The 243793-nt window shown below is 42.5% G+C and overlaps 5 protein-coding genes across 5 annotated transcripts; 1 reads left to right on the top strand and 4 right to left on the bottom strand.

Annotated features, from left to right (window-relative positions):
- Positions 1 to 22733: 22733 nt before the first annotated feature.
- On the bottom strand, positions 22734 to 61601 carry LOC120943825. The gene is made up of 5 exons (XM_040357375.1): positions 61451 to 61601; positions 47215 to 47711; positions 30868 to 30952; positions 27934 to 28026; positions 22734 to 24564 (listed from the first exon to the last, which is right to left on the bottom strand). Exons 1-5 carry the CDS (start codon positions 61588 to 61590, stop codon positions 24027 to 24029), a joined length of 1353 nt encoding a protein of 450 aa, XP_040213309.1. The 5' UTR covers positions 61591 to 61601; the 3' UTR covers positions 22734 to 24026.
- A 233-nt stretch (positions 61602 to 61834) lies between these two features.
- NME9 (NME/NM23 family member 9) lies at positions 61835 to 128792 on the top strand. The gene is made up of 17 exons (XM_040357374.1): positions 61835 to 61977; positions 78815 to 78872; positions 82707 to 82810; positions 84941 to 85012; positions 88955 to 89071; positions 94121 to 94196; positions 95610 to 95692; positions 95799 to 95891; positions 97626 to 97777; positions 102780 to 102970; positions 105247 to 105391; positions 105509 to 105616; positions 109024 to 109175; positions 116043 to 116187; positions 116601 to 116833; positions 124410 to 124493; positions 128569 to 128792. The coding sequence occupies exons 1-17, from the start codon at positions 61945 to 61947 to the stop codon at positions 128601 to 128603; spliced, it is 1881 nt and encodes a 626-aa protein (XP_040213308.1). The 5' UTR covers positions 61835 to 61944; the 3' UTR covers positions 128604 to 128792.
- Positions 128793 to 137884: 9092 nt separating this feature from the next.
- On the bottom strand, positions 137885 to 138823 carry LOC120944423 (olfactory receptor 1019-like). The gene has a single exon (XM_040358483.1). The coding sequence runs from the start codon at positions 138821 to 138823 to the stop codon at positions 137885 to 137887; it is 939 nt and encodes a 312-aa protein (XP_040214417.1).
- Positions 138824 to 157713: 18890 nt separating this feature from the next.
- LOC120942677 (olfactory receptor 2D3-like) lies at positions 157714 to 158705 on the bottom strand. The gene has a single exon (XM_040355616.1). The coding sequence runs from the start codon at positions 158703 to 158705 to the stop codon at positions 157770 to 157772; it is 936 nt and encodes a 311-aa protein (XP_040211550.1). The 3' UTR covers positions 157714 to 157769.
- Positions 158706 to 236957: 78252 nt separating this feature from the next.
- LOC120942676 (olfactory receptor 2B2-like) lies at positions 236958 to 237974 on the bottom strand. Its single transcript, XM_040355615.1, has one exon. The coding sequence runs from the start codon at positions 237972 to 237974 to the stop codon at positions 237027 to 237029; it is 948 nt and encodes a 315-aa protein (XP_040211549.1). The 3' UTR covers positions 236958 to 237026.
- Positions 237975 to 243793: the final 5819 nt, after the last annotated feature.

Genomic DNA, 243793 nt, shown 5'->3' with positions numbered 1-243793 from the left:
GATTTTTTATTTTGCCATATGAACTTGTTTATATCTCTTTGTATAGAATCTAGGGTGCTTTTAGGGACCAGGATAGGGAGTGCTCTAAAGAAGAAAAGTAGTTTTGGAAGTATAACCATCTTGGTAGCAATTATTCTACCCATAAAGGACACATGGAACGCTGACCATGATTTGAGTAAGTCTCTAATGTTTTGAAGTAATCTGGGGTAGTTTTTGTGGTATAGGGATTTGTAGCATGGGGTGATGTTAATGCCTAAATATCGGAAGGAATCTGAACACCACTGAAAGGAAAATTTCTCCTTTAATATGGCAGTCAGATCGGGGGGGCAGTTTACCGGGAGGGCAGAACATTTGGATAGATTTATGCCTAACCCTGAAAGGTCATGAAATGTATCCAAGGTCTGGATTAGGTTTGGTACCGATAGTAGAGGGTCAGTGAGGAACAGGAGGACGTCGTCTGCATAGAGACTTAATTTAAAATCTTTCAAACCTTTTGTGTACCCTTTGATGTTGGTATTACTGCGGATAGCGCATGCAAGGGGCTCAATAGCAAGAGCAAACAGGAGAGGGGATAAGGGGCAACCCTGTCTTGTGCCCCTGCTCAATGGGAAAAATTCAGAGTTATGGCCGGGTAGCTTAATACGAGTATGTGGATCGTGGTATAAGGCTTTAAATCCGTGAAGAAATTCATCTCCTATGCCGTATCTAGGGAGTAGCGAGTCTAAGTAGGACCAACTGACGCTATCAAAAGCTTTATGGATATCTAAACTAAGTAGTAGTGTTGATCTTGCATGAAGGTTGGAGTCTTGGATGATGTTTGTTGCTAATCTTATATTATCCGTAATCTGTCTGTCAGGAATAAAACCTGTTTGGTCTGGGTGGATAAGGGGCGAGATGACTGAGGCTAATCTGTCTGCTAATATTTTACCAAAAATTTTTAGGTCATTATCTATAACTGAGATCGGGCGGAAGTTCTGTGGGGATAAGTGGTCTTTGTTTGGTTTGGGTAGGAGAGACATATTTGCTAGGAGCATTTCGGAGGGGAATTGGTTGCCTTGTAGAACGTGGTTAAATAGTTTCACAAGATGTGGAATTAACACTGATGCAAACTTTTTGTAGTATGATGAAGAAAAACCGTCGGGGCCTGGGGCTGTGGAGGTTTTTAGAGAACCTATAATCTTAATTACTTCTATTTCTGTGCAGGGTGCATTCAATGCCTCACTCTGTTTGGATGATAGAGTAGGAAGCTGTATTTCATCCAGCCATTGCGTCGAGGATTGCTTTGGCGTGGTTTGGGGAGATGATAGAAGTTTCTTATAAAATTTCAAAAAAACCTCCATGACTCCCTTCGGATGGGATATTAAGTGGCCCGCAGAGTTTCTAAGCTTATAGGTGTGGGGAGGTTTCGTGGATTGGTTCAGTTTTCTGGCAAACATAGTGGAAGTAGAGTTACTATGTAATAAGAATCTTGCTTTTGACCATCTAAGGGCTTTTTCTGCATCTGAGGTTAATAGAGTATCTAGGGCTGTACGTTTTTCTTGGATTTGTTTGAGTATATCACTGGAGGGGGATTGATTGTGTTTATGATATAATTTGTCCAGATCTCTAGTTAGTGTTTTTATATCGGTCAGCTTAATCCTGTTTTTAGTAGAAGCCAGCTTGATTAGATGACCCCTCATGACCGCCTTGTGGGCCATCCATAGAGACGTGGGAAGAGTGTCTGGGGAAGAGTTAAGTGTAAAGTAATCTTCCATGTTGGAAGTTAGCTGTTGGATATTCAGATGGTCTGTTAGTAGTGCATCATTGATGCGCCATCTGTGGGGTGTGTCAGCAAGACCTATTTTGGATGTGGTGAAAGATACGATCTGGTGATCTGACCAGGGGCAGGGGTGGATGTCAGCTTTTGATGAATTAGCGACTAGAATCGGGGTGCAAAAGATGTAATCAAGCCTAGCGGAGCAGTCGTGGGGATGTGAATAAAAGGTGTAATTTTTGATGCCGACGTTGTGAGCCCTCCATGTGTCAATGAGTTGGTGGTTTAGTAGTGTGCGATTTAATGTTTTAGGGAAGGCTTTGGATGTGGGTGCCACTTTGCTTCTATCTAGGGATGAGTGAGCAGCTAAATTGAAGTCTCCGCCCACAATCAAATGGGGGGAGGAGTATTTGTCCAAAGTGTCAAAAAAAATTGAAAAAAATGATGCATGCGTTTCATTAGGTGCATATACTGAGGCTATGGTGACCAAACGTCCTCCTATAGAGCCTTTTATAATCCGAAAGCGACTCTCTGGATCTCTGAAGACACTTTGAGTTTCAAACATTACTGAGTTTTTGATGAAAATGGCAGTTCCTCTTTTCTTAGAGTCGAATGTTGTGTAATAAAATTGACTATATGTTTTATCAAAAAATTTGGGGTGCTTGGCTATCGCGAAGTGGGTCTCCTGCACTAATATTATGTCAGCTCCCAATCTTTTATAATGACGGAAGGCTTTTTTTCTTTTTTGGGGAGAGTTTATACCATTGGCATTATGGGAAATTACCTTTAATTCCATTTATAGTGTGTAGAAAAGAACTAAGAGATGACATATAATGATGGCCCTTGGCCCTCTCTAAATCATGTGGAGTGGGGACAAAAGATTGTGATAGAATGGCTGCATTCCTAGTGACCCGTCTCACAATTGTATTGCATGTATATCCAAAGTATAAAGAAACATATGATAGTGTGGCGTATACCTTAGGAGAGAAATTCTTGTCAAATCTATAACTAAACACTTTGTTATCAATGTGAGACTTGAGTGTATAAAAGCATAACAAAATGAACCGTGCGAACATTGTTTCAAAAAGTTTAAAGCAACTAAACATGTTATAAAACTGTGAAAGGTAAGTAAACCAAAAAATGGGGTCAAACTGAAGAGAACGGTTTGACATAAAAATAGTAACCATTGGACCTGTGGGTCCAAAACTCACCTCCGGAGTCCTGCTAAAAAGGGCTGCAGAGAGCATGATCAAAGGCACAAAAAAGCGGGCCATAAGAATCATACTAAGACTCCGAAAGTGAGAGGGGGGTCAAACATGCGGATGCGGGAGGGCCAAGCCACTCTATGTGTTTTCTTTTTCTTTTCTGTAGCGAGAGCTATATCGTGGGTGCTGGTGGGAGAGAAAGAAGAAAAAGAAAAAAAAAAAAAAAAAAAAAAAAACAAAGAAAGATATACATATATACCTATACACATATACATACAAAAAAAATAGAAGATATTATCCCTCTCCTCCCCCTCCATGGAACAATCCGGTGTGGGTTGCCTGAAATTACTGACCGCGGCAGTGGGGGGGGGGGGGGGGGGAAGGAGAGAAAGAGAGAGAAAAAAAAAAAAAAAAAAAAAAAACCCCAACTATTCTCTCCCCACCCCCAAACCTTTAAATACAATGGGGGTGAGGGGGAAAGGGACCTCGGCATGGATCCCCAGAATTAGTGAATGTGTTTGAGGTGACTTCCAAGATCTAGCAAAACCCAGGGCCAAAAGCAATAGTTTATGCTAAAATGTGAATCCTTTTCCTTCAATACGTAGCAGTTAGTTGGGTGCGATTGATCTGGTGTGGTACGTTGTATAGGAGAGCCACATCTTGAATCTTGAGTGGGGGAGTGAAGAAAAAATAATGCCACCAGAAGAGAAAAGGCCTGAGATGGTGCCGAGGTATCCTTCGGTGGTCAGTAAAATTATAGATAAGAAAAAAAAAATAGAGAACCCATCAGTTTATGACTTTCACGGATTTGCGAATCGCAGAGATGATCTCATCCTTCTATGATCATGTCTTGAGGAGGGAGTGGCCCAAATGGGAGATGGGTGTGGAGTAGAAGGTGGTCTCGGGCAAGCCTCAGGGTCCAGCAAACCCAATTTAATTAAGAGCTCCTTGCCCTCAGTGACATTGACTACAGAGTAGACAGTTCCATTATGAGGTACGGTTAGTCTGAATGGAAATCCCCATCTATATCTGATGCGGGCCGATTGAAGGATAGATGTAACTTCCCTCATCTTGCGCCTTCTTTCAAGGGTGGCCTGTGAGATGTCAGGGTATAATTGAATCCTCGTGCCTTCAAACTCGATATTGCGCGAGTTTCTTGCGGCTCTTAGTATATTCTCCTTGGTGATAAAGTCCTTCATGCAAAGGATAATGTCGCGGGGAGGTTTGTCTATAGGAGGTTTAGGTCGGAGAGCCCTGTGGATTCTGTCACAAGCGAAGGATTGTGGTGGGGCGTCTGGAAGAAGAGAGTGGAACAGCTTTGAGACAGCCGGCATCAAGTCCGTCACCGACTCTGGAACTCCGCGCACCCTCAGGTTGTTCCTTCGATTTCTGTTGTCCAGGTCCTCAACATGAGCCTGGAGATAGGAAAAGTTGTCCGCCAGCATCTCAAAATCCTTCCTTAGATCATTGTGTGCTAATGATAACTCATCGTGTTTGGTTTCTAACAAGTCCGTGCGCCCGCCCAAGGATGCAATCTCCTGTTGCAATGTGCTAGTGGATGTTTTCAGTTCTGAGTGGAACTTGTTTGCTAGTTTTTCATACATAATGGTGAGACTGGCGTCCAGATCAGATTTAGTGAGTTGTGGAGAGGTTTCACTTACTTGTCTATGCAGAGCCGCATCCTGAGAAGCGTGCGAGAATGCCGGAGAGGCCTGCGGAGATGGTTGGGAGCCATTCTGGGACATCTTGCCTTTCGATTTGGAACGGAGCAAGATGTTGGAAGGGGAATATTTAGATCGGCGACCTCGAGTCCTGTAGTTTCCAGGCATGCACGGAGGAATACTGTGGGGATGATGGTGGTTTTCAGGCTTTATAGATGGACGATGAAGGTTCTGCTGTGATTAGACACCGTGGATAGGCTATATTTCTACTTGACCGGTGAAACTTTTACATAGAGTCGCTGTGGTATATTACATCTTGCAAGTGACCCCCCCCAAGTCGAGAGTGTGTCTTCTAGATCATATTGACAATTCTATTTTGAAATGAGAATTTTGCTTTTATGTGACAGCAGGTGGCACTGTGGGGGCGCAGGGGTGTCCTCACAGAGCAGGAGGGGATCTGAAGACAGAGGCATTGGCAGCAGTAGTAAGATGTGGAAAATCTCTGAGACCCTGCAAACACCAGTGATGATTTGTTTTACAAGGGACTGTGTTACCTTAGTTCTGGTGCTGTTGTGAGGGGCTAGATTGATTTATTGTTTCTATGCCCGTGACGTTCTGTCACTCTGCTGGATTGTAGCTACAAACTGTCCCCAGGGTCAATCCACATACTTTGGGTGTGTTTCTCAGGGACAATATTGACTCTAGCCTAGTCTGAGTGGATGAGAGGGCTGCAGCCAGGCCTAGGGTGAAGCAAGATGGCCGCTGTACACCCCTGTGGCCGGAGCTCCTCAAGCAGAGGTGTGCACGCCGATCCACCTCACTCTCACCTCCGGACAGTGGGGGCTTCTATGAGAGGACACCGGAGGGCCTGATGTGAAGCCACGGATCACGGGGCAGGAATCCGGATGGACCGCAGGCCTCAAGGTGGCGTGCAGACAGCGGCAGGCGAGGATGGCGGGGGGTGCGGACGTCTGCAGAACCCTCCTGCCAGGGCCCGAGGTGGATGACAGGCTACGATCCGGGGGTCTAGGGGCCTGGGGACGCAGTCCACACGAGCCGCGGGCTCCAGCAGTCAGGTAGGCCTTAAGATGGCGGCCGGGGAGCGGAGTCACGAGGAGGAAGGTGCCAACGGGGGGGGCTGCCACCGGTATTTGGTTAGCGGGGGTCTGTGGATGTAGGCCGGGCACTGACCTGAGGGCTCCCGGTGTGTGGATCCTATTTGATTGTCCGGGAGGATCCGGAGACTTCGTAGGCCCAAGATGGCGGCCGGGCTGTAGTGGAGGGTACAGGCCGGGGGCCGGGACGTGGCCGATGCCGCTCTGTCTGCTTCCCAATTTTGGCAGCCGGGCGTTTGGGATAGACTAGGAGGCTGGTGGGAATATTTTTGTGCCCCAAAATCTGAGTTAAGACGGCGGATGCCGCAAGATTCAGTCCGGACTCGCAGAGCTCAGCAAAAGAGCGTCCTTCTTCTTTCTCAGTCGGACACGCCCCTGTTGACCTTCATTTTTGAAAGATATTTCATGAGTTCTAAATGCCCAAAAGTTCCACATCCCTAAAATCCCTAAAAAAGAAAAATACAGTAAGTAAATAGGTATAAAAAGTTCAAAATATTTAATATACAAATCAGGGGTTGACAAATTTGCTTGGAATCTAGGAGCCAGCTAAAAAAGTTAGGAGCCAGAAAACGCGCCCCGTCGAGCTCGCGCGCAGAAGCGAACACATACGTGAGCAGCGACCGCAAATGTAAACAGTGTTCAAACCACACATGTGAGGTATCGCCGCGATTGGTAGAGCGAGAGCAATAATTCTAGCCCTAGACCTCTGTAACTCAAAACATGCAACCTGTAGAATTTTTTAAACGTCGCCTATGGAGATTTTAAAGGGTAAAAGTTTGTCGCCATTTCACGAGCAGACGTAATTTTGAAGCGTGACATGTTGGGTATCAATTTACTCGGCGTAACATTATCTTTCATAATATTTAAAAAAATGGGGATAACTTTACTGTTTTATTTTTTAATTAAAAAAAGTGCGCTTGTAAGACCGCTGCGCAAATACGGCGTGACAGAAAGTATTGCAACGATCGCCATTTTATTCTCTAGGGTGTTAGGATAAAAAATATATATAATGTTTGGGGGTTCTAATTATAGGGAAGACGATGGCAGTGAAAATAGTGAAAAATTACATTAGAATTGCTGTTTAACTTGTAATGCTTAACTTGTAATACCAACTGCCACCACCAGATGGCGCCAGCTCACAAAAAAATAGTTTTTTTTTTGCCCCCCCCTTCCAAGCCAAGTCGCCAGGACCCTATTTCTAGTCGCCATGGCGACTGGGATTTGTCGAGCCCTGATACAAATGGTTAAAACATGGAAGTTAAACTCAATGGCTGATGTGGTATAACAACACTCTCATTTAACTAGACATACATATACAATAGTCTGTCTACTCTCCTATCCACATATAATACAGTACCATAACCATCCTTTGTCAAACTTTGGTGAGGTTCTGTGGAAACCCAACACGTTTCAATCAGAAAAATCGTCTTCAGGGGTGGAGAAGATAATCTACAATAGGAACATATACTGTTTAACCACTTGACTATCAGCCGCTGCAGTTTTACGTCGGCAGGTTGGCTCGGCTAAGTGAAATCACGTAGTATAACGTAATTTCGCCCTGTGGCCACTAGGGGCACGTGTGAGCCGCTGGAGAAGCTCGCCCCCCCCCCCCCCCCCCCCCGTGCCGATGCGAGTGCCCAGCAGGCACGATGACCGACAGGTGTTTGTGACAGAGCGAGACCCGGGAGCTGTTTGTGTAAACGGGGCCACCCAGTGCTTAAATTAAAGCTGGTTCAACAGAAATTTGATTGGTGTACGGCCAGCTTTACTGCAGGCTAATTTTGTTTTCGGTTGTAAGAACATGCCTGACGAAGGGGCCCTGCGCAGCTCTGAAATGTTGAACTTATCTCTGTGCTGTAATCTCTCTGCAATAAAGAAATCTTTGGACGGTGATTGTTGATCCATGGTGTGCTGGCGAATATGTACACTTGCATGTACAGGTCTCCTCCTCCTCTGCCTACAGCCCAGCCGATAACACAGCCATTCACTTCTTAACTGCAGACATGAAACAGGAAAAATGTTATTCAGGGAAAAGAGATAGAGCATACCATAGATGAAGCTTTCAAACTTATAAACACTGCCATCTACTGGATGAAGAATATATCTCTACTTAAAACTGATGTACAGTAGTTCTTGCACCAAATACAATTCTATATTCTGACAGGATGTCTGCGCCCCCCTCCCCAGCCAGCCTCAGGCTTTAATGTGGTTCTAAAAAAAAAAAAATAAACATTGGAATCCATGTGTCCAGCTCTCCGCATGTAGATCAGGGGCTTGGCGCATTGATTAGGGGTGGCGCCTGTGCACCCTGCCTTAGCGGCCGCCACACAGGTTGCGGTCATGTGCTCTGCTCTATGCACACTACAAATCCCATTGTCTATCTCAAGAGCAAGCAAGAGAAGGCGGCTACATCCCTACATAAAGCAGGACCATGGAGTGTGAACGTAGCCACCCTCTAACAGGAAGTCACTTCACAGCAGCAAAAAAAAAAAAAAAGGGAATTTGGAGGAGGCTGAGAGCAATAGAAGGGAGTTTTGTGACTTAGGAATACATACTGGAATAGATTTTTTTCCTTTATAAAATTAGAGTTTAGTGTCTCTTTAAAGCAGAGTTCCACCTAAAATGGAACTTCCGCTTAACCCACTCCTCGCCCCCTTACATGCCACATTTGGCATGTAATTTTTTTGGGGTGGGAGTGGGGGCTTCAGGAGAAGGGGACTTCCTGTCCCACTTCCTCCTTCCGCTGAGGGGATGGAAAGGCGATTTGCTTAATCGCCTTTTCACAGCCCCTCCCTGTAGGCGAGCGCCTGTCCAATCGGACCGTGCCGCTCGCGCACTGCTGCTCGCGCATGTGCAGTGGGTGCCCGGCCGAAAGCTGTCACTGCCGGGTGCCCACACTAAGAATGAAGACGCTGGCCGGCGAGGAGCGGAGCCCCGGCCGGCGCGTCGCTGGAGCCGTGGAGCAGGTAAGTGTCTGTTTATTAAAAGCCAGCAGCTACACTTTTTGTAGCTGCTGACTTTTAATAAACCTAAAAAAAAGGTGGAAAACCCCTTTAAATTTCTAATATGCTTTTTAGACTCTCCCGCACCTATCATCGTGTGTGATAGGTTTACTCTAGGAGAAGTAGAAGAGCACAGATATGAAGGTACTAGTGGTGGGCCGTTCATTAAGGGCTCCCGGGCACCACCCCTCTCCAGGCCACTCCCTAGATGCAATGGATTGATTCATACATAGCATGGATCTATCGACGGTCGCTGCAGCCACCCCCTATTCATATGTCCGACCCCTTTCAGGGCGCATGAATTACCGTGGCCAGATTTATTTTTATTTTTTTAAAGGGGTTGTAATGGTACAATTTTTTTTTTCCCTGAATAGCTTCCATTACCCTAGTGCAGTCCTCCTTCACTTACCTCATCCTTTCTCCCTGGTGTGGAGTGTCGTGTTCGCCCCCTCCCTTGGACTACAGGAGAGTCAGGATGCTCTCTATGTTGCAGATAGAAAAAGGAGCTGTGTGTTAGAGGGGGTCCTGACTCTCAGGTAGTCCAAGGGAGGGGGCGAGCACGACACTCTACACCAGGGAGAAAGCCTTGCATTACTACGTGTAGTTACAGACAGAAGAACAGGAAGTGAGGATTTCTCAGAAGAAATAAGGACATTTAAAAGCAAAATTGAAGGATGAGGTAAGTGAAGTAGGACTTCACTAAGGTAAAGGAAGCTATTTAGGGAAAAAAATTGGACCTTTACAACCCCTTTAAGCACCTGATTAGAGCCAGAGGCTCTAATTGGGTTTAACATAGGGTGGGCTCGGGTCACAGAGAATGCGACCCAAGCCCACCCAGGTGTGTTACAACAGTTAATGTATGTGGTGGGGGGCCACAGTTTTCCGCCCCCCACCCAAAAAAAATCCCACCAGCCACCAGAGGAAGGCAGTTATACAATGTGACTTCTGCGCGGAGAGGACTCAGAACTTTGATGCTGGAAGCAGCCGGGAGTGTGACTGAGCAGCCAGTGAATATATCAACACTGGGTGCCCTAGTTACTCATACGAGTTACAGTGCCTTGCAAAAGTATTCACCCCCTTGGCATTTTTCGTGTTTTGTTGCCTCACGACCTGGAATTAACATGGATTGTTTGAGGATAATTTAATTTACAAAACATGCCCACAAGTTTTAAGGTGTTTTTTTTTTATATTGTGAAGCAAACAACAAAAAGGACAAAAGAACAGAAACATTTGCATAACTATTCACCCCCCTAAAGTCAATACTTTGTAGAGCCACCTTTTTCAACTTTCACAGCTCCAAGTCGCTTTGAATACGTTTCTATGAGCTTGCCACATCTTACCACTGGGATTTTTGGCCATTCCCCTTTTCAAAACTGCCCCAGCATCTTCAATTTGGAAGGTTTGCGCTTGTGAACAGCAATCTTTAAGTCTGACTACAGATTTTCTATTGGATTGAGGTCTAGACTTTCTTTAAGTCTGACTACAGATTTTCTATTGGATTGAGGTCTAGACTTTGACTAGGCCATTCCAACACATTTACATGTTTCACCTTAAACCACTCAAGTGTTGCTTTAGGAGTGTGTTTGGGTCATTGTCCTGCTGGAAGGTGAACCTCCGTCCTAGCCTCACATCACACACAGAGGTACAGGTTTTTCTCAAGAATATCCCTGTATTTAGCACCATCCATCCTTCCCTTAACTCTGACCCATTTCCCAGTCCCGACTGCTGGTGTTCTCTGGGAGATGTGATGTGTCGGGTTTGTGCCAGACAGCACTTTCTTTGATGCCCAAAAAGTAAAATTTTAGTCTCATCAGACCAGAGCACCTTTCTCCATACATTTTGGGAGTCTCCCACATGCCTTTCCGCAAACTCAAAACGTGACATTTTGTTTTTTGCTGAAGGTCGTACCAGGGATTTTTATGGGCTTCATAACAAAGGGGGTGAATACATACGCACATGCTAATTATCATTTTTTTATTTCTGAAAAATAGTTTTATGTATATATTTTTCTAATTTTACTTCACCAATTTAGACTATTGTGTTCTGATCCATCACATATAATTGAGATTAAAAAAACATTGAACTAAAGGCTGTAATGTAACAAAATAGGTAAAAAGCCAAGAGGGGTGAATACTTTTGCAAGGCACTGTGTGTGTATATATAATTTTATATGCTCTTTAATTATTTATCTATTGTTTAAATCCATTTATATATCTAGTTATTTTCAATTATTCAGTTTGTGCTTTAACAATATATTTATTCATTCACTGATAGCGGAGGCAGAATACGTTTGTTTGTGTACTTCATTTCTTGTTTAACAATCCCTGTTTCCTGGTGGCTGCTCATGCTGTTTCTGCTGCATTCCCACCTTTTCATATACAGTATCTTCTGTTTACTAATGGTTAGTAGCAGTAGGGCTGAGCTATCATCTAATAACTGCACTTCCCAGTTTCTACCCACTCTCGGTATCAGAGATTTTTTGGGGTACAAATGTTTATCAGGTATTAGTAAAACCTCATCTGGAATATGCAGTTCAGTTTTGGGCCCCAGTTCTCAAAAAGGATATCGGGGAACTGGAGAAAGTGCAGAGAAGGGCAACCAGACTGATAAGAGGCATGGAGGAGCTCAGCTGTGAGGAAAGATTAGAGGAACTGAATTTATTCACTCATGAGAAGAGGAGATTAAGGGGGGATATGATCCACATGTACAAATATATAAGGGGTCCATATAGTGAATTTGGTGTTGAGTTATTCACTTTACGGTCAACACTGAGGAGGGGGCACCCTTTACGTCTAGAGGAAAAGAGATTTCATCTCCAAATACGGAAAGGTTTATTCACAGTAAGAGCTGTAAAATGTGGAATAAACTCCCTCCAGAGGTGGTTCTGGCCAGCTCAGTAGATTGCTTTAAGAAAGGCCTGGATACTTTCCTAAATGTACATAAAATAATTGAGTACTAAGATTTGTAGGTAAAGTTGATCCAGGGTAAATCCGATTGCCTCTCGGGGGATCAGGAAGGAACTTTTTCCCCTGCTGTAGCAAATTGGATCATGCTCTGCTGTTTTTTTTTACCTTCCTCTGGATCAACTGTGGGTATGGATTTGGGTGTATGGGATTGTACTGTTTTTTATTTTGTTTGTTTATTTTTTTGTGGTTGAATTGAATGGACTTGTGTCTTTTTTCAACCTGACTATGTATTTACAGTGAATTGCTTTATTTGCTGGGGCCGGGTCCTGCAACATGTCAATGGAGGTGTTTTGTCAGGCTGTGTTCTTGGTTCCCAGTGTTTTGCCGTTTCTGTAGGAGTTGCAGTACATTTGCTCTGGCTTTTTTGGTGTAAGTTTTTCACTCATGTTCTAAGCAAGTCTTCATTTTGCAAGTGCAATTTTTTTAACATTTGTTTCATTAAAGGTGTGATACCCATGGCATTTGCTTTCTCGTATATAGGTTACTGGTGAACCATAGTCCAAGAGTTTATATTATTCATCCTCTAAGTTTACAGCAGAGGTACCAATGTACTTCTCTAAAGATGCAATTCCTTTTCTTGCAACAGTAAATCTCTTGATTCCCCCATCAATACAGTCAAAGATGAAGGGGGAATCCCTCCCACAGAGCAATAATAGTATCCTAACAATTCATCATGCTGGTTGTACCCAAGTCGATCAGTAGATTGACTTGGGTACAATCATCCTGCCTATACATGGTTCGAATCTCAGCCAATCCCGGCTGAACCGGCCAAGATTCAAATTGTCTATGGCCAGCTTAAGTGAACACAACTTACACTCTATCCCCAGCAGTGACTTGACTGCATAATTTTTAATGTAAGCTTCTAAGTTTGTGCAGCAGAAGTTGCAGCAAGTCAGGTAGAGTTTGCCTCAGTTACTGGCTTTTCTCAGGCTTTCTGTTTCTTGCCCACCCCTTCTATTCATTGGATTTTAATCTTTTCAATCACCGAGGCTCAGTATCACATGTGGGTGTTAACCAGGACATCCTACATCTATGAACACTCTCTCTTTCAGACTGACATCTAACCAACCAGGCTTTTCAGTATTCCAAAAACTCCCAAAATCCAACCCACAGCGTACATTATGGTTGAAGATTCTTGAGACGAGTACTGAGGCAGGTTGTTAGATATCTATGTACAGTATCCTGTTGCTGCTCCAACCAGCCATGACCTGCCTGCATTGCCATAAAGACACCCAGAGACGACATCATTGGGTCCAAAAAAAAAGTAATTTTTTTTTTTTTAAATAAATGTAATTAGAAAAATGGCCTACGACGCAGTCAAGTAGATACTGAAAACCTGTGCTGCTTCGTAAAACATTCATTTTATTCTTATATGTGTAGGACTTTTGAGCCCTCTGGAAGGCTGACCGAAAAATTCCAGTTAGCAAACCTTACTTCCTGACTTTTCCACATTCAACTATTTACCAGCTTGGCAGCCACATGAGTAATCAGCTTACATCTCTCCCTATCACTGTCTTGGAGCCTACCCAGAGGCCCTTGCCCCAATAATAATGCATCTTGTCCCTAGGTGGAACTGGTTTTGGTTACTGCTGCTTGATCCAAGGGTAAATGATAATACTGCTACACCAGGTATTGTATTGAAGAGGTACAGTGCTAGGCTTTTGAATGCTGAAGCGAAATCCTTCGTCCCAGACACAATCAAAAAGCGCTATAAGATGTTTTATTAAGAAAAAAAACTAAAAACTTTAATAAAACCTGGAGATCAGTTTAAACCAGAAGGCTACGTCACATGTGGATGACATCGGGGATGAGGATGGACATCTTCAAAGGCTGAAGAACTTCTGAGCTTATTTTTAAAAATGTTTGCCACATTATATTGATCAAGAAACAGCTATGAGATTTCTGCAGAAGAGTTTCTCCATACCATTCAGTTGCCTGCAATGATGAAGACTGTATTGCAGAGAAACTCTCCTCTTACATCTGATGAAATAGAATAGTTTTAGTCCTCCACCCCTGGGCTCAGTAAAATGGTTAATAGGGCTACATTCATACAGGCGACAAGCTGGTGAAAACGATCGTGGAAGAAATCCGTTGATTCTGCCATCTATGAGCTGCTAGCTGCCACCAAGCCCTGTACCATTGGTGGTCACAGCTATCCTGTGATGATCTGCTGGCCACTCACAGGTGGCAGAAACGGCAGATTCTTGCCGCTGTCATTTGCTCCAGCCCTAGTCACCAGTGTGGATGTAGCCTAAAGGTCCGTACACACGATACGAAAACAGTATTGAAACTTTCGTTAGTACGGTGCTTTTGACAGACGATTTTGCTTTTTCGTCAGACAAAAGCTGGATGTGCAGACTATAAAATGTCAGATGTGAACTCAACATCCAATTTTCGTTTCATTAGTACAAAAAACAAATTGTAAGAGCAGGACTACGCATGCTCAGAAAGGAAAGGATACATACAAAACTATTCAACACATTACGTCACTTCTCACATTGTATTCTGTTGTACGAAAATTTTCGTATTGTGAGTAACCTCTTTACTTTTGACATGAGACTAGCATATCACAAAAAACAGACGTTCGATCATCCAAAAATCTAAGCGTGTGTACGAGGCTTTAGAGCTTGGTGCACTGGCAAAGACTATTGTTATATTCCCCAAGAAGGCAAAGACCCTCCTTGTTCCCCATTAATAGCAGGCCACACCTTTATAGAGAAAAGATTTAATACTCTGGCCAAATCTTTTACTCTCAGAACTTCAGATGTACGCTTCCCTCTTTCCAATTTAGAAAATTTGGGCAATATCACATGTGAACCACAAGTCTTATGTCTATTTATCAGGATCATTTCTCTGTATGTGTAAATTACCATGTGATGTACATGACAGTGAGCAATGATTTGTTTTCTCCATTGTTTATATTATGCGCCCCTTCATTTGACAATCATTCCGTTCTTTCTGATAAAAATTACTTGTAGAACATCTCCCTCATGATGCACGTGATGCAGCCCATTCCTAAATAAGGTTACAAACAGAAAACACCCCTGGACAAAGTGTTGATATATGAGATCAGTACAAATAACACTGCTGGTATACACTCCAGTCAAACAAGGATTCTGCCCAAGAGATCCACAGCCCTTAGCAGCTGCAGAGTTTTAATGCACATACAAGTTCCAACAGACATTCAGGAAATAGAGCCATTCTTAACACTTAAAAGCTTTTGCTAGATTAAAGTGAAGTGGGTGTTGTTAAGTGGGTGTACTTGCGGCATATTCTTGGTAAATCTTGATTGGGACCTGCGTTCTCAAAATGGGTGCATCTTCTCTATATTAACCACTTCCATACAGGGCACTTATACACCTTCCTGCCCAGACCAATGTTCAGCTTTCAGCGATGTTGCACTTTGAATGACAATTGCGCGGTCATGCTACACTGTACCCAAACTAAATCTTTATCATTTTGTTTCCACAAATAAAGCTTTTTCTTTTGTGGTATTTGATCACCTCTGGGATTTTTATTTTCTGCAAAAAATAAATAAAAAAATGACCGAAAATTTTGAAAAAAAAAAAGTTTGTTTTTGTTTCTGTTATAAAACATTGTATATAAGTACGTTTTCTCTTTCACTGATGGGCACAGATGTGGTGGCATTGATGGGCACTAATAGGCGGCACAAATGGGCACTGATAGGCAGCATGGATGGGCACTGATAGGCAGCATGGATGGGCACTGATAGGCGGCACGGATGGGCACTGGCAGGTGGCACTAATGTACGTGTTGTACTAATGGATGCCAATCAGTGCCAAACAATAATGCCTGCCAATCAGTGATGCCCATTGTGAGCACTGATTGGCATCCATTATTTGTGATTGTCATCCCTGGTGGTCTAGGGTGGCATACCTGTGGTGGGCATGCCTGGTGGTCTAGTGACATCCCTGGTGGTCCAGTGTGGGCATCCTCAGGGGGGCTGCGCTGATAATCGATCAGCGCAAACCCCCCCTGTCAGAGGAGCAGCAGATCGGCTCTCATCTACTCGTGTTTGATAGACGCGAGCGAGGAAAAGCCGATTACCGGCTTTACCTGTATACATCGTGATCAGCCGTGATTGGACACTATATTATGAGATGGTGTTTGGATTTTATGTATGTTACTTAACGACCGCCGCATGTACATATACGTCGGAAGAATGGCACAGACAGGCACATCAACGTACCTGTACGTGCCTGCCTAGACGTGGGCCCGATCGGGACCCCCCCCCCCTTGCGGCAGTTCCCGTGGCTGTAGGAGCGATCCGGGATGAGGGGGCGGCTGTTCGTTTCTGGCCACCCCCTCGCGCGATCGCTCCCAGCCAATCCCCTTCCGCCGATAGGCTTCCTCTGCCTGTGTAATGTAAACACAGGCAGAGGAAGTGATGTCATCTCTCCTCTTGTCGGTCTTTTCGTCCGGCGAGAGGAGAGAAGACATCACAAGTAAGTTGCACCAACAGACCACTGACACATAGGCACACTTAACCCCCCCAGTCACTGATTGCAGTGATCATTTATTTACTGATCACTGCATTTAGTGTCAGTTAAAAGTTGCAGGGCAGCTAGTCTTAGGCCCCTTTGGGTTCAGGGTAGCCCCCTACCCCCCCCCCCCTAATAAAGGTTTAACCCCTTGATCACCCCCCCTAGTTAATCCTTTCACCCCCTATTGCCAGCGTCACTCAGTTTTCTGATCGCTGTATTAGTGTCGCTAGGTAGCTAGTTATTATTTGAGGTTCGCTGACAGTTTTTTATAGCGTTAGGTACCCCCATAAATTTTCTAAATAAAGGTTTTAACCCCTGATTGCCCCTAGAGTTAACCCTTTCACCAGTGATCACCGTATAAGTGTCACTGGTGACGCAGGTTAGCCAGTTAGTGTAGTTACTTTAGGTTCGCCGCCAGGTTTTTAGAAAGCGTCAGGTACCCCCATATATTACCTAACAAAGGTTTTAACCCCCTAGTTAACCCTTTCACCAGTGATCACCGTATAAGTGTTACGGTTGAAGCTGGTTAGTTTGCTGTTTATAGCATTAGGGCACCCGCCGTATATAACCCAATAACCCCCTGATCGCCCGGCGGGTGATAGCAATTACATTTTAGCGTCAGTCAGGGTCTGCGTCGCCCCAGGCAGCGTTAGGTTAGTGCCAGTAACGCTTACACCCACACGCAAAGCATACACCGCCCTTAGTGGTATAGTATCTGAACGGATCGATACCTGCTCTGATCTATACTAGCGTACCCAGCAATTTAGGGTACCCAAAAATGCATTGTTAGCGGAATCAGCCCAGATACCTGCTAGCACCTGAGTTTTGCCCCTCCACCCAGCCCAACCCACCCAAGTGCAGTATCCATCGATCACTGTCACTTACAAAACAAAACACACATAACTGCAGCGTTCGCAGAGACAGGCCTGATCCCTGCGATCACTAACAGCATGGGAGCATTAGGGGCGGAGGAGCGATTTTGCTCCTAATGCCGCATACATACGGAGGCTTTCCCGTGGAAAAGTCTGACCGTGTGTATGTGCCATAACTTTTTATGCCGCGTACATACGGTCGAAATTCCAACGAAAAGTCTGACCGTGTGTACACGGCCTAAATTTTTTGCGGGAGGATGCCCCCATGCTTCGGCATATATAAATGGTGCATGTATGCCCATCATTAGAAGTGGGTGAAAGAAGGGAGGTATTCTAATGGTGGGCATACCCACCGATCAATCTTTTTTTTCGTTCAGCCAACAGGCTGCATGAAAAAAAAAAAAAAAAAAGATTACAATACATGTCCAACAAGAACCATCAACGTACTGGTATGTTGCTGGACTTTGAATGGTTATACCAGAATGATGCCTGCGGGTTTAGGCAGCATTCTTTTCAGCCAGCGGTCGGCTTTCATGTAAAAGCAGTCCTAGCGGCGAATTAGCCTCTAGACTGCTTTTACATTCAGTGGGAGGGAATGTTTCTGCCCCCCCCCCCCCCCGGATATAAACAGCACCATTGGGAAAGCATTTTATCACACCGATCTTGGTGTGGTCAGATGCTTTGAGGGCAGAGGAAAGATCTAGGGTCTAATAGACCCCATTTTTTTTTCAAAAGAGTACCTGTCACTAACTATTGCTATCATATGGGATATTTACATTCCCTAAAGGTAACAATAAAAATGGTAAAAAATAAATAAAATGGAAGGAACAGTTTACAAAAAAAAAAAAAGCGCATCCCTGTTTCCCCCCCCCCCCTGCTCTTGCGCAAAGGCGAACGCAAGCGTCAGTCTGGAGTCATATGTAAACAGCAATTGTACCATGCATGTGAGGTATCACCGCAAAGGGCAGATCGAGGGCAGTCATTTTAGCAGTAGACCTCCTCTGTAAATCTAATGTGGTAACCTGGTAAAGGCTTTTAAAAATGTATGTAGTTTGTGCGCAATTTTAAAGTACGTCGTGTTTGGTATCCATGTACTCGGCCTAAGATCATCTTTTTTATTTCATCAATAATTTGGGCAATATAGTGCGTTTTAGTGCTTTAAAAGAAAACAAAAAAGGGTATTTTTCCCCAAAAAATGCGTTTGAAAAGTCGCTGCGCAAATACTGTGTGGAAAAAAAAATGCAACACCCACCATTTTATTCTGTAGGGCCTTTGCTTTAATAAAAATATATAACGTTTGGGGGTTCAACTTAACTTTCTTGCAAAAAAAAAAAATATGTTTTTATGTAAACAGTGTCATAAAGGGCTTTGTCTTCAAGTGGCAGCAGAATGTATTTTGGGGTGCAATTCCACATAGAACCATGGCATGTGTGAGCAATATATCATTTAGTGACAACTTTTTGTAAAAAAAAAGAATTGTCATTATTCAATCACTTGGGACAAAAAAAAAAAAATGTTCAATGGACTCAACATGTCTCTCAGCAGTTTCCTTGGGGTGTCTACTTTCCAAAATGGGGTCATTTTTTTTTTTTTTTTTACTGCCCTGCCATTTTAGCACCTCAAGAAATGAGATAGGCAGTCATAAATTAAAAGCTGTGTAAATTCCAGAAAATGTACCCTAGTTTGTGGACGCTATAACTTTTGCAAAACCAATGAATATACGCTTATTGTGATTTTTTTTTACTTAAAACATGTGGCTGAATACATTTTGGCCTAAATGTTTGACTAAAATTTAGTTTATTTGATTTTTCTTATAACAAAAATTTGAAAATATCATATTTTTTTCCAAATTTTCAGTCTTTTTCCATTTATACCGCAAAAAATAAAAATCGCAGAGGCAATCAAATACCATCAAAAGAAAGCTCGATTTGTGGGAAGAAAAGGACGCAAATCTTGTTTCGGTACAACATTGCATGACCGCGCAATTACCAGTTAAAGCAGCGCAGTGCCAAATTGTAAAAACACAGTGGGTCCTTAGCCTGCATATTGGTCCGGGTCTTAAGTGGTTAAACTCTTAATAAAAAATTATTGAAACAAAGTGGGGCCCAGAGTAGGAAAAATTAACATTATACACTATATTACCAAAAGTATTAGGAGAACTGCCTTTACAGCCACATGAACTTAACCACTTAAGACCCGGACCATTATGCAGGTAAAGGACCTGGCCAGTTTTTGCGATTCGGCACTGCGCCGCTTTAACTGACAATTGCGTGGTCGTGCGATGTGGCTCCCAAACAAAATGTGCGTCCTTTTTTCCCCACAAATAGAGCTTTCTTTTGGTGGTATTTGATCACCTCTGCGGTTTTTATTTTTTGCGCTATAAACAAAAATAGCGCGACAATTTTGAAAAAAAAAACACCAATATTTTTTACTTTTTGCTAGAATAAATACCCCCAAAAAAAGATATACATTTTTTTTTTTTCAGTTTAGGCCGATACGTATTCTTGTACATATTTTTGGTAAAAAAAATAAATAAATCGCAATAAGCATTTAACGATTGGTTTGCGCAAAATTTATAGCGTTTACAAAATAGGGGATAGTTTTATGGCATTTTTATTAAGATTTTTTTCGTGACTGCGGCATTATGACAGACACATCGGACAATTTTGACACATTTTTGGGAGCATTGTCATTTTCACAGCAAAAATTGCTATAAAAATGCATGGTTTACTGTGAAAATGACAATTGCAGTTTAGGAGTTAACCACTAGGAGGCGCTGTAGGGGTTATGTGTGACCTCATATGTGTTACTAACTGTAGGGGGCGGGGCTGGACGTGTGACGTCACTGATCGCCTTTCCCTATATCAGGGAACAGACGATCAGTGACACTGCCACTGTGAAGAACAGGGAAGGTGTGTTTACACACACCTCTCCCCGTTCTTCAGCTCCTGTGACCGATCGCGGGACACCGGTGGCAATCGGGTCCCGCGGTCACAGAGCTTCGGACCGGGTCGCGGGCACGACCCACAGCTGGGCACTTAAAGGGTATGTACAGGTACGTGCCTGCACCCAGCCGTGCCATTCTGCCGATGTAAATGTGCAGGAGGCGGTCCTTAAGTGGTTAAATAGCATCCCAGCCTTAAGACGATATAGTTCTATATTGAGTTGGCCCACCCTTTGCAGCTATAACAGCTTCAAATCTTCTGGGAAGGCTGTCCACGAGGTTTAGGAGTGTGTCTATGGGAATGTTTGACCATTCTTGCAAAAGCGTATTTGTTGGGTCAGGCACTAATGTTGGACACAGGGCCTGGCTCACAGTCGCCATTCTAATTCATCCCAAAAGGTATCCTCTCGGGTTGAGGCCAGTTAAGTTCCTCCACCACAAACTCACTCATCCATCCAGGTCTTCGTGGACCTTGTTTGTGCACAGTAATGTTGGAACAGGAAGGGGTCATGCCCAAATTGTTCCCACAAAGTTGGGAGCATGAAATTGTCCACAATGTCTTAGTATGCTGACACTTGAATAGTTCCCTTCACTGAAACTAAGGGGCCAAGCCCAACCCCTGAAAAACAACCCCACACCATAATCCCCCTCCACCAAATGATTTGGACCCGTGCACAAAGCAAGGTCTATAAAGACATGGATGAGCGAGTTTGGGATGGAAGAACTTGACTGGCCTGACCTCAACCCAATAAAACACCTTTAGGATGAATTAGAGTGGAGACTGCAAGCCAGGCCTTCTTATCCAACATCAGTGCCTGACCTTACAAATGCGCTTCTGCAAGAAAGGTCAAACATTCCCATAGACACACTCCTAAACCTTGTAGACAGCCTTCCCAGAAGAGTTGAAGCTGTTATAGCTGCAATGGGTGGATTTTTTTGCTGTCACAATGTAGAGTATAAGATGTCCCATCATCTGTGCCCAGTCTTGCCACAAAGAGTTAATCCAGCTCTGAGCAATGCTCTTTTCTTTTTTCAGTGAAGTCATGTGGTTACTTTTCTGGATTTTGACTGGAGGTCAGTGATTATAGCAGAATTTAGTGTAAGGAATACACAGGAGAAAATGGATGTTGACAAGGGGAGTGTAGAGGTGGGCAGGGAGTCTACTGACATCAGGACTCCACCCACCGAGCTCCAGACAACAGACCCACCCACAGAATCTGCAGTTTTTCAGTTCTTATAACAGACAGAGGGGAGATATTTGACATGTAAGGATACATGCAGGAGGCATGTATATCATTATAGATCAGCACTATGGCAGTAGTTTAGAAAGGATGAGAGTGGGTTTACATCCACTTTAACCTAATCCTACTATTATATCAGTTTTGATAGAAAAGCATTACATTGTGGAAACAGCCATTGTCCATCACTGTCAGAGGAAGATTAAATCAAAATTATATGGATGTCCCCATTGCAGTATGTCAATACGCTCATCTGGATTCCATTAAAAAACGATTACTACCCTTTTTAGAGATTTGATATGGAAACACAGACTCTCTAGAGTACGCTTGGAGACTCTGCAGTATTCTAAGGATTTTGAAGCTTGTCTATCCCAAATCTTTGGTTGTATTTCTTTGCATTGCAAATGCAGCACCTAAACCCAGGACACCATTTTTGGCTTCCCTAAAAAATTATTTGGCTTGGACCAACATCTTGTTGCATAAGGCTCGGGGTGCAGTTAAAGCGTAATACGTTGTGGCAGTTTGTGCTGCATACAGTATTGTATTCATTCAGGGAGCACCTTGTAAACTTCTTTACAATGAATACAACGCATTCTCTGGTGGGTGGGTGTGTACAAAATATATATATATATCTATACACACACACACACACACACACACACACACACACACGCACAGTAAAATTGTATATATTTTTTTTCTATACTCTATTTTTTCATGGGGGCTGGATCTAGAACTGATCCAAACTTACTAGGAGCCAGCTGTGCAGCAGCAATTCCAATTTGTTTTTAACAGTAATCTATTGCTGTAGAGAGAGGCTAGGCAAAGCTAGAAAAATTCTGTCCCAGCCATCGTATTAATGGGAGTGGCCTGACATCACTACATTCCCAATGTAAATAGAATGTAGAAGAATTATTTTAATAAGCAGAAGCATTATTTACTTTTTGCTTTTAGGCTCCTTTCACACGTGCGGACCGTATGTCCGCTGTTTCATCCATCCGTTTGCGGATGAAAAAGGGACATACATTGGTCCCTATAATATCACTGACACCCGATCTCGTCCGCCTCCGCAATGTTCCGATTCTGCAGACGGAAGAAAACCCTATTTTTCCTTCCGTCTGCGGATCGGATGAACACGGACATACGGTCCGTGTTCATCCCCCCCCCCATAGGGGAGAGCGGAGAAAAGACAGGGCGGTCCCTGCACAGTGTGCGGGGACCGCCCTGTCTTCCCCTGGCTCAGCGGGGATCAACGGAGCGATCCCCCGCTGACCATACGGAGGCGGATCATTACTGACCCGCCCCGTGTGAAAGGGGCCTTACAGCGCATTCCTATGGACCGATCTGTTAAACCACTGGAAGCACAGGAGGGGATAGTTTCAGCACCTGCACACCCCCACCATGACCCACTAAGACCAGGGGTACCATTTAAAAAAAAAAAAAAAAAACACACACGCACTGGGACATATAGCCGCCATTACACTGCCATTTTAAAAAGTAATCAAAGAGTCAACAAAATACTCCACAAAACAAGTTTAAGGTGGACAGATATCCGAGAAGGAAAAACATGTCAAACATTTTTCCATAAAGGAAAACCAATATCAGCAAGTGCACCAAAAAAAGGTCTCAACAGCCTTGAAAGCCCTGGGGACAGCATTGACAGAAGCTGCAGGATGATCTTCAAGCTCTAAAGTGGTACGCACTGCACCAATGATGGCCACAACTATCTAAGTTTCGGAGAATTGGCAGAAAGGCTGTGAATCCTGTAATGTAGGTTTAATGACTTAGGAGACTCAGTCACAGACAACCTTGGCAGCTGAGGGCCCAGAGGCCACAGGCAGGTCTGACAAGGATTCTGCTGGGGAAGGTGTGAAAGTAAACTTATGGCTTCCATGATCAGAGTCAACTATCAAAATGTGCCATTTGGCCCCCATGATAGTGTCATAGATGCATCCAAAACCAACAGCACTTAGAAGGCCTCAGCGAATGGCACAGACTCTAGCAAAGGGCTAAACACTCCAAGTCTTCAGTATCAAGCACCTCAGGTGGTATGTAGACATGGCACATACTCAGGAACCACCCCATAAAGCAGAACTCTCCCCCGTGTATTTAGAACCCTGCAACTCGGCTAAGATTAGTAGGCTAGGCCTTAGATACTCCAGAACCCAGCTGCTAGGTGTGCAAAGCCAGCACCCTAAACACCAAATGGCCAGAGAGCATAGAGTGCATGCAACACTAACCATCAGCACTCCGTCTCTCAGCATTAACCCCTTCTGCAGTAACATTTTTAAAATGGTATCTACCGTTCCTAGTTGAGAGGCAGCTTAGTGCTTAGCCTGCTCACTGTTGATATGGCTTTGGGCCCAGAGATTGCTTTGCAGATAATTTAACCAGTACACTCTGGTCTGTAAAGTGCCACAATGCAAAGTCCAGTCAGTTTTGTTACCAAAAAAATATTTCTCTCTCTTTTCCAGCCATCACTGCACAGAAGGACAAACAGAATTTAGGTGACAGATAAAACACCATGCTTTTGTCAGGTAGATTGAGTTTTTTTTTCCAGTTTAGATATATTTTAAAACAATTAAAATTAATAATCTGAAGGAACTAGAACTGTCAAAATTCCCATAAAGCACTTTCAAGGGATTAAAGTTCACCCTCTGTTAAAATTCTGCTTATCTATCTGGCATTTGCCAATGTGTTAATAGTTCATCAGCATTGACCCAAGCATGAATACAAACACAAATGGAAAATAAGTTTAAAATAAGTTAGATTGGATTCTCTCTAACAATACCACTTCTTAAGTATCCCAAGTTCATTCTCTGAAGTAGCTCTTTAAAACTTCCTTCCTGCACATGGGCAAAGACAGGGGGGCTTGCTACATCAAAACTGTTGTCGCTGTCCAGAGGATTAATATTAAAGCTCTGACTAGATGTTCCAAGACCTTCTTCTTGAGTAGCTGGCGAGTCCATGGCTGCATGCTCTGAAGTATTCTGTTCCTGCCAAGCGTTGATAGGTGCTACAATATCTGCCATGGAAGGAGAAGGAGATTTTTCTCTCTGTTTCTGCAAGCAATTCCTTTCCTTAGTCTCATCTAAACACTTATATCTTTTCACATTAAGCATTGTATCCTCTTCCTCACTAGAATCCAATACAAACGAATAGATTTTTTTTGTATCTTTCTTTACTATGCTGCACGACGAGGACTTCTGGAAGGATCTCTGGGCAGATCTTGGTCTTTTTCTTTTTTGTCTGCCATTAAAACTGTGAAATTGTTTCTTTGCTGTAGTACTTAAGCGAAGACTTCTATTTAAAAAAAAAAAAAGGCACACATTTAAAAGGAGAAATACACACACACACACACACACTATTATATATATATATATATTACACACACACACACTATTATATATATATATATTACACACACACACACACACACACACACACACACACACACACACATATATATATATATATATATATATATATATACACATACACACACACACATACACTATATATATATATATATATATATATATATATATATATATATATATATATATATATATACACACACACACACACACACACACACACATATATATACATAAACATACATATATATATATATGTATTACACACACACAGTACATATTCTATATATTAAAAAAAATATATAAATAAAAAAAACACAACACCTCATACAAAGCAAGTTTTACTTCCCGAGTTATAGCAGTTTTGATGAGCGTTTTCATACCTTACAATTACAGCTTTGCACAGCAACAGATTGTAAAATTTAACCCCCACAAGCTGCACATGCTTACCTTCCCTTTGCTGCTCACTGCTCTGTTTACTTGCCAGGAGCAACAACAAAAAGAAGCCTTTTGTATGTATATTGTTTAAAAATAAATAAATAAATAAATAAATAAATAAATAAATAAAAGCACAAAAATAAAATACTTTTTCTATAGAAGCTATAGTACGATTTCTGTGAATGGAGGAGCTAGGCAGAGTTAGGCACTTAGAGACTGACAGTGCCTCAGTTCTACTAACCCCCACTGCACTGGAAAATTACAGCATTTACATGCATTTGTAATGCATCTGCAGGGTCTCTCTTTTATCATTAAATATTTTTTGTTTACTTTTTTTAGTTACAGTCACATGGGTTTGCGGTGCATTCATGTGCGATACATTCACACGCTAGAAAAGGCAGCATGATTTTATGATTTATTTATTGTTTTTATCCTTTTTTTTTAACCACTTCAATACTGGGCATTTTCATTCTCTTCCTGCCCAGACCAATTCCTCAGTTTAGGCCGATACGTATTCTTCTACATTTTTTTTTAACCAAAAATATTTCAATAATCGTATATTGATTGGTTTGTGCAAAAGTAATAGCGTCTACAAAATTGTGACTGCGACATACATATCGGACACTTTTGACACATTTTTGGGACCTTTCACATTTATACAGCGATCAGTGCTATAAAAATGCATTGATTACTGTGTAAATGTGACTGGCAGGGAAGGGGTTAACACTAGGAGGCGATCAAGGGGTTAAATGTGTGTCCTAGGGAGTGATTCTAACTGTGGGGGGAGGGGACTGACAGGGGGAGGTGACTGATCGGTGTCCCTATGTACAAGGGACACACCATCGGTCTCCTCTTCCTGACAGGACGTGGATCTGTGTGTTCACACACACAGATCCACGTCCTTGGCTCTGCAACTGGCTCTGCAACTGCCAATCGTGGGGGCCTGGCGGACATCGCAGCCGCCAGGTACGCGCATCGGCACCCGATTGACGCGGCAGGCGTGTGCCCCCTAGCGTCCGGGAGGCCTAAGGAAACCATATGACAGCCACCCTGGATAGCAGTGCCACTTTGCGGCCGTCATTTTACAATATGCCGGTAATGACGTGGTTAAAAACAAAAACACCTAAAAGCACAGCAATGGTGTTAACTAGGCTCATTTAATATATATGTTTATTTTTATTTTTTTGCATACAAGTTAGACTGCATCTGGTGTAAATGAGTCCTTGAAGGGTAACTCCACTTTCTTGGGAAACAAAAATGCACAGTCAGTCAATTGCTACACAAGCCATTGGGGTCGATTTACTAAAACTGGAGAGTGCAAAGTCTGGTGCAGCTCTGCATAGATGTCAAAGCCAAATTGAAGAAGCTTCAACGCTCGTTCACACTGAAATTTCAAACCCGCATTTAAGTGCACGTTCAGGGGAGATCTGAAAATCAGTGCAGCGAGGCAAAGTTGGCGTTGCCGGCAATAGGCTGCGATTTGACATGGGGGCTGAAGTAAAAGCCGATTGCCTACCATGCAAAGCTGCACCAGATTTTGCACTTTTAGAAAATCAACTCTGTGTTGTAATTGAATTTTTATTACAAAATTACCCTTCCTTTTCAATCCACAGCCTTTTCGTTTCTATAAAATTCAATGTAACATGGCAACGTTATGTACAACACTGGTGTACAGAGCACCCCCAGAAATGTAATTTCCTGTTTGTGCAAACTTCTGGGAAAAAATTGACATGCCAATCACAAAGTCCAATTTTAGGCATCCTCTGTAACAGAGGGCCAGATTCAGGTAGAACTGCGGCGGCGTAACGTATCGTAGATACGTTACACCGCCGCAAATTTTCATTGCAAGTGCCTGATTCACAAAGCACTTGCGATGAAAACTACGCCGGCGGTCTCCGGCGTAAGCCCGCGTAATTTAAATGAGCGTGTGCCATTTAAATTAGGCGCGCTCCCGCACCGGACCTACTGCGCATGCTCCGTTTCGTAACTCCTGCCGTGCTTTGCGCGAAGTGACGTCATTTTTTCGAACGGTGACGCGCATAGCGTAATTCCGTATTCCCGGACGTGTTACGCAAACGACGTGAAATTTTACATTTCGACGCGGGAACGATGGCCATACTTTAGACAGCAATACATTTGCTGACTAAAGTTAAGGCACCAAAAACGACAACTAACTTTGCGCCGGGAAACTAGACTAGCGGCGACGTAGCGAACGCGAAAAACCGTTGTGGATCGCGGTAACTCCTAATTTGCATACCCGACGCTGGTTTATGACGCAAACTCCCCCCAGCGGCAGCCGCGGTACTGCATCCTAAGATCCGACAGTGTAAAACAATTACACCTGTCGGATCTTAGGGATATCTATGCGTAACTGATTCTATGAATCAGTCGCATAGATACTCTGAGAGATACGACGGAGTATCTGAGATACTCCGTGGTATCTGAGATACTCCGTGGTATCTGAGATACTCCGTGGTATCTCCACTGTGAATCTGGCCCAAAACCATCACTTTTGATGAGATACTCTCAAAAGGGTAACTCGCATCTAAAAAGGGATGCAGATCCTGCATTTTTGCCATTGGAAGAATCCAAGTACATCAGTTGATTAATAATGAAAGAGTCACTCCCATTCAGAACAGAAAAAGAAAAGTTGCACCTAAAATATAACCAAATGAAGTCCCGTACTGCTGTCAATTGCCTGGTGCCTGCCTGGTCCGCAACCCAAAGTTCCATAAGGCAAAGAGAAAAGTGGCAGCACTTCCAATATTAAAAATCCATGTTTATTGAAGAATATTTAAAAAGTGGAGTTACTCTTTAATATAGGTTAAACAAAAAATGACAAATCTTTCCAACTTACCTCTTAAGAAATGAATGTAGCCTGCAACATCTCAAAGAAAGGTTGATAGTTTGTTTACTGGTTCTGAGTTTCCTCACAACGCTATTCAAAGTTCTAGAACATAAAAATTGTTTTAAGTCAATAAAAACGATGTGTCATGATGTTAAACATGAGCGATCTAGGAATTGCAAGGATTTTTGTTGAGATACAAAAACACAAGGATTTCTGACAAAAGGTGACGGGAAAAGCATACTAATAAATGTGGATTATTTATATGCTATATGATATGATATATGATATGATATGGGTACAAGATAATCAAGTTAGAGTACAAACAGGTCCTTATTCTGCAGGAAGAGTGATTATAATGCATGGTTGATGACACAAAAAGGTAAAAAAATAAAAAATAAAAAAAAAATAAACATTAAGCACTAAATTGCCCCAAAAATGCTTGATATAAAAAAAAAAAAAAATTCACAATGTTTCCCATGATTATTTTGTTTATGTAAAAAACAAAGTTGTGATTAAGACCCCTTTTGGCCTACATGCGGAGTTGAACTATTTGGATGCTTGTATAGTCCCATGGTGGAGTGGCGGCTTTCATCTCATACAAGTTTATCACCATCCATTGTTCTGGAGACAGGATGTGCTTTGTTTATGGAAACACAAAGTGATATTTACTGCTATAGTGGCAATATCCTTTTTCCTTTGAATTTGGCTATGGATTAAAAACAAAACTAAAAAAACACTGTGGCATTTTATAGCCTTTTCCAAAGAAACTCCAAAATAAGCGTTATTGAATGACTTCTGGCAAATGCACTGATCAGCTATAACATTATGACCATCCACCCAATATGGAGTAGGTCTCCCTTTTGCTGCCAACAGCCCTGCCTTATCGAGGCATGGACTCCACTAGACAAAGCATCATACTTCCTCCGCTGACTTACCTTCTTCCCATTTTTTAGATCAACTTCAGAAACATATTTGCTTGCTGGATAATATATCTCACCCACTTTCAGGTGCCATTGTTGGGCGGGAATCAATGTTATTCACTTTACCTGTCAGTGGTCATAATCCAATGGCTGATCTGTGCATAATGTACAGTGCCTTGAAGAAGTATTCATACCCCTTGAAATGTTACACATTTTGTCATGTTACAACCAAAAACCTAAATGTATTTTATCGGGATTTTATGTGATAGACCAACACAAAGTGCCACATAATTGTGAAGTGGAAGGAAAATGATTTTTTTTTTACAAATAAATGTGAAAGTGTTGTGTGCATTTCTATTCAGCCCCCCTGCGTCAATACTTTGTAGAACCGCCTTTCGCTGCAAGTCTTTTTGGGGATGTCTATCAGCTTTGCACATCTAGAGAGCGATTTTTGCCCATTCTTCTCTGCAAAATAGCTCAAGTTCTGTAAGATTGGATGGAGAGCGTCTGAACAGCAATTGGATTTATGTCTGGACTTTGACTGGGCCATACTAACACATGAGCATGCTTTGATCTAAACCATTCCATTGTAGCTCTGGATGTATGTTTAGGGTCGTTGTCCTGCTGGAAGGTGAACCTCTGCCCAGACCCAGACAGGTTTTCTTCTAAAATTGCCCTGTATTTTGCTCCGTCCATCTTCCCATAAACTCTGACCAGCTTCCCTATCCGTGCTGAAGAAAAGCATCCCCACAACATGATGCTCCCGCCACCATGTTTCATGGTGGGGATAACGTGTTCAGGGTGATGTGCAGTGTTAGTTTTCCACCACACTCAGCGGTTTGCTTTTAGGCCAAAAAGCTCAATTTTGGTCTCATCAGACCAGAGCACCTTCTTCCACATGTTTGCTGTGTCCCCCACATGGCTTCTCGAAAATTGCAAATGGGACTGCTTACGGCTTTCTTTCAACAATGGCTTTCCTCTTGCCGCTCTTCCATAAAGGCCAGATTTGTGGAGTGCACGACTAATAGTTGTCCTGTGGACAGATTCTCCCACCTGAGCTGTGGATCTCTGCAGCTCCTCCAGAGTTACCATGGGCCTCTTTGCTGCTTCTCCGATTAATGCTCTCCTTGTCCAGCCTGTCAGGTTAAGTGGACGGCCATGTCTTGGTAGGTGTGCAGTTGTGCCAAACGCTTTCCATTTTTGGATGATGGATTGAACAGTGCACTGTGAGATATTCAATGCTTGGGATATTTTTTATGACCTAACCATGCTTTAAAATGTCTCTACAACTTTATCTCTGACCTGTCTGGTGCGTTTCTTGGCCTTCAGGATGCCATTTGTTCACTTGGGCTCTCCAACAAACCTCTGAGGGCTTCACAGAACAGCTGTATTTATACTGAGATTAAAAATCACACACAGGTGCACTCTATTTACAGATTAGGTGACTTCTGAAGGTAATTGGTTCCTCTAATACCCCCAACTAAAATCTAGAGTAAAAAGGGCTGAATACAAATGCATGCCACACTGTTCAGTTATTTGTAAATAATATTAAAAAACATTTATCACTTTCCTTCCAATTATGTGCCACTTTGTGTTGGTCTATCACATAAAAGCCCAATAAAATACATTTGTTTGTGGTTGTAACATGTCAAAATGTGAAAGGTTTGACGGGGGATGAATACTTTTTCAAGGCACTGTACATCTCAGGTAGACCCCGCTCTTGTTGCTGGGAGCGATCTGTGTGGCGCCCTTCCAGCACAAAGGGAGATACGCATATGTGCAGCCCCATGGAATAAAGCCCACTTCCGTGAGGCTGCATATACAGTATGTGTTACTTGGGCGTGAAAGGGTTAAACATTAGGCTGTAATTCTATGAAATTAACCTTGCCTGGGTTATTAGAAAAGCAAGGGAAGATTTTAGACATGTCTGTGGAAATAGACGTGTTCCATGTCACCTCGTCATTAGATATGCTACATAGGACAAATGTAAAGCTACAGTATATATATTTTTTTTTAATACAACCTGTGTTGATTCTTCATGTTACTTCTTTTTTGTGTGGGAACTCGGTTCATCATCATCCAGAATTTACTGCTCCAGTGGCTATACGCTAGACAAAAGAGTTATTGGTTTAAAAACCATCATTAAAAAAAAAAAAAGGGAAGAAGGGGGATGAAACACAGTCAACCTATAAGTGAAAAGCAATGCATAGTGACTTAACATACATTATCAACACCATCAGCATTAAAACTGCACTCCCTGCCAGTGTTAAATGGCCTATAAACTACACCTTACCACCCATGTCTAGATTGAAAGGTCTATTCAGCTCTCCATACCAGTTGCCAACTGCTCTGGACATGAGTGGTGTAGCTAGCCCCATAGAAGACTATAGGGAAAAGAAAAAGCACCAGATAAACACTGATAACCCATTAAATCATCTCATTAGAATTAGGAGAATAAAATTCTATGCCAGTTGAAGGAGGGTCACACACAGCTGGTATCATCCACAAGAAACTTTACTGGAGACTGCTCAGACAGAACCATGCTCTGTCTGAGCAGTCTCCAATAAAGTTTCTTTTGAATACCAGTGGTGTGGGACCCTCCTTTTCAGACTGGCATCATCTGCTACAGGATGGTTAGTGTGCTCTGTGCTGGTCTGAACCTGCCCTTTGCAACTTACAGTAAGTGTCTCATTACTGAAGCCATATAGGATTAAAAAAAGGAGTAAAAAAAAAAAAAACTCTCGAGGAAAAAGCAGACTTTGTGGGCATATGAAGCAGTAATTATAAAAAAATGTATCTTTATTACAAAAATTATTAAAATTACATATAACCGACAAACACCCCATTACTTGACAAGGTCAACAGATACCCGATAAAACAGACATGGAGGTATGGAAGTAGAAGAAAAAGGTCCAGAATAGATGCAAAATAAGCAGTATATATCAAGGGGTTAGGTCCATAAGCTCTTCCATGCTTGCTTGTCAACGTGTTTCACAATTCAATAGCTTCTTCAGGACATACTGGGTAGGTGTTGATAGGCCTTGAGACCGGGTACCGATTGAACCAATCCTTCAAGGGGATTAACTTCCAGATGTTAAAGACATTCAACTATTCACATGTGATTGGGGGGGGGGGGTGTATGTCGGGTATCCCTTATTTGAGGGCTCAATTAGTGGAGACAGACTCAAAAACCCAGAGTAGGGTGGAGGCGCCTCGCCTTGTAGTCTTCAGCAGTGCGTGGTTGATGTTGAGCCCCTCTTACCTGCTTCCCAATTGACAACGCTTTGACAAGCAAGCATGGAGGAGCTTATGAACCGAATCCCTTGATATACTGTATACATATACTGCTTATTTTGCATTTATTATGGACCGCTCTCATCTACTTAGTGAAAGGATCCATACCTCCATGTCTGTTTTATTGGGCATCTGTTGACCTTGTCAAGTAATAGGATGTTTGTCGGTTATATGTCATTTTAATAATTTTTATAATAAAGATAATTTTTTTTTTTTTTTTTATAATTACCCCTTCATGATATGCCCACAAAGTCTTTTTATCTTAATTCATGCGATGTGCTCATGTGCCATACAGTTACTCACAAAAGTGTAATAGGTAGGAAATTAGATTTGAAATGTATGTCCCTAGAACATCTGATGGTGCTCCTTGAAAAAACGAACAAAAAAACAAAAGAAAAATTTAATTTTCTTTCCACGTTTTCTAAAAACTTGTGGAAAAAAAATTACATGTTCAAAAGACTCATTATGTCTCATAGATTATGTATTGGGGGGGGTTGGAGTTGCTTTCCAAACTGGGGTTAATTTTGTGGGTGTTTACATCATCCTGGTACTCCAGGGCCTTCAAAAGTGTAGTGCCCTGTACACACGATCGGTTCGTCTGAAAACGGTCCATCCGGTTTTAAAATGTTCTGATGGTTAAAAAAACAAATAGAAAAACGATCCTCTGTGGGGAAATCCATCGGTCAAAACTCCACGCATGCTCAGAATCAAGTCGTTGCATGCTCGGAAGCATTGAACTTTATTTTTCTCTGCACGTCGTATTTTACGTCACCACGTTGCACACGATCGTTTTTTTAACTGATGGTGTGTAGGCAAGACCGATGAAAGTCAGCTTCATCGGATATCTGATGAAAAAAAATCAGATATCGTATGAACTGATCGTGTGTACGTGGCATAATAGGCAGTGGCGTATCTAGGGTATGGCAGCCATGGCAAGTGCTATGGGCGCCATATGAAGGGGGCACTGTTGAGTGGCTGGGCAGCAAGGCACTTACCAGGGTCCAAGGGTCTCTTCTTCCCTCCCCCCCGAGTATAGGCAGGATCTCCTTTTCAGCACCTTTGCCAATGGACTATGGCAGCGCTATCCCTGCTGCGTTCAGCCACAACCCTCCCCTGTTCTCCCAGGCTCTCCCATTCCATCTGGTCAGATTGGCAGCGCACAGAGAAGGAGGAACATCAGTTTCTCCCTCTCCTCTGTGAAAACTGAGGCCTTAAAGCGCTGGTTCTGCGGGAAAACGATTTTTTTTTTTTTTAATATGATTCTGCCGCTGTTAATATAGCTAATGTCTCACTCACCAGTCCTATAGAAGCAGCCACGATCGTTCCGATTTGCCGAAAAAGGATGTTTTATAAAACAGATAGATGGACGTTTCCATCTTGTTTGTGGGCACTCCTGAAGCCCACCACTGTTTACTTCTGGGATGCGGTGAATGCTGTCCCAGCATTCGCCGCGCCTTCAACACTGCACAACTCAGACTCGGGTGGGCGGGCGGAGGTGGAGAAGGATTCTAAATTACATTATCTCCAGCCCCGTCCCTAAAGCAGGTCCGTGAAAGACAGACTCGGGTGGGCGGGCGGAGGCGGAGCAACATTCTGAATGACATTATCGCCAGCACCGCCTCCAGCCCTGTCCCTAACAAACACTAGCGCTGGTCGGGGGGAGAATGAACATACACGCCCACTACCCGCGGCGGATTTTGATTGACAGCGCAGAAACGGCAGCAGAAAAAGGGTAAGGATCAAGGAAAAAAAAAATAACACGAATTACGGTCTATGGCTAGCATTTTCATTGAGCTAAAGTGAAAATATAGGGTGAACCTCCGCTTTAAGTGATGAATATTTCATCACTTCCAGTATTGGTTCTGCATTTACCTGGCCTTGGAGGGCAGAGGAGGGATCAGGGGTCTAATAAACCCCAGATTTCTCCATAAAGAGGATATGTTACTACCCAAGGTATCACAAGGGATGATAAATATCACTAGTTTTGTTAGCGGTTTTCTTTGTTAAGGTTATCTGAAAGATGGGTTTCAAATGTTTCGACAGGGGCGCAGTTTCAGTGCTTGCCATAGGCGCTTTTTTCACTAGATACACCTCTGATAATAGGTAGTCAAGAAATTAAATGTGCAATTTAGGTCCTTAGGACTACCTGCATGGTACTCCCTGCATTTTGTGGCCTCTGTTTGTATCACCATACCCAGGAGTAGCAGAATGTGTTTTGGGGTGTTATTCGTGGTATGCACAGGCCATGTGAGAGAAATATCCTGTTAACCATTTCAACCTCGGACCATTACGCTGGTCAAAGACCAGGCCCCTTTTTGCGATTCGGCACTGCGTCGCTTTAACTGACAATTGCACGGTCGTACGATGTGGCTCCCAAACATAATCAACGTCCTTTTTTTTCCCACAAATAGAGCTTTCTTTTGGTGGCATTTAATCACCTCTGCGGTTTTTATTTTTTGCACTATAGAGACAAAAATAGAGTGACAATTTTGAAAATAAAAATAGATTTTTTTTACTTTTTGCTATGATATCCCCCCCAAAAAAAATATTAGTTTTCCTCAGTTTAGGCCGATATTCTTCTACATTTTTTTAACAAAAATGAGAAAGAAAGAAAACCGCAATTAGTGTTTACTGATCGGTTTGCGCTAAAGTTATAACGTCTACAAAATAGGGGATAGTTTTATGGCATTTTTATTAATAATTTTCTTTTTAATAGTAATGACGGCGATCAACGATTTTTAATTGTACCTGCAACATTGTGGCAGACACATCGGACACTCTTGACACATTTTTGGGACCAATGTCATTTTTACAGCGATCAGTGCTATAAAAATGCACCGGTTACTGTGAAAATTACACTGGCAGTGAAGGGGTTAACCACTGGGTGGCGCTGTAGGGGTTGAGTGATTCTTACCGTTAGGGGGCGTGGCTACACGTGACCGATGACCGTTCCCGATCACGGGGAACAGCCATCAGTGACTGTCACTAGGAATAGGAAAATGCCTTGCAATCGTGGGCGGCCCAGGAACATCGCGGGTCCCGGAACCCGCAAACATGCTCACGAGGCACGCAAGCGCACCCGCTGGGCGGCAGATTTAAAGGGACGTACCTGTACGCCAATCTGCCTGCCCGTGCCATTCTGTCGACGTACATATGCCTCCTACTAAATACCTTGGAAGGTCTGCTTTCCAAAAAAGGGGTCATTTTTACGTTCCTGGCTTGTTAGTGTCTCAAGAAATGAGACAGGCCAGCAGTACATTAGATGTGATCAATTTCCAGTAATTGGCACCATAGCTTGTAGAGACTATAACGTTCACAAAGACCAAATAATATGTACGGATTGTGATTATTTTTACCAAAGATATGTAGCAGTATAAATTTGACAAAAAAAAAAAATTATTATATATATATATATATATATATATATATATATATATATATATATATATATATATATATATATATATATATTTATTGAGGAAAATAAGTATTTGAACACCCTATTTTGCAAGTTCTCCCACTTGGAAATCATGGAGGGGTCTGAAATTGTCATCGTAGGTGCATGTCCACTGTGAGAGACATAATCAAAAAAAAAAAAAAAAATCATAAATTGTGATTTCTGGATTTTAACTATTTATTTGTATGATACAGCTGCAAATAAGTATTTGAACACCTGTCTATCAGCTAGAATTCTGACCCTCAAAGACCTGTTAGTCTGCCTTTAAAATGTCCACCTCCACTCCATTTATTATCCTAAATTAGATGCACCTGTTTGAGGTCATTAGCTGCATAAAGACACCTGTCCACCCCATACAATCAGTAAGAATCCAACTACTAACATGGCCAAGACCAAAGAGCTGTCCAAAGACACTAGAGACAAAATTGTACACCTCCACAAGGCTGGAAAGGGCTACGGGGAAATTGCCAAGCAGCTTGGTGAAAAAAGGTCCACTGTTGGAGCAATCATTAGAAAATGGAAGAAGCTAAACATGACTGTCAATCTCCCTCGGACTGGGGCTCCATGCAAAATCTCACCTCGTGGGGTCTCAATGATCCTAAGAAAGGTGAGAAATCAGCCCAGGACTACACGGGAGGAGCTGGTCAATGACTTGAAAAGAGCTGGGACCACCGTTTCCAAGGTTACTGTTGGTAATACACTAAGACGTCATGGTTTGAAATCATGCATGGCACGGAAGGTTCCCCTGCTTAAACCAGCACATGTCAAGGCCCGTCTTAAGTTTGCCAATGACCATTTGGATGATCCAGAGGAGTCATGGGAGAAAGTCATGTGGTCAGATGAGACCAAAATAGAGCTTTTTGGTCATAATTCCACTAACCGTGTTTGGAGGAAGAAGAATGATGAGTACCATCCCAAGAACACCATCCCTACTGTGAAGCATGGGGGCGGTAGCATCATGCTTTGGGGGTGTTTTTCTGCACATGGGACAGGGCGACTGCACTGTATTAAGGAGAGGATGACCGGGGCCATGTATTGCGAGATTTTGGGCAACAACCTCCTTCCCTCAGTTAGAGCTTTGAAGATGGGTCGAGGCTGGGTCTTCCAACATGACAATGACCCGAAGCACACAGCCAGGATAACCAAGGAGTGGCTCTGTAAGAAGCATATCAAGGTTCTGGCGTGGCCTAGCCAGTCTCCAGACCTAAACCCAATAGAGAATCTTTGGAGGGAGCTCAAACTCCGTGTTTCTCAGCGACAGCCCAGAAACCTGACTGATCTAGAGAAGATCTGTGTGGAGGAGTGGGCCAAAATCCCTCCTCCAGTGTGTGCAAACCTGGTGAAAAACTACAAGAAACGTTTGACCTCTGTAATTGCAAACAAAGGCTACTGTACCAAATATTAACATTGATTTTCTCAGGTGTTCAAATACTTATTTGCAGCTGTATCATACAAATAAATAGTTAAAAAAATCATACATTGTGATTTCTGGATTTTTTTTTTTGATTATGTCTCTCACAGTGGACATGCACCTACGATAACAATTTCAGACCCCTCCATGATTTCCAAGTGGGAGAACTTGCAAAATAGCAGGGTGTTCAAATACTTATTTTCATATATATATATATATATATATATATATATATATATATATATATATATATAAAATTTTGCAAAATGGATAAAAAATAAAATAAAAAAAATCATAAACAGAAACTAAGAAAAATGCAATTTTTTTTTACTAAATTTTCTGTATTTTTTCATTTATAGCGCAAAAAAAAATAAAGAACCCAGTGGTGATTTTATACCACCAAAAGAAACCATTTTTTTGTTTTAGATAAAAAAATAAATAAAAAAAAAGGGGACAAACAATTAATTTGGGTACAGTATTGCATAACTGAGTAATTGCCATTCAAAATGTGAGAGCACTGAAAGCTGAAAATTGGTCTGGTGAAGGAGATTTGAACACAACCTGCTGGCTTAAAAAGAGAACATGACAATAACTGGCAATATATTCTCTCTCTCTCACACACACACACACACACACACACACACACACACACACACACACACACACACACACACACACACACACACACACACACACACACACACACACACACACACACACACACAGTGTCCCAAAAGTCTAGATCCATAGGCATCGTATTTGAAATCATCACTTCTTTTATTATAACCACTTGACCTCCAGAATATTTACCCCCCTTCATAACCAGGCATTTTTTTGCGATATGGCACTGCATTACTTTAACTAACAATTATGCGTTCATGCAACGCTGCACCCAAATGAAATTTATGTCATTCCCACCCCCACCACACAAATGGACCATTCTTTTGGTATTTGATCACCTCTGGGTCTTTTTTTTTTGTGTGCTATAAACAATAAAAAAAAAAAAAAACACACAATTGATTTTTATAAAAGTTTTCTTTACTTTCTGCTATAAAAAAAACACATCTAATAAAAAATGTCTTCATAAATTTAGGCCAATACATTTTCTTGGTAAAAAGAAATCCCAATAAGCATATATTGAAAGGTTTGTGCAAAGTTATAGCATCTACAATCTATGGGATTTACTATGGATTTTTTTTTTTTTTATATATATATAAATTATACTCGCAATAATGGCAGCGATCAGCGACTTATAGCGGGACTGTGAAATTGCAGCAGCCAGTCTGACACTTTGTGGGAACCAGTGACACTAATACAGTGATCAATGCGAAAAATAAGCACTGTCACTGTACTAATAACACTGACTGGGAAGGGGTTAAACATCTAAGGCGATCAAAAGGGTTAAATGTCTGCCTAACCAGTGCATGCACTGTTTGTGCCGTTTTTAACTAAGGGATGTGATGGATTTTATTCCCTGGTTTGCAGGGAAAGAAAATCCATCATATCCCTGCTGACAGAACAGAGCTCTGCCTTGTTTACACAGGCAGAGAGCTGTTCTCTCTCTCTCCTTGTCAATATTGCTATTGCCGAGTCTAATCACAGCACAGCATGCGGGGCACACGCCCCCTACCTGGAAGTTCCGGATCATGTACAGTACCTAGTGTATGATCTGGCACAGGAGAGTTATGCGGTCAGCCATGCTTATGGAGTATTGCGAGTGGTTCTTACAATAACAGGAATTAATGACAGACACATTTCACCTCAATGGAAATGTAGCTGCAGAAATTTTAGTATGCATTTTTATTTTAATGTTTAACATTATAGTATGCTGTAGAAACATTTACGAAAAAAAAAAAATATATATATTAAAAGTGGTTGTAAACCCTTTACAACCACTTTAACCTACAGGTAAGCCTAGATTGAGGCTTACCTGTATAGGTGCTTGAAATATCTCCTAAACCTCCACGGTTTAGGAGATTTTACATCGGTACAGGCGCACTTTAGCAATGGCTATCCTGCTGTTCCAAAGGGAGGCCGTGCCGTGATTGTCGGCTCCTGCGGGCATGCGCCGGAGCCGCCGGACACCCGCAAGTAACCCCCGGGAAAGATGTCGGCCACCCGAGCGGTGCATGAGGCCGGCTGCGGGGGCTTCAATCAGAGGCGAGTATTACATAATGAGCTGGCATGCTATGCATACTAGCTCATTATGCCTTTGTCTTGAAGGTTTTTTTTTTTTGTGCCTTTACTTCCTTTTTAAATATGCTGTATATTGGATAAACCCCAATGGACTTTTTACAATGTATGGGAGTGGTGGCTGTTTTGTTGCAATGCCAACATTCCACCTGTAGATAGTTGCTCCAGCTGTCACGGTTTCCATAATGTATTGCATGTCGGGTTCACACTGGTACTACATGACTGTTGTACGACTGTCATCCTACTTTCCCCTTATCGGTCCTACTTCCATCTGACTTGAACGAACAAGATAATATTTTGCTCGACTTTGAGATAGCCTGGCTTGTCCTTTGACCAATCAAAACAATCCCAGTGCGAGATAATTTCATTTCTTTATCGTACATCACAGGACACAGAGAAGCCATAGTAATTACTAATGCCTTGTTTCCACTGAACGGAACGGTTCGGGTCAGTTAGTTTGGAACGGTTTAGAATGGACCGTTCTATTCTCGTGAGCGTTTCCACTGCAAATCGGACCGTCGGGGACCATACAGGATTTAGAAAAAATGCCTAGCGCGTCCACCAATCAGTGGAATGTATTGCATCTCCTCCCCTAATGGAACCGTTCCATTTTCTATGGCCCCACATCTGAAGCAGGACCCAGAATGGTCCGGTACGGTTCAGTCTAATGGCACACTTTCATAATGGAAACACCCAAAATAGCGTACCGATCCACTCAGTGGAAACGAGGCATATGTGGGTAATAGGCCACATTTAGGTGATTGGACACTGGCATAATCAAAGACAGGAAGTTCCCCTATATAACCCCTCCCACACAGGGAGTACCTCAGTTTTTTTCGCCAGCGTCTAAGGTGTTGGTCACGGTTAAAGAAGTGCTAAGAGAGATCCGCAGGAAGATCCTTCACAGGATCAGTGGGGCTACGCAGACGGATCCATTCAAAATGCCAAATGGGCTGAAGTGGAAGGTACCTGGGCCTCGTGGAAGAAGAACAAGGTTGTTGCCTATAATGCTTCTCTTTTGAGAGCTGTACTCTGGGATCCAGCAACCTTGGTCACAATAACAAACCAAAGGCTTGCTCTGGCAGAGTGCTATACAGGTTTAAGGCAGTGAGACTCTATACATAGAGGACCCAGTCATTGAAGGTCTGTCATGACACAGGCCACGGTGATGGGTGAAGGTTGGTTCTGTCTGTGATATTCCACTAGAGGGTGCAAATTAAAGACCTCCTTAGTATCAACATACCATGCTTCCCCATGCTCAGTATCAGCATTGCTTGTGGACAGCCCTGCTCTTCGCCACTCCTGTCAGTTTAGAAGAAAAAAAAAAGATTTTCTGGGTACTGGGCATCCTGCTGGGGTGGATTCTCTCTCTCTCCCTGTTCCCCTCCGGTCCCATGGATTGCAGCGTGCATGCACTAAAGAAGAAGAAAAAAAAAAAAAAGGGCAAGAGAGAGGGGGAGGCGTGCTATGTCACAGGGGGCGTGGCTTAGCACACCAGACGAGCACAATGTATACGGCACATGTGCGAGGCGGCAGCCTTTAAACACTCACTCTGTTGTGAACCTGACAGAAGGAGAGAGACAGCAGCATACAGTATCTGGGCACATAAGCGGTATATGGTATTGAATACAGGCATTATCAAGGCACATCTACTCAGCATCAGCCTGGGCACCGATAGCAGCAGATTAATAAGTGCTCGACTAAAGCTCAGCAGCAGAGGTAGTACCTCTGCTTTGTGCTTAGGACTATGTATTCTGAAAGAGGAATGGAAAAATCAGTTAGGAGGAGCAAAAAGACGCAGCGGTCAGGGTCTGTGGATCCTATTCTCCCTTCCACAGTATCATCCTCCCCTGATAGACCTGGAGTGGCTGACCGGGCTGAGCCATTGTCAGCATCAAGCATTGTAGCTACTTCTAACACTCCAGCCTCGGCATACGTCACTAAGGACTATTTGGCTGCAGCATTAGCTGATTTGGAGGGTAAAATAGCCGATATGTTTGCTTTCTCCTCCCAGGCTGGAAAGAAACGCGATAGGTCCCTCTCCTGCCCCAGGTCCCTCAGAGGAGCAGCAATGGGTAGAATATGTGGAATCACTCTTGGGGGACCAACTAGAGAGGGAAGAAGGCTCTTTTGGGGGGGGGGGGGGGTTCAGACTCAGAAAAACCCTCCTCAGTCTTACAATCCCAGAGGTTGCTAGTCCAATCCCTGATGGAGTTAGACTACTCAGGATATAAGTTGCCCCTGGCAGAGGTGGCTGATGTTCCTTTTTCACCTTTGGGTTCTTTAAAACCCGCTCTGAGTTCTCACGCGTTCCCTAAGCACCCATTTCTGGAGCATCTTATATATGCAGACTGGGATCACCCAGATAGGCACTTTATTCCTCCTAAGAGATTTTCGATTCTCTATCCTATGGAGGAAAAATTAATGATGAAATGGAGCATACCAGCAGTGGACGCTGCAATCTCTTCCGTGAACAGGAGTCTCACTTGTCCAGTAGACAATGTCCAGGTGTTTAAAGATCCAGCAGATAAAAGATTGGAATCTTAACTTAAAGCCTCCTTTGCTATAGCTGGCACAGTAGTGCAGCCATCAGTAGCAGCCATTGGGGTTTGTTAGGTGGTGCATGACAAAATTAAACAGATTACTAAAGGAAGGATCTGCTGAAAGAGGAGGCCTGGGAATTGGCTGAACTACTAAGGGCCTTATGCTTTGCAATTGACGCCATTAAGGATTCTATTCACCAGGCGTCACGCCTTATTCTCTTATTGATGCATACGCGCAGGATTCTGTGGCTAAAACATTGGTCTGCCGAGTTACCGTGCAAGAAATTTCTGTCCGGTTTCCCTTTTCATGGGGAAAGTTTTTTTCGGGGATGATCTGGATAAATATATCAGGTGGTAAGAGTACCCTCTTGCCAGTTAAGAGGAATAGACATTCTGCCTCTCCAACTTCAGGGCCGACAGCCTCTAGGCAGTCACGATGGCCTCCACCGTCAGGTTAAAAAGCTAAGCCTCAAGGCCAGGCCCAGAAGAAGTCCTGGGGGGCAAATTCGTCAAAGCAGAATTCCAAGGCCTCCTAGTGAAGGAGCACCCCCGCTCTATCGAGTGGGGGGGGGGCTCCTGCAATATGCAGGAGCTTGGCAGGTAGAGATCCAGGACAGTTGTGTCATCTCCACAGTGTCTCTGTGGTACAAATTAGAGTTCCAAAGGTTTCCACCATTTTCGATTTCTAAGATCGAACGTTCCCAAGGACCCAGTCAAGAGAGGGTCTTTAATTCAAGCATTGAACCGATTGATATCTTAGGATGCAAGCATAGAGATCCCCTCGGTAGAGCAGGGAATGGGATTTTATTACAATCTCTTCACAGTACCAAAACAAATGGAGATGTCCGGCCCATTCTAGATCTCAGAGACCTGAATCGGTTCTTAAAAAGGTCTGCTCCTTTCGCATGGAGTCCATCCGGTCGGTAGTATTCACCCTACAGGGAGGAGAACTTCTAGTTTCAATAGACATCAAGGATGCATATCTACACGTGCCAATTCTTTCCTGCAGTTCGCAGTAGAACAACGCAACTTTCAGTTCATGGACCTGCCCTTCGGATTGGCAATAGCACCGAGTAGTTACAAAGGTTCTGGCTCCACTTCTGGCAAGATTGGGGGCCAGGGGCATAGCGGTAATGCATACCTACCGTGTTTCCCCGAAAATAAGACCGGGTCTTATATTAATTCTGGCTACAAAAAACACACTAGGGCTTACTTTCAGGGGATGTCTTATTTATTTATTTATGGTATGTACAAAAAAGTTTCTCCCCCTGTCAGCTCTGGAGTCAGCATTGTGAAATTCTGTAATCCCAAAAATAAACCTTTGTTTAAAGACCTTATAAAATGATGTAATCCGTTCTGTAAAAAGATAATATCATGTGCAGTGTGTCTCCTTGTGTAACATTATTGTGGAAAATACCTTACTTACAGTGCCGCTTGCCGCTCACCTGAGCCGCTGGAGCTCTTCTTCCCTACTCCAAATACTGCAGAGGGAGGGGCCAAGATCCCCAATGAGGTCAGCCCCACTCTGAGTACTGCAGTGGGTAGGGGCTTATTAAAGTTTTATTGAAAAAAAAAAAACAGCTGATATCAGCCGGGAGGAGAAGAGCTCCGGTGGGTCACGTGAGCGCCCAGCAGTGCTTTAAATAAGGTATTTTCCACAATAAAGTTACAAAAGGGAGACACACTGCACATTATATAATCTTTTTACAGAACAGATTACATGTTTTTACAAGGACTTTAACTAGGGCTTATTTTTGGGGTAGGGCTTATATTGCAGCCATCCCAGAAACTCACACTAGGTCTTATTTTCCGGGTAGGGCTTATTTTCTGAGAAACAGGGTAGACGACCTGTTGCCGATAGATCAGTCGGTGGCACGGTTAAATCAGAATGTCGCCAGTACAGTCGAATATCTGGAACACCTAGGTTGGATTCTCAACCTAGAGAAACCAGCCTTACAACCTGTAAGGAGGCTGAAGTATTTGGGTCTGGTCATAAACACAGCCCAAAAAAAGAGTGTTCTTACCTCAGATGAAGATCAGCACCATAAGGGAGCTGGTTCGAGTAGTCAGAGTAAGGAAGAGTCCTTCCATTCGCCTTTGCATTAGGCTGCTAGGGAAAATGGTGGCTTTGTTCGAAGCTGTTCCCTATGCCCAGCTACAGTACATTCAAGGCTGTTACAGAACAGTATCCAGGCCTTGGATTATCCTATGCGCCTGCCTCCAAAGGTGCGCCAGAGTCTCAGGTGGTGGTTGATAACCAAGAATCCACAGAAGAAGTGGAAATCCTTCCTGCCGGTTACTTGGAAGATAGTAACAATGGATGCCAGCCTCTTGGGCTGGGGAGCAGTCCTGGAAACAACCACTATCCAGGGGGAAGTGATCAGAATCCGAAAGAAGCTTGCCCATCAACATCTTGGAGATTCGGGCAGCACGTCTGGCTTTAAAGGCCTGGACATTCAAATTACAGAGTTGCTCCGTCAGGATTAAATCCGACAACGCCCCAGCAGTGGCCTACATCAATAATCAGGGTGGCACCAGAAGTCGCGCAGCCCAGGTAGAGGTGAATTATATTCTGGCCTGGGCAGAGGAGCACGTTCTTTGCCTATTGACAGTCTTCATTCCGGGAGTAGAGAACTGGCAGGCAGATTTTTGGAGCCGTCAACAGCTGTTCTCAGGAGAATGGTCTCTACATCCCGACATTTTTCACGCCATCTGCCAAAGGTGGAGCACCCCAGACATAGATCTGTTGGCGTCCGTGTTCAACAAAAAGCTGGACAGCTTTGTGTCAAGGACAAGAGATCCACTCGCATATGGGACAGATGAGTTAGTGATTCCATGGGATCAGTTTTCACTAATCTATGCATTTCCCCCAGTGCCACTACTACCGCAGGGGTGGGATGGAAGCCGGTGATCTTAGAGGCCCCAAAGATCCTGGTATGCGGAAATCGCGAGGATGTCATAGGGGTTCCATGGACGCTTCCATCTCCTCCAGACCTGCTTTCGCAGGTGCCGTAATTCCATCCTGCCTTACAAACGTCAGAGATGAAGCTAGCATTAAGTACCGTCAAGGGTCAGATCGCGGCCTTATCAGTATATTTCCAGAAGTCACACGCTTCTCACTCTCTGGTCCGGGCATTTATACAAAGAGTAACACGTATAAATCCCCCGGTTAGGTCACCCTTGTGAATCTGGCATTATCGGTTTTACAGGGACAACCCTTTGAGCCAATGCGCCAGGTTCCCTAATTTTCATCTGAACTAAGATGTTTCTCTTCCTTCTTTTCCAAAACCACGCTCTGCGGAGGAAAGGTCATTGAACTCCCTGTAGTGAGAGCAGTGAAGGCTTATCTGAAAGCGACGTCTCAGATTCGAAAAACTGGCGCTTTGTTTGTGTTGCCAGAAGGCCCCAGGATGGGGGCATGCAGCGTGAAAATCCACAATTACAGGATGGATTTGTCAGACTATTATTCAGGCTTATGGTTTGAAACGAAAGGTTCCCTCTTTATGAGACAAGGCCCATTCTACTAGGGCAGCAAGTACCTCATGGGCAATGTATCACAAAGCCTCCATGACTCAGATTTGCAAAGCCGCAACTTGGTCATCAGTACATACATTCACCCGGTTTTATCAAGTTGATGTAGGACAACACCACCTTTGGGCGCAGTGTACTGCAGGTAGCAGTATAGGTCCTCGTGTCTGATGGCGGTTTGCCCAATTTGCGTCTCCCTTCCCTCAAATAGCATTGCTCTGGGACACCCAACATAGTAATTACTATAGCTGCTCCCGTGATGTACGATTAAGAAAATAGGATTTTTATAACCGCTTGCCTGTAAAATTATTTTCTTGGAGTAGATCACAGGACACAGAGGTCCCGCCCCTCCTAATAGGATATACACATATTGCTTTTCTACAAAACTGAGGTACTCCCTGTGTGGGAGGGGTTATATAGGGGAACATCCTGTCTTTGATTATGCCAGTGTCCAATCACCTGAAGGTGGCCTATTATCCACATAGTAATTACTATGGCTGCTCTGTGTCCCATGATGTACTCCAAGAAAAGGATTTTACAGGCAAGTTGCTGCTGCTGCTGCTGGAATCACCATGTTGGATGTCACAAGTCGGATGGTTAGGACAAGGATCCTACTTCAATGATATTCAATGGGCTGAAGACTTTTTCAAAGTTGGACCGACTTGTGCAGTTAAAGAGGAAGTAAACCCTGATGGGTTTTACTTCCTCTTTAGCCCGCTGCAAATAAATAGTATAATATGCTAGTATGCATTGCATACTAGCCCATTATGTGCCACTTATCTGCAAAAGAATCCAGCGATGCCCCCTGTGTAGGCAGCGTCCATCTTCTGTCCCCTCTTCCTTCCGGGCTGCAGACTCCAGCTCTGTAATTCACCGGAGCCACGTGATGTCACTCCTGCACGAGAGCCGCCATTTATGGCACAGGCTGGGGAAGAAACGGCACTTGGTTTCGTTTCTTCCCCGCACATGCGCCGTTGGGATTTTCGGCAGACTACAAGTGAAATATCTCCTAAACGGCGCACGTTCAGGAGATATTTCCATTACCTATAGGTAAGCCTTATCCTAGGCTTACCTATAGGTAGAAGTAGTCAAAAAGGGTTTACAACCACTTTAAGACATATATTGATTGGTTTGCGCAAAAGTTATAGCGCCTACAAAAATAGGGGATAGATTTATTTATTTTTAAAAGTAACGGCAGCGATCTTTTTATAGTGACTGCGACGGACATATCAGACACTTTTTGGGACCATTCACATTTATACAGCAAATCAGTGTTATAAAAAATGCACCGATTATTGTATTTGTGACTAGAGGCTTCGGCCTAGTCCGCGACATCCAGCCTCACAGACTAGGCCGAAGCCGTGGCCTCGCCTAAAAACTCCTGCCCACAGCTCCTCAGGAGCGGCACGGTGTCAGCGCCGGTCCTGGGGAAAAAAATAAAAAGAATCGATTTGGTCAAAATCTGAATCGATTTGACCTACCAACTCGATATTTTAATCGAATATATTTTTTGCACAGCCCTATTCATGACTGTGTCACTGGCAGGGAATGGGGTTAACACTAGGGGGCAATCAAGGGGCTAAATGTGTTACCTAGGGAGCGATTCAAACTGTGGGGGGGAAGGGACTGACTGGGGGAGGTGTCCGATTGTGTGTTCCTCTGTAAAAGGAACACACAATCAGTCTCCTCTCCGCTGACAGGACATGGATCTGTGTGTTTACACATACAGATCCACGTTCCTGTTCTGCGACAGGCAATCGTGGGTGACCAGTGGAAATCACGGCCACCGGGCATGTGCCACCCTAGACGGCCAGGAAGCCCAGGACATCATATGACGCCCGCCCAAGATGGGAGATCCCTACTGCGAACGTCATTTGACTATGGGCGGGTAGGGAAGTGGTTAAGCAATAAACAGAGCGTGCACAGGAATGTATTAACACCAACCTGGCTTTTTTGGAGTTTCCTCTTTAGTGTGTTTGAGGATTCTGGCTCTCTTGTAAAGTTTTCTGCATTCTTTGCACAAGTTTCGTTTGTCACTTTGCTCCCTGGTCACACCAGATTCATAGCCATCAACTGTCTCATAACCATATTCAATGTCACTGCATCGTGTACTGTAAGAATCAGAGTAATTTTGCATTTCAACTGCACACAATTTTTCTTGATGTGATGTTTCGGAAGAAGACTTTGTATCTTCTCCATATTTACTTTTACAAACAAGCAAGATGTTCTCTTTTGTGTCTTTAGATGTATTTTCGCTCTTACAACTTCTGAATCCTGTGTTCGAATGCTTCGAGAACTGCGTTAACATTTCCAATGCTATCTGAGGTGATGAGGTACTATTTTGCCTGCCCATAATATAGTCTACTGTGGAACAATTCCAACTGCCTCCAGATACACTGTCCATTTCATAGATTTCTTCATCTTGTGCAACAGAGTTATACCTATGGAAAAAAAAAAAAAAGTTTGTGTTGCTATCAAGCGTTTATGCCTGCTCTCAAATTCTATTTACATACATTTTTGTAGACATTTTCACAGAATTTTCATTCCTTAGACATGATAGGCTCACCGCTTTTCCAAGATGACTACACAGAATTTGAAGTAAAGTTACAGAAATCTCAAGCAATGTCATTAACCACCTCAATACCAGACATTTTTCTACCTCAATACCAAGCCATTTTTCAGCTTTCGGCGCTGTCACACTTTGAATGACAATTGCACGGTCATGCAGCACTGTACCCAAATGACATTTTTCCCCACAAATAGAGCTTTCTTTTGTTGGTATTTGATCACCTCTGTGGTTATTTATTGTTTGCGCTACAAACAAAAGGAGTGACAAGTTTGAAAAAAAAAATATATATTTTTTACCTTTTGCTATAATAAATATCCCAATTTTTTTTTTTTTTTTTTTAACAAATGTTTTCCTCAGGTTTAGGCAGAGATGTATTCTTCTACAAGAAAAAGAAAGGGCCAAGGGGGTACCACATCCAATGGAACTATAAAATTGAAAGCTTATGACTAATGTGGACGGACTTTAAAAAAGGTACCAGAAGGAAGTAACCAAAATTAGAAACAATATATTATACACACACACACACACACACACTTTTATACATAATAATAAAAAAGTTACAAAAAAATTCATATTAAAAAAACATACAGATGTTGATTTTCAATTGGAGTAACACAATAATTAACAATTCCCTATTGATACATATAGGACAACATTGGTCTACGTTTCGCTTGTCGCTTCCTCAGGACTTATTGTCACAGATCAAAGAAAAGGGAGTCTGTACAAAAAAATAATAATAGTCAAATGCATACATATGTGTATATCAGGGGTCTCCAAAGTACGGCCCGCGGGCTACATCTGGCCCGCAAGCCTGTTTTTACCGGGCCGCAGCTAGTCATTAGACTCACCGCAGGGACAGTCTCCCTGCCAAACCATTGTCAGGTTTCAACACCTGTGATTCATACTCACCCCCCCGGCAGTATGCAAAACAGGTCCCACAGCCACGCCCCGCGCTCGGACTCGGCCAATCCCCGCGCTCGGCCAATGAACTATTTCAGTGCAGACCTGCTCCCGCCCGCTGTTTACATCAGTGTCATTTTGCATATAGCGTGCCTGTGTAACAGCGGGGCGGGAGCCAAGATGGGGAGGTTCAGATCTGCACTTGAGACAAAGTGGTAAAGAGACTGATGAGGAGGAAACAAATGTGGGAATGGATTGGCTATGTTGGGGACACAATTGTTGGGGGGGGGTGTATAGTTAATTGCTCTGAAGGGGACACAGTTGTGGGGGGGGGGGGTTATGGCACAGAAGGGGATACAGTTTGGTGGGGTTTGATGACACTGAAAAGACAAAGCTCTGGGGGGGGGGGGGGGGTTATGGCACTGAAGGAGACAGTTACGTGTGTGATGGGGGGTGGGGTTTATGGCACTGATGGGGACACAGTTGTGTGTGTGAGAGGGGAAGTATTTTTGAGCACAGGTGTGTATGGGGGGGTTATGGCACTTAAGGGAAACAGTTGTGGGGTTTTTTTATGGCTGTGATGGGGACACAGGGGGATCTGAGGGTGACAAATGCACAGAGTGGCTCGATGGGCACACAAATGTGCAGTGGGGCTCTGATGCAGACATCAGTTGGCAGGGATCCTCTGATGAGTGATGGAGACACAAATGTGTAGGGAGACTGATGGGGACACAGATTTAATGCACACTGGAAGTTTAACCCCCTGCATTTAAGCTGCAGGAGTAGGACACAGGTGCACCATCTACCCCCGCTTCCAGAAGCCTGGTACATTTTAATCTCGTCTGCTGCTGCGGATTTATTAGGAAATCTTTTTTTTTTTTTTCGGCCCGCGAGTATGTGTAAAATTTACGACGTGGCCCTCTAAATAAAAAGTTTGGAGACCCCTGGTGTATATTATACACATATATATGCCCACTGTCTTTATATGCATTTGACCATTATTTTTTCTTTGTACAGACTCCCTTTTCTCTTTGATATGTGACAATAAGTCCTGAGGAAGCGACAAGCGAAACGTAGACCAATGCTGTCCTATATGTATCAATAGGGAATTGTTAATTATTGTGTTACTCCAATGGAGAATCAACATCTGTATGGTTTGTGCCAAAGTTATAACGTCTACAAAATAGGAGATAGAACTATGGCATTTTTATATTTTACTAGTAATGGCGGCGATCTGCGATTTTTATCGTGACTGCGATACTGCGGCGGACATATCGGACACTTTTTAGGGACCATTCACATTTGTACAGCGATCAGTGATATAAAAATGCACTGATTACTGTGTAAATGTGACTGGCAGGGAAGGGGTTAACACTAGGGGGGCGATCGAGGGGGAGGGGACTCGCAAGGAGAGGAGGCCGGTCGGTGTTCCTCTGTACTGGGTACACCATCGGTCTCCTCTCCTCTGACAGGACATGAATCTGTGTGTTTAAACACACAGATCCATGTCCTTGGCTGTGTCATGCCAGGCACGCGCACCTGTACCCGAGTGACGCAGCGGGTGCGCGCGCCCCCTAGAGGCCGAGGAAGTCATATGATGCCCGGCCAGAACAAGAGCCGCCCCGCCCAGCCGTCATGTGACGGGCGGCAAGCAGTTAAGGATCTTCACCTTGTAAACAAACATTATAAAACTTCAGCAGCTACAAATACCATAGCTGCTTAGCTTACTTAGAGAAAAAAAAACAAACAAACACACACACACACACACACACACACACAGTGGAACGGATATTTGAACAAAGAATGGAGAAAACTCCCTAACTGGGATATTACAGGCAACAACCAGAATAAAAAAAAAAAAAAAAAAAAACACACATTTATTGATAAATGTTAACATAAATCAAATCACACATGTGATGATCTGGTAAAAAGACAAAACAATAACACAAAATGGATTCATGAACACAAAGTAAAAGGTCAATATGGTATTACTCTCCAATGTCCGAATCTCATCAGTACCCGACGCGTTTCAGGTTCAAGCCCTTTGTCAGGGTTATTAAATGGGAGATAAGAAAGGTATCATAGTAAGGGCCTTTAGCAAAACGCTAAGTCCATAGATAAGCAGTCATAGAAGTATATTGCCTTACACCATTGCCCTGTTTACTAATGTGGTAGAGCCTGCCTGTCAAGACGCCATCCTCCCTGGCAGTATTTCAACAAGGTGATAAAAATGGATACGCGCTTGCTATGCTGGTGGCTGAAAGTTATGTCTCCACTGTTATCCCTTGCATCTACTCACCCTCTGGATTCTTGGTGACCTCTCAGGAGGAAATTCCTAGTGCTTTTGGTTCCTGTGTATTCTCCTAATCCACCCTCAGGCACTATTGGAGCCGCTCCATCCTCCCACTTTGCCTTCGGGGGCCTGTGAGCTGCTAGATACCCTTTTCAAGCCAGAAGGAAATAGGGGGGGGGGGGGGGGGAGTTGCACTGCGCCAATGGATGTGTGGTGATTATTGTGGCTAAAAGTCTATTGGAATCACCAGTCCATTAAAAGTTACTAAAATGTACACAAGGTAAGTCCACATGGGCTGCCGGTCCAAGAGTTGAAGCAAGCTCTTAACACAGATAGAAAAGGGACAGGCGCATCTAAGTGTAGTATCTCACAACCATTTTATTAAAGGAATCTAACATCCACTCACATGAGGTAGGAAGTATATGGGCACATCATAGGCAACTGGTGCTGGTAAGATAGGTGCAGGGCTCGTGCTCACAATACGTCCTCTGCTGGAACTGAGGCAACAAGTCTAATCCACTGGGCCAGGGTGGAAGAACCTAATGCAGCCTGCAAGTGTTGAAGCGCAGCTTAGACCACAATGTCCGCTGGAGGCTCTTCTTCGGAAGGAAAAGACGCAAAGCGTTGCAGAGCATTCACAGTAATCTAAAGGGAAACCGCAACGCTGTTTTCTCAAGAAAACCATTGCAGTCCAAGCTGCGCTCCAACACTTGCAGGCTACCATAGGTTCTTCCACCCCGGCTCCGTAGATCCGACCGCTGACTTGGTTCCTAGCAGAAGACATTTTGTGAGTGTGAGCCCCGCACCTATTTTACCAGCACTGACTTCCTGTCTGTAGGGTGGGGCCCTGAGCTATAGTCAGGTCACAACTAAATAGCTGAACACACAGCTGTGTAATTAGTGTGTCTTTCTCTCCAACATATGGCGTAAACCAGCAATCTTTCCCATAGCACAGAGTCCCACACTCACAATATATATAGATTATGATAAAGTTGCAAACATGGTATTATATTAGTGTGAAAGTAGTAGAAACTGTTTCGCTAAGAGTTATATTCCAATGACTTCAATCTCGAGGAATGTAACAATCCATTAGCTAAGATGTGGGTAGATTTTCCCAAGACATGTATCTAAGACGCAGCACCAGGGTGTCTGGAAGATATTGACATGTAATTGTCAACCCTCACACAAATAATGTTTTTTTACCAGGCCGAGGGTCAGGTCAATCACATTAGAAGTCATTTCTTATACAACACTGCCTCTAGGGGTTAGAATGGTAATGGTTCTAGGATGACGTTGGACTTGGTTGTCAAGACAACATACAATAACATATCGTCATTTGACGTCATCAATTACATAGTAATGAGACACACACACACTTTTGGGGTGGAATAAAAAGGTGTTGCTCATAGTAGGAGGGAGGATGAGAATTACAAAGATCTCTCTCGGGGGCTCTCGGAAAGATCTCTCGCTTGACATCTGGCTATCTCTCTGGAAACTGAAGCCAAGAGGAGGGGGAGAAAATGCAAAGATGTAGGGAATGTGGTAAAAAGTTACTTTTGGGACTTTGCTCCTCAAAAAGACAGAACCTGGTCAAGTATATATCTTTTAATGTATACTTGTTTTGTTAACTGAATTGTTTTTGCATATCCATTACTAAAACCATTATATATATATATATATATATATATATATATATATATATATATATATATATATATATATATATATATATATATATATAATCAAATTGGAGTTGTATTGTTTTTAACTGCAGTATGAAATATTTATATTCCAAATATTAAAAAGGGTATACACAGTTTTGTTCGTCTTTAAAAAGCTAAAAGCCAACATTTGTACAATGGTTTTGTCATGATATGTTTAAAATAAATTCACTCTAAATTCAACAGAAACCTTGATTGTATTGGTCAAGCTGTGTGTGTGTGTATAAAATATGACATTTTGTCTGTGCACATTTAAGAGCCGGTTCACACTGGGGCGACTCGTCGGGCGACTCAGCCGCCTGACAAGTCGTGTCCTATTCAATAGAACCGTTCTAATAGGAGCAATGCAAGTCGCTCTGACTTAGAAAAAGGTTCTTGTACGACTTTGGGGGCGACTTGCATTAACTTCTATACAGAAGTCATTTTGCAAGTCGCCTCTGAAGTAGTCTTCATGACGCCTTGCCGAGTCGCCCCCAAAGTTGTGCCGCCCCAGTGTGAACCGGCTCCAAGAGTGTAAGAAGAAGGTCTGTTTGTTTTGAGAAAAGATCACACCGCAGTTAAGATAAACATAATTGTTTACTAGTCCGTGGAGTCACAGAAGCCATTCAAGAGTTACCAAGTTTTAAATATACAAGTATCATTCTAGAATTGAAATGTGGTAGATTGTAATAGAGCTTGTATAGAAATGTGAATTGTCTTTATAACCATTTATCTTTGATATGTATAAGCATATCCATTTATTTGTATTGTCACCAAATATACCCGATATTTAATTTGCACTGAATTTTTTGATAATATATATTTTTAGCAATATATATCTTCAAAATAATGTCTTCAAAATAGCACGGATAAACGAACTTGAATTTCTTGTTTGTATTGTTGGAAAATTGTAAATCTCCCAAAACTGAGATTTGCATATTTTCATAAATACAATACTATTTTTTTTATTTCAGTATAAATATTCTGACAGTATCTTGGGAAAGCTACAGTGCACGGTCGGCAAGTGGTCAAATGCAGTTTAGCCGTTTTACTGCTGTACGCAGGAATATTATATATATATATATATATATATATATATATATATATATATATATATATATATATACACACACACATACATATACACACACACATACATACATACATACATACACACACACACACACACACACACACACACACACACACACGTGATCCTGCATCTCTGCCTGCAGGGGGCGCCCAGGTCATGTCTGCTGTGATTATTCACAGCAGAAGCTGATCTGTGTGTGCCGTGCACTCAAAACAGCTCTGCCTGTAAACAAGGCAGAGTTCTGTTCCGACAGGGGAGGGTGGATTCAGTGTTCTAAAATCCATCTAAATGAACTAAAAATTCCCCTAGTAAAAGCAGCACATGTAGTAAACAAAAACACTGGCTAGGCACACATCTAACCCTTCGATCGCCCTAGATGTTTAGCCCCTTTCCAGCCAGTGCATATTTTTAGCTATTTTTCCTGCAAAATGTCAGTTAGGGGTTTATTTACTAAAGCTGGCGTGGTTAAAATCTGTGCCTCAAAGCCAATTATTACGGATTAGGCGGAACTGTTCAAATCTTTCAGATTTCCATATTCAGGCACAGGTTTTAAAGGCCAGATTCATTGATAAAGGCTATCATAGCCACCTAATAGATCAGAAGATCAATAGGATCACCACAGTGGATAGGAATACTTTGACATTAGAACGTCCAAAACGTATTCAGGAAATAAAATATAAAAATTAGTTCATTACTACTTTTTCTACTCAACATAAACAAATCAAAAAAAATTATACAGAAACACTGGAAAATTTTGAAATGCGATCAAGTTCTGGGACCCTCTCTCCCTGTCAATGCTGGGGTGATTTACAGAGGAGCGATGCCCCTTAAGGGCCAAATCGCACCCAATGTACCAGACCCCCCTATTCAGCCAACCTTTTTCCCCTCTTTCAAAAGGATTTCATCCTTGTCGGAGATGTAAAGTTTGTATACATAATGTCTGCGGAAGGAAGAAAACTAAGTTTTAAGTCCACTACCACCTCGTTGGTTTACCCCATGAAACATTTTTTCACCTGTGCCACCAAGCACATTGTATACCTCATCACCTGTCCTTGTGGCAAACGGTATGTTGGTCGTAACATACGGGCCTTTTCCACAAGGGTAGGTGAACATATTACCAGCGTTAAGAAAGGCTGCAAAAATCATACGGTGCCTAGGCACTATCTTGAGCGGCACAACAAAAATGTAGAGGTTACCAATTTTCAGATTATAGATAATAGGGTTGTCCCGATACCGATACTAGTATCGGTATCGGGACCGATACCACACATTTGCCCGAGTACTTGTACTCGGGCAAATGCTCCCGATGCTTTACCCGATACTTGTCCTGTGTCCTCCTCCAGCCCCCCCTCCCTTTTTCTGCAGTCTCTCAACCTCTGTGCCCCCCGCCGCTGTTTCCTTCTCCCTCCGTGCCCCCGCCGCTGTTTCCTTCTCCCTCCTGTCCCCCGCCGCTGTTTCCTTCTCCCTCCTGTCCCCCGCCGCTGTTTCCTTCTCCCTCCGTGCCCCCGCCGCTGTTTCCTCCTCTCTCCCGTGCCCCCCTGCTGTTTCCTTCTCCCTCCGTGCCCCCGCCGCTGTTTCCTTCTCCCTCCGTGCCCCCGCCGCTGTTTCCTTCTCCCTCCTGTCCCCCGCCGCTGTTTCCTCCTCTCTCCCGTGCCCCCCTGCTGTTTCCTTCTCTCCTCCGTGTCCCCCGATGTTTCCTTCTCTCCCCCGTGCGTCCCGATGTTTCCTTCTCTCCCCCGTGCCCCCCGCGGTTTCCTTCTCTCCCCCGTGCGTCCCGATGTTTCATTCTCTCCCCCGTGCGTCCACCGCTGTTTCCTTCTCTCCCCCGTGCGTCCACCGCTGTTTCCTTCTCTCCCCTGTGCCCCCCCCCCGGAACTGTCAGGATGGAGAGCGGCGGTAGGAGCCGGTAAACCCGGCTCCTTACTGTTCCGAATGGACAGTCAGCGATGACTCTGTCCATTCACAGAACTGAAACATCGTAACCTGTTGATTACAATGTTTCAGTTTATGAATGAAGAGAAGACGCTGTCTTCTCTGCATTCATTTTCAGCGCAGCTGATGCTGCTGAGAAAGGGACAGGGGAATCTGTATCCCTAGTCCCTTTCTCTGTCTCAAAGGGGAGATGTCAGAGGTCTGTTAAGACCCCTGATATCTCACTAAAGCCCCCCCAACAGGGCTGATTAAAAAATAAAATAAAAATTGCAATAAATAAAAAAAAAAAAAAAAAAAATGTAAATAGTAATAAAAAATTCAAAAACACACTGACAATCCACTACCCCCCCTCTAAAAAAATAAAAAGCCACTGTAAAAAATAAAAATAAAATAAAAAAAAAGAAAACAAAATAAAAAAACGCCACTGTCACATCACATTAAAAAAAAAAAAAAAAATTCGGTATTGGCGAGTACTTGAAAAAAAGTATCGGTACTTGTACTCGGTCCTAAAAAAGTGGTATCGGGACAACCCTAATAGATAAATTTGTTCCCCATTGGAGGGGTGAACCCAATGTAAGGGGTGTATCCAAGCTTGAAGTTTTCTGGATATACCAGCTCAAATACTATGTGCCTTATCTTATGACCTTAATGTGGACTGGGACATCAACGCCTTCATCAACCAGTCATAATTTAATACTTGTTTTTTGTTTCTTACTTAAACAATTCAAGATATTTTGGGTTTAATTATTATTTTGTTGCTCCTTTTTTGATGACCCATATTGTCCCAACTATTTGGGTCATATTTGGGACTGTGGGATTATTTAAATAATGTGTATTACCCATATTTAAACTATTTGTGAGACCCACCTCATAGTTAAATCCATCCCCATAAGGTACATTTGGCATGATCCCCCAGAAAGACCAGTGACCATTTGCAGATGTGCGATTCGTTTTTCGGCCGCACGTCCCCATCATGGGAGGTCTTTGATGTGGGTGGATGGATGAGATACGGCCCTCCTCCATGTATTTATGGGGGCGGTTCTGTCGTCCCTAATATGTGAATATGACCTGTATTGGGAAGTAGTGCCCGCCTCCCAGTCACGTGGGATTGATGGTGGTGCCTGCCTCCCTATTGCCTCAAGATGATTGGTTGCGTGCCCGTGGAGCGCACGTCGTCATGCACGGCGGTGTCCATCTCTTCACCGCTGTAAGGTGATTGGCCATTCGTCCACGTGCGTGAGGAGTACACATAGAACAGGTGGAGTGCACGTTTGTGCGGTGCGCTCCACCACGCTCTCCTCAATACATAGAGGAGGAGACTTTATGGGGAATCACCGAGCATCCTCCAATGCGCATATGATGAGGCCTGCAGCGATCCAATGAAGGATTAGAACAGTCCGATTAGGGGACAGGTCCACTATTTCCACTTCCGGTTCTTGGAGCGCACGCTTCAGACGCAGGGCAGAAGCAGGAAGTGATATGACACGCACGCCGGTTCAGAGGTGTGCAGGAGAATGGGGTCTCACGTAAGTGTAATGGTGACATCTATATAAGCGTAGGGGAGATGGGGGTCCAGTGCATGCCCCTGTAGAAGTCTTTGCAGACTTAACCGGTCGGGTACACTGGTCCCATCCATCTCCTACTGCGCAATTTGTATGACATTTTTCCATTTTCAATTTGTGGATTTTTGGCTGATGTGGATTTGGATGTGGTGATTTTTGGATTTCAGTGTTCGTTTTTGCAATTTTAAGCTTTTTTACACTATGAGGAGTTTTTCTCCTTTTTTCCCCCGTTTGGAGCTGGTTTTAAGCACAGCTGAATTCATCCCTTGGAATTTGGATTGGAGTTCCATATCTGGCGGCAGTCCTATCCAGTCGCAGTTTAAGGTGAACCACGTCTAGCGCAAGCAATGAATTGGACCGCGACAGTGACCAGATAGGGCAATCGGCCCAATACGCATTAGTGACCCACCGCCGTACGGTGTGTTTATAGGTCCACGTATTTCAGTAAGGGTATTTCATCTTTTCTGAGATTACATCTTTGAGGGGAACCTTCCTTGCTGACCTCACGGGGATCGTTTCATTATCACTTTCCAGAGTGTATGGACACTTACTAATTATTTAAAGTGGATTGGTTGTTTCAGGTTTAACCCTTGAACTTCACAGGACTACTCATGACTTCACTGGAGTACACTTACTGGGCCGGATTCAGAAAGAGATACTCCGTCGTATCTCCCGATACTCCGTCGTATCTCCCGATACTCCGTCGTATCTCCCGATACCCCGTCGTATCTCCCGATACTCCGTCGTATCTCCCGATACCCCGTCGTATCTCCCGATACCCCGTCGTATCTCCCGATACTCCGTCGTATCTCCCGATACTCCGTCGTATCTCCCGATACTCCGTCGTATCTCCCGATACTCCGTCGTATCTCCCGATACTCCGTCGTATCTCCCGATACTCCGTCGTATCTCCCGATACTCCGTCGTATCTCCCGATACTCCGTCGTATCTATGCGACTGATTCAGAGAATCAGTTACGCATAGATCTCCCTAAGATCCACCAGGTGTAAGTGTCTTACACCGTCGGATCTTAGGCTGCAATTCCAGGCTGGCCACTAGGTGGCGCTTCCGTATGTTTTACGCAAGGAATATGCAAACGAGGAGTTACGCCGATTCAGAAACGAACGACCGCCCGGCGCTTTTTTTTTTACGTCATTTGCGTTCGGCTTTTTCCGGCGTATAGTTACCCCTGCTATATGAGGCGTAGCTATTGTTAAGTATGGCCGTCGTTCCCGCGCTGAGTTTTGAAATTTTACATCGTTTGCGTAAGTCGTTCACGAATACGGATGGACGTAATTTACGTTCACGTCGAAAGCATGACGATTTGCCGACGTCATTTGGAGCATGCTCACTGGGATTCAGTCGCGGCTGGTGCATGCGCAGTTCGTTCGAGGTGGGGACGCGCTTGATTTAAATGTTACACGCCCCCTACCCGTGGAATTTTAATTCCGCCGGGGGGTTTACGCTACGCCGGCTCAACTTTACAGGCAAGTGCTTTGTGAATAAAGCACTTGCCTGAAAAACTTGCGCCGGCGTAACGTAAATGAGATATGTTACGCCAGCAGAAAGATCCACTGATCTTTCTGAATCTGGCCCAGTGTTTATGAACACTCAGTTACAAGGATACTCCATTTAGAGGGGAGTCCTTGTGCTTTGGACACTTTCAATATCACTCCATAGCATATGTATTAGCCACGTAATAATTTTAAGGGTGTTATTTTCCTTTGTGACACAGCATTTAGAACCCGCTTTTGGGGCAGGCTCCGTATTGGCGCTGCACTTTATTTACCTAAAAATCAGTCTCACTTCTGCATAGAAACCAATCAGCTTCCAGGTTTTATTGCCAAAGCTTAAGTAGAACTACAGGCAAAGTCTCATTTTTTTTTCCCCTTGTGAATACAGTAAGGGAGGGTTATAACCTTGTGAAGTTTATTTCGTCATCTGTGTTCCATTATGGAGATTTTCCTTTGCTTCTTGTCTCAAAGCCAAACAGAATGTGAGGGCAAACTCCTGCAAGTTAAAAGAGAAGTATGTTTTTTTTTTTTAATACCTACCTAGGTGGATGCAGCATCGGTCCCCCTGCACCTCTTCAGGGCAGACCAATTGGTTCTCACAGTTCCCGAGCAGAGAGCTGCTGACTGTCAGTCACAGCTCTCTGTTCTGCCTCCTCCTCGCTCATTGGACCGCTGGGCTGTAGAGGGGATGGAAGTGGCGGCTCAGGCTTTCAGAGGCTCGCTGATCCGGGTGCCAGTCTAGGGATCTGGTAGATCCCCACTCCATGGTTGCTATGATGCGGAGCCTGGCCTAACTTCTGTGACATCAGCAGAGTGCAGACTTCAGCCCGCTCTCTGCTGAAAACAAGTCACAGGAGTGAAAAACAAACTGCACTCCTGTGATCTACATAAGAGGGAAATCCCCCCCCCCCCCCCAGATCACTAGAACTAGTGTCCTCATTGGAAGATTTCCCCTCTATTACTATTTTGGAGACAACCCAAAATTGTGGATTTTCTTCACTTTCAATGATGATGGTAAATGGGACAAATAGGGTGAATCTTCCTAACGGGGGCACAGACAACTCTAAACAAAGACAGATGTTTTAATCCCTCTCCACTATCCAATAATTTTTATTTTTTTTTAGTTTTGAACAAGCTGAGGTTAGACGCCGATTGGTTTCTTTGCAGAAGTGTGACCCATTTTTACTCTCTAGCTTTAGTAAATAAACCCCATAGTGTCCAATTGTCTGCCGCAATATCGCAGTCCCACTATAAGTCATTGATCATCACCATTACTAGTATAAAAATTCCAGTATCTATGCCAGTGATGGCGAACCTTGGCATCCCAGACGTTTTGGAACTACATTTCCCATCTACACTGGGGAGTGCATGAGCATCATGGGAAATGTAGTTCCAAAACATCTGGGGTGTCAAGGTTTGCCATCACTGATCTATACCATAGTTAGACGACACTATAATGTTAGCATAAAGCAGTGTTTCTCAATTCCAGTCCTCAGGCCCACCCAACAGGTCAGGTTTTCAGGATTTCCCTCAGATGAAAAGGCTGTGGTGATTACTAAGGCAGTGAAACTGATTAAATCACCTGTGCAAAATAATGGAAATCCTGACCTGTTGGGGGGGCCTGAGGACTGGAATTGAGAAACACTGGCATAAACCAACATACACTTAGGCCCCTTTCACACTCACGCGACTTGGGACTGCAAAGTCACATGACAAGTCATACCCCATGATTTCCAGTCATATCTGTGCGACTTCAAGTCACACCAACTTGACAGTAGTCCCTGCACTACTTTGGTCTGACTATGATGCGAATTGAGGTCCAAATACCTCAAGTTTGCACAGGTATTCCGTGACATCATGGCAAAAATTGCATCAAAACTCGCACAACTTTGAAGTCAAACAAGTGTGAAAGGGGCCTTATTGGGATTTTTATTGACAAGAAATAGCAGAATACATACTGGCCTAAATGTATGCAAAAATCTAATTTTTACTATTTGTTTTCCCCCTTTGGATGTTGTATAGAAGAAAGCAATAAATATTGTTTTGTTTTTCTTTATAGTGTAAAAAAAATCAAAAAGAAGTATGCAGAGGTGATCAAATACCGCCAAAAGAAAGCTCTACCTGGGGGGGGCGGGGGGACAGATAATTACATTAATATTTGGGTACAACAGTGCATGACCGCCCAATTGTCAGCTAAAGTAATGCAGTGCCGTATCGCAAAAAATGGCCTGGTCATTAATTGGGGGGGGGGGTAAATCTTCCAGGAGGTCAAATTATTAAACATGTGTGACTCTCATTGAGAAGGTAAACAAACTATGTATAGGTCCCCCCAGGTCTAAATCTGCCCCCCTGCTGGTGGTGACACCTGTAAGACTTTGCTTCTCCCAGTGACAACAGACAGGGGTGACAACACTTCACACAACTTTAGGCTGGGGACACACAGCAACCATCAGGGAATAATGGCCGCTATCCTGAAGGCTGAATCTGACCTATACACTGCCTATCACTTCACTGGAAGAGCTACTTAATCTCTCTCCCTCATTCCTCTGCGGGGACACCAAACTGTCCTGTCCCTCTCCCGCTCCCCTCACACCGACTACAACCAGCAGATACGTACAACTCTTCGAACACTTCGTCGATATCCATTTCCCGCCAATCCTTCAGCCGCCTCAGACACACCTCCCCCTCACAGAGCACAAAATACCAGTCAAGAGGACAAGCGCTGCAAAGCCACTCAGTGATAGGCCGACGACACATGCTCCTCCCCCTAGTTCTCAGCTATTGGATAGGATGCACGCTTGTAGGAGAAATGCCAAGCCTGCGTAGCCACTCAGCGATAAGCTGCCGGGACAAGCTCCCTCCCCCATGTTCTCCGCTATTGGATGGAACACACACACAACCCTGTGGGAGAAAGGCTAAGCCATTCAGCGATAAGCCAGCGGCGTACGCTCCTCCCTCAGCTTTCCAGCTATTGGATAGAACGCAGGTTTGTAGGAGGAGTACCCAGCTTGTAATGTTCGGCTTCTTGTAGTTATGGAAACCAACAAGCGGCGTTTGTGCTGCTAGGAGACCCGGGGCACACGTATCTGTACTGACCCGAGAGCAGCAACGATGGGCAGCAAGAAGAAAGAAGTCACCCTGCAGGTATGATGTCACCTGTCACTAACACGGCATTTTATTATAACATTGCTAAGACCTTTCCTGTTATCCCTGCCTGGGCATGCTGCTGCCAGTGACGGCTGGTGACGGGAGGCGCAAACAAACTGAAAAAACACATCAAGCGCAGCCACTGTGCCCATCAAACGCAGCCACTGTACTCATACATTTCCGCAACTGTGCCATCAAACGCAGCTACTGTACCCATCAATTGCTGCCAGTGTGCCCATCAATTGCTGCCAGTGTGCCCATCAATTGCCACCACTGTGCCCATCAATTGCTGCCAGTGTGCACCATCAATTGCTGCCAGTGTGCCCATCAATTGCCACCACTGTGCCCATCAATTGCTGCCAGTGTGCACCATCAATTGCTGCCAGTGTGCCCATCAATTGCCACCACTGTGCCCATCAATTGCTGCCAGTGTGCACCATCAATTGCTGCCAGTGTGCCCATCAATTGCTGCCAGTGTGCCCCATCAATTGCTGCCAGTGTGCCCCATCAATTGCCACCACTGTGCCCATCAATTGCTGCCAGTGTGCCCCATCAATTGCTGCCAGTGTGCCCATCAATTGCCACCACTGTGCCCATCAATTGCTGCCAGTGTGCACCATCAATTGCTGCCAGTGTGCCCATCAATTGCCACCACTGTACCCATCAATTGCTGCCAGTGTGCCCATCAATTGCTGCCAGTGTGCACCATCAATTGCTGCCAGTGTGCCCATCAATTGCCACCACTGTGCCCATCAATTGCTGCCAGTGTGCACCATTAATTGCTGCCAGTGTGCCCCATCAATTGCCGCTACTGTACCCGATCAAAAAAATGTAAGATTAATCGAGGAATTAATAGTTAATTTCCACAGCCCTAATTCGCTTCCCTAACACAACACTGTGTAAACAGCAAACCAATTTAGAAGCCTATTAGAGCCTGTGGCTCTAATCAGGACGCCTACTAGAACCTGTGGCTCTAATCAGGCGCTTCAAAAACACCCCCGCCACTGTAATTCAGATGTCCGGCGCTCGACAAGGGGCCGGACACCTGAATAGGGGGCGGCAGTAGCGACAATAGATAGATTCATGCAATGCATGAAACTATCTATTTGTGATAGAGCGGTGCAGGAGAGAGATGGCGGCGCTCTTGCGCCTCTATGGACGCACCGCCACTGCTGCTGACTATGGCAAGCAATACCAGGGTTGCCAACCCTCAGTAAATTTACAGACAGTTTGAAAAAATCAGTGATCTTTTTACAACTGCCAGTAAATATCAGGGGCTGAAAAAATTTGTCATGCCGTGTCGACTTTTTAAGTGTAAACCTGGCAAAGGACTTGTTATGGGTATTGTCAGTGTTTTCGTATTGTGTTTATACTGTTTAACCACTTCAATACCAGACACTTTCGCCCCTTCTTGCCCAAGACAATTTTTAGCTTTCAGCGCTGTCGCAGTTTGATTGACTATTGCGCGGTCATGCTACACTGTACCCAGACACATTTTTTTATCCTTTTGTTCCCACAAATAGAGCTTTCTTTTGGTGGTATTTGATTACTGCTGGGATAAAAAAAAATTTGTGCAACAAATAAAAAAAAAAAGTTTTTCTTTGTTTCTGTTATGAAATTTTGTAAATAAGTACGTTTTCTCCTTCACTGATGGGCACTGATAAGGCGGCACTGATGATGTGGCACCGCTGAGGTGGCACTGATGATGGGCACTGAAACTAACACGAAATTAGCAGAAGGGTCATTTATGGATCTTGGAGGGGACTCCACACTTTTTTTCTTTTTCACTTTGGCGCAGGATTCCCCTTCAAGATCTTTAGCACACAAGTTGCACTGCAAGTCGGATTATCATGATCCATATTGGGGTGCGACTTCTATTCAAATCAATGGCCGCTCATAGGGAACCATTGATTTTGACCTGTGAAAAAAAAAAAAAAATGCTTAAAGCGGATGTGCCATGGGAAAAAAATATTAAAAGCCAGCAGCTACAAATACTGCAGCTGCTGACTTTTAATATTAGGACACTTACCTGTCCTGGAGTCCAGCGCCGATCGCAGCAGAGGACGAGCGATCGCTCGTCTCTCTGCTGCTCCCCCCACCATCCACGCTGAGGGAACCAGGAAGTGAAGTGCTGCGGCTTCACTGCCCGGTTCCCTACGGCGCATGCGCGAGTCGCGCCGCGCCCGCCGATTGGCTCCCGCTGTGTGCTGGGAGCCGAGTGTTCCCAGCACACAACGGGGGGGCGACGGGATGTGACGGAATGCCCGTCTTTTGCCCGTGAATGCCGGGCCGGAAGTGGGTGCAAATACCTGTCTTTAGACAGGTATCTGCACCCCCCTGAAAGGTGTCAAATGTGACACCGGAGGGGGGGAGGGTTCCGATCAGCGGGACTCCACTTTAGGGTGGAGAACCGCTTTAAGTCGGCTAAACACTGTTAGCAGCATTTAGTAGCTTTTAGCGGTGTCAGACGTTTTTACTGCTCCTGGAAGCACAGGCTGTCATTTTTTTCTACTGCACCTAAACGCCTCTGACAGTTTATGTGTGCACGGGCGCATAGGCTAACATGGAAGGGTATTTAGAAGCAAATATTCCACAAAGCCGCATCACAAATGTCTTTATACACTGACCCCTTTCACACTGAAGTGTTTTTACAGCGTTTTAGCGTTAACAATAGCGCTATTAAAACGCTCATAAAACACTCTCCATGCATCTTAATAGACCCTTTCACACTGAGTCCTGCAAGCAGCTTCTTTGGAACAGCTTTTGGGCGCTGAAAAAACGCCCCTTTCCATTGAAATGAATTGAAAGCGCTGTAAAAACGCCTTACCCTTTCACACTGAGGCGTTGCACTGGCGGGGCGTTGAGAAAAGTCCTGCAAGCAGTATCTTTGGAGCAGCTTTTGGGCGCTAAAAAAAAAAACGCTCCAAAAACGCCCCTTTCCATTGAAATGAATTGAAAGCGCTGTAAAAACGCCTTACCCTTTCACATTGAGGCACTGCAAAAACGCCATAAAACGTTAGGGTCTTAGGCCCCTTTCACATTACAGCGGGAGCGGCTGTGGCGGTATATCGCGCTAAAAAAAGCGGCGCTATACAGCCGGGATTGACGCGGGAATCGGCCGCTATCGGTGCGGTATTAACCCCCGCTAGCGGCCGATAAAGGGTTAATCCCGCCTGCAATGCGCCTCTATAGAGGCACATTGCGGACGGTATTACCGCGATTTCCCATTGTTTTTAATGGGAAGGAGCGGTGAAGGAACGGTATACATGCCGCTCCTCTCACCGCTCCAAAGATGCCGCTGACAGGAGATTTTTTTCTCTCCCGCCAGCGCATCGCCTCAGTGTGAAAGCCCTCGTGCTTCCACATATAGTAGGCAGTGAAGGAGTTTTTCAGTTGGTATAGCAGCGCTATTTTTAGCGCTGTACCGCCTGAAAAACTCCTCAGTGTAAAAAGGGGTCTTAGCGCGGCTTTACCAGCACATTGGGATTGCAGATGAGGCTTCGCTCGAATAACGCTCCAAAAACGCTCGAATAACGCTCCAAAAACGCCCCAGTGTGAAAGGGGGTCTTAAAGAGACGCTGTCACCAAACCTTTCGTTTTATCAACAATCTCCCCAGGAAATTATATTTTCATTAAATGTTTTTTTATGCATGTTAATTACCTGTAAAGGCCTCACTTGCGTAGACATCCAAAAGCTCTAAGCCCTCGTTTATAGCGGTGCGATTTGTCAGTTCCAAATCGCAGGACAAAACGCACCCTGTTGTTGGCAGGGGAACTGTGAAAATTTGCTGTTTGAAAAAGGTTCCTGCACTACTTTTTTCAGATTTCATTGTGACTTGCATAGACGTTTGGCCCCTTTCACACTGGGGCGTATTTCGAGCGTTATTCGAGCGTTTTTTAAGTGTTATTTGAGCAAAGTCTCATCTGCAATCCCAATGTGCTGGTAAAGCACCGCTAAGACCCTAACGTTTTAGGGCGTTTTTGCAGTGCCTCAGTGTGAAAGGGTAAGGCGTTTTTACAGCGCTTTCAATTCATTTCAATGGAGAGGGGTGTTTTTGGAGCGTTTTTTTTTTAGCGCCCAAAAGCTGCTCCAAAGATGCTGCTTGCAGGACTCAGTGTGAAAGGGTCCATTAAGATGCATGGAGAGCTTTTATGAGCGTTTTAATAGCGCTATTTTTAACGCTAAAACGCTGTAAAAACGCTTAGTGTGAAAGGGGTCTTAGGTCCCTTTCACACTAGGGCGGGAGGCGCGGTGGCGGTATAGCGCCGCTAAAAATAGCGGCGCTATAATGTCGGAATTGCCATGGCTAGCAGCCGATAAAGGGTTAATACCGCCCGCAATGTGCCTCTGCAGAGGCGCATTGCGGGCGGTATTAATGCGGTTTCCCATTGTTTTAAATGGGAAGGAGCGGTATACATACTGCTCCTCTCACCGCTCCAAAGATGCTGCTAGCAGGAGATTTTTTGCTCTCCTGCCAGCGCACCGCCTCAGTGTGAAAGCCCTCTGGCTTTCACATTGAGGTTGCTGGGCAGGAGTTTTTCTGGCGGTATAGCAGCGCTATTTTTAGAGCTGTACCGCCTGAAAAACTCCTCAGTGTGAAAGGGGTCTAAAGCAAATGAAATCGGAGGTGCAAGTTGCACTGATCTGGAGCTTTGAAATTGCGCAAAAGTAGCGCAATTTCAAAGTTGCACCAGTGTGAACCACTGCTGATGGACACATTGCCATATTGGTTGTGCTGTCAGCAGACTCAGAGCTGTCACTCAACACTATAGCATTCCCCTTTGTTCCTTCCCAAACAGCTACATAAAGGTGATGTGGGGTGATAAGCAGGGGTCAAGTCCTGGGGAAAAAAGTGTGGGAACTCCCACCCAAGATCCATTCCCCCACCAAAAAAAAAAAAAATGATACGCTCATATGCATAATTACTAAACCGCATGTTTTTTTTTTTTCGATCCACTGTACCTTAGTAATCCTTTATGTTACTGGCCGCTTCCTGTATATGGATTCATCGGGTAGTGTGCGGGTATTCCGTCACCTCCTCGATGCCGCAATGTCTCCTGGGAGCTTTTGTCATTGTTCCCAGGAGACATTGCGGAGGTCTGCCACGAGTTATCGCGGGAAGTTCTTTCTAAATCCCGCGATAACAGTAACATAAAGGATTATTAAGGTTCGCCTGCCCCTGACAGTGACTTTGAGCTGGGCATCGCCGCTTAGTGAAGGATTGGCTCGGCTGCTCTAGTCTTGCAAAGGGAACTGCGTTCCTGCTGTGAAAAAAGTGCAGGGACGCCGTTCCCATGTGTTCCCGCAGGACTTGAGCCCTGGTGATAAGGGAGAGGGTGGAGGAGCTGGGCCAGCACAGACAGTAATCAGACACTGCCAGAGGAAGAGAGGGTTATGATGTGCAAGGATGGAGGGGACTGCGCTAGGGAACTGAAGCAAATTGGAGTAAAAAAAACATAATTTATGGAAAGGGAAAAGACTGCAAGTAAACATTTAAAATATAAAATTTTCTGTTCTTTTACCTGCAATTGTTTAGGTTGGGGCCATTTTTTGCAAAACAACATTTCATTACTTTAACTGACAATTGCGCAGTCATGTGACACTGTACTAAAATAAAATGTATGTCCTTTTCCCCCACACATAGAGCTCTCTTTTGGTGGTATTTGATCACCTCTGCAAATGACCAACAATTTTGAAAAAACAAAACAATATTTTTTACTGTTTGCTATAAAACATATCCTATAAAAAAAATGGAAAAATCAAATGTCTTCATTAATTTAGGCCAATATGTATTTCTTCTACGTATTTTTTGTAAAAAAAAATCCCAATATGCGTATATTGATTGGTTTGCGCAAAAATTATAGCATCTACAAACTATGGGATATGTCCTGGAATTTTTATTATTTTTTTATACTAGTAATGGCAGCGATTAGCGACATATAGCAGGACTGCGATATTGACACTGCGATATTGACACTAATACAGTGATCAGTGCTAAAAATATGCACTGTCACTGGACATTGCATCTACTAATGTTCCACAATGATTACCAAATAGATACAGTAGTTTTGGTAAAGATACATTTGGAAAAGTTCCAAGAAAAAAATTCCCACTACTAGCGCTACACCATAAGGACAATAAAACACAGTGTTCTGTGTAGTAAAAAAGATGCAAAAAACCTTCCCGTGCAGCTGTCAATCACCTGAGAACATGGGCAAAGAACTGAAACAAAAAAATACAGCGCTCAAGGATGGAGTACGAATCACTTTATAGTCTTGAAGTAATGCAAAATATACATGAACTGAAAAATTAAAAACTGCACACTGGGCAGAAAGTTTAAACAAGCGAATCTATTGCAAAATCCCCAGACACTTGAACAGTAGCCGTATGGTGATAGTGGGATAGCAACCTGAAATCACTGCTGGGAGAATGTAGTAAAAAGCTTCCAACCAAAGTACACTCTGTAGTATGTGAGGTGGTACAGCTGTTAGTATGCCTCTAAGCAGGGAGATGAAAAACACACAGCGGGGAGACAGCATCCACGCTGGGAGTGAACATGAATGTTATTCACCTGCCGAGGGAGGAATGGCTGTGGTTCTGATCCAACAGAGAGGCCGATGGGGGCGGGATCACTCCTCGCAACGAAGGATGTAGGGCAGTGGGAAAGATCCTGGATGGGAACCACCGTGCCAGTACGAGGACGCCGCCGCGTCAATCAGAGGCGAGGAGGGAGGGCTGGAATCACCGCTGCGTCACATGAAGGGGAAGGGAATGAAGTCCGGACTCTGTCCCTCGAGGGTCATGTGACTCCAGGGGCCAATCAGTGGAAGAGATAGACGAGCAGTATAACCAACATGCTAAACGTCACTGAAGGAATTCCCAGACTGTCAGTATCTCAGCATTGGCTACTAGTAGACAAGTGGGGGCATAAAACGAGATGGGGGTGAGCCGTGACTGACATGTTTCGCGTGCCAGACGCTTTGTCAAAGTCACGGACAGGCAACACCACCAGATTAAAATAGGAACATGTAACAATCCCATTGGATAATGGCGGGCGGGGGGGACGGATTTGAAGTATTAACCCCACCATCACCATTCAGTTCTTTTTTTAAAAAAGCAACATATTGAGTTTGCAATTATTATGTTTGTTGATATTAAGCTAGAAACACCCAATAGTGACACATATACTAACACATATACAAAAATACATAATAAATACATGAGTAAAAATGAATAATAAATATAAAAATAAAAGAAAGAAATAAAGAATAAAAAAATATATATAAAAAAAATGAATACATAGAATATGAAATAAAAATCAAAACACAATATACTCAACTCATAACATAAATGTTACTGACATAAAAACATTCATCTCTAAAAACTATCATTTTTAAAAAACTATCATTTTTAAAAAAATCATGACGTTAAGTAAAAAGAGCCATAGGCTCTGTATACTAAAATTTAATTTAAGTTTCGTTCGTAATACTGAAAATATCTAGCTCCTCGTTAAGGCCACCTGGTGACAAAGAACCCATCCGAAAGATCCAATAAGTTTCCCTCTTGCAGAGGAGGGAAAATCTTTCGTTCGCAGTAAGTGACCCTATTGGAATGGACTCAATCGCCATAACCTCCAGGCACTTAAAGTCTTTATTATGGGCCTGCAGGAAGTGTCTAGGTACACTGTGTTTAACACAGCCCTTTTTAATAAGGCGTCTATGCTCGCCTATTCGTATCCGTAAAGTACGGATTGTCCTTCCTACATAAAGCAAATTACAAGGACAACGCAATACGTAAACAACGAATTCCGTTGAACAGGTAATAAATTGATTGATCGGAAAACTGCAGTCTTTGGTTTTAATAGAATCAGTCCCACCTTTAGAGATAGACTGACAGGTAAGACATCCTCTTTTACCACATCTGAAGATGCCGGTTTTATTATTGAAGTATGCCCGAATATCTAAAGGACGAGTAGGGTTATACTTAGAGACTTTACTTGGTGCAATGATATTCCGAATGGTCCGTGCCCTTCTAAAGGTAATCTGGGGTTTAGGGGGAAGGGAAGAAGACAGATATTGGTCTAGTTGAAGAATGTTGAAATGTTTGTTAATAATACTACTTATATTTTTATGTTCGGTATTGAAAGTGGAAATAAACCTTATATTATTTACGACCCTGTCCTTAATGGCCTTCTTCTTTTTATTAATGACCATGTTGGAATTAAAAGCATCATCATGGCCCTGGGTCATGTAGTCCTGTATCTTTGAACAGTTTCTCCGTAGCCTATTGAATTGTCCATATGGGATATTTGATTTCCACGACGAGTGATGGCAACTTTTAAAATGTAAATATGAATTACCACTAGTAGGTTTAATATGATTACTAGTGGTAATGACCTCCTGATCATGTGAAAGTACCAAATCCAAAAAATTTTTAAATTGTCCTTATCGAAGACATGCGTAAACGAAAGGCCTAGCTCATTATTGTTACAGTGGTCCACAAATAATGAAAAAAGATCAGCACCACCACTCCAAATAAGGACTACGTCGTCTATATAACGCCCATAGAAGACGACGTGTTCCAAAAATGGATTGTTATTCCAAATTTGCAAAGTTTCCCAATAACCCATAGTCAGATTGGCGTAAACCGGTGCAAAATTGGCCCCCATTGCGGTACCTTTCCTTTGTAAAAAGAACTGGTCACAGAAAGAAAAATAATTGTGTTTAAGGCAGAATTCAATACCTCTACTGATAAACTCAGATTGTAGAGAGTTAATATTATTATTCTTACTTAGGAAGTATTGTACTGCCGCTAAACCAATGTTGTGGGGTATTGACGTGTACAAGGAGGCCACGTCTAGTGACGCCCAAGCATATCCCTCTTCCCAGGAGTAGTTTTCGAGGGTCTTAATAATGTCATTGGAATCTTTAATATAAGAGGGCAATTCACAAACAATAGGCTGTAGGGCATGGTCTATATACATAGATAGGCCACTAGTAAGGCTATTGGTACTAGCAACAATCGGGCGACCCGGTGGGTCCACTAAGGATTTGTGTACTTTCGGGAGGTGATAAAAATGTGGAGTACTGGAAATTTTGGGCAATAAGAAGGACTTTTCTCTCTTGTTGATAACGCCTTTACTAAAAGCCGTCTCAACAAGAGTAGTAAGTTCTATTTGATAGGCGGAAAAAGGGTCTGTATTAAGTTTTTGGTAAGTCTCACCATCCGACAGCAAGCGATATGCTTCTCGGAGGTATTCAACCTTATCCTGCACGACTAGGCTCCCGCCTTTGTCGGCTTGTTTGACTATAATATTTTTATTTGCCTTGAGATCTTTAAGTGCCTGACGTTCTACAGAATTTAGATTAAGGGTCCCTGACTTAGAAGGATTATCACATAAACTGGAAAAATCCTTATATACAGCTTGATAAAAGGTCTCAATATAGGGCCCTTTAGAACGGGTAGGGTTAAAAACGGACTGAGGCCTAAAATTTGTGTGCACTATGTCTGGTTCCATAAAAGGACAAAAAGTTTGACTCTCTATATTGCCCTCAGACCATAGTTCTTCAAGAATTTGTAACAAACCATCTGGATCTTGATCAATAGCTTGATCCTCACGAGTAACAGTTGCAACACTGTTAGGATCCAGAACATTATCAGTACTAGACGCATCGCGTTTAGCGAAAAATCTTTTGAGGGTAAGGAGTCGAACAAATTTATTTAGATCCTTAAAAAGTCCAAATTTATTTGGTCCAGTGGAAGGACAGAAACTTAACCCTTTTCGTAAAAGGGTAAGCTCAACTGGGGTAAGGGTATGACTAGAAAGATTAAATATTTTGATGGTACTATCTTTTAGTCCCTGTCTGTCTTTTCTTTTTTGTTCAGTCTTGGATCGGAGTCCTCCTCTTCTACCTCTTCGAGTTTTCTTTTTTCTTTTTGTAATGACATCGTTTACGCATGTCTTCGATAAGGACAATTTAATTTTTTGGGATTTGGTACTTTCACATGATCAGGAGGTCATTACCACTAGTAATCATATTAAACCTACTAGTGGTAATTCATATTTACATTTTAATAGTTGCCATCACTCGTCGTGGAAATCAAATATCCCATATGGACAATTCAATAGGCTACAGAGAAACTGTTCAAAGATACAGGACTACATGACCCAGGGCCTCACTATGAAGACGAAATTTAGAGAGAAGGGGTATCCACAAGAATTATTAGATGATGCTTTTAATTCCAACATGGTCATTAATAAAAAGAAGAAGGCCATTAAGGACAGGGTCGTAAATAATATAAGGTTTATTTCCACTTTCAATACCGAACATAAAAATATAAGTAGTATTATTAACAAACATTTCAACATTCTTCAACTAGACCAATATCTGTCTTCTTCCCTTCCCCCTAAACCCCAGATTACCTTTAGAAGGGCACGGACCATTCGGAATATCATTGCACCAAGTAAAGTCTCTAAGTATAACCCTACTCGTCCTTTAGATATTCGGGCATACTTCAATAATAAAACCGGCATCTTCAGATGTGGTAAAAGAGGATGTCTTACCTGTCAGTCTATCTCTAAAGGTGGGACTGATTCTATTAAAACCAAAGACTGCAGTTTTCCGATCAATCAATTTATTACCTGTTCAACGGAATTCGTTGTTTACGTATTGCGTTGTCCTTGTAATTTGCTTTATGTAGGAAGGACAATCCGTACTTTACGGATACGAATAGGCGAGCATAGACGCCTTATTAAAAAGGGCTGTGTTAAACACAGTGTACCTAGACACTTCCTGCAGGCCCACAATAAAGACTTTAAGTGCCTGGAGGTTATGGCGATTGAGTCCATTCCAATAGGGTCACTTACTGCGAACGAAAGATTTTCCCTCCTCTGCAAGAGGGAAACTTATTGGATCTTTCGGATGGGTTCTTTGTCACCAGGTGGCCTTAACGAGGAGCTAGATATTTTCAGTATTACGAACGAAACTTAAATTAAATTTTAGTATACAGAGCCTATGGCTCTTTTTACTTAACGTCATGATTTTTTTAAAAATGATAGTTTTTTAAAAATGATAGTTTTTAGAGATGAATGTTTTTATGTCAGTAACATTTATGTTATGAGTTGAGTATATTGTGTTTTGATTTTTATTTCATATTCTATGTATTCATTTTTTTTATATATTTTTTTTTATTCTTTATTTCTTTCTTTTATTTTTATATTTATTATTCATTTTTACTCATGTATTTATTATGTATTTTTGTATATGTGTTAGTATATGTGTCACTATTGGGTGTTTCTAGCTTAATATCAACAAACATAATAATTGCAAACTCAATATGTTGCTTTTTTAAAAAAAGAACTGAATGGTGATGGTGGGGTTAATACTTCAAATCCGTCCCCCCGCCCGCCATTATCCAATGGGATTGTTACATGTTCCTATTTTAATCTGGTGGTGTTGCCTGTCCGTGACTTTGACAAAGCGTCTGGCACGCGAAACATGTCAGTCACGGCTCACCCCCATCTCGTTTTATGCCCCCACTTGTCTACTAGTAGCCAATGCTGAGATACTGACAGTCTGGGAATTCCTTCAGTGACGTTTAGCATGTTGGTTATACTGCTCGTCTATCTCTTCCACTGATTGGCCCCTGGAGTCACATGACCCTCGAGGGACAGAGTCCGGACTTCATTCCCTTCCCCTTCATGTGACGCAGCGGTGATTCCAGCCCTCCCTCCTCGCCTCTGATTGACGCGGCGGCGTCCTCGTACTGGCACGGTGGTTCCCATCCAGGATCTTTCCCACTGCCCTACATCCTTCGTTGCGAGGAGTGATCCCGCCCATATCGGCCTCTCTGTTGGATCAGAACCACAGCCACTCCTCCCTCGGCAGGTGAATAACATTCATGTTCACTCCCAGCGTGGATGCTGTCTCCCCGCTGTGTGTTTTTCATCTCCCTGCTTAGAGGCATACTAACAGCTGTACCACCTCACATACTACAGAGTGTACTTTGGTTGGAAGCTTTTTACTACAATCTCCCAGCAGTGATTTCAGGTTGCTATCCCACTATCACCATACGGCTACTGTTCAAGTGTCTGGGGATTTTGCAATAGATTCGCTTGTTTAAACTTTCTGCCCAGTGTGCAGTTTTTAATTTTTCAGTTCATGTATATTTTGCATTACTTCAAGACTATAAAGTGATTCGTACTCCATCCTTGAGCGCTGTATTTTTTTGTTTCATTTGGAAAAGTTCCACCCACTGTGAAGAGATTTCCTCTCTCTTCCCTCTGAGGCCGGGTACACACGGGCCGTCGGACCGTTTTCACCGTACATGTCTGCCCGGGGACTTCTGTACGATGGCTGTACTAACCATCGTACAGAAGTCCGCGCGTAAACAATATGTGGGGCGTGTCCGCGCCGTCGCCGCGACGATGACGCAGCGATGATGCGGCGACGTGGGCTGGCCTGCCTTTTAAATGCTTCCACGCATGCGTCAAAGTCATTCGACACATGCGAGGGACGGCGGGCGCTCGGACATGTACGGTAGGTCTGTACAGACGACCATACATGTCCGAGTGGGCAGGATTCCAGCGGACGGTTTTAAAACAAGTCCAGGAATATTTGCCCGCTGGGAAAAGGCCCGGCGGGCAAATGTTTGCCGGAATTCTGTCCGCTCGTGCCTACACACGACCGAACATGTATGCTGAAACTGGTCCGCGGACCAGTTTCAGCAGACATGTTTGGTCGTGTGTATGGGGCCTTAGACACTTTTCACCAGAACAGGTATCTTCACAGGGAGATTTTGCCTCTCTTCTTGGTTCCATGACAGCCATAACATTTTGGATTTCCCCATCACTTCCTGCTCTGGTGACAATGGTCGTCAGGAGAGTTATAGAGGGTGAATCTCCCCAACAATGTGAAGAGGAAGGAGCTAATGAACCACTATAGGACCCCAAGACGCCTGCCAACAGCCCGAATGCAACTAGAAGGACATTGCCCCAGTTGTTATATTTATACTAGGGTTGTCCCGATACCACTTTTTTAGGACTGAGTACAAGTCCAGATACTTTTTTTCAAGTACTCGCCGATACCGAATACCGATACTTTTTTTTAAATGTGTCCCCAAATGCAGCCATGTCCCCCCACAAATGCAGCCATGTCCCCCCACAGATGCAGCCATGTCCCCCCCATATGTAGCCATGTCCCCCCCATATGCAGCCATGTCCCCCCCATATCCAGCCATGTCCCCCCCATATGCAGCCATGTCCCCCCATATCCAGCCATGTCTCCCCCATATCCAGCTATGTCCCCCCCCATATGCAGCCATGCCCCCCCATATGCAGCTATGTCCCCCCCATATGCAGCCATGTCCCCCCATATGCAGCCATGTCCCCGCATATGCAGCCTTGTCCCCCCATTATCCAGCCATGTCCCCCCCATATGCAGCCATGTCTCCCCCATACCCAGCCATGTCCCCCCATATCCAGCCATGTCTCCCCCCATATCCAGCCATGTCCCCCATATGCAGCCATGTCTCCCCCCATATCCAGCCATGTCCCCCCCATGCAGCCATGTCTCCCCCCATGCAGCCATGTCTCCCCATATCCAGCCATGTCCCCCTTACCTGCATCCCGCCGCATCCCCGCTGCCGCCGACTGGTTAATACGCGCGGGGAACATTACAGCTTTCATTTGAATAGCTGTAATGATTCGCGCCGCGCTGCGTATAGACACTCCCCCTCGCTCGGGATTGGACAGTTCACCCGAGGAAGGGGGAGTGTCTATACGTGGCGCGGCGCGAATCATTACAGCTATTCAAATGAAAGCTGTAATGTTCCCCGCCCGTATTACCCAGTCGGCGGCAGCAGGGCTGTGGAGTCGGTAGATAAATGTTCCGACTCCGACTCCGAAGTTTTATGTACTTCCGACTCCGACTCCTCTGTATTAATATGCAAATGTATTTTATACATTCCTTGAGGGAAAGAAACGCAACCTACCACAGGACTACTGGCTGGGAAGCCAACAGTCTACTGTATTGCACAGTTTAAGCAAAAGACAAACACAATGAAAACAAAGTTTTTTATTCTAAAACATGATTTTCCTAGGAGAATCCCATAGTCATGTTTAAAGTTTAAGCTAACAATCGGAGTTTACAAGTTTTTATAGCCTTAGCTAAATGATAGTAGTTTTTCCAATGGTTTACAGCTTCAGTCTTGAACTATTGGCCCTCCATTCCCTTTACTTATACAAGTGTCTCACTCTCTAGTCCTGCAAAAAACATATTTATTTAGGGCCAGATCCTCAAAAGGGATACGCCGGCGTAACTGCTGTTACGCCGTCGTATCCCTGTTTCTAACTATGGAACTGATCCACAGAATCAGTTTTCCATAGTTAGGCAGAAGATCCGACACGTGTAAGGGACTTACACTGCCGGATCTTAGGATGCAGTACCGCATCCGCCGCTGGGGGCATTTTGTGTCGAAATGCCGCCTCGGGTATGCAAATTAGCACTTACGGAGATCCACGAAGCTTTTCAGCTTCGTTTTTTCTCTGTAAGTATTAGTTTGCAAACACAAAATTAGGGCTGCTTTTACAAAGTGTTAACTGTTTACACCTTGTAAAAACAGACCCTTCTGTCCAGCGACGCGATTTTTTTTTTGTTTTGAATTTTTTTTTCGCGCCGTATCTTTTTTTTTTCCGACGAAACTTTATTGACCCGTCGCAATCCACAAAGCTCGGCGTAACGTAATTTCACGCTATGCACGTCGAAAAAATGACGTCACGAGCATGCGCAGTACGGCCGGCGCGGGAGCGCGCCTAATTTAAATGGGAATCGCCCCCATGAAAATAGGAACGCCTTGCGCCGGCGGAATTTAAGTTACACAGCCAAAAATTTCTAGGTAAGTGCTTTGTGGATCGGGCACTTAGGTAGAAATTTTAAGGCAGTGTAACTTAAATGGAAAAAATTAAGTTACGCCGGATCTTTGTCCATTACCCCCTTAATCCCTTATCAGTGAGAGGCTAGGTTACACATGGACGCTGCGTTCCCTGTAAAAGCAGAACTCAACACTATGGAAAGTATAAGTATTGCAGCTCCTAATTGTGCGTTGCGTGCCATATAGTGAAGCACATGAAAAGCATGCTTCTTCACGGTCACTTAACGTGTTCGTTTTGCGGTTACGTGAGGCACTGCATGCATTGGTCTTTATTCTTACAGTAGAGAAGTCATTAATTATAACTTTTTGTGAATTGGGACATTTAAACTTGCTTTTTTTTTTTTATTCCAATCTAAATTTAGTAGGAGTCGGAGTCGGTGCATTGTTTGCCGACTCCGACTCCAGGTACCCAAAATTTCCCCCGACTCCTCGACTCCGACTCCACAGCCCTGGTGACGGCGGTGGCGGCGGGGGGTTCCAAGTATTCTATTTCGGTATCGGGGGTATTTGCGGGAAATACTCGGAATCGGTCCCGATACCGATACTAGTATCGGTATCGGGACAACCCTAATTTATACCTTGTATTACTTTTTCACACTCCCCCAACCTGCCTTTTATCTGAAAGAGGACTGCCCGCTGAAGAAGAGGAAACCGGGGTTATGGTAGCTATCTGCTGCCATAACAACGATATCCCTCTTCAAACAGCAGAGTGCTGGAGTGAAAAATCTAATATGTTATTATTTATGGTATTTAGGTTTAAGCATGCACCATTGGTATTTTTTACGTCAAATTTCAATTTAGATTTAGTCATACTCTTTTGACTAAAATGCCATTTTAGTTTTAGTCGTATTTTAGACTTTTGACTAAAATGCCATTTTAGTTTTAGTCATATTTTAGTCATCTCAATTGTTTTAGTTTTAGTCGTATTTAAGTCGACTAAAATAATATTCATTTAGTCGACAAATGTTTGTTTCAATGCAGCCTGATCAGTGCCCACCAGTGCCCATCCACTGCAGCCTAATCAGTGCCCATCAATGCAGCCTCACCAGTGCCCATCCAATGCAGCCTGCAATGCAGAGATAGGAGAGCCACTGGATTACACAGAGTGGGAATATCACGCTTACCCAGCACGGCCACTGTCATGTGAAATCCTGATTCCTGGACCAGCTCCTATGATAGACAGCACCAGTGTGCTGTCTATCATAGGAGCCATTCCAGGAGGGGGGATATGACAGCGGCCGCCGGGTAAGTGGAAGATCCCCGTTCTGTGTAATCCGGTGCTTGACCCTCCCTTCCCCTCCGAGACAGCCCGATGGGGCCACCCAAACCCATGGTAGCGCCGGCCCTGGACGCTTCCCTCTGCCTACAGTTAGTTGCCCCTGGCCCCAACTTCCTTCATCCACAAAAAAAAAAAATTGTCAGCAGGCAGCGGCCGCCGTACATTTTGAATGTAAGTTAGGGCACCCTGGGGGACAATTGCCACCTTGCCGCCCAGCCCGCCCCTGTCTGTGCTGCTGCGAACAGCCAGCCTGTTCAAACCAATGACATGCGGGTGACTGCACAGATCTTTATAGATCTTCATGCACATCTCTGAGTGTGCATCCCTGTGGGGTCGATGCACAGCACAGAATGTAGTCTGGTTAATTCAGCTGAGGCTTGAGCACGTTCTTGAAGCCAGGAAAGGGCTGCAAAGAGCCTAGAAAATATTCTAAACACTTGGACGCAGCAAAGGATAAAATAAAGCATGGCAATTGATTATGTTACACAGCACTTGAACTAAATACCATTTATTTACGGTTTAAATCTATTTTAAATGCAAATATGCAAATAAACATTGCCATTATATAACCCTTCCAGTCCTAATTGTTTTAATAACTTTACATCTTTTCTTTTCATTGTCAGGTTATCATAAGTAATCAGGAGCAGTGGGAGGAGACTCTCTCTTCCAAAGGACTCCTAGGTAAACCACCATGAATATAATTTAAAGTGACCTTTAGTCAGAAAATTAAGTCCTGCATGATCACGCATGTGTAGCCTCAGATTTTATTATTTAAATAATAATAAAATGTACCATCATTCAGAGTTGATTCGAAAAGAAGTGGGGGATCGGGGAATAGAGAGGTAGCGGCTGCTAGTACCGCAAACTCACACCAACTATCACCCAGACAAAGTATGTATGAATGGACTTTCTCTGTACTGATAACACAAATCAATATGGTAAAAAAATCATTTATTATACATAAAATTATACAGCTTAAACAGGACTAAGATAATCAACCTCACTTTAGTTACAGAGGTAGAGGTCTTCCTATGACTCCACCTCACAATCTTAGATACCCTACGGTCTTCCGTTTTAAATTCTATTGCTGTAACTAAAGTGAGGTTGATTGATTGTCTTAGTCCTGTTTTTTAAGCTGTATAATTTTATGTATAATACATTTTTTACCATATTGATTTGTGTTATCAGTACTGAGAAAGTCTATTCATATATACCGTATTTATCGGGGTATTGCGCGCTCCGGCGTATAGTGCGCACCCCTAAAGTGGACCCACATCCCTGTGAAAAAAAGATTTTAGTACTTACAGTTTTGGTGTCTTGCGCGGCGGCCTCGTCGGGTCCGTAGTCCGTCTGCGGCCTCTGTGGTGTCCTCGTCGGGTCCGGTGTCCTTCTGCGGTGTCCTCCCCGCTCAATCTTCGCTTCCCGTGCTGAGTTTGAACTACTGCGCCGGCATATACTGAGCGCAGTACACTTGTGTATAGTCGGGCAGGCTCGTCTCCTCTCACGGTCACGTCCTGTACGTCCAGGACGTGACTGTGAGAGGAGCCGAGCCTGCCCGACTATACACAAGTGTACTGCGCTCGGTATATGCCGACGCAGTAGTTCAAACTCAGCGCGGGAAGCGGGTATCGGTGTATATCGCGCACCCACGATTTTGCCCTGAATTTCAGGGCAAAAAAGTGCGCGGTATACGCCGATAAATACGGTACTTTGTCTGGGTGATAGTTGGTGTGAGTTTGCGGTACTAGCAGCCGCTACCTCTCTATTCCCCGATTCCCCCCTTCTTTCCTGCATGATCACATCAGACTGGCCCCTTTTGCAGGTATAGATATATAAAACTTTAAAAATAAGTGTCTATAATAAAATCCAGTAAGGCACTGTGTCATGCTGCTCTGCACATGCTCAGTTACTCTCTATTCTCTGCACTGTGCCTAAAATCAGAGCCATGAGAGGCTGATCAGCTGACAGCTTTAAGATTTACTGTTGCTGAAGGTATAAGAAAGCAACAGGAATGACAGACTGCCTGATAGAAACAATTGAGTGCTGTCCATGAGCCTTTTTTATTTGCACTAATATACAATTTTTCAGGACAAGCTGAAAGACCTAATATGATTTGTGTCAGATTGCTTTGTCTATCAATCTTTAACCACACATACAATAAGGAGACTTTTATGACTTTCAGAGCATGTATCTAAAGCAATTGCTGCCTAACAATTTCCTTGCTTTATGAAACATTGGGCTAGCCTCAAAGCATGGTGATTGATTAAGGAGACAGTGTGGCTATAAATATTGGGATATGTTCCTTACTCATTTGAGCACAGAAAAGTACTTAGATGGATGGTGAAATGTCTCATACATTGGAGAACATGTCCACTTGAATATGGCTGCTATTAGCTGTACAATGACCTGGAAAAAGAAAAAACCTTTACAGACATCAGCCAAAGATTTCTCTTTTATGAACAAAAGTGCTCTACATAATTGCCAGAGTGGGCTCCGTTTTTGTAAATTTTTCCTATGGTACACATACACATCTATGTGTTTTTCAGAAGCAGCGTTTTTGGAAAGGGTCAAGGACTTTTTTTGCCTGCAGCAGATTGCGTTTTGCGTGTAAAAGACTTCGATAAACCAACACCAAAAACACAGTGTTGCGTCTTTGATGCATTTTTGCATGTGTTTTGCATTTTATGTCTAATAGGAAAGGTTCCTTGACAAACTGTGAATAGCTGGTTGTTAAGGATTGGGCGGCCGCCGCATCCTTAACAACCGACGACTGATCAGCTGTCAGTTTGATTCCCCGCTGACAGCTGAATATAAAACAAAAGAATGCTGACATAAAAAAACATTAAAAAAACGTGTATGCCCCCCCCCCCCCCCCCCAATCCTTACCAGGCCCTTCAGGTCTGGTACAGATTTTAATGAGAACCCCACACAAAAAAAAACATTGTGAGACCACCCCCCAAAATCCATACCAGACCCTTATACGAGCATGCAGCCCAGGAAAGGAACCATACCAGGCCACATGCCCTCAACATGGGGGGGGTGCTTTGGGGTAAGGGGACCCAAAACACATTGTCCTTATGTTGATAAGGACAAGGGTCTCTTCCCAACAACCCTGGCCCAGTGGTTGTGGGGGGTGTGGAGGGGGTGACTTATCGGAATCTGTAAGCCCCCTTTAACAAGAGGGGCCCCAGATCCCTTCCACCTATGTGAATGAGTATGGGGTACATAATACCCCTACTCATTCACCTAAAAAAAAGTGTAGTTCTGCACCTGACGAAAGCTCTCACACAGTTTTTTTTAGACGTTTTTTAATGCCGGCATTCTTTTGTTTATATTCAGCTGTCAGCGGGGAATCCTGCTGACGGCTGATATAAAATGGTCATTAAGGACACAGTGGCTGTCCAATCCTTAACAACCGGCCATTCACAATTTGTTAAGGAGCCTTTCCTATTAAAAAAAAAGCAAAAGCAAAATGCATGCAAAACGTGTGTCCAAAAACGCGCCAGGACCTCATCAACCTCATAGATGTGAGCCTTAATATAGACAGACAGTTACTATCCATTAGGCTGGACTTTGAAGTAAAATACTTTCTATCATATTCATATTTATCCCAAGCATATCACATAAAAGTACAGTTTCTGGCATTGATAGCTATAATACAGAAGAAAATGTACACAAGCATGCACATTTTATATTCTAGGTTACAATTTTGGGATTTGCAACTGCCTGCCGTGTCACTGGCTGTGGATATTGAAAGGCAAGGGTGGCCTCTTGTTCAATTCCCAGCCAAGCACCCCTGGAAGCAGAGGTGGGGACTGCCAAGGAAGCAGAAAGGCACAGATGTCGAACAGTTGGACCAGTGAACTTGAGCTTGAAAGTATTGATGGCAGATGAGCAAAACCTGGAGTCAGGTCACAAGTTCAGTAACAACCAGGCAGATAGGCACCAAATCATAAAAAGAGTCTAGGTCACAGACAGGCAAGGGTTGGAACCATGCAGGCAGCAAGGTACCAAATCAGAAGGCAGAAACTTGGTCAAGAGTCCTGGCCAAGGTTGGTAACATATATGATCAGCAGACATGAATTGGCAAAGGTAATCCAGAGAAGAGTCAGACGTAGTCGAGTCAGGAATGGAGTCACACAGACTTTGGGAACACAGATCACAGGGAATAAGCTTAAAGACAATTCCGCAATGATATCATTCCAACCCTAAGTTAAATAGATCATGAAGGTGCCAGCGCTGTGTTGTGCATGCACCTATGCGTGTGCCCATCTTTGCACGCTTAGAAAAGCTCATATGCTCAGGAATATGTGCATGTTTGTGCACGCGCTTGGAATAAGCAAGGCTGGCATGAGTTTCTTGACAGTACCTGTTTCCTCTATCAAGGATTACAATAAAAAGGCCAAACTTGCATCTTGTTTAGCGTTTGATAGATGGTTTCTCAATAACGTCTTTTACTTTGGATTGTGACCTGACAAATAATATGCTGATGCCGATGATCTGTTTTTTTCTTAGTGGTGGACCTGTATCAGGCCTGGTGTGGTCCTTGCAAAACAGCTGTCAGCTTATTCCGAAAAATTAAGAATGAACTGGGTGACGATCTCTTGCAGTTTGCTGTGGTAAGAATGTGTGTAGAGTTACTGAACAGTATGTAAAAACTGAAATACATAATTTTACAGCTTCAATACGAACACTTTTTCCCGCTTGCTGCCCAGGCCAATTTTCAGGTTTCAGCACCGTCACACTTTGATTGACAGTTGCGCAGTAATGCAACACTGTACCACTGTACCCAAATTACATTATTATCATTTTTTTTCCCACACAAATAGAGCTTTCGTAAGGTGGTATTTAATCACCCCTTTTTTATTTTCTATTTTTTGCTGGGTAAACGAAAAAAAGACAGAACATTTTGAAAAAAAAAAGTGTTTTTCTTTGTTTCTTTTATAACATTTTACAAATAAATATTCTTTCTTCATAAATTTAGGCCAAAATGTATTCTGCTACATTTCTTTGGTAAAAATAACACACATCAGTGTATATTATTTAATCTGTAGGAAGGTTATAGAGTGCACAAACTATGGTATATACTGTTAGGTAGATTCAGGTAGATTGGAATATCTTTAGGGCGGCGTAGCCTAGCCTGTTTAGGCTACACCGCCGTAAATTAACTAGGCTAGTAGTGATTTTCAATCTACTTACCTGCTAATCTACGGCGGTGTAGCCTCAAACGAGCGGGCGCCTAATTCAAATGACTTGGAGGGGGGCGTGTATCATGGCAATGAGGCTTGACCTCACGTTTTTGAAGTTTTTTTACACTGCGCATGCGCCGGGCGACTACATTTCCGAGTGTGCATTGCGGCTAAGTACGCCGTACGGGCCTATTGATTTCGACGTGGACGTAAACGACTTAAATCCCGATTCGCGGACAACTTACGCGAACGACGTAAAAATTTCGAATTTTGCGGCGGGAACGGCGGCCATACTTAACATTACTATTCCACTAGAGCATAGCTCTAACTTTAGGCAGCCTATCCCTTACGGAAACAACGTAATTCGACTGCGTCGGCCTGGCGTACATTCGTGAATCGGTGTATCCCCTCATTTACATAATCTACGCCGGCCGCAATGGAAGCGCCATCTAGCAGCTACCATAAAAATTGCAAGCTAAGATAGAACGGCGCAAGCCGTCCTATCTTAGCTTTGTTTAAGCGTATCTCTGTTTGAGCATACGCTTAAACATTTTTGAGTGTGGTGGTGATCAGGGACACTGACTGATGACAGTATATATATATATATATATATATATATATATATATATATATGTATTATTACTTTTTTTTTCACAATTTTCTTCTTTTACATACATTGACCAGGGCAATGCAGTGCTACCGTAGTAACACTTTACTACTCTGGGGAGGTGATCAGTATTTTTTTTTTAACAGACTATGATTGTTTATAACTGTTAATTTTACAGTTATAAGCAACATTTTTTTCTGAATAAAAACTTTTCGATCAGCGTTTACTTTTGTGATTAGCTGTGATTGGCCACAGCTAATCACATGGTAGAGATGGGCTGTGATTGGCCCTGTCTGTACCATGCAATCACTGTGACCAATGACAGAGCTCACCACAATAGTATACAATGAAAGGCATGAATTAGCGCTTGTGCACTTATTATTATGGCTGGTTTTACACTTTGCTGTTGCCTTAACACATGCTCATTAATTATGTCATGCTCATTTGTTTGGAATGAGCTGTGGATGCACAGGAATGGACCAAAAAGCATACATGCAGCATTTTTCCGTCAAAGCTGTAACATGTGTGCGTTGGAGCTGTGTTACCTTAGTGATTTGGATGTCATTTAGTATGACTTGTTCATCCATTTTTCAAACCATGTTTTCATGCTTTTATTCTATATGTTTTCCAAATGTTGCTAGGCAAAGACTACTGTTTCCAGGAGTCTTAGTAACGATTCATTTACAGCACATGCAAACGCATGTATCATGAATTTTGATGCGCTTCTATCGACTTATATGGGCCACATCACGCAGATCGCTGGATGAAAAAATGTAACCGTGATACACAGCAAAGCATATATGGGAATCAGACCCATTAAAAAAAATGGGATGCCAAGTATCATGCGTGACACATGGGTGTGAATCGGGATTTAGTCAGTGGTGCTTTTAAAGAAGAGTTTATACAGATTTTGCCTTGTTTGATGTCTACTAACAATATATTTTCTGTTGCAGGCTGAAGCTGATAGTATTGATGCACTCGAGAAATACAGAGGCAAATGCGAACCCACTTTTCTTTTCTTTGCTGTGAGTTATATTTAGGGCCACTGGAAGAACAAAAATACCTAAACACCAAACTGCTTAATAATTGAGAGCTAATTATACTGTAACAATTACCAGTTTATATTCAAGAATATGACTCTTTGTTGAGCAGCTCATTATGTAACTCTATCAACATCCTTGAAAATAATAATTATATTAACCACTTGCTTACTGGGCACATATACCCCCTTCCTGCCCAGGCGAAATATCAGCTTTCAGCACTGTCACGCTTTGAATGACAATTGCGCGGTCGTGCGACGTGGCTCCCAAACAAAATTGACGTCCTTTTTTTTCCCACCTCTGCGGTTTTTATTTTTTGCGATATAAACAAAAACAAAAAACGTTTTTTTTTTAACTTTTTGCTATATCAAATATCCAATAAAAAAAAAAATGTATTTTCTCAGTTTAGGCCGATACGTATTCTTCTACATATTTTTGGTAAAAAAAAAAACGCAATAAGCGTATAGTGATTGGTTTGCGCAAAAGTTATAGCGCCAACAAAATAGGGTATAGAATTATGACATTGTTTTTTTTACTAGTAATGGCGGCGATCTGCGATTTTTGTCACGACTGTGATATTACGACAGACACATTGGACACTTTTGACACATTTTTGGGACCATTCACATTCATACAGCAAACAATAATATAAATATGCACTGATTACTGTACAAATGTGACTGGCAGGGAAGGGGTTAACACTAGGGGGCGAGGAAGGGGTTAATGTGTGCCCTGCATAGTGTTTCTAACTGTGGGGGGAGGGGAGTGACTGGGGGAGGTGACCGATGGTTATCCCTATATACAAGGGACACACCATCGGTCTCCTCTCCCTGACAGGACATGGATCTGTGTTTACACACAGAGATCCATGTCCCTGTCTCTGTGACTGCCGATTGCGGGTGCCCGGTGAACATTGCGGCCGCCAGGCACGCGCATCGGCACCTGAGTGACGCGGCGGGCGCTCGCGCGCCCCCCAGTGGCTGGAGGCCGTATATAGACGGCCTCCCGGCAATTAACATCCACATTGCGGCCGTAGAAAGTCGTCTGGCCGGCGGGTAGTGGTTAATAAATATCTGGACTAGATATGAGTACAGGAAAATTAAAGGTGCAGCTGGCCCAGTGGTGTATTTAGGTTTTGTTCTGCCCTAGGCCTGACTAAACTCATGCACCCCCTAATGCAATGTAAGGATGGCGCGCGGAGGAGGATAGGCAGAGCATTAGGCTCTGCCTCCGCCAGTTAAATTACGTGCACCCGGTCTGGTCAGTCACTGCCTATTTTTTTGCTGCCTCCCCACAAAGTGTCAGCCTAGGCCAAGACACAGCATTGTCCACAGTACCACCCTGTGATGACAGCCCAAAAGTACTTGTATTATGCACATACTGCACATTGGACATGAAGGCATTTACACATTCTTAAAAAGAAATTAAAAACATGCACTCCACAACTTCTGAGGCTGCAGATACTCTAATGAAATTGACCTTTAGCCAAGGTTCAGACTGATGTGGTGCGGGGAACTGCAAGAGATTCTGAGAGGAATTGCACTGCATTCCTGTTCAAATCACATTCGGTTCTTTGCAGTGCAATTTGAGCCCATTCATTTTGTATGGTTTAACTGGCACCACACCTGCACCAAAAAGGTACATGAACTTTTTTATAACCATGTTGGAATCAGACTGCATGGGTACCCATGCAATCCAATTCAGCCAATCGCACTGTGTTTCAACTCCTGCCAGCCTTCTAATGTAAGCAGCTGTTAGAATCGACTGAAACCCAGATACGGTGTCTGTTGTGATCTAAAAGCTGCTCCTCTTCACTGGCTGTGTGGCTGTCCCTCTCACCAATGTCATCATATACAAAGCAGGACCAGCAGTCCTGAGCTGTAGAAGTTGACTACCCACCCTCATTCCAGAACTGGATTGAAGTCAGTATTAGACTCTGCTAACCCCCCTAAGGCCGGGTTCACACCTATGCAAATTGGATGCGGGTTTCCCTGCATCCAATTCGCATAGCAGGAGAATGTGACCGTTTCTCTATGGAGCCGGTTCACATATCTCCTGGGCGGCTGCGGAGCGCACTGCACAGAACAGAATTGCGCGTCTTTGGCTCTGTTTCAGGGCCGAATTCAGGCAAAGATTTGTCCCTGAAATGGAGAACAGTATTGCACAGCATTCCTGTGCTATCAGCAGCCCGGTTCAAGTGTGAACTGAGCCTTAAAGGCCATTAGAGATTTACTATGTGCTAACTGTTCTTACTTGCTTGTTAAAGAGGAAGTCAACCCTGATTGTTTTTTTCTTGCTCTTTAATTCCCTGCAAAGGTAAAGCATAATGGGCCACTATGCATCGCATAGTAGCCCATTATGTGTCACTTGCCTGAAACCGAAGCCATGTCACCGCTGTCCCTGGAAACGTCCATCTTCACCCTTCTTCCTTCTGGGGCCGCGGACTCCGTCTTTGTGACTGGCCAGAGACACGTGATGTCACTCCCGCGCATGCGTGAGGAAGTCGCCAGTCACGGCATGATCCCTTTAGAAACAGCGCGATCGTGCCCTTTCTAAAGTGGGCATTCGCCGATGACGTCGGTGCATCGGCATATTCGAAATATCTCCTAAACTGTGTGGGTTTAGGAGATATTTCCAGCACCTACAGGTAAGCCACTTTAAGAAAATATAAAAACAGAAATGTGCTGCTTAGTCCCTAGGGTAATCACTGGACATTCTGCATAGCAAACACAGACCATGTCTTAGGGTTGCACATGATTTCCAACACACTGCCATTAATAGCTATTTGTTCTGCAAAGCCACCAAGCCTGTCAGTGCAATCCTGCAGGTTCCTCAATGGTCCCAGCACATTCAGTGCATTTTTGTCGGTGCCATAATTTTCTGTGTAAATACAATTTGTGATTCAGAATACTAAAGCTGCTGGGTATACATGTTTTACAAATTGTCCTGCTTCAATCCGTGTATATCCCTCTCATCAGTTTGTACCTAGCCGCTGCCTGGGGGTTCCCGTCGTCCTCTCTCTCTTGCTCGCTCCTACTCCTATCGTCATAAAAAGACCCCACCCCGGGCTCGGGAGCAGATGAAATGATGACGTGTGGAGGAAGGTAGGTGGAGCATTAGGCTCCGCCTCCACCATGTTTAACTACGTGCACTCAGTCTGGCCAATCACCGGCCGTTCTATGGGGGCACCAGCCGCTCCTCCCTGGCATAAGTACGCCTCATACTGCCAAGTGCCATGCTACAGAATCCCGGCCACGGAAGGCTGTATCTAATGAATCCCGGCCGCGGGAGCCTGGACTCAGGAGGATGGTGGGGGGGTGGCTATTTTTCCGCCCCCCTGCAAAGTGCCATCCTAGGCCTGGGCCTTGTCGGCCTAGGCCAAGATACAGCACTGAGCTGCCCATGAGTTATTACATCTTGGGACCATAAAAACTGTTGATTTTGAGTCCAGAAACTATAACTACACAGAATAAAGTGACATTTATTTTTACTTCATAATTCTTTTCTTTATTTCTATGTGATGTGTAAGTCTTTAGTAGGTTACTGTGACTTATATAAACAGAAATATAGCTCTTATAAAGAGATTGGCATCATTAGAACTGATGTTTAAGATATGGCTGGGTGCCTGTTCAGATTTTGCACCAAGGCGCTGTACTTTCTTATTTTACTACTTTACTTTGTGTATTTTTTGGGGTCTTGTAAGATTAATTTTTACCCAAACCCAGAACTCTAGAAGGCGGTGATTGCCATGGATTATCCGCACATACAGCAATGTTTTGCAGAACTAAGAGTACCTGCTCAAAGAAACAAGTCACAAATATATAAGATCATTTTATTTTTGTACTCTAATCATTATCATTGAAAAAAATGTCTTTGATTTTGTATACTATTTAGTTGTCTGATTTATGACTGCTATTTTCTTGCAAGGGAGGGGAACTTGTAGCCGTAGTGAGAGGAGCCAATGCTCCATTACTGCAGAAAACTATCATAGACCAACTTGAAGCAGAGAAGAAAGTTTTGAACCAAGGCCTAGATCGCAAAGTGGTAAGAAACAGTTATTTATTTTTTGCATATATACAGTTGTGTAGATGTAGGATAAAGTTCCAGACATTATAGCTTAGCATCTGCCCCGTATCAATTTAAATATAATTTTTGTTAGTCCTAATATCTCTGTTTCCATGGATCTACATGAGCACTAATACCACTGTCCTAATTTTCACTGTCTATTTACCTAAAAGAAAGTTAAAGAAGATTTTCGGTTCCATCACCACCCTAGAGTTCTACATAAAACAAATGTTCTCTTTGAGAAATGTCCTTTACCATTTGGAAAGAATGGTACATTAATTTCTGGCGCCAATTAACTGGTGCAGGTATTGTTGAGTGTTCAAGAAAACTTCAGCTCCCCTGCATGCTCTGGCTCCACACTTAATCCTAGGAATTTAGCTCCCACCCCCCCACCCCCCTGACCCTTTACCTAACTTTGATAAGACGTTATTTCTTAACTGAATCCTTAACTGAATCCTCAGTATTTAACTTTAACCCTTATTCTGATCCCAACATTTAATCCCTAAATCCTAACAATAACCCTAAACCTAACAATCTAACATACAGTATAACCTAACCCCTAATACTACTCGTAACCCATGAAAACCCAGACTTACCTTATTAGAACCAAATATTTGCAGTCCAATATGGGATGCTACCAGTACCCAAACAAACTGTTTTCCATGTAAAGTGAGTTTCATACCTGTGTGTTTTTTTTTTTTTTTTTACAAAGTAGAACTTCTTTTAATAAATGAAATCTGAAGATGGCTCAAGGATGAGAAACCACACACATGACACATTGGGGTTGATTTCTTAATGGGAAAGTGAAATTTCACCACATTCACTAAGCTTTAGGGAAAATTCCTTTGCACTGTGCAACTCTCCTTGCATAGTGAACAGCCCTTTTGCCTTTAGTAAATCAACCCTATTATGCACTACTGCATTTACTTCATAAGTACTGGCATGTCAATCTCATAATAAATGGATAATATGTTTCAATCCCCTCATATCTACTTTGCTCTATCTTCTTTGTTGTAAGTCATCCTATAAATGTCAGAGAACTCAGAACAGAGGTTGATAATTGCAAACATTGTGGCAGATTTAACAAGGACTTGCAATAATTAGGTCATGTAGACTGGTTTACAATAAGGTATTAAAGTTCTCCTCCGAGTGTCAGACGTGGTCATTATCCTACACAGAAGTGTCCTAATATGTTGAACATTTTTGCATGGTCACTGAGGATTGAGACGATTAATATGCAAAAATAAAATGAACCTTTTGCTACAACTGTTTGGTGAGTTTAGGTAAAGCTTATGAGTCCTATTATAAATGAGGGTGGCAAGAGGATCTGACCTTTATCATTCTCTGTGTGATTTTTACCTGCCTGGTACCACCCCTCAACCTGTGATAAGAAATATACAGTAAGTCATGGTTGTGATATTAGTGTTAAGTGTCTTAAACTGCTTGCCGACTGCCTCACGCACTTATACGTCGGCAGAATGGCACGGGCAGGCAAAGCAACGTATATATACGTTGCTTTGAATCTACTGTTTAGCGGGCCCTGTGGTCTCCGTGACCGTACCCGCAGACTCGATGTCCCGCGATCGTGTCACGGAACGGCAGAATGGGGGGATGCCTTTGTAAACAAGGCATCTCCTTGTTCTGCCTAGTGACAGGACACTGATCGTCTGCTCCCTCTCATCGGGAGCAGTGATCAGTGTCGTGTCACAGTAAGCCCCACCCCCACACAGTTGGAATCACTCCCTAGGACACACTTAACCCCTCCTCGGCCCCTAGTGTTTAACCCCTTCACTGCCAGTGTAATTTACATTTTTTTATAGCACTGATCGCTGTATAAATGACAATGGTCCCAAAACAGCATCAAAAGTGTCCACCATAATGTCGCAGTCACGATAAAAATCGCAGATCGTCGCCATAACTAGTAAGAAAAAAAATTATAATAAAAATGCCATAAAACTACCCCCTATTTTGTAGACGGTATAGCTTTTGCGCAAACCAATCAATATACGCTTATTGTGATTTTTTTTTTACCAAAAATATGTAAAATACATATCAGCCTAAACTGAAGAATAAAATTGTTTTTTTTTTATATATTTTTGGGGGATATTTATTATAGCAAAAAAGTTAAAAATACTGCTTTTTTTTTCAAAATTGTCGCTCTATTTTTGTTTATAGTGCAAAAAATAAAAACCGTGGAGTAATCAAATACCACCAAAAGAAAGCTCTATTTGTGGGGTAAAAAAGGACATCAATTTTGTTTGGGAACCATGTCGCACGACCGCACAATTGTCAGTTAAGCGACGCAGTGCCGAATCGAAAAAGTAGCCCAGTCATTTGGCAGCCAAATCCTCCGGGGCTGAAGTGGTTACGAAAAAACATTTAGGCTCGGTTCACATATGTAAGCATTGGATGCGTTTTGAACTGCATCCACCACATCCTTCTCTATAGAGTCGATTCACATATCTGCAGGCCAACCGCGGTCCATTTTTAAAAAGAGTCCTGTGCGTTTTTCAGTCTGGTTCAGGTGTGATTCCAAGTAAAAGTTGAATAAAAAGACAAAAAAAACATGCCGGACTCTTTAAAAAACACAATGAAACTGTGGCTGGATAAATGTGAACTGAGCCTTATTGTTTTATGGAAGATAAAATGAAGATACAAAATGAGTACATTGACTGAATCAGCAACTCTCTATGAAATGTGTTCTAATGTTTTCTTAAATAGAAATTAGTAGATTCTTTGTTTTACTGTGTAAAGCTTCATGAACATGGGTGCATTTGCCCATGCAGTGTAAAGATACTGCTTATTTATGGTGTCCCAGATGTCCTAGTGCTGCCACCCATAAATGGGTGAAGGCAGCAGTACATAGCTATTTGTGTAAAGTAGTGCATGTGCACAGATATAATGCACAGAGCACACCTTAGGTGCCCTCGGAGTATTACATCTGTGTATGTGCGCTACAGCTGCGTACAATGTATTCACCCATTCATAACATATAACCCCAAAAAATCCTGCCCTTATCCCACCCAAAAACTACACTCAAAAAAGTGAAAATAAGATATACAAGAATTACAATAAAACATGTGAGAGCCACCTGGTAAGCTTGAACACACAGAAATATTCAGAAAAAAAAAATCAATTTCACGGTGAATGTCCCAGCGACTTATCGGTGTTCAGATCGACACACACCGTGAAAAAGTGCTCATAATGGTGCCATCCCCACATAGACTCATGCCTTTTACCAGAAGTATATGATCTCAGATTATAGAGCTCTCACTCGCAAATACAGAAACAGTAAGCATGGCCGCAATCACCCTGGGTGGAGCCTCATCTGTGATGTCATCGCACATGAGCTGGCTGGCAAGGAACGGGGCCATGCTTGCTGTTTCTGTATTTTCTGAATACAGTAAGTGCAATATATGCTTTAAAATTAACATTTGGTTTTAGCTTGTGTGAGGGATTAGCTCGTGGGGATCACCTTTTCTGAAATCAGTCTGTAAGCAGGCACTTTCTTTTAAGTCTGGCGGATGCCAGATTTTATTTATAAACGGTTTGCAGATTAAAATAAACAAAACAGTAAATTAAATCCTTGCCGTCCGGCGCTAAACTAAACAAACAGGATCTCCTCTCTATACAGTGTGGGGCTAGTCCCTGACACCCACAAAACATGCAGTAAAGCAAACCTTTTCAGTCCAGCACTCAGCGCTCCCCTCACTCAGGTCCCTTCCTGAGTTTCAAGCCAGAGCCCTGTTGTGCTCTCTTCCTGGACATTTAAAGTCCAGCTGATTGTGGACTCCAGTGGACCCAAACATCCGGACCGGAACCCTAGCCAGGCCCAGAGGCTGTAAAACCCGGAATGGATTCCGGTTCAGTCTCTCATGATAGAACGTATGCGAGGTGAAATGTACCTATGATCATGTATCGCACCTCGCATAGCGTCACACTTGTTACACTATGAAGTTTCCTTCTCCTTTCACACATGCATGAGAGTTACTATGAGTCAGCACATACAAGCACACATCAGCTGATATGCTTGGATGACAACCTTATTGAGATTGGATCTGGACGAGCTCCTTTCTATCTGCTGAGCCTATTTTAAATCTTTGTAGCGAGTAAGACCTCTATAATCAGAGATCATATACTTCTGGTAAGAGGCGAGAGTCTGTGGAGATGGCACCCTTATGAGCACTTTTTTACTCTGTCTATGAAAGATTTTTTTTACAAATTTTACAAATTGTTTTATTTGTATATGTAGCAATTTATTTATATGCATTGCTGTTTTCACTTTTGAGGTTTCATCACTTAAAGTGGATGTAAACTCAATTCATGAAATTTGGGCTGGGCACGTATATCTGCAGTGTTTTCTTATCTTTCTTCAAAACACTGTGTCCCCTAGCTTTCTCCTGCTCTGCCATTCTGTTATCAGCCTGATAACTTCTGAAAAGTTCTCCTTCAACTGAGATAAAAGCAGCCTGAGTGTTGGGGAGGATGCTATAAATAGATTAGCACAGAGCTGAGCTATTCAACCAACAGCACTAAAAGTCTCTACTTCTGTGGAGAGAGGGTGTGTGCCTTTCCTCCAATCAGCTGTCTTGGCTGTATGCCCAGGTTTCCCTGCAGTGCTGAGCAGGCAGAGAAAATCTCTAAACAGGATCTGAACTTTCTAAAGAATATATAAAGCTGAATAAAGCAGATATACATGTAAAAATTATATAGGGAGATTTGTTTCATCTCTGTGTATCATCTAAGGCTGTTCACCTCACTGGGTATATATGAGGGTTTACATCCACTTTAAAGGAGTGCACTGGTTTATTTTTTCAGATTATTCACCCATTCATGTCTCTAGCCAGCTGTATGCAGCTCTAGGACACCTGACTCACCAGAAGTATATGTATTTACACTGCACAGGCAAATACTCCCATGTGTGCAGCCTATTAAAAAAAGCATTAACAGCTTACTGCTTGTTTAGAGCAGATTTCATGTGTAAGGCTCATTACAATGTATTAGGGAATCACTTTAATGTTTTCTAAGGTAAAAGATGAGGCACTTCTAGAGGAAGAAGAGGAGATGTCACCTATCCCAACACAGGCTGAGGACGATGAACTGTGTAAGTAAAAATTAAGTGAGCAATTCAGTTTTCCACATATTAAGGGGTTTCCCACTCAAATTGAACTACAGAACTGAGATGACTGTCACCCATTCAAACTGTTTTTTTGCTGGCAACAATTTGGTGTTTTGAGGAACCCACCATCAAGCTTGATTTTGCAGCCTGGCTATCCCAATCCCTATTCCTCCTACCTGATTTGTGTGTCAGTTCCTCCTCTTACTATTTACATGAGGATAGTTTTTTCAAACATAACTTTCTTATTCACAGTCCCTCTGGCTGATCATTGCATTTATCACACAGAAATAATGCAATATATTCTTGTTTTAGAAGTTCATCATTTTCATTTTACATTCTATTTTTTTTTTTAATACAAACAATTTTATTAAGGATAAGAAAAAAGGATAAGTACAGACAATGGGGCATATTCTTAAAGATCTGAGGTGGCGGAACGTATGTCCTTTACGTTACGCCGCCGCAAGTTTAAGTGGCAAGTGCCTGATTCCCAAACCACTTACCTGTAAACTTGCGGCGGCGTCGCGTAAAGTCCACCCGCGCAAGCCCTCCTAATTCAAATGATCCTGGTAGGGGGCGTGGATCATTTAAATTAGGCGCGCTCCCGCGCCGATCGTAATGCGCATGCTCCGTCGGATAAATTACCCGACATGCATTGCGCTAAATGACGTCTCACGGACGTCATTTGTTTTGACTGTAACGTAAATGGCGTCCAGCGCCATTCATGGACGACTTACGCAAACAACGTTAAAATTTTGACGCGGGATCGACGGCCATACTTAACATTGAGTACGCCACCTAGGGGGCATGTTTATCTTTACGCCGCGTATCGCTTACGGAAACGACGTTAAAACACTACGGCGGGCAAGCGTACGTTAGAGAATCGGCGTGACTAGTCATTTGCATATTCTACGCTGACCGCCACCTAGCGGTCAGCGTAAATATTGCAGCCTAAGATACAACGGCGCAGGCCGTCGTATCTTAGGCATGTTTAAGCGTATCTCAGTTTGAGAATACACTTAAACATAGGATCGGACTTACGTCGGCGTATCTACTGATACGCCGGCGTAAATTATTTGAGAATATGACCCAATGTCGGGATACAACCCAGATGCAGTTGTGAACAATATAAACGGAATCTTTAAAATCGGTAGTCTAATAGGATAAGAACAGTCAAACCCGGGGTGGGCTATATATAGGGAGCGTCCCAGGATCAAATGACATTGAGATACAAAAATAAGAACAGAGAAAAAAAATAACAAAGGAACAATGAAAATCAGAATTCAAAACAAACAATTCACTGCTTTACAAAACTGTTTTGCTAAACCAATATAGGTAGGATATTTGTAATGAGCCGATCGGTACCAGTTATCCATTTTACATTTTATTATATTGTTGTAGTACCAACAGGGAAGTCTTACACAGTGGCTATTATTAAACCGGATGCTGTCGCTCATGGAAAGACAGATGAAATAATAATGAAGGTAAGAAATATATATCTTTTAATGTTAATGATATTTTTAAAACTTTTTGGTGAGTACGTTAGAAATGTGAATAAAACATACTATAAAATGATTGTGTTTATCTCAGATACAGGAGGCTGGGTTTGAGATTTTGGCTGATGAAGAGAAAATGATGACTGAGTCTGAAGCCAGAGACTTCTATCAACACAGAGCAGGAGAGGTATATATTGACTTTATGATCCTAAGATCTGTTAAATACATGCAGATAAAGAGAGTAGTCCTTCAAGTATTCATAGATTTCTGGGCAGCAAAGTCTGCAAAAATGTCCCCTTTAGATATGCCCAGGCTTATTTTAATAATTCAAATATTCACTAAAGATGAATCTTCCCAGTGCATGTATTTTAAATGACTGATTGATTCACCAGCGAATGTTTCGTTAAAGTTGCCTTCACAACTTTATAAACATTTTCTAGTGTGTATATTTTGTAAGTTTGTAGTTTATCAATACGAGTTTCTAACCCTTCCATTAACAGGTACTGCCTGGCAAGCCCCACAGTTTGTCAGTTTTTACAGTACAAGCATTCACAGTAAGGCCTCGTATACATGGGCAAGAATCTCGTCAGCAAAAAAAAATTGTTTTTCCCGGCGAGATTCTTGGCAAGAATCTCTTGCCACCCGAGTGTACACACTGACCGCGGTTCTCTTGAAAGGCAAGAACGCGGTGACGTCATCGAGTACGACGAGCATGCGCTCGTCACATTCGATGCCGTCGCCGCCATCTTGCTTCACCCTACTCTATTTTTCTCGTCGAGATTCTGGCCAGATTTCCAGACGAGAAATCTGAAAGCCTCGTACACACGAATGGTTGTGTGTACGAGGCCTTAGGGCTCTTTCACATGATCCGTGATGATCCACCCCGTGAACCTCCGCTTTCTCAGCGGGATCACTCCGCTGAGCCGGCGGATGACAGGGCGGTCCCCGCACACTGTGCAGGGACCACCCTGTCAGATCTCCACTCTCCCCTATGGGGGGATCGGATGAACACGGACCGTCTGTCCATGTTCACCCGATCCGATCCGCAGACGGATGGAAAAATAGGGTTTTCCTTCGTCTGCAGAATCGGAGGATTGCGGATGTGGATGAGATCGGGTGTCAGCGGACACCCGCAATCTTATAGGGATCAATGTATGTCCCTTTTTCATCCGTAAACGGATTGATGAAAAAGCGGACATACGGTCCGCCCGTGTGAAAGAGCCCTTACACTTTATGGTGAAACCAGTGGCTGCCTATACCTCCCCCTGCAACCTTTCCTGAAGACTCTTCTGTAACAGTAGGCTATCAGGGCCAACCTCACTAACATGTGAACAGTAGCTAAAAGCATGTCAGAGAGATGGTGCCCACTTATTGAGGTTATAAGGCAGCTGTACTGTGGGGAGTTTGTTTTAGAGTGAACCTTGCATGAATTTTTTTAAATAACAATCCCCTCCCAACCCCAAAAAACTTATAAAAGGGTGCCAAAAATAAGGCATTGTAGAAAAAAAAATTACTTACCTTAAATCCTGACTTCCCACCATTTACTGGTAACTTCACTGTGCATCACTGCTGCCTTCAAGAAAAGCCAACACTACAAATGATTATTTTTGGCACCCTTTTGTAATATTTTCTTCTGGTGTAAAAGTGTTATCGAAGCAGACCCTGTATTTTTATGCAAATTTCACTTCAACTTTTTTGTCATGATGTTATTTGGATGCTAGTATTTGGTACAGTTTGCACTTTTTCAGAAACCAGAACAAATTTGTCATAAGAATAGAGAACTCCATGCAGCATTGTACACTAAAAAAAATTAGCTTTACTAGATGCCCTGACATATATGAAATTACTTCAAATGTTTACTATGGTAAACATTCATCATTACAGCATATGTATGATGAATCACTGCTGTATTTTTGAACAGGAGAAATTTCAAGAGCTGATACAATTTATGTCTAGTGGCCCATGTCATGTTCTTATAATATCCAAATCTGGAGAAGAGGATGTGATCCCTGCATGGAGAGAGTTTATTGGTCCAACTGATGTAGAAATCGCCAAGAAAGAAAAGCCTGAAAGGTTAGTGAATAGTTGTAATTGTCTTGGGCTGCTTTGCAATAACCATGCTATAAAGTTGTGCAGTAGTAGTACATTTTATATGAATATTACTTTTTAATTTCGTAATTCTGTCATAGTCAAATTATGCTTTAGGGCAATTTTGGTTCATTTGGTGCATTGCAGTAACGTGTGTTAATGCAATGAACATTTTAATATTTGACATGCATTAGCATGTGATGATGTCATGATTTTTGAATAGTCCTCCTAGCCTAGCTTAATTTAGAAAACTACAGGGACTTCTCACAGCTCCTAGATGCTAAGCACATAATCTAAGAAAATACACAATAACAATGCACATAAAGGCACTAAAACACAGTTCGATAAATGGATGAAAAAAATTTATGAAAATGAAAGCACATTGGTGTGAACCCATTATTGTCCATTCCTATAAATTGGCAGCCCATTTAAAATATTTTTTTCCAACAAAGGGACATTACCACTTCTGCAAGTGTTTGTGTGTGTGCGTGTGTTTGGCTGCCTTCATACCCTTATGGACTCAAGGCATCTCTGATGTCTCCCCTCAAAACATTTTGTTCAGAGGCTACAAACTGCAGTTTTGCATTTTGCCTCCTCTATGCTTCATGCCGTCAAACATGCTTAGTGCACTCAGTAAAATGCAGACTTGGTCACTGCTTTGGACCAGTTGTACAAGACTGAACTCAATATCCTGACAGCATAGGACAAAAGGATTCTGTCCTTGGATTGGCCCATGTCTCCAAGCCCCAAGACCAGGCAGCCTTGATCTACCCATCCCAAGCCATAGTCTGTCAGACAAGGTAGGAGACCTAGACTCCCTGTGAGCACAAGGAATGTGGTTGTCAGAGGAAGCCTGGATGCCAGTCAACATCTTGGAGTTCAGGAGGATTTATCTTGCCCTTCAGTGCTTGGACCCCCCCCCCCCCAGTCTGGGGACTTCCATTCAGGGTCCAATTAGATGACACAATAGCAGTGGCATACATAAATCACCAAGGCGGTACCAGAAGTCAGGCTGCTCTTTGAGAAGCAGAGGTGATCTTGACTTGAGTGGAACTACATGTTCTGGTTCTCTCCGCAGTACACATTCCTGGCATTGCAAATTGGCACGTGGACTTTTTGTGCCACCAATGGCTGAATACCAGAGTGATCCATTTACCTGGAGTTGTATCACCAAGTTTTCTTCGTGTGGGGGGGGGGGGCAGATGTAGACCTAATGGGCTTCAGAATCAATCACAAACTGGACAGATATGTTTCCCAGTCCAGGGATCTTCAGTTTTTTGGGGTAGATGTGTTCTAGTTACTCCATCAAATCAGTTTAACGTAATTTTTGGTTCCACCTCTTAAGCTCCTGCCTCGTCTACTTCAAAGTATAGAGAGAAGGCATTCCAGTGGTTTTTATTGCTCCAAATTGGCCCAGGAGAGCGTGGTACTCGGACATAGTCAGCATCAGCAGCACATTGCGGGTGGTTTTAACCCTTTCTCAGCCACTAGCGGGGGTTAAAAGCGCCCCACTAGCGGCCGAAATGCGCCTCAAATCCGCCCATAGGTTCGGCAGTAAAAATACAGCTGTTTTACCACCGACGCTATGGGCGGCTCAGTGTGAAAGGGGTCTAAGAGTTGAAGTAGATCCCGACAGGCGTTAGATAACTGTACAAAAGTGGTAGGGTCCAGGTCACGCTTGTGAAGAGTTTTGAGTTCTGCAATAGTGGACAGGAGGTGGCGGATATTGTTGGCTCTTATCTTTTTGAGGTAGGAGACATGCTGTATGAGCACACCCGCACCACACATTTTAGGGCTTCTCATTGATTGAGGGGGGAGGTAGTGTCTGAGGAGGGATCGGACACAAATTTCCGAATGGTTTTTGAGATGTCAGCTACACAGACAGGGTCTCATAGGTGATTGTCATTGAGCCTCCATTGTGTGCCCCTGCGGGGTTTTGTCGTGGGACGTGCCAGGGTCAGATAGACTGAGGCGTGATCAGACCATAGTAGGTAACCAATGGATGCTTGGAGGGGGGGTATCAAGCAGAGATTGTGAGATCAAAAAGTGTTTGAGTGTGCTATATGAGTTGTGTGCTGTGGAATAATGTCTGTAATCCCTCTCTGTGAGATGTTGGACACGCCAGACATCCACCAGATGGGAAGAGTTTAGAAGGGATTTGATGCTGGTCAGTGTAGAGAAAGGAACCAAGGACTTACCCGAGGATGTGTCTGCAGACGGGGACAAGGCGATGTTGGGATCTCCACCGATGATAAAGCAGGGGCCCCCAAAGGAGGATAGTGTGGTGAGAACGGAAGAGAGGAACCAAGCCTGATCCACGTTAGGAACGTATATGTTGGCCACTGTGAAGAGAAAATTATTTAGTTGCAGCTTGAGAAAGATGAAGCGACCAGGGAGTCTAGGACCTCAGGGTTGAAAGATTTATGGAAAGCGATGGAGACCCCTTTAGATTTGTCATGAGGGTTAGTACTGTGGTACCATTGTTGATAAAATCTATTGTGTAGGGTGGGTATAAAGCCTGTGTGATAATGAGTTTCCTGCAGTAGTAGGATATTGAAGCACATTTTGTGAAAGTGATAAAGGATCTGGCCCTGCTTCTCCGGTATGTTAAACCCCCTGCACTTAAAAGATGCTAAATTAATTGGGCAATCAGTCGCCATATGGTATGCAGATGGAGGAGGGGGGGGGGTAGGAAAATCATGTGTCTCATGTGTCAGCAGCTCTTGGAAAGAGGAGGAAAGGAGAGTGATGTAAGTCAAGGCAACCTTAAACATATAAGCACAATTGTCTTAGTCACAGTCACCGTTGCCAGTGGGAAAAATGGAGTGAATTCACTTAGGACCAATGGGAAAGTTTAATTAACTGTAACAAAAAAGACCACTAGGTGGCTCCAAAGGACTACAAGTAAGGGATACAAAAAAACTTACAGCATGGTATACAGCAGCATACCATACAGTGCCCATAATGGCACTGAGAAAAATAAAACCTTTAGGGAGGTGCGGGGAAAACTCGCAGAGGAAGGGCAGCCCTCTGGTCCGTGGCTCCACAGGGTATCAAACAGTAATAAAAAAAACAGTAATTAAACAGACTAATGTTGAAACGTAAATGCATGGTAATGGTTTTAAACAGATTAGGGGAAACTCTAGACATTGAGGGGTATGTAGTTGAACTGGGGGTGAGTGTAATGTAGGAGGCATTGGTGACGAGCAGCAGCGTAACTTAAACATATACCTTGAAGTGTCAGAAAGACATTGTACATAAGGAGGCACATATGGTGATCTAATTAACTAGACCAACCTGGAAGGAAAGATTAAAATTAACATGAATGTAATATGAATAACAGTGCAGGTTATAGGACGAATGTACTTTGAGGACAAAAAAAAAAACTGACATTATGAAGCAGAGTAATAACATGCAGGGGAGGCAAACTTCAGAGGCATTGTGCCTATATATGCCCTGGATTGTCACAGGGGCATTACCTGCAATGGGGAAATAACCAGGATAATCGTAGGATTCAATCGTTGGGGTCCTGTTGAGACATAGGTCTGGGGTTGCGTTTGCAGCCCTGTTTCTGCCATTGTGGGGTAAAGGGCAAGCCAGGGGTAGTTGGTGTGAACGGCCAATCCGGAAAGAGACTGGTGGGTGCTCCAGCGTGCTCAGGAATGAAGGTAAGTGTTCATGGTATGGAAGATGGTGGTTTTACCCTTGTGGTGTACCCAGAGGTGGAAGGGGAATCACTATTGATATTTTATCTGGCTAGATTGTAAAAGCTGTGTAAGCGGTTTCAGTGCCCTCCTCATCGCCAGTGTCTGACGTGAAAGATCTGGGAGAAGCATCACAGGAGTGTCGTTGAAGAGGATAGTGTTCTGCGAGCTGGCAGCTCTCATAATTTCCTCCTCGATCCTGTAAAAGTGGATCCGGCACAGGGTATCTTGCACAAAGGAGGGGTCAGGGGTCCGGGGGCCTGAGGTCCTGTGCACACAGTCCAGTTCAGTGAGGTCATTTTTGGGGCATTGTAGTAATTGGTTAAAGATAGCTGTCACGGCCAGGTGCAGATTTTTGGGGTCTACCGTCTCAGGAATCCCATCTATGTGGATGTTATTGCAATGATTGTGTCGTCTTGTTGGTAGGAAAGCTGTTGTAGCATGACGGTGTGAGTGTTAAGGATTTTGTCATGAGCTTGCACAGTGTTGCTGAAGCCATCTGTGGTACTTTCTATGTCCTCAAAGCGGGCTCCCATGTCCTTTTTAAGGTCAGAGATTTCCTTTTTGTATGCTTTTTCAATCCTGTGGACACAGTGTTCAAAGTCAGCTTTAGTGGGCAGGGATCTAATATAGCTGTGCAGGGATCTCATCTGTGACTCCATTTCCCAGCCCTCACCCGAGCCCAGGAAGGCATTGGAGCGGCTTCTGGTGAGGGAGTAGGAAGCGGCTGTGTGAGCTCACCTGTGTGTGCAGGGCCGAGTCAGAGCGGGCTGGGGACCGCGGGGACGGTGGTGCCGGCGCCATCTTGGATTCTGAGTGGTTCTGCGTGGCAGCCTTAGATCTGCCAAAATAGTCCACTAGATCGCCTCCTCGTCGGTTCCAGCTGGTGCCCTTCTCATTGTCTTGTGCTTATCCTTCCCCATGTGCGGTGTTTCGGGGGAGTTTCCTAACGAAATGCAGACCATGGAGCGGAGGGACCAGGGAGCCATGAGAGATCACGTCTCACTGCTCCATACGGCAAGCCACACCCCAAGCTTTTCTATTTGGTAGTATCCAGTCACCTGGAGCTGTGTCCTGTCATGTACGTCAAAAAAGGAATTTTACAGGTAAGTCAACATTAGCGTTTTTTTGTTCTCTATTGTTTTTCCCCCTAATTAATTATGGTTTGTGTATTTCACTGTTGATATGAGCTGTTTTCTTTTTTTGATAGTATAAAGCTGCTATTACAGTTTGTAAAGTAACAACATATGCATCTTCTTTTTTTTCTTTCTTTTTTTTTTTAGTTTGCGAGCTCAGTATGGTACAGAGGTTCTTTACAATGCTGTACATGGAAGCAATGACCATGAACAAGCTAGCAGAGAATTAGCCTTCTTCTTTCCCACTTTTAAGCAACAACACACAGAGGAATCAGCCTCAAAAAGTCCAGAGAGGACCCTCGCACTGATTAGACCAGATGTCTTAAGAGACAGGAAAGGTATGTTATATGAACATACTGTATGATACCCTATTTAGTGGAGTTTTTGCTGGTGGTGCTCTGGAAACTATTGCATGGGGTTCAAAGGCAATAAACAGGAAAAGCTAAATGGGTACGGTACATGTTTAAGTTCTTTTCCTATAAGCATATTCTCTAGACACAAAAAGCCAACACAACCATTCCTTGTAGTGGAAAGCTCACAAGTATGCACATCATTAATGATCACTTCCTAAACGGAATTTCATGAAGAGGCTTTGGTCTTTTTGAAACCTCCTGCAGACAGAAGAAAGTAGAATGTGTGATGTTACATTTCTGTTAGCTGACATTATAAAAAAAATGATAATTTTTGGTATCTGCTTCAGGAAATGTGTACAACTTTAGCTTATTATGTGAAGGCAAGAAACAAAACACAAAAACGTTCTTTGCCTGCAAATTCTAAAGCGCGTGTTGTTGGTCTTGCCACAATTTGACCACAATCACAATTCACCACAGCAGGATGTGCTTAATTTTTTTAAATCCATACTCTTTTTTTTTTTAGGGGGGGGGGGGGGGGGCGGCTGGTGTTAAAAATAAATGATGGGCCCCAGGAGCCAGTTGTGCTAGGTATGCTAATGACTCACAAATTTTTCTGGCAGAATTAGCAGGTATTTTTTGCACTTATCGAACAGATATTAAAAAAAAAAAATTCAAAGTTCTGTTTAGTAGAACAAAAGGGACACAATAGGAAAAGATCTTTGTTAAGCCTCGTACACACAATCGGACTTCCAACCAACTTATGGCCATAATTGTCTGACGAACATGCTGTGTCGGATAATCCGACCGTGTGTATGCTCCATCAGACAATTATTGGCTGAATTAACGACAACAAAAGTTGGCTGTTCATGCTCACCAACTGTTGGGCAATAAATCTGTTACGTTGGTTTATCCGATCATGTGTACGCAAGTCTGTCCAAATAAAATCCAAAGTACAAAAACGCATGCTCGGAACCTATGCTAAACATCAGACAACAATAGCAGAAGTTGCCCAAAGGGTGGCAGTAAAGAGCTGAAAAACCATGTGGTTTGGTGAATGTTGGCTGAAAATGTTGTGCAATTTGTATGCAGAACAAGTTCACGGCCAACGCCCTTTAGACCAAATTCCATGGAAAAGTTGGTTGAAAGTCCGATCGTGTGAAGGAGGCTTTAAAGTATAACTAAAGGCAAAACTTTATTTTTAGTTTTGGATAGAGTGGAAAGGGATTAGAACACCTGTCAGTTTTCATGGTTGTCTGTTAAGGAGATTCACCCTCTCTATTTGTCCGGTTTATCATTATCATTGAAATTAAAATAAATTACCCTAATTTTGGGTTGTCCCCAGAAAAGTAATAGAGGGGAAATCTTCCAATGGCTACAATAGTTCTGGTGACCTAGGGATTCCCATTTCCTGTTTGGTTATGGGACAGGATAGTTCTACTTTAAGATTTCTAACCCCTTGTTAGAATAAATAATGCACATCTAGTTTATAACTGATAATGAAGACCTGCCAACACAGTACAGGCACGATTAATTATGGCAAGCATAACTCCCGAGCCCCCTCCTTAACATTACCTAGAATCAGAAAGCTAGGTAAAGCCTCGTACACACACAATTGGACTTCCATCTGACTTTTCCGTGGATTCTGGTCCAAAGGGCGTTGGCCGTGAACTTGTTCTGCATACACACGGCCCAACATTTGCAGCCAGCGTTTACCAAAATCGCAGGGTTTTTCAGCTCTTTACCACCACCCTTTGGGCAACTTCTTGTTGTCTGATGTTTAGCATTGGTTCCGAGCATGCATGTTTGTACTTTGGATTTTAGTTGGACAGACTTGTGTACACACGATTGGATAAACCGACATAACAGATTTATTGCCAGACAGTTGGTGAGCATGAACAGCTAACATTTGTTGTCGTTAATTCAGCCAACAATTGTCTGATGGAGCATACACACGGTCGGATTATCCGACACAACACGTCCATCAGACAATTATGGCCATAAAATTGGATCGTGTGTACGGGCCTTAAGATTCTGATTAAAAACAAGCAAAAGTAAACAGTAATTTTAAATATTTTATTTTATGTTTTGCTCTGTGAATTGAAATATTTAACAAATATACATCAGGGGTTATCCCAATTTGGCTGCAAAAGTGGAACTATTTTTAAGGCAATGTAAGCTAACGTGCATGTAGTAACATACTTCAATGAACTTTACAAATCTAAAGGGTCCATCAAAATTTCCTTCAATTGCTTTTTATTCAGATGAAGTTTTGCAAAGCATTCGTGAGGCGGGCTTCTCTATAGCAATGCAAAAGGAAATTATGCTCAGTGAGCAACAGGTTGAGGAGTTCTACAGTGAACATGTAAATGAAGACTATTACCCAGCGCTTAAACAGCAAATGACCTGGTAAATACTTTTGCAAGCTGCATTGATTTTACCCTTATTGTAATAAAGCAGTCTGTTTTAGTTAAATGTATGTTATAATCCATTTATGTGGGTATCTTATGTATAAAACCTTGACAGTGGCCCCGTTCTTGCCCTGGCACTGGTAAAGACCAACGCGGTAAAGCAGTGGAGAGGTTTGCTAGGACCTGCCCGGATTACAGAAGCACTAAATGAAGCACCAGACAGGTAAGACAACGTTATTTCATATCATCTCAGAGAAACGCTGTGGCTAATGTACCGTTTTTTTTTTTGAGCATGATAGTGTTATTTTACCTTTTTGTTTTTTATGTTTCTCATATTACTGTTTTTGTGTTGCATTAAAAGGAGCTTAGCCAGAAAATCAACTAAAAATGTTGTCTTCTAAGGTTAAAGTGGAACTTTACCCATAACAAACTTGATAAAAATAATGTTCTTTAGCAAGGAACACATTCCACATTATTAATTATGCTACTTAAATTAGTGTGTGCTGAAAATTGCCTCCAGAATTGTTCCTGTTTCTTCTTGCTGAAGGCTGCCATTTTGCAAATTTGGCACAGTGCCTAAAAATGGAGAGCAACTGAGCATGTGCAGAGCAGGGTAAGACGGTGTATTGCTGGATTTAAACAGTATAGACACTTATTTTGTAATGTTTTACATAGCTATACCTGCAAATGAGGCTAGCCTGAAGTGATCTAGCGGGAGTTAAATTTCTGACTAAAGTTCAATTTTAATGGCATAAAAAGGAAAATTTTAATCATTTCTGCAATTTACCAATCAGGGCAGACAAGCAACAGCTGTCCCTACTAGATGCTTGTGTTGCCCTATCCTGCGCTCTCCCATCGTTCTGTTCAGCTGCCAGGATCAAAGTGAAATACCTGATATTTATTAGGTAGAAATTAGGGTGCGTATGACTCTCATCTGCCACAATTCCGCTGAAGGTGGCACAACTTAGAACCCAACTCCAGTCAAAGCTTTATATCTTGTTATTTATAGAGTGGAAAAAGGTTGCATGGTTACAAAGACACATTTAAAAAAAAAAATTGTAAATTGGAGAAGGGTTTGAAATGTTACCAAAGATTATATTGTCCGAGTGTTTCTTCAGTACAAACAAATGGTCACTGACCACGCCTATAACTGGCCATTGAAGCAAGTAGCACATGGAAGGGTGATGCATGTCAAACAAAATTCCCAACTCAACTTACCGACCAGCATGTAAGAAACCAAATTATCATGTCTAACAGTATAAGTTAAAAAAAAGGGATTTAGTTTGCACACGTTTGCAAATACATGTGTAAGCTACAGAGCCACTTCACGGCACCCCAGTATTATCTGCAACAGAGGTGGACCGTCCATTTAGGGCACACGGGCACCGCCCCCCCCCCATCCATGTGTCCAGCGCCCATGCAGGATGCCAGATGCATAAATGGGGGGGGTGTTTTTTTGAAGCACCTAATTAGAGCCAGAGGCTCTAATAGGCATCAAAATAGGGTAGGCTCAGGGCGCAAGCACTGCGAGCTTAGCCCACCCAGGTGTGTTACAATAGCGAATTAATATTCGCTATTGTAACACTGATCCTCCTCCTGACCAATCAGGAAGTGGATCTTGAGACCCATCACCCGATTGGCTGAAGGGACAGGCAATCGTATTGGACGCCATATGAGGGGAGGAGACACATGGCGGAAGCTGCCGCGATGGAAGAGAGGACACAGGAGTCACTGCCCGATGCCCGCCATCCGCCACCTAGATGGGGTAAGTGCCAGACCGGCAAGGACAGCAAGCAGGGGGGTGGGGGAGGGTTGTTTGCTACCCCCCCAAAAAACATCAGCCACCACCGATCTGTAGTCCTAAATTTTGAGAGCCTCCATAGTAGAAGCACATGCATTATAACCACAGGTGTGCGCAGCCTAATATATTAGGGGGTGCACCCCAAAGCTCAACCACATATGCATGTATGTGTATATATACTGATGGTGTGAGCAGTTTTTATTTAATTTTTTAAAAATATTTTTTTTTACAATTTTTTTTTAGAAGCCCAGTTAGGGGGCTTTGGTTAAATATCAGGGGTCAAAACAGGCACACCCAGCACACCCTGTGTGCAGGCCTATGATTATAATGGATAGGCAGAGGGCAGGTGAGCCTGGTCGGTAAGTTGAGCTAGAAATTTTCTTTACTTTTGTTTGACTGAGTGTTTCTTCCCCTGGTGACAATCACTCTCTTCATTGGTACCACAGGGACAGGAAGTGGGCGAACATTTTCCCCAGTGGAGTCCCAGACAGAACTAAACTTAAAAAAATTTGTTTTACTGCTGGAGTATGCCCAGAAATGTTTTTGTATATTTACCCTCTAAAAATATATTACCTTTAATGCCGTATATCCCATCTCTGCCTGCTGGAGCGTTTTTTTTTAAATCTTTTACTTTTCCTGCAGCCCGCAGTCTCATGTTGTCTTGACATTCCCTCTATTCAAATACGTTGTTTTGTGAAGGGAGGAGGTACAAATGAACATCACAATCTCCCTCCTCTAGTCATAGAGGGCCAGATTCACATACATTTGCGGCCGTGTAACGTAACCCGTTTACGTTACACCGCTGCAAGTTTCCAGTTTTAGTGCCCGATCCACAAAGCACTTACCTGGAAACTTGCGGCGGTGTATCGTAAATACGTCCGGCGCAAGGCGTTCCAATTCGAATGGGCGGGTACAATTTAAATTAGGCGCGCTCCTGCGCCGGACCTACTGCGCATGCTCTGTTTCGTAACTCCCACCGTGCTTTGCGCGAAGTGACGTAATTTTTTCGAACGGCGACGCGCGTAGCGTACTTCCGTATTCCCGGACGTGTTACGCAAACAACGTTAATTTTTAAATTTCGACGCGGAAACGACGGCCATACTTTATACAGCAATACGATTGCTGTGTAAAGTTAGGGCAGGTCAAACGACGACTAAAATTGCGACGGGAAACTAGAGTAGCGGCGACGTAGCGAACGCGAAAAACCGTCGTGGATCGCCGTAACTGCTAATTTGCATAACCGACGCTGGTTTACGACGCGAACTCCCCCCAGCGGCGGCCGCGGTATTGCATCCTAAGATCCGACAGTGTAAAACAATTACACCTGTCGGATCTTATGGAAATCTATGCGTAACTGATTCTATGAATCAGTCGCATAGATACTCTGAGAGATACGACGGCGTATCTGAGATACTCCGTCGTATCTCGACTGTGAATCTGGCCCAGAATGTCTTGCTTTCTGTGAGTGAACAAAATACCAAGAGAGCAAGCTCTTGTGATATCTGTTCTGCAGAAGGAACTAAAAGTCTCAGCAATGGATGTTTGGACACTGCAGACAGAATAAATGTAAAAGATTTAACAAATGCTGCAGTAGCCAGAGACGGAACATATGTCTTTATAGATAACCTATTTAAAAATAGTTTTTGGCCATATATCAGCTTTATGTAAATCAGTTGTTTTGCCGTAAATAGGTGTGTGCTAAGAACACATGCACTAAATGTTTCAATTCGATGCTCATTTGTACAAAGCCTAGTCTGCAGTTTATTTTGCCATGATGTTGTACATTGCTTTCTGATTAAATTTGTTTTGTGCTTTGGTCCTATTTTCAGCTTGAGAGCTCGTTTTATTCCCTCAGAGGGTGACATTAACCAGCTACATGGCAGTTCATCCCCACTGCATGCAGAAAAGGAAATTAACTTTTTCTTCCCAGTAGAGCATACCTTGGCAGCTATTAAACCTGATGCAATGGAGGAGCACAGAGGTACAGTAAATGAGAAGAGGACAGTTTCTTAATTTGTGATATAAAACCCACTCAAGGTGTTCCTTTCTCTACCTTTTTGTAAATTGACCTTGTAGTGAACTGATCATTGCCAATTTGCTACACTGCTACTTTGATTATACCTGAATATGTGTGAATATTTACACACAGCTGTCTGATCTGTAAAGCATACATTTCAGGAACCCAGATAGGCATGATTAATGCACTGTATGATTCTTTGAGGGATGGAGAAATTTGCATATACAGTATATAAGCATTTTGATATGCAACTCAACTCACTTATCACTACCTAAGTTATTGGTGTAGTACCCTGATTCTTTAACCTCCCTGGCGGAATGATTATGTCAGATTTTAGTTGCTGAAAGCGGTACCATTATTTTGCATGGAAATTTGGCGTTTTATATTGTAGGCCTGTAATTCTTAGGAATAACTCACTTAAATCTGTCCAAACAAGAGTCTAGTAGACGTCCCGGGTATGATAAAGTTTGAAAAACAAAATCAGAAATTATAATATAATAAATAACTATAAATAATTATAAAAAATAATAATGTAATTATAATTAAAATTAATCAATAATGTAATCAAATCAAAAACACTGAAATTTGCTCAGTTGCAGAATTGTCGCTGTCATTACTTTTATTGTTTGATGACGAATTTCCCCACAAATCGCTATCGCTCAATTCTGCAAGTGATTCCAATTTATTATCGCTGTTCTAAAACCACTTTTGATGTAAAGGGACACTTTTTGGTTGCTATGGACAATCTCCAGTTTCCAGGCAGAAAGAACAGTTTTTATTATATAAAAGTGCATGTAGGACACTGGGCAGACCACTAGGGACAAAGGGGGTGTGTATTTATTTCATACAGTACTGTAATCTATAAGATTACAGTATACTGTATGTATTGTGTGTATTTACTTTTTTTTATTTGGCACCGATCTCCGCCCCGTGCATCGTAACGTCGCAGGGAACGGAGCTCGGCGGCACACGGGCACTGTGAATCGAGCAGGAGGACACAGCTTGATCACACAGCGGGGAGGCATCACAGGATCCAGGGACAAGGTAAGTAAACTCTGCCTGTGGACACTGCGAGGCGATCCCGAGTCTGGCTCGGGGTTACCGCTCTTGGTTCTGAAATTCCACCCCGAGCCAGATTCGGGAATAACGCTCAGGGGGTTAAAGGCCAGTAAAATAAATAGGGCTGCCTTTGTTTTCTTTTTGAGGCCTTTTCCCCTCTGTTTTCATCTGGTGATCTGGCCAGTAACTAATCTCCTGTATTAGAGTGCCCCCGCTCTGAATGAAGGAGCAGAATCACCTTTGGACAGCAGTATTGTCAGTCTGAGGATAGGGGAGTCTTTTGATAACTGAACATAGTAAACTGTGTTTACTATGCTTCAGTTTATGAATGAACAGGAGCCCCTGTCTTCTGCTCATTCATCTTTGGTATAGCTGATGCTACAGAGAAAGGAACAGAAGAATGTCCTCAATTCCTTTCTCTGTCTCAAAGGTGAGATGTCAGGGGTCTATTTAGACTCCTGATATCTCCCCAAAGCCCCCCAACAGCGTTGTAAAGATTTTTTTTTTAAACTATTTAAAAAATGTAAAAAATAATAAATTGTGAAAAATAAAAAAATATAACAAATAATTTCACATGGTTTTCTGGCCCATACAGTGTGAATGAGCTGGTAGAAAATGGTAAGGATCCGAGTGATTCTAATTTCAAAACGCACCTCATCCCAAGGTAATCAATATAGGTATAGAGGAGAAGTGGGATTATAATGGTGCTAAATTTCATGCAAAATAGATAACTAATAAGATTTAAAAAACATTTTTATTAACCACTTAACCCCCGGACCATATTGCTGCCCAAAGACCAGAGTACTTTTTGCGATTCGAGACTGCGTCGCTTTAACAGACAATTGCGCGGTCGTGCAACGTGGCTCCCAAACAAAATTGGCGTCCTTTTTTCCCCACAAATAGAGCTTTCTTTTGGTGGTATTTGATCACCTCTGCGGTTTTTAGTTTTCGCGCTATAAACAAAAATAGAGCGACAATTTTGAAAAAAATGAATATTTTTTACATTTTGCTATAATAAATATCCCCCAAAAATATATAAAAAAACATTTTTTTTCCTCAGTTTAGGCCGATACGTTTTCTTCTACATATTTTTCGTAAAAAAAAATCGCAATAAGCGTTTATTGATTGGTTTGCGCAAAAGTTATAGCGTTTACAAAATAGGGGGTATTTTTATGTCATTTTTATTATATTTTTTTACTAGTAATGGCGGCGATCAGCGATTTTTTTTTCGGTATTGCGACATTATGGCGGACACTTCGGACACTTTTGACACATTTTTGGGACCATTGGCATTTTTATAGCGATCAGTGCTATAAAAATGCATTGGATTACTATAAAAATGCCACTGGCAGTGAAGGGGTTAACACTAGCGGGCGGGGAAGGGGTTAAGTATGCCTGGGTGTGTTCTTACTGTAGGGGGGGGTGGCCACATTAGGGGAAACACTGATCCTCGGTTCATACATTGTATGAACCGAAGATCAGCATTTCCCCTGCTGACAGGACCGGGAGCTGTGTGTTTACACACACAGCTCCCGGTCCCCGCTCTGTAACGAGCGATCGCGTGTGCCCGGCGGCGATCGCGCCCGCCGGGCACACGCACGGGAGTCGGGGCGAGCGGGGGGCGCGCGCGCGCCCCTAGTGGCGGCTGGGAGAGAGGACGTCATACTACGTGCTCTCGCCCAGCCGAGCCAACTTGTCGACGTATAACGGCGGTGGGCGGTCGGCTAGTGGTTAAGATACCATATATATATACTCCAGCTGGAGTAGTTTATCTCTTTTATATATCAAGCAGACTGGGTCTTTTCTGTATCCCCTGTGATTGAACACGGCCATTCCCCACTCGACCCCACGTTCTTGGATGGTTCACATATTCCATGTGGGGCACCATATGTGAATTCCCTCCGTCCTGATCCGGTACAGAGCTGACTGTTGAAGTCGGTGGTCTCAATATACTCCCCTGAAGAAGCCTAAATAGTATAATATATAGGGATGTGACATCACACGTGACCACTATTTCACTTAAATTGGGGACTTCAGCGACCCACACAATTCAAAGCCTGCTTCAACACCTTGTTTTTATTGATCCCTACTTTTTTGTATTGTATACAATGTATATATGGTATATTAATAACAATTTAACATCGTATTAGTTATCTATTTTGCATGAAATTTAGCACCAGTGTGAATGAGCTGTTTGTGTGGTGGGAGCCTTTTGTTACTCTATGAGCTGTATGAACAAAGTTGCAGGTCCTAATATGATAGGTGTGCAGGTGTGGGTGAGTGGCAATTGCATTCACATGCTTGTCAAATGAGGACCTGAGACTGTGTTCGTACAGCTGCTGCATCCCCAGAATAACATTTTCTGCCTGCACAGAGCAATAGCCACATTTAAAAAAAAAAAACACTGATTCACATTGCAATGTTAATTTTGACTTTAAATTTAAGTTTAGCTTTAATCATAGTCTTTTGACTAAAATGCCATTTTAGTTTTAGTAATCTGAATTGTTTTAGTTTTAGTCATATTTTAGTCGACTAAAATCTCCTACATTTTAGTCTAATAAAATCTACTGGGTTTAGTTAAATTGTAATGCATTATTTAAGCATTTTTCTAGAATTTCCAAATTTATTATATTCTACTGGAGTAAAAAATCGAATACCATGTTATTATTTATGGTATTAACCACTTCAGCCCCGGAAGATTTGGCTGTTCAATGACCAGGCCATTTTTTTGCTATACGGCACTGTGTCACTTTAACTGACAATTGCTCGATCGTGCGACGCTGTACCCAAACAAAATTGACGCTTTTTTTTTCTCCCACAAATAGAGCTTTCTTTTGGTGGTATTTGATCACCTCTGCGGTTTTTATTTTTTGAGCTATAAACAAAAGAACAGTGACAATTTTGAAAAAAACACAATGGCCCGGATTCTCGTAGCACTTACGTCGGCGTATCTCGTGATATGCCGCGTAAGTGTCAATGTGCGCCGTCGTATCTATGCGCCGTACTCATAGAACTAGATACGCCTGAAATTAGGCTTCATCCGACCGACATAAGTTTCCTACACCGTCGTATTGTCGGCGCATATTTACGCTGGCCGCAAGGGGCACTCCCATTGATTTACGCGTCAAATATGTAAATGACTGAGATACGCCGATTCACGAACGTACTTGCGCCCGTCGCAGTAATATACGTTGTTTACGTAAGGCGTACGTCCGGCGTAAAGTTATTCCACATATAGGAGGCGCATCCCATGCAAAGGTATGGACCACGGAACAGTCGTCGTATTTTACGTTGTTTACGTAGTACTACGTGAATAGGGCTGGGCGTAGGTTACGTTCAGTGATTCGACGTATCTTAGGCGTTCGTTCCGATGTGATTCTGAGCATGCGCACTGGGAAACGTCTACGGGACGGTGCATGCGCCGTTCGTTCCGCCCATCATTTGCATGGGGTCACGGTTCATTTAAATGTATCACGCCCACTTCCACCTACTTTGAATTAGGCCGGCTTACGCCTAGGAATTTACGTTACGCCGGCGCAACGTTGGGAGCAAGTGCTTTGTGAATACTGTGCTCTCTCTGTGTTACGTCGGCGTCGGTATAAAGATGCGCACAGGTATGTGAATCCAGGCCATTATCTTTTACTTTTTGCCATAATAAATATCCCAATTAAATAAAAAATGTCCTCTGTTTAGGCCGATACGTATTCTTCTACATATTTTTGGTAGAGAAAAATCGCAATAAGCATATTCTAATTGGTTTGCGTAAAGGTTATAGCGTCTACAAAATAGGGGATAGATTTATGGCATTATTCTTATTTTTATTTTATTTTTTACTAGTAATGGCGGTGATCTTCATTTTTTACCGGGACTGCAATATTGTGGCAGACAAATTGGACACTTTTGACAAATTTTTAGGGACCTTTGACAATTATACAGCGATCAGTGCTATAAAAATGCACTGGTTACTGTATAAATTTCACTGTCAGGGAAGGGGTTAACACTAGGGGGCGATCAAGGGGTCAATGTGTTCCGTAGGTGTGTTCTAACTGTAGGGGGTGGGGTGGGACGGACTAGGGGAGGAGAGAGATCGGTGTTCATAATTAGTATGAACACACAATCTCACTCCTCTCCCCTGAGAGAACCGGGATTTGTGTGTTTACACAAACAGATCCTGGTTCTCGCTCTGCCACAAGTGAAAGCTGGTGCCTGGCGGTCATCGCACCCTCCGGGCACGTGCACGCCCCCTGCAGCATCTTAAAGGGCCCGACATACAGCTACGATGGCTCGCCCAGGGGAGCCATTCTGCCGCAGTATAACTGCAGGGCTGGTTGGGAACCGGTTAAGATTTGAGCATGCACTACAGACACAGATTTATCTGTTGTGATATACAACCAGTGTTAATTTTGATGTAATTTTCAATTTCGTTTTAGTCATAGTTTTTTGACTAAAATGCTGTTTTAGTTTTAGTCGTATATTAGTCATCTGAGTTTTAGTTTTAGTCGTATTTTAGTCTACTAAAATAGTGTTAATTTTGTTGATGAAAATATTTTCCTCTACTAAATTAACACAGGCCACATTATGTGAATAATGAATAAATAATGATCAGCGCAACTTCCTGAATGAAAATTCAATAACAAACTAAATTAAAATGAATAAATAAATGTCCACACTTTTATCAAATCCAAAAAAGATATAATTCTCCTGAGTAGTGTAAAAAGTGACAAAAGTCTTCTAAGCAGTGTGTTTCTTTGTGATGTTAAATGCTCACAGAGCACTTACCTTACAGACGAATATCATAAGCCTTTAAGATCTCCCAAGGATCAGGGGAATGCCAACTTCAGATTTCCATGAGTATCCAAGCTTCCAATGATAGCAGAGCCGGCTGGAACTCTCTGATGGTATTGTTGGTTTCCAAATATATCTCCTGATATATGGTGAATTAAAAGTTAAAAAAGAAGAAGAGGCTTCCCGTAGAGTAATAACGTTAAAATATAACAGTTTATTAAATGGCCAAATTGGCTCTTACATTTAAAAGCAGAAAAACAGGCAAAAATGTGTGCAAACTGATCATTGTGGACACCTGTAGTGTCACTTTCGGTTTCAGTAGTACATCCGGCCACGTCCTACGCGTTACGTCACAACACGTGACTCTCTATGGAGCGGCTGCAGTGCGAATTGCACAGGAGTCCTGTGTGTCTTCTGGTTTAAAATTTGGGCTGAACTTGGACCTGAAACGATGAACAAGGACGTGCACGCACCAGACCCCTGCTGTGAGCTACTCTCTGCTGTGGTGTGAACCCAGCCTTAATGGAATATATACCCGCCAAGGATTCAGCAATTAATTTAGTTGCCTAAACAAGGGTGAGAGGTTTGCCTAGAATAAGGATTCATATGAAGGGGTTAGGGTGATGCCTAAATAGTGTAATATAGCCGACCAATTGAAAGAATAAGAAGGAGGGCAGCAAGTGTGCAAGGCTGTAAAGCGACAGACATTACTCAAAATTTACTTGCATTGACGTGTAATCTTGAGATTTTAGCAAAGTGGGTTGGCAGTGAAAGTAAGATTGGTAGGGAGGCGTGTGGAGAGGTAAGAAACAGAATATCATCCACAAACAGAGACCGCCTCAAGATTTAATAACACCAATAAAGTGGATGACCTTTTGGGCAGAATAAAAAAGAGATTGAACTGTCCATCACATAGACAACACAGATGTTTGTGACCTGTTGTTTGTATACATCATGTGTAATTTACATAAGATACATTTTTTACAGATGAAATCATGGAGAGAATACAAGTTGCCGGATTTACAATTTCTCAAATAAAAGAGACTAATCTAAGCCAAGAGATGGCTGAGGAGTTTTACAAAGAACACAAGGGGAAGCCCTTTTTTGAACAACTTGTCAATTACATGTGCAGGTAAGGTTTGTCCGACATTAACTGACTGCGTATAATAACAAACGCTTTAAGGCTGCATTCACACCTAGGCGTATATACGCCTGAAGCGCGACGCTCGTGCCGCTGGAGGGGCGAATTTCCATTGATGTCTATGAGATGGTTCATATCTCACGCCGAAATGCCGTACGCCTGCCGCCTGAAAACAAGTCCCGGACCCTTTTTTTCAGGCGACTTTCGGCGTTCGGCATAGACATCAATGTAAAAAGATTTGTAAAAAAAAAAGTAAAAAAGTTTACAAAATACGCCACGTACGCCGCGTTACAGTGTGAATGCAGCCTAAGTGTTATTCAATTCGCTCTTAAAATTCAGTTCAGTTTCATATAATGAAGATTATATGTGAAGTGTGAAGTATTTTATGTTCTGTCTCATTCCAGAGGTCCTTGTTTAATGATGATCCTTAGCAAAGAGAATGCAGTGCAGGAGTGGCGAGCACTGATGGGCCCTACAGACCCCGCTATAGCTCAAACATCGACTCCTGATTCTCTGAGGGGCTTGTTTGCCAAGAGTATTCTGCAGAATACAGTCCATGGCTCCTCCGACATTAATCATGCCACAGAAAAGATAAAGTTTATATTTGGAGACATTGATCTGGATGGAAATATCAAAGGTAAGGTCATTAAATGTATTATTGAAATTCATTCAAGACAATATTGATAGATGTAAAAATAAATGGAATACCCGCGCTTAGGATAAGAGGTGGGAAATGTAAATAATGTAAATTATAAGACTGCGGCCCCCCCTCTTTTGTATCCCCAAGAGGATACAAATAAAAAAGGAATAAAATTGGGGTGTGGGGGTAGTGGCACTGTCTGTTCAGTAGCCACTGGCTAAAGAAAAAAAAAAAAAAAAAAGACACACGGCAATATATATGCAGTAATGCACACTAGTTCCTCCAGAAATGGCGTCCACCAGCCTGGAATTATGATATAATGCTAGGCACAGCTGAGTATATCTAAACCAAAATATGAAGCAGCATCTAAACCAAAGTAATGTAACTATATAGTGAGTCACTAGAGTGGAAAACTATTGCTAGTTAGACCAAACATACTATGTGGATAAAAATAGGCGCATATGTGTGAAATAGATACATATAAAAATAAATTGAACTAGAACTCCGCTAGCAAAATATAAATATATGTGAACCTAAAGTGAGATAAAGTCCTGTGATGCCCGTAGCATAATAGTTGAATATAAATATAGTATGCGCACAATTGTGCAAAAAACATCAGCATATATCACCAAAAAGTATTGAATCCTGTGATAACCAGAGTTGGATATATGTACCCAACTGTGTTGGATAATGAAAAGTGTAACACAAACACCAAAAAGTGAAACCAAAAAGTCATAAGGTCAATCCAAAAATATGTGTAAAAAATGTCACAAAAATCAGCAGTAAAGTGATGAATCCTCAAACAGTTAATTAAAATTAAAATTCAACTTGAGTGCAGTAATCAGCTTGAACCAGTGCTTCTTGCTGTGCTGGGTGATCACACTATGCAGTTTGTGTAAGCGCGGTGGTCCCGGTGCTCCCCCACTTGGGTCCCCACTCACCAGAAGCCCTCACCCCTGCAGGGGTAGGGTGCAAAACACGCTGCGATGTCTCTCGATCCCAATCCTTCCTTCCCTGAGCTCTCTGGGAATGACTTCCACCAGGTGGCAAAGATCTTCCTAATCGTCCAGACTCCTCCAGAAAAAAAGACAGGCTCCCATAGCGTGATATGTAAAAACCAGGGTAAGCTTTATTGCACTGCCAATAAGAGCTTGGCGTGCTAAATAAAATATGAGCGTGTACAAACAGTGTATAGTATTGCCCATAAACTAATCAGGACAAGGATAATTAAAAATAGAATTGAATAAAAAAAAAAAAAGTTGAAAAAATAGTAAATAAAAGATGAGCTGTCTGCGATAATCGCAGATGTGCAGACACGGCACTATCAGTCCGGTATGTATGTGGTAGCAGCTGCCGGACGCCGTGCGTTCCACTGAGCTAGTTAGCTGTTCCACCCCGAAGTGCGTGTAACCGCTTTACGCGCGTTTCGTAAGGTAACTTCTTCTGAAGCGGGTACACGCATACCTAAGCTTAGGAGATAAATAAAGGACGTCAAATGAGTTAGCCCTCCCACATAAAGGCGACAGCCAATCAGATTTTTAGAACCAATTTTCCACCGAATGCAGGCTAATTTAGCAGGCACCCCTGGAGATCCCAAGTGAACATAATGACGTCCTGAACCATCACAGCTTAGCAGGGTTTAAAAAGCCTAATAACCCATCATATCTAAAAACAACCATAAAAATGGACATATATCAGTGCCAGAATTTTTCAGGGCTACGTACATGAAAAGCACCTGTATTTAGGCTATGAAGGTAAATGTCATATAATGTTAGAAAAAAGATATTCCCACCACATTAAAGAGCCCTCTGTCATAAATGAAATAATTCAATAAAGTAAAAATGAAAATGAATAAAAAGGTGGGATTTGTAGAACATTTGGCTAAACCCGCTAGGTGGTTAATATAATGTTTGCAGGCATGCCTGCTTGCTATAAATGCCTTAATATAAATATGACATCCATTAAATATAGGTATGGAGATGGGTATACTTAAGTTTACAGAAGAGTAAAGTACAGTATTAGTATATTATCAAGTGTATGGTAGTCACAGGGTTTGTGTAAAGGGACAGAACCCACCAAAGTTAGGTGGGAGATTCCGAGAGATAATAGAAGCCAAAAGTAAAAATAATCTAGGTTCAGCTTCTGGATAACAATAATGTATTCAGCAAGATGGTATAAAAATCTTAGCCTCACACAATGTGATGTTAAAAAATGTCACACCATTGGTGCAGTCTAGAGGACCGAACATTGTAACCTCAATTTCATCCTACGTTAAACCTCCAGGGAAGGGATACATAAAGAAAGTACCCGATTAATAATCATGCTCTGAGATTGCAAAGGTGCATAGCTCACTAAAGGTAGATTCAAAGAGAGGTATATAAAAACAACATTTTCTACCATTTGATGAGAGTGATACCTAGTATCCAATTAACAGGACCAGCCCGTTGCCGATAGGTATTGGTTAGTAATCTATAGAGTGGATTAAATAAGTCCCTGTAATATTAAGGTGGATGTTCTCCTATCCACAAGGGGAAACCACAATGGCCCCATAAGGCAGGGAGGGGAATATAGTACAATAACAACACATTGTGTGGGGCTAAGATTTTTATACCATCTTGCTGAATACATTATTGTTATCCAGAAGCTGAACCTAGATTATTTTTACTTTTGGCTTCTATTATCTCTCGGAATCTCCCACCTAACTTTGGTGGGTTCTGTCCCTTTACACAAACCCTGTGACTACCATACACTTGATAATATACTAATACTGTACTTTACTCTTCTGTAAACTTAAGTATACCCATCTCCATACCTATATTTAATGGATGTCATATTTATATTAAGGCATTTATAGCAAGCAGGCATGCCTGCAAACATTATATTAACCACCTAGCGGGTTTAGCCAAATGTTCTACAAATCCCACCTTTTTATTCATTTTCATTTTTACTTTATTGAATTATTTCATTTATGACAGAGGGCTCTTTAATGTGGTGGGAATATCTTTTTTCTAACATTATATGACATTTACCTTCATAGCCTAAATACAGGTGCTTTTCATGTACGTAGCCCTGAAAAATTCTGGCACTGATATATGTCCATTTTTATGGTTGTTTTTAGATATGATATGTTATTAGGCTTTTTAAACCCTGCTAAGCTGTGATGGTTCAGGACGTCATTATGTTCACTTGGGATCTCCAGGGGTGCCTGCTAAATTAGCCTGCATTCGGTGGAAAATTGGTTCTAAAAATCTGATTGGCTGTCGCCTTTATGTGGGAGGGCTAACTCATATGACGTCCTCTATTTATCTCCTAAGCTTAGGTATGTGTGTACCCGCTTCAGAAGAAGTTACCTTACGAAACGCGTGTGAAGCGGTTACACGCACTTCCGGGTGGAACAGCTAACTAGCTCAGTGGAACGCACGGCGTCCGGCAGCTGCTACCACATACATACCGGACTGATAGTGCTGTGTCTGCACATCTGCGATTATCGCAGACAGCTCATCTTTTATTTACTATTTTTTCAACTTTTTTATTTTTTATTCAATTCTATTTTTAATTATCCTTGTCCTGATTAGTTTATGGGCAATACTATACACTGTTTGTACACACTCATATTTTATTTAGCACGCCAAGCTCTTATTGGCAGTGCAATAAAGCTTAGGCTGTGTTCACACTACGGTTTTCCCGTCCGTCAGCCGCATACGATTTATATGAAAAACCGTATGCGGCTGAAACGGACGGGAACGTATGGAACCGCACATATGTGCGTTTTCCATTGACATTAATGTTAAAGGAAAACGTATGCGTTTGCCATACTGTTTTAAAAACGACCGCAAAACCGTGGTTGAACACGGTTTTGCGTACGTTTAAAAAACGTTTTGCCAGCAAATCGTACGCACCCGGATGCATCTGAGTGCATACGATTTGCAATGCATTGTCTATCTATACGTTTTCCCGTCCGGGCCCGTACGTTTTCAATACTGAAATCGTATGCGGCTGACGGACGGGAAAACCGTAGTGTGAACCCAGCCTTACCCTGGTTTTTACATATCACGCTATGGGAGCCTGTCTTTTTTTCTGGAGGAGTCTGGACGATTAGGAAGATCTTTGCCACCTGGTGGAAGTCATTCCCAGAGAGCTCAGGGAAGGAAGGATTGGGATCGAGAGACATCGCAGCGTGTTTTGCACCCTACCCCTGCAGGGGTGAGGGCTTCTGGTGAGTGGGGACCCAAGTGGGGGAGCACCAGGACAACCGCGCTTACACAAACTGCATAGTGTGATCACCCAGCACAGCAAGAAGCACTGGTTCAAGCTGATTACTGCACTCAAGTTGAATTTGAATTTCAATTAACTGTTTGAGGATTCATCACTTTACTGCTGATTTTTGTGACATTTTTTACACATATTTTTGGATTGACCTTATGACTTTTTGGTTTCACTTTTTGGTGTTTGTGTTACACTTTTCATTATCCAACACAGTTGGGTACATATATCCAACTCTGGTTATCACAGGATTCAATACTTTTTGGTGATATATGCTGATGTTTTTTGCACAATTGTGCGCATACTATATTTATATTCAACTATTATGCTATGGGCATCACAGGACTTTATCTCACTTTAGGTTCACATATATTTATATTTTGCTAGCGGAGTTCTAGTTCAATTTATTTTTATTTGTATCTATTTCACACATATGCGCCTATTTTTATCCACATAGTATGTTTGGTCTAACTAGCAATAGTTTTCCACTCTAGTGACTCACTATATAGTTACATTACTTTGGTTTAGATGCTGCTTCATATTTTGGTTTAGATATACTCAGCTGTGCCTAGCATTATATCATAATTCCAGGCTGGTGGACGCCATTTCTGGTGGAACTAGTGTGCATTACTGCATATATATTGCCGTGTGTCTTTTTTTTTTTTTTCTTTAGCCAGTGGCTACTGAACAGACAGCGCCACTACCCCCACACCCCAATTTAATATTGATAGATGTGTTGACCAAGGCAAAGGCACAGGAGATCTAATCCACACAGCTTAAATAGCCAGCAGGGCTTGTTAATGAGCAGATATGATCATCAGGTGAGTCACTGAGGAATGATGAGTTCTGGCAATTAACCGAGAGCTGAGCAGCCTAAGCTCTGAGTAGGGAGGGCTAAGCTGAGACCAGCCCTGACAGAGGGGGAGATTTACTAAAACTGGAGCACTGTGCATGGTAGCCAATCAGCTTCTAAATTCAGCTTGTTTAAATTAAGCTTTGGCAATAAAACCTGGAAGCTTATTGGTTTCCATGCACAGCTGCACCAGATTCTGCACCCCCTAGAGTGTCTCAAAAGTAAAGATGGGCAGAGGTTCATCACTCTGTGAAAAGCTGTATCTACACATTGTGGCACAATTTCAGAATAATATTCCTTAATGTAAAAATTGCAAAGACTTTAAATATATAATCATTTAGAAAATCTGGAGAAATCTTTGTGCACGAGGGACAAGGCCAAAATGCCTATGATCTTCAGGCTCTCAGAAGGCACTGCATTCAAAGCAGGCATGATTCTGTGACGGACATCACTGCATGGACGCAGGAATACTTTCAAAAATCACTGTCTGTGAACACAGTTCACTGTGCCATGCAAAAATGAAAGTTAAAAGTCTATCGTGCAAACACAAAGCCATATCTGAACGCGATTCAGAAATGCTGATGTCTGTTGCAAAGTGGAAACCTGTTTTGTGGTCAGGTAAATCAAAATTTGACATTCTTTTTGGCAACCATGGGTGCCGTGTCCTCCAGACTAAAGAGGAGAGGCTTGTATCTGCACTCAGTTCGAAATCCTGCATCTCTGATGGTCTGGGGGTGCATTAGTACATATGAAACACATCGGGATGGGCACAATTAATGATGAAAAATATATGGTTTTAGAGACATACGTATGCTCAGGCGAGAATGGGACAACATTCCTCTGGCAAAACTCCAGCAACTGGTCTCCTCAGTTCCCAGACATTTATAGAGTGTTGTTAAAAGACAAGGAGGTGCTACACCGTCGTAAATATAGATTTGAGGTTGTATTTTGCAAGCTTTTTGTTGCCCAGTCCCAACTTTTGTGAGATGTGTTGCTGTAATCAATTTTAAAATGCCATTTTTTTTCCTATGGTGGTACATCTTCTTGGTTTAAACATTTGATATGTTTTCTTTTTTCTATTGTAATTAAATTTGGATCAGTCAAGAGATGATCAACCGATTCTAATCCTGCGCAAAGAATAGCTGGTTGTTAAGGAGTGGGTCGGGAAGCTGCCCGCCGCATCCTTAATAACCGGTGACTCATCAGCTGTCAGAGGGCTTCCCCACTGACAGCTGAATGTAAACAGAATTGCCGGCAAATTAAAATTCAGATACAAAAAAACAACAAATTTCATTCAAATCTGTTAAAATTCGTTTTGTTTACTGATGAATTCCAACTTTTCAGAACAGAGTTCGAATTCGTCGATCATTTTTCGACCTATCCGAATTCGAATCCTTCTGAAAAGTTGGAATTTGTTAGAAAATTTATAAATGAAACAAATTTTAACGAAAACTAAACAAAATTTAACAAAAACTAAACAAATTCAGAAACCAAACTAAACTAATTCCATAATGAAACAAAATTAGTAACATAACGAATCTATCTGAAACTAAACAAATTTCCCATTCTGCGCATGTCTACTGGTTAGGCACACATTTTACTCTTTGATCGCCCCTGATGTTGACCCCTTCCCAGCCAGTGTCATTAGTACAGTGACAGTGCATATTTTTATCACTGATTACTGTATTAGTGTCACTGGTTCCCACAAAGTGTCAGATTGTCCACCATACTATCGCAGTCCCACTATAAGTTTCTAATCGCCGCCATTACTAGTATAAAAAAAAAAAATCAAGTATATAGTCTTTATCCTTGTTTGTAGATGCTATAACTTTCATGCAAGCCAATCAATATACACTTATTGGTATTTTTAACCATAAATATGTAGTAGAATACCTATTGGTCTAAATTTATGAAGATTTTTTTTTTCATTGGATGTGTTTTATGGCAGAAAGTAAACATTTTCGGTCTTTTTTTTTAGTTTATAGCACAAAAAATGAAAACCAAAAGTAATCTCTATTTGTGGGGAAAAATTACATACATTTTGTTTGTGTACAGGGTTGCATGATCAGGCAATTGTCAGTTAAAATAATGCAGTGCCAAAAAAAAGGCCTGGTCAGGAAGGAGGGTAAATGTTCCAGAGCTTTAGCTCACTTTGAGGGAATATTATAAACAGGATAGCATGTCCGTTTTCATCAGATCTTACCCAATCCGATCCGCATGGACGGATGAGGAAGTGGTACCCCATACGTCTGTTTTTAGCGGATCGGGTCGGATGTCAGCGGACATGTCTCTGCTGACATCCGACGCTCCATAGCGATGCATGGAGCGGCTGTTCAGATCCGTGACAGACGGACCCGAACGGCCCGAAGTGTGAATGAGGACTTAGGTTGCAGGTTTACAGATACAGTTTTCATTATACCAATCAAAATTTAAATCCATTTCATTTTTGTTCCACAGGGACCAGTTTTGAAACACCCACCAAAAATACTGCTGAAGATATCGAACAAAGTGAAGAGAGCAATGAAAGCACAGCCCTCCCAGGTAACATTGAAAGGACAAATTATACTGTGTTCATTTCTTAAAGACTACTGATAGGCAGTGGCACTTACTTATAACCCCCGCCCATCAGACCCACTAAAAATCGCTGATCGCCGCCATTACTAGTAAAAAAATAAATACAAAATTCTTTAAAAATATCCCATAGTTTGTAGACACTGTGGGCCCGATTTTTGTACGATCGCGTGACTTTGTGCGGGCGTAACGTATCTGATTTACGTTACGCCTCCGCAACTTAGACGGGCAAGTGCTGTATTCTCAAAGCACTTGCTCTGTAAGTTGCGGCGGTGTAGCGTAAATCGGCCGGCGTAAGCCCGCCTAATTCAAATTTGGATCAGGGGGGCGTGTTTTATGTAAATCTTCTGTGACCTGACGTGATTGACGTTTTTCCCGAACGGCGCATGCGCCGTCCGTGGAATTTCCCAGTGTGCATTGCTCCAAAGTACGCCGCAAGGATGTCATTGGTTTCGACGTGAACGTAAATGACGTCCAGCCCCATTCACGGACGACTTACGCAAACGACCTAACTTTATCAAATTTCGATGCGGGAACGACGGCCATACTTAACATTGCGCCGCACTTACGCCACCATATAGCAGGGGTAACTATACGCCGGGAAAACCTAAGGTAAACGGCGTAACTTTACTGCGTCGGCTGGGCGTACGTTCGTGAATTCGCGTATCTAGCTAATTTGAATACTCGACGCGGAATTTGACGGAAGCGCCACCTAGCGGCCAGCGTAAATATGCAGTTACGATACGACGGTGTAACACAGTTACGCCAGTCGGATCTACGGGAAATCTATGCGTAACTGATTCTAAGAATCAGGCGCATAGATACGACCGCGCAACTCAGAGATACGACGGCGTATCTGGAGATACGCCGTCGTATCTCGTTTAAGAATCTGGCCCTGTAACTTTTGCGCAAACCAATCAATATACGCTTATTGGGATTTTTTTAACAAAAATATGTAGCAGAATACATATTGGCCTAAATTGATGAAGAAATCAGATTACATTTTTTTTTATTTATTGGATATGTTTTATTGCAGAAAGTAAAAAAAATTTTTTTTTTTTAATTTTTTTTTTTTATTGTCGCTCTGTTTTTGTTTATGGTGCAAAAAAAAAAAAAATGCAGAGATGATCAAATACCACCAAAAGAAAGCTCTATTTGTGGGAAAAAAAGGACATCAATTTTATTTGGGTACAGCGTTACACGACCACGCAATTGTTAGTTAAAGTAATGCAGTGCTGTATCGCAAACAATTACCTGGTCAGGAATGGGTAAAACCTTCCGGTCCTTAAGTGGTTAATTGGGGGGGGGGCACAGCAAAAGGAAAAAAACCTGTCCCAACCCTGTACATTCGGATATACTTTGCGTCCTACCAACTTCTGACATGATTGGTTGCTAAGGACATGTCAGGTGGGCGACAGTTCTGTTTGCTATGTTGTTGCACACTTCTCATGTTATTGCTTTTAATTACATCCCATGGTCTGTAAAGTCCTGTGTCCTGTAGTCTTGTACTGCACGATAAAAATAATAGGAATTTCTGTAGATTTCTTATCTTGGAGTACTGTACAGAAGACAGGTCCCTCCCCTCTGTCATGATTACTCCTTATTGCTTGCTCCTCATGGAGTGGGTGGGGTTATATGAGTACACTTTAGGGATGGCCCTAGCTATTTTTTTGCCAATGTCCAATCACCTGAAGGTAATCTGCATGTAACTCATGTTTTATGAATACAAGCCCTGTACTGTACTCCAATATAAGAAATTTAAAGTTAAGTCAAACTTCCAATTTTGAATGCACTAAAATAGTCTGCTAGTGTAGACTGGCTTTGTGTGCTATTGCAGAGTCTGTGATCTTTTTTCATCCCCAATTCGCCCAGAGAAGCATCTCCTATTGAAATAGCTTGCATGCATATTTTTAGATCCCTAACTTTATTCATAAATTTTTCATTTTTGAAACTCATTTGTCTGGTCTTCTTGTAAAGATTTCAAATCCCTTTGTGACGGTTTTGCCCTACATAGTTTGCTATCATCAGCAAACACTGAGATTGAGCCCTTCGTTCAAACCTCTATATAATTTATTTTTTTGCACCAGATAATGTCTCCTGACAATTGGCCCATGTGTACTCGGCTTTTATGCTGGGGCACTCTGCTCTCAACCTTAGACCATTTGGAAAATTAGTCGTTCATCACTATCTTCTGAACGCTTTCTTGTAACTAGTTTTCTATGTACTAATTCCTTAATGTCGATGGACCTTAACTTGCAAATTAAGCATTCTTAGGTAACCTTTTTGAATGCTTTAGCAAAATCCAGATAAACTGTCCACTAGACTTCTTTTAAATTACTGCTCAGTTCCTCACAAAATGTTAATTGGTCAGTCTGATAAGAGCAGCCCTTCATAAATCAATGCTGGTTGTTTCTTATGGTACCATTTTCTCAAATTCTTAAATATAGTCCCTTAATTTTTCTTCCCATAACTTACATAATTTCGATGTTAGGCTGGCTGGTCTGTAGTTACGTGGTTTACATTTTGATCCTTTTTTGAATATTGGTTCCACATTTGCTTTTCACCAATTGGTTGGTACCATTCCAGTCAGTAAAATGTCCTTAAAAATTAGGAACTATAACTTGGTTAAGCTCTTTGAGACTTCTCACGTGTAAGCCATTTGGTCCTGGAGATTGGTTCATTAGGTTTTTCTATTTTTTTTTTGCACCTGTCTTTTTTTCCCTCGTAAATTGAAAAGATCCATTTATTACATCTGCCTTCAAACCTGTTTCTTGTGACCAACTTCCCGCTACATGTTCTGTCCTTAATCCCTTGCCAACCACTGCACGACTATATACGTCGGCAGAATGGCACGGCTGGGCAGATCGACGTATATTTACGTCGCCTTTAAGGCCCGGGGTAGCGGGCGCGTATGTGCCTCCGACGGTGCACGCACACGCCCCCGCAAGCTCTGTGAGTCTGACAGCATGTCCGCCGGGAGTCCCGTGATCGTCTCACGGAGAGAAAGAATGGGGAAATGCTAATGTAAGTATTTTCCCGTTGTGCCTAGTGACAGGACACTGATCACAGCTCCCTGTGATCAGTGTCATGTCACACATAGCCCCACCCCACACAGTTAGAACACATCCCTAGGGCACACTTAACCAATTCAGTGCCTCCTACAGGTTAACCCCTTCACAGCCAGTCACATTTACACAGTAATCAGTGCATTTTTATACCACTGATCGCTGTATAAATGTGAATGGTCCCAAAATAGCACCAAAGTGTCCGATGAGTCCGCCATAATGTCGCAGCCATGATAAAAATTGCTGATTGCCGCCATTACTAGTAAAAATAAAATATTAATAAAAATGGCATAAAACTATCCCCTATTTTGTAGACGCTATAACTTTTGCACAAACCAATCAATAAATGCTTATTGTGATTTTTTTTACCAAAAATATGTAGAAGAATACGTATCTGCCTAAACTAAGGAAGGAAAACATTTTTTTTATATATATATTTTTTGGGGATATTTATTATAGCAAAAAGAAAAAAATATTGATTTTTTTAAAAATTGTCGCTATATTTTTGTTTATAGCGCAAAAAAGAAAAACTGCAGAGGTGATAAAATACCACCAAAAGAAAGCTCTATTTGTGGTGAAAAAAGGACGTGAATTTTGTTTGGGAGCCACATCACACAACCGCACAATTGTCAGTTGAAGCGACGCAGTGCCGAATCGCAAAAAGTCCTCTGGTCTTTTTCCAGCCAAATGTTCCGGGGCTGAAGTGGTTAAAGGATACGTTAACTTTAGTAACATGTTACACCTGTATTTTGGGTGTAATGCACGTTACCAAAGAGCACCTTCTGTGCCCCTCTGATCTCCCATTGTAAAAGTGGGTGGGGAATCTTTGCACTTACCATTTGCTGGTTGTAAGTTGTAAATACAAAATATCCATATGCACAATTTCATGTTTGCCAGACCAAAAACAATACACTCTCAAATAGCATTTTAATCACAAATTAAAGAAATGTATTGAAATAATTTTGTTCTTTTATTTACAGAGAACGAAGAAGAGCCTAAACAAGATGACAGTTAGCTGTCTTTTACCTTTGGATATAAATATATCTTCTATAATGGGAGAAATGTATTAATCCTATAGCACAGCAAGGAGATGCTAAACAGGAGCAGTGAGATCATGAGATGTGTTGCAGCATGATTCATAAATTCTTCCCTCTGTTGGTCTATATAGTTGCACTGAAAAATTATAAAACTTCCCCTGAACACTTTTGTGTGTTTATTTTTACCTTTGCAAAATTGTCTTTGATGTCCATGATTGCAAGCACAGGGTTCACAAAGAAAGATAACACTGTCAAATATACATAAAATCACTCTTGCATATACTTTGCTGAATGTGAGGCAGGCTGATTTGCATCAGGTTTTGTTGTTCAAAAAATGTATATATCATACACTTTAAGGGCCCTTTCACATGGGCTTTCTGATCAGGAACGCCTGCCAGTTATTCAGGCAGACCTGATTGAAAGCTGCAGATGTATGGGCAGGCAGAAGTAAAAAGGATTGTGCTCATTTTTATCCTTCTACCTTTCAGCCCAGGTTCACACTGGGCTGCGGGAGTGAAGCCGTGCGAGTTCGAAAAATGTAGCGCTAATACCTGTGTAAAGATATGGAAAGAACCCACATCTAAAGATAACAAACCAAATCTACATAAATGAAAACATGACTAAATCTTAAAGTGTCACCACGTGACCTTACTAAACATATTGGTGTGACAACATATAGTAAAGGCTTGCAAATAATAACAATGAATTGAGAAAATGCATAAAGTGACTGGAATCCAAACGAATGGAACTAGGGGTGACTTCATCACAGGAAAGTGCATGAAGTGACTAGAGTCCAAATAAATGTGGATAAAGATGGCTTCACCATAAGGAGATCTTGAAGATGGAACAACAGCTTGACAGAAGTGCCACCACCAATAGTAGAAAAGGGGGCTTACTAAATATAATTGACTAGGGAAGGTATATACCGCCCAAGTCACCAAAGGCTTGTATCGATCACCCTGAACTTCTCAGGGTGATCGATACAAGCCTTTGGTGATATGGGCGGTATATATCTTCACTGTTAGCTTCTAACTTGTAATTTGTTTCCCCCTCAAAATAACTCAACACACAGCCATAACTGTCTAAACCGCCAGCAACAAAAGTAAGTACACCCCTAAGTGAACATGTCCAAATTTAGCTCAATTAACCATTTTCCCTCCCTGGTGTCATGTGACTCGTTGGTGTTACAAGGTCTCAGGTGTGTTAAATTTGGTGTTCTCACTCTTACTCTCTCATACTGGTCATTTGAAGTTCAACATGGGACCTCATGGCAAAGAACTTTCTGAGGATCTAAAAATAATTGTTGCTCTACATAAAGATGGCCTAGGCTATAAGAAGATTGCCAAGACCCTGAAACTGAGCTGCAGCACAGTGGCCAGCACCATACAGCGGTTTAACAGGACAGATTCCACTCAGAACAGGCCTCGCCATGGTCTCCCAAAGAAGTTGAGTGCACATGCTTCATTTCCAGAGGTTGTCTTTGGGGAAAAGGCATATGAGTTCTGCCAGCATTTCTGCAGAGGTTGAAGGGATGGGGGGGGGGGGCAGCCTGTCAGTGCTCAGACCATACGCTGCATACTGAATCAAATTGGTCTGCATGGCTGTCATCCCAGAAGGGATGATGCACAAAATAGCCCACAAACAGTTTGCTGAAGACAAGTAGACTAAGGATATGGGTTGCTTGAACCATGTCCTATGGTTCAAGCAACCCATATGATGAGACCAAGATAAACTCATTTGGTTCAGATGGTGTCAAGCGTGTGTGGCGGCAACCAGGTGAGGAGTACAAAGACAAGTGTGTCTTGCCTACAGTCTAGCTTGGTGTTTTATGTCATTGTCTGGGGCTGCATGAGTGCTGCTTGCACTGGGAAGCTACTGTTTATTGAGGGAACCATGAATGCTAACATGTACTGTGAGGCCCTGTACACACGAGAGGATATCCGTTGGAAACGGTCTGCCGGACCGTTTCCAGCGGACATTTCTGCTCCCGATTTTGATCTGATGGGCTGTACACACCATCAGATCAAAATCCCTGCAGAAAACATACGCGGTGACGTCGCCGCGACGATGACGCGGCAACGTGCGCGACCCTGGAAGGTAAATACTTCCACGCATGCGTCGAATCACTTCGACGCATGCGAGGGATGGGGATCGCTTGGACTTATCCGGTGAGTCTGTACAGACGACCGGATCAGTCCGACGGACAGGTTTCCAGCGGATAGATTTCTTAGCATGCTAAGAAATTTTTATCCACTTGAAAACCGTCGGCTGGAGAAATGTCCGCCGAAAAATGTCCGCTAGGCCGTACACACGACCGAATTTGTCTGCTGGAACTGATCCGCGGATAAATCCCAACGGACAGATCCGGTCGTGTGTACGGGGCCTGACATGCTGAAGCAGAGCATGATCACCTCTCTTTGGAGACTGGGCCGCTGGGCAGTATTCCAACATTATAACGACCCCAAACACACCTCCAAGATGATCACAGAGTGCGCCTGTCCACAGACTCGGTTGATCGGCTCACCTTCATAAAAATTAATCAGTCTTGGATCACCAGCTACAAAGGACCTGATGCTGATGTAACTGATAATTTTTTTTAATAAACGTGAGATCCCTTGAAGATTGCCTATGCTGATGCTGAGTGACTATCCTGTTATGCTGAGTGACTATCCTATTCCTCCTCAATGTTCATGTTGATAGCGTCTAAGAATTTTTTTTCTGCCCCTGTTTAATAGGGGCGTGTAATTACAATTTTTGCTGTAATATTTCGCAGCAGGGCTCGTCCCTGCGCTCAGCTAGAGTATCTGTGAGGGGTTGCACTGTTGTGGCACCAGCACCAGTGCCTAAAGCCCAATTTTTCTGGCCCTGTTTAACAGGGGCGTGTAATTAAAATTTTTGCTGTAATATTTTGCAGCAGGGCTCGTTCCTGCACTCAGCTAGAGTATCTGTGAGGGGTTGCAGTGTTGTGGCACCAGCACCACTGCCTAAAGCCCAATTTTTCTGCCCCTGTTTTACAGGGGCGTGTAATTACAATTTTTGCTGTAATATATTGCAGCAGGGCTCGTTCCTGCATTTAACTAGAGTATTTGTGAGGTCTTACAGTGTTGTGGCACCAGCACCACCACCAAAGGCCCAATGTTGCCCTGTTCAACAGGGGCATGTAATTACAATTCGTGATATAATATTTCACAGCAGGGCCCGTTGCAGCGCCCACCAAGAGTAACTGTGAGGGCTTACAGTATTCTGGTACCACCAACGCCTAAGGCCCACATTTCTGCAGAGTATATAGGGCAGGCCGTATAGTATATACAGGTGGTCCCCTACTTTCAAACATCTGACTTACAAACGACTCTTACTTACAAACGGAGGGAGACAACAGGAAGTGAGAAGAAATCTACCCTTTAGGAAGGGAAATTCTCTACTGTAAGAGTTAATATGAGAAAAATATTTCTCCACTATTGCTTTATCACCAATCCTTGTTAACCTAAAAACCCCAAATTTTCAAAATCCAATTGTCATTGGGATAGAAAGTGAGGTGAAATCTTCTGAACAGGGGTACAGACAGCAAAACAAATGTTACAGGGGTGATGATAACCAAAAAGCTTAAAAAAAATATTTTTTGGCTGGAGATACACTTACAAAATGTACCTGTTCCAAATTACAAACAGATTCAACTTAAGAACAAACCTACAGTCCCTGTCTTGTTTGGACCACCTGTATATTGCTGTTCAGAGTATATAGGGCCTGGGGGCCCCACGCCTTTTCTTTTTTTAATTTGGATGCAGGGTTCCCCTTAATATTCATACAAGACCCAAAGGGCCTGGTAATGGGCTGGGGGGTTACATGCCATTTTTCTCAATAATTTTCATCCATATTGCCGGGACCCGACATTAAATTACAGCCACAAGCAGTTTTAAATTTATTTTATCCCTTTAGAAATGTCATTTTGTGCAGGGACTGTTCTAAGCACGGGAAATATGTGCCACTTTACAGGCATACTATAGACACCCCCAGGTACGATATTTAAAGGAATATTTCACATTTTTTTTTTCACTTTAAGCATCATTAAAGTCACTGCTCACAAAAAAAATTCAGTTTTTAAAACTTTTTTTGCATTGATACATGTCCCCTGGGGCAGGACACGCGTCCCCAAACCCTTTTTAGGACAAAAACTTGCATATTAGCCTTTACAATGTGCACTTTTTATTTCTCATGTTCAAGTCCCATAGACTTTAACGGTGTTCGAATGTTTGCGCAAACTTTCGGTCCGTTCGCATGTTCTGGATGCAAACCGAACCGGGGGGTGTTCGGCTCATCCCTACTGCTCACCATCCTCGTAGCCTCCTCAAATGGTGACAGGACAGTGCATGCATCTTTGATCGGTAGCCACTGGCGTGGCGAAAAAAAGCCAAGCTCCTCTGACTCCTGGTGCCATACTCACACACGTACTCATTGATGACCCTCTACTGCGTGTGCAGCCACTGCAGTATTGCCAACGTTGAGTTCCACCTGGTGGACATGTCACAAATGAGGCAGTTGGTGGGCAGGTTGTATTCCCTTTGAATCTCAGCCAGCCGAGCACTGGCATTTAATGACCGGCGGAAATGCCCACAGACTTTTCTGGCCTTGCCTTAAGAGATTCTGTAAGCTCGGGTACCTGCACAAGAACCGCTGCACCACCAAATTCAGGACGTGAGCCAAACAGGGAACATGGGTCAAGTGTCCCTGTCAGAGGGCGGAGAGGAGGTTGGTGCCATTGTCACGTACAACCATTCCTGGCTGAAGCTGGTGTGACATTAACCATCTCTGAGCCTGCCCCTGCAGAGCTGACAGAATCTCTGCCCCAGTGTGGCTCCTGTCCCTTAAGCAGACCAACTCAGGCACCGCATGGCATCTTTTTGCCTGAGTGCTTGCGTAGCCTCTAGAACACCTACGGAACACCACTGGTTAAGAGGACAAATCGTCAGAGGAAGAGGCCATAGAGGAAGAAGAAGAGGAGGGGTGGAGGAGAGAGCTGAATCACCACTAGCATGGTGACGGAACAAGCTCCAACAATACTGAACCCTGTCCTACATCCTTCCCAGCTGCCAAACAAAGTTACCCAGTGCACCATGGAACAAAGGTAACGTCCCTGTCCATGCCTGCTTGATCATGGGTCAGCGGTAAAATGCACCTTACTGCTGACCGCCCTGTCCAACGAGACCAAGACATTGCCTTCCACATGCCGGGGAATGGCCTTCCGTGAAAAGAAATGGCGTTTGGAAACCTGCCACTGAGGTACCACACATTCCACAAAACAGCAGCCGCTTGGGCACCACATGCTTGACCAGACATATGACTACCTCCCATGCAGTCCGTTGGCAACAGCACTTAAAAGACCCACATCAATGATCAAGGCAGACTTCTCCTTGCTCCTCATCTGGGATCTCCAACCCCACTATACCTCCAGTCCTCCAGTATGCAGGTCATAGTGCATGCTTTGGCCAATGATCATACAGCAATGCACTGCAATCACGCAGTGCATTATAGGGCATTCTGCGGTGCTCAAATTTGCCACGAACGCCCCATAATGTTCGTTTTTCGACATACGTGCGAAACACCCGATGTTCGAGTCAAACTTATGTTTGACCCGAAAAACAAGCTCATCTCTAATTACCAGTAAGGTCATAAAACTCTTTTCTTCCCACAGGGAATATGTCTCCTGATATCACGCTTTATCCTTAATATCACCACACACTGGCACATCCCATCACCAGGTAAAAGAAGTGCACATGTATAAACAGAGAAAAACACAAAACCTAGTGTTCTCTGTTTAAGTGTGTAATTTAAAAGCGAAGTATGGGATTTTTTTTTTTAATCATACTTACCTAGTATGTCCCAGCCAGCTCTAAGGCGGAGAATCAAGTGATCAAACACTGCTGATCGCTCCGTTCTCAATGTTTTTTTCGGAAACAGAGCACTGATGACTGTCAGTCGACATTCTCTGTTCTACCCCTTGTGCTCACTGGAACGCTGGGCTGTGGAGGGGGTGGGAATGGCCAGTGATGGCCCTGTGATGTCAGCCGACAGTGGGCTTCAGCCCACTGTCTGCTGAAAGGGGCTCACAGGAGTGCAAAATGATCTGCACTCCTGTGATCCACAGGAGAAGTACAGCCAAATGAGTTTTTACTATACTTCTCCTTTAATATGATTAAAAAGTGGAATTGCACTTATAAATTAAGGCACTATAGCATGGAGCGCATGAGATACAGGGCAACACACAGCCATTAATGTCTAAACTGCTGGCGACAAAAGTGCGGTGTATAGTGTGAGCACTGACAGTCTGACCCCCTCCCCCAACCACTTCAACCTCTGCAGCAATGCTGGCAGCACTCATACGTCTATTTCCCAAAGACAACCTCTGGTTATGATGCTGAGCATGTGCACTTAACTTCTTTGGTCGACCATGGCGAGGCCTATTCTAAGTGGAACCTGTCCTGTTAAACTGCTGTATGGTCCTGGTCACCATGCTGCAGCTCAGTTTCAGGGTCTTGGCAATCTTCTTATAGCCTAGGCCATCTTTATGTAGAACAACAAATATTTTTTCAGATCCTCAGAGAGTTCTTTGCAATGAGGTGCCATGTTGAACTTTCAGGCCTCGTACACACGATAGGTTAACCAGAGGACAATGGTCTGATGAACCGTTTTCATTGGCCAAAACCGATCGTGTGTGGGCCCCATAGGTTATTTAACCATGGGTTAAAAAAAAGCCAACTTGCTTTAAAATTAACCTATGGATTCCTAACCGATAGGTCAAAACCGATCGTTAGTAGGCACAACCATCGGTTAAAAATCCACGCATGCTCAGAATCAAGTCGACGCATGCTTGGAAGCATTAAACTTTGTTTTTTTCAGCACGTTGTTGTGTTTTAGGTCACCGCATTCTGACACGATCGGTTATTTAACCTATGGTGTGTAGGCGTGACGGACCATCAGTCAGCTTCATCGGTCAACCTATGACAACGGTCCTCGTGTGTACGAGGCTTTAGTGACCAGTAAGAGAGTGAGAGCGATAACACCAAATTTAAAACACCTGCTCCCCATTCCCACATGAGACCTTGTAACACTAATGAGTCACATGACAGCGGGGAGGGAAAATGGCTAATTGGACCCAATTTGGACATTTTTACTTAGGGGTGTACTCACTTTTGTTGCCAGCTGTTTAGACATTCATGACTATGTGTTGAGTTATTTTGAGGGGACTTTTACATTGTAGCAAAGTGTAATTTCCTCAGTGTTGTCACATGAAAAGGTCTAATAACATGTTTACAAAAATGTGAGGGGTATACTCACTTTTGTGAGATACTGTACTAGGTCTTGTGTTTTGTGCTTTGTTAGATTTTTAAATGTAGTACAAATTGTTGTGGCATCACGTTATATATGATTGGGCTAATTGATTTTTGTCTATAGGTTGGGCTGTAATATATTTCAGTAGAGCAGTGGTTCTCAACTCCTGTCCTCGGGACCCAATAACAGGCCAGGTTGGCACGATAACTGAAATACATCACAGGTGATATCATTTGCTGCTAAGTGATTGCAGTATACTAGTCTGCATCTCTCCAAAGTAATAATTAAAATCTGGCCTGCTAGTTTGTCCTGAGGACAGGACTTGAGAACCACTGCAGTAGAGTCTATGGATACCTCAGGGCCGCCATCAGGGGGGTACAGGCAGTGCACCTGTAAGGGGCCCTGGATGGCAACCCCCCCCCCCCCCCTATTTTTATTTATTTTTTTATAAAAAAATAATATTTTATATATTGTTTTATTTTTATATGTATATATATATATATATATATATATATATATATATATATATATATATATATAGAGATATATATATAGATATACTGTATATAATAATTATTAAAGGGCCCAGAGGTCCCCAGGGCCCCAAACAAAATTGGCGTCCTTTTTTTCCCACAAATAGAGCTTTCTTTTGGTGGTATTTGATCACCTCTGCGGTTTTTATTTTTTGCGCTATAAACAAAAATAAAGCGGCAATTTTGAAAAAAAAAATATTTGTTACTTGTTGCTGTAATAAATAGCTAAATTTAAAAAAAAAAAAAAAAAATTCTCAGTCTAGGCCAATACGTAAAAAAAAAAAAAATCGCAATAAGCGACTGGTTTGCGCAAAAGTTTTAGCGCCTACAAAATAGGGGACAGAATTTTTTTTTTTTTTACTAGTAATGGCGGCGATCTGCGATTTTTTTCGGTACTGCGACATTATGGCGGACACATCGGACACTTTTGACAAATTTTTGGCACCATTCACATTTATACTGCGATCAGTGCTATAAATATGCACTAATTACTGTATAAATGTGACCGGCATTGAAGGGGTTAACACTAGGGGGTGAGGGAGGGGTTAAATGTGTACCTTAGTGAGTATTACTAACTGTGGAGGAAGGGGGGTGACTGGGGGAGGTGACCGATCTGTGTCCCTATGTACAAGAGACACAGATCGGTCTCCTCTCTCCCTGACAGGACGTGGATCTGTGTGTTTACACACACAGATCCACGTCCTTGTCTCTGTAACCGCCGATCGCGGGAGCCTGGCGGACATTGCGGCCGCCAGGCACGTGCATCGGCATTCCAGTGATGCGGCGGGCACTCGCGCGTGCCCCCCCAGTGGCCAGGAGGAGCGGATGCCGTAAAAACACGGCGGCTCAGAGATTTAGAACCACCCTGCGGTCGTATAAAGTCGTATGGCCGTCAGGAAGTGGTTAAAGGTCTCAGAGGTCCCCAGGGCCCCATGTGGCAACCCCCCCCTTTTTAAATTTTTTTTATAAATGTTTTTTTTTTTCTTTATTAAAAGGCCCAGAGGTCCCCAGGGCCCCGGATGGCAACCCCCCTTTTTTTAATGTATTTTTTATAAATGTTTATTTTTTTTATATATATATATATATATATATATATATATATATATATATATATATTTTTTTTTTATTATTATTAAAGGGCCCAGAGGTTTATTTTTATTAAATGGCCCAGAGGTCCCCAGGGCCCCAGATGGCTACCCCCCCCTTTTTTATAATTTATTTTATATATATATATATTTTTTTCTTTAATTCTTTTTTTTTTTTTTTGTAAAGGCCCCCCCCGCTTCTCAACTTTAGGTGGCAGCACCCCCCCCCCCCCCGGTTCTCTGCTCCAGGGGGCTCATGCCTGAAGCTGTGTAAGGGGCCCCAAAATTCCTGATGGCGGCCCTGGGATACCTTCCTCAATGGCAATGAAAATATTTATTTCTAAATTTCAGAAATGTCACTTTAACATCATTATTTCTAAGAGTATAAATCATTGGGTTCAACATTGGAGGTACAATTACATAAAAGATGGCAATCACTTTATCTGTTCCTGGTATTGAACTTGATCTAGGTTTCATGTAGGCAGCCATAGCTGAACCATAAAATATTGCAACAACTATCATATGAGACCCACATGTAGAAAAGGCTTTCATTCGACCACTTGATGATGCAATTTTAATGATACTTAATATTATTTTAATATACGACACTACAATAAATGTGACAGGAGTCATAAGAATGATCACACCCACCACAAAAATAATGAATTCAACTAAGATAATATTTTCACATGACAGAGATAGGATTTCTGGTACTTCACATAGAAAATGATTAATTACATTGTTGCCACAAAGATCTACATTCAGCGTAAGACCCACATGAGAAATAGAAAGGAGAAACCCACATAGCCATGTACCAGTAGCTATTCTGACACAGACCATATTACTCATAATGGTAGTGTAATGTAACGGATAACATATAGCTACATACCGATCATAGGCCATAATAGCTAGAAGAATACACTCAGTTTCTCCAAAGGAGAGAGACATGTACATCTGTGTTGCACACTCAGCATAGGAGATAACATTTCTCACTGACATCAGATCCCTCAGCATCCTTGGTACAGTTGAAGTTGAATAAAAGAGATCCAGAAAAGAAAGGTTTGAAAGAAAGAAATACATAGGTGTATGAAGATTGGTGTCTGTTAAAATTAGAATAATAAAAAGTATGTTTCCAATCAAGATGATCATATACCAAAACAGAAAGATAAGAAAAAGAACAACTTGAGTTTTTGGATCACTAGAAAGTCCAAGAAGAATAAATTCCACGACCACTGTGACATTTCTCACAGTCATTCTTCAAAATATAATATATTTTTTTAAGAATATATTTTTAATTGTAAAACTATGCACACTTAGAATTCTTTGAACATGACTGTAACAAAAAAGCATATTTCTATTTTAACATACATACACAGTTTTGTCCAGTCAGATGACAATAAAACAATTCATAAATCACAGTTGCCACAGCTTCTGATCTCTTATTATGTTATTGGAATCAGGAGATTGCAAAAAACACAGACTGATTGCATTCGTTTATTTGATAACTTTACATTTAAAAATCCTATTACTAGTGAAGCTTCGCTACTTTGCAAAGTGCTGTCAATATAACACTGGGAGTTGACTGACAGGATTGCAGAGTAAGGTACTTATCGGCAAGGTAGGGCCCCATTCACACCTGTGTGTATTATGTGTGCTTTAGGTGTGGTGCATTAGAAAAGGTCCTACATACTGCATCTTTCCTTGTCAAAAGTTTTTATTGATTACACATTTAATAGATAAATACATTAGTTTCTTATACAAGGAGACAGATGGTAAAGTTTACGTTAGAATTTTAGATAAATAAAAATGAATAACATAAAATATCTAAACAGAATTAATTAGATCTTCACTATCTAGATCAGTGGTTCTCAACTCCGGTCCTCGGGACCCACTAACGGGTCACGTTTTCAAAATAACTGAAATTAACTGAAACGTTTTCCTCAAGGTAATATTTAAAATCTGGCCTGTAAGAGGACCGGAGTTGAGAACCACTGATCTAGATAGACGGTGGATGGTATTATATTCATAACTACAGTAACATAAATTATATATAAACTACCGCCATATTATATACATGGGTTGTGATATAACAAATTAGACTTATTGTAGTGAAGAACTATGTAAATCAAAAGAAAAGACGGAGAGTAAAGAGAAGAAAAAAGTAGTGAGTCAAAGAGAAAGTCCAACAGGGTCGATCGAAGAACCAGTACGATGCATAATATTTATTTTTCAATTGGTAGATGGGTATGTAATTATTTGTTTTGGAGCAATTAATCAGCTACCATGGCAGAAGGACCGCATCATTGAAATCTGGAAGTAGATTGTTTTTTTTATCCATGGGAGCCATAGTTTTTTGAATTTTGGGATTTGGGGCCAGATTCACGTAGCCCGGGCGCAACTTAACTTTTCTGATTTAAGTTACACCGCCGCAAATTTTCTGCCTAAGTGCCCGATCTACAAAGCACTTACCTGGAAATTTGCAGCGGTGTAACTTAAATCCGTCCGGCGCAAGACAGGCCCAATCGAATGGGGCGAGTCCCATTTAAATTAGGCGCGCTCCCGCGTCGGACATACTGCGCATGCTACGTCGGGTAAATTACCCGACGTGCATTGCGCTAACTGACGTCGCACCAACGTCATTTGCTTAGACGTTAACGTAAATGGCGTCCAGCGACGTCTTACGCAAACGACGTTGATGTTTAAATTTCGACGCGGGAACGACGGCCATACTTACCATGGCTTAAGACAACTAGGGCTCAGCCCTAGTTTTACGCAGCGTAACTCGACGGAAACGACGTAGATTTAGATCGACGGGACGTTCGGGGATCGCCGTAAGTCTTCATTCGCATATTCTACGCCGGCCGCAATGGCCTCGCCACCTAGCAGCCGGCCTAGAATTGCATCCTTAAGATCCGACAGTGTAATTCAATTACACCTGTCGGATCTTAGGGCTAGCTATGTGTAACTGATTCTATGAATCAGTCGCATAGTTAGAAACAGAGATACAACGGCGTATCAGTAGATACGCCGTCGTATCTCGTTTGTGAATCTGGCCCTTGGTTCCCATCAATGGCTACCATTATGTGTGACATTGTGGCGTTCATTCTATGTATTGTTTCTGCCATCCCTAATACTGGAGTTTTCCATGCTTTAGCTATCGTTTGCTTTGCACCAGTTAGGAGTGGAATAAAAATGTTAAATTGTAAAAATGTTAAACATTCCGGTTTTAGGTTAAGTAGTTCTGTAAATGGATCCGGTTGTATCTGCTGTCGGAACGTTTTAGAGGCCATTGCAAAGATTTCTTTCCAGAAAAGTTGCGCTATCGGACATGTCCACCATATATGCAAGTGATTGCCCATTTCTGAACAGCCTCTAAAGCAAAGAACTGAGTGTGTAGATGCAAGTTTGGCCACTCTAGCTGGTACAAGGTACCACAGAGTCAGGACCTTGTAATTTGCTTTCATCGCCGTGACATGGGCGAGGATGAACATACTGCATCTTTGGTGTGCTTCCATTTTTTTTATGTCACAATGTAGAGAATAAGATTTCCTATCATCTGTGCCCAGTCTTGCCACACAGAGTTAATCCAGTGCTGAGCAATCCTCTTTTTATTGTTCAGTGAAATAAAACAGACTTCCAGGAAAAAAAGACCAAAGTCCTTTCTTGAGTGACAGGGTATTTATATATCTCGTGCACTAGCTTGCAGACATGCACAGCTTCTGTAAAGTGCACAATTCACATACCCCTCTCCTCTCCTCCTCTCCTCTCCTGTCCAGCTCTCCCAGGATTGTCTGTCTTTCCTGTGTTTTGATTAAATGTTTCCAAAATATGGGGGGATCCACAGTTCAGTGTAAACAGCCATCAGAATATACATAGACAAGAAGCTGTGCATGTCTGCAAGCTAGTGCACGAGATATGTAAATAACCTGTCACTCAAGCAAGGACTTTGGTCTTTATCTGGAAGTCTGTTTTATTTCACTGAACAATAAAAAGAGGAATGCTCAGCGCTGGATTAACTCTGTGTGGCAAGACAGGGCACAGATGATAGGAAATCATATTCTATACATTGTGACATCAAAAAAAAAATTAAGTTGTCTAAAAATGTATGTAAAAAGTTCCTACAATGCAGTTTGTACCCAAATGCATTGTACCCAAACATGCAGATGTGAACTGGCTGTTAGTGAGCTAGTTTGCTGATTAAGCTGTGTTTCATAACTGCAGTGAAGTATACAAAAACACTACGGTACAGACTGTTTAAAGGAATATTAGATTTGGCAATATAGAAGAAACATTACAAATTCAAGAATTGCAAGATGTGCACATTATTCAGACTCTAGCAGGGATATTTTTTTTCTAACTCATACATTAAAAAAACATATACTTAAGTAATATATAAGTAAAAAAAATATTTATAGTAAAGTAACCTTTAGTGAAATAAAATAAAAATGTGTTTCTTGGAAAGATTATCTGTAATGTGTCTTTGAACGCAGTCCCATGCAATAATTTCAAACTACATCATAAACATAGTTCGGCTTTGAATGCAAACTGTGAAGGTGTAAATCCGATGTGTTGCTTTTCAAAGAGCTCTTAATATAGCAGGTATGCATTCCTAAATGTGATGTTTATTCTTTAGGGTGTGTGTCCCAAATGTATTACTATTCTTTTTTATTTAAAATACAAACACTTATCTTTATTTTGATCTATATTTAGCAATCGTGTAATACATTATCACTAGATGTTTGATGAAATTGGCAATGTAAACTAAACAAGATCTTTAACCACTTGACCTCCGGAAGATTTACCCCCCTTCATGACCAGGTAATTTTTTTGCGATACAGCACTGTGTTAGTTGCAAGGTCATGTGACACTGTACCCAAATCATTTTATGTCCCTTTTTCCCCACACAGAGAGCTTTCTTTTGGCGGTATTTCATTACCACTGTAGTTTTTTATTAATTTTTTTGCGCTATAAACAAAAAAAGACCAACAATTCTGAATAACAAAAACAAAACAATATTTTTTACTTTCTGCTACAAAACATACCCAATAAAAAAAAGAAAAATCAAATTTCTTGATACATTTAGGCCAATATGTACTCTGCTGCAGGTTTTTGGTAAAGAAATCCCATTAAGTGTATATTGATCGGTTTGTGCAAAAGTTATAGCATCTACAAACTAGGGGATACATACTGGAATTTGTATTTATTTATAACTTTTTTACTAGTAATGGCAGCGATCGGCGACTTATAGGGGAACAGCGATATTGCGACAGACATTGGACACAAACTGACACTTTTGGGAAGTGGTTCGCCCCCAAAGTCGTACAAGAACCTTTTTCTAAGTCGGAGCGACTTGCGTCGCTCCTATTAGAACGGTTCTATTGACTACAATGGGACGCGACTTGTCAGGCGGCTGTGTCGCCTGACGAGTCGCCCCAGTGTGAACCGGGTCTGAAGCTGATAAACTGCAGTTTATTGGCGTTTTGGGCTTTTTTTAAAAAGCCCATAAACTGAACTCTATGTTAGCCTATGTGCCCATGCACACATGGGCGTTTTTTAGTGTTAATTTGGAGCTTTGGCGTTTATTGGCTTTTTTCTGAACGCCCAAAATTTGCCATTTGCCGTTTTTCGGCGGGAAAAACACAAAAAAAATCAAAAAAGGTCGAAAACGCAGAGACGCTCAAAAACGCTGGTGCCAGGGTTTTTTCACGTTTTTTTATCCACTGAAACAAAAAAAAAAAAGTTAAAAAATGCTACACTGAAATACGCTAATAAACGATATTTTAAAAACGCTTAAAAACGTTGAAAGGCTCCCTGCAAAGCTACTGGCGTTTTTTTAATAGCTTTTTTTAGCTTCAGTGTGCATGGAGCCTTTGTCTTGCACGGGACTTATTCCAGGATTTTTTCTTTACTGGAAGACTTATGTTGTTATTATTTAGAATTTTTGTATCTTTTGCACAGGTTTTTTGCCTTCACAGGTTTTTTGCTTTCACAGGATTGGTTTATTCATGTATTTATTGCTGATTATTGGTTTACGGAATATTTGATGTGAAGACAATATCAATCATTAGATATTCTACACCCAATTTTTTTTCTTCACAGGTTCCATTATCTTTAATATTAATATTTAATATTTTTTAGGTAAATGTATTGGTCAATTCAATACTTATTCATTGGTCACATTGGTTACATGCGACTAATTTATTATTTATTTACTTATATGTAATTATTGGTTGCGATGACCTATATTTAATATTTGAGCGCAACCCTTTATTTTTATGTTTTGTGTTATCTCACATGGTGTTGCAGCTTATTAGTAATCTTTTAGCGCAATTTTTTTTTCCAGCAGAAAACATATAACACAGTGATGAAGATATGTGGTCCAGGCAATGAGCAACGAAAGTATTGGGGGCAGGAACAAATAAATCCATCTGTTTATTTTTCTCATCAGCAATCAACAGAAATAAAATTAAGACTCCTTAACCACTTAAGGACCGCCTCCTGCACATTTACGTCGGCAGAATGGCACGGCTGGGCACATGCATGTACAGGTACGTCCTGTGCTAGTACCCAGCCGCGGGTCGCGGGCGCGCGCCCACGACCCGGTCCTAAGCTCGATGACCGGGACCGCGGGACCCGCAGACCCGATCGCCGCTGGAGTCCCGCGGTCGGTCCCCGGAGCTGAAGAACGCGGAGAGCTGTGTGTAAACACAGCTTCCCCGTTCTTCACTGTGGCGGCGGCATCGATCGTGTGATCCCTTTTATAGGGATACACAATCGATGATGTCACACCTACAGCCACAACCCCCTACCGTTGTAAACACACATGAGGTCACACATAACCCCATCAGCGCCCCCTGTGATTAACTCCTAAACTGCAACTGTCATTTTCACAGTAAACAATGCATTTTAAATGCATTTTTTGCTGTGAAACTGACAATGGTCCCAAAAATGTGTCAAAATTGTCTGAAGTGTCCGCCATAATGTCGCAGTCACGAAAAAAAACGCTGATCGCCGCCATTAGTAGTAAAAAAAAATGTTTTTATAAAAATGCAATAAAACTATCCCCTATTTTGTAAACGCTATAAATTTTGCGCAAACCAACCGATAAACGCTTATTGTAATTTTTTTTACCAAAAATAGGTAGAAGAATACGTATCGACCTAAACTGAGGAAAAATTTTTTTTTTTTATATATTTTTGGGGAATATTTATTATAGCAAATAGGGTTCGGTACGGACTTTGGGTTTTTCCCGAACCCGGACCCGAACCCAAATAATTGGAAAAAGTCCGGGTTCGGAGTTCGGGTATGTTTTGGCGCGCTGCACGGCAGCCAATCTCCATTCGTGTTACTACTGTGACTGGGAACTGATCACAGCCATGCCTACTTATGGCATGGCTGTGATTGGCCAGTGCAGCATGTGACCCATCATGTGACCAGTCTCTATATTAGATAGAGGCACACAGCACAGATCGTCACTCTGCTTCACTCATGATAGGGAAAGGCTGCTGGAATCTGCTGCTTAGGGAAAGTCTTATGCTGGGTACACACGAGAGGATTTATCTGCGGAGACGGTCCTCCGGACCGTATCCGCGGATAAATCCTCTGGCGGATTTTGATCTCCTGGTTGTACTAACCAGGAGATCAAAATCCCAGCGGAATTCCGTCCGCGGTGACGTGTCGCGCCGTCGCCGCGATGATGACGCGGCGACGTGCGCGACGCTGTCATATAAGGATATCCACGCATGCGTCGAATCATTACGACGCATGCGAGGGAGGGAATCGGACGGATCGATCCGGTGAGTCTGTACAGACCACCGGATCGATCCGCTGGAGCCGATTCCAGCGGATAGATTTCTTAGCATGCTAAGAATTTTTTATCTGCTGGAAATCGGTCGGCCCGAAATATATCCGCAGATAAATATCCGCTGGATCGTACACACCAGCGGATCTATCCGCTGGAACCGATCCGCGGATCAATTTCAGCGGATCGATCCTCTCGTGTGTACGGGGCCTAAGGTGTATCTGGCTCATTGTCACTGTGCTTCACTTATGTGAGGGAAAGGCTGCTGAATCTGCTCAGGGACAGTTAGGTCTATGCTGCTATGCTGCTCCAGAAATATCAAGAAGCACACTTTATTTATTTGATATCTGCATCATCTTATGGCATCTGGCTCGTTGTCACAGCTTCACTTATGTGAGGGAAAGGCTGCTGAATCTGCTTAGGGACAGTTTTAGGTGTATGCTGTTCCAGAAATATCAACAAGCACTCTATTCCTGTGACATCTGCTGTGCTTCATATAGTTTAGGAATTTTGTTCAGCAATAGGGGCAGTTTGCAATCTATAGGTGACTGAGTATTTCAACAGCACTACACCTGCCACACCACCTGTGCTCCTGTGATATACTGTGTTTCTGTCAAGTACATAGTCAGGGAGAGGTTCCTGAAATATTTTTCCTATAGGGGCAGTCAGCACTCTATAGGTGACTGAGTATTTCAACAGCAGTACACCTGCCACACCACCTGTGCACCTGTGATATACTGTGTTTCTGTCAAGTACATAGTCAGGGAGAGGTTCCTGAAATATTTTTCCTATAGGGGCAGTCAGCACTCTATAGGTGACTGAGTATTTCAACAGCAGTACACCTGCCACACCACCTGTGCACCTGTGATATACTGTGTTTCTGTCAAGTACATAGTCAGGGAGAGGTTCCTGAAATATTTTTCCTATAGGGGCAGTCAGCACTCTATAGGTGACTGAGTATTTCAACAGCACTACACCTGCCACACCACCTGTTCACCTGTGATATACTGTGTTTCTGTCAAGTACATAGTCAGGGAGAGGTTCCTGAAATATTGTTCCTATAGGGGCAGTCAGCACTCTATAGGTGACTGAGTATTTCAACAGCAGTACACCTGCCACACCACCTGTGATATACTGTGTTTCTGTCAAGTACATAGTCAGGGAGAGGTTCCTGAAATATTTTTCCTATAGGGGCAGTCAGCACTCTATAGGTGACTGAGTATTTCAACAGCAGTACACCTGCCACACCACCTGCGATATACTGTGTTTCTGTCAAGTATATAGTCAGGGAGAGGTTCCTGAAATATTTTTCCTATAGGGGCAGTCAGCACTCTATAGGTGACTCTGTATATTTCAACAGCACTGCACCTGTCCCCTGTGATATACTGCCTGTGCAGTACATTGTTTAGTGCTGGCTTGCTGCTTATTGCTATAGGTGGAGAAATATATAGGTGAATCTCTGCCTATTTCACCAGCTTACACTTTTTTGTATTTAACCACTACCCGACGGCCGTACGACTTTATACGGCCGCGGGGTGGTTGTGAATCTCTAACAGGCCGTAAAAAGACGGCCTGCGCGCGCATCCAGCGGCGCGTGCGTGCTCGCCGCATCGCTGAGATGCCGATGCGAGTGCCTGGCGGCCGTGATGTCCGCCAGGGACTCGGGATCGGCGGCTACAGGGACAAGACGTGGAGCTCTGTGTGTAAATACAGAGATCCATGTCATGTCAGGGGAGAGAGGAGACCGATCTGTGTCCCTTGTACATAGGGACATAGATCGGTCACCTCCCCCAGTCACCCCCCCTCCACCTACAGTTATAACACAATTTAGGGTACACATTTAACCCCTTCCTCACCCCCTAGTGTTAACCCCTTCAATGCCAGTCACATTTATACAGTAATTAGTGCATATTTATAGCACTGATCGCTGTATAAATGTGAATGGCGCCAAAAATGTGTCAAAAGTGTCCAATGTGTCTGCCGTAATGTCGCAGTCACGAAAAAAATGCTGATCGCCGCCATTAGTAGTAAAAAAAAATAATAAAAAATAATAATAATTCTGTCCCCTATTTTGTAAGCGCAATAACTTTTGCGCAAACCAGACGCTTCTTGCGATTTCCCCCCCCCCCCAAAAAAAATATGTAGAAGAATACGTATCGCCTAGACTGAGAAAAAAAATGTTTTTTAAAAAAAATTGGGCTATTTATTATAGCAACATGTAAAAAATATTGTTTTTTTTTTCAAAATTGTCGCTCTATTTTTGTTTATAGCGCAAAAAATAAAAACCGCAGAGGCGATCAAATACCACCAAAAGAAAGCTCTATTTGTGGGGAAAAAAGGACGTCAATTTTGTTTGGGAGCCACGTTGCACGACCGCGCAATTGTCAGTTAAAGTGACGCAGTGCCACAAGCTGAAATTTCACCTTTAGGGCAAGACCCTAAATTTGAGAAATATATAGGTGAATCTCTGCCCATTTCACCAGCACTCCACCTTTCCCCTGTGATATACTGTCTGTGCAGTACATTGTTTAGTGCTGGCTTCCTGCTTATTGCTATAGGTAGAGAAATATATAGGTGAATCTCTGCCTATTTCACCAGCTTACACTATTTTTGTATTTAAAATTTCTCAAAATTTGAGAAATATGAGGAAAACGTCAAATAAGGGACGTGGCCGCGGTCGTGGTGCTGCTGGTGGAGCTCCTGTTACAGGGAGAGGACGTGGTCGATCTGTGCCAGCTACAAGCACAAGTGAAACACCTTTCTCAGGTGCGAGTAGCCGACAGAGCCTGCAGCGGTATTTGGTCGGGCCTAATCCAGCTCTACGAATGTTGAGGCCAGGAGCAGAACAGGCGGTAGTAGATTGGGTTGCTGACAGTCCCTCCAGTTCCTTCACATTGTTTTCCAACCAGTCTTGTGCTGAAAGCTCAGAGTTGGCGCCTGCAGCCGATGTCCACCATCAGTTTTTCACCTCACCCCCTTGCAAATCAGCCAAGCAGTCTGAGCCCCAAAGCATGCAGCAGACTCTTCTTCTTTTTGATGAGTCTGTTAGCATGTGTTCCCAGGGCCATCCACCTAGCCCAGCCTCAGAAGGGGAAGAGATTGAGTGCACCGATGCCCAACCACTTATATTTCAGGATGAGTTCATGGAGGGACCATCACAGCACGTCTTGCATGATGATGATGAAACACAGTTGCCAACTGCTGGTGCTTTTGCAATTGTGCAGACCGACAAGGAGGGCAGTGGTGAAGACTGGGTGGAAGATGATGTGCAGGACGATGAGGTCCTCGACCCGACATGGAATCAACCTCATGCAGGTGACCCATGTAGTTCGGAGGAAGAGGTGGTGGTCGCACAGAGCCACCAGCACAGCAGAAGAGGGAGCAGGGGGCCAAAGCAGAGCGTCCGTCCCCTAGACAGTACGCCTGCTACTGCCCAACGCAGCAAGGGATCGAGCACACCAAAGCCAGGTCCAAGGAGTTCCCTAGCATGGCAGTTCTTCACACAATGTGCTGATGACAAGACACGCGTGGTTTGCACGTTGTGCAATCAGAGCCTGAAGCGAGGCATAAACGTTCTCAACCTGAGCACAACCTGCATGACCAGGCATCTAAGTGCAAAGCATGAGCTGCAGTGGAGTAGACACCTCAAAAACCAAGAAAGGTCTCTGGCTCCTCCTGCTTCCTCCTCTGCATCAGTCTCGGGCCTCTCTGCCTCTTCATCCACCTCCGTAGTGACAGTGCCACCTGCCACCCCTCAATTAGAGGACCGGCATGCAACACTACCATCTGGGTCACCAAACATCTCCACAATGTCCCATGGAAGCATTCAGCTCTCCATCTCCCAAACACTGGAGCGTAAGAGGAAGTACCCCTCTACCCACCCCCGAGCCCTGGCCCTGAATGCCAGCATTTCAAAATTACTGGCCTTTGAAATGCTGTCATTCCGTCTGGTGGAGACGCAGAGTTTTAAAAGCCTGATGGCATTGGCTGTCCCACAGTACGTCGTGCCCAGCCGCCACTACTTTTCCAGGCGGGCCATCCCTTTCCTGCACAACCAAGTGGAGGACAAAATCAGGTGTGCACTGCACAACGCCATCTGTGCCAAGGTCCACCTAACTACGGATACGTGGACCAGTAAGCACGGTCAGGGACGTTATATCTCCCTAACAGCGCACTGGGTAAATGCAGTGGCGGCTGGGCCTGAGGCGGATAGTAGTTTGGCGCATGTCCTTCCACCACCGAGGATTGCAGGGCGCTTCAGTTTGCCTCCTGTTCCTAACTCCTTCTACTCCGCTTCCTCATCCTCTACCGCCTCCTCATCCAGTCAGCGTAACAAATTCACCACCAACTTCAGCACAGCCATGGGTAAACGCCAGCAGGCGGTTTTAAAACTTTCCTGTTTTGGGAAAAACCACACACCGTGCAGAGTTTTCTGAGAACTTACCCCGATATGCCACAGCTGCTGCAGAAAGTGCGGGCCGTCTGTGCGCACTTTCGGCGTTCTCACCCTGCTGCTGCTCGCCTGGCAGCGCTGCAGCGTAACTTCGGCCTTCCCACTCACCGCCTCATATGTGATGTGCCCACAAGGTGGAACTCCACCTTGCACATGCTGGCCAGACTGTGCGAGCAGCAGCAGGCGATAGTGGAGTTCCAGCTGCAGCACGCACGCGTGAGTCGCTCTGCGGAACAGAACCACTTTACCACCAATAACTGGGCCTCCATGCGAGACCTGTGTGCCTTGTTGCGCCGTTTTGAGTACTCCACCAACATGGCCAGTGCCAATGACGCCGCTCTAAGTGTGACTATCCCACTTCTATGCCTCCTTGAAAAAACGCTACGGGCGATGATGGAAGAGGATGTGGCACAGAAGGAGGAGGAGGAGGAGGAGGAATCTGGATCATTTGCAAGGCTTTCAGGGCAGTCATTCACAAGTGGCTCCGAGGGTGGGTTCGTGCACCAACAAAGGCCAGGTACACAATTGTCTAGCAAGGGCACAGTTCTGGAGGATGACGCGGTGGAGGATGAGGAGGAGGAAGACATGGAAGAGGAGGAGGAACCATGTTCACAGCAGGATGGCATCCAGACCAGCTCATGGCCATTACTGGTGCGTGGCTGGGGGGATACAGAGGACACAGATGATACACCTCCCACAGAGGACAGCTTTTTGTTGCCTCTGGGCAGCCTGGCACACATGAGCAATTACATGCTGCAGTGTCTCTGCAACAACCGGCGTGTTTTGCACATTATGACAGGTGCTGATTACTGGGTGGCCACGCTGCTGGATCCCTGTTACAAGGACATTGTACCATCCTTAATCCCCTCACTGGAGCGTGAACGCAAGATGCGCGAGTACAAGCGTACGCTGGTAGACGCGCTGCTGGTGCAATTCCCACCTGGCATCGGGGGCACAGTGGAAGCAGAAGGCGAAGGCAGAGGAGGAGGAAGAGGTCGCCAACGCAGCAGGGGCACCGCCAGCACCTCAGAAGGCAGGGTTAGCATGGCCGAAATGTGGAAAAGCTTTGTCAGCACGCCACAACAAACAGCACCACCAGCTGATATGGAACGTTTTAGCAGGAGGCAGCATTTCAGCAACATGGTGGAGCAGTATGTGAGCACACCCCTACACGTACTGAATGATGGCTATGCCCCCTTAAACTTCTGAGTCTCCAAATTGGGCACATGGCCTGAGCTTGCCCTTTATGCCTTGGAGGTGCTGGCCTGCCCTGCGGCCAGTGTATTGTCTGAACGTGTATTTAGCACGGCAGGGGGCGTTATCACAGACAAGCGCAGCCGCCTGTCCAGATCCAATGTGGACAAGCTCACGTTCATTAAAATGAACCAGGTATGGATCCCAGAGGATTTGTCCGTACCTTGTGCAGAATAGACACTCTGTGTTCAGGTTTAAAGGGATGAGGTAGCAACCCTAGATCTGTCTCACTATTTTGGGGTTTACCCTAATTTAAAAAATAAATCAATTAAAAACCCAAACCTGCTGTGTTGGCTACCTCCTCCTCATCCTCCTCCACCGCCGCTTCCACCTTCAGTCACATTCTTAGGCTTGCGCACTGCAACTGCTTTCTTTAAGTCCCACCAGAGGTTCTCAATCGGATTTAAGTCTGGTGACTGCGATGGCCACTCCAAAATGTTCCAGCCTTTAATCTGCAACCATGCTCTAGTGGACTTGGAGGTATGCTTGGGATCATTGTCCTGTTGAAAGGTCCAACGTCTCCCAAGCCTCAGGTTTGTGACGGACTGCATCACATTATCATCCAATATCTCCTGGTACTGAAGAGAATTCATGGTACCTTGCACACGCTGAAGCTTCCCTGTACCTGCAGAAGCAAAACAGCCCCAAAGCATGATTGACCCCCGCCATGCTTCACAGTAGGCACGGTGTTCTTTTCATCATAGGCCTTGTTCTTCCTCCTCCAAACATAGCGTTGATCCATGGGCCCAAACAGTTGTAATTTTGTTTCATCAGTCCACAGAACACAATCCCAAAACGTGTGTGGTTTGCCCACATGACTTTCGGCATACTGCAGTCGACTCTTATTCTTTGGAGACAGCAAGGGGGTGCGCCTGGGAGTTCTGGCATGGAGGCCTTTATTACGCAGTGTGCGCCGTATTGTATGAGCAGAAACTTCAGTACCCACATCTGACAAATATTTTCTCAGTTCCTCAGCAGTCACACGGGGACTTTTCTCCACTCTACGCTTCAGGTAGCGCACAGCAGTCGAAGTCAGCATCTTCTGTCTGCCACGACCAGGTAGCGTTTCAACAGTGCCCATTGCCTTGAATTTTGCATTTACTACTGTATTACAAAACCAATTGATGTCATATTAGTTGCATATGGTTCTTTATGAAGTCCTTGTAGGATTTCATTCTGAATACAATTACAAATGTACACTAAATTCCCTAAAACCCTTTACAGCATTGGGGGGTTCAATAATTTTGAACAAAACTGTATGGACCTCGTCCTCAAAGGTCAAAAATCATTATATATATTTTTTTAATGTTATTTTAAGTTATTTCCCTATCCACATTTATTTCCATAGTACTTGCCATGCTCTTCCCGACATTTTGCTGCCATTTGCAGCCCTCCAGCCCTTTCCCTTAGTTTTTTAGAGACATTTTTGTAGTCAAAAGTCCGGGTCCCCATTGACTTCAATGGGGTTCGGGTTCGGGTCAAAGTCCGGGTTCGGGTTCGGGTTCAAACTTTTTTTTCAACGTCCGGGTTCGGGTCCGAACCCGAACATCCAGGTGTCTGCTCAACTCTACTGATGTGTCCTCGGAACCAGCGGTGCTCCGTAGGCATTCAAGGGGCTACGTAGGCATTCAAGGGGCTACGCAGGTACGCAGGCAAAGAGATGCCATGCGGTGCTTGAGCTGGTGTGCTTGGGAGACAGGAGCCACACTGGGGCAGTGGTTCTGTCAGCTCTGCAGGGGCAGGCTCAGAGGTGGTTGACGCCACGCCAGCTTAAGCCAGGAATAGTGGTTGGCGACAATGGCACCAACCTCCTCTCCGCCCTGCGACAGGGACAACTGACCCATGTGCCCTGTTTTTCTCATGTCCTTAATTTGGTGGTGCAGCGGTTCTTGCGGAGGGTACCCGGGCTTACAGGATGTCCTGAAGCAGGCCAGGAAAGTCTGTGTGCATTTCCGACGGTCATATAATGGCAGTGCCCAGAGGCGATTCAGTTCGCATGTGTTGCGCTTTACAAGTTTCTCACTCACTCACTCACTCACTCACTCACTCACTCACTCACTCAGTGCTCGGCTGACAGACCTCCAAAGGGAATACAACCTGCCCAAGAACCGCCTAATCTGTGACATGCCCCCCAGGTGGAACTCTACGTTGGCCATGCTGCAGCGGCTGCACACGCAGCAGAGGGCCATCAATGAGTATCTGTGCCAATATGGCAGCAGAACTGGGTCAGGGGAGCTTGTTTTTTTTCCCCACGCCAGTGGGCCTTGATCAGTGATGCGTGCACTGTGCTGTCACCATTTGAGGAGGCCACGAGGATGGTGAGCAGTGACAGTGCATGCATCAATGAGACTGTCCCTCTTATTCACATGTTGGAGCACACGCTGCGTGGAATAATGGACAGGGCCCTTGAGGCAGAACAGAGGGAGGAAGAGGAGGACCTCTCAAGGCCCCCTTTATCCAGACAGTGTTCCTGCTTGCCCGCCTATTACACAGGAAGAGGATGAGGAGGAGGAGGATTGTGTCAGCATGGAGGTGGAGCCTAGCACTACTTAGCTTTAGGTGCAATCTGCAGAGGACACGGGCAGTACACACCAAGTAGCTTTGGGTGCAAACTGCAGAGGACAAAGGCAGTACACACACTACGTAGCTTTAGGTGCAAACTGAAGAGGACACGGGCAGTACACACCACGTAGCTTTAGGTGCAAACTGCAGAGGACACGGGCAGTACACACCAAGTACCTTTAGGTGCAAACTACAGAGGACAAAGGCAGTACACACACTATGTAGCTTTAGGTGCAAACTGCAGAGGACACGGGCAGTACACACCAAGTATCTTTAGGTGCAAACTACAGTGGACAAAGGCAGTACATACACCACATAGCTTTATGGTGCACACTGCAGAGGACACAGGCAATACACCACGTGAGAATACTGCAGGCGGCCTTTTATAGTGTGGGGCGTGTACTAAACCCCCTGAGCCATAATTGGCCAAAGCCACCCTGGCTTTGGCCAATTATGACTCTCTGTTTTTTGCAAGCTGTGATTGGCCAAGCATGCGGGTCATAGTGCATGCTTGGCCAATCATAAGCCAGCAATGCACTGCGATGCCACAGTGAATTATGGGCTGTGAAACGTAACTCAAATTTGGCGCGAACGGCCCAAAACGTTCGTAATTCGATGAACGATCGAACATACGATGTTCAAGTCAAACATGAGTTCGACTCGAATACTAAAGTTCATCCCTACTGTGTAGTTCTGCAGTCCACTGACATGCAGACTCTGTGTCCGTTTTTTCTCCCTTTTTATAGTGGCAGGGACTCTCACTATTACAAGCCATATGCGCCAATTGATCTCCTATAACTAAGAGATCACATCCATCTCGTAAGCAGCAGTGTGCTATTCCAGTGGAGGCATTTTTCTGTCATCACTTTCTTCTGAATGCTGTGGATCCATTTGCACACTGGGGACGTTTTAGTTTATATGGACATTTGTCTTTGTTGTTTATGACACAATCGTCAGTGTCACCCTCAAGGATTGCTTTTTTATCCTCATTTTTATTAATTTTTACACGGATTTATATCCATTCACTTGTTATTTCCAGTTCTCATTTATCAGCCACCCTTTTCCTTTTGTCCACTTCTTCTTTTTGACTGCATTGTTTTTGGTTGTTTTTTGGACTTCTTTTGCTAAATAAAGACACAGTTTCAAGGAGTGCAGCGGTCCAGGACCTTTTCTATCCAAAAAATCAAATTTATTTTTGTAGTTAATAATTATCACTTTTTTTATTATTTATTCATATTTTTGCGTCACTATTCCATTGAGACCTAGACCATCTTTATAATTCATTTTTCACTTATTCAATGTTCAGCACCACACTTATATTTATTTGTGATTCCATCTATTATTTATGATCACTACTAGTGTTATTCAAAGTTCACATTAGCACAGCTTTTTTCTTTATTATTTTTGTTGCAACCTTGCCATTCCTGCATGTGTTTGCTTGACCCAGGCAGAAATTAGTAGAAATAATTAGATTTTTGTTTAAACATTTTAAAAATTTAAATGGCAAAGTATAGAATTTAAATGTATAAATAAAGTTTAATAAAAATAAAACACATAAAAATGTTAATTGCAGATTGAAATATGTTAATGATGTACCACCTGCAATAGAAGTAAAATATACCTGTGCTAAAATCCCAATAGTTTCTGTATATAATCCATCAGGTGCTAAAGGGGTTTGACCACATGCTGACACTAATAATTCTGGATGGACCCTCTGCACACTGCAATGCACGCTTTCTAGCAAACGTTGCAATGATGTTTTTTATTGACAAATATATAAGACAAAGTCTTCTTATTAAATAGATATCAGCCAAAAAAAAAAAACTGAAAGAGACTCTAATGCCGTGTACACACGACCGTTTTTCGGGTTGTAAAAAATGACGTTTTTTTTTTGGTCATTGAGATTATCAAGATAATACAAATGAACTTAGACAATGCATTACAAATGATTCATATCCAGTAGATTACATACAGTATCATCAACAGGAGTTAATAAATCAAGACCCAAGTTGTGGGCACTACATTATATTCCACCCTTGCGATCCCTCACAATCGTCGTGACAGGTAGAATTGGTAGTTAGGATTCATCTCCCTATATGAAGTTATAAACACGTTCCTGCTTGTAATGATATCTTACCCTGTAAGCATTGACAACATATCACTGTAAAAAAAAAAAAAAGAAGCTATCTCCATCCGTCAGAACACAGACCGCAAAGTTGTCCTTCCACTACTTCAAAAATGTACAACCCTAGACACGGCTCCAAGCTATCTGCAGGTAGCCCACTCTCCATCCAGCTACAATATTGCACCACCTCTATACCAGTCTATCCATGAACTCCATTCCTGTGAGGTTTTTGCATAGTTCCCTGTCGATGAGGAGTGTAATACTTCATACGTGCCATGTGAGTGGACGGTATGTATGACCTCTGCGATTGTGGGTGTAGATGACGACTTCCAGTGTCTTAGAATAGTGAGACGTGTGGCCAGGATGATGTGTGAGGTAATGATCCTGAAGGGCAATGGTGTATTGTGCAGATCCAGTGAGAGTATTGCCATACCCGGTGATAACAGTTGGTGTGAGCCTGTTATGATAGCTATCAGCCTTTCAATTTGGGACCATAATAGGCGGAGCCGAGGACACTACCATAACACATGGTACAGTGTACCCAAGCTTCCGCAGAGCCTCCAGCATTGCGGAGATGCCCCTGGGTAAATTTTGGAGATCCGGTATTGTGTAAGGTACCACCGGAGTGTTATTTTTTGCTGCATTTCCCATAAGTTGGTACTTTTAGTTGAAGCATAGGTGAGAAAAAACGATCTCTCCCAATGTTGGGCCGTGTATTCAACTCCTATGTCCCTTTCCATGCCAATATAGATTGAAATTGATCACATATGGATTTGTCTTGTACACTTCTCTATATGATAGATATTCCCTTAACTGAGACTGAGGTATCTTGGTAGCACCGTAATACCTTTTCTGGTAAAAATGTGAGTAGCTGTGGGGTTTTCTTCCATAGATGAGCTACTTGCATGAAGGTGTAATGCTCAGAAACAGGTAAACTATGCTCAAGTTGTATCTGCTTAAATGGTTTAAGTTGGTTCCCCTCTATTACATCTTCTAGGTAAGTGATCCTTTTATCTACCCATGCGTTAACATTAATATTCGGTACTAGAAGACCCACTGCTGTCATAGGAAATTTCATGGGTGAGATGGCACTACTCTATTTTAAGCTTCCTTTAAGATGTATCCAAGCTCTAACCGAGGCCAAAATAGGGAGTGCAAACTTAGTGGTAAGTGACTTGACAAGGGGAGCCGTCATTAGGAAGTCTAATGCCGCGTACACACGATCACTTTTTGTGATGAAAAAAATGACATTTTTTATCATGAAAAAAAAATAAATTTTCCAACTTCATCATTAAAAATGATGTTGCCCACACACCATCGTTTTTGAAAAATGATGAACAAAGCGACGGCACTCTAAAGGGGAAGTTCTATTTGCCTTGAGGCTGCTTTTAGCTGGTTACTTGTTAGTAAAAGACGATTCGTGCTTTTTTGTCTGTTACAGAGTGATGAATGTGCTTACTCCATTATGAATGGTAGTTTTACCTCCCGTCTCATAACTTGCTTCTGGGCATGTGCGGGTTTAAAACATCGTTTTTGCCCACACGCGATCATTTTTTACGACACAAAAAATGACATTTTGAAAAATGACATAAAAAATTGAAGCATGTTCAAATTTTTTTTTGGTTGTTTTTCCAGAAGACAAAAAATGATGTTTAGCCCACACACAATCATTTTAAATGAGGTTTTTAAAAATGTCATTTTTTTCATCACAAAAAGTGATCGTGTGTACGGGATGTGGGATTTGGGCTGGGCCCTTTCTAGTTCTTTCCACAAAACATTGGAGTGTGGCCAAAACCAGTGTTTCAGCGGAGCCAATATAGTGGCAAAAAGAAGACCTTGTTGTACGTATCAGAGTCTCTATCAAAGTTGTTTAAAAATCTACTCATTTATGTCCTGGTATAAGCCAGTAGATACTCATCAGCATAACAATTTCTGCTTAATCTTGACGAAATATGAAGAATGAGACAACAATCATCTTAAAACTATATAGATACTTTTTATATTATCAGCAGGAAGAATATCTACGTCTGAACTTTAGAAATGCAGATTTAACGTCATTATTTCTAAGAGTATAAATGATAGGATTTAACATCGGTGTTACTATGACATAAAAGATGGCAATCACTTTGTCTGTGTCTGGTGTTGAACTCGATCTAGGTTTCATGTAGGCAGCTGTCGCTGAACCATAAAATATTATTACAACTATCATATGAGATCCACATGTAGAAAAGGCTTTCCTTTGTCCAGCTGATGATGCAATTTTAAGGATACTTGAGATAATTTTAATATATGACACTACAATAAATGTGACGGGTATCATAAGAATAACCACACCAACTGCAAAAGTAATGCATTCAATGAAGATAGTATTTTCACAAGCCATAGATAAGATTTCTGGTACTTCACATAGAAAATGATTTATTTTATTTTTTCCACAAAGATTTACATTGAGAGTAAATGCCACTTGTGAAATAGGAAAAAGGAAACCACATATCCACGTGATAGCAGCTATTCTAAAACAGATACTCTTACTCATGATGGTAGTGTAGTGTAATGCAAAACATATAGCTACATAACGATCATATGCCATTATGGACAGCAGAATACACTCAGTTTGCCCTAAGGAGAGAGACATGTACAGCTGTGTTGCACATTCTGCATAAGAGATTGTCTTTTTTACTGACACCAAATCTCTCAGCATCCTTGGAATGATCGAAGTTGAAAAACAGAGATCCAAAAAAGAAAGGTTTGAAAGAAAGAAATACATAGGTTTATGAAGATTGATGTCTGTTAAAATTAGAATAATGATAAGAATGTTTCCATTCAAAATGATCAAATACCCAACCATAATGATAAAAAAAAGAATAACTTGAGTCTTCGAATCACTAGACAGTCCAAGAAGAATAAATTCTGCAACCGCGGTGTCATTTCTTGAAACCATTCCTCAAAACATAATGGACAAATACATTTTTAATGAAAATTTTATAAATTGTATCCTAATATGTATCTCTAGTATTTTTTGTTTTTGTTTTTGTTTTTTGAAAGTGTAGCAAATAGTTAGTACCCTTGAAAAAAAAAAAACTTGCAGCAAACAATAAATCAAATAGTAAAGGGATCTTTGTCAAAGAGGAATGCTTTTTGATTACTATAGGAATAACAGTTGCTATAGGCACCACAGTGAAGGAAAACAATACTAAGCTATTCTATGGGGAACTGTTTATTGTTTGCTTTGAACAACAAAGTAGGAAAATTACTGTTTTTAGAGAACAGTGAGAGAGCGAGAGGGAGAGAGAGAGAGAGAGAGAGAGAGAGAGAGAGAGACTGAGCCCTTTGAGAAATGACCATTCAGTCATCTAGTAGCCCTATTGCTGTCTGAAGGCTCAACTAGGACTTTTCTAATATGCACCAACTGTACAATTAGGCCCAAACGTAAGCCACCAGAAAAGTTAGGACTAAAGACTGTCTCTTTACAGCTGCTACACAGAGAACTCCACCTACTGCTTCTAGCCATTCTCCTAGAGTGCACTCTAGACTAGCATTATTGCTCACATTACAGTTAAAGGGGTTGTATGTTTTTTTTTGTTTGTTTTTTAAATAACAAACATGCTATACTTACCTCCACTGTGCAGCTTGTTTCGCATAGAGTTGTCCCGATCCACATCTTCTGGGGTCCCTCGACGTCTGTCTCTGCTCCTCCCTGCTTCTGGTAACCCCTCTGGGAAGCGCTCTCACCAGGGGGGTTTCCTTGCGGGCGTGCTCCCGGGTCCTGTATCCGGCACCCATAGCCGCCGACTACAGAACTTAGCCCTGCCCCCCGGCCCTCGCATCATTGGAGTTGATTGACAGCAACATGAGCCAATGGCTGCGCTGCTATTAACCTATCCAATGAAGAGTGGGCCGAGAAGAGCCAAGAAGAAAGTGCGTTTTTGATGTGGGACTTTCGAGGGCTCAGGTGAGTAAACGGGGGCTCATGGGGGGGGGGGGGGCGGTAAGTAGCGGATGTTTTTTCACCTTAATGCATAGGATGCATTAAGGTGAAAAAGCATGAAGGTTTACAACCCCTTTAATGCTTTTATACATTGTAATTTTTGCTGATTCATGAGTTAAATCCAGTCTAGTGGTACAGAGCTCTATTCTCTACGTTATCTTGGCACAGTGAATATACTGTCTAGTGGACTGTGTCTGCACCTAACCTTCTGTGTGTTCATTTATGCTCAAACCCCAATTCATTCTAACCCGTACCAATACCTTGGGTTTATTTACCACTAAACAATCTAATATATATTTCCTGATTTTAAATCACAGCCGAGTTAAAGGTTGTGTGTGTATATATATATATATATAGGCCTGGATTCACAAAGCACTTACACCGCGTAAGTGTAACTATGCGCCGTCGTATCTGTGCGCCGTGCCCACAATCTGAGATACGCCTAAAAATAGGCTTCCTACGACCAACGTAACTTGCCTACGCCGTCGTATCGTGGGCGTATATTTACGCTGGGCCCATTTTACGCTCCCATTGATTTTCTATGCACATATGCAAATGAGGGAGATACGCCGATTCACGAACGTAGTTGCGCCCGGCGCATAATATACGCAGTTTGCATAAGTCGTACGTGCGGCGTAAAGTTATTCCCCATATAGGAGGTGCAACTCATGCAAAGGTATGGACCAGAGAACACAAGCCGTCGTATCTTTTGTCGGTTATGTTGTACGTGAATATGACTAGGCGTAGGTTACGTTCACGTCGTAGGCAGTGATTTGACGTATCTTAGGCAGTTGTTTTGACGTGATTCTGAGCATGCGCACTGGGATGCGCCCACGGGACTGCGCATGCGCCGTTCATTTTAAGTACTTCTATGGCGCTTGGCCCATCATTTGCATGGGGTCACGCCTCATTAGCATGGCTCACGCCCACTTCCACCTATGCTGGCTTACGCCGAGGAAACCCAGCGTATCTTTAAGAGCAAGTGGGGGCAAGTGCTATGAGAATCCAGTGCTTGCCTCTGTGCGCTGCGCCGGCGTAGCGTAAAAGAGATACGCTACGGCGGCATAAATATTTGCCGATGTATGTGAATCCGGGCCATAATATACATAATTGTGTACAACCAGATTGTATAGTGTATGATCGACCACCTTTTATACATGCAAAATGCACTAGTCGCTCTTTTGGTGTCATTAATTGTTAACGGATTTTCAAACGCAGAAGCAAACATACATTTTGCTGTGTGAAAAAATTTGTGACATACACAGCAAAATGCACTGTAAAAAGCGTGCAAATCACAACACTCAAAAATGTCCCATGGACTACTTTGTCAGCCCATTGAAATCAACGGTATAAAAACAAGCCAAAAAACGCACACACCCACTACCTTAGGTGTGAATGGGGCCTAAAAGTTAAATTGGTGTGTTTACACAGGAACAATTTTGCTCTATTCACATTTGCACTGCATTTCCAAACACATGGCAAACTGCATAGAAAGTGTCCTCTTTGCCATGTGTTTTGGAAATGCTCTGCAAATTCACATCGCACTTGCACTGCTGGTAAATGCTAATGGGACCCCAAACACAGGTAGCAGGTGCATGTTTGCCATACGACAAATGTGCTACAAACGCACAAAAAAGCACCACATTCTTCTCCAAAAAAGTTCTGGAGTGTCTTTGGGGTGTTTGTTGCGTGTAGGGCAGCCCATTCAAGAGAATAGGCTGCCCAATTCATGATGAGCAGAAACTCTCCAACATGCCCCCAAAAAATACGTTCACACTATGCAAAGCTGTGAACAAGGCTTGACAGCTGAGTGTATCTGTGCTCTGCCTCCTATGTACGTGTATAAAGATGACTATACACTATGCAATCTGATTGTATAATCTCTGAACAATTTCCTTTCGATTTACTAAAACTATGGAGAGAAGTGATTAGCCATGTGTCGTCACATGTAGGGAGGCACCAGGATGGTGGAGGAGCTCGGATACTTGCTTGTTTGTAAAAGCATACACGTTTGGAAGTCATTTGGAGAGGAATCCTATGCTTAATGCTTTTAAAAACGGGCACGAGAGCTCGTTAACATTATTTGAATAAACACCGCCCACTATACCTCCCACTATACCGCCCAACGATAATTATTCATGGTCTGAAACCCACCACACAGTGTGTTCAGTGTGTTCGTATGGAAGCTCTTCAGAAAGCAAGGGGGCGGGTCCAGGCGGGGCAGTGCAGGACAAGGAACGAAACTTAGTCAAGGAGTTTTAGACACACAATGCTCACACCCCCTTGAAGTCTCTGGTTCACGTAGAGACGCATTGCTGTAGTCTATAGGACGGGGGCGAGCACGTCTTGGACCTTCGGCAGGAAACAGACAACCAGGAAGTGTGGCGATCAGAGAAGGATTACAGCAACTTCAAAGCAAAAACAAACAATGAGGACATGAAACCAGGACTGCAGTAAGGTAAAGGAAGATATTTAGCTAAACATTTTTTTTCCTTTAGTGACCCTTTAATGTACCTCCAGCCACAGAATACAAAGTTGTTTGCTGTCAGGTGAATGCCTGTGGCCGTGGGCTAATTTTTGGGGCCAGTACTGGCCGACACTTACTTCTGTATCCGGTGAATGCCTAATGTTCCACCAGCCACAGAATACAAAGTTGTTTGCTGTCAGGTGAACGCCTGTCGGCTAATTTTTGGGGTCTGTGCAGTGTGCAGTATTCAGATATACATCTAACTCAGGGGCGGACTGACAACTCATGGGGCCCCTGGGCAAGAGAAGAATATGGGGCCCCCCGGGCTTACAGATGGCCACCACGCCGGGAGGCAGTGCAGAGGCAGGGCAGCTAAAATCTCTGGTTTTTCACATCAAAGACATGTGGGTTTCGGACATATCAGGGACAGATGTAAAAAAAACACCGATTTTGACATACTGTCCCTGGTTTTATTGTGGCATGGAGCCCTCAGGCCCTCTTTCCCAAAACAATTTATTGAATCTGCACCTTCATTGGAGAGGGGGGTAGGATCCAGAAGGACAACATAGGGCTTAAATCTCAAAAATCCATGTTTTAGTTCTTCATGTTCAAGAAAAATTCAAATCACATATCAAATGTTGTTTGCACAGTTAGAAATTGTAAAATGAACATCAGAACCCCTTTTAGAAAAATGGAAATAATATTCCATGGGAATAAATAAATACAATTAAACATCCATTAAAAAAGTGGTAAAACACTCTACCAGGAAATTTAAAACAAGCTACTTCTACTACAGCCATGAGGTTGTTTTAACCTATTCAGACATAATCCAAGTCCAAGGAGTGGAAGAGGTTAAAAGAACCTACTATACAAAAATTAGTAAACAATTTTATTTATGTAAGAAAGCATTCTATAACATATTATAAAGTACACATTTAAACAAACAAGACATAAAACAAAACCTAAATAAATGCCAGAATGTATAGAGAAAGATACTCGTTTGATCAACAACAACCCTTAAGCTGGCCATAGATAGGAAGAATTCTCCAAAAAAAATTCTGTTCTGTTTCATTTGTTTTTCTAATCAGTGGGTCAAATAACAGCAATGATGAGAAAATTTGAATGATCAGGATGGATTTTTAGAACAAATTAATTTCTAACAGTATATGTGGTTACATTCATTCCAAAATTAAATGTTAAAAGCAAACAACATATTTTGAAGGACATTTGACTTGGTCTGGGAATGTTCTAATGCCGCGTACACACGATAATTTTTCGGCATGAAAAAAACTTTGGGGTGGATTCAGTAAGCAATTGCGTCTGCGTAACCATAGTTACGCAGCGCAATTGCTTAGTTGCGCCGGCGTAACGACTTTTCTGTATTCAGAAAGCTCGTTACGCCGACTGCAGCCTAAGATATGACTGGCATAAGGCTCTTATGCCGTCGTATTGTAGGCTGCATTCTTACGATGTCCGCTAGGTGGCGTTCCCGTAGTGGTCAGCGTAGAGTATGCAAATTGCATACTAACGCCGATTCACAACCGTACGCGCGCCCTACGTACGCAGTTTACGTCATTTACGTTTGTCGTGTTCCGCGTAAGGCTGCCCATGCTATTAGCAGGGGCAGCCAATGCTAAGTATACCCGTCGTTCCCGTGTCGCGATGTTTGAAAATTACGTAGTTTGCATAAGTGAATCGTGAATGGCGCTGGACGCCATTTACGTTGAAGCAAATGACGTCCTTGCGACGTCATTTGCCGCAATGCACGTCGGGAAAGTTTCCCGACGGAGCATGCGCACTACGTTCGGCGCGGGAACGCGCCTAATTTAAATGATTCACGCCCCCTACGGGATCATTTAAATTACGCGCCCTTACGCCGGGCAGTTTTAAGGAGCGCCCGTGCAAATTACGTAGCTACTGCTTCATGAATGAAGCGTAGCGCAGGTAATTTACGGAGGCGCAGCGTTAAAACGGTACGCTGCACCTCCGTAAGAGGGCGCAATTCCTACCTGAATCCAGCCCTTTGTTTTAAAAAAATGTAATTTAAAATGATCGTGTGTGGGCTTCACATAATTTTTCGGGTTCTGAAAAACGACAATTTTTTCCCCCGAACATGCTGCATTTTTTAACGACGTTTTAAACGATGTCGTTTTTCGGGTTATAAAAAATGATCGTGTGTGGGCTAAAACGACGTTAAAAACCTGCGCATGCTCAGAAGCAAGTTATGAGATGGGAGCTCGTTCTGGTAAAACTACCGTTCATAATGGGGTAAGCACATTCATCACGCTGTAACAGACAGAAAAGCGTGAATCGTCTTTTACTAACATGGAATCAGCTAAAGCAGCCCCAAGAGTGGCGTCATTTGCATGGAATTTCCCCTTTATAGTGCCGTCGTACGTGTTGCACGTCACCGCGCTTTGCTAGAGCATTTTTTAAAAAAGATGGTGTGTGGGCAACGTCGTTTTAATGATGAAGTTGGAAAAACTTTGTTTTTTCTACATGCTGAAAAACGTTGTTTTTTTTAATGCCGAAAAATGATTGTGTGTATGCAGCATAAGAGTTTTCATATGAATTTTTCTAAGGCTTTTCCAAAAAAAAAAAATTCTAAACTCTATCCTTCTATGGATAGTTCTAGTATCACTGTTCAAATCATCCCGTATAGGGAGTGTCGGCGAGGCTCACCAGAGCCATCAGCGTAGTGGCCTGTGCCTTCCCCTAGAAATTCCGGGGGGGGGGGGGGGGGGGAAACCCTGCAAGAGAACATGTCTTCAGAGGGGTCTCTCAATGCTTGCCCCTCAGCGGAAAATATGAAGATGTTCCACTGTTGCCAAGTGTTAGTGAATAATTCCTGCCTGTTTTGCGCCGTAAGGATGAGATCTTCCATGTGTTTTATCTCTTCCACCCTAGTCAGCCAAGTGGCTTTCCAGTGAAGTGGGATGTAGGCCTTGGCTGCGTCAAGCAGGTGTCTGATCACAGATTTTTTGTACACTTTCTCCGGGATTTTAGATGCGTGCAGGAGAAAGAATGCAGGATCATCTGGTATGATGCGGTCTGTAAATTTCTGAGCCACCCGCCAAAAGTGGCGCAGGCCAGGACATGACCAGAAAATGTGTACGAGTGTACCCGCGTCAGCTCGGCAACGCCAGCAAAGGTCTGACGTCGCCGGGAAGAATTTGTGAAGGAGTGACGGAGTTCTGTACCACCTTGTCAGCAGTTTGTAGTTAGTCTCTTGGGTTTTAGCACAAATGGATGACTTGTGCGTGAATCGTAGAATACAATGTCGTCTGGGCGCGTTGAAACGGCAATTCAGTTCCAGTTCCCACTTAAGTAAACCCGGGGGTATAAATTCCGCCTTAGGCATGTTTAAAAGGCCATAGGCTACTGAAAGCGTGTGCGTTATAGTACCCGAGGTGTCACAGAGTTCCTCCAGAGTCATGAGCGGTCGGTCGTTGCCGGCAGGTGGCGTCAGAGAGCGTGGGAAGTGACCCAGCTGACTGGATCTCAAAAAATCCAGGCGAAATGGGCCCGCAGGGTCCGAAAGTTCTGCAACGGTGTTCCAGCATCCGCCCGTACTAAAGTGAGTGGCCTGGCCAGCCTTCGAAATACTGCGTCCTGCAATCCCGGTGTGAACCCGGGGTTTCCCAGTATGGGATACATATCATTATTTCATCTGCAAATCAGCTCCCTAAAACCTATTCTGATTTAACAACATTTAGATGTACATTCTGCTGGATTAGATCACACAGCGTGTAATAGCATTTATGACACAATAACAGCATGCTGATTTTTTCGAGATATTTGAAAGAGGATTTTCTTTACTATCAAATAGTGCTATGAAAAACAAAGTGCAGATACATATAAATAGCTATTTTTGTATGTGTTAGTGAATTGAATTGAACAGTATTTTCTGTTTTTTTATGTTGTGTCACAGGTAATAAGTTTGCCAAAAACTATGTTACCCTATAAGATATATGGATATATGGAGCAAGATTCAGATAGGTGAGCGGATCTTTACCTATCTGATTTACGTTACGCCGCCGCAAGTTTTTGAGGCAAGTGCTTTATTCAGAAAGCACTTGCCTGTAAACTTGCGGCGGCGTATCGTAAATCCCCCGGCGGAATTCAAATTCCGCGTCTAGGGGGCGTGTAAAATTTAAATCAGGCGCGCCCCCGCAGCCTAAGATCCGACGGTGTAAGTCACTTGCGCCTGATTCTATGAATCAGGCGCATAGATACGACGGCTGGACTCAGAGATACGACGGCGTATCAGGAGATACGCCGTCGTATCTTCTTTCTGAATCCAGGCCACTGTATCTGAAAATATAAAAATATGAAAATTACAGATTTTTTTTTCTGGAAGGGAATTTTCCAATAAGATAGAAGCAGTTTAGTATTGTACAGTTAAGAAAAAATATTAACTTAAATCGACTAACAGAGATTCAGAAGTGGTCACAAAATGAAAATGGTTTGTAAGTAAAACCAGTGAAATAATTTGTTACTATCCCACACTGATCGTTTCGTACTGTAACATACCTTGGTTGTGACTATGCACTGGGAGATCTCCAGCTGTCATTTGTAGATTTCAGAAAGGCCCTTATTTATACATTCATAATATTCCTGAGAGCCAGTATGCCTTTGGGTTTAGCTCTCAAATGTTTCACCTTATTTTTAGCTTAACTTGGCGTCTAAGGTAATGAAAGTTTGATTGTACTGTATGTTTACAATGGCTAAAGAATTGTCTATGAATGTTTGGTCATTATTTAGTACTAGATTCAACATTTCAGGTGAATGTGATGTGAAATGTTGTTGCTTTACATTCTGTCAATAAACATATTTTAGAAGAAACAGAATAGATAAATGTAATCCACACTTAGTGCCGGTTTACACAGGGGAAACCCGATTCCAGCGCGACTTTGTAAGGCAACTTCAGTGTGACTTCAGCGCGACTAGGAGCAACTTACAACGCGACTTAAAGTTGCCTCCAGGACAGGCGACTTTGGCTGTGGCCAATCACAGAATAATCAGCTCTGTGGGAGGGAGGGGTTTGCCTGAGTAAACTATTTTTTCTTCCTGGAAAGTAGCTTCAGTTAAGACAGAGATCCGACTTGGAGGTGACTTCCATTGAAATCTATGGGTACAAGTTGCCTAGAAGTCGCCTTGAAGTAGTACAGGAACCTTTTCTGAAGTTGGAGAGACTTCAGTAGTGTACATTAAGACGGCTCTCATTCGCTTCAATTGAATTTCTCATGTCGCGCGACTTGTGGCGACTTGGGGTAACACAAGTCGAATCCCAAGTCGCGGTAGTTTGAACCGGCACTTAGGCCTCACGCACAATGGATGTTATAAAAACACCATTAGCTTTAGCTGTGGAATACCACATTAAAAACATTACAGCTTAAAAACTCCTCTTCAAACCCACTAGCTTTGGGTTTTTTTTCCAGCCAGAAAACACTCCTGCCAAAAAACGCTGATAACAGCCTATGTGTGCATGGACACATAGGATAACATGCTGGGGAGTTTACTGGCTGCAGAAAAAAACGCCTGAAGCCAAAAACAGCAACTGTAAAAATGTCCAGTGTGCATGGGGCCTTACATTCAAGTTAAGAAATGGCAGCTTAGACCCAGAGGAGAAAACAGCATGCAGAGATGGGATGCCTGTGGCTGCTATATAGAAGTGGCTATTTCACATAAAGTGCCGGACCTACCAGATGGCCGACCTGCAGTGACATTTAGGCCATTCGCAACATCTAGGACAAGCACATGGGAGTGAAGGGGTGGCAGGCACCATGTGTTTCAGAGGCTTAGCATCCTTTTTCAAGTTGTCCGAGAATAGGAAGGAACCGTTTTTCTGTTAAGGCAATTTGATACCAGCAATCAGGGATGGACTGGCCATTGGGACTACAGGGAGTTTCCCGGTGGGCCGATGGCTCAGTGGGCTGGCTTCAGTGACAGTGGACTGCCGCCCTCCTCTGCTCCTCTGTCTCTCCCTCCCCGCAGCGCTCACCTGGGGGGAACAAAGAAGCAGGGGGAGGACCAGAGGAGCAGGGGGGACAACAGAGGAGCATGGGGGAAGGGGACAGACAGCTGACTCAACAGCTATGGCCTGGGAGTTTCTCACTTTTGCCTAATCTTGTCCCATAAGGGGGGTCACCGAACTGATTCTTTGCCCCGGGTGAAATAATGTCTAGCTTCCCCACTGGTACTGCCTATAAGAGTACCAGTACCAGCCGTTCTACTCTAATAAAGTAGAACGGCTAGTGGCTAGTGAAGGGGGAGAGGGGGCTCAGGTGGCCAGGGGGGTGCAGGTGTTGTCGGCCACCATGGGAGAGATCTGTCAAAGTGGGCCAGTTTGGATGAAGTCCAGGGCCAAATTTCTGTCCCAGTCCAGCCCTGCCAGCAATAGAACATGCAGCCCCCTGACTCATGGGACTACAATAACCAGCATAACATATTAAACATATTAACATATTTGATATAAAAATTGATTGGATATAATAATAATAATAGGTTTTGTAATACATTGACACATTTATGTCAGAATCACTACATACAATTCACCTTGAAAAATAATACAATCAATCATATAAATTAAACAAAAAGGGTTCATAAAAACTTCCAAATAATCAAACACAGTGAGTTTATAAAGGAACAACAATTAGGGACTGATGACTAATAGTTCATAGTAAGTTCATAAATGTGTGATGTTAATCATTGTTCCTAAAATCATGAATTCATTAAAATGGAATAACAAAACAATATAGATTGTCAGTACAATTAAAAGCTATGTAAGAAATATATATATAAAAATGTATAAAAAAGAAAGACTCGGAAGAAGACCTATTAGTTTATCATGGTCTATTCCGTGTCAACATAGCCCAATGGGAATGATGGTGTGAACCCCTCGACTCTTATTTATGGCACAATGGCCCAGATTCACAAAAGAGATACGACGGCGCATCTCCAGATACGTCGTCGTATCTCTGCCTAGCGCTATCGTATCTATGCGACTGATTCATAGAATCAGTTACGCATAGATATTCAGTAGATCCGACAGGCGTAAGTCTCTTACTGCAATTTTTTTTGTCCGCTAGGTGGTGCTTTCGTAGATTTCCCCGTCGAGTATGCAAATTAGCTAGATACGCGAATTCACGAACGTACGCGTGGCCGACGCAGTAAAGTTACGATGTTTACGTTAGGCTTTTCCCGGCGTAAAGTTGCCCCTGGGTCTATGAGGCCCAGTCAATGTTAATTATGGCCGTCGTTCCCGCGTCAAAAATTGATAAAATTACGTTGTTTGCGTAAGTTGTCCGTGAATGGTGCTGGACGTAATTTACGTCCACGTCAAAACCAATGACGTCCTTGCGACGTCATTTAGAGCAATACACGCTGGGATATTTTAGGGACGGCGCATGCGCAGTTCGTTCGGCGCGGGGACGCGCATCATTTAAATTATACACGCCCCCTACCCGCCGAATTTGAAATCTGCCGGGTGATTTATGTTACGCCGCCGCAACTTTACACGCAAGTGCTTTGTGAATAAAGCACTTGCCTGAACAACTTGCGGCGGCGTAACGTAAATGAGATACGTTGCGCCCGCACAGAGATACGCCGATCTCTGTGAATCTGGGCCAATGTTCCTAACCCAGGTTCTAGATAATATGACAGATTTAAATGATGGTGTGAACCTCTAGCTCCTCATTAAACCCTATGGGAGATAGAGTGTTCAATGTGAAAAAGTTTTCATGCCTACATAGTTACTGAAACCATTTGACAAAAGAGGAGGTGTTAACAATGAATTCAGTGATCTGGATGCTGAGCCCCTTCCTAGATTTGTCATTGTTTAAGGGTGAAATGTTGTGGAATACCATGTTTAACAACGCCTTCTTCAATAAACATTTTGTGTTCTCCAAATCTTGCCCTGGCTGTCCAAATACTGTGGCCTACATAGAAGGCCACAAGGGCAAGATACGCAATAAATGACAAATATATATGGTGGACATGTGAAGAATTGATTCATGTCATATTCCATGGCATTCTGATCACATAAGGATTTGTGGTAATTGTGTACAAAAGGGTACATTTTACAGGATCTTTTCTTGCACTGGTACATACCTTCCAGTTGGCAGAAGGTGAACAAAGAATGAGATAGAGGTTTCTGATGTTTAATTTTCTGGGGGCAATCTTGTTTTTTAATTTTTTTAGCTCACTTATATACAAAACAAGGTCTGGGCAGAATGGCAGATCTCAATTTGGGGTCACCAATGAGTATATTCCATTAGCATGAGATGATTTTTTCATTTTTTTTCCATTTCTCTATATCTACAGTGGAAGTTGATAATGAACTTAACCTTTTCATGACTAAGCCATGACTAATGCCGCGTACACACAATCGGTCCATCCGATGATAAAGGTCTGATGGATTTTTCCATTGGTTAACCCATGAATACACTTCCATGAATTAAAAAAAAATGGAAAAAGTTAACTTAGCCCAATTTTTTTGTATAATGTGAAAGATGATGTTACGCCAATTAAATAGATACCAAACATGTCACACTTTATAATTGCACACACTCGTGGAATGGCGACAAACGACGGTACCTAAAAATATCCATAGGCGACACTTAATTTTTTTTCACGGTTACCAGGTTAGAGTTACAGAGATCTAGTGCTAGAATTATTGCTCTCGCTCTGACGATCGCGGTGATACCTCACATGTGTGATTTGAACACTGTTTAGATATGCAGGCGCGACTTCCGCATGCGTTTTCTTTGCTGCGTGAGCTTGCGGGGACGGGGGTGCTTTTAAAACAAAAAAAATCGTATTTACTTAATTTATTTTTACATTATTAAATGTTTTTTTTTTTTTAATTGTTCACTTTTATTGCAGTCACAAGGAATGTGACAGTAATAGGTGGTGACAAGTACTCTTTATGGAGGGATCAGGGGTCTAAAAGATCCCAAATCTCTCCTTTGCACTTCAAAGTATTCAGATCGTGTAAAGTGAAATTCCGCGCCTGACAAATATATATAAAGAAAAATTAAAATTATATATAGATATTTGTAAATGTATACAAATATTGAAAGTGTATATAAATAAATAATAAGCTGCTCCTCAATAACACAAGTATTATGTGGACATGATATAATATAAATAGAGGGCGCTAGGCCCATATACATTAAGTATAGTGCCGTGACACAGTGTCTAATTCACAATAAAATTGCAACTTAAAAAAACACAAAAAGTATATATAAATGAGTCCCAACAATTGCAGCCAAAAGCTGCGCTTGAAGCCACGCGAGTGAATTCAAATATGATCAAAAATATATAAATCAAATAAATCAGTGAACAAAGTCCAATGGTAATAATAATTCTGTGAAGGAAGAAATGCCACCACCGCTTCAGTATGATTATCAATTCCACCCAAGGTGCTTTAGATAAGGTTTGCTCTTACCAGAGCTCGTTGACCCCTTTAATGAAAAAGATGGTCAGCTGAGCTTATGCAGGATTGTGCCTGCAACACATGAAGATATGGACAGACCACTTTGCAAATCCAGGAACCTCACACGGGATTATATGTAAAAGAAGAGAGGCCAGATAGCCAAATAGCGTGATACCGTTTTTAATTAAAATATTAAAATGTGCATAAAAGTCAGCCAAATGGCTCCTTACATTGAGAGGTGCCCACCCGGCACTGAGGCTGCGGACCTGTCACCGCTCAGGGCGGTAGTTAAGTGGGATTCGCTGGAATATGGAAGCCGCCGCTCACACATGTAGCCAAACGATCTCTCCAACAGTCCAAAGCACGGGGGGTACGTCACGTGACCAGGCTGCCTCCGACGTACGTTTCGTTATGTTAACGTCATCAGGGGGGCGTGCCTGGTCACAAAGCATGATGGTATATGTAGTCAAGAAAACACAATGATTGGTGGGCTGAAACTAGTTGCAGATACAACCTCGGTGCCGTGTGTCATCAATATAATACAACACCGTAGGTAAATTACATAACATTGATCGGATTTAAACAAGAAATTAGAGAGATACATAGAAATATATATAATGGCCACATAACATGAGTTCAAGAGAATTCCACTATTGAAATACATATTGAATAAAATACAGATCTCGCATCCCTCCGGACGTGCAGATTCAACAATAGGTGCCAGAAAGCAGTAAGACTAAACTTCGTAAAAATTCGGTCGTGATCACTAAAAATAATTATTAGTAAAAAATCAACTTAGATAAACCAAAACTAAATATATATTATTATAAAGAATGTATAAAAAATATATATATATATAAAAAAATCATATCTATATATATGAAAACCAGATCCAAACAGGGTAAAAAGGAATTATCTCACAATAATTAGTGATATATCACAGATGTCACTGGATCGCTCCGGACATGTAATATGGATGAATGGAGATTGGAGAGTATTCAAATTAGTTAGATCTTACCTCCAATTGGGTTATGGAGTATTTAAATACAATAATAATCTCTACAAGAGGGGGATCACATGATTAGCTAGCCCCAACCAAATTCCAGCGTACAGAAATACATTATATAAATAAAACCCAACAATCCTAAATAGTCACTGACGACTATAGATAATTAGATCAAAAATGAACATAATTAAAAAAATTAGATAAGAAGAAGAAAATGAATAAGAAGGGGTGAGGGACTAGAAACTGAAAAGAGGAGAGAACACTCAATCATCAGTTAAGAAACAATTGAGGTCCAACTCCACGTTCAGTCCTAAAGGTTGCATGGTACGTAGTCTGTGTACCCATTTCATTTCGTTTTGGGAAACACTACGTAACATATGTGTACCTCGCCAATTTCTTTCTATTTTGTCTATGCCATAGAACTTACATAAACTAGGGTCACTCCCATGGTGATTAGCAAAGTGTCTTGAGACACTATGGTTAGGGAAACTTTTTCTAATATTTGTTAAATGTTCATTAATGCGGATCTTAAGTTGGCGAGTGGTCCGGCCAACGTACTGTAAATGACATGGGCATTCGAGCACATAAGTAACATGGTCAGATCCACATGTGATTAGGGGTTTGATCTTAAAAGATTCGCCTGTTACATTAGAACTGAACTCAATTTTTTTCTTTTTATCGCCAGGATTCCGTGTAGTTCTACACGCTTTGCACCTAGTGCAATGGTGAAAACCAGATCCATCCAAAAAGGTCACCAATTTCTTTGGTGGATCAGGAACATTGGGAGCAATTTTGTTCCTGAGGCCTGGAGCTCTCTTATAAATGAACTTTGGCACCTTTGGGATGGATGTGATCAGGTCTTTGTCCTTCCTCAAAATATGCCAATGTCGTTTAAACACAGCTTCTACCTGTCGATATTGCCTATGAAATCCACTAATGAAAGGTACTTCATTTTTATACTCTTTTCTCGGTTTGGGGACCAATAGAGATTGTCTATCGAGAACAGCCACTTGATTATACGCTTGGTTAAGTGTAGTTTCAGAGTAACCTTTTTCTAAAAATCTGGTGGTTAGTATATTAGCCTGAGTCTCAAAATCATCGTTATTATCACAGTTCCGTTTTAACCTCATATATTGCCCTTTCGGGACTGCTCCTATCCAGGAGGGATGGTGACAGCTATGAGTGGGTACAAAGCCATTCCGGTCCGTGGATTTAAAGTAGGTAAGTGTCTCAAATTTCAAGTCATTCTTTTTAATGGTAAGGTCTAAATAGTTTACCAGACTTGTGCTGATTTCAGCTACAAAAGTAAGTCCATAATTATTTAAATTCATTTGGGCGATGAATGTCTCAAGAGATACCTCAGATCCTTCCCAAAAGAGAATAATATCGTCGATGTAGCGTTTGTAAAAATGCAGAGATTCTGGTCTGTTTGAAAAAATTGTCTCATGTTCCCACTTATTCAAAACAATATTTGCGACACTTGGAGCATATCTCGCTCCCATTGCTACACCGCTCACCTGATTAAAAAATTGATTGTTGGCCCAAAAGTAATTATTTTTCATTGCTAGTTCAAGTCCCCTTATCAGGTAATTAATTTGTACCTTCTTTAGCTTAGAAAATTTACCTAACGCCCATCGAAGGGCTGTTAAGGCATCAGAATGTCTGATATTTGTATAGAGGGATTGGATGTCCACAGTGGCCATAATGGTTACTCGAGTGGCTGATAAAGTTTGAAGTGCCACAATTAGATCCCTACTATCTTTTAGATAAGATGGACTTGCTGAAACCAGTGGTTTAAAAAAACCATCAAGGTACTCTCCTAGACGAGAAAAAAGGGAACCTATTCCACTAATTATCGGTCGACCAGGAGGGTTAACCTTATCTTTATGGATCTTAGGTAGAGTATATAAGACTGGAATTTTAGGTGCATGTAAGACAATATAATCTGCCTCTTTGGGGTTAAGGATACCTCTTTCGAGTCCCTCATTAACCCAGACAATCAGCAGATTTTTCAGCTTAAGCGTGGGGTCACCCCCAAGAGGTTGATAAGTATTGCCATCATCAAGTTGATTTTTCATTTCACGATAATAATACTCTTTGGTGAGAATTACAAGGCCTCCGCCTTTATCGGCTGGTCTAACCACTATATTTCTATTAGTTTCTAAATTTTTGATTGCTTCCCGAAAATGTTTGGTGGATTTGGATGGAAGGACTGTCATTGCACGAATATCATCCTGAACTAAGGTCCGAAAAACCTCAATATAGTGATTGGAGCCATGCCGGGGGTTGAATACCGATTGGTTCCTCAATCCACTATGGATAAATTTATCAGGTTTTGGTGGTCCAGGTGTCTGCGTATTTCCTGCAAAATGTTTTTTTATGTTGAGTTTCCTAATATGTTTTTCTATATCAATAAAGACTTCAAATTTATTGATATCCTTATTGGGTGCAAACTTAAGGCCTTGTTGTAGAACCTCCAATTCAGATTTGGAGAATTCTACTCCTGCCAAGTTAAAAATGCCCTCAGTTAATCCAACCTTTTTCTTTTTCTCTCTCCCTCTTCCTCGTCGTCCTCTCTTTCTAAATACTCCAAATGGTGGATAGGTGATTTTGGGGGGATACGGTAAGTATCTTTCCACCCCCTCCCATCCCCCCCCCCCTGTTGTTGGTTATAGTGAGGTGCCGGCCTCCCTCGAAAATTCCCTCTGTGGCCACCCCGAGGTGGTCTAGGAGGGTAGGGTGGGCGATAGGTTTCATAATAGTGATAGTCCTGACTCCTATCATCCAAAGCCCCAGACCTGTTGTAGGTTTCAATTGGCTGGGGATACCCATAGGTATTGGGTGGAGGATAGGTAGATGGTTTATAATAGGGGGTAGTATGTTTGGAATTTTTAATAGCAGATTTTTTAGGTGTACTTGATATCTGTACTGTTTTTTTCTTTTCAGCACTTTTATTAGGCTGGGGAATAGGGTCTCCATCTCTACTTAATTCCAAAGGTGCACCCTGTCTGAGAGTCTCTTGCCACTTGTAGACTTTATTTTCTTCTAAATCCTGTGCATCTCTCTGATATTTCTTTAATTTTTTATTTTTAATTTCACTATCGTATTTAAGTAGGTGTATCTGCAAAATTTTAGATTTATCCTTATACTCACTACTGGAGCTAAATGGCTCCATCCGTTTTTTAAGGTCTGCAATTTTGGATTCCAGAAGCGTATTTTTTGTTTTCCGTCTCTGGACCATCAATTGCATAAGTTTCTGCTCACAGGCATTAAAAAATTGGTACCATTCTTCAATAGATTGTAAATTATCATTCCCATCATTGGGACTAATATCCCACCTGAGGTGCCTGGGGGTGAGGTTTTTGCTAATATAAAGTTCAAATGAGGCAATATCCCACCACACTCTGATCTGTTTCTCCATATCAAATTGTAACTCTTTAAACCCTTTATCTAGATCAATATTGGGACTTGGGGTTTCTTGAAAAATTTCATCTAAATTAATATGGCGTTCTCGCATATAATTGAAAACATCCATGGCTGCGTGAAAATATGGTTCAAAAAAGCAAAGATTATTAAACCTCAAAATGTGTAAAGTGAAATTCCGCGCCTGACAAATATATATAAAGAAAAATTAAAATTATATATAGATATTTGTAAATGTATACAAATATTGAAAGTGTATATAAATAAATAATAAGCTGCTCCTCAATAACACAAGTATTATGTGGACATGATATAATATAAATAGAGGGCGCTAGGCCCATATACATTAAGTATAGTGCCGTGACACAGTGTCTAATTCACAATAAAATTGCAACTTAAAAAAACACAAAAAGTATATATAAATGAGTCCCAACAATTGCAGCCAAAAGCTGCGCTTGAAGCCACGCGAGTGAATTCAAATATGATCAAAAATATATAAATCAAATAAATCAGTGAACAAAGTCCAATGGTAATAATAATTCTGTGAAGGAAGAAATGCCACCACCGCTTCAGTATGATTATCAATTCCACCCAAGGTGCTTTAGATAAGGTTTGCTCTTACCAGAGCTCGTTGACCCCTTTAATGAAAAAGATGGTCAGCTGAGCTTATGCAGGATTGTGCCTGCAACACATGAAGATATGGACAGACCACTTTGCAAATCCAGGAACCTCACACGGGATTATATGTAAAAGAAGAGAGGCCAGATAGCCAAATAGCGTGATACCGTTTTTAATTAAAATATTAAAATGTGCATAAAAGTCAGCCAAATGGCTCCTTACATTGAGAGGTGCCCACCCGGCACTGAGGCTGCGGACCTGTCACCGCTCAGGGCGGTAGTTAAGTGGGATTCGCTGGAATATGGAAGCCGCCGCTCACACATGTAGCCAAACGATCTCTCCAACAGTCCAAAGCACGGGGGGTACGTCACGTGACCAGGCTGCCTCCGACGTACGTTTCGTTATGTTAACGTCATCAGGGGGGCGTGCCTGGTCACAAAGCATGATGGTATATGTAGTCAAGAAAACACAATGATTGGTGGGCTGAAACTAGTTGCAGATACAACCTCGGTGCCGTGTGTCATCAATATAATACAACACCGTAGGTAAATTACATAACATTGATCGGATTTAAACAAGAAATTAGAGAGATACATAGAAATATATATAATGGCCACATAACATGAGTTCAAGAGAATTCCACTATTGAAATACATATTGAATAAAATACAGATCTCGCATCCCTCCGGACGTGCAGATTCAACAATAGGTGCCAGAAAGCAGTAAGACTAAACTTCGTAAAAATTCGGTCGTGATCACTAAAAATAATTATTAGTAAAAAATCAACTTAGATAAACCAAAACTAAATATATATTATTATAAAGAATGTATAAAAAATATATATATATATAAAAAAATCATATCTATATATATGAAAACCAGATCCAAACAGGGTAAAAAGGAATTATCTCACAATAATTAGTGATATATCACAGATGTCACTGGATCGCTCCGGACATGTAATATGGATGAATGGAGATTGGAGAGTATTCAAATTAATTAGATCTTACCTCCAATTGGGTTATGGAGTATTTAAATACAATAATAATCTCTACAAGAGGGGGATCACATGATTAGCTAGCCCCAACCAACCAATGATTAGCTAGCCCATGTCATTTACAGTACGTTGGCCGGACCACTCGCCAACTTAAGATCCGCATTAATGAACATTTAACAAATATTAGAAAAAGTTTCCCTAACCATAGTGTCTCAAGACACTTTGCTAATCACCATGGGAGTGACCCTAGTTTATGTAAGTTCTATGGCATAGACAAAATAGAAAGAAATTGGCGAGGTACACATATGTTACGTAGTGTTTCCCAAAACGAAATGAAATGGGTACACAGACTACGTACCATGCAACCTTTAGGACTGAACGTGGAGTTGGACCTCAATTGTTTCTTAACTGATGATTGAGTGTTCTCTCCTCTTTTCAGTTTCTAGTCCCTCACCCCTTCTTATTCATTTTCTTCTTCTTATCTAATTTTTTTAATTATGTTCATTTTTGATCTAATTATCTATAGTCGTCAGTGACTATTTAGGATTGTTGGGTTTTATTTATATAATGTATTTCTGTACGCTGGAATTTGGTTGGGGCTAGCTAATCATGTGATCCCCCTCTTGTAGAGATTATTATTGTATTTAAATACTCCATAACCCAATTGGAGGTAAGATCTAATTAATTTGAATACTCTCCAATCTCCATTCATCCATATTACATGTCCGGAGCGATCCAGTGACATCTGTGATATATCACTAATTATTGTGAGATAATTCCTTTTTACCCTGTTTGGATCTGGTTTTCATATATATAGATATGATTTTTTTATATATATATATATTTTTTATACATTCTTTATAATAATATATATTTAGTTTTGGTTTATCTAAGTTGATTTTTTACTAATAATTATTTTTAGTGATCACGACCGAATTTTTACGAAGTTTAGTCTTACTGCTTTCTGGCACCTATTGTTGAATCTGCACGTCCGGAGGGATGCGAGATCTGTATTTTATTCAATATGTATTTCAATAGTGGAATTCTCTTGAACTCATGTTATGTGGCCATTATATATATTTCTATGTATCTCTCTAATTTCTTGTTTAAATCCGATCAATGTTATGTAATTTACCTACGGTGTTGTATTATATTGATGACACACGGCACCGAGGTTGTATCTGCAACTAGTTTCAGCCCACCAATCATTGTGTTTTCTTGACTACATATACCATCATGCTTTGTGACCAGGCACGCCCCCCTGATGACGTTAACATAACGAAACGTACGTCGGAGGCAGCCTGGTCACGTGACGTACCCCCCGTGCTTTGGACTGTTGGAGAGATCGTTTGGCTACATGTGTGAGCGGCGGCTTCCATATTCCAGCGAATCCCACTTAACTACCGCCCTGAGCGGTGACAGGTCCGCAGCCTCAGTGCCGGGTGGGCACCTCTCAATGTAAGGAGCCATTTGGCTGACTTTTATGCACATTTTAATATTTTAATTAAAAACGGTATCATGCTATTTGGCTATCTGGCCTCTCTTCTTTTACATATAATCCCGTGTGAGGTTCCTGGATTTGCAAAGTGGTCTGTCCATATCTTCATGTGTTGCAGGCACAATCCTGCATAAGCTCAGCTGACCATCTTTTTCATTAAAGGGGTCAACGAGCTCTGGTAAGAGCAAACCTTATCTAAAGCACCTTGGGTGGAATTGATAATCATACTGAAGCGGTGGTGGCATTTCTTCCTTCACAGAATTATTATTACCATTGGACTTTGTTCACTGATTTATTTGATTTATATATTTTTGATCATATTTGAATTCACTCGCGTGGCTTCAAGCGCAGCTTTTGGCTGCAATTGTTGGGACTCATTTATATATACTTTTTGTGTTTTTTTAAGTTGCAATTTTATTGTGAATTAGACACTGTGTCACGGCACTATACTTAATGTATATGGGCCTAGCGCCCTCTATTTATATTATATCATGTCCACATAATACTTGTGTTATTGAGGAGCAGCTTATTATTTATTTATATACACTTTCAATATTTGTATACATTTACAAATATCTATATATAATTTTAATTTTTCTTTATATATATTTGTCAGGCGCGGAATTTCACTTTACACATTTTGAGGTTTAATAATCTTTGCTTTTTTGAACCATATTTTCACGCAGCCATGGATGTTTTCAATTATATGCGAGAACGCCATATTAATTTAGATGAAATTTTTCAAGAAACCCCAAGTCCCAATATTGATCTAGATAAAGGGTTTAAAGAGTTACAATTTGATATGGAGAAACAGATCAGAGTGTGGTGGGATATTGCCTCATTTGAACTTTATATTAGCAAAAACCTCACCCCCAGGCACCTCAGGTGGGATATTAGTCCCAATGATGGGAATGATAATTTACAATCTATTGAAGAATGGTACCAATTTTTTAATGCCTGTGAGCAGAAACTTATGCAATTGATGGTCCAGAGACGGAAAACAAAAAATACGCTTCTGGAATCCAAAATTGCAGACCTTAAAAAACGGATGGAGCCATTTAGCTCCAGTAGTGAGTATAAGGATAAATCTAAAATTTTGCAGATACACCTACTTAAATACGATAGTGAAATTAAAAATAAAAAATTAAAGAAATATCAGAGAGATGCACAGGATTTAGAAGAAAATAAAGTCTACAAGTGGCAAGAGACTCTCAGACAGGGTGCACCTTTGGAATTAAGTAGAGATGGAGACCCTATTCCCCAGCCTAATAAAAGTGCTGAAAAGAAAAAAACAGTACAGATATCAAGTACACCTAAAAAATCTGCTATTAAAAATTCCAAACATACTACCCCCTATTATAAACCATCTACCTATCCTCCACCCAATACCTATGGGTATCCCCAGCCAATTGAAACCTACAACAGGTCTGGGGCTTTGGATGATAGGAGTCAGGACTATCACTATTATGAAACCTATCGCCCACCCTACCCTCCTAGACCACCTCGGGGTGGCCACAGAGGGAATTTTCGAGGGAGGCCGGCACCTCACTATAACCAACAACAGGGGGGGGGGGATGGGAGGGGGTGGAAAGATACTTACCGTATCCCCCCAAAATCACCTATCCACCATTTGGAGTATTTAGAAAGAGAGGACGACGAGGAAGAGGGAGAGAGAAAAAGAAAAAGGTTGGATTAACTGAGGGCATTTTTAACTTGGCAGGAGTAGAATTCTCCAAATCTGAATTGGAGGTTCTACAACAAGGCCTTAAGTTTGCACCCAATAAGGATATCAATAAATTTGAAGTCTTTATTGATATAGAAAAACATATTAGGAAACTCAACATAAAAAAACATTTTGCAGGAAATACGCAGACACCTGGACCACCAAAACCTGATAAATTTATCCATAGTGGATTGAGGAACCAATCGGTATTCAACCCCCGGCATGGCTCCAATCACTATATTGAGGTTTTTCGGACCTTAGTTCAGGATGATATTCGTGCAATGACAGTCCTTCCATCCAAATCCACCAAACATTTTCGGGAAGCAATCAAAAATTTAGAAACTAATAGAAATATAGTGGTTAGACCAGCCGATAAAGGCGGAGGCCTTGTAATTCTCACCAAAGAGTATTATTATCGTGAAATGAAAAATCAACTTGATGATGGCAATACTTATCAACCTCTTGGGGGTGACCCCACGCTTAAGCTGAAAAATCTGCTGATTGTCTGGGTTAATGAGGGACTCGAAAGAGGTATCCTTAACCCCAAAGAGGCAGATTATATTGTCTTACATGCACCTAAAATTCCAGTCTTATATACTCTACCTAAGATCCATAAAGATAAGGTTAACCCTCCTGGTCGACCGATAATTAGTGGAATAGGTTCCCTTTTTTCTCGTCTAGGAGAGTACCTTGATGGTTTTTTTAAACCACTGGTTTCAGCAAGTCCATCTTATCTAAAAGATAGTAGGGATCTAATTGTGGCACTTCAAACTTTATCAGCCACTCGAGTAACCATTATGGCCACTGTGGACATCCAATCCCTCTATACAAATATCAGACATTCTGATGCCTTAACAGCCCTTCGATGGGCGTTAGGTAAATTTTCTAAGCTAAAGAAGGTACAAATTAATTACCTGATAAGGGGACTTGAACTAGCAATGAAAAATAATTACTTTTGGGCCAACAATCAATTTTTTAATCAGGTGAGCGGTGTAGCAATGGGAGCGAGATATGCTCCAAGTGTCGCAAATATTGTTTTGAATAAGTGGGAACATGAGACAATTTTTTCAAACAGACCAGAATCTCTGCATTTTTACAAACGCTACATCGACGATATTATTCTCTTTTGGGAAGGATCTGAGGTATCTCTTGAGACATTCATCGCCCAAATGAATTTAAATAATTATGGACTTACTTTTGTAGCTGAAATCAGCACAAGTCTGGTAAACTATTTAGACCTTACCATTAAAAAGAATGACTTGAAATTTGAGACACTTACCTACTTTAAATCCACGGACCGGAATGGCTTTGTACCCACTCATAGCTGTCACCATCCCTCCTGGATAGGAGCAGTCCCGAAAGGGCAATATATGAGGTTAAAACGGAACTGTGATAATAACGATGATTTTGAGACTCAGGCTAATATACTAACCACCAGATTTTTAGAAAAAGGTTACTCTGAAACTACACTTAACCAAGCGTATAATCAAGTGGCTGTTCTCGATAGACAATCTCGTGTAAAGTGAAATTCCGCGCCTGACAAATATATATAAAGAAAAATTAAAATTATATATAGATATTTGTAAATGTATACAAATATTGAAAGTGTATATAAATAAATAATAAGCTGCTCCTCAATAACACAAGTATTATGTGGACATGATATAATATAAATAGAGGGCGCTAGGCCCATATACATTAAGTATAGTGCCGTGACACAGTGTCTAATTCACAATAAAATTGCAACTTAAAAAAACACAAAAAGTATATATAAATGAGTCCCAACAATTGCAGCCAAAAGCTGCGCTTGAAGCCACGCGAGTGAATTCAAATATGATCAAAAATATATAAATCAAATAAATCAGTGAACAAAGTCCAATGGTAATAATAATTCTGTGAAGGAAGAAATGCCACCACCGCTTCAGTATGATTATCAATTCCACCCAAGGTGCTTTAGATAAGGTTTGCTCTTACCAGAGCTCGTTGACCCCTTTAATGAAAAAGATGGTCAGCTGAGCTTATGCAGGATTGTGCCTGCAACACATGAAGATATGGACAGACCACTTTGCAAATCCAGGAACCTCACACGGGATTATATGTAAAAGAAGAGAGGCCAGATAGCCAAATAGCGTGATACCGTTTTTAATTAAAATATTAAAATGTACATAAAAGTCAGCCAAATGGCTCCTTACATTGAGAGGTGCCCACCCGGCACTGAGGCTGCGGACCTGTCACCGCTCAGGGCGGTAGTTAAGTGGGATTCGCTGGAATATGGAAGCCGCCGCTCACACATGTAGCCAAACGATCTCTCCAACAGTCCAAAGCACGGGGGGTACGTCACGTGACCAGGCTGCCTCCGACGTACGTTTCGAATGTCTCAAGAGATACCTCAGATCCTTCCCAAAAGAGAATAATATCGTCGATGTAGCGTTTGTAAAAATGCAGAGATTCTGGTCTGTTTGAAAAAATTGTCTCATGTTCCCACTTATTCAAAACAATATTTGCGACACTTGGAGCATATCTCGCTCCCATTGCTACACCGCTCACCTGATTAAAAAATTGATTGTTGGCCCAAAAGTAATTATTTTTCATTGCTAGTTCAAGTCCCCTTATCAGGTAATTAATTTGTACCTTCTTTAGCTTAGAAAATTTACCTAACGCCCATCGAAGGGCTGTTAAGGCATCAGAATGTCTGATATTTGTATAGAGGGATTGGATGTCCACAGTGTTTTACCCTGTTTGGATCTGGTTTTCATATATATAGATATGATTTTTTTATATATATATATATTTTTTATACATTCTTTATAATAATATATATTTAGTTTTGGTTTATCTAAGTTGATTTTTTACTAATAATTATTTTTAGTGATCACGACCGAATTTTTACGAAGTTTAGTCTTACTGCTTTCTGGCACCTATTGTTGAATCTGCACGTCCGGAGGGATGCGAGATCTGTATTTTATTCAATATGTATTTCAATAGTGGAATTCTCTTGAACTCATGTTATGTGGCCATTATATATATTTCTATGTATCTCTCTAATTTCTTGTTTAAATCCGATCAATGTTATGTAATTTACCTACGGTGTTGTATTATATTGATGACACACGGCACCGAGGTTGTATCTGCAACTAGTTTCAGCCCACCAATCATTGTGTTTTCTTGACTACATATACCATCATGCTTTGTGACCAGGCACGCCCCCCTGATGACGTTAACATAACGAAACGTACGTCGGAGGCAGCCTGGTCACGTGACGTACCCCCCGTGCTTTGGACTGTTGGAGAGATCGTTTGGCTACATGTGTGAGCGGCGGCTTCCATATTCCAGCGAATCCCACTTAACTACCGCCCTGAGCGGTGACAGGTCCGCAGCCTCAGTGCCGGGTGGGCACCTCTCAATGTAAGGAGCCATTTGGCTGACTTTTATGCACATTTTAATATTTTAATTAAAAACGGTATCACGCTATTTGGCTATCTGGCCTCTCTTCTTTTACATATAATCCCGTGTGAGGTTCCTGGATTTGCAAAGTGGTCTGTCCATATCTTCATGTGTTGCAGGCACAATCCTGCATAAGCTCAGCTGACCATCTTTTTCATTAAAGGGGTCAACGAGCTCTGGTAAGAGCAAACCTTATCTAAAGCACCTTGGGTGGAATTGATAATCATACTGAAGCGGTGGTGGCATTTCTTCCTTCACAGAATTATTATTACCATTGGACTTTGTTCACTGATTTATTTGATTTATATATTTTTGATCATATTTGAATTCACTCGCGTGGCTTCAAGCGCAGCTTTTGGCTGCAATTGTTGGGACTCATTTATATATACTTTTTGTGTTTTTTTAAGTTGCAATTTTATTGTGAATTAGACACTGTGTCACGGCACTATACTTAATGTATATGGGCCTAGCGCCCTCTATTTATATTATATCATGTCCACATAATACTTGTGTTATTGAGGAGCAGCTTATTATTTATTTATATACACTTTCAATATTTGTATACATTTACAAATATCTATATATAATTTTAATTTTTCTTTATATATATTTGTCAGGCGCGGAATTTCACTTTACACATTTTGAGGTTTAATAATCTTTGCTTTTTTGAACCATATTTTCACGCAGCCATGGATGTTTTCAATTATATGCGAGAACGCCATATTAATTTAGATGAAATTTTTCAAGAAACCCCAAGTCCCAATATTGATCTAGATAAAGGGTTTAAAGAGTTACAATTTGATATGGAGAAACAGATCAGAGTGTGGTGGGATATTGCCTCATTTGAACTTTATATTAGCAAAAACCTCACCCCCAGGCACCTCAGGTGGGATATTAGTCCCAATGATGGGAATGATAATTTACAATCTATTGAAGAATGGTACCAATTTTTTAATGCCTGTGAGCAGAAACTTATGCAATTGATGGTCCAGAGACGGAAAACAAAAAATACGCTTCTGGAATCCAAAATTGCAGACCTTAAAAAACGGATGGAGCCATTTAGCTCCAGTAGTGAGTATAAGGATAAATCTAAAATTTTGCAGATACACCTACTTAAATACGATAGTGAAATTAAAAATAAAAAATTAAAGAAATATCAGAGAGATGCACAGGATTTAGAAGAAAATAAAGTCTACAAGTGGCAAGAGACTCTCAGACAGGGTGCACCTTTGGAATTAAGTAGAGATGGAGACCCTATTCCCCAGCCTAATAAAAGTGCTGAAAAGAAAAAAACAGTACAGATATCAAGTACACCTAAAAAATCTGCTATTAAAAATTCCAAACATACTACCCCCTATTATAAACCATCTACCTATCCTCCACCCAATACCTATGGGTATCCCCAGCCAATTGAAACCTACAACAGGTCTGGGGCTTTGGATGATAGGAGTCAGGACTATCACTATTATGAAACCTATCGCCCACCCTACCCTCCTAGACCACCTCGGGGTGGCCACAGAGGGAATTTTCGAGGGAGGCCGGCACCTCACTATAACCAACAACAGGGGGGGGGGGATGGGAGGGGGTGGAAAGATACTTACCGTATCCCCCCAAAATCACCTATCCACCATTTGGAGTATTTAGAAAGAGAGGACGACGAGGAAGAGGGAGAGAGAAAAAGAAAAAGGTTGGATTAACTGAGGGCATTTTTAACTTGGCAGGAGTAGAATTCTCCAAATCTGAATTGGAGGTTCTACAACAAGGCCTTAAGTTTGCACCCAATAAGGATATCAATAAATTTGAAGTCTTTATTGATATAGAAAAACATATTAGGAAACTCAACATAAAAAAACATTTTGCAGGAAATACGCAGACACCTGGACCACCAAAACCTGATAAATTTATCCATAGTGGATTGAGGAACCAATCGGTATTCAACCCCCGGCATGGCTCCAATCACTATATTGAGGTTTTTCGGACCTTAGTTCAGGATGATATTCGTGCAATGACAGTCCTTCCATCCAAATCCACCAAACATTTTCGGGAAGCAATCAAAAATTTAGAAACTAATAGAAATATAGTGGTTAGACCAGCCGATAAAGGCGGAGGCCTTGTAATTCTCACCAAAGAGTATTATTATCGTGAAATGAAAAATCAACTTGATGATGGCAATACTTATCAACCTCTTGGGGGTGACCCCACGCTTAAGCTGAAAAATCTGCTGATTGTCTGGGTTAATGAGGGACTCGAAAGAGGTATCCTTAACCCCAAAGAGGCAGATTATATTGTCTTACATGCACCTAAAATTCCAGTCTTATATACTCTACCTAAGATCCATAAAGATAAGGTTAACCCTCCTGGTCGACCGATAATTAGTGGAATAGGTTCCCTTTTTTCTCGTCTAGGAGAGTACCTTGATGGTTTTTTTAAACCACTGGTTTCAGCAAGTCCATCTTATCTAAAAGATAGTAGGGATCTAATTGTGGCACTTCAAACTTTATCAGCCACTCGAGTAACCATTATGGCCACTGTGGACATCCAATCCCTCTATACAAATATCAGACATTCTGATGCCTTAACAGCCCTTCGATGGGCGTTAGGTAAATTTTCTAAGCTAAAGAAGGTACAAATTAATTACCTGATAAGGGGACTTGAACTAGCAATGAAAAATAATTACTTTTGGGCCAACAATCAATTTTTTAATCAGGTGAGCGGTGTAGCAATGGGAGCGAGATATGCTCCAAGTGTCGCAAATATTGTTTTGAATAAGTGGGAACATGAGACAATTTTTTCAAACAGACCAGAATCTCTGCATTTTTACAAACGCTACATCGACGATATTATTCTCTTTTGGGAAGGATCTGAGGTATCTCTTGAGACATTCATCGCCCAAATGAATTTAAATAATTATGGACTTACTTTTGTAGCTGAAATCAGCACAAGTCTGGTAAACTATTTAGACCTTACCATTAAAAAGAATGACTTGAAATTTGAGACACTTACCTACTTTAAATCCACGGACCGGAATGGCTTTGTACCCACTCATAGCTGTCACCATCCCTCCTGGATAGGAGCAGTCCCGAAAGGGCAATATATGAGGTTAAAACGGAACTGTGATAATAACGATGATTTTGAGACTCAGGCTAATATACTAACCACCAGATTTTTAGAAAAAGGTTACTCTGAAACTACACTTAACCAAGCGTATAATCAAGTGGCTGTTCTCGATAGACAATCTCTATTGGTCCCCAAACCGAGAAAAGAGTATAAAAATGAAGTACCTTTCATTAGTGGATTTCATAGGCAATATCGACAGGTAGAAGCTGTGTTTAAACGACATTGGCATATTTTGAGGAAGGACAAAGACCTGATCACATCCATCCCAAAGGTGCCAAAGTTCATTTATAAGAGAGCTCCAGGCCTCAGGAACAAAATTGCTCCCAATGTTCCTGATCCACCAAAGAAATTGGTGACCTTTTTGGATGGATCTGGTTTTCACCATTGCACTAGGTGCAAAGCGTGTAGAACTACACGGAATCCTGGCGATAAAAAGAAAAAAATTGAGTTCAGTTCTAATGTAACAGGCGAATCTTTTAAGATCAAACCCCTAATCACATGTGGATCTGACCATGTTACTTATGTGCTCGAATGCCCATGTCATTTACAGTACGTTGGCCGGACCACTCGCCAACTTAAGATCCGCATTAATGAACATTTAACAAATATTAGAAAAAGTTTCCCTAACCATAGTGTCTCAAGACACTTTGCTAATCACCATGGGAGTGACCCTAGTTTATGTAAGTTCTATGGCATAGACAAAATAGAAAGAAATTGGCGAGGTACACATATGTTACGTAGTGTTTCCCAAAACGAAATGAAATGGGTACACAGACTACGTACCATGCAACCTTTAGGACTGAACGTGGAGTTGGACCTCAATTGTTTCTTAACTGATGATTGAGTGTTCTCTCCTCTTTTCAGTTTCTAGTCCCTCACCCCTTCTTATTCATTTTCTTCTTCTTATCTAATTTTTTTAATTATGTTCATTTTTGATCTAATTATCTATAGTCGTCAGTGACTATTTAGGATTGTTGGGTTTTATTTATATAATGTATTTCTGTACGCTGGAATTTGGTTGGGGCTAGCTAATCATGTGATCCCCCTCTTGTAGAGATTATTATTGTATTTAAATACTCCATAACCCAATTGGAGGTAAGATCTAATTAATTTGAATACTCTCCAATCTCCATTCATCCATATTACATGTCCGGAGCGATCCAGTGACATCTGTGATATATCACTAATTATTGTGAGATAATTCCTTTTTACCCTGTTTGGATCTGGTTTTCATATATATAGATATGATTTTTTTATATATATATATATTTTTTATACATTCTTTATAATAATATATATTTAGTTTTGGTTTATCTAAGTTGATTTTTTACTAATAATTATTTTTAGTGATCACGACCGAATTTTTACGAAGTTTAGTCTTACTGCTTTCTGGCACCTATTGTTGAATCTGCACGTCCGGAGGGATGCGAGATCTGTATTTTATTCAATATGTATTTCAATAGTGGAATTCTCTTGAACTCATGTTATGTGGCCATTATATATATTTCTATGTATCTCTCTAATTTCTTGTTTAAATCCGATCAATGTTATGTAATTTACCTACGGTGTTGTATTATATTGATGACACACGGCACCGAGGTTGTATCTGCAACTAGTTTCAGCCCACCAATCATTGTGTTTTCTTGACTACATATACCATCATGCTTTGTGACCAGGCACGCCCCCCTGATGACGTTAACATAACGAAACGTACGTCGGAGGCAGCCTGGTCACGTGACGTACCCCCCGTGCTTTGGACTGTTGGAGAGATCGTTTGGCTACATGTGTGAGCGGCGGCTTCCATATTCCAGCGAATCCCACTTAACTACCGCCCTGAGCGGTGACAGGTCCGCAGCCTCAGTGCCGGGTGGGCACCTCTCAATGTAAGGAGCCATTTGGCTGACTTTTATGCACATTTTAATATTTTAATTAAAAACGGTATCACGCTATTTGGCTATCTGGCCTCTCTTCTTTTACATATAATCCCGTGTGAGGTTCCTGGATTTGCAAAGTGGTCTGTCCATATCTTCATGTGTTGCAGGCACAATCCTGCATAAGCTCAGCTGACCATCTTTTTCATTAAAGGGGTCAACGAGCTCTGGTAAGAGCAAACCTTATCTAAAGCACCTTGGGTGGAATTGATAATCATACTGAAGCGGTGGTGGCATTTCTTCCTTCACAGAATTATTATTACCATTGGACTTTGTTCACTGATTTATTTGATTTATATATTTTTGATCATATTTGAATTCACTCGCGTGGCTTCAAGCGCAGCTTTTGGCTGCAATTGTTGGGACTCATTTATATATACTTTTTGTGTTTTTTTAAGTTGCAATTTTATTGTGAATTAGACACTGTGTCACGGCACTATACTTAATGTATATGGGCCTAGCGCCCTCTATTTATATTATATCATGTCCACATAATACTTGTGTTATTGAGGAGCAGCTTATTATTTATTTATATACACTTTCAATATTTGTATACATTTACAAATATCTATATATAATTTTAATTTTTCTTTATATATATTTGTCAGGCGCGGAATTTCACTTTACACATTTTGAGGTTTAATAATCTTTGCTTTTTTGAACCATATTTTCACGCAGCCATGGATGTTTTCAATTATATGCGAGAACGCCATATTAATTTAGATGAAATTTTTCAAGAAACCCCAAGTCCCAATATTGATCTAGATAAAGGGTTTAAAGAGTTACAATTTGATATGGAGAAACAGATCAGAGTGTGGTGGGATATTGCCTCATTTGAACTTTATATTAGCAAAAACCTCACCCCCAGGCACCTCAGGTGGGATATTAGTCCCAATGATGGGAATGATAATTTACAATCTATTGAAGAATGGTACCAATTTTTTAATGCCTGTGAGCAGAAACTTATGCAATTGATGGTCCAGAGACGGAAAACAAAAAATACGCTTCTGGAATCCAAAATTGCAGACCTTAAAAAACGGATGGAGCCATTTAGCTCCAGTAGTGAGTATAAGGATAAATCTAAAATTTTGCAGATACACCTACTTAAATACGATAGTGAAATTAAAAATAAAAAATTAAAGAAATATCAGAGAGATGCACAGGATTTAGAAGAAAATAAAGTCTACAAGTGGCAAGAGACTCTCAGACAGGGTGCACCTTTGGAATTAAGTAGAGATGGAGACCCTATTCCCCAGCCTAATAAAAGTGCTGAAAAGAAAAAAACAGTACAGATATCAAGTACACCTAAAAAATCTGCTATTAAAAATTCCAAACATACTACCCCCTATTATAAACCATCTACCTATCCTCCACCCAATACCTATGGGTATCCCCAGCCAATTGAAACCTACAACAGGTCTGGGGCTTTGGATGATAGGAGTCAGGACTATCACTATTATGAAACCTATCGCCCACCCTACCCTCCTAGACCACCTCGGGGTGGCCACAGAGGGAATTTTCGAGGGAGGCCGGCACCTCACTATAACCAACAACAGGGGGGGGGGGGGTGGGAGGGGGGGGAAAGATACTTACCGTATCCCCCCAAAATCACCTATCCACCATTTGGAGTATTTAGAAAGAGAGGACGACGAGGAAGAGGGAGAGAGAAAAAGAAAAAGGTTGGATTAACTGAGGGCATTTTTAACTTGGCAGGAGTAGAATTCTCCAAATCTGAATTGGAGGTTCTACAACAAGGCCTTAAGTTTGCACCCAATAAGGATATCAATAAATTTGAAGTCTTTATTGATATAGAAAAACATATTAGGAAACTCAACATAAAAAAACATTTTGCAGGAAATACGCAGACACCTGGACCACCAAAACCTGATAAATTTATCCATAGTGGATTGAGGAACCAATCGGTATTCAACCCCCGGCATGGCTCCAATCACTATATTGAGGTTTTTCGGACCTTAGTTCAGGATGATATTCGTGCAATGACAGTCCTTCCATCCAAATCCACCAAACATTTTCGGGAAGCAATCAAAAATTTAGAAACTAATAGAAATATAGTGGTTAGACCAGCCGATAAAGGCGGAGGCCTTGTAATTCTCACCAAAGAGTATTATTATCGTGAAATGAAAAATCAACTTGATGATGGCAATACTTATCAACCTCTTGGGGGTGACCCCACGCTTAAGCTGAAAAATCTGCTGATTGTCTGGGTTAATGAGGGACTCGAAAGAGGTATCCTTAACCCCAAAGAGGCAGATTATATTGTCTTACATGCACCTAAAATTCCAGTCTTATATACTCTACCTAAGATCCATAAAGATAAGGTTAACCCTCCTGGTCGACCGATAATTAGTGGAATAGGTTCCCTTTTTTCTCGTCTAGGAGAGTACCTTGATGGTTTTTTTTAAACCACTGGTTTCAGCAAGTCCATCTTATCTAAAAGATAGTAGGGATCTAATTGTGGCACTTCAAACTTTATCAGCCACTCGAGTAACCATTATGGCCACTGTGGACATCCAATCCCTCTATACAAATATCAGACATTCTGATGCCTTAACAGCCCTTCGATGGGCGTTAGGTAAATTTTCTAAGCTAAAGAAGGTACAAATTAATTACCTGATAAGGGGACTTGAACTAGCAATGAAAAATAATTACTTTTGGGCCAACAATCAATTTTTTAATCAGGTGAGCGGTGTAGCAATGGGAGCGAGATATGCTCCAAGTGTCGCAAATATTGTTTTGAATAAGTGGGAACATGAGACAATTTTTTCAAACAGACCAGAATCTCTGCATTTTTACAAACGCTACATCGACGATATTATTCTCTTTTGGGAAGGATCTGAGGTATCTCTTGAGACATTCATCGCCCAAATGAATTTAAATAATTATGGACTTACTTTTGTAGCTGAAATCAGCACAAGTCTGGTAAACTATTTAGACCTTACCATTAAAAAGAATGACTTGAAATTTGAGACACTTACCTACTTTAAATCCACGGACCGGAATGGCTTTGTACCCACTCATAGCTGTCACCATCCCTCCTGGATAGGAGCAGTCCCGAAAGGGCAATATATGAGGTTAAAACGGAACTGTGATAATAACGATGATTTTGAGACTCAGGCTAATATACTAACCACCAGATTTTTAGAAAAAGGTTACTCTGAAACTACACTTAACCAAGCGTATAATCAAGTGGCTGTTCTCGATAGACAATCTCTATTGGTCCCCAAACCGAGAAAAGAGTATAAAAATGAAGTACCTTTCATTAGTGGATTTCATAGGCAATATCGACAGGTAGAAGCTGTGTTTAAACGACATTGGCATATTTTGAGGAAGGACAAAGACCTGATCACATCCATCCCAAAGGTGCCAAAGTTCATTTATAAGAGAGCTCCAGGCCTCAGGAACAAAATTGCTCCCAATGTTCCTGATCCACCAAAGAAATTGGTGACCTTTTTGGATGGATCTGGTTTTCACCATTGCACTAGGTGCAAAGCGTGTAGAACTACACGGAATCCTGGCGATAAAAAGAAAAAAATTGAGTTCAGTTCTAATGTAACAGGCGAATCTTTTAAGATCAAACCCCTAATCACATGTGGATCTGACCATGTTACTTATGTGCTCGAATGCCCATGTCATTTACAGTACGTTGGCCGGACCACTCGCCAACTTAAGATCCGCATTAATGAACATTTAACAAATATTAGAAAAAGTTTCCCTAACCATAGTGTCTCAAGACACTTTGCTAATCACCATGGGAGTGACCCTAGTTTATGTAAGTTCTATGGCATAGACAAAATAGAAAGAAATTGGCGAGGTACACATATGTTACGTAGTGTTTCCCAAAACGAAATGAAATGGGTACACAGACTACGTACCATGCAACCTTTAGGACTGAACGTGGAGTTGGACCTCAATTGTTTCTTAACTGATGATTGAGTGTTCTCTCCTCTTTTCAGTTTCTAGTCCCTCACCCCTTCTTATTCATTTTCTTCTTCTTATCTAATTTTTTTAATTATGTTCATTTTTGATCTAATTATCTATAGTCGTCAGTGACTATTTAGGATTGTTGGGTTTTATTTATATAATGTATTTCTGTACGCTGGAATTTGGTTGGGGCTAGCTAATCATGTGATCCCCCTCTTGTAGAGATTATTATTGTATTTAAATACTCCATAACCCAATTGGAGGTAAGATCTAATTAATTTGAATACTCTCCAATCTCCATTCATCCATATTACATGTCCGGAGCGATCCAGTGACATCTGTGATATATCACTAATTATTGTGAGATAATTCCTTTTTACCCTGTTTGGATCTGGTTTTCATATATATAGATATGATTTTTTTATATATATATATATTTTTTATACATTCTTTATAATAATATATATTTAGTTTTGGTTTATCTAAGTTGATTTTTTACTAATAATTATTTTTAGTGATCACGACCGAATTTTTACGAAGTTTAGTCTTACTGCTTTCTGGCACCTATTGTTGAATCTGCACGTCCGGAGGGATGCGAGATCTGTATTTTATTCAATATGTATTTCAATAGTGGAATTCTCTTGAACTCATGTTATGTGGCCATTATATATATTTCTATGTATCTCTCTAATTTCTTGTTTAAATCCGATCAATGTTATGTAATTTACCTACGGTGTTGTATTATATTGATGACACACGGCACCGAGGTTGTATCTGCAACTAGTTTCAGCCCACCAATCATTGTGTTTTCTTGACTACATATACCATCATGCTTTGTGACCAGGCACGCCCCCCTGATGACGTTAACATAACGAAACGTACGTCGGAGGCAGCCTGGTCACGTGACGTACCCCCCGTGCTTTGGACTGTTGGAGAGATCGTTTGGCTACATGTGTGAGCGGCGGCTTCCATATTCCAGCGAATCCCACTTAACTACCGCCCTGAGCGGTGACAGGTCCGCAGCCTCAGTGCCGGGTGGGCACCTCTCAATGTAAGGAGCCATTTGGCTGACTTTTATGCACATTTTAATATTTTAATTAAAAACGGTATCACGCTATTTGGCTATCTGGCCTCTCTTCTTTTACATATAATCCCGTGTGAGGTTCCTGGATTTGCAAAGTGGTCTGTCCATATCTTCATGTGTTGCAGGCACAATCCTGCATAAGCTCAGCTGACCATCTTTTTCATTAAAGGGGTCAACGAGCTCTGGTAAGAGCAAACCTTATCTAAAGCACCTTGGGTGGAATTGATAATCATACTGAAGCGGTGGTGGCATTTCTTCCTTCACAGAATTATTATTACCATTGGACTTTGTTCACTGATTTATTTGATTTATATATTTTTGATCATATTTGAATTCACTCGCGTGGCTTCAAGCGCAGCTTTTGGCTGCAATTGTTGGGACTCATTTATATATACTTTTTGTGTTTTTTTAAGTTGCAATTTTATTGTGAATTAGACACTGTGTCACGGCACTATACTTAATGTATATGGGCCTAGCGCCCTCTATTTATATTATATAAAGTATTCAGATCGCTGAAAACAGCGATTCTGAATACTGAATTTCCACTAGGCGGATAATTGACAGATGTATGGTTCACTCCCTCACCAGGCTCCCAGAACTCTTACCTCAAAACATAAATTAATATGCATCCAATAGATCCTGAGTGCAACTTCTCTGTTAACCACCATAGAGATCTTCTCTCTTACTAATATCTGCTGGAGCGTCTCCTCGGCCAATTCCTAATACAGCTCCAAAACGGGGAGAGAAAAAAGAACACAGGGGCTCCAATAGTGTGATATTGTAAGACTCAGGGGGGTAGTTTATTAGAAAAAACCTGCGCTTACATCAAAACATTAAAACGAGTGCAACGAATAAAACATACGAGCGGCGTCTTCAGCGCCGGCTTACGTCACTCCAGGTGTACGTCCTGTCCAATCCATACGCGTTACGACACGGGATCACGTGTCTTCATCTGGGGAGGGAGTGAACCATACATCTGTCAATTATCCGCCTAGTGGAAATTCAGCTACACTGCGACCACCATCTGACAGCTTGGCACACCATTATTGGGACACTTTTCTACTCATTTTCACTCATTTTTTATTTTTATTTTTATTTTGATCACCTCAATTTTTGGATTTATTCGATTTTTGCTCAATCAATTATTTTTTTGAGCTTTACACTTTATATATTTCTTTCACATATTGGGACTGTTCACAATCTCATCTTTTATCATTTGCTCACATTCACTGTATAATATATATATATTTAGAGTGATTTACCTTTTTTTCACTAGTGTGTTGGTTCGCGCAGAACCCCTCTATTTATGATTTCTGTATTTGTGTATTGTAAACACTATTAGGTTTTGCTGCACCTTATTTGTTTTGGGTTATCATCATTAAGGAGTCTGTAGTAGCGCGGAGGCTTTTCTTCATTTTGATTCTGAATACTGTGTATATTTTTTAATCCAACGCCATTGGCAGCCAAGTAAACCAGAAGTGAGATTGTGACGCCCCTTCCATGATTACATTCATGAGACTGAAATTAAGCCGTTTGCGGTTTCGATCCAGTCTGTGGCTAGCCAGCGGAAGTGCCGGATTGCGGATCAGGTCTCCCGGCGGGATGGGAGGCCCGATCAGAGCCGTGGGAGGGGGGGATGACAACCTTTTAGCTGAATTGGTTGTTATGCCCGGAAAGCTGATCGTCCAATCTAAACAACGGTACCGGGATGATGCTTGCAGCTGCGGATATCATCCTGATATAACCCCCGAAAGCCGCTCGGCCGGAAGGGGTTAATGTTGGGTTGGTTGTCAGGAGATACAGTTTTTTTAGAAACAGTGGTGATAAGGGCACATTCAGACTGAGCTTCTTTACCAATGATGTCAGCCTTGTAACCTTTATCAATAAACTTCTTCATGGGGTTAGCTCCCTGCAGATGGTAAAGTGCAATTTCTTCAACCTTTGTGCTGACCATTAGCCTTCTATGGCAGATATATTGATGATGTGGGATGTGGGTATGGATGTATTTTTGGAGTATCACATATCTCCCTACACCCTCTCCAAGTTCATCAGCAAAAGAAAAAGACATCCTGTAAACTGATTTATCAGCCACAGTGAATGAACTGTTGTGCTGTACCTGGCTGTCTCTGCACTAGTCTTGGGAAAGAACCAGTTAAAGTTACAGCATCTTCTATGGGGTAGCACCCCATGATCTTTGCACCCACTGCTTTGCAGGGCAGCTGATAAAGTGTCTACTAAATGAAAGTACCAGAGGAGGAATGTCCTGGGAGAGAGTAATGTAAGACAGTGGTTCTCAACCTCAGACCTTAAGTACCCCCAACAGGCCATGTTTGTAGGTTTTCCTTTATCTTGCCCAGGTGCTTTAAATCAGAGTCAATGGCTTGGTATTTTGGACAGCTATTTTATCTAAGATACATTTTCCAAAACATGGCCTATTGAGGGTACTTGAGGACATAAGAGAACTGGACTTGAAGGCCTATGTGAGGTATTTGCTGTTGGAAGTGGATACTGGGCCTTTTTGATGAGAGCATTGCATTATGCAATTCTGTGGCTGTATTTGTCAGGGACTGGTGTGACCAGAAATATGTGTGGACTGCCACAGAGTATATGAAACACAGGTAAAATATAAATAATATAATTTATTAAAAGATAAGTGAATAACACAAAGAAAACGCACCTCCAATATAGTAAACAGTGTAACACAACCAGCAAACCAAACAGTTTTATATACACAATAAATGACTGTCTAAATCAAATATATACAGAGAATGGGATAACGAGATTGTAATCGTAACAGAGCCAGGGTCATATATGGGAGATAAAGCAGAGGGAGCTGGGAACAAGACAGGACAGGGAGAGGGAACCATGGGGGTGGAATGAGTGGATAGGAAGGGATCAGGCTTCAGGGTTGGGATCAGGGTCCAGGAACAGAAGACGAGATGCAGGTTTCAGGAACACAGATCAGGGGCACACAGAGGCAATACCAAGGCATGCACCAGGTTTAAATACACTTTCTGCAATCAGCATCAGGTGATGCCTGATTGCAGAAGATTATGTCAGCTTCTGACTGCTGAGAGACACCCGCTGGTGGACACTGGAACTGCAGCCTAAACATCTGGGAGCCACAGTGCCACCAGCAGGTGAATCCTTTCCTGACAGTACCCCCCCCCCTCTAAGTAGCAACCTCCGGATGCTCCAACCAGCCATTACTGAAAGAGTCCATGACAGATATTTAGTTGCTGCAAAAGGGAAAGTCCAGAGAAAAAAAGTCTCATAAGCCCAATGATTAAAGGGAAGAGGGATACCGCTCTAGGAAGGGTGTCTGGAAATGTAACTCTCCTCAGAATAGGAACAGCAGGTGCAGGCTAAGCATAGGCAATTGGGCGAGGAGAAACTTCTGGACAACCGCACTCAATCAATGCGTTTATTAGCCCAAAGAGTGCCGGGTTCCAAATAAGATTCCCTGCTGCCGAGATCCAACAAGAAGCTAAGTGTCCCACCGCCTGGGTCTGGTAACTGGCTAGCTACCCCACTGCTGGGGTTAGGCAACTGGCTAGGTATCCTGTTGGCCATATTCTTAGAGGCATAGGACATTTGATCTCTCAGTAGGCATCCCAACGCTGGGATACCATGGGTCTTTAACCACTTAAGGGCTGAGCCTGTTTTTCAGATTTTTTTTGCTAGAAAATTACTTAGAACCCCCAAGCATTATACATTTTTTTCTAACACCCTAGAGAATAAAATGGCGGTCATTGCAATACTTTTTGTCACACCGTATTTGCGCAGCGGTCTTACAAGCGGCCTTTTTTGGGAAAAAAATCACTTTTTTTAATAAAAAAATAAGACAACAGTAAATGTATCCCATTTTTCTATATTGTGAAAGATAATGTTACGCTGAGTAAATTGATACCCAACACGTCATGCTTCAAAATTGCGCACACTCGTGGAATGGCGTCAAACTTTTACCCTTTAAAATCTCTATGGGCAACGTTTAAAAAATTCTACAGGTTGCATGTTTTGAGTTACAGAGGAGGTCTAGGGCTAGAATTATTGCTCTCACTCTAACGATCGCGGCAATACCTCACATGTGTGGTTTGAACACCATTTTCATATGCTGGCGCTGCCCACGTATGCATTAGCTTCTACGCGTGATCGCTTCGGGACGGGGCGATTTAAATATTTTTTTTTACTTCTTTTTTTTATTGATTTTAAAACAGTTTTTTTTTTATTTGGTCACTTTCATTCCTATTACAAGGAATGTAAACATCCCTTGTAATAGAAAAAAGCATGACAGGTCCTCTTAAATATGAGATCTGGGGTCAAAAAGACCTCAGATGTTATATTTGGACTTAAATACAATAAAATAAATAAATAAATTGTAATTTGAAAAAATTACAACAAAAAAGTCAACAAAAAGTCCCTTTGAAGCCGCATACACACGATCAGTCCATCCGATGAGAACGGTCTGATGGACCGTTGTCATCGGTTAACCGATGAGGCTGACTGATGGTCCGTCGCGCCCACACAACATCGGTTAAATAACCGATCGTGTCAGAACATGGTCACGTAAACCACGTACGACGGCACTATAAAGGGGAAGGTCATATCCAATGGCGCCACCTTTGGGGCTGCTCTTGCTGATTCCGTGTTACCGCGTGTTAGTAAAAGTTTGGTTCGAGCCGATTCGCGCTTTTCAGTCTCCGTGCTTTGCAGATCGTTTTCTCGGGTTCAGTTCGTGCTTGTGGGTTCGTATGTGTTTTTCAGTGCTTGCAGTCAGGTCGTATCTGTTTTTCAGTGCGTTCATGTCTACTCGATTTCTGTTTTTCAGTTCGTTCTTTTCAGGCCTTGCTGTACTTCGTTGCTTTCTGCTTTAAGTGTTCTTCCATCATACAAGTGATACAGAAGGTCTATATTAAGGTAAGTTGTCTCCTTTCACATCACAATCTATATATGTCTTAAATGTATGCTAATGTCTTGTATTTCTTGCATCATGTCCTAATTACCATGATTGTAATATGCTGTGAATGTCCCCTTTGCCCCCTTTGCATGTTATAAGTTTTGAATGCTCCTTTTTTCTTTTTTGGCCTAGATGCATATTTCCGTTCACTAACCTGTCCAGCGTGCTATCCTAGGCCCAAACACATCTAGCCTAGTCTGTTTCGTACTTTTTTTTGTCTGCTCCATTGTAGTTCTGCCCCCCCCTTAAAATGTGTCCCAATGTTTTTTTTTCTCATTCCATTTTGGCAGAGTGCTAGAGGGTTTATTTTTCTGGGCCCAAACTCAGCTAGAAACACCCCCCCCCCTTTAAAATGTTTAATGGCCCATCAGAGGAGTGAGGAGTCTGATAATTGGGCCTATTTTAGTTCTGGCATGAAATTAGCATGAAATGGATACATAACCTGGATGCAGTCACCTATCCAGGGCTCAACGAATATATCACCTTTAAGTCCTTTTTATGATATAAACTGACATCCTTTTTTCTGTCTATGTGTTTTTTATGGTCTTTTCACGGTTTTGCCTTCTTTGCTATACCCCCATCTGTCGTTCTGTGTCTATTGTGTCTAGCTGTATTTTTTTTCAATGACTTTTATCTGTATTGCCGGAACCCGACAATTCATTATAGCTGCGAGTAGTTTTAACCGGTTAAGACCCAAACCCAGGGCCGCCATCAGGGGGGTACAGGCAGTACACCTGTAAGGGGCCCGGAGGTCCCCAGGGGCCCGGATGGCAACCCCCTTTTTTTATTTATTTTTTATAACAAAAAAAAAAATTTTATTAAAGGGCCAATTTTTTTTTTTAGAGGTCCGGAGGTCCCCAGGGGCCCGGAGAGCCCCAGGGCCCTGGAGATCCCCAGGGCCCCGGATGACAACCCCCCTTTTTTTATAAAAAAAATCTTTTTTTTATATATTTTTTTATTTCTTTTATTTTTATATATATATATAATTATTATTATTATTAAAGGGCCCAGAGGTCCCCAGGGCCCCCGGATGGCAACCCCCTTTTTGATATTTTTTTAATATTATTATATATATATATATATATATATATTATTATTATTATTATTATTATTATTATTATTATTATTAAAGGGCTCAGAGGTCCCCAGGGCCCCGGGTTGGCTACCCCCTTTTTTTATATATATTTTTTATTTCTTTTGTAAAGGCACCCCCCCGCTTCTCAATTCACGGCAGCCCCCCCTCAATTTCAGGCGGCAGCACCCCCCCCCGGTTCTCTGCTCCAGGGGGCCCATGCCTGAAGCTGTGTAAGGGGCCCCATTGTTCCTGATGGCGGCCCTCTCCGGACCAATATGCAGGTTAAGGACCTTGCTCCTTTTTGCGATTCGACACTGCATCTCTTTAACTGACAATTGCGCGGTCGTGCGACGTGGCTCCCAAACCAAATTAGCGTCCTTTTTTCCCCACAAATAGAGCTTTCTTTTGGTGGTATTTGATCACCTCTGCGGTTTTTATTTTTTGCGCTATAAACAAAAATAGAGCGACAATTTTGAAAAAATGCAATATTTTTTACGTTTTGCTATAATAAATATCCCCAAAAAATATATAATTTTTTTTCCCCTCAGTTTAGGCCGATACGTATTCTTATACCTATTTTTGGTAAAAAAATCGCAATAAGCGTTTATCGATTGGTTTGCGCAAAATTTATAGCGTTTACAAAATAGGGGATAGTTTTATGGTATTTTTATTAATATTTTTTTTTTACTACTAATGGCGGCGATCGGCGATCAGCAAGCGGACTCATTGGACACTTTTGACACATTTTTGGGACCATTGTCATTTTCACAGCGAAAAGTGCTATAAAAATGCACTGTTTACTGTGAAAAAGTCAATGGCAGTGAATGGGGTTAACCACTAGGGGGCGCTGTAGGGATTAAGTCTGACCTCATGTGTGTTTCTAACTGTAGAGGGGCAGGATTGGACGTGTGACGTCAGTGATCGTCGTTCCCTATATCAGGGAACGGACGATCACTGACATTGCCACAAAAAAGAACGGGGAAGGTTTGTTTATACTCACCTCTCCCCGTTCTTCAGCTCCTGTGACCCTATCATGGGCACGGTCACGGCGCTTCAGACCGGGTCGCGAGCGCGCCTACCCACGGCTGGGCTCTTAAAGGGGATGTATATATACGTCCATGTTCCCAGCCGTGCCATTCTGCCAACGTATATCGTTGTGCGGCGGTCCTTAAGTGGTTAAATGTCTTTTTTTCCTTTAGAAATTTCATTTTGTGCAGGGACTTTTCTAAGCACGGGAAACATGCGCTACTTTACAGGCATACTATAGACACCCCCCAGGTACAAAATTTAAAGGAATATTTTACTTTTATAGTTTCACTTTAAGCATTATTAAAATCACTGCTCCCGAAAAAACGTTAGTTTTTAAAACTTTTTTTTACATTGATACATGTCCCCTGGGGCAGGACCTGGGTCCCCAAACACTTTTTATAACAATAACTTGCATATTAGCCTTTAAAATTAGCACTTTTGATTTTTCATGTTCGTGTCCCATAGACTTTAACAGTGTTCGTGTGTTCGAACAAATCTTATGCCTGTTAGCATGTTCTGCTGGGAACCAAACCGGGGTGTTCGGCTCATCCCTAGTGGTGATGCTTCCCTGGCTGCATATTTCATGCAAAGTCCCAAACCCTTCTCCCATATAGCTCATTAATTACTGATGGAGGCACATTTACAGTCCCTCATATAAAGTCCCTAACCCTCTTTTTTCCTTTTTGTCATATGACGTCCACCTGGAGGGAGGAGATGTTCCTGCTGGCCTCATATTACTATGGCCCAGTATGGAAGTGCTTAAAACCCAATTCAAATAAACAAATTCTCCAAAATACATTACACCAATAACCCTTCGCCAAACTTTAATAATGACAAGAATGTTGCAAATACTCCCAGTTTAGACCACTAATGCATGCCGTATTACAACTAATCTATATCCCGTTCTTAAGTCGTCCCTAAATAATATGCTAATATATACACCTAATATAAGGATTCCAGTATAAGTACTGTGACAGGAAGTCAGGTAAATCTGTGGGTGTTGTCACAGATGGGAGATACATTTCTGCCTTGTTTAGACAATACATTAATTATTATCATGTGTCGGCTGCAGAAGTAGCCAGAAAGGTTTAAGGGCGTTGGAAAACTTCAGCTGTTCAGAATGAGGCAATTAAGGCCTCTATAAGTAATCCAGAGGATTACTACTGCTTGCTGCATCCTGAGGCTTTCTGAGTGAAGGAGAGCAGTAGCAGAAATACTTCTGAAGAGGTGACGTGCCGTTGATTTTTCTGTGTGATAAAAATCAAAAAGAGACTATTCTTTTCTGCTGTAGGACCAGCAGTGTCTGCCCAGTACTAGGCTGTGCAGACTCCATAGATACTGTAGGTTCCTGTGTGGTGAAGGTAGACGCCCCAAGTGGCCAGGGTTTATTTTATGTTTGATTTTGTTTATGCTGTTTGGATGCTTGCACTTGTTTCCAGCAAGATGGAAGAATAAACCAAAATCTTTGTTTTCAACCGTCTTCGACTGCCTTTCTGTATAAATTCAGTGTGTAGTGAACCCATCCAGGGGGTCACACACCGCGCTACCGAGCTAACCCCTTAAAGTACTTATAAACAGGTAGACATATATTTGAATATACAGATACTCATAGCAGAGACTGAAGTGCAATGTCCTTCCCGAAACCATGGACATCATCAAGAACTCACAGGGTGATTGGGAGGATGATTTGGTTTGGGAGTACCTACACGTCCCTAAGCCCTTGCAGGTGCCAGAGTGTGAGGAGACCTGGGCCTGCTTTGAGGACATTCGGAGGAAATGGTGGCTGGAGAGGTCTATCTACAAGGACAGAGTGAGGGTTGCCAGGATGGGATGGCCTATGAAGAGTCACTCTGTCTCCATCAGGGAAGAAGGGTGTGGCAGGAAGAGGTTGCCTGACCCGCACTTTTATGCTTGAGGAGGACTTTTTGAGGTACATCTGTTATAAAAGTTCCCAAATGGACTGCTGAGGAGTTGCAGTGAGAATGTGTGCTTCTTCCGTGACTAGGGTCGAACCAGGCTGCCACCTTGTTGTGCCCAATTGATTGACCCTTTCCTGTTGAAAGGACACTAGCCTATTTGCTTGGGGAAGGGCCCCTCTTATCAGGAACTCCAAAAAGGAACTTTTGCTTACTTAACAATGTGTTTCTTCCCCAATGTTCTATCAGGAGGCCTAAAACCCCCTTCTGAGGGAGTATAGGGAGGTCCGCTTCTTACTTTTACTTACTTCAAACCCACAGATATGAAATCCTTAATACCTGGTGATAGCTGCCACCACCTTTCATGACTAGACTCAATTCCAAAAAGCCAGTATTTGCACCTAAGGTGCAACTGTACTAATATAGAGGACTTTAGGACACAAGCCAATGTTTTAACTAATAGGTTTATTGAGAAAGGCTACTCAGCCCTAGACCAGAGACTGACGTTGAGGAACTGAGTAGGGACTGACTTTTGGTCGAGAAACCCAAAATGAACAGTGATCAATCCAATTTTTCCTGGCCTTTTATTACTGGATATTCCCACCAACATTTTTTGATCAAGGAACTTGTTGCATAAAAATTGGCACATTTTGAAAAACTATCATATACTCTGTCCCATTCTTCCCGATAGACCACAGGTGGTATATAGAAGAGTTCCTTCTTTGAAGGACTCACTAGCCCCGAATGTTTGTGACCCCCCTAATAATAATAAACAAATGTTCTTTTTAAAATTTGTTAGTTAGCATAAATGCAGAAGGTGTACTGTATGTTCCATTAATAACATTAGAGATAGGAAAACCACAAAGTTTACTTCTCCAAATTTTTAGATAAAATCTTTTATTACATGTTCAATGTCCCATGTAGTTTACCTTTTGATTTGCCCATGCAGATTGCAAAACGTTGGGCGCACAGTATGACCTATTCAAATAAGACTCAATGAGCACATTGGGATAATTAGGAGAAAGTTCAAAGGACATCCAGTGTCTAGACATTACCTTTAGGTTCATAACCGAAAACCCTAGAGTTACCCCCTTAATACGTATAAATAAGTTGAAATTAAACTGGGGAGGAGGACCTAAGAGGTGTGCAATCTCCAAACTCAAAATGAGTTGGATATACAGGGTTAAGTGCCTTAGACCTTTAGTCCTAAGTGGAAATTAATGCTTTTATTGATAACGCTGAATATTTCCTTCATGACCACTGCTGTGATAAGATTTAATGTTCTGAAATGCCCACTAGAGGTCCCTGTCTCAATGTGACGATTGGAGATTCTGTGTATATGGTTTTGGATTTTAGATATATTTTTCCTTTTTTTCTTTTTTCGTATGTACGTTTATTTTTTTCCCTTACGGACTTGATCAATGAGCGAATTTTAATGGGTTTTCGTATCCTGAAGTCACATTGAGGCTTGGTTCTTTCTTTTCATGCAACTAGTGTTAACTCAATATGCATTAGTTGCAATATGGCGGCCAGCTGAAAGTGAGTTTTGGTTTCCTTTTTGTGTTATAAATGGTGATGGCTCAGCTTGTCACCTGTGCCCCTGGAAGACGTCATGTATGAGGAAACGTGTCGAGTGGAGCTACGAGCTGACCTCATCAGGTCCCATGTGACCCCAGAAGTGCGGGTGTTTGAATTCTATTTTTTTCCGGCAAACATGTTTTATGCTGTACTTGTAAAACGAAGAGAAAGAAGCTCCACTAAGTGTAGTATTTGGTACAATCCATTAAAGCCCCCATATTGGGATACTCACAGGAGGTAGATATAATACAGGCTCTTTATCAATATAATCACTGGGGGGGTCCACCTGTGTGCTCCTCTTATGCCGAACGACCCGGATGTCTCATGCAGTGGGGAAGCAGAGCTTGTATACAGAGGAAGTCCTATGGAGACCTCTTACTGTTCAGCATCCTGGATGGATTGCACCACTGAACACAGTGCAGGGTCAATGCAACAGACAGAGGGCTCCAGAGAACTTCCTCTGTATACAAGCCCTGCTTCCCCACAGCGTGAGACATTTGAATGGTTTGGCATACGAGGAGCACACAAAAAACCCTTAAACCTAAATTATTTTCTTTGATCAACGCTTGTGTGTTTTTTTTTGCCATTTTGCCTACTACCCAGTTTAATTGTTATACACTGTACTTGTACTGTAACCCTGGATTTTTAGCAATAATTTTTTTTATGGTAATACACTATTGTGGCCTTTATTATTTTTTTTATACGCTCCTTGCCACATGGAGGACTTGGACTTGGAGGAGGAGAGTTTGGATGCTAGTCAATTATCAAGGAGGACCATCCTAAACTGCCAGAAGGTCCTGGGGACAGAACGCATATTTCTCTCTACACACGTGTAATTGATTTTTGACATATACCGGTATACATATATTTATATTGTCACTTTTTTTTAATAAATTCTTTATTTTTTATTTTACATGTATTCCTTCACAAAATTCAATAATTTCTTACATAATCTTAATATAACATTTTTATATTTCATTCTATGAGTTATATACATTCTTCCATATCCTAGGTTATCGCTTAACTTAATCATAGATATTTCTATCTGTTTCCCCTCCCTCCCCTCCCACCCTCACAAAACAACAAAAAAAATAATAAAATAAACAGTTATTTGACCTTTGCGTTGCTCCGCCTCTCCCTACCCCCTCACGAACCAATACACTCCCCTACTCTTCTGCTCTTGTCTCCTCCCTATACGTCATATAAGGAATCCATGTCTTACGATACCTCTCATTCATCCAGGTCCTTCAATGTCAGAGTGAGATTCTCCATTTGTTGGATATCTGCAATTCTTACTAACCACTATACTTTTGATGGGGGGCTCTCACACTTCCACAGAACAGGGATGCATTCCCTCGCTGCCACCAGCAGATGTCTCAATAGGGAATTTTTATATTTCTCCAATGACATAGGGATATCCAGCAACAGATATACAGCCGGGTTCTCTTCTAGCGCTACTCCTGTTATCACTTCAATTGTTTCTGCTACCATTCTCCAGAATTCCTTTATTCTCATACATTCCCAGAAAGTATGCATTATAGTTCCTTCTAATTCCTTACATCTCCAGCAGATTTCTGATATTTTGGGATATATCCGGTGTAAAACCGCCAGTGTTCTATACCATCTGGTGAGGATTTTATATCCCCCCCTCTTGGTATCTACTCGCTACTGATACTTTTTGATTGAACACCAGAAACCTATTTATCTGTTCTTGGGAAAATCTTACTCCCAGGTCTTTCTCCCATTCCCGTAGGAAGGAAAGCTCTTGCAGTGTTTCCAATTCCATTAGCGTCCCATAAAAATGTGAGAGTGAGTGCTTTAGTGTTTCCCCTTTCAGGCATGTCTCTTCAAACCTTGTCAATGTCCTGACTTTGGCATATATATTTAACTTAGTTCTGATAAAAGCATCTAATTGCATCCTCCTTAAGAAATTTAAATCCGGAATTAATCTCTCTCAATCTCTTTTATTGTCATTAACTGGTTATTTATGGAAAAATTAATTATCCTATTGATTCCTCTTCGGTATGTTGTTCTGAACTTAGGGTCATTAAGACCTGGCTGAAATGCTGGCGTACCAAGAATCGGGGTCATCGGGCTTGGATATGTTGAGATATTTGTTTTTTTTTTATATCTTTTTAGTTGCTAATAAAGTTGCACCTATTGTCGGGTGTTTTCTTGTTTCCCTTGGAATTTGTACTTCTGGAATCCATATCAGACCCTCCAAGGGGATATCTATCATTGCCTGCTCCATTTGTATCCATGGTTTCACCCCTTCTTTCCCGCACCACTCAACTGCTCTAACTACTGTAGATGGGATGCTTCTTGATATCTTACTGGATCTGGAACCCCGATCCCTTCTTTCCCTTTTGGAATTGTTAGAATAGTTCTGCGTACTCTTGACGGTTTCTCAGCCCAAATAAATATCAGGAACCTCGCTCTAAGGTCTCTTAGGAAGCTACTGGGGATCTTAATTGGTAACATCTGTATGAGATATAGAAGCCTTGACATCACATTCATCTTTATAATATTTGTCCTGCCGAACCAAGTAAAAATGTCTTTATTCCATCTCTGGAAATCTAATTTAATCTGTCTTGCCATTTTTACATAGTTAAGCTCAAATATCTTAGTCAAGTGTTTAGGTATCTTAGTCCCTAGATAACCTATATGGGACTCTGTCCATCTAAAAATGAATTGTGTAGATATCTGTTTTATAAGGGATGTGTTTGTTTCTATCCCTATTGCCTCAGATTTCCCATGATTAACTTTGAATTTAGATACTTCTCCATATTCCCACAGCTCCGATAGCAATGAGGGTAAGGATATATTTGGAGAGGTTACAAAAAAGATTAGGTCATCAGTATATGTTGTGAGTTTCTGTTCTTCTTTCTTTGTAGGTAGCCCCTTAATGTTCTGGTTATCCCTTATTTTCCTCAGAAACTACTCTATTGTCAAGATAAAAATAATGGGCGAGAGTGGGCATCCTTGCCGTGTTCCATTGTGAATAGAAAGGTTTGAGTATAGTTCCGTAAACCAACTCATCATCCCTTCTCCTAGGCCTATGGCCTTGTACACACGACCGGACAGTCCGCTGAAAACGGTCCGCCGGACCGTTTTCATCGGACATGTCCGGTCGGAGATTTCTGTCTGATGGTTGTACACACTATCAGACAGAAATGAGAGACAATCCGCGCAGACAGACAGCGCGGTGACGTGTCCGCGCCGTCGCCGCGACGATGACGCGGCGACGTGCGCGACGCAGGAAGGTCAATGCTTCCACGCATGCGTCAAAGTCATTTGACGCATGCGAGGGATGGCGGCCGCTCGGACATGTACGGTAGGTGTGTACAGACGACCGAACATGTCCGACGGACAGGATTCCAGCGGGCTGTTTCTAAACAAGTTTGGAAATATTTGCCCGCTGGAAAAAAGGCCTGGCGGGCAAATGTACGCTGGAATCCTGTCCGCTCGGGTGTACAGACGACCGAACATGTCTGCTCAAACTGGTCCGCGGACCAGTTTCAGCAAACATGTTCGGTCGTGTGTACAGGGCCTATGTGTTTCAGAGTAGCTTTTAAAAACAGCCAGTCTACTCTATCAAACACTTTTCCGGCATCCACGGAGACTAGCACCATTGGTCTGCGCTGTTTTTGAGCTAAAAACATTGCGTTCACCACCCGCTGCGTATTTTCTCTTCCCTCCCTCCCGGGCGTGAACCCCACCTGATCTGGATGTATCAGTCCCGGGATGTGATCTATAAATCTCATAGCCAAAATCTTTGAAAATATTTTCAGATCTACGCTTAGAAGAGAGATCGGGCGGTAGCATGCTCACTGTGAGGGGTCTTTCCCTTCTTTGGGAATCACAGTAATATGCGCTAAATGTGTTTCTATTGGTATCTTTCCCCCCGCTCATACTGAGTTATAAGCTCCTATAAATCTTGGAGCTAGTTTCTCAGCGAATACTCTGTAATACAGCAAAGCATATCCATCGGGGCCTGGCGCTTTCCCCGCTTTCAGAAGTTTTAACGCCCTCATAAACTCCTCAATACTGATTGGGATATCTAATTCTTTTGTCACTTTTTCTGTCAACTTTGGCATTTCTGTTTCTTTAATATACTTCATTGACGCTTCCCATTTCTTTTGTGCTTTCTCCGGGGTAGGTTTCTCTTCTAATTGGTATAGATTTGCATAATATTCTTTAAAAGCCTGTAAGATTCCTTGAGAAGTACTAACCATACCATCCTTTTGTGTATTACTTTGTTTTATCTGTTTTCGCATACTTTTTTCTCTAAGAGCGTTTGCTAACATTCTTCCCGGTTTGTTCCCAAATTCATAGAACAACCGTTTCTCTCGTGTTAATTTGGCTTTAGCTTTATCAATAAGCAGGAGGTTAAGTTTCTCCCGTAAGGCCCCCAACTTCTGTTCTGTAGCTTGAGCCTGAGATTTTTTATGTAATGTTTCTAAGTCCCCAATCTGTTTTAACATTGTGTCGACTTTTTGATTTAATTTCTGTTCCCTATGGTCCCCATAGAAATGACCATGTCCCTCATTACACATTTGTGTGTTTCCCATACACCGAACGGCGTTGTATCTTTTGTCTCATTTATTCCAAAGAAATAATCTAATTCCTGTCTTAGTTTCCCTCATATTCCTCTTCCTTTAAGAGGGCTTTGTTTATCTTCCAATGCCATTCTCTGGCCTCTATTCCTCTTATTTCCACTGTACAGCTATTTGGAGCATGATCTGAGAGGGTAAAAGATCCTATTGAGGCTTCTTTCAGGGCCACAACCATGTTTTGGAAATCAAAACATAGTCGATTCTGGTATACGTTTTATATTTTGCCGAGAAAAGTGTATAATCCTTGTCCTGTTAGTGGAGAGCCCTCCAACTGTCTATTACTTGCAGATCTTGCAAAAGTTTCTTCTCTTTTCTCAGTCTGATATATGATAGATGAGAGGCACCCTTCGATGAGTGGATCTAAGGCCATGTTTAAGGCCATGTTTAAGTCTCCTACTATCACCAATACTCCCTCTCTATGCTGTTGCACCTTCTGTAAGTATAGCTCTGTATTTGGTAGATATATATTCACCAGTGTGACTTTTTGTTGGCACAGGATTCCTTTTACTATCAGAAGGCGTAATCACCCCAGGTTCTGTCCATGGTATCTGCCTTGATATCAAAATTGATACTCCACTACTTTTTGATGTCTGCAATGTACTATGATATACTATTGGAAATCTAAGTTTGGAGACTCTCGGAATTGTATGACTTTAAATGTGTCTCTTGTAGAAAAATCACCTGAGCCTTAGATCTCCCTAACTCCGTCATAAGTCTTATCCTCTTCTCTGGAATATTCAATCCTTTGACGTTGTATGACATAAATGTTATATCAGTCATATTTACAGCTAACAGATTTGATACGGAGGGAGGAGAGAGGCGGAGCCAAGACCACAAGGAAACAAAAAAACAATCCTTTCCCAGTAAGCTACTGCTCACTGGGTGGGTAGATGTCTAGATGTGACTCTAGATCTGACCTCTATCCAAAAAAATAAAAATAAAAAAGAAAAGGCAAATAAATCCCCAACGCCCCCTGGCTTATCCTCCTACTCAGTGGAGAGGCGTTTATTATGGGGGTTGTGATTGTGCAGACCAAGGCCCGCTCCAAGCAATCCCTTAACCGGCACTCCAATTATATCCATATGACCTGTAACAATATCTCTCACAATATCTCCCGTCCCCCGTCCCCCCATTTGTCCCCAAACAACAATATTGCCAAAAAGAAAGAAAACAGAGTAATTCCCCCCTCCCTTCTCTAAGATATCCCCCCCCCCTTGCTTCATCTTAACCACATTTGGACCTTTGCGACATTTTTGTCACCTTGGCATACTACCTTTATATTCAAACAGCTCATTTACATCATATACTTCATATATATTCTGCCTCTAAATGTCCCCGCTTTCAACTCTATACCTATTAGCCAGGTCAGAAACTACTAAACAATTTGCAAGGGGTCTGGAGGCAAGAAAAGTCGCCGGGACAAACAATAATTGCATTCTTATACCCATTTCTGCCCATATATGCCCTAATAAACTGCCTCTCTTCTTATTTTAAGAGATACTCTGAATGGTTATTTTATCAAAATAGGACAATAAGATATGAGAAAAAAAAAAAAAAAACAGTTGTTCCCCCAACACCCTCCCCCTACTACCCCCCATCCTCCAAATAGAGTGTGTTGTTTATGTGTGGTTCCTCCAGAACATTTAACGTGAGCATATCTACTATGTTTTTATATTTTATATGTGATTATGTACAGTGTATGTGTTAATGTACTATTAAATTAATTAAATAAATGTCCTCTCAGCTGTGTAATGGTTTATACCCGTGTGTGCCCGTGTATATGTGTGTATGTGTATGTATTTACTATGTGTATGTATATGTGTGGGCCCGTGCTCTCTCCCTTCTCCCTTCCCGCTCTACCCTCCCCCTTGCAGATTACCCACCCTTAGTCCCTCCCCCCACTCCCTTCCTTCCCTCTATGAGCCCTTAACCACTTAAGACCTGGACCATTATGCAGGTTAAGGACCTTGTCCCTTTTTGCGATTCGGCACTGCGTTGCTTTAACTGACAATTGCAAATTGGCGTCCTTTTTTTCCCACAAATAGAGATTTCTTTTGGTGGTATTTGATCACCTCTGCGGTTTTTATTTTTTGTGCTACAAACAAAAATACAAACAAAAATAGAGTGCCAATTTTGAAAAAAAATCAATTTTTTTACTTTTTGCTATAATAAATATCCCCCAAAAAGATATAAAAAAACGTTTTTCCCTCAGTTTAGGCCGATACGTATTTTTTTACCAATTTTTGGTAAAAAAAAAAACGTATAGCGTTTACAAAATAGAGGATAGTTTTATGGCATTTTTATTAATATTTTTTTTTTTTACTAGTAATGGCGGCGATCAGCGATTTTTTTCATGACTGCGACATTATGGCGGACACATCAGACACTTTTGACACATTTTTGTCATTTTCACTGCGAAAAGTGCTATAAAAATGCACTGATTACTGTGAAAATGTCAATTGTAGTGAAGGGGTTAACCACTAGGGGGCGCTAATGGGTTAAGTGTACCCTAAGGGAGTGATTCTTACTGTAGGGGGGCGTGGCTGTAGGTGTGACGTCACTGATCATCGTTCCCTATGACACTGCCACAGAGAAGAACGGGGAAGGTGTGTTTACACTCACCTCTCCCTGTTCTTCAGCTCCTGTGACCCGATCGCGGGACACCGGCAGCGATCGGGTCCCGTGGGCGTGGTCACGGAGCTTCGGACCGGGTCACGAGCGCGCCGCTGGCAGTGCGCTCGCGACCCACGGCTGGGCTCTTAAAGAGGACGTATATATACGCCCATGTGCCCAGCTGTGCCATTCTGCCGACGTATATCGGCGTTAGGCGGTCCTTAAGTGGTTAATATTGACTCTCAAATTCACTACACCCCCCAAAAAAAACAACCCATTCAAATCACACAAATTCCAAATCCTCCTCCCACCCCCCTCTTGTCGTGCAGTAGTGCCTTGGTGCAAGCAAGCAAAAAAAAAAATCCTATCTTAACATTCAAATCATAACATTCAGTATCTCCCACATTCTCATAGGGGCTTGTATATAGTCTTCAGTCCCTCTTTGCTTTCCTAGGGCTTTTGGCAGCCAAAAAAAATAAAAACCCCTAAGAGGGGGAGGACCTAGAAAAAAAGAAAAAGAAAAATTCCTAATTCCTTCTCTCCTTTTCCATCTAATAGGGGAGGAAAAGGGAAGGGGCGGGAAAAGAGAAGGACACGGAGAGAAAAAAAAAACATTGGATCTTTCCATGACCTTGAAAAAAAAAAAAAATTCTAGTCGCTAAGTCTTAATCTCTTGATTCATTCGACGGTTTCTGCAGTATCTTTTTCGACCAATACTTCCTCTGTAGTGTACCCTGTCCATCTGCTCCCAGTAATTCTGTCCAGTTAGGTACCTCAACAGGTTCTGATCCCAGAAGTCGAAATAATTTGGGCGATTGCTCTGGATCATATAAATTAAAAGTCTTTTAATATTTTTTAATTATTAAAGAGATTGGGTATCCCCATCTGTACGTGGCTCCTTTGAGTCGTAGATGCTCTAACAAAGGCCTTAACCTTCATATAGAAGGGACTGGACACTGAAGTGGAGAGAATGGGGCTGCTCACCCCGAAAAGTATGATGAAAAGGGTTTTCCCAGATGGGGTTGTTGCGCAGCTCGGATAGAAAAAAGTTTATACCATGTAGTAAAAAATATATATTTTATTTAATTCACATGTAAAAAATGGGAACAAAGAAGGGTAGCACAGTGGATGGAACATGAGTTATAGCGGGTACACAACCAGCGTTTACATGAGTGTATAAGACGGTACACAAATGGTGTTTATATGATCAAAAATATGCATTGTAATATAAACAATCTAACGAACGTTTCGACCTATTAGAGGTCTTCTTCAGAGAATTTTGTGTAGCTGAAAGGGAACAAATAGTAGTTAGACATCTCATGGTTGTAAATTAGATATTGGGAAATACATTATTACGTTTGAAGTTTGTGTCTGCTAATACAGAAAAGCCTTAAAAATAGGGAAGCAGTAAGCTACAATGCAATACAAGCAGTTCATATGTATTTAGTACAGAACAATGATGTTAAATGTATTTGTTAGTGGATTTTTGGTCCCCTTACCTTGATGTGGTGTCTCAGGTAAGTGCTGCGGGCCGGACGGCTAAATCAGATGGCCCACCCAGAAACGCCTCCCATCCCAGGCAATGTGGCAGCTCGCCACGCCGTGCGGAGCTCCTCGTTCGACACCACAAAAGGTCACCCCCAAAATAGGGGGGGCGGATGGTGGAAGGACCGTGCGAAAGCCCGGGAGGGATGGGGGAGATTAGAGGTAATGGGAAGGAAATCTTAAAAAGAGCCTGTAAGCAAAATAATACGATAGTATTATGGACTGTATCTTTGTACACATGCATAACAGGCAAATATGGATGAAGTATGGACATTGGGCCTTTAGGATGGATGGGTGAAAGAACACAACACAGGTAGGACCGACATAGACTGTCGGTAACAAAGGGAGATGCCAAGGAGTGCTGGTATAGAAATTTAAAATGGTGTGTCTCTAAAAGAAGGGTACATAGGTCTCCCTGCAGCAGGGAAAAAAAGAGAAAAAGAAAAAAGGAGAAAAAAAGGGGGGATGAGGGAAAGGAAGACAAAGGGAAGAAAAGTGGGAAAAGAAAGGGAAGGAAAAATAGAGGAAGGAAAAAGAGAAAAGAGAAAGAAAGGAAAGAGAAAGGAGTGGGGTAAAGATGCTGGAGAGATCCGGAAGAAGGAGAGAGGGGGGGAAAGAAAGAAAAAGGGAAAGAAACAATGAGAAAATGGGGAAGAGAGGCTGGGAAGATTCGTGGGAAGGGGAAAGGGAGGGAGGGAGGAAAAGAGAGAGAAAGAGGATGGGAGAAAGGGAATGAATAAGGGAGTGAAGGGAGAAAGAAAACTGGGGGTGAAAAAGAGGTAAGAAGGAGTGAGAGAAAATACAGAAAAATGTGAGCAAAAGTGCTGGAAGCAAAATGAATAAAGTGGTGACGACAAAAACCAATTGAATGAAATGAGTGAAAGGTGATGAATGAATGAGTGAAAGCGGGAAAAGAAGGGGGAAGTGAAAATGGAAATGAAAAGGATACAGGAAGTGAAAGGGGGAGGAAGAGGAGTGAGGAAGGATGACAGGGGTGAAGAAACAGAGAAAGTGAAAAAGGGGGAAAGGAAGGAAGGGGGGGGAGTGTTGGGAAAAGGGAAGAAGTGACAGGTTGGAAATGGCGAGGGGAAGGAAGAGAGGACGGGGAAAAGGGAAAGGGGGAACAGGGAGGGGGGGAAAGTGAAAAACCAGAAAGTAAAATGGAAAACGTGTAAAAACGTATGAGAAAGAAGAAGGTGGTTGAGAGGGGGGATTGAGGTGTGAGTAGTGAGGATGGGTGGTGTGTTGTTAGAGGGGTGATGGAAAATTAGTAATGTGAAAAATAAGGGAGTGCAATATGTGAGGGTGAAAAAACAGCAGAAAGAGGTGATGGGACAGGGGCCTGGGTAGTGACGATCAGATGAAGGGATAGACACAAGGGTGGGATGGGGAGAGTAGTACCTTTGGAATGTAGAGAGATGTTAGAAAATTTAAAACAAATTCGCAGGCTTCCTAGGCATGAATCACAAGGTTGGATCAGAATGCTGCTGGTGTAAAAGTAGCAGCAGCAAGCGGACAATGTGGTTTTCTCTGTAAGGGGAAATGGTGAGGAAATGTATTAGGAAAAAGCCTAGCCAAAAACGGCAGGGAAAGGTTTAGGGATTATGCAAACCTAATCTTAAGATTAGGTTAGATTGTTTATATTACAATGCATATTTTTGATCATATAAACACCATTTGTGTACCGTCTTATACACTCATGTAAACGCTGGTTGTGTACCCGCTATAACTCATGTTCCATCCACTGTGCTACCCTTCTTTGTTCCCATTTTTTACATGTGAATTAAATAAAATATATATTTTTTACTACATGGTATAAACTTTTTTCTATCCGAGCTGCGCAACAACCCCATCTGAGAAAACCCTTTTCATCAGGCCTTAACGTTCTTCTTCTCTTCTTCTCTCCTTTGTTTGCCAACATAGATCTGAGAAAATCTGTATTTCATCATTGTTAAATTCCATGGCTCCCTTTTGCCACGCCACCCTCATGATATCTTCTTTGATTTAAAAAAAATGGACTCTGCATAAAATATCTCTAGGGGCAGTCTGTGCTTGATTACGCATTGTGGGGACCATATGCACACGATCCAGTTCTATTAGTGTGTCCGAGGGGTTCTCCAACACCTTATTAAAATATCCATCACTGTTGTTCTCAGATCTGACGCTAGCACTGTTTCTGATACCCCCTTTATGCGAACATTGTTTCTTCTGCTTCTATTTTCTGCCTCTTCAGCTTGTAATTGTATACTAGAAAAAACAGCAATCAGCGCACAAATGTTACAAATAAAACTAAATTGATTCATACAAAAACAATAAAGTGGCGCTGGAAAATAATGAATGTAAAATATTATACCAAAGTGAATAGTACAACAATATGAACCAATAAAAAGTCCATGTATGATGAATCAACAAACAGTGAGTCACTGGAAAAGTGCACCGCCGGTAAATAATCTCCTATGATGGACGATTGAAAATACCACGGTGAAATGAAAATGAACAACTGTGTGAAAAAGTAACCACCACCGAGAAGGGAGGCTTACCGGAAATATTGAACCCTAATAAACATACGCTTAAAGGGTCAATATAGACTGTATGTAAGTTGGTGGAACCACATCAATCGGATCTGGTTACATGAAAGGAACGACGGCTTGAAAGCATCACTGTAAACCAGAGCAGGGGGAATGGCAACGTCTTGAAGGTGTCTCCCAAGAGATCAGACCGTATCCAAGGTACATAAAAGAAAACGTGGTAGCATAGTGTGATACCGTAATATTGGTGAAAATTTATTAACGGTTAAAAACACTTACAGTTCTGTTAAAATCAAAGGGCATCAATGGAAGGTTGCGCATGGCAGCAGCAGAGTCCCGACGCGTTTCGCAATAGTTTGCATCATCTGGGGCTAAATTGATTGCAAGCTGAACACCAACAGAGGCAATCACAAAAAGCCTCAAAAAGTACAAATGAAAAAATAATAATAAAAGTGCAGCGCAAATAAAGTCCTTGACTGAAGAATCAAGAATTAAGATGACACCCAGTGAGATAGCAAAAATCTTTGGCAAATGTGATGATATCCTCCACCAGTATAAGAAGTGCCACCTTACCAGATGAGTTGGACCATATGTTTTCACAAGTGGTCAAAGACAGCTTGTTCTCACCATAGGGGAGATGGTGCAGTGGAGTCCAATGCAGCAGTGAATAGTAGGTCCAATGCAGAATAAAAAATAAAAACACGTTCTAAGTGTAGACTGTATTTATTCCAAGGAAAAGTAAAAAACAGCACCATACTACAGTCAGTCTGGTATGTCTGCAGACAATCTGCCAGAAAACGACTGGCCAGTAGGCGATAGGCAATGTAAAATAAAAAAAAAACTTGGAGCAACAGCCACGAGCAACTCCAGGACGCCCGGCACATTGATTTACGTCGTTTACGTAAGGCTTTTTTCGGCGTAAAGTTACCCCTGCTATATGAGGCGTAGCCAATGTTAAGTATGGACGTCGGGACAGCGTAGAATTTTGCGTTGTTTACGTCGTTTGCGTAAGTCGTACGCAAATAGGGCTGTGCGTAAGTTACGCTCACGTCTAAAGCATTGACTATTTGTGGCGTAATTTGGAGCATGCGCACTGGGATACTTTCACGGACAGGGCATGTCCCGTTCGTTAGGAGCGTCAATTACGTGGGGTCACGATTAATTAGCATACAACACGCCCCCTACCAGCCTATTTTGAATTAGGCGGGCTTACGCCGGCCCATATACGCTACGCTACCGTAACTTTGGGCGCAAGTTCTTTCTGAATACGGGAATTGCCTCTCAAAGTTACGGCGGCGTAGCGTATATGAGATATACGCTACGCCTGCCTAAAGATAGGCATTTCTTTCTGAATCCCAGCCGTAATCTGTAAAGGCTTTAAAAGCGTCACCTATGGATAATAAAACTTTACCTAGTTTGTCACCGTTGCACAGGATTGCACAATTTTAAATGGAAGGAATAGTTCGATAACATTGGGACCAGTCACCCCAAAGAAGCCAAGATTTGCGTATAGAAGGGCACAAATATTAAGAATAAGATTGCCCCCAGTAAAATGCGGGTCCTCTGTAAATCTTCTCTCCATCCGCTAGTTATGCTCACTGGGATGTTTCAGTTAAAAAAGATTAGGTGAAAAATGTGTAAATGTGTCCACCATTGACAGAAGATGATACCTGTAAAATATACACCATCGGATCCTTTTTCACATGTGTTATGATCTGTCCTACAGACTAGTTTAACGATGGCCTTCTTTATGTGGGCCACACAGTTTTACCACGTGGGCCTGCTTCAGGGAGAACAAGAGGGCAGTGTGGACAACAGCATCCCTAGACAATTTACTCTGAAAAGTGAAAAACCACAATCACCCACAAATACAGTGCTAGATATCAGTATAAATACCAGTTACCATAAATGTATGAACTATATTCCCGTGTTTCAGACTCAAAATATATAATATAATACAGTATATATAATAAATATTTATACAATACAATCCTGTGTTTAAAATATAAAGTGTTCATGAATGAAATTAGAGTTACACTTGTGCATTCATAAACTTGTCTGGTGGCAGTGTTAAGACTTAAGTTCAATGTTAGCCTCTGTAAAGAATGTGAGCTGGAGGAGTAGAGTGACAGGCTCATGTTCCTGTCTAATGTTGGCTTAGCTATACAGAGTCAAATTAAAATCACAGTGAGAGATTTGTCTGTTTTTTCCTTTTAAAACTGTGTATATTTTTTATGTTTAATAAAAATGGTGTTAATGATATCAACGATGTGAAGCCGCGTACACACGATCAGTCCATCCAATAAGAACGGTCTGATGGACCATTGTCATCGGTTAACCGATGAAGCTGACTGATGGTCCGTCACGCCTACACACCATCGGTTAAAAAAACGATCGTGTCAGAACGCGGTGACGTAAAACAAAACGACGTGCTGAAAAAAACGAAGTTCAATGCTTCCAAGCATGCATCGACTTGATTCTGAGCATGCGTGAATTTTTAACCGATGGTCGTGCCTACTAACGATCGGTTTTGTCCTATCGGTTAGGAATCCATTGGTTAAATTTAAAACAAGTTGGCTTTTTTTTAACTACTTGCCGACCAGCCGCCGTCATTTTACGGCGGCAGGTCGGCTCCCCTGCGCGAGAGCCCGTAGCTATACGTCGGCTCTCGCTCGCCCCCAACTCCCATGCGCTAGTGTTAACCCCTTCACTGCCAGTAGTATTTTTATAGTAATCCAATGCATTTTTATAGCACTGATCGCTATAAAAATGCCAATGGTCCCAAAAATGTGTCAAAAGTGTACGAAGTGTCCGCCATAATGTCGCAGTACCGAAAAAAAAAAACGCTGATCACCGCCATTACTAGTAAAAAAAAATATTAATAAAAATGCCTTAGAAATACCGCCTATTTTGTAAACGCTATACCTTTTGCGCAAACCAATCAATAAACGCTTATTTTTTTTTTACGAAAAATATGTAGAAGAATACGTATCGGCCTAAACTGAGGAAAAACATTTTGTTTAATATATTTTTGGGGGATATTTATTATAGCAAAAAGTAAAAAATATTTTTTTTTTTCAAAATTGTCGCTCTATTTTTGTTTATAGCACAAAAACTAAATACCGCAGAGGTAATCAAATACCACCAAAAGAAAGCTCTATTTGTGGGGGAAAAAAAGGAAGCCACATCGCATGACTGCGCCGTGTGACGCAGTGCCGTATCACAAAAAGTGCTCTGGTTTTGACCAGCAATATGGTCTGGGGGTTAAGTGGTTAACCAATGGTTAAATAACCTATGGGGCCCACACACGATCGGTTTTGACCGATGAAAACGGTCCATCAGACTGTTGTCCTCTATTTAACCTATCGTGTGTATGAGGCCTAAGTCTCTCTTCTTAGTCTGACCCGTTCATCCATCTGTGGTTTTGTAGAACAGTACCAATTTGGTGATATGAACTGCAACCGAACTATAATATAATGGTAGTTTTAGTCTTTTAATGTTTTAATATTAAATTAGTAAAATTGCTAATAGATGACTATTGCACTATTTTTTATTATTCTTTTCATATATTCCAACTGGTGGTATTATTTATCCCTGGACATAATTGGTAACACACTGTTCAGTGGAATGTTTTCCATGGTGACAACTTACCAAGGTAAAGACTGATATGCAGTTTGACGTCTGATTTTCTGGTAAATTATTAAAAAAAAAGTACACAGATCAAAAAGTTTCCTGTATTTTAGGGTGGATTGCATAGACTGGCATTAGTTCTGAAAATGTGTTAAGTTGTTACCATCAATGTGTGTAATTAGGCTGTATAAAATGCCTATGCAATCTATAGAATGATTTTAGACAAAGCATAAAAAGTGTGTTTTATTTTTTAATATGCTATATACTTTCCCTGGGCAATGCATAAATTACCTAGGCATTATTCAGAATGACAAGTACAATTTAGGAAAAATGCCTAGTAGAATGCCTAGTAGGACCCAATGCGCGTGCCCAGCAGGTGCGATCGCCGCTGGCCACACGCGATTGCAAGAACGAGAGCTAGAACAAGGAGACATATAGTTTGTTCCTAGTAAATAGGAACAATGATATATCTCCTCCCATTGTCAGTCACATCACCATACAGTTATAAACACTAACTAGGGAACACATTTAACCTCTTGATCGCTCCCTAGTGTTAACCTTCCCTGCCAGTGACATTTGCACAGTAATCAGTGCATTTTTATAGCTCTGATCGCTGTATAAATTCCAATGTTCCCAAAAATGTGTCCAACATGTCTAAACTGTCCACCGCAATGTCGCAGTACTGCTAAAAATTGCAGATCACCGCCATAACTAGTAAAAAAAGGGCCATAAAAATGACATAAATCTTTCCCATAGTTTGTGGACGCTATAACCTTGTGTCTATTGCCGCGTACACACGACCGTTTTTCGGGTTCTAAAAAATGAATTTTTTTTTGAATGTCATTAAAAACGATCGTGTGTGGGCTTCAGAGCATTTTTCGGGTTCTAAAAAATGGGCAATTTTTTTTCTAACATGCTCTATTTTTTTTTTCACAACGTTTTTGACGTTGTCGTTTTTAAGGTTGTAAAAAATGGTCGTGTGTGGGCTTTAACGATGTGAAAAAATCGCACATGCTCAGAAGCAAGTTATGAGACGGGAGAGCTTGTTCTAGTAAATAGAGTAAGCACATTCATCATGCTGTAACAGACAGAAAAGCGCAAATCGTCTTTTACTAACACGAAATCAGCTAAAGCAGCCCAAAGGGTGGCGTCATCCGAATGGAACTTCCCCTTTATAGTACTGTCGTGCCGCGCTTTGCTAGATCATGATCGTGTGTAGGCAAGGCCGTTTTAATGATCGGGTTGAAAAAAACGTTGTTTTTTCTAGACCCTTAAAAACTTCATTTTTTAGAACCCGAAAAACGGTCGTGTGTATGCGGCATTAGGCTTAAAATTACATATATGTAGCGCTCACCCCCGAAGGAGCCGCTGATAATTAATGAGATGGCAGATTTACCTTATGGTTCCCTCCTCATGTCTAGGGGTGAAGGTGCATACAACAGCAGCAAAGGAATGTCCACGAAGAAATGTCTTTTTATGTGCTCTTTATTACCCAGCCGGGTAAAAACAGTAAACAGGTGATGAAAGGGATAGAGATGGAAGAAGAAGAATCGCAGATTCAGGCGTAGTATTTGGAACAGTCCTGCTCCTATGCGTAACACTTTTCTCACCACTCCTATTTGAGTGGGCTTAGCGTACCCGGATAGCCCTCTCTCACTGAACCTCTCCAGAATGAAGTCTCTGCCACAGACCCTCCCGGATGAATGTCAGGGAGACGCCTCTGCCACAGGCCCTCTCTGATTGCAGATACAGAGGCAACCCTCCTAGGTAAAGTTATGCCTGAATCTTCTCCTTAACGTCGCCCAGGTGCCGACTGAAAGAGGAGTTAATCCTTCAGTGTGCGGTCACCTCGATCCCCGGTGGTTCGTCGGAATCCTATTGGACCGCCAGCCGCTCACTGGCGCTCCTCAGATGGACTCCCCACCGAACAGCTAACTCGCTTGAGATCTTCAAAAGTGGGAACCCAGTCAACCACTGAGTCCCCGTCCTGCTTAAATTCTCCGAACCATCTTAGGCCCGAAACCAGGAACACTGCGTAGCACGCATACTCCGGCCAGGTAGGCCATAGCGCCGGAGTGCCGTGATGTGGCCACCCTGAAGGTGGGTGCCACACCAGAAGAAGACCCCGCCTTAATGGCGTCTGTTCAAGAAGTACCCTCTCCCAGCATGCCCAGCGTGGCCCAAGCCTTCTGAATGGCCGCTGGGAAAGAACACCCAAACCTCAACTCCACTGGTGCCACCTGTCGTCCCGGAGTGCGATAACACCCCAACAACAGAGTGAGCCCACAGCACAGCCAAGCTGAACCAGAGACCCTAACCAAACATTGCAATAGAAATCAGAGTCCATACACTCTGATTATCCCTTAAATTTCGACAAGCACCGGTACTTGGAAGTAACCCGGCACTACATATACATACAGTATATGCATACTATATATATCTATCTATATATATATATATATATATATATATATATATATATATATATATATATATATACATATATATAGATCTATATATAGATAGATTTAAATGTTACCATGTTTTTATTGAACACACCATGTAAACATTCACAGTGAAGGTGGAAAAAGTATGTGAACCCTTGGTTGAACCTCCTTAGGCAGTAATAACTTCAACCAAACGTTTTTTGTAGTTGCAGATCAGACGTGCACAACGGTCAGTAGTAATTCTTGACCATTCCTCTTTACAGAACTGTTTCAGTTCAGCAATATTCTGGGGATGTCTGGTGTGAATCGCTTTCTTGAGGTCATGCCACAGCATCTCAATCGGGTTGAGGTCAGGACTCTGACTGGGCCACTCCAGAAGGCGTATTTTCTTCTGTTTAAGCCATTCTGTTGCTGATTTACTTCTATACAAAAACAAAAATAAATCTGCGCTATCCAAATACTTAGCAGCCACAAACAATCCAGTGAAACAAGAAAGCAGTGAAAAAACAGAAAACAATTTTGTGGCGCTAAAAATAATAATAATGATAATGATATGGTACTAATTAGGGTTGTCCAGATACCGATACCAGTATCGGTATCGGGACCGATACCGAGTATTTGCGGGAGTACTCGTACTCGTGCAAATACCCCCGATACCTAAATAGAATACTTCCCCCCCCTTCCCCCCCCCCCGCCGCTCCTGCCGCATTGTGCCGCCGCATCGAGGGACATGGCTAGAGTGACATTGCTGCATATGTGAGGGACATGGCTAGAGGGACATTGCTGCATATGTGAGGGACATTGCTGCATATGTGAGGGACATGGCTGCATATGTGAGGGACATGGCTAGAGGGACATTGCTGCATATGTGAGGGACATGGCTGCATATGTGAGGGACATGGCTAGAGGGACATTGCTGCATATGTGAGGGACATGGCTAGAGGGACATGGCTGCATATGTGGGGGACATGGCTGCATATGGGGGGGGACATGGCTGCATATGGGGACACATGGCTGCATATGGGGACACATGGCTGCATATGGGGACACATTTAAAAAAAGTATCGGTACTTGTACTCGGTCCTAAAAAAGTGGTATCGGGACAACCCTAGTACTAATAGTCTGTGTTAACACCAATTGACAGTGTAATCAAATGAAAAAGTCCATATATAATAAATCAATGACAGTAGATAGTTAAAAATAAACTGTTGATGGATGAGTAATCAAGTGGCCGTATCCAAAGTGCATAAAGGAAAACGAAGGCGTCGGGACTCTGCTGCTGCCATGCACTATTTCTTATTGATGTCCTTTTTATTCAGCAAAACTGTAAGTGTTTTTAACCGTTATTAAATCTCAACATTGTTACGGTATCACACTATGTGCCTTCGTTTTCCTTTATGCACTTTGGATACGGCCTGATCCTTTGAGAATTACCTCCAAGTTGCTGCCATTCCCCCCTGTGCTGGTTTACGTGATGTCTTCAGGGTATCCTCCCAATCGTATATCCAGATCCGGTTGATGTGGTCTTCACCAACTTACATTCAGCTTGTATTGACCCTTTAAGCGTATGCTTATTTGGGTTCAATACCTCTGGTAAGCCTCCGCTTCTGGTGGTGGTCATTTTCACAAACCATTTACTTTGATTCACCGTGGTGTTTGGAACCATTCACTTGATTACTCATCCATCAACAGTTTATTTTTAACTATCTACTGTCATTGATTTATTATATATGGACTTTTTCATTTGATTACACTGTCAATTGGTGTTAACACAGACTATTAGTACCATATCATTATCATTATTATTATTTTTAGCGCCACAAAATTGTTTTCTGATTTACTTCTATAGGTGATACTCAAAAAATGTGAATATCGTGCAAACGTTTTTTTTACTAATGCAACTTAAAAGGTAAAACTAATATATGAGTTTAGACTCATTACATGCAAAGCAAGATAGTTCAAGCCATGATTTGTCATAATTGTGATGATTATGGCTTACAGCTCATGAAAACCCTAAATCCAAAATCTCAGAAAATTAGAATATTACATGCAATCAATAAAACAAGGATTGTACAAAGAACAATATCGGACCTCTGAAAAGTATAAGCATGCATATGTACTCAGTACTTGGTTTGGGCCCCATTTGCAGCAATTACTGCCTCAATGCAGTGTGGCATGGAAGCTATCAGCCTGTGGCACTGCTGAGGTGTTATGGAAGACCAGGATGCTTCAATAGAGACCTTCAGCTCTTCTGCATTGTTCAGTCTCAGGTCCAGGGCTGTCTTAATGAGAGGGCACACCTGGGAACTGCCCAGGGGCCCCAGCTGCATGGGGGCCCCTGCACTTTCCCCAAAGCAGCTGGTCCTTGAGCCCACGCAGCCCCGAAATTGGTGGCCATATGATGGCACTGAGAGTGATAGATACACAGGGGAGGCAGGCTGTGCGCCAGTGATGCTCTGACCCCACCCCATGCAGTGTGAGTGTTCAGGACTCGAAGGAAGGAATGTAGAGTGTAGGGGGTATCAGGGATGTAGTAGGGGCCACAATACAAGGGGTATCTTATGGTATATGGTTACAGTGCTGGGGGGATATCTAGGGTGTAGAGGGGTCAGAGTGCTGGGGGATATCTGGGGTGTAGAGGGGTCAGAGTGCTGGGGGGATATCTGGGGTGTAGAGTGGTCAGAGTGCTCGGGGGATATCTGGTGTGTAGAGGGGTCAGAGTGCTGGGGGATATCTGGTGTGTAGAGGGGCCAGAGTGCTGGGGGGATATCTGGGGTGTAGAGGGGCCAGAGTGCTGAGGGAAAATCTGGGTTGTAGAGGGGTCAGAGTGCTGGGGGGATATCTGGGGTGTATAGGGGCCAGAGTGCTGAGGGGATATCTGGGTTGTAGAAGGGTCAGAGTGCTGGGGGGATATCTGGGGTGTAGAGGGGTCAGAGTGCTGGGGGGATATCTGGGGTGTAGAGGGGTCAGAGTGTTGGGGGATATCTGGGGTGTAGAGGGGTCAGGGTGCTGGGAGGATATCTGGGGTGTAGAAGGGTCAGAGTGCTGGGGGATATTTGGGGTGTAGAGGTGTCAGAGTGCTGGGGGGATATCTGGGGTGTAGAGGGGTCAGAGTGCTGGGGGGATATCTCGGGTGTAGAGGGGTCAGAGTTCTGGGAGGATATCTGGGTTGTAGAGGGGTCAGAGTGCTGGGGGGATATCTGGGGTATAGAGGGGTCAGGGTGCTGGGAGGGTATCTGGGGTGTAGAGGGGTCAGAGTGCTGGGGGGATATCTGGGTTGTAGAGGGGTCAGAGTGCTGGGGGATATCTGGGGTGTAGAGGGGTCAGAGTGATGGGGAGGCATCAATCTAGCAGATATATTATATGCACAGGACAGCTTTGTTACTTTATGTATGTAGTATTTTCCCCACTGTTTCTTTGCTGTACAGAATGATTGTTTATGTAGTTAATGCAGAGCTCCACCCAAAAGGGGAAGCTCTGCTTGTCTGCCCTCTACCTACTTGATGTCTATTTACCTCCATTGTAGGGGCCCCAAGCATTACTTTGCCCAGGGGCCCATGATGCTATTAAGATGGCCCTGCTCAGGTCTCTCATCTTTCTCTTGACAATGCTCTATATATTCTCTATGTGGTTCAAGTCAGGCGAGTTTGCTGGCCAGTCAAGCACAGTAATCCCACGGTCATTGAACCAGGTTTTGGTGCTTTTGGCAGTGTGGGCAGGTGCCAAGTCCTGCTGGAAAATGAAGTTAGCATCCCCATAGAGCGCGTCTGCGGAAGGAAGCATGAAGTTCTCCATAATCTCCTGGTAGACGGCTGCGGTGACCCCGGACTTAATGAAGCACAGTGGACCAACACTAGCAGATGACATGGCTCCCCAAATCAACACAGACAGTGGAAACTTCACACTGGACTTCAAGCATCTTGTGGTGTGTGTCTCTCCATTCTCCATTCTTCCTCCATACACATCCAACTTCTTTTGCAATTACCTTTTGAGGCTTTCCCTCTTTATGGAGAGTGTCAATGATGGTTTTCTGCACAACTGTCAGGTCAGCAGTCTTTCCCATGATTGTGATTCCTACTGAACCAGACTGAGAGACCATTTAAAGGCTCAGGAACCCTTTGCAGGTGTTATGGCTTAAGTAGCTGATTAGAGTGGGGCACTTTGAGCCTAGAATATTGCACCTTTTCACAATATTCAAATTTTCTGAAATTGTGTATTTGGGGTTTTCATGAGCTGTAAGCCATAATCATCACAATTATGACAAATCACGGCTTGAACTATCTTGTGTTGCATGTAATGAGTTTATCTCATATATTAATTTCACTTTTTAAGTTGCATTAGTGAAATAAATGAACTGTTGCACGATATTCAAATTTTTCGAGTATCACCTGTGTGCTTTGGGTCGTTGTCCTGTTGCAACACCCATCTTCTGTTGAGCTTCAGCTGGTGGACAGATGGCCTTAAGTTCTCCTGCAAAATGTCTTGATAAACTTGGGAATTAATTTTTTCTCAGATTGCGTCTAGGCCCTGACACAGCAAAGCAGCTCCAAACCATGATGCCCCCAACACCATACTTCACAGTTGGGATGAGGTTTTGATGTTGTTGTGCTGTGCCTCTTTTTCTCCACACATAGGGGCTTATTTACCAAGCCTTTGCTCCATGATTCATGGAGCAAAGGCAGGAGAAAAAACGGTTTTGTCATTTACTAAAGAAATACGCTGACAGAGCAGTGTATTTCTTTATTTACTATAATGCCTAGTGCGACCAGGAGAGGGCGCGTGGTGCCCCTCTATAGACCTGGCGCACAGCATTTAAAAATGTAATTAGAAGGGGTTTGGGCGGGAATTTATTAGGGGGGGGATGTGGGGTGATGTGGGGAAGTGTAGTGACATGTGTTTGTTTAAGTTTCCAGGGCCGAAGTGAAAGTGAAGGTGGTTTTTGTGAAAACGAGCACCGTACGCTGCAAGTATGAATAAACCTCCGGGAGGTTTATTTGTGTACTGCGCATGCGTGCGCGGCAATTTGGGAGTTTCACGCACACCATCTCACTACGCCGGCAAAATCTTGGTAAATCCCAAACGGCGTAGCTGCATTTGCACGACTTGAGGCGGCACACGTGAAAGCCCAAACCGTTTTCAGCTTGCGCAGACCATGAAGGGGAACTCGCGCCAAATTTCAAACAAAAAAACGGTGTGGGTTCCCCTGCAGTGGCACATGAGACCCTTCGGCTTGGTCTGGATCGTAAGGGGGAAAACCTACGCTGAAAAAAACAGTGTGGGGGTTCCCCCAAGATCCAGACCAAACCCTTATCCAAGCACGCAGTCTGGCCGGACGAGCGAGCGCCCCCCCCCCCTCCTGAGCCGTACCAGACCGCATGCCCTCAACATGGGGGAGTGTGTGCTTTGGGGCACAGTGCCCCCCCACTCCACAGCACTCTTGTCCCCATGTCGATAGGGACAAGGGTCACTTCCCGACAACCCTGGCCGTTGGTTGTCGGGGTATGCGGCTGGGGGTTATCGGAAACTGGGAGCCCCCTTTAATAAGGTGGCCCCCAGATGCCTGCCCCCCCCCACCCTATGTGAATGAGTATGGGGTACATCGTGGAAAAATGTAAAGTTTAAAAAGAAACACCACACAGATTTTTGTAGTAATTTATTCAGCTGTCAGTTGGGGGGGTCTTCTGCCGGGGGCCCCCCTTTCTTCTTTAAGCTCTTTTACAAGGGGGGGGGGTGTAGGTCCGGTCTTCTCTCTTCCCGCCGGGGCCCCAGGCTTTGCCGTTTTCTGCCGAGGGGTGGGCCACCCCCCCCCCGGGCTTCTCTGCTGCCTTCCGCCAGGGCCCCGGGCTTTGCAGTTTTCTGCCGGGGGTGGGCTTCCCTTCCACTGTCTTCTCTGTTCCCTCTTTTGCCTGGCTCCTCCGCGGGGGCCAGGGCTTCTCTCCGCTGTGTTCTCTGTTCCCTCTTCTGCCTGGCTCCTCTGCGGGGGCCTGCGACCCCAACCTTTGTGACATCACATTCCCATCATGCCCTGGGAATGTGATGTCAGCATTACAGCGGGAGAGCTCGTCGTGTCAACATCAAATGGAACAGAAGAAGGAAGAAGACAGTGGAGAGAAGCCCTGGCCCCCACGGTGGATCCAGGCAGAAGAGGGAACAGAGAAGACAGCGGAGAGAAGCCCTGGCCCCCGCGGAGGAGCCAGGCAGAAGAGGGAACAGAGAACACAGCAGAGAGAAGCCCTGGCCCCCACGGAGGAGCCAGGCAGAAGAGGGAACAGAGAAGACATCAGAGATAAGCCCACCCCCGGCAGAAAATGGCAAAGCCCGGGCCCCCCGAATGTTAAAGAGCTTAAAGGGCCCCGGCGGAAGGCAGCGGAGAAGCCCGGGGGGGGTGGCCCACCCCCGGCAGAAAACCACTAAGCCCGGGGCCCCGGCAGAAAATGGTGAAGCCCCCCCGAATGTAAAAGAGCCTAAAGGGGGGGACCCGGCAGAAGACCCCCCAGCTGACTAATAAATTATTGTAAAAATCTGTGTTTTTTTTTTTACTTTACATTTTCCCCCCAGGTGAATGGGTAGGGGTACGATGTACCCCATACTCATTCACCGGTATCTGGGGGCCACCTTATTAAAGGGGCTCCCAGATTCTGATAAGCCCCCCGCCCGCATTCCCTGACAACCAACGGCCAGGGTTGTCGGGAAGAGGCCCTTGTCCCTATCGACATGGGGACAAGAGTGTTTTTGGGTGGGGGGCGCAGTGCCCCCTGCCCCAAAGCACACACTCCCCCATGTTGGGTGCGATCATTGCCGTGCACCCACGATCACTCATCACAGAGCGAGAACCAGGAGTTGTGTGTGTAAACACACAGCTCCCGGTCCTGTCAGGGGGAAAAATGCCTGATCGTCTGTTTATACAATGTATGAACAGCGATCTGTCATTTCCCCTAGTCAGTCCCACCCCCTTCAGTTAGAACACACCCAGGGAACATAATTAACCCCTCCCTCGCCCCTAGTGTTAACCCCTTCCCTGCCAGTGGCATTTTTATAGTAAGCAATGCATTTTTATAGCATTGGTCGCTATAAAAATGCCAATGGTCTCAAAAATGTTTGTGTCCGATGTGTCCGCCATAATGTCGCAGTACCGATAAAAATCGCTGATCGCCGCCATTACTAGTAAAAAAAATATTAATAAAAATGCCATAAAACTAATCCCTATTTTGTAGACGCTATAACTTTTGCGCAAACCAATCAATAAACGCTTATTTTGAAACCAAAAATATGTAAAAGAATACGTATCGGCCTAAACTGAGGAAAAAAATGTTTTTTATATCTTTTTGGGGATATTTATTATAGCAAAAAGTAAAAAATATATATATTTTTTTAATTGTCGCTCTATTTTGGTTTATAGCGCAAAAAATAAAAACAGCAGAGGTGATCAAATACCACCAAAGGAAAGCTCTATTTGTGGGGAAAAAAGGACGCCAATTTTGTTTGGGAGCCACGTCACACTACCGCGCAATTGTCAGTTAAAACAAAGCAGTGCCGAATCGCAAAAACTGGCCCGGTCATTGACCAGCAATATGGTCCGGGGCTCAAGTGGTAAAAAAATAACAAAACAGTAAAGTTAGCCAATTTTTTTAGTGATAATGTGAAAGATGATGTTACATAGAGTAAATAGATACCTAACTTGTCACACTTTAATATTGCACACACTCATGGAATGGCGCCAAACTTCAGGACTTTAAAATCTCCATAGGCGACGCTTGTTTTTTTATACAGGTTACCAGTTTAGAGTTACAGAGGAGGTCTAGTACTAAAAGTATTGCTCTTGCTCTAACGCACGCTTCAATACCTCACATGTGTGGTTTGAACGGCGTTTACATATGTGGGCGGGACTTACATGCGTGTTCGCTTCTGAGTGCGAGCTACTAGGGACAGGGGCATTTTAATTATTATTATTTTTTTTTTTACGTAATAATTCAATAAGACCTCACATCTGTTCTTCAGGCTGGAAAGCATGCGATTGGAAAAAAAAACCAGAGATCTCATGCTTTCAGCAACGATTGCAGCTTTGTTTATGTTTCTGCCTACCTTTCTGGTGAACTGAGCATGCCCAGGGAATTTTTGAAGTTGCTTTTTGTGTGTGAACATCACTTGGATGACTCTGAGCATGCTCATAGAGCGTGTTTTTTGGGTTAGTAATTTAAGGACATCCTTAACAGGTGTAACCACTTACAAGTTCACCCAAAGTAGAGACTGAACTTTGTCCATGTGTTTTCAATTGCATCATTAACACACACAAGCCTATGCCCTGAGAAGAGGGCAGTGTGTGTGGGGGGCTGGCAGGCAAGAATGTCTTTGCAAAACAGATATGTTTTTCATCAAGGTTTTTTTTGGCAATGTATGTTTTTTTTAACAGTGTTCACTTTGATGTCTGTCTGTGCTGCATTATTTTGCTAAATATTTCTCAAGATGTTGTGACTAATGTTTCAATCCTGTGTCTGTGGCTCTATTGTGTTATTTCCAAAGCATAAACCATATGCTGTTTACTGTCTCAAATGAACCTATGTTTATTTTTATTTTTTATTTTTATTTTTGTTTGTGTTTTTTTATTTATTTATTTTTGCTTTCCTTGTTTTGTTGACCAATAAAATTACTTTCAAATTTTGAAGTTTGTTTTTTGTTACTTTTTCATGCTACAGATTTTGACAGCTGCAGCTGAAATAGGTTTGGCCTAACCAATCAGTTGTGGTTTGTCTCGAAGCTCCTTTCCTGGTGTGTATGCATGAAATGTTTGCTGCCATGTTTAATCATCAGGAAAGGAAAAATACAGCGCAGTAAGTATTGTTTCCTTTTTACTGCAGTGGGCCTCAGCCTCAGTCCTCAAGTACCCCCGACAGGACATGTTTTGTGGATTTATCTTATCAAGAATTGCTGTCCAGACTGTTCACTTTGATGTCTGTCTGTGCTGCATTATTTTGCTAAATATTTCTCAAGATGTTGTGACTAATGTTTCAATCCTGTGTCTGTGGCTCTATTGTGTTATTTCCAAAGCATAAACCATATGCTGTTTACTGTCTCAAATGAACCTATGTTTATTTTTATTTTTTATTTTTATTTTTGTTTGTGTTTTTTTATTTATTTATTTTTGCTTTCCTTGTTTTGTTGACCAATAAAATTACTTTCAAATTTTGAAGTTTGTTTTTTGTTACTTTTTCATGCTACAGATTTTGACAGCTGCAGCTGAAATAGGTTTGGCCTAACCAATCAGTTGTGGTTTGTCTCGAAGCTCCTTTCCTGGTGTGTATGCATGAAATGTTTGCTGCCATGTTTAATCATCAGGAAAGGAAAAATACAGCGCAGTAAGTATTGTTTCCTTTTTACTGCAGTGGGCCTCAGCTTCAGTCCTCAAGTACCCCCGACAGGACATGTTTTGTGGATTTATCTTATCAAGAATTGCTGTCCAGACTGTCTTTTTAAGCACATGTGCAAGATGAAGGAAAACCTGCAAACATGGCCTGTTGGGGGGGGGGGGTTATTGGCGGACAGGCTTGAAGTGCTGATTTACAGCACTGTGCTTAAATATAGCGCAAGGCAATCCTATTCTAATTGTGGGTGTTTGAGGGAACCCAAGTGAGTGTTAGAACCCCTGCTTGTGTTTTTTGGGTTGGGCTTTGTGTCCCTTTTCTTAAAATTGGCTTCACTTTCTGTCACACAACTGAACAGGAAGTGAGGTTAAAACCCTACCAATGTCTTTTCTTGGGGACACACAGGTCAATCTAACTAGTGTCCCTATTAAGCAAATTGCACTGCTTAATTTGGGGTTTAGTAAAGGCAAAGCCACTCTGCAGTACAAGCGTAGTTGCTGAAAATCAGAGGGGAAGCACTGATGGTTTTAACATCCAATCCTGTAGAAGCCAATTTTTTTTGTTCTTTTCTTCCTTGCTTGTCCACTTGTAGTGCGAAGTGGATTTGCCTTTAGTAAATGGACCCCAAAGTCCAAGATCCCTAATAATTTGGGGTGTACACAGCAAAATGCTAGAGTGCAATTTACATAATGGGGAACTATTTAGATTGATCCGTGTATCCCCAAGAAAAGACATTAGTAAGGTTTTACCCTTGTTTGGCTATGTGACAGGAAGTGAATGAATTTGAAGTAAAGAATACAGTCAATAATTAAAAATAAAAAAATAGAAAACGTGGGGGTCCCCCCAAATTCAATTACCAGGCCCTTCAGGTCTGGTATGGATATTAAGGGGAACCCCGCTGCAAAAAAAAAAAATGATGTGGGGTTCCCCCCAAATATCCATACCAGACCCTTATCCGAGCACGTAAACCTGGCCGGCTGCAGAAAAGAGGGGGGACAGAGTGTGGCCCCCCCTCTCCTGAACTGTACCAGGCCACATGCCCTCAACATGGGGAGGATGTCCCCATGTTGATGGGGACAAGGTCCTCATCCCCACAACCCTGGCAGGTGGTTGTGGGGGTCTGCGGGCAGGGGGCTTATCGAAATCTGGAAGACCCCTTTAACAAAGGGGACCCCCAGATCCTGCCCCCCCTGTGTGAAATGGTAATGGGGTACATTGTACCTCTACCATTTCACCCAAAAAAAGTGTCCAAAATGTAAAAAAAGACAATAGCCGGTTTTTGACAATTCCTTTATTAATATCTTCTTTCAGCGCATCTTCTTCTTCCATCTTCTTCTTTTCTGCTTTCATTCGGGTTTCTTCCTCCATCTTCTTCTTCCTCTGCTTCTTTCTTGGGTCTTCTCGTCCGCATCTTGACCGGCGTCTTCTTCCATCTTCTTCTCCTTCCGTCGGCCTTCTCATCCGCATCTTGCTTCTTCTTCCCTAGACGCTGCGCTTGAAATTGAAGTCCCCGCCGTGTGACGCTCCTGTGACCCCGCCCCCTCTGACGCCATGGGTAAAGTCATAAGAAAGTCCCCGTGTGGTACATGTGCGTCAGAGGGGGTGGGGTCACATGAGCGTCACACGGCGGGAACTTCAATTGGAAGCTCGTCCGCATCTTGCGTGGCTTCTTCTTCCCCGGAAGCTGCGCTTGAAATTGAAGTCCTGCCGTGTGATGCTCTGTGACCCTGCCCCCCTCTGACGCACATGTACCACACAGGGACTTTCTTATGACTTTACCCGTGGTGTCAGAGAGGGGGGGTCACAGGAGCGTCACACAGCGGGAACTTCAATTTCAAGCGCAGCGTCCGGGGAAGAAGAAGCAAGATGCGGATGAGAAGGCCGATGGAAGGAGAAGAAGATGGAAGAAGACGCTGGTCAAGATGCGGATGAGAAGGCCGACAGAAGGAGAAGAAGATGGAAGAAGACGCCGGTCAAAATGCGGACGAGAAGGCCGACGGAAGGAGAAGAAGATGGAAGAAGAAGCCGGTCAAGATGCGGACGAGAAGGCCGACGGAAGGAGAAGAAGATGGAAAAAGACGCCGGTCAAGATGCGGACGAGAAGACCCAAGAAAGAAGCAGAGGAAGAAGAAGATGGAGGAAGAAACCCAAATGAAAGCAGAAAAGAGGAAGATGGAAGAAGAAGAAGAAGCGCGGAAAGAACATATTAATAAAGGAATTGTCAAAAACCGGCTATTGTGATTTTTTACATTTTGGACACTTTTTTGGGGTGAAATGGTAGAGGTACAATGTACCCTATTACCATTTCACACAGGGGGGCCGGGATCTGGGGGTCCCCTTTGTCAAAGGGGTCTTCCAGATTTCGATAAGCCCCCTGCCCGCAGACCCCCACAACCACCGGGCAAGGGTTGTGGGGATGAGGCCCTTGTCCCCATCAACATGGGGACATCCTCCCCATGTTGAGGGCATGTGGCCTGGTACGGTTCAGGAGAGGGGGGGCCGCACTCTGTCCCCCCTCTTTTCTGCGGCCGGTCAGGTTAACGTGCTCGGAAATGGGTCTGGTGTGGATTTTTGGGGGAACTCCACACCATTTTTTTTTAAATTTGGGGTGGGGTTCCCCTTAATATCCATACCAGACCTGAAGGGTCTTGTAATTAAATTTGGGGGGAACCCACCCTTTTTTTTTTTTTTTATGAATTCTCTCAGAATTGCCGGAAGCCAACAATTCATTATTGCCGCGAGTAATTTTTAAATTACCTTTTTTCCTTCAGAATGTCATTTTGTGCAGGGACAGTTCTAACCACAGGAAAATGCGCTTTTTCACATGCTGACTTTACACCACCCCTAGGTACGAAATTTAAAGTAATATTTCACCTTTTTTGTTGCACTTTAAGCATTATTAAATTCACTGCTTCCGAAAAAACAGCCGTTAAAAAAAAAAAAAGCATTGATACATGTCCCCTGGGGCAGGTCCCCAAACACTTTTTAGGACAAAAACTAGCATTTTAACCTTTAAAATTAACACTTTTGATTTCTCCCATAGACTTCTAAAGAGAGTTCGGCGGCGGCTTTACATATTAATTGCATTGCGCCCGCTGCTACGCTGGTTCATGCGCCTAATTAAGGATTCATCCGGTGCACTAATTAAGCCATGAACCGGCGCAGCGCACTGATAATAGTAAATCAGCCCCATAATGTTGTGTGTTTCTTCCAAAGAACTCAACTTTGGTTTCATCTGTCCACAGAATATTTTGCCAGTACTGCTGTGGAACATCCAGGTGCTCTTGTGCAAACTGTAAACGTGCAGCAATGTTTTTGGACAGCAGTGGCTTCCTCTGTTGTATCCTCCTATGAAATCAATTATTGTTTAGTGTTTTATGTATCGTAGATTCGCTAACAGGGATGTTAGCATATGCCAGAGACTTTTGTAAGTCTTTAGCAGACACTCTAGGATTCTACTTCACCTCATTGAGCAGTCTGTGCTGTGCTCTTGAAGTCATTGTTACAGGACGGCCATTCCTAGGGAGAGTAGCAGCAGTGCTGAACTTTTTCCATTTATAGAAAATTTGTCTTACCGTGGACTGATGAACAGCAAGGCTTTTGGAGATACTTTTATAACCCTTTCCAGCTTTATGCAAGTCAACAATTCTTAATCGTAGGTCTTCTGAGAGCTTTTTTGTGCAAGGCTTTATTCATATCAGGCAATGCTTCTTGTGAAAAACAAACCCAGAACTGGTGTGTGTTTTTTATAGGGCAGCTGTAACCAACACCTCCAATCTCATCTCATTGATTGGACTCCAGTTGGCTTACACCTCACTCCAATTAGCTCTTGGAGATGTCATTAGTCTAGGGGTTCACATACTTTTTTCACCTGCACTGTGAATGTTTACATGGTGTGTTCAATAAAAACATGGTAACATTTCATTCTTTGTGTGTTATTAGTTTAAGCAGACGGGCCCAGATTCAGTAAGATTTGCACATAAATTACGGAGGCACAGGGCAACGATTTTGCCCTGCGCCCCTGCAAATTTGCGCCGCTGCCCTCGATTCATGGAGCAGTAGCTCCGTTAATTGCGAGGGCGCGCCGTCAAAATTGCCCGGTGTAAGCGCACGCAATTTAAATGATCCCGCAGGGGGCGGGAATCATTTAAATTAGGCGCGTTCCCGCGCCGATCGTAAAGCGCATGCGCCGTCGGGAAACTTTCCCGACGTGCATTGCGACAAATGACGTCGCAAAGTTTGCTTCAAAGTGAACGTGAATGGCGTCCAGCGCCATTCACGAATCACTTACGCAAAACGACGTGAAATTCAAATTTCACGACGCGGGAACGGCGGGTATACTTTAGCATTGGCTGCCCCTACTATTAGAAGGGGCAGCCTTACGCTAAAGACGCCGTACGGAAACTCCGTAACTTGCGTACGCAGGGCCCGCGCAACATTGTGAATCGGTGTTAGTATGCAATTTGCATACTATACACTGAGCACAATGGGAGCGCCCCCTAGCAGTCATCGCAAGAATGCAGCCTAAAATCTGCGTGGCATAAGAGCCTTATGCCACGCAGATTTTAGGCTGCAGTCGGCGTTACGATGTTCTTGAATCAGGAGCATTCGTAACGCCGGAGCAAGTCAGCAATTGCGCTGCGTAACTATGGTTACGCAGGTGCAATTGCTCTCTAATTCCGGGCCATTGTGATTGTCTATTGTTGTGACTTGGATGAAGATCAGATCACATTTTATGACTAGTTTGTGCAGAAATACATATCATTCCAAAAGGGTTCACATTTTTTTCTTGCAACGATATATATATATATATATATATATATATATATATATATATATATATATATATATATATATATATATATATATTTATTTATTTATTTATATTTAATATTATACAGTATATAAATGTATATTTATAAACATGACCAGAGATAGTAGTGATGGGGAAATTGTGCTACTGTTACATAGTATGTATACTGAGAGCAGTGATGGAGAATTAAATTCACATCATTTTATGTTACCCTCCCTCTTGCTTGGTCCATATTTTGTGAATCAATCCTAAATCTGAAGGGTTTCTTTAATATATAATTAGGTAATAAATAGACTGGTAAATTTAACTGAAATCAGATGAAATACTTTATTTTTATGTTTTCCATTTGAATGAATAGTTTTTGCAAAAATTTGGGATACAGTTATTGATAGAATCTTTATTTAGCTTGTGTTGATAGTTTTTATCAATGCCTTGGTAATATTCCTGTTATGTGATTGCTATATGTTTTTTTTTTTATTCTAAACAAATTGAAGAAAAGATATATTCTTACATGAAACCTTTTTTAGAGCCGATTTAACTTCTTTATTCCTGAGTGTATAAATCAATGGATTCAGCATTGGTGTAACTATTGTATAAAATATAGCAAAAAGTTTATCTGTATCGGGAGATGACTTAGATCGAGGTTTCATATAGGTGGCCATAGCTGAGCCATAGAACAAGATTACAACAGTTATATGAGAGCCACAAGTGGAAAACGCCTTTCTCCGTCCTGCAGAAGAGCTTATTTTAAAAATGGCTCTTATAATTTTAATATATGTAATGATGATAAAAGTAATGGGTACAATTAAAATAATGACACCAACAATAAAAATCACAAATTCAACAACTGTAACATTCCCGCATCCTAAAGCTAAGATTTCTGGTACTTCACACTCAAAATGGTTAATTTCATTATGTCCACAAAGATCCACATTCCAAGTTAAGGCTACATGAGAAATAGATAAGAGAAATCCACAAAACCATGTTCCTGCAGCTATCTGAATACACAAATTTCTGTGGATAATTGTAGTATAATGTAAAGGAAAACAGATTGCTATATAGCGGTCATAAGCCATTACAGCTAAAAGAATACATTCTGCTTCCCCCAATGAAAGAGATATATACATTTGTGCAACACAATCTGCAAACAAAATTGTCTTTTTGACCACCATCATGTCTCTCAGCATCCGTGGTATTATTGAGGATGAATAGCAGATGTCCAGTAGAGACAAATTAGTGAGGAAAAAATACATAGGGGTTTGAAGAGTGCTATCAGTGACTGTAGCCAGGACAATAAGAGAATTTGCAACTAAAATGATCAAGTACATGATCAGGAATATCACAAAAAGTATGATTTGTATAATGGGATTACTGGAAAGGCCAAGAAGGATAAATTCTTTGATAACTGTGTCATTTTTCCAAGCCATTCTGCAAAGAAAACATGTACAGAAGTCTGTGCATTTTAATAATTGTTTATTTATTGTTAGTTTCTTGCAATTATATATATGGAAAACAGTCAACCTTTTTATCCAACCCCCTGTAGTCAATGCCACTGCTGGTTGACTGACAGCTACCATGACAATTTAGCAGCAAAGATTGGAATTTCCTGTGACTTTAACTACCACTTTTTTTGGACAGCTTGGCCTGTTACAGTTAGTGGAAAATAACTGAGTTATTGCTAATTAAAACTAAGACGTTTTACAGAAGGACAGAAGGAAAACAAACACTACTGTATTAATGCAACTGACAAACTGCATTGTAGTGCCATTTTTTATTTCTTTGCCCCTTTCAACTTTAAGTATATTACATAACAAAGTAAGTGTTTATTTTTTCACATGACTGGATGCTTAAAGTAAAGACTTCAGTCTCTACTAGAAAAAGAGACCAACCTTCACTTTACCTCATTTCATCTTGCTTTACTTTAACTCCTCCTGCTTTGCCGGGAGGCCGTCAATAGACGTCCTCCCCTTTGCACGCTCTCCATGCGCCCCCCCCTGCAGGTGTGATCACAGAGTCACTTAGACTAGGGTGATCACAGATCGGCACCTTACCACGTGATCAGCTGTCAGCCAATGACAGCTGATTACGTGATGTAAACAAAAGCTCGGTAATAATTTTTTTCTCCTCACGCTGAGAGCGTGAGGAGAAAAATAAGCCGATCACCGACTTTTGTGCAAGGGACATCAGTCCCGAAGACGAAGAAGCACATCCGCCTCATCTGTGCCCACCAGTACCGCCTGCCAGTGCCCACAGTGCCACAAATCAGTGCCCACCAGTGCAAAACAGTGCCACCTCTCAATGCCCACAAATGCCACCTACCAATGCCCACCAGTGGTGCCAATCAGTGTCTCATCAGTGCCACCTATCAGTGCTGCCTATTAGTGTCACCTACAAGTGCTGTTCGGTAGGGAGACCGCCGCTCCAGGTGAGCACAGGCAGGTAATCAATGTCCACTCAGGAATCACACGGGTGCTGGCAATGCATAGAATTAAGCAGGTAGGAGAATGGATGGACAGCCGCACTCCAAAAAGTCTTGTTGAAAAAAGACGTGCTCTTTATTGTAAAAAGGAAAAAATGCACAGCACACAACAGCATACAGTGGGATAGACAACTGACGCGTTTCGCATTAACAACTAATGCTTAGTCATAGCTGACTATGACTAAGCATTAGTTGTTAATGCGAAACGCGTCAGTGTGTCTATCCCACTGTATGCTGTTGTGTGCTGTGCATTTTTTCCTTTTTACAATAGAGAGCACGTCATTTTTCAACAAGACTTTTTGGAGTGCGGCTGTCCATCCATTCTCCCACCTGCTTACAAGTGCTGTTCAGTGTCCATCATTGCCACCTATCAGTGCCCATCACTGCCACCTATCAGTGCCCATCACTGCCAGCTATCAGTGCCAACTATCAGTGCCACCTATTAGTTCTACTTCTCAGTGCTCACCAGTGCCACCTATTAATGCCCTTCAGTGCCACCCATCAGTGCCACCTCTCAGTGCCCACCAATGTCGTCTATCAGTGCCCACCAGTGCTGTTTAATCGGTGCCCATCAGTGCAGCCCATCGGTGCCCACCAGTGCCGCCTTATCGGTGCTCATCAGTGCAGCCCTTCAGTGTCCATCAGTGCAGCCTATCGGTGCCCATCAGTGCAGCCTCATCAGCGTACATCAATGAAGGAAGGAGAAAAATTACCTGTTTGCAAAATTTTATAACAAAATATAAAACGGTGATCAAATACCACCAAAAAAAAGCTATATTTGTGGGAAAAAAATTATGAAAACTTCATATGGGTACAGTGTTGTATGACGGTGCAATTGTCATTCAAAAAATGAGAGCTCTGAAAGCTAAAAATTGGTCTGGGCAGGAGGGGGGTTTAAGGGTCCAGTAAGCAAGTGGTTAAAAAATCAGGCCCTCAAACTCTAGTTTATTCAAAATTCTGTTAAATGTTATTTCTAGCCTCAGTCATCTTGGACTATTGCGTGGTGTTTTGTGTCTCAAAACTGTTACTGACTCCCAGTTTCCACCTCTGTATGTGTAATGGACACCAGTTGAAATATTTTATAGTGTGTCACCCAGAGGCACACCTATACAGTATGTCAATTGTGGCTTCTAGACCGTGTCAGAATTAAAGTGGTTGTAAAGTCAGAAGTTTTTTTTTCAATCTTAATGCATTCTATGCATTAAGATTGAAAAAAACTTCTGTATGCACCAGCCCCCCTAATACTTACTTGAGCCTATCTCGATCCAGCAATATTGCAGGAGAGTCTTGGCTGCCTGGGACTCTCCCTCCAAATTGGAGATAGCAGCATGGTGTCATTGGCTCCTGCTATTGTCAATCAAAGTCACTGAGCCAATGAGAAGAGAGAGGAGGTGGGGTCAAACCGCAGCTCAGTGTTCCCCCATGTTGTGAGGGCACTTGGCAGGAGGGAGGGGCCAGGAGTGCTGGCGAGGGACCCAAGCAAAGGAGGATCTGGGCTTCTCTGTGCAAAACCACTGAGTAGGTGTAACAGGCGCTCCTCGCACCGTCTCTTTTCTGTAGTGCGTTCCACGCTGGAACGCATTACGGCGACCACACGATGACGTCATCGCCCAGCGCCGCGTGCGTTCCACCATGGAATGCGGAAGTGGGCCATGGAGTAGGGCTGTTCTCCATACACCTGCTTCGTATCAGTGCTTATACACTGCACCTCTCCCTTGCCTATAAAGGCATTCACTGTTCATAGAAACAGTGTTCTATTATTGTCGGCCGTAGCCGGCTTGGCTGCAGTGTCCACAGCTACTGCCCTTCCTTAACTGGGAACCATCAATCCTTGGACTGCAAGGAACTACAGGTACCATCAATCCCGGCCTGGAAACCATCCCACTCCTGCAACCGATGCCATGCTGGATGCCTGCCATAACGAAGCAAATCCAGATTGCCATTGCCAGGACACCCTAAAGAGATCTTCCTACAGGATCTCTACAAAACGGAAAAGTAGACATTGTGTTAGATCTGCTACACATATTGCTGTCATACAAGTCCTATATTAATGCTGGCTTATTTTCTAACATCTTGCTACTTGGGACTGACTGTTGTGCTTTGGCAGATAGATGTGCAAACTCTTAAAGGAACATAAATAGCCAGATTCACGTAGATGGCCGCAACTTTAACCACTTTAGCCCCGGGCCTGTTTTTCAGAGTCGGTGTTTACGAGACAAAACCATTTTTTTTTGCTAGAAAATTATTTAAAACCCCCAAACATTATATATTTTTTTTTCTAACACCCTAGAGAATAAAATGGAAGTCATTGCAATACTTTTTGTCACACCGTATTTGCGCAGCGGTCTTACAAGCGCACTTTTTTTGGAAAAAATTCACTTTTTTAAATGAAAAAATAAAACAACAATAAATTTGGCCCAATTTTTTTATATATTGTGAAAGATAATGTTACGCCGAGTAAAATGATACCCAACATGTCACGCTTAAAAATTGCGCCCGCTCGTGGCATGGCGTCAAAATTTTACCCTTAAAAATCTTGATAGGCGACGTTTAAAAAATTCTACAGGTTGCATTTTTTGAGTTACAGAGTAGGCCTAAGGCTAAAATTAATGCTCTCGCTCTAACGATTGCGGCGATACCTCACTTGTGTGGTTTGAATACCGTTTTCATATGTCGGCGCTACTCGCGTATACATTCGCTTCTACGCGCGAGCTCGTCGGGACGGGGCGCTTTAAAAAATTTTTTTTTTGCTTTTCGCATTTATTTTTATTTATTTTAGAATTTTTAACACTGAAAAAAAAAAAAAAAAAAAATTATCACTTTTATTTCTATTACAAGGAATGTAAACACGCTGGGCGGGACTGACGTTTTGACGTCACTTCCGCCCAGCGGAGCTATGGGGACGGGCGAAGGAGATTTTTCCTTCAGTCTCGTCCCCGCTCAGCTGCCGGATGGTCGCGATCTCCTCCGCCGCTACCGACGGCTACGGTAAGCGGCGGAGGGCGCGGGAGAGCGGCGGGAGGGGGGGGGACCCTCTCCCGCCACCGATAACGGCGATCTCGCGGCGAATTTGCTGCGGAGATCACCATTATCGTTAACACGGCCGCCCACAGAAGAGATGAATATCTCGATTGTGGCAGCAGCTGCTGCCGTTACCGAGATATTCATCTCTAAAGTGAGGACGTATAACGACGGTGGGCGGTCGGCAAGTAGTTAAGGCGGCGTAGCTTAAGGCATTTAAGCTACGCCACTGTAAGTTAGCGAGGCAAGTACATGATTCACAATGTACTTGCCTGCTAAGTTACGGCGGCGTAGCCTAAAGCGGGCGGGCGTAAGGGCGCCTAATTCAAATTGAGCTAAGGGGGCGTGTTTTATGTTAATGGGGCTTGACCTGACGTTTTTGACTTTCTTTTTAACTGCGCTTGCGCCGTGCGCCTACATTTCCCAGTGTGCATTGTGGCTACGTCCGCCGCACGGGCCTATTGATTGAACGTAAACGACATAAATCCCTATTTAAGGACGACTTACGCAAACGACGTAAAATTTTCGAATTTCGATGCGGGAACGGCGGCCATACTTTAACATTGTCTACGCCACCTAGGGGGCAGCTTTAACTTTAGGCGAATATAAAAAAATCCTAAGGAAAAAACCAAAGGAAAACACTGCGCTAATACGTGATGAAAAAATTGTGAAAATAATAAGTGACAAAAGCAGCTGGTACCTATTGCTCTAAATACCCAAAGCAAAAAAATTTACAACCAAAAAGAAGGTACAGCGCTGATGTGAATGAAACGAATTGTGAGTGAACAATACAATTATGAAAAATAATCAGTGACTGAATAAATAAATTAGATATTGATAAAAATAGTTCATAAAAATATCCAAGAGTGAATGTACTGATCCTTCACCAATCAAGAATTAAGTATAAGTGACAAAAATAGCAAATGTAAATCAGTGAAAAAAAGAGTCCAATGATAAAAAAGGCAAAATTCTTATTTCTTTATCTTCCACCAAGTATGACACCCGTGTGATGGTATTCCAATCTGCTTACCAGATTAACTGACCGTGATTGCGGTCAGATAAAGCCCAGAGATCTTTTAGAGTCCTCTCAAGTGGACTAAATGGCAACAGGTTATACAGATCATCTACTGCTCCAAAGCTCCAGAGGGAATAGGGATACGCTGTAAAAGGTAGTGTCCGAAGTGGAAGTAGTGTGCTTGAGATCCAGGCAAAGCGTCGTCAGGCAAATAGTTCACAATCAAAATCCGGAGAAGAGTCAGGCAGGCTAAGGTCATTCACGATCTGGCGGCAAGGTACAAAATCAGCAGGCTGTAGAATAGTCGGTATATCAGGCAGGAGTTCAATACAAGGAAGATCACTGAAGTCAAAACACCCAGGGAAGAAATCCAAATAAACGGGCGCCCGTTTATTTGGATTTCTTCCCTGGGTGTTTTGACTTCAGTGATCTTCCTTGTATTGAACTCCTGCCTGATATACCGACTATTCTACAGCCTGCTGATTTTGTACCTTGCCGCCAGATCGTGAATGACCTTAGCCTGCCTGACTCTTCTCCGGATTTTGATTGTGAACTATTTGCCTGACGACGCTTTGCCTGGATCTCAAGCACACTACTTCCACTTCGGACACTACCTTTTACAGCGTATCCCTATTCCCTCTGGAGCTTTGGAGCAGTAGATGATCTGTATAACCTGTTGCCATTTAGTCCACTTGAGAGGACTCTAAAAGATCTCTGGGCTTTATCTGACC

This window comes from Rana temporaria, chromosome 6, assembly GCF_905171775.1.
Source record: "Rana temporaria chromosome 6, aRanTem1.1, whole genome shotgun sequence".
Lineage (NCBI taxonomy): Eukaryota > Metazoa > Chordata > Amphibia > Anura > Ranidae > Rana > Rana temporaria.
Note: the sequence above shows the minus strand (reverse complement) of the source record. Positions and strands in the feature narration are given on the sequence as shown.

Coding starts and splice junctions, on each gene's coding strand:
- NME9 (XM_040357374.1), top strand. CDS start 61,945: ATGGGCAGCAAGAAGAAAGAAGTCACCCTGCAG. Junction 78,873..82,706: donor CTCTTCCAAAGGACTCCTAG/GTAAACCACCAT, acceptor TTTTTTTCTTAG/TGGTGGACCTGTATCAGGCC. Junction 94,197..95,609: donor GGCTGAGGACGATGAACTGT/GTAAGTAAAAAT, acceptor ATATTGTTGTAG/TACCAACAGGGAAGTCTTAC.
- LOC120942677 (XM_040355616.1), bottom strand. CDS start 158,705: ATGGTTTCAAGAAATGACACCGCGGTTGCAGAATTTATTCTTCTTGGA.
- LOC120944423 (XM_040358483.1), bottom strand. CDS start 138,823: ATGACTGTGAGAAATGTCACAGTGGTCGTGGAATTTATTCTTCTTGGA.
- LOC120943825 (XM_040357375.1), bottom strand. CDS start 61,590: ATGTGTCGTCGGCCTATCACTGAGTGGCTTTGCAGCGCTTGTCCTCTT. Junction 30,953..47,214: donor GGAAACTCCAAAAAAGCCAG/GTTGGTGTTAAT, acceptor TCTTTTGTCTAG/CGTATAGCCACTGGAGCAGT. Junction 28,027..30,867: donor AACATGAAGAATCAACACAG/GTTGTATTAAAA, acceptor TTTATGTTCTAG/AACTTTGAATAGCGTTGTGA.
- LOC120942676 (XM_040355615.1), bottom strand. CDS start 237,974: ATGGCTTGGAAAAATGACACAGTTATCAAAGAATTTATCCTTCTTGGC.